Raw genomic sequence first — 288,358 nt, 5'->3', positions numbered from 1 at the left:
TGCAGCAAAAGAAAGAAAAAAAATGAACATCACTTTTAAAGTAGATTATGAAATTAGATCAACAAAAATAGATATTGATTGAATTAAATGAAATGTTTAAAAGAACTAAGAGGAAAACAAACTTGGGAAGGCAGCAGTAACTAAGAAATGTTTTAAGACATGTTTTAAATGAGATGTAGAAAGCTTCAGTTTATCCAGTAGTTTGTTCCACTAGTAAGAAAAGTGGAAGCTTATTCTCTCACCGTGCTTGGTTCTGGATCTGAGAACAGCTAGCCCTGACCATGAGAACCTGAGGAGTCTGGATGCCTCATAAAGGACTAAAAGAGCCAATAGATGTTTTAGGCCAAGTCCATTCAGTGCTTTGTAAACCAGGAGTAGAATTCTAAAATCTATCCTTTCACTCACAGGAAGAGAGCTCTGAGGACTGGTGTAATGTGCCTTACTTTCTCTGTGTTGGTGAAGTATCTGCAATGTTCTGGATGAGCTGCAGCTGTCTGATGGATTTTTGTAGTCAGACCTGTGAAAACACTGTTACAGTAATCTAAACTTGTGTGTCTGACAGGTTGATGTTGTAATAGTGTTTTAGCTGGTTGAAAAGAGATGAAAATAGGTCTTAGATGGACCAACCCAATTTCATCCTCCAATGCAAGGAAGTGCACCTTTTTACACATGGATAAAACGCTGGTAAACTACCTGTAGCCATTGGGGAGAGGATAATATTGTCAGTTTTTCACTATTAAGCAGCTTAGATTATGTGTTCAGGGGATAACTGAGATCAAGCAGGACTAATATTGCACATGAACAAACCAGTAAAGAAGTTGGCCTCCCAGGAAAGCAGTATATATTTCAGAAAAGGACAGATGACCAGCCAAACAAGCAAAGCTAACTTGCACAGCCATTTAAGTGTTTGTGTTTATCTTAAGTAACCCTTTTTTTAATTTTCATGTAATCATCCCTTCTGACAGTTTACTTAAATGTTTATAAATATCTGACACTACTAAAATGATTGAACTGATAAATCATGATATATTCCATATCAAAGTGGTTGATATTGCATTTTATGCTGACTAATATGATTCTTTATAGCTTGCGATCCAATTAGCATCTTGTCTGCTAGAGCACGACCATACAGTCTCTTCGAAATCTGCGGCAAAAGTCTTTTTTTTTTTAAATCTTGCAGCATCTTCTGGGAGAAAATATAATGTAGTGAAGGAGTTCTACAGTCTCGTAAAACATCACAGAGATTCCCATAGGAATGAATGGACTTTCTGTTGACTTAGTAGTAAAACCATACATATGTTTTTACTTACATATCTGGACCCAATGTAAATGGTGTTATGATTCACTTTTTGGTTCCAAACCACCATTTGAGAGCTAAGGCTCTGCAGCCCACTGAATGTAGGCTACTCCTTCAAGATCAACAATGTTAGAGACATTGTTTGAAATACAATCAGTGACTGACTGGGGTAATAAAGACCATTGCATTTGCATTTTTCAAAACGACAATCTAACTGCTCACATAAAAGCTTGAGAAAAGACCTTAAAACCTGAGGAGACAACAGAAAAGTGTAACACAGAGCACAAACAACATGCAGTTTTGTCACTACCCTTGCTGATGCCGACAATCATTTAACACAGTCTGAGAGTTAGAGCACTAGTTGCAAGATGCTAAAAATCACCATCAAAATTTCATGAAAACCCTTCCATAACTCTTTGAGTTATGTTGCTAACAAATTAACACACAGACAAACCCTCCAGATCACATAACATCCTTGGCGGAGGTAACAACAGTTTGTCAGCACATTTGCACTGCTCGCTGAGGTAGCACTGTTGCTAGCTACACTGAAAACCCTAAATTTATTAGATAGATAGATAGATAGATAGATAGATAGATAGATAGTTGTTTATTGTCTTCTTGCCTTCTTGCACAATACCGTCGCTGACTCCTCCCCACTGGCTGTAGGTGTCGTGCTGCTCCACGTCCTCCTCCTGTCAGTCTCTGAGTGCCCCATTCTCTGGATAATCTCTTTCAGGAAAGATGTAAACTCTTTGGGGACACTGTCAGTTCTGGTGTGTGTGTGCAGGGCTTTGTTTTGCTGCTAGTGATGGAGCGCCGGGCCGCTGCGTTTGTACACGCTGCCCCATGCTACCTAAATAGGTAGCATTCAGTAGTCTCTTGTTGATCAGGCAGTGTTCTGTTGCAGTTACTGGCAATTGTTGTTAGCTGTTTCTTTTCACCTTTTTTGGGTTTGTCTTGATGAAAATTTCCCGTTCTTTCTCTCAAAGCTGTCCTCAACCATCCATCTTCTATGTTTTCACAGGTTTCAACGTATGTTGTCAACTTAATTGTGAAAAACACTACAAGTCCAAGATATAACTTAAGAGTGCATCTTTCTTGCTGCCAACTGCTCTGGTTGCCTGGCAACCAAATTTTAGGTATGCTTATAAAGTAAATCCATTAGTTTAAAAGATTTCTCACTTTCAGTAGCTTTCTTTTTATTATCTTAAGTTGTTTATAACACTGATTCATCTTCTTTTGCGCTGCCCTATAACTTTCAAATGTTCGATTTAATTTCTGTCCTGCCTTTTCACCCTTGCTACCTCAAGGTAATCACAAACGAATGCAGATCTGAAATGTACAATAACCTTTTCAAATTAAAACTTTAATGAGAAAATTAATTGCTTTTATTCCAGTGGAATAATGAGCTATTCCAATTGGCCCAAATGGCCTGTAGTTGGGTGGCCTTTCTGGCATTTGCCCTAATTCCAGATGTCCAGTGCTTCTCTGAATACAATAGATAGGCTTGTAGAGAAGCTTGATTCTGTTTCTCCTTTCTTTCTTCTTGGGTGAATTCAGCACCTGTGATTACCCCTAAATATTGATGAGTGCATTATAGCTGTGTAATTACTTTGCTAGACTCATCCATTTCCTTCGCTAGATAAAGGCGCCTTCGAGCTACTGCATCAACACACAGACTCATAGACAAAGCAAAACACACACACACTTCATTAGACCAGATTTCTAGGATCTGGAAGAAAATCAACTCCTGGAATCAACTGCAAATCAGCTAAAAGGGAGTTCTGGCAAGTTAAAACCTTGTGCGTGTTTTAGGCAATTGAATTTAACTATGGCCTACAAGCTACTTTGCAAACGCCTCACACCCAATTCTGTTGTACTCTTTAGTTAATGTCAACATGTAGATTTTTGAAAGAATGATGCCACAAAATGAGATTAGTACACTGTGTATAAACTGACCAGAATATGTTCATACTTTGATCAATAGTCTGCGAATGACAGCATAAAGCCATCAGCTGTGCCATGAGCACAATTCACAAAAGCTGTACCGTGGACAAAGAAAGACATTTTTGTTTTGTTGTGTAGCGGCCTGTGTTTGTAGCTTTCGAGGGCATGTATTTTCTGTTAGTTGTTGTTAATCTTGTCTTCATAAATGTGTTAATGCCCAGTGTTAATCAGGGCTTCTGCTGAATGTCTCTGTGCGAACAACAGGCTGCTAAATGTCAACTGTTACCGGATTATCTGCTGCCTGGAACCCCGTGATAATGATAAGCATGGAGTACGCGTGTTTGTGTGGCGGCTTCTCAAACCGCACATACGTGTTTGCGCGTGTTATTGCAATGTGCAAATGATGATTAAGACAGGCTATTTCTATTTTCCTGGCTCCCTGGAGTGATTTCCTTTTGAGTGTAAACCCTTTTATTCTGCCACTTTTATTAAATCAGAGGGAGACAGTGAGGAATGGCAACAGAGTAAGAGAGCGAGCATGAAAGGAAGAAGCAGTCAGGGAAAAAGAGAGACAGAAAGCCAAGGGAGACAGGGCGACATAGAGACAGAGAGGAACAGTTTTTTTCTTCAGGGTGGCAGAATTTGGACACTTCATAAATTAATTTCTTTGACCCTGCTATCACAACGGACAGTGCAATCTTTGCCACGAGGGCATCTTCACTCATTAGCCTGACAAAGTGTCAGCCAAACCAAGGAAAATTCATGAAAGAAAAGCACAAGTAAAAAAAAAAATAACAAAGACTATATTCTGTGGATTGCCAAAAAATGCTATTTAAGTGGCATGAAAAGGGCTGGGAGAGGAGAAAGTATGCCAAATGCCCACTCACCCATTCATGCTGTCAACACCATCAAAGGTGCATAAGATACCTGAGTGTGAAATAGCAAACTGTCCTTACCGAGGCATTGGCAAGATTTTGCATATTTGATCAGGCCTATCCATCCATCAAAGCTTAGAGCTGAAGTGTTTGTCCCGGGTCTAAGAATGATTGCTTCAATCAGCATCATTTGAAGAGAATGAGGCAGTAGCTACTGGCAGGGTTGGGTTTCATAACAAGCCAGTGAACAATGGTGACTGACAAGATCAGCATGGATGCAGCTAAAAAGGTATTTAATGTGATATGGACAACATTTCTTTAATAAAAGAAGAGCAAAGGACTGAACTGAAAGATGTTATTGGTGGAAAAGATGTTTTAGCTCTTCTTCCAACCTGCTATGACAAGAGTTTAATTCACCAAGTGGCTCCACTGATAGTGAACAACAGGAATGGCTGCATGTCAAGCTTGTATTATGTAATTCTCCAGTGTGTGCAGAGTGTGCATGCCTGCATCATATGTTTTGTTCTTTGACTGGAATGTAATGAATGCGACTGTTTGTCCAGTAGAAAAAGTGGAAACACAAGAGAACTATAAGAAACATTAAACAGCTTGGGTATTTAACTGTGCAAAGCAAACGGATTCGCCCGTTTCCGTGTTTCTCACTGGCAAATCCATCTTGCAAAGCTCCTGTCTGAACTGTTTGGGTACGGTTAGAAAGTGACAGGACCAATCAGCATCGAGGGGCAGTACTTTCAGGTGCAGCAGAGTCGTAACTTAAGCAAACAGCAACAAGAGGACGGGGCAACTTAGCGGAAGACAGCGTGGATGCTGCTAAAGCGCCAGATTTATAAGTACTTAACAACATTTCTTCATTAAAAGCAGAACAAAGAACAGCAGTGAGTTGTTTTCAATAAACTGTTAAATTGCCTATATGTCTTGTTTCTTCAAACTCCAATCATCCAATCCACCAAACATGAGTCAATGGCAGAATCAGCTGTTTGGCATTGGCAGAGAAGATCTTACAAATTTTTCATGGGCGCAACCCACATACTCAGCTCTACTGCTCATCCCACAAATGCATATTCCTTACAAATGTGGCATCATTTAAAAGGGAAATAAACAGACTTTCCAATGATATAAGTTTTATTGCCAAGAAGCATTGTTACAACAAAGAAATAATCTACCAAACACAAATTTCCTTACTCATAAAATTCTCATAGTCATTGCTTTTTAGCTGAAAAGGTGGTCTGAGAGTTTAGTTGCTCTTTAAACACTAAATATGCAGTGAACCATGTCCAGGTATCACATCAAATACTTCCCTGGATACACACCAACCTGCATACTAATAATCAGCCAGTCTCATTAAGTCAGGTTATTAGACCTCAGAGTTAATTGAGTCATTCTGCGAGATAATAAGGTCACCTTAATTTCCTCTTCTTTCTGCCTTCATTTTTAACCTCCTCTTGATCTTTTGTCTCATTTCTCTTCAGCTGACTTTTGTTTTCCGTCCGTATTTACGCCTCCTCTTATGCTGCATCTTCATCCTTCACCTCTGTGCCTCTGTCTGCATTCCCACACCCTCATCATCTTACTCTTTCTCCTTCTTGAGCAAACCCTGTTTGTGTTTTTGCCCTCTTACCTTCCTTTAAATTCCTCACACATTTCACTGCTTTTTCAAAAAACACTTTTTATCCCTTTCTCGTAGTTTTTTTTCAGAGTCACGCTGGAAAGGCAGCACAGACAGAAGACTGACCTTGGTGCAGGTGGATGTGTGCTGGTTCAGGCTTATGTGGAGCCCTTCCTTTAATGCAATTAAGTCATAACAGACTGGCTGCTTCACATAAGGATGCAATGAAAATGACCTGTTTGAAAAGATGCAAGGAAAGTGCTAAAAATATATAGAAATATATAGGTCAGTGTTCATGTCTACATGTGTCAGAACATGATTAAATGGGTGTTAGTGTTATTATTTTCTGGCATTATAGGCAAGCTCAGTGTGTATACATGACCTCTATGGCACTGTTTGTTGTATCCCTGCTCCACTTGATTTACTTCCCAATGTATGACATCTCATATGTCAGCAAACATGGGGAAACACTTCACTAATAACTGAAAAGAAGAATACAATCTTCTTTGAAATTATTATACCTGTCCAAGAATTGTCCCACATATAATCCAGGGTTGAAAGGTGAATAAAGATGAAGAGTGCTTAACAATAAAGTTGATTAAAACAATTATTAACTGAGTCAACTTCAGCCAGCTCTTCTTTTCCCAAGAGTAAAAGGTTTCTCTTACAAGGTTTCATCTCAATGACAAATCTGTCAATTTCAAGGCCCTTGTGCTCCTCTATCCCTACCATAAATATTTAAGCTGCCTTATGGTTTTTCACTTTGACTAAACAGATGTTTTTGAAGCTAATTGCAAAGTGATTGATGCCATTCTTGGAAGGACGTTCAATCCAGAACCTTCACAGCTGAATTTTGGGCTTTTAGTTTTGCTGATTTAAAGACTTTAGACCTTCATAGTGCACATTAAACCTGGTTAAGACAATAAGTTAAAATCTGGAGGTTGTTCTGTTCCTTATCTTACCATATGAAAAGAGGATGGCTGCACACAATTTCCTACCTGTCCTCAATGACTTTTACCGCACCTATAACTCTTACACGTTAGAAGGCTTCCCCACTAAACGCCACGTGTGATCTACTGATAGGATTTGACTTCATACGTGCCACCTCATCTGCTGCCTACAGCCCATGTAAAAGGGTTTCCTCGTCCTTGAAACATGTTACAAACTGGCACAGCAAAATAGAGTGCAGCCACTAGAAAACGGCTTCTAAATATGCAGAGTTACCGTTGAGTAAATGATGAACAGCTGTGCTGGCAGATGGCTTATTGCAAGGACAACAGGGAACCAACAGAGGCACAAACTCACCAGGGGCATAGTATTCAGGTGTGGCTTGACAGGTGATAAGCATACATTTGTTGCAAATGTGATTTAATTGAAAAAACAAAAAACAAAAACAAAAACATTAAAACATTATTAAAGACTAAAGCTATGTCTTTCCATACCATTTGTAGACAACTGTAGTTAACCCCTTTCATCTTTTTCATTATAATTCTAATTCCTTTATGCTTAGAAAGTTTCCATTTTAGGAAAGTATTATAAAAGTGTTAAAATATCAGCCATGCTAACAATCTAAAGTTGACGGCAGAAACAAATCTCAAAAAGTAGAGTTAGGACCATGTTCACCATTGTGTAGCATCCCCCTTCTTCTAACAACAGTCTGTAAACATCTGAGAAGTAAGGAGACCCGCTGCTAGAGTCCTGGGAGAGGAATGTTGTCCCATTTTTGTCTTATGTAGGATTCTATGTTCAACCATCTGAGGTCTTCTTTGTCATATTTTTTGCTTTATGATGTGCCAAATGTTTTCTGTTGGTGAGAACTGGAGGGCAGGCAAGTTCAGCAGACACAGACTCTCTACTGCAAATACATGCTGTTGTAATGGATGTGGCATGTGTTGAAATATGCAAGACCTTCACCGAAAGAGATGTTGTCTGGATGAGAGCATAATGTTGCTCTGAAACCTCTACATACTTGTCAGCATTGATAGTGTCTTTCCAGATGTGTAAGCTACCTACGCGATATGCACCAATGCAACCCCATACCATCAGAGAGGCTTTTAAACTGTGTACTGATAACAGGCCTATTCATTTAATGGTTTCCAAAAAGAATTTCAGACAGTGATTTCTGAATGTTCCTGAGCCCTGGCAGTGATTTCAGCCTTTTCCCTTGCACACTGACATTTCTCCAGATTGTCTGAATCTTTTGGTGATCATATATATACTGCAGATAGTGGGGTATTCAAACTCTTTCTAAAATAGTTACACAATTTTTAGATGCAGTTTTTCCCAGATTGGTGAACATCTGCCCATCTTTACTTCTGAGCGACTAGAATGCTCCTTTTATACCCAGTCATGTTATGAACCTGTCAAAAAAGTGATAGCCATTAGGGCTATCTTCAGGCATATGTCTTATGATATTGGTATGTTTTTAAAAATTAATTACATGAACCATTTGGGGTTATATATGCAGTCTGAAAACCTCTTTTGCATTTGAATTATATCTTGCTGTTCTTTTAGCCCTTGGGTCACATGATTCTTTTAAATGAACCTCACCTGTGTCTGTGTCTTGTACCACCATGTCCTGATGTAGATCCTGTGTAGGTCGAAAAAGGATCAGAGCTTTTCTTTGATTTTCATGGATTTTTATCAGATATGCCCTGAGATAATAAAGGTTTTTTTTTTTACTTAATCCTTGACTCAAGCAAACATGCCTGAGGATAGCCCAGGCAGACAAACTATGTTTATCTCTTTAAGCGCACCTTTGCTTTTACCTGGAGTTACCACACAACAAGAATACATGGTAACATCTCTCCTTTTCCATATCACTTTCCTGTTGCCAATTAACCTCATTATTTGCAAAATGCTCCTCTGGCTGCTTTCTTATTAGTACCACTTACTTTTCCAGCCTTTTTGCCAATCATAAATCGGAAGTGAGAAGCAAATAATACATTTTACTCTTACTTTTGATTTAGTAGTTTTTTTGCAATTCATAATTCTCCTGCTGCTTAGGGCTGCTTTCTACTGAATGTTAGTAACAGATCCAGTAGGTGATGGCATAAAGAAAAGAAGAAAAAGAAGAAAGCATTTGTTTTGGTTGGAAAATCTACCCTGCAATTCATGTTGTGACTCTAACGCTACTACTAGAGACCACCAAAACCTAACAAGACTATCAACCAGAAGATGGAAAAAAAAAAAACACATTAAAAAAAAAAAAAAAAAAAAAAAATCCTACTTAAACTTGAAACATCTGCTGTGATGGGTGACAGATATGGTATTTAGCAGTATTAAACAGCCTGTTTTATTTATTTTTTTCTTTTTCTGGGAACGATTCAGGATGAATCAACACACATTTTAAGCTCATAAAGCAAGCTTTAAACAGTGGGATATCTTTACAACTTGAGATATGAAAATACTGACCCAAGTTCTTTGCAACAGCAAAATTTAATTTGACATGTAACCTCTTGTCACCCCATAACATCCAGGGATCAACAGGCAACAGCATGAATTGACAACACAACAGTTATCATTTAAACAAACGAGATTTATCAATAATGTGCTAATAGACCCAACGAAATCCATTTTATTTTATTTTTTTTAATAGAAATATCCTTAAATTTATTGGATAAAGGGCCACAGTTGGCCCAGGAGCCGCAGTCTGGATAACCCTGATATAAAATAATTATAACCAGTGTAACAGTCAGATACTTCCACCATTTTAAGACTCATCTACCTGTATAATCATATCCTAACTGATGTTTATAATGTAAATGAAGAAATCCTTCTGTTCTCTCAGAGAGTGACAGTAACTTAAACTTAAGAAAGTAACATTAAAGTTAAATGGTTAAAAGTAAACCTGTTACCTAAATTTTCTTTACTCTCTGTCTGCAACAGTGCATGTAGTTTGATGCTGCATTGTTCTACTCCTCTCTCATCTCCCTCCATACATTGCTGTCTGCCTGCCTCATATCAGACCGCTACGTTAATGCAAACACGTGTTGGTTCGTTAAGCAACCAAAGGGAACTACAGTATCTACGGGAGGAATTATTAAGCTAATTGATACTCGAATGTAAAATCATTTAGACTGCGGGACTTGGTAAAATCTTGAGTCCGTTTGCTTCGAGTTTGAAGCCTCTGAGGGGTGAGCAGGTCTTCAAGTTGGGACTTCAGCTGTGTGCCTCGTGCAGACACACCTCTCTCTCTCTGTGACTCTCTGGTATGGTGAGGTACAATAACTCGAAGCAGGGATGCGTTTTCTTGAAGGTTCAACATTATATCGCACTGTACTGCCCTGTGTTGAGCTACGTGATGTTTGCCGGTGTTTTGTGCAGCTGCTTTGACATGCTTTGTATTGTTTAGGAGGGGGCGGGGTGAGTGTTTGTGAAGAGAGGCACAAGTTGTGCAACGCTTCAGTGATCCTCCAGAACATATTCCCCAGATACACATTCCTCTTTCTAAAAAAGCCCCCACAGCATTTCAGTCAAATTCATTCAACTTCCGCATTACATTTATTTATATATTTAACCTTCATTTAATTCTTGAAAATCATCGAGGTTTCCCTCATTTACAATGATGTTGATATACAACACAGACACATTTAGAACAGGCTAAAGAACGAGACAAGTGTGATCAATTAAAACAGTTACACATTGTGGTGAAATTATTTGAGATTATCATCTTAAATTTACCAAAAGAAACTAGTGTATTAATCCTCGGGTTTTGTTGTAAGTTGTTCCACATTATAGGAGCACAGTAGCTGAACACAAATTTACCCAGTTCAGAGTAAACTCTTGGGACCTGCAGCATCTACATAGTAGATTCCGTTTTTATTGGCCAATTCTGCGATTCCATCCGCAATCCCGTTAATGAATAGGGCCCTATGCTTAATAACTCCAGGCCAAAGAAAAGTGGTTATAGAAAGACATGAGATCATTTAAACCCTGAGCATTCAACGAGGTATTAGGAAATGTTAGCTGTTGGTGGAAATAATGACTGTAATTTCTTTAAAGTGGCTTTTCTTCAGGCACAAAGTAGAAGCTGAATATTGCATTGAGTATTCAGGTTCTAAATGTAGATGGGAATAAGCTTTTCCTTTTAACAAAGAACTGGAGTAGTACCTGTGAGTACTATATTAAACCATAGCCTGAAAAACATCTAACCTTTTATTTTGCCACTGTAAGAATTGACTGCTATCTTTTTTAATCAGCGAGGAAGCAATCATATTCTTTCTTTAGCTTTTTTTTTTTTTTTTTTAATCAGGCAGCGACCTCAATATTTCCTAGAAATCAAACAGCATTTTTCCCACCCATTAGCTTCCTTGTGCAATAAAAAACACAACAAGAGGCGCAATACAGGTGACAACATATCTAACAAATCTGCTTTCCTCCTGCATTCAATAAATCAATCACCCGCCGGATGTCGAACTTTAAATGTCATTGCAGGCTGGCTGCTGTGTAACCCACATTGTCCCTGATAAACAGTGATAAGCTCCAAGATTGTTTGTGTCACCAGTAGACGAATTTGTATCAGGGTCTCTTCAGCTGCACCAGTGTCTTCAGTTTGAGAGTGTACTGGATTTCTGAACTATTTTCATGTGCATAAAAATAGGGGAAAACACTTTTTTAAAAAATACAAAGAGTAAAAGGAAACATCTATATGTCATTTAGACACTGTTAAGTCTACTGGATTGTGCTTGATTGTTGTCATTCTTTATTAATGACCAGCTTGGTGAAATTCTCTCTGTTTAATGTCATGGAACTGGACACAATGCATTCAACGTCTCATAACCAATCACTCTTGAGAACAAGGTACAGCTGTCAGACCAGGAATAAAACTAGCTGACGATGATAACCAAAGACTTTGCAGAGTTGTGACTGGAGAAGTGTTGAATATTCTGGTCTGTTAGTGCAGCAGGTGAAGTTTGTATCCTGCTGTTGAACTTAATCACTTTTCTTCAAAGCATACAGGACTTAAGAAAGTTTGTCTTCTGTCATAGATCCACGTGACTTAAATTCTGAGGTGGAGAACTGTAAGATGCTTCTGCCATTCTCCATGTAACACACTGAACTACTTGCCAGTACCCATCTACCTACCCACCTACAGTACTAGTGGAAAGATAAAAGCAAGTCTTGTGAGACTGAAGACGCTGTGACAGAGTATGCAGAACTACCTGTGATAACAAGCAGCAGTTTCTGACACTGAAGTTGGCCCATCAAATGATTTGTATTGCATTGCATTACTGATTTTGAGTTCTACGGAGCGATGCACTTGAATATTAAGGATCAGTTGAGATTAGGTATTTATTCTGATTGGTTCATGTTTACACCACTAGAGAAAAATCCTTTAGTACTTTTTCTGTCAAAAATGCTCAGTTTTCTGATGCAATGTGCAAGAAACATGAAAACTTGCCAGTTCAACTGGCAACTGGAAATCCCATGTTTTACCTTCACAAAGATATGAACCAAATTGACCAGACAGAGATGCAGAAATTAAGTAAAGAATGTTCGAAAGGCTACACCTCTCACAGTAAGTTTGGCTGATTTGAAATTTGTCACACATGTCCAGCTCAATGTCCTTCCACCAATCCATTTTCTTCAGCTTATCTGGGGCAGGGTTGCAGTAGCAGCTGGCTTAGGAAGTAAGTCCAGACATCTGTCTTCCTGGGGGAGACTTGGCCATATGAGATACATATTCTCTCCAAGTGAGTCCTGGGTCTACCTCAGGGACTCCTCCTGGTTGGAAACACCCAATAGACCTCCATGGGAAGGCAACCAGGGGGCATTCCCCAATCTGGAGGTTGCAATCCACCATTTTTCCTGCTGATAACCATGGCCTTGGACTTGGAGGTGCTGACTCGTCAGGAGATCACCAGCAGAAGAAGCCAACAGAACCATATCATCTGCATTACCCGCAATTTCCACATAGGATAGCTGCGCTGCACACCGGAGCACAGCGGCCTCGCCCACTGGAAGCTGGTCTAGAGCAGCCCTGATCAGAGGGCAGGGATCATGGAGGAACTAAGATTTCACGCAGGATTAGTATGTCAACAGCAGACTATTTTACCTTTGGGGCTTAATTTATCATCCTTTCTGGTATAAGTCCATGATATTATTGCTTCCGCCATTGGTTGGGTACACTAGGAAGTTAAAAGGTTAATGTTTGCTTAAAGGATCTGTGGTTTTATGCAAAATTCTTGGGCTAAATATCCCCAAAAGTTAACTTTTCCTCATCAATGGCACCGTTGTAGCTCTGTGACCCACTGACCTCTCAGTGACCCTTTGCTCTCTCTGCAGCATAAGACGTAATGTTGATACAGTAATGATTTACAATTGGGAGTCTTTGCATTGTGTTGTATTTTTAAAGAACTGGATATTCGACGCTTGTGACTTCCTCTTTTGGAGCTTTCTGATCAATGGGGATTGATGTGGTTTGGCAGTGGCCGGTGCTAAAAAAAGATCTGCAGTGTATCTCGAACAGGGGAAGCAAAGTGTCGGTACAGGCATGCGCTGCTGCTGGTCTGGAGCGCTGGCTGTGGAAATGCTCTGATAGACTAGAGAGGGAGCGATTTGCTCTGCCATACGATTTGCTGGCGGATCACGGCACGGTCGCTGTATGTGGAAATTGGAGGTTAAGCAGAGATTAAATTCTGAGGTCACCAAACCAAAAACTTGGTTGCACCTTGAGATCCTGTCCATGAAAATCACAAACTGAATTGGCAATAAGGGGCAGCCCTGATGGAGGCCGACAGGCACCAAGAACGTGTCTGACTTTGTGCCTTGGAAGCAGACACAGCACTCACTTTGGTTCTGCAGGGACCTGATGGCTTGCTGCAGCAGCCCTGGGTCCCCATATTCCCACAGTACCCCCCACAGGCCTTCTTCAAGTCCTCAAAGCACTAGACTGTATGAGCAAATTCCCATGCACCCTCAAGACACCCTGCAAGGATTAAGTACATCCTCTGTACTTAAAGTCAACCATAATGGATTTCCACCATGATGAATGATTTGAAAATCACATTTTTGACATCTCTTCCTCAGCCACAAGTCTGATTTGACCAAATTTGTTGTGGATAATCACTGGTGAAAGCTTGATAATATCTGCAGAGGGTATCTTATTTTATTTTCAAGTTACTGACCAATAACACTGTGTGGAATGGAGCTGACACATAAAATGGAACCAACACTTCAACACATGTTCAAATCATCTTAAACATTGATTTATTTTATTTAGGCACCCTGATGCATGTGCCAAAAAAAACCCCAAAATGTTATGCCTCAGCAGACCTGTTTGACAGTGCACTGGTGTGAAGAGAGAGGAAAGCAGAATCCGGAGCTCTGTAACCCTGATCCAGCAGAGGTCGGCAGGGTTTCAGAGGGCTGTGAGGCCAGCTGTGAGCTAATCAACAAACTCATAATACCTGCAAAGACTCTCAGCATCAGAGCAGACAAACATAGAATAAGACAAAGGAAGAGGAATCAACTCACAGCTTCACCAAAAGAAGCTAAAGTTGTGATTTACTTGAGCTTTTTAGGGTTGTGATTGACTTTATTTACCTGTCTTAGGGTTGTATTGAATTTAAATGCTGCTGACTGAAAGTTTCGACTTAATCATCCTAAAAGCTCTTACTTGGAATGAATTGAAAGTAAAAGTGCACTGGTGAATGGGACAAAATTAGAGCTGACAAGAAGAAAAAGAGTGAGTTGTCCCAAGTGTCAAATAAAGTAAAGCAGTCCTTTTCAAGTTTGGCTGGGTGTTGAACCAAACATTACTTGCTGTCAATACTGGATCGATAGAATTTGACCAAAATGGGTGTTCATGCTCTGAAGTCAAGTAGTAATCATAATCTGAAGAGCGATCTTCAGCAAAAGCTGGCATGGCCTATCACGTTTTATCGTAAGTCCAAACACATTTCATTTAATCCTGATGACACTCACTGGTGAGATCCTAAGCTCTCTTTTAAATAAAAACACCAAATTTTATCCAAATCTGCTGAATAGAAGACAAAAAACACAACTTTGTGTGCGCCATTGCTTAAAATGCTGCAGGCTTTGTGAAAATGAGATGAAGTTTGATTGTTTTCACTCTTTTAATGAAAAATTATATCCACTGAAAGTGATGTTTTTCAGCTTGGGAAACCTGTCTAATACTGTTTGCAACTGAAAGGACCAGAATCCACAAACTGCTGCCTACAGCTATATTCTGCAGTTGTTCTTGATCAATTTAAGTAGCAGGATTATGTAGTAAGTCGTTTCAAGAGGCGGTAATCATACTCTTCATAAAATGCACTTACAATTTTGCATAATATGAAGAGAACACTCCTCTGTTTAAAAAAGAAACCAGAAAATTGCTGGTGGTGTTATCACTTCTTTTTTTCCCCCACAGCATAATATATTAGCTGATTGTAGTTCAAGAGATGTTGAAAAATGTCTGTTTTTATTACCCATAATTGATGTTAGATAGGTTTGATAGATTAGATAAATACTTTATTGATCCCAAAGGAAATTTAAGTTTCAGCTGCTCCATTTCAAACCCAACAAGGATGAAAAACAAGAGAAATATAAGAAACATTAACAGCTTGGGTATTTAACCTTGCAAAGCAGATGGATTCGCCCTTTCCGTGTTTCTCACTGGCAAATCTATCTTGCAAAGTTCCTGTCTAAACCGTTTGCACCCGATTGGAAAGTGACAGGACCAGTCAGCGTCACGGGGCAGTACTTTCGGGCGCAGCGGAAGTGTGACATAAGCAAGCAGCGAGAGGCCAGTGTGAAAGAAGAACAAAGAACAGCACTGAGTTGTTTTCTTTTCAAAAAAGACAAAAGTCGTATACTGACATGTCTACAGTCACCATGGTTGGTGCTATTCAGTTCTGTATGGAGTTTACTCCTTCAGTAGGGGCACAACTTGATAGCAGCTCCGTCACATGTTTTTTGTTCTAACTGGCCCGTAAAGATGTGACAGACAGAATGTTCATCTAATCACCCTCCTAGTTTCTTTTTCAACGGCTCTGCCCTTTCCCAAATGCTGTCTATGAGTGGTTTACCAGATGTGTAAAACACATCCATCTGGTGTGCCAGGTTATTGGGTATTAGGAATGTGCAAAAATTAAAAAGAATGCAATTACAGGTACATCTCAAAAAATTTGAATGTCATGAAAGTTTGATGGACACCACAAACACAAAATCCCCACTGTGAAACAAGACGGTGGCAGCATCATGCTGTGGGGATACTTCTCAGCAGCCAGCCCTCGAAGGCTTTTATAGGTAGAGGGTAACATGAATGTGGCAAAGTATAGGAAAATCCTAGAGGACAACCTTATTTAGTCTGCAACAGAACTACAGCTTGAGAGAAGATTTGTTTTCCAGCAAGACAATGACCCGAAGCATAAATTGACGGCTACACTCTGGAGTGTCCAAGTGAAAGCCCAGAGACCTAAATCCAAAAGAGAATTTGAGGCTGGACATGAGAAGGGCTGTTTAGGCCTGATCCCTGTGCAACCTGACAAAGCTTGAGCAAATGTGCAAAAAAAAAAAAAAAAAAAAAAGGAGTTAAATTGCAGTGTCCAGATGTGAAAGCCTGACTGGCCTATAGACACAGACTCAATGAGCCTGAAAAAAAACCCAGACACTTATAAATAAATATAGAGAGTATCACTGAGGCACAGTAAAATAAATATGTGCAGATGAACACAAAGCTTGTGCATTAATGGAGTTTTGAATAAGGTGTGTATGCTGTTGATTATGACTATTATTAATACCGGATTGCACACTATTACTGTCCATGTATTGTTGGTGCCTCCCACCTGGCCTCTTGCACTCCTCCCCAGTGTGATGTTGTAAAATCTAATGGCTCTCAGGAGGAAGGATCTCCTCAGTCTGTCTGTGGAGCAGCTCAGTGAGAGCAGCCTGCTGCTGAACATGTTTCTTTGGACAGTGATGGCAGTGTGCAGAGGGTGGCTGCTATTGTCCATTATAGCCAGCAGTTTGTCAAGAGTTTGCCTCTCTGCCACTGCCAACCACAGAGCTTGCATGCCTGATCAGCTTGCCCAGCCTCAGATTGTATCTCTTTTGGCGCTGCCTCCCTAGCCCCAGCATGGTTGGGGCTGTGGATGGGGACTCGTCCTCCTGTAGTCAAGTAGGCAGAGTCATCAGAGAACTACATTTGTCACATGTTTAAGTTGTCCCAAAGCTCACCTGTGTACAAGGTGCAAAACAGAGAAGACAGTACGATGTACAGTCCCTCAGTCTGACAAACTGTGGCCTACCAGTGAGGTAGTCTGTGATCCAGGAGACAAGGTAGGGCCCAACTTGCCTCCTGGTTGGTTTCTACTGTAGGCGGGGGTCTAGTTAGTGTCCAAAGAAGTAAAGTACTCACACTCCTTGTTGAGGAAAGAGAGCTCCGTGCAGTAGAAACAGGGATTATAAAAGTTAGAAATCTCAAAGAATCGTCTCAAGGCAACCACTACACTTGTTACCCATGCATAACAATATCCTCATATTCTCTGTGCTGAGTGTGCTCAGTAGGTAGCTCTCTTTCAGCCAGAGATGCACTTAATGGTCTCAGTAATAGCAGCATTATTTAGCCATGTCCCTCTCCTCCCCTCTCTCTTTTTCTGTCCCGAGTATCCTGACGCCCACACACAGATGAGGGGCCTCATACAGAGAACTGGGAGTGTGCTCTCTTCCAAAAACCACACATGCATCTGTCTTTCTCTTTCACACACACTTGGAGCTGTTATTGACAAGAGCTCCCTGGTGAGATTTTCCCCCCAGCTCTGTCTCTGATAAAACACATTGCCCCTGCCCTGCTCTGTTTTGTCCTTTACTGTTTTACTCTGGTCCTGGTAGGTCCTCACTCTGTCCTTTGCATCCTCTGCTTTGTTTTGTTCTACTCCATGTGGTCAAGTGTCATTTTGTTCCTTTGTTTTGGCGTGTGGTTGTTCTAAATCTGTCATGTTTGCTCTTTGCTATGAGCTAATCATATGCTTAGTATAAAGGCATTTAGCGCCAACCAATAAAGGTGCCACGTGTGCATTTAAAACCTTAATTGTTCATTAATAAAGAGCCATTTACAAGAAGGGGTGACTGCAAAGTACATGTACAGTAACAGCATATAAATGACATTTCCAAATCTGGGACACTGTTTTCATTGTGATTGAATTCGCAACCGATTTCAAAGCATAATCTCATTCTGTCACAAGTAAGCAGCACAGAACATGAATGCGATTCAGCAACAGGGCAGCAAAGTTCCATCATGATGAACCTTGCAAAGCAGATGAATTTGTCAGACTCTATCTCTGTCATCAGGCAAATCCATCTTGAGAAGCTCCAATCCACACTGTTTGTGTCCAACAGCATGCTGTTCAGACCAATCAGTGTCGTTTGAGGAGAACAAGGCATTAGCTACAGGCGGGGTTTAGTCATGCTAGCTGATTGCTGTGGCTTTCTGCAGCGCAGTGATTATCTAGCACCAACAACCATGCTGCATTTAAAGTCACTTTCTTCCCCATTCTAATGCTTGGTATGAACTTGTATCAACACATAATGGTGTGATGGATATTTTCTTGGAACACTTTGGTCCCCTTAGCACTAACTGAGCATTATTCAAACGTCACAGCCTAACTGAGTACTGTTGCTGACATGCCCATCCCTTTATGACCACAGTATACCCATCCTCTGATGGCTACTTCCAGCAGGATAAATCAGCATGTCACAAAGCTCAAATCATCTCAAACTGGTTTTCTGAACATGACAATAAGTTCACTGTACTTCAACGTCCTCCACAGTCACCAGATCTTAATCCAACAGAGCACCTTTGGGATGTGGTGGAACGAGAGATTCACACAATGGATGTGCAGCTGACAAATCTGCGGCAACTGTGTGATGCTATTATGTCAATATGGAGCAAAATCTCAGAGGAAAGTTTTCATCACCTATTGCATCTATGCCAGATAGAATTAAGGCATTTCTGATAGCAAAAGATAGTCCAACCTGGTACTAGCAAGGTGTACCTAATAAAGTGACAAGTTAGTGTATACTGGATTACATTTGCATTTAAAAATTATTTTTGAGACTATTTACTTATACTGAAGAGGTATTCATTAAATATATACTAGAACCGCTGTTTTGTCGGCACAGACAATTAAAAAAAGAATTATCATTTCATTTTTTCAATAATTTATTTTGACAAAGCTGTTTGTTTCTTTCAGTGAAAATAAGCATGAGTCACTTAGGCTTAAAGGAAAGTGTCTGTTATGTATGGTAAAATCAAACACTCTGTTTGAAGACTGACTGGCAGTTCTATCAAACCCAAACAGACAATTGTGTTTTCAACAGGTACAGGGAAAGAAGCCCTTCAAACACACTCTTCACTTGTGGGTCTACAATCAAAAGCTTGTTGTAAACACTTCAGAGATAAAAAAAAAAGATGCTGTACTTGTTTCTGTTACAAGGACACCTGTATTAAACCTTGGTACAGTGTTTCTTTAATGGGAACCCGATGACCCTCTTTCACAGAGAAGGTGTTAGAAAAGAACATCCAAACACAATGTTCAAACCACAGCTTTTCTGCCAGGTAGAGTTGACACCAATGTTATTGCATGTCTTGCAAGCTGTTATCCATCCTGCTTGTATAATAGGTGATTTAGCATTCAACAGAACTGCTGTCTTCACCTGTCACCTTAAATTGTGCTCAAGCTTTTCATACCTACATTTAACCCTAGGATACTTCATGTTTCATTCTTTACAAAAAAAATAAATGAATAAAAAATAAATAACACACAAAAGGCAAGTGGTGATAGGGGTTGATGGTGGAAATAATTGGAAAATGAAGGAAACAACATGCAGAAAGTGGCAAAATGGTTTCAAAGTGGCATAAATTGGGGGCAATGAGGGCGAAATGGGATTAAAAGCAGCAAAATGTGTTAAAAGTGGCTATAAAAAGGACAAAAGGTGGTGAAATGGGATTCTGAAAGTGGCAAAAAAATAGTTAAAAGGGGCAATATGTGTATAAATTGGCAAAAATGGGTAAAAAAAAAAGTTAAAAATAGGCTGAAAGTGGCAATGGTTTAAAAGTGGCAAAAAAGAGCAAATTCAGGGGTGATATGGGATTTCAAAAGAAGAAAAAATCTGTTGAAAATGGCAAAAAGAACAGAAAAAAATATTAGACTAGGTTATAATGTGGCAAAAATCGGCGTAAAGTACCAAAGATGGGTGCAAATTGTACAAAAATTAATAAATGGGGAAACTATGATCAAAAATTGGTGGGAAGATGTTTAAAAGTGGCACAAATAAATCATTTAAACATCAGAACCCAATAAAAGTTGGACACACTTTTAAGCTCCAAAATTAAGTAACGCTAGCCAGAATGTGTGCTAGCACCATTGCTATTGTTTCAATGCAGATGCATTAATAACAATCAGTAAATCACAACTAAGAAGGGCCTATTATCCTTTTTTGTCAGGGGCCCAACCACATCTGTTGGCAGACCTGCCTGTCTGTATAATAAGCTTGGCTAGCTTAACAACAGTGGCACGCTTGGGTCTATTGAGCCATACAAATCAGATTTGATTTAACTAATGGTGCATTAGTGATGTTTTTCTATTGGTTTGAACAACAGCAGTCTTAGTAACAACAGTGACTGACAGATACAGAAAAATACATGTTACAAGAATGCTGCACTTTTTAGGTATTTTAAGTGGTCAAAACTGAGACAGGGACTGATCTAGACTGGAACATATTTGTGTTTTAATTATTTTTGTTGGGACCCAGGACATGCAGCTTGAAAACATGACTGCCCAAGTCAAATCAGGACATATGGTCACCCTAGGGTGGGTGGCTCCCAAGTGGCTCTCTGCAGCTGTGCCAAATTTGAAATAAAGGATTTTTTTTTGTTGTTTTACACTAGACGAATATTTGTTGTAATGCTATAAAGAGATAGTTTTGTATATTTTATCAAAAATTTTTTTAGCTCTTTCATTCACCTATGACTTTATTTTTACAAAAAATGCGTCATATTGTGCCTCTATGGCGCTACGCAAACTTGTCTTGTAACAAATGACACCTGAAGCAGGAGTTTTGCTCATCACGCAAGTTAAGTTCAGAATTTCTGAAATTTGGTTTAGCAGCAAGCAGGACGGTCAGTATGTGAAAACGATGATCAACTTTGACAAGTTTCTTACTAAGTTGGCGTGTTCGTCGGACTAAAGTAGTGTCAGCGGAGAATGTGATCATTGATAACATTAATAACAGCGTGAAAAACTAAGACAAGTTCACACTTAGCAGCATCAGTCAGGTAAAGAAAGAGAGAAAGAGGGCCAAGGGATCAATAGTTGGCTGTTTGAGCAAAATAAACAGGTAAGCTCACATTTTATTGTTATTTTTTACTCTGCTGCTATGAATTCGATATTATCATTCAGAAGATTGATACATTTGATGATTATTTCAATATCTTTGCTTTTCAATGAATGCAAGGCTGTGTACCAGTGCGCATTTGTGTTGTGAAAGATTAGATTGTTGATGTTTGTGCTGAAAATGTCATGTGTGTTAATGTGGCGCCGTCCGCGGTGCTGACGTGTCCCACACAGAGAGGTAGCTGTGAAGAGCTGATTCTCTCATGGATACTTGGAGTGATTATTGTGATTGCTTCGGTTTGTCCTCCTGACTGTATGGTTTAATGCAGTCTGTGACCCAGTGATCATGGATGCTGTTGTTTATTGATCACGCCAAAGCGCATCTTTCCTACTGCACACCTGTATGTGACGTAGACAGACAGACAGCATAGAGAGAGGAGATGAAGTGGAGCAGGTTTCATCCATAGGTGAACAGTGGACTACTACATTATCCTGCATTAACTCTGTCTGACAGCAGGTGTAAGGAGTGTATTTTGATGAATAAAGAAGTAATGATAATGATTATTTCAGTATCATTAAGGATAAAAATAAATAATCACTGGCTGATAATAGCACTTATGGATAAAAATAAAAAAATGTGCAGTTGTTTCTATTGTAATTCTAAATCCATAAATCTATTGAAATGATAATTATGATTAAAATGCAAAGTAAGAATAAAATAACTACTACGTGTAGAGTTATCGGTGTTATAAAACATATCAGTGGATGGCCACATACCTTTGCTAAATCAGTTATGTCAATAGACAAAGGCTTAGGCTTACTGACTGTGTCACCTTTATTGGAAGGTTCAAATGTGTTTTGCGGCTCTTCAAAGATTTTATGGAAGGGGGTTCTGGCAAAAATGGCTATTTCAACCTAAAAGGTTCCTGACCCCTGCCCTAGGGTAAGGGTGTCTAACATAAGACAACTGAGTTAGTCTACATCATGAGAAATGAAGGATCCATCAAAGCATTTTTGACTGAAAGTAAGATAAAGCATCTGCTGCTGCTTTAATTACAACCATTCATTCCTCAACCTGCCTCTTGTGAGTCCTCCAACTTTATGGAAGTGTAATTAACTGGCTGAAATACCCATCATCAGGAAATATGTTAAGTTTTGACACATGTATTCTGGTGGTTTAAATGAAACAGCCATTTTCCACAGTTTCTGGATGTTGCTATGACATGTCCACAGAGCATATCTTTGTACTTATTAAAAATCCCTGATTAGCATTTCGGCTTCAGCTGAGGAAATTCTGCTGACTGCAGCGGCCACTCGGGGACAAGGGGCAGCTCTTGGATCCATCAATTATTGGCATGCATTATTTAGAACTTCAAAGCATTTAAAACTTAAATACACCCCATTGGAGCTCTGTAGCCTACTGTGGACTTGGTGTTAGACTGTGCGGCTTCAATAGAAAAGTAGCATTAATGATTATTTTTTATTCAAAAAAATGGTTCCAAAAATGTTGAAATGAAATCACTTATCGTCTCTACCCACTGTCTTCCATCTCACTCCACCTCTTGTCCCCATGTCCATCTCTTTCAATGGTGACATCTTCTCTTCTCCAGTCACTGACACCCTCCTCACTCTACCTTTCCTCTTCCTTTGTGCTAGTCCTCTCCCTGGATGTTTACGTGATTCATGTCAAAAGAATTGAGTGCTTAAAACAAAATCTTAACCAAATTTAAAATGATTTTTTAAACAATCAATGAGTGAGAATAAGAACGTGTTAGAGCACCTGATTTGAGCAAGTGAGCGTTTACCATCTTTGTAATGCACAGCAGCAGTGTGCAATCCTACAGTGAGAATTGGCAGCTTCACTCCAACAAGCACACTGAAAACTTGAGCAGACGCTCTGATCATGAAACTTTGAGAACTTGCTGGAAAACTTTCAGACAGAACTGCACTCAGCACAGACTAATGTGGTTGATGCACTCTGTGTGACAGATGAGCCCACTAGTTTAGCTTCAAGTTGAGTATTTGAGCGCTGGGTCTTTATCACCAAAGGGTGGAGTCTCTGCAAATTTATGAGCAGAATGTCAGCAGTCAACCCGATCATGTTTGAAACTATGGTGTCATTGGCTGAACAGGACAAGGAAATGCCATCACTGTGTGGTATTTTAGAACCAGAAGTGATCAATTTAACTGAATATGAGAGTAGGATTTGGAAATATTTCTATCCTAATGTGGCAAAGCGCTGTTTTGAGGGGATTAAATAAGGAAAAGTATCAACAATGCCACCTGGAGACTTACACCCCAGGAAATAATTAGCTTTAAACCTTGACCAAAACACTAAATTAAAAGCAACACAGGTAAGAACTGAGGAGGCATGAGAAGAGGTTCAACACAAGATTTAATTTTAAGTATTCAAATGAAAAGGCAATTAAAGGAGCTGCAGCTGAAAAGGGAAATGATGGTTAAACAAGCAAAACTCAACTAATGAAGTGAATTTAAATTATTCTTTATTTTAACAATGATTAAAAGAGGCCTAGTATAAATGATTAAAAAGGAATTAAAACTACAACTGCTGTCCTAACTGAAAGTAAGTCAACCAAAAAGGTGGAACTGATGCCACTAGCTGAGAGGCAGACTACAGGAAGGTGTGGGGGTGCTACCTGTTACTCACCCTTGGTTCAGCATGTCAAACACCATAACAAACCTCAGACAAACTAAGGTGTAGCCTACTTGTGACCCAGTGCTCTACACTTGCATGCAGAAGGTGGAGAGCCCTCACCCTGGGTGCCTAGCCTCCCAACTAAGGGACACCAACTCTAGAAAAGAACAAAACAGAATTAATAACCTAAAACAAATGAAACCCAGTTGGTTAAAGCAAAAATAATTCAAATGACGATGGAACAATATTACTCAAATAATGAAATGCAACCAAATTATTATCTAAAGCAAACTCAATGCAAAAGAGAACCAAACAACCCAAAATAACAAAAGGCTAGTGCTAAAGAATCAAAAGAACACCAAAGAAAACTAAAGGACAAAAATAAACACTAAGGGGGGAGCAAGAGGGGCAAAACCATCTACAAAAGGGGCAAAAACAACCACTAAAGGGGCTAAGCAAAAGGGGCAAAAACAGCAGCAGAGGTTCAACCACGCTTTGTTAGAAAGACAACAGCTTCAAATGGGGAACCAAACAGCACTCCAGGATCACCACTGCAGTAGAAGGTATTTTAGTTAAGCAACTGAACACTGCTAAAATTAAATAAAGGGACTCTTTTCTCACCTTTAATTCCAACAACAGCATAACCACAGCACCAAACTCCACCAGCAGCAGGTCAGCAAGGAGCAAGAGGCCTAGCCTCAGCTCCAGGTGCCTTTTATAAGGTGAGCTGATTGAGCACACAAGGGGGAGGGGCAGAGTGAGAGGCTGCACTCAGCAGCAGCCTGTGTCATCAGCGCTGCCTACCACTCTAACTTGGCTCATCAATTAAAACGTATAACTCTGCCCTTAGTTGTACCATTCTTTCCAGGTGAAATCAACAACTACCGGCCCATCTCCAAACTTTCTTGCCTTGCAAAAGTATTAGAATCATTGGTTGATCATCAACTGCGCACCTACTTAGCTTCAAATAGCATTCCTCTCCCCATCAGTCAGGGTTCACATCAGGTCACAGTACAATCATAAGTAAATGACATAATCACTTCAATTAATAATGGGCAAAAATGTATTGCCATGTTTATTGATTCGTCAAAAGCCTTTGACACAGTTGACCAATTAATTCTGTTACCCAAGCTTTATAAAGTCGCTGTTGATGAGACTGCATGTACCTGGTTTCAAAATTAACAAATAGGTCTCAAGCAATTGTTGCAGACAAAGTAAGGTCTACCTTCAAAGTGATCAGCAAAGAAGTCCCCCAGGGATCAATTTTGGGTTTGCTTTGATTTACATTATATATTAATGACATTGCAGAAAAATTAAAGTACTGTAAGGTTCATCTTTATGCAGATGATACAATACTGTATTCCTCAGGTAAGGTTCAATTGGAAGTCTGTCTGTAGCATCTGGAGTTCCCCCCTTCTGGTCATTAGAAGGAAAAGAAAAGATGTAAAAGAAGCGGGAAAGACGGAAAAATTGGCCATGGGCATTTTGCAAACCACTTGTATTGAGTGTAAGATCTGTTTCATATTGCCCTGTATGCTTATTTTCTTTTTAAGTCAGTAAATCAACACTATGCAAGTTTGAAGGAATTACATCTGAGCATTGGCAGTAGCAGCTCTATCCATGAAAAAAACAAGTCAGATTATTCCCATGATGTTAGCATTCTGAATACAAAGAAAGAATAGCATTATTTTTTGAGCAAAGGAGGCTGAATGGTGAATTTACTGAGCTGCATTGGTTTTAGATCAACATGGGGGCTGCCAGAGCAAACAGTGTTGGTGAACAAAGGCCCTTACAATATATATTGTTGTAAGTTTCTGAGGCTGATTTTCCCAAGTAGTGATCAGTGAGTACTTGATTTATAAATTATATTTATCTCAAAACTACTTTTAACTACTATATGCTTTTATCCCTGTCCTTATTTCCTTCCATTAGAATTCCCAGCATGTTTATGTGGCTGACATGAGCGATGTTTATTAAATAACAGTGATAGTGATACACCCCTAATTGTTTTAAATGATCTTTTTTAAGAATAGCAGGTGATGCATTAAAGAAATGTGTTGTCATTTCTCTCCCACAGAAGTTCAATAATTCACAGCAGATGTTTCATTATCATAATTAATAATTCATAAACGTTGTACCTTAGCAATCAAAGCCCTGGTTATTAAACTCCACTGGCTTATTGGCTTATTCATGATTACGATGGTTGGTAAATCATTGATGTCAACTTGGTAAGACTTTTCCTTTACTGCATAACCAATTACTTTGATACATTTAGAGAAGTTTCAAACTTTCTTACATTACTTGATTAAAAACATAGACAGATTGATACAGTCCATAGCATGGCTTTGTGTTTGAATTGCCGGCCACTACTGCAAGTAAATGCATTTATTTTGACAGGAGGATCAAGGATCAGGATTCAATCATTGCATCCACGGCTGTAGCCTGTGTATATGAGCTACCAACTGAGCTAATTTGGTACCCACAAGCATGTCATAAATACTCTCAAATTCATTTGTAAATATCAATATAAAGGTTCTTAATGCTTGCTATTACTTGCACAATATGATCACAAACAAAATTCCACACAAAAGTTGTATAAAGGTGTCCAGTGTACGCATATGTGAAGAATGCATGCCCCTTATACTTGAGTCTTTCTTTCTCTGGTGTGTGCATTTTGTGTTTTTGATGTATTGCAATGCAAGAAAAGTTGTTTCCCAGCTTTGGATTGCACCCCAAATACAGAGGCCTCAACAAATAAAGTGCTATTTTTTATCTACTAGATTGCTATGTCTGCCTGTGGCTCCCTTTTATCTGTTATCGTGCTGCTATTGTTAGCAAGACATCTTTCCAAAGAAACCAAATATCAAAGTCTGAAAGACCATTAGAGAGTCTTTCAGTGTGGATGTTTTCTAGCTGTCTGTCTGTGTAGTTCCTACCATGAGCATCAAGCCCCCCTGTAATCACAGTTTAACCTTTAGGAGTTTACTGCTGGCTTATCTGTATGCTGCCACGGAGAGAGAAAAAAAACACTCTAGAGGATAGGAAGGCATTTCTGTTGAATCAGTGAATAACAATCACCTGTCAAACAACTATGAAGAATATGGAAATTTGCTTATGAAAAGGCAAAACAGTATAAAGATAGTTATAATCAGTCAAGAGCTTGATAACTGAGTGTGTTTGTACATGAGGAAAAATGGTTGAAGGAAAACGTATCTTGTCGGGGGTAATGTACTCCTCTTCTGACTATTGAGTGGTTCTTCTGTAAGTCCAGTAAGAGTTACCCCACATCATTTCTTAAGTCTAACCCAAGAGACCATATTTACTCTACAGGTATACCTTTTTTCTATGTCACATACTGGGTGGGAAGATTAAACGTTGCCACCCATAAACCCCACAGCATCTGTGTGGGCTGCGATCAGTCTACAGTGTTGCTTTTCTTCATCTGACAGCTCACGCTGTGACCCGCTGGATCTGTTTCTGCAGCAGAGCGCATGCAGCCCAGAGCAGCTGGAAACTAGATGTCACAAGATCACAAAGGAATAAAAGGCATACAACAGGGTGTTACTTTGTCTTTCAAAGACTGATTTGTCATTCATTTGGTGCGTGTTTTAATCTAAAGTTGGTATAGTAAAGGATATATTATGTACCATCCACACATTGTATTCTAATTTGAAACTGACTGGATATCCCATGCATTCCCATGCTAAACTTCCTGCCTGTTGAGCTGGTCTACTCAGCTTGATTTCTGCTGGCAGCAGCTCTGTTAAAGACAGACCCAGCAGTACTGTAATGGGTGCCACCTTTTCAATAAGATGGTTTGTGAAATTTCATCCCTGCTGGATATTCCACAATCATCTTTAAGTGACATAACTGTAAAGTGGAAGTGTTAAGGAACAAGAGCAGCTCAGCCAGGAGGTGGAAGACCACGTAAAATCATAGAGTGGGGTCAACGACTGCTAAGATGCTTGGTGCACAAAAGTAACCATGCTCTGCAGATTCCATTGTTGAAGAGTTCTGAACTTCCAGTGGCATTAAAGTAAGCACATAAAATGCATCAGGTGTTTTATGGAATGGGTTTCAATGGCTGAACAGCTGCATGCAAGCTTCACATTATTGAGTCCAATGCCAAGTGTCAGATGGAGTGGTGTAAAGCACATCAAGACTGGACTGTGGAGCAGCAGAAACATGCTCTGTGGAGTGATGAATCATGCTTCTCTGTTTGGCAGTCAGATTAGCGAGTCTGGGTTTAGCAGATGCCAGGAGAATGCTACCTGCCCGACTGCACCGTGCCAACTGTGAAGTTTTGTGAAGGAGGGGTAATGGTATGAGGCTGTTTTTCAGGGTTTGGTCCCTTATCTCCGGTGAGGGGCAATCTTAAAGTTCACATATTTTACCCTTTTAAGACAAGTTTAAATTGGTCTCAGAGGTCCCCAAATCATGCCTGTGAAGGTTGTTGCTGAAAAAAACCCTCCAGTATTGGATTTTTGCATGTCTAAAACCCCCCTGTTTCAGCCCTGCTCAGAACAAGCTATGTCTGTGTCTGTGGCTTTCAATGTTAATGATCTGTCTGACTCCTCCCCTGACCTCACCCTTCTCAGGAAATGGATGTGGCTTAATCAGTGTGGCCGGATCAGGAGAGGAGGGCACAACTTTCTTCCAAGCGGGAAGGACCAACCAAACCCGGGGGGCGGTGCTAACTCCCCACATGACATCATGAGGGGAGAATCTGAGAACGGCTTGTTTTAGCACAATTTTCTGAAAGGTGGGGAAAGAGAGGGGGGAGGGATCTGATTCTTGGGGGTATTGTAGACAGGCCAAGGGTGAATATTTTTGTTAGAAAAGCATGAAAAAATGAATTTTGCATAATATGTGACTTTTAATGCTTCAGCATACCAAGACATTTTGTACAATACTATACCTCCAACTTTGAAGGAACAGTTGGGGAAGGCCCTTTTCTATTCTGACATGTCTGTGCCTCAGTGCGCAAAGCAATGACTTTAAAGACATGGTTTCATAAGTTTGATGTGGAGGAAGTTGACTGTCCCATAAGAAGCCCTGACATAAACTCCATCAAGCACCTTTGGGGTGAACTGGAATGGAGATTGTGAGCCAGGCCTTCAAGTCCAACATCAGTGCCTAACCTCATAAATGCTCTACAGAATGAATGGGCATAAATTCCCAGAGACACTCCAAAATCTCATTCTCATCAGCTGAAAAAAAAAAAAAAGGTGGTGGTGGTGGGGGCACTCAATATTAAAGTACATGTATTTGAACACAATCTCATTACAGTCCATGTTGGTGTAATTTTCAGGCAGCCAAATTTTTCTTATAGTGTATCAAAACAAAGCAAAATTTGCCAACTCTTCCTTACAAGAGTGGTCTGGCAGATTAAGGGGGCATTTCTTGTGCACAGCCCTCTGTAAGTCTGTCCACAGATTTTCAGCTGGACTGGGCTCTGTCTGGGTCATCCAACAATTTTATCCTCTTCTGGTGAAGCCATTCATTTTTAGATTTGGAGAGTATGCTTTTGGTCTTGGTCACACAGAAAGGTGAAATTCCCATAAATCTTCTGCTCTCTTGCAGGAACCTGAATGTTTTGTGCCAGAACTGACTTGAATTTGGAACTGTTCACAATTCCTCTGCACCTTTACCAAAACTCCAGTTCCAGCTGAAGAAAAACAACCTCTAAGAATGATGCCGTCCCAGCCATTGTTCATCATAGGTTTGGTGTTCTTTAGTTGATGTTCAGTGTTGTTTTTGTGTCAAACATACCTTGTTGAATGATGATCAAATAGTTGACATTGGTCCCTTCAGACTATACCATTACTTCATGCTTTTGGGAGACTTGATGCATATTTTATTTTTTGACATATTTAGCCAGGCTTAGATGTTTTCCATCATAAGACAGGCTTCCATCTTGCCAGCCCAACCCACAGCCAGGCATGACAAGAAAATTAGAAAAAAAACACCATACCCACAGTGAAGCATGGTAGGGACAGTGCTTTGGGCTGTTTTTTTCACCTAGAATTGGGGTTTTAGTCAAGGTGAAGGGGATCATGAACATTTTCAAATACCAGTCAGTTCTGCCACAAAACCTGAAGGCATTTGCTAGAAAATCAAAGATGAAGAGGATTTTCACCTTTCAGAGTGATGTATACATCCAAATTAACAAAAGAGTAGCTTCACCAGAAGAAATAAACATTTTTGGATGGCTGAGCCAGAGTCTAGACCTGAATCCTGCTGAAAATCTGTGGGCTGATTTATAGAGGGCTATGCACAGCAAATGACCTTGTAATCTGACAGATTTTTAAGAACTTTGGAAAGGAAGAGATGACAAATTTTCTGAAAGACTATACCCAAAAAGACTAAATTATGAGAAAGGTGCACTAATGAAGTAAATTTATAGTCTGAAATTTTAACAGGGGGCTATGGAGACTTTTAAGAGCCACTGTTGGTATACAGCTAAGCTTAGCTAGGCAAGAGTGAAATTTAATTATTAAGTAAGTTAGTAGAACAGTAGGAGAGGCATCCTGAGCTGACCTGAATAATAACCTCTCTTATCAAAGCAACAAAAATGCATTTATTTATCTATTTACTGATGTTTTACAATATAGCCTTTTTTTCGTAATGTAAACCCATTGTCTTAAAACAGAATGACCTTTTTTGGCAATGTTAATAATGTGGATGGTGCATTGACTAAACCATTTGGAACGTAATGTCAGACTTAATAGGTAAGCCATGATGTGCACTAATTTAAGGATGCTAAGGATAGAGTAGAAAGAACTGAGTTAACTTTAAGGGGGAAATAATGAGTAAAAATGAGTAAATAGCAGCAAGAATGAGTCGTAGGCGACAAAATTGGCAGGGGAAGTGGGAAAAAGGGGGCAGAGAGTGTCAAAAATGGGATAAGAGGGGCAAAATTGGGTTACAAAAAATGCAAACAAGGACAAAAATGTGTGAAAACATGGGAAATATGTTATAAAGCAGAGAAATTGGTTAAAAAAAAAAGAAAAAAAAAGTGGCACTCATGAAAGTGGGAAAAATGGGTTAGAAGTGGCAAAAAAAGTTGCCAAAATGGCTGTTTAATGAAAAGGGGTTACAAGTGGCAAAACATTGTTAGAAATGGAAAAAAGAGAGAAAAATGAGTGCAAACTGTGGCCAAAGGGGGTTCAAATTGATAAGAGTGTCACAGATCACTAATTTTAACTTCAGAATCCCATTATAGCTCTACACACTTTTCAGCTCCAAAATCAGGTAACTGCTAGCCAGAACGCTAGCATGGATGCTAATGATCAACACACATGCTTTTTTATCATTAATAAATCTTAACTGGGAGGAAGGCCCATTTTCTGGGGTTTTATGACCATCTATAATGTTTATTTATTTGATAAATACACATACTTTTTGATTCTCTGAAAAGTAGTGATTTTGGAGACATATTTAGAAATGTGACATATGGCCTGATGCTCTTTTTCTTTTTTTTTTAATTTAATTGTTTTTTACAGATTTGAATTTTCATTTCTTTTAGATGCTCTTAAAATGAGAAATAATGGTTTGAAGTAGTTGCCAGATTCTCCACATATAGGCTAAAATATTTAAACCTGGAACAGCTGTTAACTCTTATAACAGAACCTGAGCTTTCTTGGAGGGACTTCAGATGAAAAGGAGGCTTGTGAAAGTACTATACACTCCATTTTTGGCTTGTCTTGCAAGGCTCCAAAGTTCTGCAGTACTTATATTTATTCTACTTGTGCCAAGTCTATCTCATAATGTAAACTTAAAACAAAAAGTAAGGCAATTTGTGTTTGGTACATTATTTCTTTGTTGTAACAATGCTTCTTGGCAATAAATCTTATACCATTGGAAAGCCTGTTTATTACCCTTTAAAATGATGCCACATTTGTAAGGATCATGCATTTGTGGGATGAGCAGCAGAGCTGAATATGTGGGTTGCGCCCATGAAAAATGTGCCAAATCTTCTCTGCCAATGCCAAACAGCTGATTTTGCTGTTGCTATTGACTCTTGTTTTGAGCTTCTGGTACCCACAGGTGCTGCCAATCAGGTGCCTGATTGGCAGCACCTGTGAGCATGGGCCCTGCTACAGTGGTCAGTAGATATCTGCTTCAAGAATCAGCATGCCACGTTTGACTGATCTGGATAGGGCCTGTTTGTTGGGCAACTTCAAGCTGGTGTTCCGCAAAACCAAGTTGCAGCATTGTGTGGAGTGAGCCCTGGTACCATCTCCAAACTGAAGACCAAGTTCCATATAACGGGGGATGTCAGAGACAGGCCACGAAGTGGCGTCCCAAGAAGACGACACCCCAAGAATATTGTTTTCTCACCCTGAACTCTATCCTCCAAGATGACAGCACTTACAGAGCGGGGTTTATCAGAGACTACCTCCAGAATTTGGGAGTGGAGAGGATGGAATGGCCTGCCAGCAGTTCTGACCTCAGCCCCATTGAACACTTGTGGGATCAGCTTAGGTGTGCTGTTCGTGCCAGAGTGACCAACACAACCACGTTGGCTGACTTGCGACAAATGCTGGTTGAAGAATGGGATGCCATCCCACATCAGTGTGTGACCAGGCTGGTGACCAGCATGAGAAGGAAGTGCCAGGCTGTTGTGGCTGTGTATAGTTCTTCCACACACTACTGAGGCTCCTGTTTGTTAAATGAATAAATTGTTAAATTGTCAATATGTCTTGTTTCTTCGAAATTCAATCATCCAATCCACCAAACACCAAACAAGAGTCAATGGCAGAATCAGTTGTTTGGCATTGGCAGAGAAGATTTGGCACATTTTTCATGGGCACAACCCACACACTCAACTCTGCTGCTCATCCCACAAATACATGATCCTTACAAATATGGCATCATTTAAAAGGGTAATAAACAGGCTTTCCAACGGTATAAGATTTATTGCCAAGAAGCATTGTTACAACAAAGAAATAATGTACCAAACACAAATTGCCTTACTTTTTGTTTTAAGTTTAGATTTCCTGAACACCCTACTCAGAATCCCCAAGCAATGCTCAAAATCAGGCTCTTATAACCCAAATAATGTTTCAGCTGGCAGGCCGTTTATCAGCTCAAAGTGACAAGCCTGATTTAACAGTTATTATTATCTCAATTACAGAGGGGAAAGGAACCACAGGATGACAAATTCCACTCATCTACTGAACATCTATCATCTCTGTATTTTGTGCCGGGTTGGGACTAGATAAGTGCCAAAAATGAGTTATACATGCATTCAGAAGATATCTTCATTTGCTGATTATGTTTGAGATGATAAGGACCCTAAAGTTTATCTCTTGTCTTTGTGTGGGCTTGCTTTTTGTGCTCAACTGCTCAACAGTGTGTGTTTGAGGGAGAAGGTGTGTGTGCATCACTGTGGAGAATACAGACTGGGTAGCTGAAGGTCACTCTGAATGGAGGCTGATAAATGAACTGGAGGCTCCAACAAGCTTATTACTGTTGAGCTCGTGCACATGCAGCGCACAGGCTCACACACATAGATACTCCTGTAAACGCACACACTCGTACACACACAGCTGAGACTTATAACTGCTTCTGTGGTGACATGATTCCCTCCCCCTGCCTCCCTCTCTAAATCTCTCTGTGATAACCTCGCTTGCTCAGACTTACAGTCGCTGATAGAGACAGCCTGGAAACAATACCCAGAACACCTATGCAATAGAGTGCAATTCAGTTCAAAAGGCCAGCAAAAAGCATTATTTCATTGGCCAAACAGCCAATAATTTAACCAAATACTTTGTTCTTCACAATCCAATTCATCAACAAGTCCAAGTTTGCTGCACATGTCAACACAATGCTGATGAAAAATTTATTCTGTGAAATATTTTTGCACCTAAAAATACACTGTATTACACAGTTTTAGCAAAAAGATGGTTCTAAATTTTGCTGCTGCAGAAAGTACATCTATTCCTGACAATAAGACAACTATGCACGTCTCACAACTCATCATTCTACACCATATACATAGATTGAAAAGTGCATTTGATCCAGAGGGTGCACTTTGACAGAGTGCAGTACATCTTTTTTTTTTTTTTTTTTTCATCAAATATAATTCTGACACCACAGGTGGGCCTTTTTATTTAACTGTGTCAGTAACTTCACTCATGGTGCAACAGTGTATAATGCCCAAAGGCATTATGGAAAAACTCTAAGGGGTGGCTGTCAAATAATTTGAGTACAATTACAAAAATACCTAGAAAGATTGAGTGCTGTTTACTTAAAACTTAAAATGTGTTCAACTCAGAAAAATCAAGCTGAAAAAGCCATCTAAGTTGATGAAACCCATTTTTTTTTTTTTACCTAACAACCTTCAGCTGTTTGGCCTTAGAAACAAGCAGTTGAGCTGAGGTTTTAGTCTCCTGACACAACATCTTTTTGCACCTATACTTATCAGTCACATCAGCCATGCCCCTAATAATCCCTTAAGACCCTGTCCTAACAGCATGCGAGCATCAGACCTCACATTGCATTGTGTTGCATCACACCTTCATTGTCCACACTACAGCTGTTAAAAATGCAATCCTCTGCCCTGTGATTTTCAGGCTCCCCTTGTTGATAATATGACACCATGCGCTTCAACTCTTAATGCGGCCAAACAAAATGGTTTCTTTGTTTTGTTGAGCTTTTAACAGCATTGAGTCAAATAGATTTGTCTCAGTGTTGACATAAGTCAGGGCATAATACATTTCAAACGGGAATGTGGATATGTTAATGCAGAACACTCTCAATTTCCTATCCATTGCTGGGAGAGGAAATTTAAATTAAAGTAAGGAAATATCTTCCTCAGACACTCCTGATGCTTTGTCATGTTCTTTCCTTGTTCTTTATTGATCTCTGTATGAGCAACACAGAAGAAAATAGAAATGGGGAGATGGGAATAGTTGTGTGGCAATGCGTCACGCTACATTCCTTGCATTCATGCATTTCTTGACTACTATAATAGTTATCATTGTAGCCAGGGTGACTATTGCAAGGCTCACTCACATCGTGTGTAGTTAGTATACAGTGTAAAGCTCATTTATGCTCCTGTTTAGTAAATTTGATCTGTAAGGCACAACTGCCATTACCATCCATCCATCCATCAATCCATCCATTATCTACACCACTTATTGGTGGTATGGAGCCAGTCCCAGTTATACAGAAACAGGATACACACTGGACCTGTTGTTAGTCAGTCACAGTAAATTTTACATTTTTTAAACTAATAAAATGATTAAAGAGGGCTTGTAAACCCTGTAAATCCTTGGGATTGGAAGTGCTATAATAAAGCCAAAACTTCCCTCGTCTAATTTCACTGGTCCAAAACCTTGCAACTGTCTGAACACAGTTATAGACAAAAGTCTCTGTCCAAATCCATAAGGGATTAAAACAGAGCAGAAATAAGTCCCAATAAGTAAGAAATCTTAGAACTACTGTAATGAAAATGGATAAGCTATTAAAAACCAACTCCAGATTTAACCAATAAAATGTGACCCACAGAGATGAAAATTCATTTTAGAGTGTAAACTTTATTATTTCTGCTGTAAAATTGGCATAATAGCATGAGGGTTAACAGGGATTCACCAAGGAATCCCCATTAAGCTCCATGAATCATGCATCTTAAATATTTCATATTTTTCATTAAGTGGCAGCACCTGTTCTGCCTATGTGAAAGATGCATGAATTTCCTCCCTGAATCACATGTTTTATATAGGTGTATTATGGGTTTTCATCATTCCTCTTCTGATGAATTGATGATACAACTGTGCAAGACCAAATTGCATTAAAGGGGGTACACAGTGCTGTCCTTTTCCTCTGTGTGGATGAGGCTAAGAGTCTAAAGTGCTGCCAGGAGACTGAGGAGTCTGTGAAGCATGAAGTAGTCTGACCCTACTTCATGCTGGCAGAATGTCACTGCAGGCTAAACGACAGGACCTAGGTAGAAACGGCTCTGTTTGATCGTGAGCACTTACAGGAGCACTCACTCTTTGAGCTACACCAAAATCCACACTCTATTGTTGTACAAACTAAAAATGTGACCATGCACATATTAAAGTGAGTAAAAACTCAAAAGTTTCATGGTGAAAATCCTCTTTCAAGATCAGAGTGAATGATTCACCTCAGGCGATAGAAATGGGCCTGTGCATCCTTGTAGATCTTGTCCGTTTGTAGAGCGAATCTGTGTCTGCTGTCAGTTTGACAGTTCTGAGGCAGATGCAAGAAATATGTCTTCAACAGTTTGTGAAACCTGTGAAGGAGAAACACACATGGTGAGTGACAAGATAAAAAGTGGCTGACTGGATTAAGAGTGCACTTTTTCATTGTTCACACTTGTAATTGACAGCCTGTTGGTTGAGCTGAGGTGAATATGTGGCTCGTTCTGTTACCTCTGCCTCCTATATTTTATCCAACCATCCATCCATTATCTATAACGCTTGTCCCACAAGGGGTCACAGGGCAGCTGTCATTGGGTGGGGAATGGAGTACACCCTGGACTGGTCAGCAGGAAATCACAGGGCTGATACAGAAACAAACAATCACAATCCCACCTTTGGACTGTGGGAGGGAGCGGAAGAACCCATATATGTGGGAAGAACAGGTAGCCAAACAGAAGTGACCTGTCTGGCCAAATACCTTCTTGCTATGAGGCAAAAGTGCAAACAGCATTACAGTGCCTGTGAAAAGTATTCACCCCCTTTGATGATTTACCTTTTTATTGATTTTATTTATCAATCATAGTCAATATAATTTAAAATCTTCCATCTGTGCCTGGAAGGTCCAGTCACTGGTTAATCAGTAATATAGTATACCCTAACCCTAACCATGACATCATGTCCAAACAACTCAGAGAAAAGAGTATTGAAAAGTTGGATGCAAAAGAATTCCAAGGCACTGAACATCTGCCAGAGCACAATTGTATCCATCATTAAAAAATTAAGGTAATATGGCACATGTGTTAATATGCCTAGATCAGGTTGTCCTCAAAAACTGTTTGACCATGCAAGAAGGAGACTAGTGAGAGAGGCCACCAAGACACCTGTGACTACTCTGAAGGAGTTACAAGCTTCAGCAGCTGAGATGGGAGAGACTCTGCATACCCCAACTGTTGCCCAGGTTCTTCACCAGCCAAAGATTTATGGTAAAGAGAAAGCCACTGTTGAAGAAAACTCTGATTAAATGTAGAGTATGGTAAAAGGCATGTGGGAGACTCCATAATCAAGTGGAAGAAAATTCTTTGGTCTGATGAGAACAAAATGGGTGCTTTTTGGCCATCAGACAAGACGCAGACACTAAACATTGCATCACCACAAACACACCATCCCTACTACGAAGCACAGTGGTGGCAGCATCATGCTGTGGGAATGCTTCTCTGCAGCCAGCCCTGGGAGGCTTGTAAAGGTAGAGGGTAAAATGAATGTGACAATCTTATTCAGTCTGAAAGAGAACTACGGCTTGGAAGCAAGACAATGACCTGGCGTATGCAATCAAAGCTATACAGAATGGTTTAAAGAAAACAAGATGAATGTTCTGAAGGGGTAGAGTCAAAGCCCAGACCTCAATCCAATAGAAAATTTGTGGCTGGACTTGAAAATAGCTAATTTTTCAAATGGTGATCTACTGTATTCTGAATCTATTCTTACGATTTGGTTAGGTTTTCGTCTGTGACCTTGGATTGTTGCTCACTGGAAGACTGAGGCCTTTTAAAAGTTTCATAGAAAGTGAGAGACTCCGATGGAAGATTTTTGGTAGTCAGAAGTTTTGCTTGATTTTGATTGTAACTTTTTGAGATATTGGGGAAGCTTTGGCTCTGTGGTAGAGCTGGTGGTCTTCCAGTTGGACAGTTGGTGGTTTAATCCCTGCTTCAGCAGTCAGCATGTTGCCACGGATTTTGGGCTGACAAACCATCTTTCGTAGTTTTTCATTATGTTATTCTATTCTGTGTTAAATTGTCCTTTGGCAAAGCACTGAATCCAACAACTGCTCCTTGGTGGTGTTGAACAGGAAGAGTGCAAAAAGTGCCTGAGTGGTCAGAAGACTAAGCCATAGATAAATATAGAAAATTGCAGTCCATTTACCAGAAATATGATGGTCCGAAAATGTAAAAAAAAAAAAAAAAAAAAAAAAAAAAAAAAAAATACTTGGCAGGAAGCAAACCAGTAATGATGCTTTCTTGGTCAGAATTTGATATGGCCCTGGAATGCTGTCTCTTCTTTCTCTGTCAATTATGGCATGTTTATACATGTGGTAAAGAAGCTACAGGTTGGATGTGAACCTGAGCTGCCCATTTAGAAGGGGCTACAGCACTCATTTTAAGGTGTGTGGCCTCACTGCTGGAACATCAGTGCCCCTAAGATGCACTTTAGTTTTTCCATCTAAAAAGTTTGCTGCATCATACAGACCAGTGAGACCAATATACCCATATCAGATGCTGAGACACATGCAGGCATAACTGCAAGAGCAGCTGCCACCACGATTCACTGCACATGACCTGATGCGAATAAGAATTCTCCCATATTCATTGTGCATCGTAAGACACAGCATCACTCAAAACATGCTGGAATTCATAGTGATGCGCAGAGTAAATATTGGTACACAGTTAAGTAAATTAACTTTGAGGAGGACTGCTTTGATTAAAAGACTCCCTAATTAAAGAGCATACTAGTGCTGTGGGCAGAGAGCTTAACTATCATACGAGCAGGAGTGCCAAGTCTACACTGTGAAAAGAGATGTTACTAGAAACTGCACATTGCGAACTTTACTGAACATAGTGGAGATTTTAGTTTAAACCTTTTTATCCCCCTGGGAGATGAAACAGACTGTCTTATGGTGCGACCTGTCTGAAATGAATGGTAAAGTTTTGCATATTTTTGAAAATTATTTCATCATTTGGAATATTCTACTTTGTTTACAATTTTGGCAATTTGCATAATGTAGAGGAAGACCCCTACTTTTCATACAGTATATGCACATATGGCAGAGGAATGTCCATCAGTACTTTTGTGAGCAGAGGATTAGTTTTCTAGAGTGTGTGTAAGTCTGTCTGACAGGAAAGACTGATATTTTGTTTGAGTATAAATTGGGGAGACTCCTTAAGAGGAGTGACGGGGTCACAGATTTAAGCAGCATCCTGTGTTTGATATTCAGTTTTTCCCCTTAAATGAGTGTTTCTCCTCTCTTCTTAGAAGCTCCTCTCTGGAGATTTTTCTACCTGTACAGTCTGTCCCTACTGATAGTGATGATTGTCCATATTGCTGGCATCAGGCTATAACCTTGTATCTCCAATTTTCTTTTCTTTTTTGTGAATCAGTGCTATTGGTCCCCCTTTTCATCAGTCAGAGGTCACAAGAAACACAGTGGGGGTCCCAGGATGCTTTTAAAAAAGAATAGAAGACATTTAAAATGATTTAAAGTGGTATATTTAGATTTATTGTAAAAAATCCTAAAAAACGTTCTATTTAGAATGGAAAACAGTTTTAAGGTGGCACTTGTGCTTATATGTAAGTAATGTGTTCAAAAACTCCTTAAAATGTGCATGTCTTTTTGGGATGATGATTTCTCGCTTTGCTCCTTATGTCACCTGTATTTCTTATCAAGTAAGTCACTGTAGTCTGCGTGTCTACATAATGTTTATGATTCTTCTTTCCCATCTCTTGACACTGGGAAACCAAAACGCTTCCACACATCAGATTTAAAAGTCGCTTGAGCTTCCATTAACCTTTGTCACTCTGCTTCTTGTTTGGTTTAGCATCCGCCATTTTTATGCTGTAAGTTCAAGCCAGCAAGTGGAGTGCAAAGGATGATGGGAATGCAAGGGGCGATGATAACTGTAGATCCCACTTCTTTTCACTCTGCTCCACTAAAAAAACTACACTTTTCTTCTATGAAGACCTATCATCTAAAACTGTCACATGTCACATGACACTTCTGTCATCACCCCCCCCCCCCATTTAATTTTATTCTTTTCTATTCAAATTTCAGTCCGTTGACTGATTAATTTAGTTGCTTTTGATTCAATAATGACACTTATTACTAAGAAAAAATAAATAAAAACATACTTTTCATTGCAGGTTTCTCAAGGGCCCCTCCCTACTGGGGGCCCAGGTAATCAGTACCCATTTTCCCCGCTGTGCTACACCCATAAATACAGGCAATGTGGGCATCTTGGGCCTTCATGAAACACATGAATCATTCTGTCATGTAAAATGTAGCTGTGCTCAGCTAATATGCTAGTGGTTTTGTGTTCTTATTTTAGCCAAAATGATCAAACCATGTACAAATGAAACAACATGGATGTATAATGAATGAGTAAAATAAATTACAGCTAGCAGGTAAGTCAGTTATGTCAACATTTAAAGTCAATTAGTAATTTTCAAAGTATTACATTTGATTTTTACCAGTAAAAGAAAAAAGTAGAATGTTTATGATATTCAGCAGATGAAGATGAGCTAGTAAGAAGCAGTGTGTAGGAAATGAGCTTGTAATGAGCAGTGTATTGAAGAAAACTGTGTGTACCTTGATTTCCCTGTTTTGTGACATTTGTGCAACACCATAACTATTTTTTAATGGGGGAGGTATAAATAAGATTGTAAGATTGCTTATTAAATATTCTCTGTCTTTTATTTCCTCTGGACTCTAGGTGTCATTTAGCATTAAAGATGCCAGTTATATTCAAGTTCATCCAAATTGCTTGGTTGTGTTGGTAAAATTCATTCAAAAAAGATCATCTTCTGCACATTTTTTGTTAAAAATATAAAGAGTTCACCTTGAATCTTGCAATCAGTATCTCTCAGTCTTCTCTGTATTTTCAGAACCAACAGCAGACAGATGTTTCATACAAACATTTAGTCTTTTTTAAACCCCTTTGAAGAACCTCAAACTCTTTTATCTGCCATTTACTTTCCCCCCGCTTGTCACACTAGAAAGGTAATCTTCCTGAATTAAAACTGCATGAGGGAGACATCCAGGGAGTGATTCTACGGCTGAGAAAAAAAAACCAAACCCCACTTTATAATTCTACATCTAGTTCACAAGATCTAAAAAAAGGGTCCTTAGTTATGGGAACATGATGATCTGGATTCTTTTGGCTTGTCGTTCAGCCTCATTGTGTCACATCTTGGCTTTCACACAGCACTTCATGGCTTCGTCCCAGCGACCAGATTATGCAAAAGATTAAACAACATTTCTGACAGACCTAATGAAATCTGATAAGTGGATCTGTTATGCTTTTTTTCTGTTGGGAAAATGGGACCAGAAAAAGAAAAAAAACAAACAGTTAAAAAAAACAACATGTTTGTGATGAAGGTAGAACACGCTCCTGGCAGACAAATAAGAAATTATAAAGCCATTTTACCTTCATTATTATTGGAGATTAGAGTTTTTGTACAGTTATAAGATCTGTTTAAATAGGCAGGCTCGTGGGAGTTGTTAGATTCATGTTGTGCAGTTCCTGATAATTGATGTACTTTATTTTCTCTGTACCTGTGGCTTTAAATATATGTTTATAAAGCAAGTAAATCCAAAGTATCCACATATGCGTCACTCCATCCTGAGAGCCCGGAGGGTCGTTTTTAGAAATAACAGATTGCCGAGTGTAGGAGTGCTCTCTCACTTTTCCCTCTCTCTTCCCCTCTCACATCTCTTTTCCCTCGTACTTTCTCCGACTCTGGTTGTGACCACAGGCCCTCCTCTCACTTCCTCCCACTTGCTTTTAAGAGGGAAAGCATCTTAAGAGAGGCTGCCTTGCTTTTCAGACCCCTAATCCCTCGTCTGTTCACCGTCTTTCCTCCCATCCTCTCTTTCACCAGACACTGAAATGTCAAACACATGATTATCTGCCTTTCCCTCATCCCTCCCAGCTGCTCCTCTCTTCTGTCTTTTACTCTCCAGCATCTCTTGCATGTTGTTGTTAATGTGTCTCTTGTGGTCTGTAGCCAGAACACAAGAAAAGCAATGTTTGCTTTTCAAATGAGTTATTTAATTTTTCTGTTTTAGCTTTAAAGCATTAATTTTCCTTTTTTCAAAAGTGGACAATGACATATAAACACTATTTGATTCCAATACTCCACAATACGATGGCTTGCAAAAGTCTTCATACCGCTTGAAGTTTTCCACATTTCTTCACGTTACAACCACAGATGTAAATATATATTTTATTGGGATTTTATGTGATGGATCAGCATAAAGTGGCGCATGATTGAAGTGAAAAGAAAACTATACATGGCTTTCAAATTTTTTTAATAAAATGAAAACTTAAAAAGAGTGGTGTGCAAAAGTGTTCAGCTCCCTGGAGTCAATACTTTGTAGAGCCACCTTTTGCTGTGATTACAGCTTCAAGTCTTTTGCCGATTCTAACCTGTTTTCCTCCAAGATTGCCCTGTATTTGGCTCCAATCCATCTTGCAGTTAACTCTGACCAGCTTCCCTATGCCGGCTGAAGAAAAACATCCCCACAGCATGATGCTGCCACCCCCATGTTTCACGGTGGGGATGGTGTGTTCAGGGTGATGTGCAGTGTTAGTTTCCCACCACACATTGCACCTTGTGTTTAGGCCAAAAAGTTCAATTTTGGTCTCATCTGACCAAAGCACCTTGTTCCACATATTTGGTGTGTCCCCAACACGGCCCCTGGCGAACTGCAAACAAGACTCTTTCTGGCTTTTTTTTCAACAATGGCTTTCTTGCTACTCTTCCATAAAAGCCAGATTTGTGCAGTGCACGACTAATAGTTGTCTTGTGGACAGATTCTCCCACCTGAGCTGTGGATCTCTGCAGCTCCTCCAGAAATACCATGGGCCTCTTTGTTACTTCTCTGATCAGTCCTCTCCTTGCCCCACCTGTAAGTTTAGATGGATGGCCATTTCTCGTTAGGTTTGTAGTTGTGCCATCCTCTTCCCATTTTTGGATGACGGACTGAACAGTGTTCTATGAGATGTTCAAAGCTTGGGATATTTTTTTACAACCTAACCATGCTTTAAACTTCACCACAACTTTATCCCTGACCTGTCTGGAGTGTTCCTTGGTCTTCATGTTGCTGTTTGTTCACTGATCTTCTCTAACATACGTCTGAGGCCTTCACAGAACAGCTGTATTTAGACTGAGATTAGATTACACACAGGTGGACTCTATTTACTGATTAGCTGCTTTGCTAGCTGAAGGCAATTGATTGCAATGGATTTTATTCAAGGGTATCAGACTCCAGGGTGCAGACATGTTTGACAAAGGGGGAGAGAGGGATTTACAGGAAGAGAAAAGGAGGGAACGCTACTCAAACAATGAGTGCTAGTGCCTGCACCTGACAACTGCAACCTGTAAGATCTATTGACTGTCACTGTACACTGGCCCTCTAGGCCCTGAAACCAGACTGGCTCACTGGGAATCCTCCCGGTTCTCCAGATCAGCCACTCTGAGCCTGGCAGAGCGAAAGAAGACTGATGAATTTAGTGCTGTGAGATGCAACTATGAGACAGAGAAAAGTTGTTGGACTCTTAGAACAACATCCCTGCCTTTATGATGGGTCTTCATTGACCAAGACAGACAGAGAAATATTGTTGAGGAAAGCCAGTGGGTCACTGTTGTTAGCATAGCATCAAGCTGGCATATTAGTCGAAAAACGTAAATGCAGTATGCTTGTTTACAGTCTTCTTTCCACAACTGTATGACTCTGTGATCTGATGTAGTGATCATCATAACAGACCAAAGAAAATTGTGTGGCCTGACTTTGGCTTTAGCCTGCCTTCTGAATAGTTTGGTGACCTAAAAATAGACTTAAGCTATCTTTAGCATCACCCCTGTTGACTTTGTTTGCCTACCTGGACCAATTTCTTTGTTCTCTTGTTGCCTTTGAGTGAAATAGCGGGTATGCGCTGATGTTACTTTCAGCTCACAACATGACTGCTCAGCTGGGCTGAGTTGCAAAAAACTGAAATTCTGCTGTCTGTCCACTGTGAAACACAGGAAAACGGGTAAAAAAGAGTCTAATAGCCACTTAAATGAGGTATTTGGACGCAACCCAGATCCATGCCCATTCCCAAAGACAGAGTGGACCATAGACATTGAATTTTTATCCAAGGTGACTAAATTTCTTTTCCAAAATACATGCCCTTTTCTTAAATAGAATTATCTTTTCTGTTAATGTTTGCATTGTGAATAGGCACATTAGGAAACAAATGTCAGACATTATAGACAAGCCATGGTGTAAACAAATGTCAGGATGCCAGAGAGTTAAGTACAAGGAATTGAAATAACTTGGAAGGAAATATAATTAAATAACCTTGAAAGAAACAAAAACTTCAAAATAAGCAAAAATTAAGCAAAAAATGGCAACATAAAAGGGTAAAAAGTGGAAAAAGGGTTCAAAGAAACAATGGGTTAAGAAAGTGGCAATCATCAGTAGCAATGAAGGGTCAACGATGGGCAGAAAAATGAAAGAAAAGTGAAAAGCAGGTTAAAAAGGGACAAAATGGGTTAAAGGTGTCAAAAATGGGCAAAAAGTGGCAACAATAGGTGAAAAGTGGCAACAATGGGTTACAGAAGCAAAAATTTGGCAGTTAATGTACAGGAAAGGGTTTAAAAGTAGCAACAAGAGGTTAAACAAGGCAAAAACTGGTCAATTATGGAAGAAATGTGGCCTGGATTTATTTATCCATTGAACTGTGACACTTTGATGATTACACATACTGGAATTAATCTATTGTACTTTTCACTGTTAAATACAATAACTTGATTGATAATTTATTTACTTAATAATGTTAGATAATATAGATTGTTTCTTATGCCAAGAGATGCTTAATCAGTAACTCAGCATTTCTGCAGTCAGTGACACCCGTCACCTGCCGTCATCTTTTGTTTCCTAATGGCAGCTAACAAACAGGTCTTTGGTGTTCTACAGCTAAAATATTTGAACTTTTACAGATGAAAGATTAGTTGAATTTTTAGACATCATGTAGTTTTTTTTTTCTCAACTGGAATCTTTTCTTTATCTGTCTTGGTGTTTATCTTGTCTTTATGCATTCACCCACTGTATTGTCATTTCCAACATCCACTTGCACGTTGCATTGATTTTAACCCCAAAACAGTCAAGATGACCAAAAACTCCTTCTTCTCATCATCACAGGCTCTACTCAGGCACCAGGCCTTGCCTACAGTGCTTAACAAATTTATTAGACCACCTGTCATATTTGTCTCAGAGACCATCCAGCATCATGAAGTGCTTTAATGCGGACTCTTTCATTTTCAGTGAGCTCTCCACATTTTACCATTTTGAACAGGAATGAGGAATTTCAGACTGAATTCGCCTTTTTATACCCATATTTGAGCCGGCTCACTGGGCTTCTCTGAGAAGTCAGAAATTAATCAAGCATAACATTCAACCACTAAAACTCATTTTTCTGTCCAGGAATGCAAGTAAATAACTATAATTTGACATATTAATCAAGAAATATTAATTTGCTTTACTATTTGTGGGACCTGTAGGAATGTGGAGCGTGTTGATGGACACTTTTGTGCATTTAAATGAGCTCAAGGAACCCCCCCCTTTAATATATTTTATTTTTATATTAATTTGTAAATTACTTAGTTCAGTTCCAACCTGACATATTCATGCCCAGAACACTAGTAGAGTTTTAGCAGGATTATTTGTGGTAGAAACGAGTAAAGATTACACAGGCACTGTTTGGGGCAGCCGAGTGGTCTTACTGATGCACAGTTGCGCACGCGCTGTTCAGTAGACCGAGATGCCCGCTGGTATGATGCCACGCTAAAGTGATGTGCTTGTGTTCTTGTATTTACAGGTGAGCAAAGTGTTAAACTGTGGTGAAACTATGTATAAACATAACGGAACAGATGTGTAACGAGTGTGTGTGGAAACGGACGTCTGTGAGTGCAAATAAGTAACATTATGTCGAAGTTTGCAACTTATTTGATAGTCTTTGAAGTGCCGCACCTGACGTGTTTTGCCCGCGAAGATGCTAGTAGTTTATCAGACTTCCTGCTTTGAGTTGTACTGTGTGAGTGTGCAGAATATTTTCAGAGTGAGTGTGAATGACAGAAGATATGGACATTTATAAGCAGCGTGTCTGTGAGTGAGTAAGTGTACATGCTGTTCAGTAGACCGAGATGCCCGCTGGTATGATGCCACGCTAAAGTGATGTGCTTGTGTTCTTGTATTTACAGTTTAAAGTTATTAAACGAACCCATGCGCACCTGGAAGTCCCTGTTTTTGTCCAAGTGTGCAACATATTTTTTCATGTTTTTTTTGTAAATCAGTGAATTTGAAAATTCATGGATAACAATAATAATTCTATTTTAGCATTAGAAATATCATTTGGGTTAAAGAGCTTCTACATATTGGTGTATTAACCATTGCAGAAACATAAAAAATGATTTTGGTAATTTTTAATGCTGTTAATTTAGGGCAGCTGTGGCATAAACCTTACTTTGGTTAGGGTTAGGGTGGTCTAATAAATTTGTTAAGCACTGTACATCAAACAGGGCACACACAGAGGTGTTAGGAGGTACTTTGATGGGCCCCCTCCATCTTTGTAAAACGCACTTGAAAGGTAAAGTCAGGACAATGTAAAGACACTGTGTAGTCTGGAAAACAGTCCAGGCTTCAAAGGTCAAAATAGTGATCATATCAATATATAATACCTTTGCTGTAACTCCTTATTGCACAGCTATAAACTCAGGTTTAGATTAAATCTCCTTTAAGACTCTGAAACACATCTGTCAGTCTTCTTACAAAGTGGCCAAACATTGTGTCAGACTGTGGTCCGTTAGAGGAAGCAATTCAGACAGCTCCACAGAGCGGTTTGTCCTTCATGGAAGGCGAGGCAGCAGGCAGCCTTGAAGGAGCAAAGCAGGAATGTCTATGCCTAAAGGAGATGAAAGTATTCTGCAGAGCTGCAGCAGTCCCACAAAGCTTTAGAGGGGGAGATAAAGGCTCTTGGCAACAAACTGAATGAAACTGATATTGGCACAGTAAATCCAACCCAGAACTTTTTCAGCCACCAAGGTGCCTAAAGAGACTGCTGGGAGATACTCCCTCTACGTTTGTAGAGGGAAGACAATGTGACAAGCTCTCATATGACAGCATGATGCAAAGATAAACAGACAAGGAAGGTATAAAGCCATCAAGGCTGTGATATTTAGCTTAAATTACAAACCTCTCTTCCTCCTCCAGAGCTTTGCAAAGCACAAAGGGAATTACAAGGAAGATGAAAACCTTGCAAAACCTTCTCAAACACTGACAATCATCCCAAGCTCTTTTGCTACTGAAAGTGTGAAAACCTGTTCTCTAAATCCGGACTTCCTTCACCTAAATCAACCTCCTGATAAAGACTTCAACAAGGCTTCATCTTTGAAGAAATGATGTGCCATAGGGAAAAAAAGCTGTCCTCAGCAAAAATACAACGATGTATGTCAATTGTGCAGTACCTCATTACAAGCCATGTTTCTGTCTGTATAATTAGGCAGTGACCACTAGCTGCTGTTGTATTTACCCCTGGAGCTAAAGAGGAAGTGAGATGTCTGATAAGAAAGTCTCTTTGTGTCAGAAAAACACAAAACTCACAAAAAGAAAGCTGAAGTTTGAGTCCCATGTGAAAGAGCATATCCTTGTTATTGCTCATGTATGTAATGTTATGGCAATACTCTCATAATTAGGGGGTATTTTACCTCAACTCTAACCCCCTAACCCTAATAATTACTTGAAAACTATTTAGGTAGGACTTAATTTGATTTAGAGGACCAAAATAAAAACCCAAAAATAAAAATTCACTTCTTGAATTAAATCACAGGAAAAGAAATAACCTTTTCATTATATTCTATTTTTTAGCTGCACCTGTGTTTATCAAAATAAATAAATGGATGACTTAATAAATCCATACATAAATAAGGGATTTTTATCCATGCCTCAGTAGAATCATAATTTTGTTTTGTTTTTTTGTTTAATGAGAGCTGGACAGCAGGCCATGGTTGAGATACACCTCAGCACCCTCCACTGTGAGCACTGGCGGTGATGGTGTCTGTGTGTGCATCAGCAGAGCAAGACTGTTAGGGTTGGTGCATGCTTATTTGTTTCCGTGTTTACATGTGTGACTGCCTGTTGATTTATTTGTATTTTAACATAAAAAATGTAATTTTTATGATGATATTGAGTTTGATTTTGCATTCATTTGGCATCAAAATAGGTCAACTCAACCCATGGACATGATGAGTCCACTTTTCTTAACCTGGAAAAATGACTTTATCTAAAGAAAAATTCGACTGAGTCTTTATAAAGTTTGCATCTGATGTTGATGTTTTCTTGTGAATGTCCAAGGACAGTATGAAATGTGGATGCAGTCTCTCTCTGTGACTGTTCTTCATTAAGACGTGAGTTATTAAGATTACATTTTTTGAAGCGGCCTGAAAAAAAAAAACGATTATTTCTGCTGTAAAATGAACATTTTAAAATCTATGGTTGAGAAGTAGAGATGCATTCAACATATGAAACTTTTAACCTAATTTGACATAATTCTTAAAAACTAGGCAGGGAAAAACACCCTGCCACCAAACACTGTTAGCAGAGCCGTGATGTTGTAGTCATGAAATTGAGCAAGCACAGAGTTAGAAGCACAGATGGCCACGAGTCTGAGAAACAAATCAAAGTTGCACTGCTCTCATTCTTAATGAGATGCATTAACCAAATGGGTCACTTGGGCAAGAAAAGGCCATTAACATTGATTAGGGTTCTTTTGGCCACAAATGCGATGTGATATAAAAGATTATGTCACAGATGTGTCCAAGTGTCTAAAGAACATAAGGCAAATGGACACAAATGTAATCAGCATTAAATCAAAGTTTCATTACACTCTGCAAACCTTAAAAAAGTATTTATATTCATGAGAAGACACTGGTGATAATGAACTGTTGTGCTGCCTTAGTGTATGGATGTACCAGCCAGTGAGCAGAAAATGCTGCATCACAGCCAATGACTGGACTCAAAGCACTCATAAGTATCTGTGGGTCTCAGACAAGCCCATTACACTCTCACAGGAACGGACAAAGAGGGAGGTTTAAATTGAATTGTTCTTTTCATGTTCAAACACTTACTGATGAGTAGGAATGGGAATTAATGATTCAACCCTCTCCCAAGGTCATGAGTGCCTGCTATTGCACAACCAATGAGGCCACAGGCTACTCTCCATGCTTTGACAGGCCACCCAGACTCCTAAGAGGCCCCCCTGTTCAGAAGCACACTATATAGCCAAAAGTATTCACTCACCCATCCAAGTAGTTGAAATCAGGTGTTCCAATCACTTCCATGGCCACAGGCGTATAAAATCAAGCACCTAGGCATGCAGACTGTTTCTACAAACATTTGTGAAAGAATGGGTCGCTTTCAGGAGCTCAGTGAATTCCAGTGTGGTACTGTGATAGGATGCCACCTGTGCAACAAGTCCAGTTGTGAAATTTCCTCACTCCTAAGTATTCCACAGTCAACTGTCAGTGGTATTATAACAAAGTGGAAGTGATTGGGAATGACAGCAACTCAGCCACGAAGTGTTAGGCCATGTAAAATGACGGAGCGGGGTCAGCAGATGCTGAGGTGCATAGTGCGCAGAGGTCGGCAACTTTCTGCAGAGTCAATCGCTACAAACCTCCAAACTTCATGTGGCCTTCAGATTAGCTCAAGAACAGTGCGTAGAGAGCTTCATGGAATGGATTTCCATGGCCGAGCAGCTGCATCCAAGCCATACATCACCAAGTGCAATGCAAAGCGTCGGATGCAGTGGTGTAAAGCACGCCGCCACTGGACTCTAGAGCAGTGGAGACACGTTCTCTGGAGTGACGAATTGCGCTTCTCCATCTGGCAATTTGATGGACGAGTCTGGGTTTGGCGGTTGCCAGGAGAACGGTACTTGTCTGACTGCATTGTGCCAAGTGTAAAGTTTGGTGGAGGGGGGATTATGGTGTGGGGTTGTTTTTCAGGAGCTGGGCTTGGCCCCTTAGTTCCAGTGAAAGGAACTCTGAATGCTTCAGCATACCAAGCATTCAGCTTGGTATGCTGAAGCCATCCCCAAACTGTTCATTTGTGGGAACAGTTTGGGGATGGCCCCTTCCTGTTCCAACATGACTGTGCACCAGTGCACAAAGCAAGGTCCATAAAGACATGGATGAGAGAGTTTGGTGTGGATGAACTTGATTGGCCTGCACAGAGTCCTGACCTCAACCCGATAGAACACCTTTGGGATGAATTAGAGTGGAGACTGAGAGCCAGGCTTTCTTGTCCAACATCAGTGTGTGACCTCACAAATGCGCTTTTGGAAGAATGGTCAAAAATTCCCATAAACACACTCCTAAACCTTGTGGAAAGCCTTCCCAGAAAAGTTGAAGCTGTTATAGCTGCAAAAGGTGGACCAACATCATATTAAACCCTTTGGATCAAGAATGGGATGTCACTTAAGTTCATATGCGAGTCAATGCAGGTGAGCGAATACTTTTGGTAATATAGTGTAGATAGGGATACTGCATGACCTAACTCAACATTCTTTGTTAAAAACATACTGACTATGATTGGTTTATAAAACCAATAAAAGGGTGACACATCCAAGAGTGTGAATACTTACTGTATTTCTATATAGCAATGACTGTGATGATGAGCAAGATTATTTTCCTGTATTAACAGCAAAACAGTCTCCTGTTTTACCCCCTACTAAACGGTTCTTAAATTAACTAGTAAAACACATTCAAACTCCTCCCTACCCATGCATCAGAGTAAAATTATATTAAGTAAGATTCAGAATTCCTCCTTCTATTTCTTTCTCATTTAGGTGTGTAAACAGAGGATTGTTATCTTATGCATGATAAGGTAACTTGGCATAATGCCAATGACAGATAAAATGAAAAAGCCATGACATCCTAAACACTTGGTGCAGTACAAACTTGACAACACACTGCCTCTGTGGGATTATACAATGATCATAAATCCCTGAAGACTACAGGTGACATACTGCTTAAAATACAAAGCTACAGGGTGACGTAAGTTGAGCATACTCTACTTGTGTACTTTCCTCCATGTCTCCTGACAGCTTTAGGTCAGAGAAAGCAATCGCTGGAGGCTTTTTTTTCCAGTTTCCATTGGTATGATGTGTACTGGGAAATTAAGTGCTTCTCTTGATAGACACTAATGTGACAAAGCTTGTTAGTACATCCACAGGGTTTTCTGGCACTAACAGAATCAGAGAAATGGATCCATAAAGAGTGGGCTAAGTTACTAGAGATATAGAAACTTTTCAGTTGCAGTGCCAAAGACCGACTGTGAGGTTTTGTAGTGCACTTTTGTAGTGTATTGTATTCCTAAGTTATTGTTATGCCAAACCCACTTTTGTAACTCTCATCTCTGGCAATGACTAATAGAGGGCATTGAAAGCATAATGTTCGAATTGTTCCAGCGTGCTGAAAATAAAGATTGAAGGGAATGATTCATGACACGAACATGAACCCAAGCAATGTGCAAGAACAGTTTCTTAAAATCAAATTAATGATGAAACTCAAGTAAATTCCTATTCTTAAGCCCCCAAATGAACTCAGGATATATTCTGAGTGTTTTTGATAGACCACAGGGACTGATGGAAGGTTCAGATCTTTAGTTAGAGCTGTCAGACAGCTAACTTAAGCCCACTGTCAGCTTTTTGATAAGTAATAGTACTGTGAGTTCTTTTTTAGCCTCATTCTGAATCTCTCCTCCTCTCCCCTTCTCTCTTTCTCTCCTATGCCAGGCACCATTTCCCTCAACAGCTTTGATGTTTCTCTCTTCCTCTCTTCCATGCCCGTCCTTTATTCTAATCCACTTAGTCTCCCTCCCCGTTCTGTGTCCCTCTTTCCTCCGCGGCCCTCCCTGTCTCTCCCCAATCCTTCCCTCTCGGAAAAGAAAAAAAATCAGGTGAAACTTTCAAAAGTTAAGATGCTGCTCTTCTCCAATCCTGTCTCCCTATCTGCCTTTCCTTCCCATGCTCACTGATTAGCAGCTGCTCCTTTTCACCTTTGTCCTTCCCTCTCGCCCCTGCTGCTCACAGAGAAAATGATCCAGAGTGATGACATTTTATATAGAGCTCAAATAATGTAGAAAGAGGAAGTGTGAAGGGGAGGGGAAGAAAGAAGCTGTTATAACTGAGGAGAAGACTTAAATCAAACTGTTCAGAAAGTGACAAGAAAAAAGATGAAGTAGGCAGGGAGTTAAATGTAGATCAGTAATCAGACTGAGCAGAGCAAAGGGGGGAACACCAAGAATGGATTACTGCCACTAATAGCTCTATTGCCCCAGCTATGTGTACTATTCAGCTATAAACACCCCCATAAATAAATCTGTTCCATGTGGTCAGCTCTTATTCTGTGTCTGATTGTAAAGATGAGATGTCAAATCCCATAAAAGTGTAACAGCAATTATACTGACACCAGGTACTCTCAGGAGATGACAACTTGCATGTGGCTATTAGCTTCATTGTTGTAAATCGCACATTTTTTATAGCAAGGCTCCCTTGTTGAGGATGGGACCAAATATGAACACATTATGGCATATTTTCCTTAAATCTGGGAAATCAGCTGCATTAGCGATTAAGTGATAGTGTATTCTTGGGCAGCAGTCCCCAACCACCGGGCCATGGACCAGTTCAGCAGCAGAATTAGAAATTAAGATCACGTGCAAAGAGTTAAGTAAATTGAAATAACTTGCATTTGCATCAAAAACAGCACTTATTCCACTCTTGGCATTTATCACCTGTAGCTTTGGCTCAGTGAAAACTGTCATGCAATGTCTAAACTGGGGTCTAACATCATCCTCCTGTATTGGTCTCCCCAACTTGGAGATGAAAAGTTTGTAGCGGTCGGAAACACTAACACCACAAAACTGTTGATCTCTCTGCATTCTCTCCAATTTCATACAGAACTGACTGAGAAGTGTTGTATGTCAGTGCAGGTGCTGTAGCATGTGTGTGCCTGTGTGTTACATCCCATAAATCTTCAGTCACATGACACAAATAGCAGAGCAGCAGTGCTGTCTCAGCACAAGACAGGTCTGCCCACAGAATTGTGTGAGCCCCTGAAAAACCCAGTGAATGGTCCCCTAGCAGTAGTAATTTATGTAGGATGGTAGAGCATGTGTGTTGGATCAACATCCTGGCTAACAGTTACCTCATTTTGGAGCTGAAACATGTGTCAAGGTATTTCTGGGTCTGAAGTTAAAATCGTTTAATCGTGTCACTTTTAAAGGCTTTTCACCACTAGTTTAATCAGTTTTCACAGCTTAAACCCATTTCTGCAACTTCTATTTTTTTTGCCACTTTTAACCCATTTATGCCACTTATGGCCACTTTTAATTATTTCTTAATTTATTTCCATTCTTGCCACTTTAAAGACACTTTTCACTTTTTACTTCTTTAAGTCCATTTTCCAGGTGCTAGTATCTTGGCTAACAGTTACCTTATTTTGGAGCTGAAAAGTGTATCAAGCTATTATTGGGGCTGCAGTTGAAATTGTTAAGTGTGTGCCACTTTTTACTGCTTTTCACGACTTGTTTCACCCATTTTCACCACTTATTGCAACTTTTAAATCCATTTTCGTCACTTATTGCCACTTCTGACCCATGTACGCAACTTTTTTCCCACTTCAAACCTTTTCACAACTTTCAACCATTTTTTCAACTTTTTCTTGGCCACTTTTAAAACCTTTTTGACACCTATCACCAATTTTGCCTGTTGTTTAAAATTTTGAACTATTTTTGCAACTTAATGCCTCTTTTTTTTTAAGATTTATTTTTGGCCTTTATTTGATAGGACAGTGGATAGAGTCGGAAACAGGGAAGAGAACAGGGAGAGACATGCAGGAAATAGTGCCACGGGCCGGATTTGAACCCCAGACGCCTGTGTATATGGCGTGCACCTTAACCACTCGACTACGGCACGCTAACTTAATGCCTCTTTTAACCCAGTTTAGGAACTTGTTTGGCACTTTTAATAAATAATTGGCAATTTTTGCCACTTTTCACCTATCCACTCTCTGCCACTTTTAGGTCATTTTGCAACGAAAAGCTACTTTTAAATCCATTTTCACCCCTTTTATTTACTTTTTAACCAATTTTAGCCATGCACTCATGGCTAGTTTAAACCCATTTTCCACACTTTTTTTGCACTTTTAATCAATTTTAGCCACTTCCTGACACTTTTAACATATTTTTGCCACTCTCTGCTACTTTTACCCAATTTTTACAATTTCTGTTTTCACTGTTAAACTTCATTGCCATTTCTAACACACCTTCACCGCTTTTTTGCCACTTTTAACCAATTTGTGCCACTTATTGTCACTTTTAACTGATTTTGCCGCTCTTAAAGGCAAAAAGGTCCTTTTTAAAGGGTAATTCTGCTTTACAAAAGGGAGATTACATTTGAATAAAAGGTTTTATGGTACAATGGCATTAATATATCAAACTAATTTTGTGCTGCTCTGATAAAATGATTTTTTTCAAGTTAAAGTATGGTTATAACAACTTAACTTTACAATGGATCATGATTTTACTGACCTCCATGCGCCCCCTATTTGGCAGAGCCCCAGAAAGCTCTTCCCTTTGTCCCCCATATGCCTTGCAGACTGAGTAGAATGACATGAAACACTTGGAAGAGGAGCATTACTGGATGTTTTCTGTATGTCAGTTCTTTTGAAAAGTCCCAATGCCAAATGAGTACTTTCTGACAGGCTATATTGATCCTGCTGTATTGACACGCCCACCAATATTTTTTATCTTTGAGCTACATTAAAACCAGACCAGGACTTCACAAGTTTTACTTACAGGGAAACACCGTTATCTTAAAATACAGGATTATGATCTAAAGAGGAAGAAAAGCATTCAGAGGTGGTGCTCCTAGCCTAGTCTGCTTTGCAATAATTCTACACATTTTGAGCAGTGAAGTGGTTACTTGCAGTACAGGATGAATGGGGGTGAATTTTCAATGGTGTCAGCCAGGTCATGGGCAGGGTGAGATGGTGGTGGCTGCATCTGGAGTGACAAGTCATGTTTCAGCATGTCATACTGGTAGTATGAAATGTTGGTAGCTGATATGATGCATATTTTATGCTGTGAACGCATCTATCATGAATGATGAAATATCTTGCAGAGACATGTGTCTGTATGATCAGAGGACATGCTCCTTAGTTGAACATAGTCAATGTTCAGGCATCTCTGCCAGCATAGCGTGTTGCATAGTCTGGAAGAAGGTGAAACTTAAAGTTCATGATGATGTCACCTACTTACTTTGTATAAGAGACCTCTCCTCTTTAAATTTGAGAGAAGAACAGCAACTTTGCCTATGGTAAAAAGCTGTCTAGTTCTTAATAAATCATCATAAAACTACTACTATTTAGTCTTGTGTTTGCTAACTACAGTATCTATTAGACTCTACACCAGTGAAACTAAGTATCCACCATGGGATATGATAGACAACTCAGCAACTGGGACTCTTTGATCACTGTGACAATTCTAAGAGTAGTTAAATCAGGCTTATAAAACATTATCCTATCAGTAGTATTAGTGTGTTATTTACATTAAAAAAAACTACTGTAGGTGTTGAGAGGGTGTCTTATAAGTTGGATTGTACAGTAAGTACATGCAAACAGCACAGGTGCATGGACAGGTGCAAAAGCATGCAATGATTTTGTAAAATATACCCAAATAGGGTGCAACAGGCAGATGCAGTCAATAATGACCACTTACATTGAAAAAACAATGGCTGAAAGAGAAATGTGAAAGTGACTTGGATACTTGAATGGTGTGCTTAAAATCACTGCAATGGTAAAAAAAAAACATCCAACTGAAGTTCCAAAGACAAAAAAGGACAGAGGTGAAGGTCAGACACAAGTAGCCAGGTAGACAAACAAGCAGCCATATTGTATTATGATTGGCAAATACATGTTGGAGGAGAGAGACAGATACATAGAATGTGGGATCAGTCAGACAGGCAGAAAGCTTTGGCAGACTGGCCTCGGAGGTGTGCAAATATGCAGGCCTCTGGGTGGGCAGACAACCAAACAAACAGAGCGGCGAGCAAACTTTGAAATGAAAAGGCAGATACACAGACAAGTGAGCAAACAGGCACATGAAAGGCACACAGGCCGAGAGGGATGAGGACCAGAGATGGGAGGAATATTCACTCAGCACCTTATGATGGTATTGCTCTACTTTACTTTTCTTTCTGTCATCAAACACGTTCAATCTTTCCCTGACACACTTACACACACAAGCATGCTGACAGACTTAGGCATACAGCCAAGCAATCCAGTGCTTACCCAGGCATACCAAGCCGAGTGCCATCAGGAGCCAGGGAGAAGCAGCGTGCAGCCTCTGAGTGCTTACACACATGCACTAACACAGACAAATACACAGAAAAGAGTGACAGAGAGCACTGACATCTGTGTCTGGCTCCTTGTCATGCAAATCTACTTATAGTCTTCAAGGACAGAGCTCATGTATGTTATTTTGATGAAAGTGTAGATTTGAAATATTCTAACCGCACTGATGCAGATTCTTTAGATATAGAGACCTTGGTGCAAACACTGGTTTAAAGCTTCAGTGAACAGATTTGTTAAACAACTTTGACTTGACTTGGGCGGGCCAGTCTCTTAAACTGCCTTGTGCTGGAACTTATAGCAGCAATTATTATTTTATGTATTACAAATGGATTTAAATACTTTCAGTCATATATTCCTTAAAATAAAAACAGAAAAAAAATAAAATATGAAAGAGAAAATTAAAAACATCAGAGGAAAAGAAATCCAACCATAATAAATTCAAAGGAAGAAAAATGAGTGGAGCTGTGTTGATCGAATCCCCTTCCTCTCTTACATCCCTTCCCATAAGTTGTGCTTTATAGAAGTATAGCTGAAGTTTTGACCTTTTATAAATCCACTCTCTTCTCCATGCACCTTGAAGTTGGTGAACTTTTGCGAGAATTCCCTCCTCCCCAACAAAGACACACCACACAAAGGATATAAATGATAGACTGGTGAACACAGAGGGGCAGTGGGCATCTGAAGATTTTTCACAGCACTTTGTGAAAATGGTGGAAAGTAGGGTCAAGAAGAGAGTAAATACTGCAGGTACATTCTGAAGGCCAAAAACATGACTTTTCTGTAAGAAAGTAATGTTTTATGTTGATGTTGGCACCCCCTGTGGTCAGTGTTACTTTTTTCTCTTTGTCTTTCCTGTATTTACATAAGGACTGTTTTCTGACCAGACTGGACAACGAAACTCAGGCCTAGCAAACAGTGCAGAGGTCTGTTTTTGTGGTTTAAACTTTCAAACAATCAGTCATCTTCCGAGTAAGACTCATCCTCCCAGTAGCCCTTGCGGCAGGATACACTTTTGCTCTGATAGCAGTAGACCTGAGGAGACTCTGCAAGGGGTCCACAGGTAACAAAACCCATTGTGACCGCCCCCTTAGGGACCATTCCACCACTATTCAAGCAGCAGAGCAGCTGAATTCAACTTTTGCTCGGTTTTTCCTGCTTTAGATTGAGTTTTAGCACAGTCAGCAAATGGCTGGTGGAGTACAAAGAGTTTTCTTCCTCCAGGACTTGTAACTTGCTCCCCAAACAGTGGAAGGAACATTAATGGACTGACCTCTGCTTACTTTTGGATCTGTTGGACATCAGACTCTAATCACACACCGTGAACACAAGTAAGAGGCTTTGATCTGGGCAAAAAAAGCAGTAAAAAGTGTGTCTATGTGCATTCATTGAAAGCTGCATTTGTTGCATTTATGTGCTGTTGATTTAACTTGCTGTGTCCATATTGTCTCCTTGGTTCTGGTCAGCCATTTTTAAAATGTCAGCCATCTTTTCTCTCACCCTCTTGTTTCACTTTCTCTCTTTTTCACACACAAACGCGATTACACCTTCATTTCCCACGTTTTGCTTTGTAAATTGTTTGTTTGTTGTAGTCTATTTTTATAATAGTTGTATGTTTGATTAAGTATCAGTGATTCTGGTTTATCAAGCTTTGTTAATAAATTCTATGATAGATATCAAGAGAAGTTTTCTGTGATTGTTGTGCATATGCATTTTTATATTTCACTAGGTTCAGAGGGTCAGTGTGCGATTTCAGCTTCTATTTATCAAAATACCAACATTTATTAAATAATTATAACATCGTTATTTAATTCCTGAAACTGAATTTAGCTCCTTTTTGGTTGTTTTTCCCTGTTTTTGGGTTGGTGCCCCATTAATTATTAATCTTGATCAATTGTGTTATTTATTCATGTTAATTACAGTTACCATTGCCCAGACGCAATCCGATATGGACTGGACCCAGCCCTACAATCATTAGAAAGACAAAGAGAGTAGACGAAAAGACAAGTGAGCTGAGACAAGGAGTCTAGGGCCTTATGGTTTCCATGTTAGCTGAATTGCGGACAGAATCGCGGAAATGGTCAAAAAAAAAACAGAATCTACTATTTAACGTGGACATCATGGAAATTTGAATGAATTTGACTTAAATGCTGGGTTTTTATTTAAGAGGAACGTATATCTGAGGAATATGTTCCCGGGGGGACACTAAAGCGTGGCACAACTTGTGCCTCACGTAACAAACACTCACCCCACCCCCTCCTAAACAATAACAGCATGTTAAAGCAGCTGCACAAAACACCAGCAAACATTAGCTCAACACGGGGCAGCACGGGACGACATAATGTTGAACCTTCAAGAAAACTCATCCGTGCAATGAGTTATTTTACCTCACCACACCAGAGTCATGGAGAGACTCTGTGAAAGGCACAGACACACCTCTCACCTACTCACCCCTTGAGGGCTTCAAACTCGAGTCAGATGGACTCGAAGTTCTGCAGGCTAAATGATGTTCCATCATCAGTATCAATTAGCCTAATAATTCCCCCGTAGATACTCTAATTCCCTTTGGTTGCTTTACGAGCCAATACGTGTCTGCATTAACGCAGTCTAATATGAGGCAGACAGACGGACAGCGAGGATGGAGGGAAATGAGGAGAGAAAAGTTACAGTCAGGAGTAAAACACAATGCAGCATCACACTGTATGCACTGTTACAGACTGTGAGGATAAAGAAAAGTTTAGGTAACAGGTTTACTTTTAACCATTTAACTTTAGTATGACCTTCTTATTAAGTTACTATCACTCTGTTTAAGAGAACAGAAGGATTTCTTCATTTACATTAGGAACATCAGTTAGGATTATGATTATACACGTGGATGTGTCTTATGTTGGAAATATCTAACTGTTACACTGGTTATAATTATTTTATGTCAGGGTTATCAAAACTGTGGCTCATGGGCCAACTGTGGCCCATTTCAATAAATTTAAGGTTGTTTTTAATTAATTGGTGAACATTTTATTCTTTTACATAAACAAGACACTCTTTTTATGGTAAAATTAGTGGAAAGGTTAAAAAAAACGGAATTCCAAAAAATGAAAATGGAATTTGGCAAAAAAAAAAAAAAAAAAAAAAAAAAAAAAACGTATTTCATAGGGCCCTAAAGGAGAGATTCACAGATGGAGAAATGGGTGAGCTGTAAACAAAGAAAATGTTCATATTTTATCAGCACAACAAGTCCCTGGAATTGCACCCAGATCCACATATCACACTAACTCAAGTTAGACATTATGACGTTCCGGACCTTTGGTTTAATACATTTTCTCCGACTGGACCTCTTTGAATTTTAGTTGATTACCCCTGGTTTATGCTGATAGTCGTTTGGATCAGTGTCCATGAAAACACTCGATCTGATTGTCTCTCCCATTTTGGTGAGATTTTTATCTTACTGCACATGTCTGCCCAGGTGACGTGATGTCTTTCGGCTTCATCATTTCCGGAATGGAGAGAAACATGGTAGGAGCAAAACAAAATCAGTTACCAAGACAACTTTTTCCACTCAGAACTTCAAAAGAGCTTGGAATTGTTGATCAGATAATAAAAAGTACAGACACGAGAGAGTAGAAAAATCCAATATTGTTGCACGAAGAGGAGTTGAAATAACAAGTGATCAGATGAATAGTGATGGCAGTTTCTTTGCAACCAAAAGTTTCTTCTTCTACAGCAAAGTTTCAGCAGATTTGACCGGTGGGACAGGACTGTGCAAATCAGAACAGTTTTATTCAGATCAAATGTATGATGCTCAAACATGCACATCTGGATCAGATTGCATCACTTATTTGTTGTAGGGGCTAATATTAACAGTCTGAGCCCAAAGCTTTTTGTTTTCACAATTTTGTATTACTTGTTACTATCTTAAAATGCTTATAAAACATCAACCCTGTAGTGCACAGTTGACTCTAAACATCTTTTTTTTTTTCAGGACAACCTTGGCTTTAAGAATATGAGTGGTGCAGTACCGTAACTTTAATTTTACAAAAGCTGACTATAAAGACAAAAAAATACCCTCTTGCACAAACTTATTCTCCCATCTCTTGGGGACCAAAATGTGAAAAATAATCATTCTGTGACAAAAAGTCCTTAAAATATTTAAATATTTGCAAAAAAAGTTCTTGTGCTTTTTTGTGTTGGCTCTATTTGTGCCATTATTCAAAGCAGTTCCTGTCTGCAGAGACACAGAGGGCCACATCACAGGCTCTCTGTGTCCCTTTCACTCTATTATGGGCTATTCAGGCTGCGTGATGGAAGTGTAAGGATGTGTGCAGATTGATACAACGGCAAAATGGTTGATTGCATTAGCTGCTAGCAGCATAAATGTGTAACAAATGAATAACATTTTAGAAAAAAAGTGTTCAATATCTGAGTTACTGGTGTGCATTTAATCTTTAAAAACCCTAGGAAGTCACCTAAGTTCCAGGCTCACTAGAAAAGCAAGGGCTATGAAGGCATAGACAGTGTCATCAGAATGGCAAGACAGAGAGCTTTCAGAGGAAAAAACAGTAAGTGGCTACAATTTATAGTTCATAAGTTATTTAACTTATTGTAACCTATGTCTCTTCTTGGTGTTTATGACAACATTGATTTTAGAGGACAAAATACGCACTAAAGTTGAATAAGGGGTAAAAAGTGCACACAACTGTCAAACTGTATCTGAAAACTTGTGTGATGATAGGAAATACTTTGCACCAGGCCTCAATATCAACTCCATCATAAGGTAAAGGCAAGCCTATGCACATTTTCCCCCAGCTCTGATCAGTAAATATTTAACGCAAACAGGAGGGCATCAAATTTGCAGTTATATTTTGAATGTGAACAAATGAAGTGGGCATGACAATAAAGGACTGTATAATTCTTTCTCCCTCAATAAACCCAACCATGTCCACAAGGTTTGATTCATGGGCTTGTTTTATACATTGTCTCCTTCAGTTACTATAGTGGGAAGGTTGCAAAGTGGCCCATCACAATCAGATGCTAGTTTTGACTTGACATAAACATTGGTCTGAATTGGGCTTTAGACTATCAGCTATCGGAGACAGTACTGCTTATGCCTTTGTTTATATCCTGTGTTTGAAAAATCATGAGAAAACATCATTCTGCCCATGTTTTTCTATAATGACACCCTTGACCCCACTCTATTCTAGCACCCCCAACCCAGATTTTTATTTGCATGACACCTTGGATCTATAGTGTCATCACCCTAAAATCTGCACCACTTCTGTGGCTGAAGTTAATTTCAACCTTAGTCCCTAAAGTGAAGTTTAGTAATAATGTGCTGATAGTAAAAGCCCATTTTCAGGTGAACTCCATACACATGCATCAGTGTTAATAACACAGTGTTCATCTCATGTTGAAAGAGCCACTTAAAAACAGAAAAAAACATTTAATGCATATATTAAGACTCTTACCATGTCTCCAGACACCACTACACCGCTGAACAAGAGGATATTGCTTACTGATGCTTAGTATCTACTCTGATCTGGAGGATGAGAAAAGCCAAGCAAGAATTCAAGGACAATATTCAGTATGTTAATAAATCTCTCAAAGACGTAGTCTGTCAGCACTTGGGCGCAGTAGGAGGGCACAACCTCATCAGGGACTCATGCATTCTAAAAAAGTTACAAACATGGCATCCCATCTGATACCTTTAATGATCCTTCATATGAATTTTCCAGTTTTGTATCACAGAAAAATGGGAGTGAATACATGATGCAAGGTGCTTTGAAATTATGGACTGTGACAAACTTTAGAATTAAACTTTCTCAGAGTACTGGAGTATTACAAGAAATGGATGGTAGAAGGGTTGTATGGTTGTATTTCCTTTACTTTTTGCTTGAGGGAGGAATTTGTCTTACAGGTTATCTCATTCTGCTTCAACAGGTTTGGAGAATTCACATATGACACCCAGAAAAAAACACACACACCTACACACAGAAAATAAAATAAAAAAAACAACAAAAAACATTGTTGCTTTCTCCAAGGGTCAAAAGAAGGAGGTAGACTGTCAGTTGAAGCCTGTTAAATTGAATGTCTGGTTTTTGTTTTCTTTTTTCACCCTTTAGGCTCAAAGAGGTGAGATCACAAGAATCTGAACAAACACTCCAAACATTCGGGTTGGTGGGCCGGATCATTCAGCAAGCCCCCCTCTCTCTTCAAACTGTTCGTGCATGAGCTTTTTACAATACAACTACCTGCTTTTCAGATGCACCTGAAAGATCCTTTTATTACACAATGCAATAGAGACAACTCAACAGTCAAAAGTTACTCTGATTTCCACTCAACAGTCACAGCTGCAACTTTGTCCTTTTTTTTTTTTTGCACAAATGATCCTTTTTTCTCCTGTCTATTTCAAACATTTCAGTTTATATTTTTATATATATTTATATTTCAATTTCTTGCACTACAACTACTTTATTTACTCCGTATTGGATCATTACTCATTACCCTTTTTATATATACAGTGCTTAACAAATTTATTAGACCACCCTAACCCTAACCAAAGTAAGGTTTATACCGCAGCTGCCCTAAATTAACAGCATGGGTAATTACCAAAATCATTTTTTGGTTTCTGCAATGGTTAATACACCAATATGTAGAAGCTCTTTAACCCAAATGATATTTTGAATGCTAAAATATAATTATTATTGTTATTCATGAATTTTCAAATTTACTGATTTACAAAAAAACTGAAAAAAAAAAGTCAAGCACATTAATATTTCTTGATTAATATGTCAAATTATAGTTATTTACTTGCATTCCTGAACAGAAAAATGAGTTTTAGTGCTTGAATGTTATGCTTGATTAATTTCTGACCTCTCAGAGAAGCCAAGTGAGCCGGCTCAAATTTGGGTGAATTCAGTTTGAAATCCCTCATTCCTGTTCAAAATGGTAAAACGTGGAGAGCTCTCTGAAAATGAAAGAGTCCGCATTAAAGCACTTCATGATGCTGGATGGTCTCTGAGACAAAAATGACAGGTGGTCTAATACCTTTGTTAAGCACTGTATATTTTGCAGCTGAAATCCTTGTCTCATTACACTAAAACCATTCTTGGCTTCAGTCTTCTACTGTAATTGTACAGCTTGGTTCATATATTTGAATGCCATTACTGTCAGTATCTGAGACCTATATTTAAAATCGTTTGTTCATTTGTTTTATAGACATACATTTTTTGTACATATGGTTTAAAACTTCTCTTTTCTTTATATATGGTTAATATTTGCAAATGGGAGTTTTTGACTTCTGCTCCTTGCTTTTTGTAATGTTCCTCTAAGTGCCTTGTCCCCCTGGGGCCAAATAAAGTTTTTTGGATTTAATTTATTTGAAAGTATGTCAGGTTGTCTCTGGAGTGAACATTATCCTATTATCCTTATCATCCCGTTTTCTCTTATGTACCTAAGATTGTTGGGGCGAACAGCAGAGTGTTATAGTTTTAGAGTAAGTGCATGATTGTATTTGTTCTCACACTCAACACTCAGAGTTTGCTTTGACCCACATCAGTGGCCATGAACTGTGATGTAAAATGAGGCTTGGCCAGACGTATGCATGCACACTAAAATCTTAAAGACACATTTATAGAGTGTGCCAGACCAACAAAACCTGGTCTTCAGTGGTACATTGTTGAGATGGGCATGCATGGCAGTGGGAATTTTGGCAGCATTTCTACCCTTTTTAGTTTTAGTCTAGTTTTAGTCAATGAAAACTCTAAAACATTTTAGTCTAGTGTTAGTCCATAAAAAGTCCTCACATTTTAGTCTTTATTTTTAGTCCAAGCATTTACTTTCTTGCCTACATCTGGTACCAAATAATGGTAGTGTGTTCTATGCGCCCTGCCAAACCTGGGGTCCCTGCTTTCTGCAGCCGAGAGGCAGAAGAGTTACTGATGCATGTTTTTTTTTTTTTTAACAGATTTACCCACAGTGGAGAAATATCATGGATTTTAAATATCTGATGAAAACTATATTATGTTTTAGTCTAGTTTTAGTCATCTTGATGAAACCTAAACTTACTTTTTGTCTGTTTTAGTCATGAAAAATCTATTTTTGTTAGTCTTTGTCTAGTTTTTGTCCTGGAAAAAAGGCTTTAGTCAAAGTTTTAGTCGACAAAATTAACACTGATGCATGGACAAGTACACTGCACAGTTTAGTCCGACATTTAACCCACACAGAAATGAAGACCAGCAACCCTTTTTTCAGTTGATTATAAATACATCTATCCTAGTGTCAGGAGCAGCAAACCTTAGCCAAAACTCGCCCAACAGCAATAAAAATCTGGACAGCAGGATTATTTTGAAAGTGACTTTTATTCATTCATATATTCTTGTTAACAACACCGTGAAAATCAGTGGCAGACAAAAATTAAAACCACAGAATAGAGCGCAAGCAGCACTGCAGACATTGTACAGTGCATGGAGTACCAATAGGAAAGACAAGCGCTGTGTGTGTATGTGAAGCGTCCACTGTGCTGTGCTCTCTAGTGCTCCTACAATGCCGAAACACTCTCTGGATTATCAGATGGGGACACTAAATATTACACCATCGTGTAATCAATATAATAATAATTAAAATACTACATGTTAATTACAGGTGTCTTTCACAGCACTGAAGATCATCTTTCAAGTTAAAGTTATAAAAGGACATATGAATATCTATAGGTGTAGGGACAGCTGTTGGGGAAATGAAAACACATTTGAAGGGGCCATGCTTTGTCTTGTGCTTCCATCTTACATTATATTCCTTGCTGTAGCTCCAATTTTATTTGAGGTAAGCCTAACTAGCTTTTTATTCTTGGAACCAGGTAAGATGAATATGTATTTTCCATTTTTGTCGTCAGCTTTCCTCTTTAGACTTTTTCCTTGCAGCTTAAGTGTTTAGTTGCATTCACTCTGCAACAACATAATGGCATAACTGCATATAAACAATACTTAGTAAAGTAATAATACTAGTATGTGAGGAGGGACAGCCACTGATGCAAAGCAATACTTCTGAGTGTAAAAGTTTGTAAAAAATCATTAGAGTAGGGTGCTGGTTGAGCTCAGTAGGCAGAGCAGGCATCCATATACGGATTCTGTAGTCCCCAGTGCACAGGTTGTGGGATCTGCTACCAGTCTCAGCATATATTTGGTGCATGTCTTCCCCCATTGTGTCATCCCATATTTCCCAACTCTCTTAAATTGTCCTATAAGATAAAGGCAAAAGGGCCAAAAATAATCCAGCTCTCTACATACTGGGTGTCCTGGACCTGGTGGGCTGGTCCAAATGCCAAGGTGATAGCGTTCATGGAGTTGGCAGCTGGGAGGATACCTGGAGAGATGGAGCATGGGCCTGTTGCATACCTGGAGGATTGTCATTAGGAGGCCAGAGAAGTATAGGACCAAGGCACACATACCTGACCTGATCTCTTTGCTTGTTTTTTGGTTATTTTTTCTTGAATAAAGGAAAATCATGCACACGGAGTGGTAGAGCACACACCTATATAGAAGCTACAGTCCTTGACACATTGGCCGCAGGTTCAAATCCCAAACCTCTTGCTGTTTGGTGCATTCCTTCCCCCACTCTCTCTCCCTATATTTTCTGTCTTACTTCAGCAATCCTATCAAATAAATTAAAAAAGAAAAAAAAAGAAAATACAGAAAGGAAAGAATAAGAAAGCAGACCATGTACTTAGCAAAGCAAAAGCCAACTTCAACAATAAGCAGTGATGAGTGCTCTGAGATTGAGGTTATGGTGGTCAGCCTTTATTGAAAACAGGCCCTTACCCTGTCCTTTTTCTAGTTCCATTAGACATCATCTGTGCCCCCTCTTTGATGTTCTCATGACCGACTGAGTATGACTGCTTTGTTTGATGCCCATGGATATCTGAGTGACTTCTCTCCCTCATAAAGCTGATTGCAGCTCAATGTTCACTTTGTCAGTAGAGCACAGATGTGCCATGCCTGAGGGTCGGAATTCTACGTCTTGAGTCAGAGCTGGTTGCATCTAATCATTAATGACATGCTCTCTACTGCTATTATAGACAATATAGTCGTGCCTGCGCTGAATAAAACCAGTATGAATAAGGATGATGTCTTCACTATATACAATGCTTAACAAATTTATTAGACTACCTGTCATATTTGTCTCAGAGACCATCCAGCATCATGAAGTGCTTTAATGCAGACTCTTTCATTTTCAGTGAGCTCTCCACATTTTACCATTTTGAACAGGAATGAGGAATTTCAAACTGAATTCCCCCAAATTTGAGCCGGTTCACTGGGATTCTCTGAGAAGTCAGAAATTAATCAAGCATAACATTCAAGCACTAAAACTCATTTGTCTGTTCAGGAATGCAAGTAAATAACTATAATTTGACATATTAATCAAGAAATATTAATGTGCTTGACTTTTTTTTTTTTTTAGTTTTTTGTAAATCAGTAAATTTGAAAATTCATAAATAACAATAATAATTATATTTTAGCATTCAAAATATCATTTGGGTTAAAGAGCTTCTACATATTGGTGTATTAACCATTGCAGAAACATAAAGAATGAATTTGGTAATTACTAATGCTGTTAATTTAGGGCAGCTGTGGCATAAACCTTACTTTGGTTAGGGTTAGGGTAATCTAATAAATTTTTTAAGCACTGTACATTAGGGCACTTTCAATGTTAGGTAGAATCCTTCTTGATTTTGAACTTTGTTTCATTTAAAATGTTTTAACTTTGCCATATAAAACTAACATTGTCAAAGATTATATTTTTATATGAAGCAAGACTCCTCATCAATTTAAAGCCGCCTTGGTTATTTAATAGTGAACCAGTCAATATTAGAGTAAAAGGAACGAACATCACGAGGCATTGCATGTTCTAAATTCAGAAAAAGAAACATGAAAAACATACACTGGATTATGATTTGAAAGTCTTCAAGCTAAGTGGTTTCCTCTTTGGTCTTGCCAAATCAGCCTACTCACTATGAGATACAAATTATTTTAATTTGTGTCTAGCATGTTTAACACATTTTTACCCTAAAGCTAAAGATTCAGTGAAGTCTCTAACAGTTCATCTGAAACAACTTGAAAAACAATTTTAAGGACACCGACACCACCATAAGATTTTAGGAAAACAAACCCAGCTTTGATTGATCAGTTGTAAAGCATCAATTACTGTTTTGCCTTTGGAGTAATCAATTTCTTGTGAAGCTCACATTTACTACCATTTGAATTTATTTTGGGATGATTATTTCAAATAACGATTCTATCATTTCAGACATATACTGGCTTATTGTTTTCTTGGTTGGGACCACACGGCCCCTTGGCTGTTTTCTTAGGCTTGTATCAGTTGAATCCAGTTGGATGAGTAAGTTAACTTACTCATAAGCTGGTGACAGTGTATGAAGTGCTGTGTGGCTAAAAATAAACATGAAAACATGGGCTACTTAAAATAGTAATACACTCTAATTTCTGTCTTATAGATACAAAAAGTTAAAGGTGTAAGTGCTCTGTTTGGTTTCTGATGAAGGAGGATGATGACTATAAAGGTTTCTACAATCCCTCTCTCCTCTCACAACCAGCTCCCAGACCTCTGTGAACAAGCGATCTGATTGGACAGCATCCACAGTTTCATGAAGTCTGCTGCCCCAAATATAACATTCTCTCAAGCAGGTTAGGTGCTCAGCCCGATATAGCCCAATAAAACATGTACTCCCTTTGCAGTACTGAAAACTCAGATATCCTCCTAAGACCCGGCAATTCATTTTTGTCCACTGTAGTGGACATGAGTCTGAGACTTGTAAGTCATGCATAATTTATAGAATCTATCTTAATCCTGCTGTCCCTTTAAGAAGACATTCTGGGCTCTCTTAAAACTAAATTTGTGGGGGTGTGGCCAACACAGCACATGCACTGTCTTTACAAAAAATCGAGGAAATTTCAACTTTCATGTTTTGTAGCAGCAGGTGGGATAAGTCAACAATTTTTTGCAGATATTATGTTACTGTTGCTAAATATGAACTTTTTTCTTTAAGATCACAGTCTTGACTTCATTTTAGTAAGAATTTTAAAAAGCCACAGTAATTCTACCCCTTTCAAAACACAACTTTTATTTGATGTCCACTGTAGTGGACATCGGGACTTACTACCCCCCATTTTTAATACATCAGGGAACAGAGGGCTATAGATTCATTACACACAGACTGATATATTTCAATTGTTTATGTCTTTTAATTTTAATAAGTATGGCTTACAGCTCATGAAAACACAAACTTCAGTATCTCAGAAAATTTGAATATGAATTAAACCAATAAAAAAGGGTTTTTAACACAGAAATGTTGGACTATTGAAAAGTATGAACATGTACTGCACTCAGTATTTGTTCGGGGCTCATTTTGGATGAATTGCTGTAGCACTGCAGCATAGCATGGAGACAATCAGTCTGTGGCACTTCTGAGGTGTTATGAAGCGCAGGTTGCTTTGATAGCGGCCTTCAGCTCGTGTGTGTTGCTGGGTCTGGTGTTCCCATAGATTCTCTATGGGGTTCAGGTCAGGCCAGTTTACAGGGATACCATGGTCCTTAAACCAGCTTTTGGTACCTTTGGCAGTGTGGGCCAGGTAGGTGGCTGCGTTGACTGTGGACTTCAGAAAACACAGTGGACCAACACCAGCAGATGCCATGGCAGCGCAAATGATCACTGACTGTGGAAACTTCACATTGGACTTCAAGCAACTTGGATTCTGGTCCTCTCCACTCTTCCTCCAGACTCTGGCACCCTGATTTCCAAATGACATGCAAAATGTACGTTCATCTGAGAAGAGGACTTAGGACCACTGAGACTACAACAGTGCAGTTCTTTTTCTCCATAGCCCAGATAAGATGTTTCCGAGGTTGTCTCTTGTTCAAGATTGGCTTGATTCAAGGAATGCAACAGTTGTAGTCCAGGTCTTAGATCCATCTGTGCGTAGTGGCTCTTGAAGTCTTTAGCTGCAGTCCACTCCTTGAGAAGATCCCCAAATTCGTTTCACAATCCTCACTATCCTTTTATTTTCCACACTTTTTCCTTCCACTCAACTTTCTCTGAATATGCTTGGATACAGCACTCTGTGAACAACCAGCTTCTTTAGCAATGACCTTTGACCTTACCCTCCTTGTGGAGGGTGTCAGTGACTGTCTTCTGGCCATCTGTCAAGTCTGCAGTCCTCCCCATGATTGTGTAGCCTACTGACCCAGACTGAGAGACCATTTAAAGGCTCAGGAAACCTTTGCAGGTGTTTGGAGTTCATTAGATGACTAAAGTGCGACACCATGACTCTCCAATATTGAACTTTTTCACAATATTCTAATTTTCTGAGATACTGAATTTCGGGTTTTCATTAGCTGTAATCCATAATCATTAATAGTGAAAGAAATAAACACTTGATGAATCTATAGAATATATGAGTTAAACTTTTTGAATTGAATTACTAAAATAAATCAACTTTTTGATGATATTATTTATTGAGATGCACCTGTATGTGTGCAACATAAAGAGTTTTTCTGCCATGAGTTTGAGTATTCTTGGATGGTCTGCTAAGTTTACATTTTTGTTCAAATGTTTATTGTGGAAAGTACCAGTAAGAATATTCCAGTAACTACCTGCCCTTAGCCAAATATGTGTACATTGTAGCCCTGAATGCTAGCTGGCATCTTTTCATCATTTCACACAGAACATCAACAATTGAAATGTGCTGATTTCCTCCCTCATCTAAAAAAAGAGCATTCAGATGTGTTTTCTTCATTTAACTGTCTTATTCTGCTTTCATCTTTGTGAAATAAAAAGAATGTTTGAAAGAAATCCACATGAAAATGAATTCAGTATCAAAACATTACATCACTGTATTCTGTATCAAGCAAGACCCGATGTCCACTACAGTGGACAGTCCATAAAAACATTAAAAAAAAACAATGTTTTTGAAAAATTTTTTTGCTTCTTTCAACCACAATTCTTAAGCTATCATAAAAACATCCACAAAGAAAAACTTTTCTTTCCTCTGGGTCTCGGAAGGATATAACCCTGAGGTTACTAGAAAATTTGGCCTTGTATTGTAAACCCCTGGAGTCTGTTGCTGGTAATAAGTGGCTACACCAAAAGCCCTTGAAAGATGGCCATCGCCTTCAGAGGTGTTCTAGTTATTATATTTTATTGTTTTATATTGTATTATTTTATATCATTAGACAATACCCAATGAAGGTTTGAAGACTGTGGTCCGAGTAAAATCAGTGTAGTCAAGCCAAGATGAAGGGAGATGACCTATGATCAACCCATGGGTTTTTGCATTTGAAGTCACACAGCAGTGGGGTACTCTGCGTTGGCGGCAAGAGGGGATTTCTTTAAAGAGAAAAGCTACCAATAAGGCCATGTTCTGAGCTCTTTCAGACTATGTCAAGCATTCAGTATGAAAATAAAAACACTCTTAATTCTTAAGCTGCTTTTGTGTCCTATAAGTAGTGAAATACTCAAGCAAAAAAATTAAAAACTGATATATTGAGATACAAAAATCTCTTTTACAAGGGAATCCTGGCCAAGACAGCTGCATAAATTTCACACATGACATTAAACAGAACATAAACCAAAGGTTACATCAATCAACAAATCAGCAGCTTTCAGCAGAAAAACAACCTGCACACACCGGCCAAGTGTGTCCTAATTCTAGTTTTAAAATCTCCTAGACTAACACAATGCTTAAGTTTAAGATGACCCTGTAACTCTGACCAAGACAATGGAAAAAAAAAATTAAAACCTCTTTGACCCAAAACAATGTGAGTTCGAGGAATCTCATACATGATAAAATCCATGAGAATGAAGATTACAGCTTACTGACAGCTTTAGAAGTCAGTAAAGAAGAAAGATAAGAAGGTAATTCATGTAAAATAGCTGTATATAGAAAGATATATGTTCCATCCTTCTATTATATAAGGCAACGAACAAAGTTTCTCATATAAAACACAATGATGGTTCCGAAAACCCCGACCAGTGACAAATCGTAAGGAAGCATGGTAGACTGAGTCGAACATTTTTAGAGAAGATGAGGCATGCATGTTAGGAGCATCTCCATGATCAACTACAGACAAAAATGTTTGAATGAGTTCTTTCTTGGCAGCAGACAGAAATATTAAAAATGCCTCTGTCTAAAGCCAGGGTAAGCTGCTTATGTATGGTCCATTCAGTTCAGTACAGTTTTGCCATCCCATCTTTTCATCCATTATCTAAAAACCCTGTTCCATTCGGGGTCACAAGGGGCTGGAGCCAATCCTAGTTGTTATTGGTCAAGAGGCAGTGCACATCCTGGACTGGACACCAGTCATTCACAGGGCTGACACAGAGACAAACAAGCAGTCACACTCACAACTACAGACAGTTAAGAGGCAATGGTGATGGGTCGTTCGGGAATGAGCCGGTTCGAAGAGCCAGCTCTTTCACTCATACACAGCGTTTGAGAAAGGGCAGAGCCTTTGAAAAAAAAACTTGGAGGTTGACTGAATGAACGTTCTGTCTGTCACATCTTCACGGGCCAATAAGAGCAAAAAACACAAGTGACGTAGCCGCCAGCGAGCTGCGTCCCTACTGAGTACTAAACTCCATAGGGAACTGCATAACGCAACTGTGGAGACTGTAGACATGTCACTACACGACTTTTGTCGTTTTTGAAAAGAAAACAACTCAATGCTGTTCTTTGTCCTTCTTTTAACAAGGAAATGTTGTCAACTTCTGATAAAACTGGTGCTTTAGCAGCATCCATGCTAATGTCTTCTGACATAACTGCACTGGTCTCTTGTTGCTGCTCGCTTATGTGACGACTCCGCCGTGCCAGAAAGTACTGCCCCTCGACGCTGACTGGTCCTGTCATTTTCTAACCAGGCCCAAACAGTTCAGACGGGAGCTTTGCGAGATGGATTCACCAGTGAGAAACACACAAACGGGTGGATCCATCTGCTTTACAAGGTTAGGCAGTCAGTGGAACAAGCATGTCTTTGGTCTTTGGGAAGAAGCCAGAGTAGCTGGGTTTGAACCAGGAACCTTCATGATTTTAGGAAACAGCGGTAAGTGCTGAGCCCCTATGCTGTCCTTGTCTAGGAGCCCGCTCATTGATTAATACTGTCAAAAATCACATTTACTTTTAATGCATGGACTAAAGAAACGGCAAATCCCAAAAAGCTGTTGACAAATGCTTTTAGTTCAATTTGAATGGAAATCATTCACTGTTTTTAGATTTTGCTACTGCTGCAGCTTAGATGACTAAAGCCCCATTCAGACTACAGATTCCTGATGCAATGCAGCTGTGTTTGAATGTTGCAGGGGACAGCTGCAGCTCAGTGGATTGACTCAAATCACCTGTAGAATATTGGGCATCTCAGGGTACAACAGCTAATAAATTCCTCAGTATATGTTTAATCAACAGTTATGGCTCACCTGCTGCAAAGAAGTCCAATGTTACCATCAGCCATTCACTAGCTTAAATACAGTCAGTAGTTTTTTTCTGTTATGTCAAAAGCAGAATTTTGACTCACTCATACGAGTTATAGAAGTTATAGAAACTGGAGATCAGAGAGCTATTGCTTTGAAATGATACATCATCTCCCAGTGAAGCCAGCTGCAAGCAGTTGCAAGGTTTTACTTGTTTCGTTGTGAATCTTTGGTCTGAATTTTATGTATGTGACATAATTTGTTCTTCAGTTTGGAGTAATCATCAACTGCTACAATAAATGGTATGCATAGTGTTTTGGGGTTAATTTATCAACTTTTTATAATGATTTTTTTCTCATCAAAGTATTACTAAGTACAGTGGCCGAGAGATCTCACTGAAATGCAAATTCAAAATCCTTTGCAAAAAGAAAAAACACGACGACATTTGAGAAAAACACAAAAACAAAAATTCATAACACAAATACAAAAACTTGCTGCTGCGCATGAATACAAACATTTAGCGGAGCTGTTAGCAGGCTATCAGGTCCATCCCTGATAACGGCCCTACTTCCATTGTGAGTTTTTATTTGCATCTGCTGCACCAAGTTGTTGTATTTTTGTGCTGTTGTGGAATCTGTTTGCCTCCGCGCTGTGCTGAGTTTATGTATCCATGCGCGGCGCTGAGTGTTTGTATTCATGCGATGCAGCAAGTTTTTGTATTTGTGTTGTAAACTTTTGTTTTTGTGTTTTTCTCAAATGTTGTTGTGTTTTTTTCTTTTTACAAAGCATTTTGAATTTGCATTCGTGTGAGACCTCTCGGCCACTGTAACTAAGCCCTAAAACCTTGCATACATGTCATTTTTTGCTGCAAGTGAAAGACAGAAAATTAAGCGATCCATTTATCTGCTGATTTGAGGAATGTTCCACCTTTGGGAATGATTCTGTATTCTTTGTTTCTGGACCATAAGAACCAGTTATTAGAGAGGCATTTTGGCAGTGAAAAATCATGCATTCTTTAACCAAGCTTTATTCTCAGTGGCATAAAATGGACAACTTATTGTCTGTTATTTCATTCATTAAAATAAGTTAAGACATTGCTTCTGCTTGTATTGCAGTCGATCATGCTAAGAAACTGTCATGAGACTGTACACGAATCACCCACACAATATGGCACATATCCCTTCATCGTGTCACCATATTAAACCTACAGTATGGCACGTATCATCCCTACAGTATAGCACATATGATATATGTTTGAGCTTCAAAGACTGTGAAATCCTCTTTCCCTGTGGATGGCAACTGACAATCTGTCACTTTGAAGTCAAAACATTCTTGTTTATGTTTTCTTCAGAAATTGACAGTAGTCCAACCCTGTATGTTCTTACATACAGGATGCTCTGAATACAACAAAGAGCTAAGAGGCAGCAATTCTGGAAATGAAAGGCATTTATTGTCATTATAAGCATCACTCTGAAACTGCAGCTCTTGAATGCATTAAGTACAAAATAAAGCTATTTGGCTTTTTACAACTTTAGCTGGAGTTGAAAAAACCTTTTTTCAATCTATGATGTCATTTTTTTTTTAAACTCTTGTACCATTATGTATCAAACCCACCACAAGCTGTGCATTCATACTAAAAATGCTGTTTTTTTTACATCCCAAATGCTGGGTCAAGGCTGTTGGGTCACAGGTTTGGTGGATTTGACCCAATGTTGGATTAGAAGTAGTGACCCAGCCTAAAGGGTTGCTCAATGGGTAGGGGATTGGGGGAGGGACACTGCCAAATTAAATTTGGGGGATGGAGTTTTCCCATCATGCTTTTGGTGGATTGTTTATATGTGTTCAGATTTTGTGTCTTGTACAACGATTACTGTTGGGAAATTGTTGTTTCTATGTTAAACACTTCTGCACCATGAGTGTAGCCATCTACTAAGTTGGGCACTCCCTGACTGTGGAAGGGGTTGGCCTACTGTAGAGAAGGCAACACAGACTTTAAGCTCAGTATGGTTTGAAAATGCCTCAGGATTCCCTATAAGGAGTTGGGAAGGGTGGCTGGAGAGAAAGATGTCTGGGTTGACTTGCTAATCCTGCTACCACCCATGACCCGACCCCAGATAAGGAGAAGATGGATGTATGGTTTGGTTTGAGGAACAAAAACGTCTGAAATGAAAACCTGAAACCTAGTCTTTGGGAGCTTTTACCTACCAAATCTTACCAAATTTTTGTGTCAAAAACATTACCCGAGTTGTGGGATCAAGGCCATAACCTAACCCCGCTGGGCTGAAATAATTCAGGATTGGGCCTATCCCTTTTGGACCAACTGTTGGGTAACCCAACACTAGGTTACCTCTGGCCTTTGCTGCTGCCAGCATGGACAATACTAAATCTAGACTATTAGTTTCACATGCCTGGGTTGATGTTTTAGGAATTCACATTCCTTCATTTCCTCATAATCCCTATTATCTGTTCATACTTGGCCACTCCTTCCAGTCTTTTCTCCTCCTGATTCCTCTCTCTCTTCCTCTTGTTGTCTCTAGCTCATTCAAATGCCTCACTTTCATTTTGAGATGGATCATTTTCTGTGCCTGAGGGGGTTGGACTAGAAAAAAAAAAAAAAAAAAAAAAAAAGGAGACGTCCATAAAGAAGAAGGCAAGGCGGAACATAGCGGCTGTAAAAGTAGGAGTTCACACCAAAATTACAGTGAAATACAGAGGGGAACAAGAGAGGAAGAGATTTGATGCTGTAAGTGAGCGATATTAGAGAAGAAGGCGTGACTTAAGTAAGAAACTTTCCAGTCGGCCCTTATCTCTTCACAGACAATTTTAAAGCTAAGTAAAGTAGGATAGAAGTTCAGGCACAGTGTGGAAGAGTCCACCACATTACTTAGTGAGTTTGACAGCTTTCTTAAATGTGTATGTGATACATTTTGGAGCATGGAGAGCTGTGATTGCTGCAGATTAACCAGGTGTTATTATTCTATTCAATCCATATGGCTCCATCCCTAAATGTAGCTCTACTTTAAAAATAAAACTTTAATAATCCCTGTGGGAAAATTGGGTCATTGCAGCAGCAATAGCATATGTTAGTGACAACTTTCCATAAGAGTGTTAAAAAACAGGATACCCTCTTCAATGTGCAGGAATACACTGGAATAAAATTCAAGCACTTGGAGAGCAGTCTTTGCCAAAGCACCAGAATGAGAAATTCCCCTTGAATATAGTTAGTATGAATTATCCTGATTGATTGTAAATCGTTTAAAGGAACAGGTAGACATTAGGGTAAACCATCCTTTTTTGGCTGTTTTGAGTGATATCAGACAGAAAATACTTGTCTTTGCATTAAAGTGGTATTTATCCATTATTGGCCAAATGGCAGCAGCATCACAGTCTGTAGCCATAGACCATGTAAACCATGCACCTAGTCTCATTGGCATCACCCAGTGGTTTCTGAGGAGGTGTCAAGTTGTGATGCAAATGCTATCTCCACACAACTTTTTCTCAACGTAGAAACAGGCTTGTAGGTTGAGCTTTAAAGCAGGGCCTTTGAGGGGAAATAATACAAAAAAAATCCACTTTTTAGTAATGTTGCACAAACATTAAGACATTCTGTCTGTTCAGAATCTGCTCTCCTTAACGTTTAACCGACAATTGCTGGTCTTTGGCTGGTTTCAGCAGCGGATGTCCGGCAGATAAAAATATTGCTGGTCAAAATGTCTGGCGGAAAATATGCCAATGACCAGATGAGCAAATACTGAATACTTACATATTATATTTTATGTTACCTAGAAGATAAGTTGCAAGAATAATTGAATATAAACCCAAAGTAATCTTACTACACCTACTCTCCGTGTGGTGCTGGGGTTATTTATCTACACAGGCAGCAAGCACATGGCTAACTAAGGTGTGTATGTATGCAAAATGACGGAGATGATGTCAAACCAATCCTATCTCTGAGGGAGCTCAGTGCTAATGGAAACTATGCAGGGACATCTTTACTATAGCACTCTTGGAAAACAGAATTTTAATCTAAATGAGGTTTTCATGGATAACTAAAGGCTTAATATCACCAGTGGTATAGAAGGATTCTGAGTTAGCCATCACTGGAAGTAATAAAGAGGCTGAAACAAAGGGAACTGTAGACGGCTGAGTGCCTGAAACACAGATGCAGCAGAAGGAAGAGAAAGGTCTACGCTGAGCAGAGTTGTAGTGGACTTCGATGAGTGGGTAAATCTACCTGTGATTAATTTCCTGATAAAGTGGAAGTGTATTCAACACAGAATCACGTTGTGCAAAACAGCATTGACCGCTTGGGGCGAATAGCGAGGGCTCCATCTCTCCTCCCCATAGCTGGTGGTTAATTCTTGGGGTATCCTGGCTAATTAGCAGCAGCAACGTGGGATAAGCCATCCATGAGAAGACTGAACCAAAATATCCTCTGTTGAGCTTTTGTCTAATCGGGACTACTCCCAATAGACCAGCATGGTTGGATTTACTGCTTTAGCAGGAGTCAGTTATATCATTATGAGGACTGATATTGGACAACTGGCAGTCAGACTCATTTTTCATTTGGAATGTGGAGTTTTAATGTGCTGTTTAGTTAATGGAACACTGGTGAGTTATATGTTTGGACGATTCGTTGTTGATAGGAGAGGATAGTATTTGGCTGTTGTAAGGTACTAAGTTATGGTAGCGGCTAATGGACTAACAGGCTAATGGTGCTAATGTGAAGCTAAGTAGTGTTGTTGTTTATGTGTTTAACTTAGGCATATATTGTGAAGCTGACTGCATGTGTGTAAGGAAAAGCTCACAGTTTTCATTTTGTGTGTTTAAACCACTAATATCATTGTGCAGTCATTTCCAAGGTCTGGTCATGTGTATGTGTCTACCAGGCTGTAATAACAGGCTAACAATTACTCTGGTTTACAGTGGCTTGGTTTCTAATGTCTTGGTTTTGGGTCAGGTTTGGAAATGAAATGTGTCCCCAGTCCCGTTTATGCAGACTTGAACCTTTATCACAGTTTCAGATTTATGCGCCGAAGTTCTTGAGGACTGCCGGTCATTTTGACAGGTGAAAAATGTCCAGTGGAAGTTCTGGTACAGAAGCTGCTTTATTGATAGCTGCAATGGCCAACATGTCTTAACATCACAGTCAATACCCAGAAAACCTCAGAGCAAAGTGGCTGGACTTTTTTTTTTTCCCACAGAAACTTCCCATTCAGAGTTAAGAAAACTTGTTTATGTGGGCTATCCTTTTCACCCCCAACTGCTTCATCCTTCATCAACCTCAAGTGTGCCTGGATAGCCTCATGTTGGGAAGAAAGAGAGACAAGGACCCTGTGATGTGGCACTCTGTGTCACTGCAGACAGGAACTGCTTTGAATAATGGCTATAAACAGCCAATATAAAATGTGCAAGGACTTTTTTTGGAAATGTGTGGATATTTTGAAGACTTTTGGTCACGGGATGAAATTTGTTTTCACTTTTTGGTCCCCAAGAGCTAGGAGAACGAGCTTGTGCAAAAAAAAAAAAAAAGAAAAAAAAAAGAAAAAAAAAAGTCTTAGTATTGATTCAGTGCATCAATTCTTTGAGTTTTCATTTCAGTTCATTTTTTTCTTTAGTTGTTGTAGTCCCATAACTTTTTTAAAAATTTAAGCGACATTACAGAGACACACATATTCTCAAAGTGCATGTTATCCTAAAAAAGTATGTTTAAAACTTGGCTGTGCGCCACAGGGTTGATGTTTTATAAGCTTTTAAAGATAAAAAGACTAAATAAGAGACAGAATGGCTAAAAAAAACTTAGGGGTGTGGTCAGGGGCAGAGTCAGACAGCTCATTAACATTTAAAGCCACAGACACAGGAACAGCTCGTTCTGAGAAGGGTTGAAACAGAGGGCTTTTTAGAAATGCAAAAATCCAATACTAGAGTGTTTTTTTCAGCAGCAAACTTCACAGGCATGTTTTGAGGTAGCCTTGCAAAGCAGATGGATATGCTTGTTTCCGTGTTTCCCACTGGCAAATCCATCTTGCAAAGCTGCCATCTGAACCATTTGGGCCTGGTTAGAAAGTGACAGAGACCAATCAGCATCGAGGGGCAGTACTTTCAGGCACGGCGGAGTCGTGACGTAAGCGAGCAGCAACAAGAGGCTGGTGCAGTTATGGTAGAAGACATTAGCATGGACAAAGAACAACAGTGAGTTGTTTTCTTTTCAAAAACAACAAAAGTTGTGTACTGACATGTCTACAGTTGCCACAATTCACGTTATGCAGCTCTAATGCAGTTTACTGCTTTGGTAGGGACGCAGCTCGCTGGCGGCTACGTCACGTGTTTTGTTGCTCTCCCGTAAATATGTGACAGAAAGAACGTTCATCCAATCACCCTCCAAGTTTTTTTTCAAAGGCTCTGCCCTTTCCCAAATGCTGTATATGGGTGGTTTACCAGATGGATGTGTGAAAAACATCCATCTGGCGTGCCAGGTTAGTTTTGGGGACCTCTGAGACCAATTTAAACTTGTCTTAAAAGGGTAAATTATGTCCCTTTAGAGTAGAATTTTTTGGACTTTCACTTGGGTGATCCACCTGCTACCCATAATTTTTTAAATGTACTAAAACAGCGGTTCCCAACCTTTATTACACTGAGCCCCTTCTACTTTTGTCTAGGAAGAGCTGAGGCCTTCCCCAGGACCCGAGCACAGGAACATGATATGTGTCAAAAATACATTCCAAGTTTACCTTTTTAAAATCATTTAAAGCCAAAAAAGGTTGCAGAGAAATGTCACACCTTTCCAAAGTTGAATTATTTCATATTCAAGGTATTCAAATTTTGCTCCAAAGTTGAACTTGTTTGTTTTTGATTATGTGTACTAATTATGCTAATTGCAGTGCTCCCACGCTTCATTAAGTCTTTGTACAAATCATTTAACTGTAAGATACCAAGAAGCCCCTGTTGTTTCAGATACCCCTCAAAGCTATTCAGACCCACACATTCACCTAATTAGCTTAGCACATTTGCAATTTGTTTTTGCTTTTTAAACGAGCTGATTAGCAGCAGAAACAGACAATCTGAGATGCTTCCCCGCAGGCTATGCTCTATACTACATTCTTTGCCTATATGTTGTAATATGCTGTAACATACCACAACACAGGAGTCATTAATAGCTGTCCTGGCTGTATTAATGGGTTAAATTGAGAGACTATAGCTTCTGGCATAAACTGTGGTGCTGATGATAAGATATCTTAAGTTTTTCTCATCAGACTGTGGTATATTGCATGCTGGCACGTCATGGCCGTGAAATGTAAATCTCCCACAGCTGAGGAAGCAATAATTTGCTCTTCCCAGAGAGGATCAGGAGGTGTATGAGCATACATTGTAAGTGTTCTGCATTCAGTTAGAGGGCAGGAGAGTTCAGAAGTAGTGGGACAATAACTGAATGAAATAGCTTTTTATCTTATTTGTTTTTTATCTCTGTGTTTGACAGATATTATCTACTGCTCTGCACGATTTCCTTGACATAGCAGTGTAAGAAATGCTGTTACAGGTGACAGAAAAATATCACCATTTCATTTCAGGCTAACTTGGATATCAGCAGCCAGCATCAGCAACTACAGGTAGCAAATTTAACCTTTTGCCACAAATAGTAACCCTGGGTTTGCTATCTGTATCCTTCAGGGACACATCATAGACAAGAGGACGTGAGGGGACTTTTAAGTTGCGTTGGAGAGGAGTTTATTTGTAGACAGCTGCTTGGAGAGCCTGTTGTCATTCATGGAGCCAAACAGTTGGTAGACAGATTAAGAGATGAAATGTACTTGTTACTGGTGGGGTTTAAATCCACCAGTGGTTTAAGTATGCATACTGTAGTTAAAAACCTGGACGGGCATTTAGTAATGGCCAAAATAGATGTGTCCCTAAAGCAGGCTCAAAGTAAATGCAGACACAAATGTAGCCTAGATAGTCAGGGAGGAAATTAGAAAGTGGTAAATATTTTTATTTTTAAATTAAAATAGTTAAAAGTCATTGAAACAACCTTAGATTTTTTATGGTGCTTTATAGTAACAGTAAAAGTGTTAGAAGCCATTAGTCATCACCAGTAGTGAGTGTAAAGTGGTACAAAGTACCACATTATTGTAACCCCATTACATTTATCTTTAAGGCTATAGTGTAGGCATTACTACTGCTAACTTAGTAATCACATTACTGTTACTGTAAAATAATAATCTCGCTACTGGTGTTATCTTAAATCCATCAACTTACTGAAAAATCGGAGCATGGAGAAAAAAAAAAAAAGCACCCCTTTTAATAAGAGATGTGTCAAAGCGGTTCAACTAAGGGCATGTGGCGATATGAAAGCTACTACAAATTTGTTTCACAAAAGAACAAGAATGTCAGAGTGATGCGTAATTGTTCCCAGGCCAGAAAAATCTCTCTTTTGCAGTGAACTCCGCATCAGGTCTAATCAAACACATGTAACAGCAGCATACTCACACAAAGCTAGAAGCTAAAGACCCCCTGGAGCCTGTGTGAGGCCCAAGGAAACTTCATGGTGCCAACACCTGCCAATCAGCTAAAGCTCAACTGCAACAGGTAACTGCAAATGCTGAGATAAATAGACTTGTGGCAGCATGTATGTGGCAAGGTGGAAATTTAGTTACTTTAAAAACCCGACAACGCCACCTAGGTTAAAAAGGAGCCTAGGACTTCATTAAAATGCAGAGTTACAAAGGCTCAGACTCTTGTAATGTTCACAATAAAAAATTATTTTAATTCTATTTTTTCTTGTCACTGGTCGTCGTCCTCCCCAGTCTCTTAAGGAAGGTGAAACAAGCAGTCAGACACTTTCCACCTCAGAATGGTTCCTCTGACACAAATCAGTCCATCCACCGTCCAGCTAACCATATACAAGTTAGTAGTGAATAATAACACACTTTAAGCACAGCAATTTCACCCAAATCACTACATTTACAAGCTCAATTTGTTAAATTAACAAAACATGCTATAGTTCTGTGTAGGGCCTGGAATTAGTGTCTGATTAATTCTAAAAACACACCAGCATAAAGAGGCAAACCACCATAAAAGACCTTAAAATACCCTTAAACTCAATTAAAAGCCACTGAGATAAAAGAACACAGAGGTACAAAGCTATAAAAAGTCCTTTAAGTCAATTAAAGCAGTGCCTGGATAATGAATGCTAAAAGTCCATGCAAAAAGGTCCTGTGAGGGTACTTAACTGAAAGAGGGGTGCATCGCAACCACACCCCTCTGTCATCCAACATTGCTTCCCCTCATGTCTGCCTACCAGTTCCCCCACACGGCCGCCCTCTTGGCACCACACCGGTTCTCATCTCTTCCCAGGAAACAATGTGGCCCCGCTATCTGCCCAGGCTGGAGTGAACTCGCCAAACGGCCCCGGCTGCTGCACCTCAGGACAGTAGGGTTTTCTCCGCTTCAGGGTGGCTCCTTGTGTTGCTGCTTCGGGCGCTGCACTCTCACGCTCCTGCCGTTCCCTCTGTAGTCTGGCTCTTGTGTCTGCTGTGCTGCTGTCCTTTTCAGGTGTGTGTGCCCTGGCTGTGCACACCGGTCTCCAATCAGCCGATTGGAGGGATACTTCTGGGGCAGTCAGAAATGTCACTACACTAAAAGCACACTTGATAAAAACACAGCATGCATAAAAGCTAAAAAACATTACAGATGCACTTTGGAAAACTTCTTAAGATAACAACTGTGAAGCACATGTATACCTAGTCCTATCTTATACGAGAACTTCTTGTGTGGACATCGCTCACATATCCTTATGCCTTTTACTGCATGAAATAGTGCCATTATATTATATTACACTTATATTGGAATATGTAAGGTCTAGCATTGTGTTGGTGAGAAGAAGTACTTTAAGCCATAAACAACTGAGTAATGTAACTCATTACTTTTCTAGAAGGTAACTGATAATGTGTAATGGATTACTTTGTTTAAAATAACTACCTCAACACTGGTCATCATATGTTCCTTTCATTGAGAGAAAAAGTACCAAAAGAAGTTAAAATTATTAGAAATGTAATGTTCTTCTCCGTCTCTGGCTTCCTCCCATCACCAAATACGTGCTCATTAGGTTAACTGGTGACTCTAAATTAGCTGTAGGTGTGAATGTGAGCGTACCTGGTTGTCTGTGTCTATATGTCAGCCCTGCGATTGACTGGCGACCAGTCCAGGGTGTACCCCACCTCTCGCCCAGTGACAGCTGGGATAGGGTTCAGCCCTGTCTTTTTAAAACAGTGAGCAGCAGCAGTATAACATTAATCGGCACGGCAGCTTTTATAGATTTTAACTTGTTCTTTCATAAGCACATTTGAAGTCCAGCACAGGTATCAACATTTGTATTTCCTGAGGTTAAAATGTATTTAGGAGCCTCACTTTGCTGCTCCAATCTAAGATCGCATAAACAGTGGGTTGAAGTGGTCAGAAAGTCAAAGGTATCAAAGCCTGAAACTGATAGGAGAGACTTGATTGGTTGATTTTACCATCATTCCATTCCATTCTCTCATTGAATGTTGTACCCAGGTCCTTTGGAATTTTAGAGGGAGCACACTAATCACAGAGCTGGAGGTAGAGCAGTATCCTGCCCGGCAACAGGACAGATGGAAAATTCTGATAGGTTAATGTGGTTCTCCTTCATTTAGCTCTTAACACACACTAAAAAGGTCTGTCTAGATGTTTATTGTTAAATGTTGAACCTAGAGAGGCTGACGGTTCCCCATTGTCATATAGTTGTACTAACTAACAAAAACTAGAAATTGACTGACTTTTCCACACATTTTGGCTAGGCTGGTTTTTCTTTTTTGTGAGTTATTCACAGCTTGAGTAAAAGTTTGAGTCCTCACCAATCTACTGCCCCTGTTCATCTTAAGCTTGCATCTGGATTCCAAAGCCATAAGTATATAAACACAATTCAGAAACACTGCCATCTAAGCTGGGCCAAAGCTCTTTTAAAAAGAACTGACGCAAATGGAAAACTGTTCTGTGGTCAGATGACTCAAAATGTGAAGTTCTGTTTGGAAACCAAGGATGCAATGTCCTGCAGACTGAAGAGAGGGACCATCCAGCTTGTTATCAGGGCACATTTCAAAGCCTACATCTCTGATGGTAAATAGAGTTCCATTAGTGCCAGTGCTGTGGGAAGCTTACACATCTGGAGAAGCATTGTCAACGCTGAAAAGTAAAAGGAGGTTTTAGTGCAGATTTGCTCCCAGCTGGACAACAACTTTTTAAGAGAAGGCCTTGCTTATTCAGCAAGACAAAGAAGACCCGGGACTTTTGAGCAGCTAGAATCCTAGATCAGACAAGAATGGGAAAACATTCCTCTCTGAAAAGTCCAGCAACTTGTCTCCTAACCTCCCAGATGTTAACAGACCGTTGCTATAAGAAGAGGGGATGATAGACAGTGATAAATATGGCCCTGTCCCTACTTTTTTGAGATTTGTTGCTGCCATCAAATTCAAAATAAGCTCATATTATTCGTGAAATGGTAAAATGCCCCAGTTTCAACATCTGATATGTTGTATGTGTTCTAATGTGATTAAGATGTATGAGATTTGCAAGTCATTGGATTGTGTTTTTATTTATGTTTACACAGCACCCCAACTTTTTTGGAAATTGGGTTCTTGACTGAGTTAACACAAAGAAAAGAGAAGTCATTTCATGTTTTGGATTCTCTTTTATTGCAAGAGATATCCTTTTTATTTAAGTTAAAGTGAAACAAAAATTATGAACAACAATACAGTCAGGTTTAAAAGATGACAGTGTTGGTCTGAATCATTAAAGAGAGGTTCAAAACATCACTATTTTCCTCACTTCTTCAGAGACTACCATCTCTTCATAAAGTCTGGACCTTAGATACCCCTCTTACAACTCAGACAGAGTGCCTGAGAGGGTTACAAAAATGCCCCACTCCCACAGGGACAACCAACTGAGTAGCATATTTATAAAGTAATTGAATTTTGATATTATCCCATTGAACCAATTTAGCCATTCTCTGGCATGCCCTTCTCAGTAAAGTCATTCTTTTCTTGAATAAACAACAAAGACTGGGTCACATTTGTACTTCTAATATGCCCATGGATAATTGCAATGCTATTGTCGATTGTTCAGTGTGCCCTGTTTATGAGAGCAAACTGCTTCTCCAACAGAGTGAACTCGCCGAATGGCCCCGGCTGCTGCACCCCAGATCAGTAGGTTCTTCTCCACTTCAGGGTGGCTCCTTGTGTTGCTGCTTCGGGCGCTGCACTCTTACGCTCCTGCCGTTCCCTCTGTAGTCTGTCTCTTGTGTCTGCTGCGCTGCTGTCCTTTTCAGGTGTGTGTGCCCTGGCTGTGCACACCGGTCTCCAATCAGCCGATTAGAGGGATACTTCAGGGGCAGTTGGTTCTTTATAATTACAGCCATGAATTTTTTTTTTTGGATTGAGATCTGGGTTTTGACTCGGCCTCTCCTGAACTTTCACCTTGTTGTCTTTTAACCATATCTGTGTGGCTTTCACTGTATGCTTTAGGCTATTGTCTTGCTGGAATATAAATCTTCCCCAATGCCCTAATTCTCTTACAGACTAAATCAGATTGTCCTCAGGGTTTTTCCTGTATTTTGCTGCTTTCTTTCTACCCTCTGTCTTTACAAATCTTCCAGAGCAAGCTGCTGAGAAGCATCCCCACAGCATGATGCTGCCGCTGCTGTGCTTCACAGTGGGGATGGTGTGTTTGTGGTGGTGTGCTGTGTTTGGTGTATGCCAAACATAGCGTCCTATCTGATGGCCAAAAAGCACTATTTTGGTCTCATTACACCAAAGATCTTTCTTCCACTTAACCATGGAGTCTCCCATATACCTCTAGTCGAGATCTAATTAAGTTTTCTTTAATGCGGGTTTCTCTTTGACACTCTCTCATAAAGCTTTGACAGTTGTATGCAGAGTGTCTCAGATGAGCAGTCATAGGTGTCTTGGTGGCTTTTGTCACTGCCTGATCCAGGCAGATTTACACATGTGCCATTATTCTCCCATTTCTTCAGTTCAGTGCCTTAAAATTTTTTTGTATTCATCCCCAAACTTACACTTTTCAATAACCTTTTCTCTGAATTGCTTGGTGTGTTCTTTTGTCTTTATGGTGTAATGGTAGCCAGGAATACTGATTAACCAGTGATGGGACCTTCCAGACAAAGGTGTCTTAATACTACAATCACTTAAGACATGACTGTTGAATAAAATCAATACAAGGGTAAAACACCCAAGGGGATGAATACTTTTTTGTAGGCAGTGTAGTTTGATTAGGTGTAATAAGGCACATTAGGCAAGCACACTGTAGCACATCGCAGCCATTTGCCAGAAGACTCTCTTTAGATAACTACCGTTATTGATCTTAACATGTTAACCTATTCCATGTTGTTTTCATTGTCTGGAATATTGGGGTAGAGGATGATGTAGGGTAGCTATGTTTCCACAACCAGCTATTTGTTCTGCTTGCCTCAGCCTCACCTTGTTGCCTATTTGATCAAAAGTTAAATGATAACAGCATTTACATTATGGCAGCTTTCATTGTTTGGCTTCATATCACAGAAAACAATATGGGACATCTTTGAAACTGCATCCATATTCTATACAGTGTGTAACTTGCTGAGAAAGACTGTATGTTTGTCAATGGTTTATGTCCAGATGTGTTCTGCTGCCTCCTTCACATGACCATTTCCAAATTTCAGTAAATTCATCTAAATTAGTTGCAAAGTACCCCCAAGATCTTTAATGGATGAGAAAATTAGTTATGACTGTCACCAAAGTCTGAAAGATGGCTGAACTTGTATCAGGATGACTGGTTCTGTTGAGAGCTTAGCTCAATCACTGAAGATCGCTTTGACTCATGCAGGCTCTTTAGCTGTGATTGAAAGTGCTTTTATGTTCTGGAGGTGTTTTTATGACCTTTGACTAGTTCTTCACAGTTCTGTCCATCATGAAGAAGACACAGACTAGTCAGGGCCAGAGCCTCTGATTTTTATTGCCTGAATTACTTTTTCTGACTCAGTGTAATTGTACAAATTATTTTTTCACAGAATCTTCAAATGATTGACATGGTTAAAATACAACTTCTGGCAAGATTTGCTTGGAATTTCCAAATAATCTGTGAAAAAAAATATCTCAGAATTCATTTAGATGGATTATCTGACTATAAGATGTGTAATGATCAATAGTCCTGTGGTGCATCTCTGAATCCATCGGCTACCATCGAACAACAAAACTCTCTGGGAGTTAAGGCCACGTTTGTGGGGCTTCCAGTGTAACTCCTAGTGATTCTGAAAGGAAGTCTTCAATATCTCCAGAAATCTTGACACCTACGACGAATCATGGGTTGTTGTTTTAAACACTGTGTTCAACCTGACCTTACTAGACTTGTCAGTTGCAGATGTTTCTGTAGAAGATGTTTTATGCTATACTGCTCTGCCACTCCTACAATTTTTGTATTGCAAACACCTGGTTTCCTCCAAAATTAATCCATCAACGGACTTGGTACAGCCTGGATGGCAGAACTTGCAAGGTGCTAGACCACATCATAATCTCGCGCCATCTGTAATGTCATCTGTAACAAACTGCCAGGTGTACAGAGGGGCTGAGTTCGGCAACATTGACCATCCCCTACTGGTTGCATACCTTAGGCTGAAGTGTCTTGACCATGAGCTAAGGTGTAGACTGGGAGATCTTCAAAAAGAGCATCATCCAGTCTGCCCATGTCAACCTGGGATGCACACAAACCTCCCTGAAGCACTCCTGGATCTTACAACGGACTCTGGACATCACTGAGTGCCGCTGTAAGGGCTGCCTTCAAGGTGCTATGACAGAGTACCGGTGTTTAAATCCTTTGCAGTTATGCTATGAGGCTAATGTTATATAAAGAAGATCATGGTGTACCCAGCAAGAAAACTTGCTCTGTTTTAAAACATCTTTCACATAACTAGAACACCAAAATACATGTAACTGATTAACAACATATGGAAACAACATATATAAGAAATAAATCATATTTAAAGAAATCAACATACATTGACAATGTGTTTTACATGGCCAGAAGAAGGCACAGCTAATCAAAAATATTACATCCTAAGAGCAGGGTTTTGACCCTTCTGTCTTAGGTAAACACAGAATGTGAGTAATCTCAGGATGGCTTCACTGTCACACCTGCTCTTGCAACTCAAGTCCATGGCACTGGATAGAGGTCTGATCATAAAAATCCCCATTTCTTACAGGAGACACTAAAAATTTCAGAACATCTGAGAAAATGATTCTCCTCTCCATCCTTGTCAGGACATTTGGTATTAGAACACACACACACACACACAAACACAGAAAGAAGGCAGCTTTCATGGTTTGAGAGGCATAGATAATTTGAGTTGAAATGAGCTTGTCTTCATTAATGACATTCAGTGCTAAACCGTTTATCTTCATATACCCAGGTTACTGTGCTAAAATGACTCCCTCTGTGCAATTCCTACTAATAGCCCTCTTTTTATTGTCAAAGAGAGCGCAGAGCCCCAGAGGAGAGCGCTTTCTTTTTGTCTGTGATGGTTTTAAAATACACATGAAGCATGCATGTGGAGACACATTGTCAGGAGGTAGCATTAAATCACAGACACTTGTTTCTCTGCAGGTCTGGCTTCTCCCTATAGCTTCATGTAAGGTGATGACAGGTGCGAGTTAATTAATGTAATTGAGTCAACTTGGGCGAGAATCAAAGGAGAAAAGAAACAAGTGTTGAGAACAAAGTGAGCTCAGCGTGGTTAGGCATGGTGGATAATCTTAACCTGCATGCTTTATGATAAGGAGACTTCACACAGACCATGCATCAATAAATACTTAATTGCTTAGGTGTAAAAAAAACCCCTCAAACTTTATAGGATATACTGCTTTCATCTGCCTCATTCTATAACATAATCCATCCAAGAAAAGATACCAAGTGTCCCAGTAATGACCCATATTTCTTTAGAACCTGCATCCTGTATTAGCATACTGTACTAACAACAGCATAGAGAGGCATTAGGACATATTAAATATGAAAGAGATGGGCCTCTTCTTAGTGTGGAGTCCTTTAATCTCACTGGCACATATTAAGGAGAGTGTGGACAACAATAGACGAGCAAAAAAGCCTAATCCTGGGAAAAGTATTACACTTAAAATTGGGGGAAATACTTCTAAGCTATTTTCTGCAACAATGCAGCAAATTCTGGACATTTCAATTGTACAGTGTCCTCAAAAAGCTGCAAAGGATAAAACATTTAAAGAGTAACTAAACACTAGAGTTTGAGCTGAGGTGCATCCATCCTGGAACTTCAGAAAATGTTGTTAGAACGTCATGGACAATTTCATTTATGCTCAGTGCACGGATGAAATTAGATCTGTGGGTTTTAAACTTTACAACCATCATTGCCCCCTTTACTGAGGTGCATCGGTTATGATGGATGATTGGACATTGAAAGAGTAATCCACTAGAAGTTGTCTTTTGTCCCATAGAGTGAGCTAACATCATTGATATGTTTGTATTTTACAATAACTTACTTGTCATTTGTTTAAATTTCTTCGATTAAGTTGATTGAGTTCTTTCAGTTGTTTCTTCTTTATTGTGTTTGCTACTCTGGGTTGAACTGTTGGCCGCATTGCTCAACACCCCCTCACCTGGGGATGGTATTGTGACGTGATCAGTGTCCGTGCGCTTTAAGAGGAAAGAGCAATTCAAACGTGGAGCATGAATGAGCCTTTATTCCTTTATGCTGTCCCTATTTGCCCCGCCATCATGTAGTCTCAGCTGCTTTTGCTGATTTGATTAGTAGCCATAACGTTATAACAATCCAATTAGACTTACCATGAGCTACTTTAGACTCAAGCAATGGTATCTGGTCCTGTGGAACAGTGGTTCTAACTGGATTGGCTTTAAGACCCACCACCACATCCTTAATGACAAATTGGGACATACAGTGCTTAACAAATTTATTAGACCACCCTAACCCTAACCAAAGTAAGGTTTATGCCACAGCTGCCCTAAATTAACAGCATTGATAATTACCAAAATCGTTTTTTATGTTTCTGCAATGGTTAATACACCAATATGTAGAAGCTCTTTAACCAAAATGATATTTTTAATGCTAAAATATAATTATTATTGTTATCCATGAATTTTTAAATTTACTGATTTACAAAAAAACTGAAAAAAATAGTAAAACACATTACTATTTCTTGATTAATATGTCAAATCATAGTTATTTACTCGCATTCCTGAACAGAAAAATGAGTTTTAGTGGTTTAATGTTATGCTTGATTAATTTCTGACTTCTCAGAGAAGCCCAGTGAGCTGGCTCAAATTTGGGTGAATTCAGTTTGAAATTCTTCATTCCAGTTCAAAATGGTAAAACGTGGAGAGCTCAGTGAAAATGAAAGAGTCCGCATTAAAACACTTCATGATGCTGGATGGTCTCTGAGACAAATATGACGGGTGGTCTAATAACTGTAAGTTTCTGAAACTTTTCAATCATAACCAAAGTTTTTTTTTTTTTTTTTTTTTTTTTTAAGGTAATAATATAGGGGAGTAAAGAGGTAAAAATAAGGCGCTAGTGTTGTGTTTCATTACAGGTATATTTATTGCATAATCCTATTTGGAATTGTTAGATATATCTTCCAACACACTCACTGGCTGTAAGCCTACCTCTGCTCTCAGTCTGCACAGGCTGTCTGCCCCCCTTTTTTTGTTCTCTCTGCCTCGTCATTGGTGTTTTATTACTCTCAAAAGTTCCCTTGTTATTCCTCATGAACAAATTCTTGGTACACATGAGGTTTTAAAACAGTGACCACATGAGTAAAGTTTTAATCAGGGAAGTCTGCACATCAGCGGATGAATTCAGCATTTTTGGAAGAAGCACTGCAGCGTGTGGATGAGAGAGCTTTTCTGTGTGAAGAAGGAAGGGAGAGATAGAGCTGTCCTACTGATCACTCCTGGCTGCTGTGTACCCTTTGGATGTATAAATGATAAAACTCAAGAGACCAAGACATTTTTATCTTGTTTTTTTCAGCAATTTTTCAACATTACAATGGATGGTTGTAGACATTGGTGCGATTAAAGTTGCATGAAATTGTTTTTGTTGTGTTACATTTCCAGGATAAATTAATCAAAATGAATGTGTTATTTTGACGGCACTATTAAAAACATTTTAAATGTTTAGATCCCAATTTATCTGGTCACAAGATGGGGTGGTTCTTCTAGTTTGATAGAGAGAGTCAGAACAGACACTCATGCACACCTATAACTTTGTTACCTCCGCCAAGGAGGTTATGTGATCAGGTGGGTTGGTTGTTTGTTAGTTTGTTTGTTAGTTTGTTAGTTTGTTTGTTAGTTTGTTAGCAACATAACTCAAAAAGTTGAGGACGGATTTTGATGAAACTTTCAGGAAATGTCAGAAATGGCATAAGGAAGAACTGATTAGATTTTGGGAATGATCCAGATCACCGTCTGGATCCAGGAATGTTTTAAAGGATTCTGTACTATTGGGAGATAGGGCTAATGGCGGAGCTCTGCGCTGTTACCACTTTACACCAGGAGATGGTGGACATGAGTAACTTTAATCCCAGCAGCTTTTTGGCTGTGCTACCATTCAAAGTTTTGGAGTTTTTAGAGTTTGAAAGATGCACGCTGGTCAAGGAGACGAGTCGAAGCGTAACAGAGAGAAAGACAGCGAATTGTAGTGAGAATACTCACAATATTGGGAGGAATAGAGGAATATTCACCCTCTGCCGTGACTTCCAGTTGTCCAGTGAGACCATGGGTGGGACTGTCAGTGCATCTGTTGGTACCAGCAGGCAATGCTTCCGCCATGACAGTCCACCCATAGCGAAGTCAATGCTTTGTCTCACTGTGTTTCCACCCCACCGGGGAGGGGGTAGTTGGTGAATGCCATGGTAGGGGGCACATGGGGACAGATCCAGGAAATTTTTAAAGGATTCTTCACTATTGGGAGATAGGGCTAATGGCATAGGTCTGTGCTCTCTGAGTGCTTTTCTAGTTTTGTAATGTTACTATGAAAGTCCCTGTTCAGAGCATTCTTTGTTTTGATGTTAAACACACTCCTAATAACTGTTAGACCATATAGTTTTCATATTTCAGGTTTTTAAATCAACCTAAAGACCTTATCTTTCCAGTTTAATGCCAGTCCTTTTCATGGAACGTTTTCACCCAGAAAGGGACAGGGTTCGTTTAGGACAAGTATCCAGATGGGTTGCTAGTAGCAATAGCTGATATTCACAGGTTACAGTGGGCTCCACCTGTCAGAGATGATACTCTGATCCCCAAGATTTGAAATAAGCCAATATTTTTCCTGAAAAACAGAGTTGACGTTATACGAACCTGTGTCTTCTATAGTCTTGGCTCCCAACTGGTTGGTCAGGACCCAAAAAGTGAGTCACAAAGCCATTTTCAGTGAGTCGTGGATTTGTTCCTTGTTAAAAAACATGTGGCAAAACTTCTATGATGTGCTTTATTTCTGAAGGAAATATCCTGATCTCCTCTGTTGTATTTACTTACTTCTGTTACTTTTGTTAATATTAAGGGACCCTGTTTTTTATCTTAGGCCACAGAGCTCTTCTTTTTCACCCTTTTGTTATTTGAGAATGAATAATATAGCACAAATCATGTTTTCATTTTTTTAAGCACCAAATGCAAAGCAATAGCATTTAATTGTGTTGCTACCACTGTTTTCTAATCTACCACCATTCAGTCTCCGCGCCCGTATTCATCCTAACGGCAGTGTGGCCACTCTAATGAATGGGAAGTGGTGGTGGACAGTTGTAGGCTGCTACTATCAAAAGTTGATGGTTGTATAGAAGGTGAGCATTAACTACTCAGCTCTGTGATGGCAAAAGTTGCACTTCATATGTCAACTGTTCAGCCAATAGGAAAATTCCCTCGCAGTAGCTGGGTTTCAACCTGTAGAGGGCAGTCACAATGCATTTTTCTATCACAAACTTACAAATGTTAATATGCAAATGTTGAAATTAAATGTTGAATTTTGAACCCTAACTGATCAACAATCCCACTCAATACCCTTATAGGTAGGTTTCCAACTGAAAAGTACTCTGAGGCTTTAGAGACTCTTTAAGTACTGAGGTAGAACCCAGATGTTTTTGTAAATTAATACACATGTTTCAATGTCAGTGTGTTTTTTGTCCTCTGGAAAAGAAACGAGAATTTGTGCAAGGTTTTAGCCATGGAGGAAAATAATTGAACAATTGTGATATAAAAGCAAGAAAAATGATTGAGTGGAATCACAGCATAACAGACTTAAGTCTGCAATCTATTCCAAATCTATTAAGCCTTAACCCTTCTGACATATTTTTTCATACAGTAAATATCACATTTTATAAGACGTTTAACACTCAGGGTTGTTCTTTTTTTCCTTGTATTGTGTTTCAGAAAGAAAGCTTTTGTCTGACTCCTGTGCTCTGTTATCCATTTAAGACTCGCTGAGATACAGTTAGTAGCAAGGACACTGTGTTTGTTTTGTAGTGCAGCCCCTCTTGGGAAATAGCAATTCTTTATGTTTTCAAGGAGGTAATGTCCTTAAGGCTGATGTGGATGAGTGAGGACACAGAACTACGATGGACATTTTAGAAAAGTCAATAAACTGGTTGCGTGGGAATATGATTCCCTTAAACAACGTAATTTAACCAGTAAATGGGCTATATAAAAGACAGGTCATGTCACCATTACTTTTAGCAGTGGGGAGATGATGCCTAAGGGCCTGTTAGTGGTGAAATGGATATAGCGTGCATAACTGGGTGCCTGCAGAATTGGACATGTTCCTATTTATTCTGTTTTTTCAAATTGGCCCATTCAATAAAGGCTAAACAGTCTGTGTCATAAACAATGACATGTAACTTCTTGGTATTCATTTCTCCTAAAAATGGACCATTAGTATTTTCTTAGCATCACCCAACCTTTGCTGGTTGTCTTTATGGAGTAAGGATCATTATGAAATTAACATTAGCTGTGGAAAAGTTGCAGATTTTACAACCAGTAATGATCCCAGACTAGGCTGAGACAATTGCAAGATTCTGCATTTTAAGTCAACTTCTCCTTCTTGCATTGTTGACGGTCATGCATCACAAAGCTAAGCACTAACATACTAAAAAAAAAAGCTACATAACACATGTTTCCAAGTCAAGTAATCAATTATTATGTTATGATTTTCAATAATCTATCAGCAAAGATGTAATGTAAGAGAGAAAACCCCTGATATTTTCACTGTATAAGTCTGAATCCTGAACTGTGTCAATGCACGTGTAGTTTATGCTGTGCACACATTCTTGCTATTCTGTACTGTAAGCTATACACTTGTTTGTTACTGTTTTCTTAGAGACAGATGTGTCTGATATGCCTCTGCCCAGTTTTCTGTCCCACTTTTGACTCAGGCAGACTACCATTGTTTTCTATTTACTTTCCAATAAAGCAGGCAGCCAGACCACAGGTGACATTTTTGTCCTTGTGTTCCCACTGCATGCAACCAATTCAGCTAATGTCAGTCTGCTCACCTCTGCTGGTCACTTGTATTTAATTTGGGTTTCTTCTCAAATCAGCGTTCAACATGGTTTGTTTTTTTACACTGTGTGTCACTGTTTAGTTTAGACGTTTTTGATGTAATGAGGGGGGCACGCTTTTGGAAACGAGTGCTGCTGGCTCACTTCCCATCACTAACTTATCTTGTCTATTTTCACTAGGCTTGCCCTAGTATTCTTATCCACCCAACCAACAAAGTCCACCATAAGTACAAGCCAATTATGAGCAAAGCAAGGCAGGTAATGACTTTTCCATGCAGCATACTCTACAGCAGTTCTTCTCAAGAGATTTAGCACTTAATTTCCTGCATCTTGGTGAATATTTTTGAAACATTTTGTGGTGGCAATTAAGTTAGTAATCCAAAGTCATTGATTTTATTATAAATATTTATAAAGCTAAAATTCCAGTTAAGCAGATTTGTTTTTTTTCTCATGTTTATTTTAAAATGAGTTATTTCATGTTTACAAAAATCCATTAAAGAAGCCTGTTTACTGCTTTAACACCCAAAAATAAAGACCATCTAAAGAAAACCTTACAGAGAGTCAAACATTAAAATGCAAGAATTTACAGATTTTACCAAAATAAGGGATTATGTTGTTGATGTCACAGAAGTTACATTTTTATTGATATTGGAGATGGGGGCACCAAATTGTAATCTTGCATTGGGTGCCAGGGTGCCAAATTGGCTCGAGCCGGCCCCGTTTGGGGGTGGAAGTCAAAGTCTGTTTAGTTTTCTTGTGGGTACATTTTTCAGGTCTGAAGTTGCAGCTTATCTCAGAAAATATTTTTTTTCTCAAGTTTTTATGCTTTCTTGATGAAATTCCCTTAAACAAAAGCAAATATGACCTATTTTGATGAAAAACAGATGGTACGATTGCTGATGAGGGAGGCTGAATTTGCCTTTAATTGAACTTTTGTAACTTAACAAACACTGAGAGGTACTCTGAAACTGACATTATGATGATTATCTTCCAGCACATGCCAATAGCCATTGGTGGACCCTAGCTCTTCTGATCATCACCATCTTTAATTTTATTTGGGCAAAGGGATAGCAAATGCTAAGACTTTAAAGTTACACCTAAATAAAGTTTATTCATTTCACAAACCAGCTTTTTTTTTCCATCAAAAAATGTACAGTTATCTGTAGCCTCAGCAGGACAAGTCAACTAAAATCCTGACTCCAGTTCAAATAACACAACTATGAAAACTACTTTCAAACAGACAATAAATACAAGGAAGTTTAGTATTCATTTGCTGCATTAACTGGAGCACAGACTTCATTGTCTGCCTGTTTGGATAATCAACTTCATAGCATGTATGAGCATTTATAATTGTTGCATTCATAGTTATCCCAGAGGCCTCAACAATACAAACATGCCAGTATTTAAAATTAAACAAATACATTCAATCATAATGTACTGCTTGTACAGTTTTTATAAGATTTAAAATGCTAAGTCAGGCTTAAAGCTGAGCGTTTCAGTAATGGGTGTTTTGGGATGGAAAAAATGCTTGAACTCAATAACAAACTGTAGCTATTAAGACACTATAAACCTACAGTCATCTTCTAATAACCAGCAGCAATTTTCCAGTTCCCAGAAAACTTGGGTCAAACTCTAGCCCAATACACACCAATGCCCTCTGACACGCACTGAGACAGCCAACCCATAATAATGGCAGCCCTGTTCCGAGACTCGCTTCCGAGCTTGGCACATCCGAGTTATTGAACCATGACTTCTGCTCTTGTCAGGTGATAGCACATCCTCTCTGGAGCTCAGTAAGCTGTCACCATTAAGAAGGGGAGAAACTCATTGTTGAGCTGGAAAAGACCGGGCCTCTGCAACCGACACTATCAGATATTAAAAAAGACATTGCTCAGTGATCCATAGCTGGAGAGGTTCTTCAGGTGAGCAATCAAGTCAAATAACACACAACAGCACTGCTGAATCTGTGGCAGCACATCCCATTTAATTTCTATGATAGATTTATGAAATGCTGGGGACTGCTGATGTGCCATGTTGAGACGAGGCTGCAGTGAAAAGTGATTCACATGAAATGATGCTTCACAGTGGCAGCAATGTTTTGAGCCTGATCATCAAGGACCTTGATACCACTATTGCTCACAGCACTGCAGTAGTTTGATAAGTTTGCCTTGATGTCAAGAATGCCCAATTTCCTGCTGTAACTCATAAAATGTGGACTTCAAAATAGAAAAAAGGGCAACTGAAAGTTTCCATTTATCCATGAATATATATATTTATTCTTTTGATTTCTATTTAATTAACTCATTCAACAACAAATTACTTACATATTTTATACCTCCATATGTCACCTTTTGCATTTTTTGTTCTGATAAACCAAAAAACAGAGTCTCTCAAGGCCTTTAAAAGAAGTTACAAAAATATTTGATTACTGTCGGCCAGACTGACTGAGATTTAGTAATGCTATATCATGTACACAGTATGCAATATCATGTTGAAGTGGACATTCACAAAAGACATAATGGTGCAAGTAATCACTGCTTCAATAGTGACTGGTTAAGTAAAAAATATAAATGCCAGACCTGAATGCAGCAAAAATGTTAAAACACACAAAACTATTATTTATTTATTTACTTACTTACTTATTACCCACACTGATAAAATCGGCAGGGGGTATGTAAAGGGTTCCATATCTTTGTTTGTTCGTTTGTTTGTTTCTTTGTTTGTATGTGTACAAGATAACTTGAGAACGGAAAGTCGGATCTTCACCAAACTTATTGGGATAGTGACAGGGAAGAACCGATTAGATTTTGGTGATGATCCGCGCACCTGTTCGGTTTTTCTCTGACTTAAAAATTTTGAACACCATAGTAATCAATGGGAGCGTAAGTTCCTCTGTGACGCTGCTTAGGTGTGGGTCTACCACCTCAGATGGCCGTTCTAGTTTTTAGTCTAATATGCCATCAGTGGACTTTCTCGCTCTGTCACAGCTTTGCTTCATCCTGATATCCAGCCGGCCAGGTCCAAGCTCTTAAATTCCAAGTTTCTCCTCCAATGTCCTCTCTACAAACCTTATTCTTAAACATTCCACTGAGTTTTCTTTTCGCATTTTGCTGTCTTCCTAGCATCTCTCCATAAGCTAAACAACAAACGCACAATCTCTGGCAGTAAGCCAGAGATTTTCCGGGATGGTGTATGATTTCCTCTGTGTGTCTCAAATAATAGTGTATATTTCTCCGCTGCCACCTGTTGGTGTCTGGCGAGTGTTAAGTGGTAATCCCTTCAGGGGCATTGTCATGTTGCGCCCACAGAGCTCCTATCTCTTGTACCGAAGAGGAGCAAATGCACATGCGCAGCTTATTACTGTGGTCAATGGAAGGCTGTGGGCACAGGAGCCCAGCGCAGAAAGGGAGGAAATGAGTTACAGGAAGTAGAGGAAACACGTAGAGTGTTTGTGATCTACTGATTTATAATCTCTTAATAAATAATATTAATACACTGCATGACAGAGTTTATCTACATTAATATAAATGTATTGATATTTAAAGCTAATGTTTAAAAAAATCTATTGAATGATCTTAAGATCTGTCCTCTCTTTATGGAGAGAGTGATGGGGGCAGCGCCCTAGTGCCCCATATTGACCAGCTGTCACTGGTGTAAACACTGAATTTCTCCATGAGGGGATAAAATAGTATATCTGATTTAAATCCTTCCACTTACTTACAAAGGCACCATCACATTTTAAAGAGCTCATGGTGCCAAATTACCTCCTGGAGCATTAAAGATGTAGGCCTGCTTGTGGTAAGGGATGTCTTTTAAAAGTATGGGAGGCAGATCTTTCAGAAATCAGGGTTTCTCCTGTGGCATACATACCAGTGGGTTTTGGGAGGCAGGCACCCTCCTCTCTTTTAAGACTAGACTTAAATCGTTCATTTCTTTCAAGCTCAGATTTAAGGCTGTCTAGAACATTAGATGCAAGATCTTGCAGTGAAAATTTGTACAAAAGCTGTCAGTGCTAAGTGTAATTTAAGGATGTACCACTTCCTGTTAGACAAGAGGACAAAGGAAAGATGCTGACTCAAGACCATAGTGAAAAAAAAAACAAAAACAACAACAACAAAAAAACGCTCTTCATTGTCATTGTGAGGACTGCATTTGGCTGTAACCTGACATTTTTGATCAACATCCAGTAAGGCCATACAAGAATAAAAAAGTATTGTGATTTTATTCCCAGATTATAATACATTTTATTTATTTATAAAGTGCTTTTCAAAACTCAAAGACACTGTACAAAAGTTAAAAGACATTACATACCAAAGAAATCAAAAGACCCCTTAACAACTAAACAGACAACAAACAAGCAGATAATCAAGCAGCAAAAGACATGACAACAGAATCAAACATTAAAAGCCAGTGTAAAATGATGAGTTTTGAGCAGGGATTTGAATATGGAAGAGTCTGTACAGTCTTGGATATGTTAAGGGAGTGAGTTTCAGAAGGAGGGGACGGCTATGGAGAAGGCGCTGCCCCCCCAGGTTTGGTGCTTGGTTCTTATGGGTAAAGAGAGGAGATTGAGGTTTGAAGAGCGGAGGTTACGGGACGGGGTGTGATGGTGTTGGAGGTCAGTAAGGTAAGGAGGGTTGTGTTGGTTCAGGGCTTTATGGGTGAGGAGGAAGATTTTAAATTGGCTGCTGTAGGGGACAGGGAGCCAGTGGAGCTTTTGAAGGATGGGGGGGATGTGGTCATGGGAGTGGATGTGGGTGAGGAGGCATGCTGCAGAGTTCTGGACATACTGGAATTTATTGAGGACTGTTGAGGATGTGCCATAAAGAATGCTACTGCAATAATACAGTCTGGATCTGATGAAGGCATGGATAAGAGTTACAGTTGCAGGGAAGGACAGCTGGATGTCATCAGTGTAGCAGTGAAAATTAAGTCCATGGTGGGATGATATGACTGAGGGGAAGCAAGTAGATGATAATTGGGGAGGTTCAAGCACTGAACCTTGGGGAACACTGGGGAGTGAAGGAGGAGCAGTTGTTAATGTAAATGAACTATTGTCTGTCCATAAGGTATGATCAGATCCAAGATAGTATGGTACTGGTGATTTGGAGTGAATGTTCCAAGAGAGACAGCAGGATGGAGTGTTTGATGGTGGCAAATGCAGCTGTAAGGTCCAGGAGGATGAGGATGTTGATGTGGCCGGAGTTTGAGGAGAGGAGGAGGTCATTGGTGACTTTGAGGGGAGCTGTTTCGGTGCTGTGTTGGGGTTGGAAGCCGGATTGAAAGGTTCATGAAGGTTGTTACAGGAGAGATGGAATTTCAGTTGAGATGCGAAACTCGTTCCAGAATTTTAGACGGAAAGGGGAGGTTGGAGATGGGCTAGAAGTTGCACAGGTTGTCAGGGTTGACTCCAGGCTTTTTGAGGATGGGGGTAATGGCTGCCAGTTTGAATTTGAATTTAAATTTGAATTTATTAAAGGATAGCCCCTTGAGATGTAGCATCTCATTTTCAAGGGGGTCCCTAAACAAACATGCATAAAACACAAGACAACATTACACTACATTATATAACAGATATACATAACACATAACAAATACAGACATCTTGCTAACCCACTCCCACACTCAACCCCTACCCACATAAGTCTAACATACAAAATAGACAAATTGATTAACAAGGATCAGTGATGAGAACATAAAAACATAAAAGAATAAAGAAAATTAATTAGAAACAGGAGCAATTTGTTTTGAGATGGTAGTGTAGTGACATCCTAAAACAATGAAAGGAGGTACCAGAATGCAAAGAAAGAGGGAGGTTATGCCAATCTGATGGGGCTTTATATTGGAATGATTTTTTGCCAACTTCTTTCGAGATTCTAGGAACAAAGAAAAATGGGTAGTTCATATGTCTGAGTGAGTATGGAGCATTGTATGGAATCATAAGTTCTTGTAAATAAGGGGGACAATGGAAATAAACGCATTTAAAAAGGAACTGAAGCCAATGAGATTGTCATCTTGATTTGGGTTGTAACCAATTTAACGAGTCAAACATAAAACAATGATGAGTTCCAAAAGGACATCTCAAAACAAATCTGCATAAATGATACTAAACAACATCCAGTACAGTTGTTTAATGTTCTCCAAATGTGAGGTTCAAGCAGTCATCTATAATTTAAACAGATATTCTAATTAATTTTAGACACACATATGAAGACATTTCCACCATACAGTTCAAAGGAGAACAGAGGGGAGGACAGGAGAAGTTTCACACTCAACATTCTCTGGTGGAGATTTGTCAGAGTGAAAATTAGAGATGTTCTTGTAATCTGCTGCAGTTTCTTTTTCTAGAACCAGGCAATTAACAGTATTTTAATATTAGCATATACTTAATATCAATTGAAGAAAATGTAAAAATCTAAGAGTCTTGAGGAGAGGAGAGACTGAAGCAAAAGACAAAAGCACTCAGAATATGAAAAAAGCACAGAGGAGAGATGAAGACAAAATGGAGAGAGAGAGAGAAATATAAGGACAAAGACAGAGAGAAAGGAAAGATGAAGACAAACACATTCAGAAACAGGAGAGGAAGATAAAAGCCCAATGAGATAGGAGAAACAAACAGTGAGACTAAAGAGAAAGAGAAGTAGGTGCAAAGAAAAAAGTAAACATATTAACCCTTTAAAGCCTGATACCTCAAATAATAGCCAGAAAATTCTGTTTTTTTTTTTTTTTTGTTTTGTTTTTTTTTTTTGGAAATGGGGGAATGAGATGTTTATTTAACTGAAATCCAAAAAAAGAAAAAAGGCAATACAATTCCATATGTACATTTTTTTGTACCACGTTTGAAACATTAGGAATTGTTTGAAATTTAAAATTGAAAATTTTTTTTTTAATCATTTTTATGATTGTATAAAAAAGTTTTTTTAGGAAATTGTTAATCATTTTGATTAAATATAGGTATCAAAAAAGTGCATATCAAATATGATACAATCGGCTTTAAAGAGTTAAAATGATATGTTAAAAACTTTTGTGTCTCCTTAATTGATCTTATTGTCTCGTGTGGTATCCTGTGGGGGGCAAATGACTGTTTGCCTGGAGCCCCCAGATGGCTAAGTTAGCCACTGTGTTTTGATAAACAACATCAGCATAGTCAACAATAGGTAATATCAGTTGTGAGATTAGCCTTTTTCTGACATGAAATGTGAAGCAATTAATCAAATAGTAAACTGAAGCAAGACAGCCATATGCTTTTTTAACAATGTAATCAATATAAGGAGAGTTCCGGGTCAATCCAAAGTCCGAGATATTTAAATGAGTCAACTTCATCGACAGGAGATCTGTCCGAAAAATAAAAATGAAAATCAACTGGATAAGATCGGAGGTGACGTGTCCTGAAAATCATACTGCAGGACTTGTTTTTGTTCAGTACAAGTTTGTTCTTATAAAACCAGTCTTTAATCATATCAAAATCAAACCGTAAAGAGCTCTTCATTTTAGATATGTCAGAGTTTGAGGTGTATATAACAGTGTCATCAGCATATAAATGGGAATGGCAATTTGAACAAATATTAGGTAGATCATTTATAAAAATAGAAAAAAGAAGCGGACCCAATGTGGAGACTTGCGGCACACCCTTTTCAATAACTAAAAAGTCCGACTGATGACCTTGAAAAACCACACATTGACGACGATTATGGAGGTAAGCGTCAAACCATAGAAGAGCATTTTGATCAAGACCAATAGCAAAAATTTTATCAAGAAGTAAATAGTGGTCACCCAGATCAAAAGCTTTGGACAGATCAATGAAAATTGCACCAGTAAAATGACCCTTGTCAAAGGAAGAGAACACATCATTTGTGAATTTCAACAGAGCAGAGGTAGTGGAAAAATTTGGTCTAAATCTTGACTGAAATGGTGATAAAATATTGGATAAATATAAGTACTGTGACAGTTCATTCAAAATAAGCTTTTCAAAATTTTTTGCAATTGAACAAAAAATAGAAATAGGACGATAGTTATTTACACCAGAGGAATCTCCACCTTTGAAGAGAGGGGTAACCTTAGCACATTTCCATATCTTGGGGATTGAGCAAGTAGACAGAGAAAAACTAAACAAATCAGCAAGGGGATATATCAAAACATGTGCAGCAAGTTTGATAAATTTAACTTCAAGGCCATCTGGACCAGCACTAGTGTTATCTTTTAACTGACGCAAAGCAAGAAAAACTTCATTGGGCAAAATTTTTTTAAAGGAGAATGAATGGTCAGAGACAGTACTATATGAGAGACTGGCAGTCCAATAAGGGTCAAAGTGATAGGAGCTACAGATGGAAGAGAAATGATGATTAAAAGCTTTAGAAATTAGTGATGGTTCAGAAATAGGCTCATTATTAAACTGAATCTGGTTTAAAACATTTTTGTTATTTCTGTTAAGAGTGAGATTCAATCTCTTCCAGAACTGTCTAGAATTGCGAAAATTTGGCATTCCTGGTTTTGATTGTACATTCATTTCTCAATGATCTGTAGGTATCCCAGTCAGTAGGGTCTCTAGGTGAGCGATATCTAGCCCATGCTTTATCTCTCGGTTTGAAAAGACTAATGAGATCTGAACTGATCCAGGGCAAGTGACTTCCTTTGACTCTAACAGTCCTCGTGGAGCATATTTGTCAATAATTTTCTTTACTTCAGAATAAAAGAAGTTCCATGCTTCCTCAACAAATGGAATTAACTGAAATCTATCCCAATTAATGGAAATCAAATCATTAATAAAGTTGTCTTCATTAATATTCTTACATTGTCTGAATGTGATAAATTTAGGAGAAGATCGAGGAACTTCTATTTTTTCCATACAAAATATAATGGAATGATCACTAAAGCAGTCTGACAAAACACCAGATTTGACTATTCTGTCAGGATTTGAGACAAGGATCTAGTCAAGCAGAGATGACAATCTATAATCAACTCTTGTAGGTTCATTAATGAGCTACGTGAGGTTTACACTATCAAATAAGTTTCTGTCCTTTTGAGAAGAACAAACAAGCCAGTTACTGTAGAAGTCACCAAGAATTATTAATTCATTATGCCTCCCAAGAGAATTGATAGTAGATAGAATACACATGGTAGAATCAGCAGGTGCTGAGGGAGGCCTGTAAATGTTGCCAATTGGTAACTGTTTGTTTTCATGAAAAGTTAAATTGACAAAAAGACATTCAAAGTTAACAGGCTCGACAGGAGGAATGATGAGGTCAGAAGCTAAATTTGCTGCAACACAAGTAGCCACACCACCACCTCTAGAGGGCCTATCATCTCTATACAACACAAAATTTTCAATTTCAATTTCATCAACAGTGATGTTCACATGAAGCCATGTCTCAGAGATAGTAATGATATTAGGTTTGTAAAGAGTAACCCAGGCTCTTAATAAAACAATTTTTGAGACAAGACTTTGGATGTTAAGGTGAATAATCTTTAGACCCTTTGCTAAATCAATTGTATCTTATAGAAAATAACAGTTCAAACAAAGAAATTCGAATGGGGAGAGATAAAGTGAAAAGAGTAAGGAGCAAGAAAAAGACAGAAGAGACACACACTCACAGACATAGACACACACAAACACACACACATATAGTGAAGCAACACCTTAGATGGTTCTTATATCAAAGACTCAGATTGCAATATTAATACCAGTAGAAATAGGGGAGGGCACTATTTAATTCCGGAAAACGAAAACAAAAAAGTATAGCCTACATATGACTATCGTGTAAATTAAGATCATACAACCACAGGGTAGAAAATTTTAAGACCATATATGCATCCAAAGGCAAAAGGGGTGTGACGAGACACTTATCTCACGAGACGAGACGAGATAAGATTTAGGCCCACAAGAGACGAGACGAGACGAGACGAGATTTTACACTTTTATTGAATTTGGAAAAAAAAATACATGGGTGGAAAATATGTCCTTTAAACAACTGAAAGTCATTACTGCAACGCATTCAGGTCTATTCAAAAATGTTGGAACTAAGTACTGAGTAGGCTATCAGTGCTTCCAAACAGTATGTCTTGTCTAACTCTGACTCAAACTTTACATTTTCATGCCCTTCAAATCAAACTATAAAATCGTTAATTTACTACACTATGCACTCATCACTACAATTACAATAACTATTTTTAATATAATATTTAATTACATATAATAAAAGCTTTTAGATTATTTTGAAAGTATTTTAAGCACTACTTTCAACAGGCTTAAATCTAAAGAGCTGCATCAGTAAAATCAAACTATTTCTCATCCTCTTTAAGGACATCCATATTTTAAACAATCAAAAGAAATATTTCTGTCAATAACACATTTGCTGTTATTAAGAGAAATAGATTATTTTATAGTTTTGTGGTCTTTTTCTCATGAGCTTTAACAGTGTTGGACACCATGCACTGATGAGAGTGTGTATTAATGTGTGTGCATTGGTGAGTAAGTAAGTATGTGTGTCTCTGCTCTGTCTGCTGTCCAACAGCAAGCATGGCGCATTTGCTAAGTTTACTGCTGCAGTCATGCTATAAGCTTCTGATTGATGATACGCACAGCCAACAGCTGATGGATGTGTGACTGACAGACGGTGAGATGAGAAGGAGACATGAGGAAGCAGAAACTGTTTCAAAGTTACAAAGTCACAAATAGCGGTACTAAAAGTGAGTCTGCATGCATAAACAAGCTAAATAAATGCTGTATTCTCCTCATGGAGACTGCACAGGTTACCAGCAGCAGAATCTCATCAACTCAGACCGTTATGATTATGTGCAGCTCCACATAGCGCACGTGGAGGCAGTGGGGGTTGGAGTGGTGATCTTAATGGGTCACAGATCAGCTCAGTTTCTTCATTAGCTCACTCATGAACAGTTTTAAAGTCTCCATGGCATCTGTGTGATCTTTTATAATTTCCAGTTTGGTATTTTTTTCTGTAAGGATAGCTGCTGCTCCTTCTGCCCGATCTCACGAGATTGATCTTTCCCCAGCGAGAAATCTTGTGGCGTTTTGATATCACGAGATCTTGTCGCACGAGATCTCGTCAAACCCCTAAAAGACAATAATAATGAAAAGAACAGCAATCAGTAGTTGACAGTTTGCCACAAAAGTCGGCTTACAACAGCATCATGACAGTAACAGCTGGAACCCAGTGACAATGACGTCACAGGCGAAGCAGTATATGACAGTGAAATCTCACACACAGCGATGAACAGAAAATCACTTGGCAAAAGTTGATTTGCGGGTAATAAAACATAGAAGTAACAAACTAAAAGGCACCAATGTAGAGTAAAGACTCAACAATGTTTGATCTGTGTGGAGAGACCCAAGAGAAAAGGTATACACGGTCAACATACACGGATATTTGCTGTAAACATCAGCGGAATCTGTTACTCACAGATCTGTCATGGAGACGGACTGAGGGGATCGCTGAAGAAAGTTTCTGCTTCTTCGGCACTTCTGAAGAGCATTGGCTTTCCATCCATAATCACTCTTAGCGTAGGGGGATAGCGAAGAGAATACCTGATGAAACTGCCAGCGCTTATTGATCAGAGCTGCGCTGAAGTCGGGATAAATGTGGATTCGAGCTCCCAATAAGGTGAGCTCTCCTTTCTCCCCTGAAAGATGTAGGATCCTCACTTTATCCTGGAAATGTAAAAACTTCACAAGGATGGGCCGAGGAGAAGGTCGCGAGCTGGAGCTGAAGGTGGGAGAATGGTGCGCCCTTTCAATAATGGGCACAGCAGAGAAGTTCTTGTGTCAAATTTTTGTGTCAAAATGAGTCATCAGATCACCTTTGTTACGTTGAACGACGTCCCAGATTGTTTGCAGAGACACTTCAGTGCCAGCCATTGCAGAGAGTAAAAGTGCTTAAATTCAAAAACTTCTCAGTTCACTGGATTACCGATCCTTTCCAGATCCAACTAGGAGTAAATCAGCCAATTAGACTAGTCAAAGTCAGACCATTTATTGAGGCAATCTGAGACCAGCCACAGATGTTCAGGCTACAGCAGCCATCTTTTCCTCTTGAACCTTGATTAGTTTGAGGGATTGGGGAACAGAACCAGAGCTGAGGGAGGAGTTGATGATGGTGGTAGTGAGAGGAGAGATGGCTGGGAGACAGTTTTTGATCAGGTTGGATGGGATGGGGTCCAGAATACTAGTTGAGTTTTTCATTCCAGCAGTGATGGTGGCCAGGTCTGTTGGGGATATGGGGGAGAACTGGGACAGTGGCTGGGTGATGAAGTGGAGGTTGTGGGAAGGGAGGCAAAGGTGGAAGTTTGTGGTGGAGGAGGGTGGTGAAGCTGCTGTAAATGTTGTCAATTTTAGACTGGAAGTAGGAGAGGAATGAATTGCATCTGTTAGAGGTGAAGGTAGAGGAGGTGTTGTCACAGGGCTTGAGGAGTTTGTTGATGGTGGAAAAAGGGCTTTGGGGTTGGAGGAACCGGAGTGGATTATCTGTGAGTAGTAGGTGGACCGGGCTATGTTTAAGGCATGTTTGTATTGTTGTAGGTAGTCAGTGTAAGCTAAATGATGAACAGTTAAACCATTCTTTTATGGAGTCTTTCAAGTTGGTGTGATTTCATTTCGCTGAGTTCAGGAGTGTACCAGGGGGCAGAGTGTGTGAAGGAGACAATTTTCTTTTTTTTTTTTTTTTTTGAGGAGCCAGCTCATTGAGACAGGAGGTGAATGTGTTGTTGTAGTAAGACGCAAGTTCAGAGGGGTTTTCGAATGGGGGAAGGGGTGGAGGGGCAGTGATGTGGCTAGTGATTGAGGCTGAGAGAGTGGAGGGGGAGACCAATTTGATATTTCTGAAGGATATGATGCACTTTTGTCTTGATTAGGGATGGGAAGCTCACTGTCCATAGTTGTAGCTAGGTGGTCGGAGATGTGGAGGTTGAGACTTGAGAGATGATGAATTGTGAGGCCAGTAGAGCAAACTAAGTCCAGTGTGTGTCTGTGGAGATGTTGTTTGTGTTGGGTGAAGTTGAGGCAGTGTAAAAGGTCCAGAGATTCATTGGCAGATTCAGATGTTGTGTTGTCAGTATGGAAATTAAAATCGCCAAGGAGGAGAACAGAGGATGAGATGGAGCATAATTGGGTTATAAAGTCTGTAAAACCTGTGAAAAAGGTGGGATTTGGTTTAGGGGGGTGATAAATGATGGCAATGATCAGAGGAGTGGGACCAGGGAGTTTAAAAACAAGATGTTCAAATGAATTAAAAAGTGGGGTGGAAATGGCGGTTGTTTTAATGTCCTTCCGGTATACAGCAGCAAGGGTGTGGGTGTGGTGGCAGTGGTGGAGACAGGAGGAGAGGAGACAGTGGTAGCACCAGTTGAGTCTGAGGCACAGTATGCAGGCTCAGGTGGGCGGCTTACCGGATTGAGCAGCGCTGCGAAGTGGTTACTGAGGAGGCTGTTTCTCCCTGCCTTTCCTTCCGCGGACAACCACCTCCATCCAGGACTCCTCAGATTTGGGAGTGGAGCAAGAGTAAGGTCGAGGGCGCACAGGATCCCACAGCAATGTGTCGGAAATTTCTGAGTGGATCGCCAACATCCTCTTAGACTTGGAGGCTGTTATGTCAATATGGCTGGAGAGTAAGGTGTCCTTCTGCTGGAGTTCTTTTGAAAGTCTGTGAATAACCTCTTGAAAGTTGGTAACCTTTCACCAGTGTTTCACCAAAAGTCCCAGGGTTTGTATAGGGTTTGGAGGTGGAAGGCACCTCAAATGCCCTGTTGGTTGCAAACAGTTAATTCCCTGGGAAACAAGGTGCCCGATTGCTCACGCCCAGGCATCGAACTGAAGACATTAAGTAAAAAAAAAAAAATATCCAGAGGGTAGTCCACAGAGATTATCCAGTAATAGGGCAAAATCAATTCATTGAGCGTCACACTGGCAGGCAAATGGCCAATAGGATTCACCGGAAGCGGTACTGAAGTAATACCACAGGTATGTATGTCTGACAGATGGCAGAGCAGCTTTTATTGATTTCAAAGGAAATCATTCTTTCATTCAATGATTGTGATGTCTGACACCTGCTGGCTGTAGCAGAGCCTGGGGGTTAAGATTTGGAACCACCCTGGACAACACATTGGACAGCAAAATCCATCAAATGGTATAAATTATTCACAGTTTCAACTTGATCACAGCGTCCACAGCAACAGAATGCCTTGCAGGAAAAAAAAAAAATCAGTGCCTATTTTCCTCCTGCTGGCTTTGGATCTTGTCACTCACTCACTATGGAAATACAGATGCTTAAGCAGCAAACCTGAAAATAAGCAATTAGCGGCATCAATCACCTCGCTCACCAACAACTTGGATCTCTCCCAGGGATTCTCACTACTGATGCTGAAATTGTCCTTGGTGTTGTTCCCTGTCTGTCATCCTGTGGGATTCTCCATTTCTCTCCCTTGTGTGAGTTGCATTTTCTTCTCTGAATTTCTTCTCCTCCAGACGCTTTCCTCTTCCCCTCTTGTTTCTCACACCTTTTTCTTTCTTGATTTTGTTTTCCTGTCCTGCTCATATTTCTCGGGCTTGCATGTTGCAAGCTGTTCAGTAGTCAGTGCACATACCATCTCTCCATTACCTTGTCAGTACCTGCAGACAAGCACCTGCCTGCAGATGAGGAAGAGAGAGGCAGTGACAGAGGAGAGGAAGGCAGGAGTTCAACAGCTGCGCATAATAGATACGGGTCAGGACGGGGACATTACAAGATACAAGAGGATAAGAAGCAGCATTAGCATATGAGGCACAGTCTGGATGGGACATGTCAACAGGCACATACACATGCATATATTTTCATTTACTGTAGACAACTACATCTTTATACTGAGCTCTGTGCCATTTTTCACTTATGTGAGATGCAAATTTTAGAAAAGAAAACAATCCTGGTGCAGTCTGCAGTCTAAATAGTTTACTATAGAATTTTGTACTGGAGGCCCCTCGCATACCAATAAGCCTATAGGCTCAAAGATGAGTATTGAAGTGCTGTGGCTAAGGTTGTTTAAAATATAGCTCAGGGTTCAAATCTTCATAAATGCATCAATTGAATAAGATAATGCATGCTGGTATTAAATTATTTAAGCAAGAGGGACGGATGGTGACTGAAGAGTTTCCTTACTCTCTTGATGTTTAATTAACAATAAAAATCTGTTTTTTTTTTTGTTTGTTTGTTTGTTTTTCTGGACAGAAGATGGTTAAAATGTTATGTGGTCAGAATACCCTTTTTATTGTATGGCTGGGTTGAATATATAATTCTTGTAACAAGTAATGCACAGACAGTTGTCCTTCACAGATCGACATATAAGACGAACACACCATATCCATGAAAAGCAAATGGTTGCAAGGAATGTAACTCTCGCCACAGACTCTGGAGGACCAATCTTGGAACCAACAGGCAATCATCATGTACCATCTTGTGATAGATCATTTCTTCCTCCAGAAAAGGAGCTGGATTTTTATCTAATTCTGTGGAGCTAGTGGTTGAATGACTTCAAGGCAAGATTTCATTTTCTATGGGATGTTCATGTTAACAGTGCAGAGGCTGTCATTTCTCATTTTCTTGGGCAAATGCTGTTCACCTGATGAGTCTTAGTTTCATAGAACACAGCACGTAAACTTGCACTCACAAGCCTGAATAATAAAGCCATTTTTATGAGATCTTCTCAGATTCATTAAAAGTCAGTTTTTTGCAAGATATCTCTTACTTACACAAAGCTCGAACCTCCGATTCCACAAACTTGGCCTGCACTGCAGTACAGGTCCATTTACATCTCAGGTTTGTTGGAGTGGAGTTCAAGCACTCACAAGACTTGCTCTGCTGATTGGTTAGTTCTTAAAGTTCCTTGAGCTTGCACCGAACTTGGTAAACTGCATTTTCCTTTGATGCGCCAAGCTCATGAAACACCCTCCAACAAACTCTAAAGATGGAAGTCCTTACCTCCTCTGCAGAGTTTAGGGCCTCGGTTTCTAGTCACTTTGTTTCCAATTGTTATTGTTTTGATTGATTTCAAATGTTTTTAACTGATTGTATGTACTGACTGTTGTTTTGTCTTGCTTGTGCTTGTGATCTCGACAACATTGGAAATGAGGGAAATCTCAATGTCCTTTTGAGAATAAATATAGGTTTGAAATGAAATGTTAAAAGAGTGCTTGTGAATACCACTTTGTGCAGTCTGATGTTTAACAATCTGGAGACAGCTGTGTTTTAATTTCAAATTGACCAGGTGCTTTGCATGTTTTTATGGATGTTTGGCTCGATCTGCTCTATGTGGATGGATGCAATTTAGCAGTGGCTGGCACTGAAAATAGACCTGGTGCATACCTCCAGGGGAGCAGAGCAGCACTTCTGGGACCTCCAGAGATGGACTTGAGCATGTGTACTGGAACTGCAAGACTGACTGGAAAGAGAGAGATTTGCTCAACAGTACACTTAAATCAGATTCTATTTTTTTACTTATCTAGCCTTTATTTAACCAGGAAGAAACTTAATTGAGATTAAAAAAAAGCCATTTAAAGAGAGTCCTGGCCAAGACAGCAGCAGCAGAGTCACCAGCAAACATAATACGGGATATGTAGTCTAAATCTATTAAGAGACACGAGATAATAAATAAAAAAAGCAAATATTTAACAAAATAAACCACATTTGTAAATTAAACAAAGCATCTGAAGCCAGATTGGTCTACCTCCAGGTGTTTCAACATCCTCTTAAAAGTGTCCAATGAGATCAGTTTATTGAGTTTCAACTCTCTTTTAAATCATCCCAAGCAAAGGAAGCAGCAAATATAAACACCTTGCAGTACAGGCAGAGTATGTGCAAATTAAAGGTATCATTGCATTGCATAGCATCACACACTTGCTGCCCACGCTGCATCCATTAAAAATCTAATTATCTGACCTATAAATTACAGTTTCTCCTCATCAAAATATCAACACTAGCCCTTTTATTTTGAATGCACATAATTGTACGGGAAGTGTGGCATTTCGTACTGATGAGCATTTAATTGCTGTGAATCAAATCAATTAAAATCAATGGTTGTATGGAGTTTTTTCCTATCTTTTCTGATATGTCCATGAAGTGAGGGAGCCTAACTGCTGACTGGCTTTACACAATATCAAGCCCATTTATGGCCCAAGTTTGAATATTTGATCTGTATCATCTGTATCATTAGAACACTGTTGATGGGGGCTGGCTGGTTACCACATTTAAAATATCTCATGGTTATTGCTGTCAACATGTAATCTATTATCTGATGTCACACAGTTCCATTCAGGAAGGGGGGTGTGTGTTACACACATGGATGTTAGTGCTAAATGAATACTCTTGTTGACAATCTGGCCTTGGTAATCTCTTTGATGTACATTTTACACAACGTCTAGAAATCTTAAAATGTCTGTATAAGATGCCTGTATTTTTTATTAAGTGTAAATAAAAGCATTTTCAATAGTAGGGTCTCAATTTCTTATGTGAAATCAATGGGCTAATACTAATGCTAGCAAACATCAGTACTACAGAAAGAGTACTTGCAATTATCCTTTGTGCGGTCTGACAGCATATTTCAATGCTATTGGTCACCCTTTACATCAGTCAGTGGGTTTTAAAAAAATTAAACTAAAGAATGTATAAAAAATGCTGACTATGACCATTTGGTGTTAAATTATTTGAAAATTTGTTTTTTTCATTCCTTTAAAAGTGGTGATTTTGGAGATAAAAAGTTATGGTTATGTAGATTGAGGTTACTGGAGGACTGATCAATAGAAAAGAGTGCCTTTAATTTTGAAGGTGTCTGTTTACTGTAAAAAAAGGGAAAAAAACCCCAAAGAGAATAGAAATATGTTGAGAAAGGATGAAAGGTAATACACTGTGGTAGGAAAATCCACAAAACTGAAGATGGCACATGAAGTACACAGATAACAACATGTGCCACTGATGGTGTTAAAGATTGCTGATGAAAGGAAGTGTTATCTGACTTTGACGTGATGGGGCAGAAAAAATTCAGTCAGTGCTGCGCTGCTTCATGTGATTCTGTTCACCTGGTCTCATCTTACCTACAGAAACAGTTGCTTTATGTGAGTAAATACAGTTAGGTCAGCAGGTGAAAAATACAACTTGCTTAATTCAGTGAATGGGGGTAGCTCTGCTCATTTCATAAAGACTACTGGGTGACTACACACTATCCCTTATTTAAAGTACGTAATCTTTATTTTACTAAACCCCTTTAGAATATGAAGTACAACAAAGACTACCTAATGTCAGCATAACATATCTTGAATTAAACTCTGTATGATACAGGCCGCCGTACCAAATGTGTTTTTTCAGTTTCAGATGGTATTAACCAACAGCTAATTTTCTGTATGGATTAGGCTTAAGAAGATAGTAAATCAGATGGTTTTCTGATATCCAGTGTTATCTAAATGAGTTCTAATTAATCTCTTAATCCTCTTCATTATTTTCCCTTAATTTCTTTGTTTCTAAATCATTTTCTTCCATTAGTTTTTTTTAGTTTTGTTTTACTCTGAGTTACCTTAATGTCTTTAAATTTATTATTGCACTAGTGAAAGCCCAGGCTTGAGGCATGTTTTTTGGGGGTGTCTGTATGTCTGCCCATCCATTCCTACTGTATGTAGGCTTTATTGTGAACCTCACATCTCATGACTGCTTTGAGGGATTTCCTCAAACTTTCATAGGTCTCCAGTCTGACTCAAGGGTGAAATGATTATATTTTCTGGGGTCGAAGGTCATGGTCATTAGGCCTTATGTTCACCTACTTTCACTCTCTGTCAATTGCATACCTCATAGAGGCATAATATATCCACCAGGTGATAGCTGTAGTTTTACAATAAGCCACAATAACGATGGAGTCAGTGCAGTCTGTTAAAATACTGGGTGACCAGAACAAGTAAAGCCAGCAGTTTGACTCATGCTGAGAATACCTGTTTGAGCTTTGCTGCTGTGCAGCCGACTGAATGTGCTGCTGTTTCCAGCTCAGTGACTGCAGATGACAATCCTCAGACTCACAGCCACAGTCAGCAGAAGGACAGCACATTCATACCAGCACTGTGACTGTGTATGCCCAACAAGTTCCTCTATAACCAGGTCAGCTGGTACTGTAGTAACTAAAGGGGTGTTTAACATACAGCAACACATTTGCTTGGTTATCAACACAAATTTTGAGAGTGCTTCACTGCGTATGCTCAAAACCGTTGTGCACTTCTCATACATTATTCTGTGCCATTTCAATTTGATTTTTGACAGTTTGCGTGTAGATGCATTGCATTCGTGTAACCAGCTGTCATATCTTGGATTTTAGGGCTACTCAAAAACACTTGAATGAACCATAAACTAGCTGTCAACTGCATGCAAGTTTTGTGAACCAAAACGTGCCCCTCAAAGTTTAAAATTCAAAATGAGAAAGTCCCTCCATCATCCATTATATGTTGTCAAGGGTTGCATGGGGATAGAAGCAATTCTAGCTGTTGTTGGGTGAGAAGTGGGCTGGCCTGGTCATGCATCAATCAGAGATCCAACATATGGAAAGACAGTCAATCATACGTAGGCAATTTACAGTCACCAATAAACCTGAGCTCATCAATGCTCTGTGGGACAAAACTGGAGAGAACTATGGCACGAAGATATTATGTTCCACACAGATGAGACCCCTGTGTGGCAGGGCATTCAAATCAGGAAGCTTTCTGGTGTGACACAACATTTCTAATCAAAATATCACAAAGACACACAAGTGCTTGTAGATGTATAACTTACCTCTGATAACTCAGAGGATGGTCTTGGTAAAAAAAGGCACAATATCTAGTAAGTTTGATGCTTTTCTCTGCCAGTTTAATTAAACTTTATAGCCAAGAGCAGGGCGTACACAGAATTGTCTGGGCCCCTGAAAAACCCAGAGAATTGGCCCTTCCACAGTTTTGATTTATTTTATATTGGAGCTAAGAAGTGTGTCAAGCTATTATTGGATTTGATGTTTAAATGACTTTCACCGATTTTTGCCATTTAAACCAACCATTGTTGCCCATTTTTAACCCCCCTTTCACCTTTATTTCAGTACATTTTCCACTTATCACCCATTCTTGCCTCTTCCAATCCATTTTCCAGTTTTTAACCTGTTTTCACCACTTTTTATGTCCATTTTTTGCACTTATTAATCCCTTTCAACCACTAATGCCATCTATATTTGACATTTCAACCCACATTTAACCAAATTTTTGCCTCTTCTCACACATTCTTGCCCGTTAACCCATTTTACCACTTTGTAATCCCTTTTAGCCACTATTTCCATCCATTTTTTTTACCAGTTTCTTACCTCTTTCCACCACTGTCTCCATTCTTGACACTTTTTAACTCCACTACGTCCCCACATTTTTGCTACTTTAAAAAAATGTAAGCAATTTGGCCACTTTTCACACATTCTTGCCTCTTTAACCCATTTTGCCACTTCTACGCAATCTCGCCATTCCTTTCCCCCCAACTTTGTCCTTTTGGTCCATATTGGTAATTTTAAACAATATTTGCCACTTTTCACAATTATTTAATTCTTTTCAGTTAAAGTTGTCTCAGTTCCTTCTTTATTTTCTGGCATCCTGACATTTGTGCATCGTGGCTTTGCTATGGAGCCTGACATTTCCTCCCTAATCCTTTAGTTCAGAGTAACCATCTACATTGTTAACATAACCAAAAAAGTTATTTTTTTAAAGAAGAGGGGTTCAAATTAGAAAAAGGCTGTATGTACTACATCATAAATACATCAATCAATTTTTGTTGCTTTGATGAGAGTGGTTTTTATTCAGGAAAAAAATGGTTATCTCAGCTTAACTTTACACTGGACCATAATTTTGCAGACCTCCGTGGGTCCCTGATTTGGCTGGGTCCCTGAAAGCTCTCCCCTTTATTCCCTCTTACGGGCTTTGACCAAGAGTGTATCAGAGTATCAGTGATCTTTTACATGAAACAAACAAACAAAAAAGGAAACTCTAGAGGTGGACACAAGCTTTTTGACTGGAGGTTGCTGAAATGGGTACTAAGTGATGCAGGGGTGATATGTAGTTTGTTTGAATAGCATTTATTAACTGTTTCTATTGTCAATAATCATACATACTTTGTCTAATTACATCAACACATCTAACAGATGACATATTTCCGTGTATATATCTTTTACTGTACAAGGCAACAAAACAATGTAGAGATATAGCTACATAAAAAAATCTATCTGGCTTTATTCTTTAATGCCTGTAAAGAAAGTATCTAAAGGCAACATTTAGAGTACTGGATGTAGTGAAAGCCCCTATCCCCTCAGTATTCAATCTAGCCTTTTAAAATGCAAATAACCAATGACAGTGGACTTTAGGGTAATAAGAGGCACAGGCCACTTCTGTCTACACCCTGGTTCCACCTTTTAGGAAATCCTTTTGTTTGACTTTTTATTGTGCTTTATTTTACATTGTGCAAAACTTCAGAAAGTGTAGTTTATTTTTTTCTCATTTCTTCTCATCACTTCCCTTCCCTTTACCACATGGCCCTTTTCTCTCCATCCTTCACTTTCATCCCTCTTACTTGCTTCGTACCCTTTACTCTATCGCTCAGTTCTCCCATTAACCCTTCACCGGCTCTCTCTTTTCTCTTATTTTCCCCTCACACTGAGGTTCCTACCTGACTGGTAAACACTTAACCTATGACCTGCTCAATAATTGTCACAATAGCAGCCTGTTTCTACATCAATAACCATTCCTTTTTGAACACTTCGGGGTCAATAGGCCTTTTCAGCTGAAGTGATTGCAACAATTGGACCAAAAAATGGACTATGAAAATAATGACATCGGACAGTGGGGAATTATTGGACTTCAGTGCTAGTCATGAGGGGACCTATACTTCACTGCACTCATCAGGTCCCTGTAGTGACAATGACACATCTGGAATCTATTAAATAATTTAAATTGGTCTAAACACAATTTAAAGGAATGGAAAGTCTAAATTGGGTTGGTAAGAATGAGTTATTAGACTTTTTACAAAAATCATTTCAAATACAGAGTAAAAAGCACTCCACTATTAAAGTACCTCTTCACACAATGGGCAAGGCATAGGGCAGAAACAGCAGCACACTGCAGAGGTGTTTTAGGCTTCAGTATTTTACTGAATAAATGAGAGATTGTGAGTGATTTTTTTGCATATTAACCATGTGTCAGTAGTTATAAAGCAATTTATATATACTGACTATGTGCAGATATATGCACACAATTAATGAGTGGTTTAAATTTAAATGTGCTTTCTGTTCACAGGTGGATGTCATAAATTGATATTGTTTCTGTGTTGATTCTATAGAGTAGTTAAAAGTCACTGCTCTGGAGTCCAAGACAAAGTTATCCAAAAGACAATAAAGTATTGCTATCATATTGCATCATGTAGTATTTTTGAATTCCATACTCTGTATGATTATGCATTACACCTACAGCTTTCCTTCAGTAGACTAATTGTACAAAAATGGCAATCTTTGTATTCAGTATGGGCCCTAGAGGAGATAGAGAATAGACCTTCAATGTAAATAACACAATAATAATTATGCTCTGTTACAAAATAAAACAAAACCCTCTAAACTTGAAATTCTGGACATGCCAACAACATAGCCCACAACATATCAGTGCTGTCTAACGAATGACCAAATGATCACCTCCATTCTTTGAACAAACCCATATCAGCGGCAGCCAGACAAGCATTGATACGCCAAGACACTACACCGCTGCTCTATTCCGAGCATGACCAGCTGCAGCTGACATTGTTTTACTGAGAAAACACCTGTTTGTAGCTCTGAGCTGCCAAGGACCAGAGCTGTTTCAGAGCTAAGAAGAAATTTAGCGCCATCTTTCATTGGAGACGCAGAATAAGTGGGAGGTCTCCACAGTAAAAATATCACTGCTCTTATTGTCTTTTTACTTCCTGCTGAGGTGGGGAGGTGGGCTCTAAGAGGGCTTTTGCTTCTAGTGTCAAGTGCCTGGCCCAGCAGTGGCCTGTGGGGAGTTCACCCTGCACTTGAGGCGTGTCATGGTGCGACACAATGCAGCAGCACTAGTGTGTTTTGGACTTCAAGTGATTTGTATTTAATACAATTTGTAAGTTTGATGTTAACCTCTACTGAGTGATCCAATTCTATCTCTCATCAAAACAATACTTGGTTTTAGTTGAAATTGAGGGGAAGATAAAAGAGGACATTTAAACATAACATCCAGGTGGAACACCAAACAGTTGTGATTTTTTTCTTAAAAATAAGATGCAGTCTGGTTGGCATCCTGTTTTTTTTGCAATTTTTGCAATATCAAAACATTTGCTATCTTCTTATCGATTTTGATTTGTAGTGGTTAAGTGTTTCAATTAAGAGGGGGCGAGAGTGCAAAACGAGTTGGCAGCACCCACTGACCAATATGTAGAGCTGCAGCACCAGCACTTTAAGTCACTAACAAAAGAAATGAGATATTTAGATAAGTTTCAGTCACTCAGGGACTGTCACACAGCACCAGAGACATTATTTGATAAATGGAAAATGGCAGAGGTCTCACCAGATCTTTACTTCAGTGATGCATATGCACCATTATAAAAGCAGTGCCAGAGATTTCTACCCCTTACATAGCCGCAAAGATTGAAGTCTAAAAAGTCCTCACTGGAATGGACTTTGGTGTCATCTTCATGAACCGCTCCTGAGAAAAATCATTGTTTGTTGCTCTCTTCCCCCAGCAGGTAAGTAGAATATCCACCCTTGGATGAACAGAAATATCTTAGATTCATTGTGTGGTCGCCAAACCTCTGAAACAAGTGACACTATGACAAAGAGTGATGTAACGCGGTCATGTAATAACAAGAAGACACAACAAAGAGAGTCACGACATGAAATAAATCAAAGTCCAGCTGAGACACAGGACTTGCTCTGACTTGTATTTTGGTTGACAGCTGCTTGCTGTATTTCTGGCCTAGCAGTGGCTCCATCACATTAGATTTTGTGACAAATTGTCAAAACAATAAATATCTTCATTAACAGTTTTAAAAATAAGTCAAATTTAAATCAGTAGCTGGATTGACAAGTGTAGAATCTGACAGACGGCTGCCCGCAGTGGCCTTTTGTTTTTTCTGTTTAAAGGTGATTGACAGAGGAGTGTGAAAACAGGGATGGATGACAACACTGACATTGGACATGACATTGACATGAAAATAAAGGTGTCAAAGAGAAAAGCCAAAATAGACGCTCAAAGCTGAACTTTAATACTGAGAAAATGAATTTGGAGGGTGGATGTTTTTAATTTGCCGCCTACAATAAGATGATTTTTTCCTATTATTTTCTAACATGGTCATTTGAGAGTAATAAAAGGGAAGTGGGAGGGGGGTAAAATAAGAGAAGGTATAGATTAGCTCATAAACAGAACAGCAGAATGGTCAGGGAATGGGAAATTCTAGAGATTTGTTTGTTGACAAACCTCATTTCAGCCTCTCTCACTCCATTAGTAAAGTTAATGGAGCATGAAATGGTCCACTCAACCAGCCTTATATTTTACTGATCACATTTATTGATTATTTTACATCCTTCCTCCTCAATTTAGCCATTTTGTAAGGCTTTGGCAGAATGGACATTTAGACTGTTGTGTGCCTGCTGTGGCATGGTTGAGTATTTCAAGGGTCAGTGGTTGATGGGAATTAATTTATGCTTTTTGAAGCTTTATTATTTAAGTCTTATATGCAATTATTTAACAAAATAAATATTTTTGTAAAGGTGAAAGTTGAAATCTGAAATCTAATTCAAGCTGCAAATACTTTAAACACCACATCCACAGTGAAGTAAGTACTTAAATGTACATTTCAGTTTAAAGTCTAGAGACGGTTACCCTTAAAAAAAGGGAATTACAGATCAGATACATGCCCTAAGATACATATTTCAGTAAAACCTAAAATTTTCATATCAAACCGGACAACCCCAGTTAGAAAAAGTCATAGAAAAATGAAGTTATAGAAGAGGAAAAAAGCTGAGTTGTCAGAAAATCAACAAATGGTGCTATAACTTCCTCTGACAGTTTCTGTCCTTTAGTTGACCATCACAAAGGTGTTTGTGTCTAAACTACTGCACACTGCTGGGGGTAATGGGGCTTGAAATGTGCTGCAAGTACAACCAATCGCAGTTGCTGATTGAATTAACTTGGGATTTTGCAGCGTGATTAGATTGCACTGACAGATTTACTAACCTGAGGATGATAGAACTGAGGGTTTGAGACAAATGTGAATCAGCAGAGTTCAGCCCATCTCAGCAATGACATGGACTTGAATTGTATAAGAGAGGACTTGCACTATTAAAGGCTGATCATGGAGTAAACACTGGGTTCTTGTGTAGTGGTTACATGGGGGAAACAAGTGGAATACAGATGTCTGCAGATTTCAGTGAGCTTCACAGTAAAAGATAAACTGCAACATGGTGGAAGGTGGTCTGGTAAGGGACTTGTTTACAACAGTGGATCCAGCAAATGCATCCAACCAGATGCCCCTGAGACCTTATTGCAGTGATCACAGATGATATTGAAGTGTTTCCATTGGTCTGGTGCGCTCTCTTATACCCCTTTCCCATTGGCCAAAAAACCTGTTTAAACCCGCTAACAATCGGTTCCTGTCGGCAGGGGGAAAGACTCTAATCGGCATTCAGACCCATGTCGACTGACCCTGCAATGGACACAGGTTTTTATCGGCTCACCTCCGATCGGCTCCAGTGGGAATGTCACACCTGGGTGAATGCGGGATGACTTTGGTGTAACGTGCCTATGTTTATATTAATAGAAGTAATAGGTTTAAATTACTTGCCTGTTGTGATCTCATAGATCCTTTTTGTTGTTTTGTTGCACAGAAACTTTATTCTGTCTGCTGTGCATTTAAGCCTGATGTACAGGAGGAGGCAGGAATTTAGAGGCAGACGTTTCGCAGCACGGCAGCGCAGTTTAACAGCACATATAAACACAAAAATGCCCATGTGATAATGAACACATCCGTTGAGAAAAATAATTTTTAATTATTCTCAGCGGATATCTTTATTATAGAAAGACTGAGCTAGAAAAGCATTTCAGTGTCTATATGCGCCGCGAAATTTCGGTGCTGTGCTGCAGTGGATATATAGTCTATCAAAACGAGATGTATATTTCCCTTTTCACATTTCTCTGCTTGCTGCGTTCTTAAACCCGCTCTCTATGACTTAACAGGCTGAATTGCTGGCAACTATATCAGACGGCTTCATTTGAGCTGCAACACTCAGTTCAGACTGCTGCGACTCATTCTAGAACCTTCTCGTTGCATTGCAAATCTTTGGTCTGAACTGGGCTTTAGCTGTTTCAGTGCGCTGATGATCATGTCTCCAACGTGATGACATCAGGTTGACGCACCAGAGGAAAAAAACAGCCATGCAGCACGTCTGCTGGCGATCAGACCCCGGTCTGCTGGCAATGGGAAAGGAGTCACTTGCCGATTGTTAGCTGGTTTACCCCCGTTTAAAAAACTCGCTTTTACACGCTAATTTTAGTGGGACATCAGTATTACAAGCATATGTGCCAAAATACGAATGAATAACTGTTTGTTTAGCTGCTGCTGACCACTATCAGACTCCTCACCTTATTTTTGTAGATATAGGGTTGGTAAATAAAAAAATTTTGTATTTCAATTTGATTTCAGTACCCAGGGGCAAGCATATACTAGCATAATACATATCAACAACATATTATCATTGGAAAAAAAAAAATCCAAACATGTTGACAATTTCAAGACAGCCTGGCTATAGGTCACCTATCTAAAACCACTGCTGTCAAACACCGCCACTGTCAGGGTTAAATGCAAGGTACACAAATTTTCAAAATAAAATCTGAATTAACTTATGGTTAGGGTCAGGGTGAGGTATGGCTGAGGACACCAAAAGTTAAAAACCTGGCTGGCAAAACCTAATTGCAAGACCAACCAGTCTGCTTAAAGAAAAACAAAAAGATTGTACTGGAGGAAAACACTTAAAGGAGACATATTTTACCCTTAAGACAAGTTTATATTGATCTCAGAATTCCCCAAGACATGCCTGTGAAGTTTATTGCTGAAAAAACACTCCAGTGTTGGATTGTTGCGTCTAAAACCCCCTCTATTTCAGCCCTGCTCAGAATGAGCCATTTCTGTGTCTGTGGCTTTAAATGGTGCTGCATCCATTTCCTGAGTGCACCCCTCTCAGGAAATGGATGCAGCACTTCTGATGTCACAGACACTTTTATCCAAAGTTTAGGACCTGACTGGGATTCGAATCATCAATCTCTCAGACCGTAGTAAGCAGGGTAACCTGTTGAGCCATCCAGCATCTCAGCTGGTAGCTGAGAGGATCAGTAGAGGAGGGCGGAACTTTCCTCCGAGTGGGGGAGGGCCAACCAAACATGGGGGCGGGTGCTTACACCCCTGGTGAGGTCACTAGGTGTAAAATCGGAGAACGGCTTGTTTAAGCACAAATTTTCTGAAAGGTGGAGAAAGAGAGGGTGGAAGGGAGTGGATTTTTCTGGTACTTGAAGGGATTGTGGAGAGGTCAGGGGCACATATTTGTGTTGGAAAAGCCTGTTAGAAAAGTGATTTTTGCATATGTCCCCTTTAACACTACGGTCTACTTTATGGTCTATTAACACTAAATGGTCTGTTTTCTCACGGTGCAGACCAAGCTAGTGGTCACATTTTATTATGCAAAATCATGCTTCTAAGAAAACACTGGGGGGTCTGTGCCATACTTTCCCACAGGACATTTTTAGTGTTGATATCTTTATCTGCCACTCTACGTAATGCCAGTCAAAAACTGGTCAAATACTTGTTAACGAAAAACCTGGCCCCAGCCAATGATGCATGTAATAATTCTTTTCATTCATACAACCAAGGTCAGCTGAAAAGCTGGTGGCTGATGCTACTTGGAACTGGAAAGTAGAAAGTATGCTAATGTTATTTTTTTCTGTAAAAACAGTCTTATAAAGGGCATTATATGTCCAATGCAAGTTCCACATGCATTTTATGAATACACTACTGAGATACTGCACATAGAAGACATCAGCCATGAAAAGGAGCAACTGCATGTACAGCCACCTTCACCAGTACCTCATTAAACCAGAGTCCCAGGAGTTCATCATTCACCAGTGGGGGCAAGGAGGTGTCAATCACTGTCTGGATGGATCGCATTTCTGCTCATAGATAGGACAGCGATGGAATAATTCCCCAGTCTTAGTGAGTACACCTGGAACACCCCACCTTTTTATATGCATATTACTTATGCTAATTTCACTGCAGTCCAAGGATGTAGGAAATACCAAGAGCATGTTTTGTCTTTTCTTGTTTCCTTTGTTGTTCCACTGAAACATTTTTCAATATATTGCTTTTAAGATAACAAGGAATGCGTGCAATGTCCCTAGAGAACAATGGCATGATTTTTAAGGTGAAGAAAACACAGGAAAATGTCATTTTACATGCAGGACCAAAACATGCCTGCAAGGAAATTTGACCTTCATTTTACAGTTACATAATCCATCTGTTGTTGTATTTGTTAATCAAAATCCATTCAGGTCATTGGTGTCTGCCTGGCTTTGTCTTCTTTCATTGCTATAACATTACTCAACACAATAACCCTTACACAGTGTAAACAGCAGTGTACAGATAAAGCAACACAAAACAGTAAAACTGTTAAAAGCATGAAATAGGAGGCTTGGGGCTATATCACTTATCTATGTGGAAGCAATCTAATGCTCCGTGGACCTTGGGGATCAGGGTATTTGTCCCTTGCGAACCATACACGGTCAGTAGAGCAGCTCTCCCTGCTCTCTCTTGCTCCCTTGCTGACTGAATATGAATTGGCTGCAGCAGAGAGCTTGAACTGCAGCGGACTGTAGGTCAGCAAGGGGAAAGTGATTCTGTGCAATCACAACTACCTAACACTTCATGATTGAGAATGTGCAAGCGCATGAATATATCTGACAGAAAGTAGGATTATAAAGAGGGTCAAGACATTTCCTTTTTTTGGATAAACGTAACCAACAATCAACCTCACATTTAAAAGCTTCTCACCGTCAATCAGCAAAAAAAGGATACCTTTGAAAAAGCCAAATCCATCTAGATAGCAACTTAATCCTATGCTGAGCACATGACAGAGGGGCTCTACAATTTAGTAATGACAGGAAAAGCCAGAGGCATTGTGATATAAATACATTTCTGTCCATTGGGAGCATGACTGTACTCCCCTGATTTTGCTCTTTGTAACTAAGATGTCAAGGGATGTGATCAATGTTAAATTGAAAGATTTTCCTGATTGCAGCGCAATGGAAAGGTTATAGGGTTAGAAAGGTCAATAAATGAAGGCAGTGCACAAAAAATAATGGGTGATTTTTCCACAGAGATCTCATACAAAAGTACTATCAGGCTGTAGCAACAACATGCTGAAAAATAAAGGCTTGACTGATTGTAGCTTTTGTCTCCTTTTTGCTTTCTGTTTCATCACTCTTTATCCTGTCTGGTTTTATAAACTGGCTATACTGTGACACAACAATTTTCAGAGAAACTTTGCACTGTTGTTTCTCCAGTGACACAAAGAGCTGGGGCTAAAGCCTTGAATTACCTCACTCCTCTGCCTGTGAACTCCCAAGGCTTTGTACAAGTGATATATGGCCTGACATGAGGTCAAAACAAAAGACACTACTTGTCAATTTCCTGTTGTCTATACACAGTGGACACCTTTCGCCTAGGGCTAAAAGGAGTAAACTGCTTCAGAGGCTCAGTCTTCACCCTGAAAGATTTTTGCTTTCCAGGATTTTGTCTCCATGAACAATAAAGCGACTTGCCATTTTAAAATCCACACTAAAACCAACACAGTGTCCTTGAAATAACTGAAAATGTGAAAATTATCTTCTTTAATTACACTGAAGACTGTGTCAGAAGGATTGCTATTTTTAATTGAGGCTATAATTTGAAGGATTTTTGTATTAGCCTTCCTGACAGGATATGAAATTACCTGGTAACTATTTGTTTCAGAGAAATTACATATGCCTCCTGGTAGACTGCTGTATAATGAAAGTAAAAGAAGCAAAAAATATGGCTTCAAATGGAATAAGTATTATGAATAGGTCTAAAAGTTGGGGATTTTCGGAGTGTATGACTTGATACAACCATACATTAGGATATGATGTTAATACTTGTTCTGAAGGTTGACACACAATGTGTGAAAATGCATCCAACAATGTATTCTTGTTCAAACACATCAACATCAAAATTTGGCATCATGGAAGAATGAGAGGCATTGCAGGTAAACACACTGTGGGATCATTGTGTACACACACAGCAATGCTTTACTGATTAGGTATTCAAAAACGTGCTACTTATGCTCTCACTACCTCACTAACTTTCATTTAATGTCCCACCAACACCATCTGATTGGCCAAGATATTGCAGGAGTTGTAGCCCATCAGCACTGCAGCCTGAGTGGCTCTGATTTGCCGAGAGATAAGGGGCAGGCTGGGGAGTCCCAAAAACACCAGTTTTACAAGCAGTTTCTACAGAGACAAGCCCATCCAATTTCCCAGCTACACCACCAAATGTGGTGTGCAATAAGTAGATTGCTAGAGCAGTTTAAATATGGCAGCATGAGTGATTTTAGCCAATAGTATGCTCAGAGCAAATCAGCTGGCTATCAGCTGATGAGGGCTTGTGAGATCAGCTGATCTAAATTATATGGCTTGTTGACTCCATGACCAGTCTGAACTGACACTATTTCATTCAATTCAGAAGAGGCTGGAATCAACTTAAATTAACTTAAAAGTAGCTCAGAGGTAAGAAGACCACCTGATTTCGGCTCCAGGCCCACTTCCACTGGGATCCCATGGGACTCTAACCTTAATTAGTTATCATCTTGCCATGGTGAGAAGAGTTCATTCTAACATTAAACTATAATTTGAAGAGAATGTGCTCTAAAGTCACAGTTTGTTGTTTTTGGACTCCTTGTTTTCCTTTTTGTGAAATGATGTGTAGATCATTTTGGTCTTTCCACTGTTGTACTGCAAACCAAACTCGGAGTTACAGTCGCTGTGGCTAAACAAACTTACACCCGTCTTAGGTCTCCTTTACTTCAGATCCTTAGTTGATAGTCAAAAATTTCTCAAACATTTTAGTGTAAGAAGTGGGATGCATGAGAGAAAAGTCTTAGACTGAAGTCTGGACTGTTGATGTGGATCATCCCATAATTAACTGGCCTTTACCTCACAAGCTGCAGTTAAATGAGCATTTTTTTCACAATCAGATTGAATTAATTCGGATCAGAGATTAAAATGTCTCTATACACATGGACGCTAGAAGATACAGTCCGATTCAGATACGCATGCTCATGCATCTCAATCTGATCTACATAGAAATTTTCTGACATGTGCCATTTTGTTAACCTCTCAAGCAGATGGATACGCCCGTTTCCTTGTTTTTCATGGGCAAATCCATCTTGCAAAGCTTCTATCTGAATAATTTGGGCCCAGTTAGAACGTGACAGGACCAATCAGCGACAAGGGGCAGTACTTTCAGATGCAGCAGAGTCATGGCGTAAACAAGCAGCAACAAGAGGCCAGTGCAATTATGGAGGAAGAGATTAGTGCGGATGCTGCTAAAGTGCCAGTTTTATCAGAACTTGACAACATTTCTTCTTTGAAAGAAGAACGAAGAACAGCAGTGAGTTGTTTTCTTTTCAAAAACGACAAAAGTTGAGTACTTACATGTCTTTAGTTTCCATGTTTCGCGTTATTCCTCAGTAGCTGTGAACGCGCAGCTCGATAGCTGCTACGTCACCTGTTTTGTTGCTCTGATTGGCCCGTAGAGATGCGACAGACAGAACATTCACCCAATCATACTCTGAGTTATTTTCAAAGCCTCTGCCTTTTCTCAGACGTTTCCTATTGAATTTTCCCCAGATGGATGTATGAAACACATCCATCTGGCATTTCAGGTTACTGTTCCGCCCTGCCAATTTAATCTACCGCCAATTTGCCGTAGAAGAAGAAATTCTTCTACTGCACCTGTAAACAAACCGCCGTGACTTTACACTAGCCATCCCCAAAAGACGGCCTGCGGGCCAGGTCCAGTGCCAGCAGGTGTCATCTGGCCCACAAGACGTTTGGGGAAAAAGATGGATTTTTTTAGATATTATTTTTCAATACTTATGTATTTCAAATACAAAATTTAACTGTTTTATCATGATCTATCTATAATTATAGCAAGGAAAGGTTGTAATATGATGCAATAAATGAGTAAGATATGGTACATTAAACCCTCTTTAGAGTGGGGAGGAACATCGTAAAAAGACGCACAGCAGAGTGCACAGCAGCGCAACTGCAGCATCACCTCAGCTCTGCAAACATGCAGTCCAATAAAAGAGGCTGATACAGACTGCATGATTTTAAAGACTGAAGACGAATTTATTTTGTCTACTTTTTGTTTTTTTAACATGAAGAATTTAAGAACCATTCACAGCTGCACTTTGCTCTGTAGTGAGAATCTATCCAGAACAACTAAAGATGAAACCACAATCTAAGGCTGTTGATATCACACCCTCTAAGGAGGAAAGATAATGATACAAGGGGGGAGAGATCCTTTCTCCTTCCTAAACCTACACCTTCAGATTATCCTTCAGGAATGTCACTGAAAGGGGTGGGGGATTCTCTTTCCCCCATGGCTGACAACTTATCAAGGAACCACGTTCGGAAAACAAGAGTTTCTCAGGCAGTAGGACTCTTAAACTGCAATTTTGATGAAAGACAGCTCCCAACAGAGATAAACACCTTAAAATCTGAATCTTTCGATTGGTCGACCAAATGGTGAACCTCCTCAGACTAAATCCTGTCTTCCTGAAAGCTGTAAGAAACTTTGCACTACGCCTCATAAATCTAAGGACTCTGTCTTCCTACAGAGCCATGGCAGAAAGCAGGCGCATATCGTAAATTCCCGGTGTTATCTCGACCACATGAAGCTGCAAGGATTGGAAGTATCAAAAAACTGTCTTAAATGTTATGTTTCTAACAGGAAATGTTCATATTTGGTTGAGTCTGTTTACAAGGAACAGAATGACTTGCCATACTAATCTCTAGCATTTTCCCTTACTGAATTATGGTTTTATGATATAATTTAGTTGTATTTCTCCAAGTTGACGAACAGAGACTGAAAATCGTCCCTGGATCAACATTGCCACCTTGTGGTCAAGTTCCGTCACACCCAAATGCAGAAACATTTTCTAATGTATAATTGTGCGTATAAACAATTAACCGTGTTTCTAATGTTTGTGTGATAGTTTATTGATAGTGTTCTAGAGTTTTTATAACCATGTTATCTCTACATTATCCGATTAACTTGATGATCTGGTGGAGTGGATTTAATCAAACACTGGGAGGGCTTCAAAACCGAAACCCCTCCCTCGTGTATAAGAGTAACTTCAGAACTCACAAGAGTTCAGAGAGAGTGTGGAGTTCGGCGCAGAGTTGGGTTCAGATCAGAAAGCGGTCAGGTCTGGACAGTCCAAGAAGATGCTCGCTAAGGAGAGCTCTGTTGAGTCTCCTTGGGCCTCCTAGGCCCATTCTTGATCCAAGCGTTGTGCCAAGTCTGATAAACAATCAGACTTAGAATTTTCCTTATCCAGTACAAGATTTTTCCTAACCTTTTTATAGCTTCGTGCTAGATTTTTGTAAGAGTTTTTGCAGAGTTTTTGTTTTTCCTTCTTATCACACAATTGACTTCACTGTGAGCCAGCAGTCACGTGGTGTCGATGCGTTTGAGTTTATCTGATTTTTAATTGGACGATCAAGAGCTGTTTTTGGAACGAGAGACAATCCTTCCCAGAGTCCGTGGACAAGAGTCTGTACAGCTGTCCCTACAGTCTGAGCGACCCATCGGCGCCGCAGCGGCCCAGCTTGAACCCATCTGGGTCGGACCAGAGTTGGCACGCGGTAGCTTCGGGCGTTCAGAACTTGCCAGGCGCCTTCCTCCAGGCCCCTCCAGATGGGTCCTCTCCTCCTTGCCTCCATCGAACGGCTGGTATGATCCAATTCATCTCTCTGGTGCTGATGTCTCCAAAGTTCCAATAAATTAGTTCAGATCTATTATTCTTCCAAATTCACGCTCCAAATTCTTAATGTCGGTTAAAATTTTTCCGTTAGGATTATTAGAATAATCCACTCTCACCAACTAAGTTAGCATCCTTTCTCTTTACCATATTTAGTCATGTTCTGTTTATTCATTTACATTATCTATTCATATAACCTGTGATTTATGTCTGTTATTTTGTGATTTTATAATAAATCTTCAAAAGACAGTCGTAGTTCGGGAATTCATTCCATTAAGCAGAGAAATAGAGTCAATGTTATGAGAATTTACTACTTTAGAAATGAGATTGATTTACAGTTAATGTTCTTGTTAATTAATTAAAGGTTTTGATTAATTAATAATTGCAATATTTTATTGGTTATTAAATAACCAATCCGCGTAAGCGGTGGTGCCCTATTCTTTACGAGGTTTACTTGATAATATTAATTTATTATCAACACATTTTCACTACAGCTCTCTCAGAGTCCAGTCCTGTCTGCATCTCTGACTAGTTTTCTGCATCTCAGGCTTTAACAAATATTAGAGCCAGATTTTTTGACCTTTCAAAACCGAACTTCTATCCCTATTGGGGATTAAAACAGCTGCTGTCACGATAGCAAATACTTTCCCTGCGTAATAGTCCGTCAGCTAGAGATAGGTGATGCCAATGTTTCTTGATTCAATACGATACCAATACTTTTTGATGTAATTTCATCAATACTGATACCGGTACCGATACCAATACTTTTGAAGAAAGAATAAAATATTGGGCTCGCAAATTTTCAAAAGGTACATATTTCAGGCAAATAAAAAGGCATATTCTGGTCATTCAGGAAGAAATTCCAATTAAATTAAAATGTTTTGCAAGTAGGTAAAGAATACAATGAACATGATATAATCAGCACAAACTCTAATATAGAATTAGAATATCTACAGCATAAAAATACCCAATGATTTTCTTAAAAAAAAATAAATAAATAAAATAAACAGAAGGGCTATATAAGCCACCTATACCCACTAATTTGAAGAAAAAAATGTAAGAAATACAAGTCAACAAAGATTTTCATATAAATATGTATCTTGTTGTGTTTCTACAACTTTGTCTTCGTACATTTTATGGTATTGGCATGTGGTCTCAGTATTTTTTTTTTTATGTTTTCTTACACTTTTGAAATTTACTTGGGGACCACATTGGTAGAGGAAAACAAGTTCACATCACAGACTGTAAAATAAATTCATTTGTGAGTGAGTGGACTTGCTGAAAGTTGTTACTCATTTATGATTGGTCCCCAAAGTCACATGGTACGGCAGGATCGACACTGTCCGATTGGAGTCCAAAGTCACGTGACCTGGATGCAGTAAAGCCAAAACAGTCTAGAGGAGAGAGATGCAGGGAGGCACTCAGCTGAGAAGCTGTGGTGAGATGTGTTTTATAGTACTCATTTGGTATCGATACTTTGCTAGAGAGATCGATACCAAAAGAGTACTTTGTAAATATCGATATATCGATACTGTAGTATCGATACTCCCACCACTACCGTCAGCCCCAAATGCAGATATTGTATTCACTTTGGTGAGTCAGCCTGATTTAACCCTAACCTGACACACCAGATGGATTTGTTTGACACATCCTTCTGGAAAACCTTCAATACTAAACGTTTGAGTGAGTGTGATTGGATGAACGCTCTGTCTGTCACATCTTTACGGACCAATCAGAGCAACAAAACAGGTGACGTAGCCGCGGCCGAGGTACATGGGCGTAGCTACCAAGGAATAACATGAACCATGGCGACTATAGACATGTAAGTACTCGACTTCTGTCGTTTTTGAAAAGAAAACGACTCATTGCTGTTCTTTGTTTGTCTTTAAACGAAGAAATGTCGTCAAGTTCTGATAAAACTGCCACTTTAACAGCAACCACGCTATGCTCTTCCACCATAATTGCACCAGCCTCTTGTTGCTGCTTGCTTATGCCACGACTCTGCCGCACCTGACAGTACTGCCCCTCGTCACTGATTGGTCCTGTCACTTTCTAACCGGGCCCAACAGTTCAGATGGGAGCTTTGCAAGATGGATTCACCAATGAGAAACACAGAAACGGGCATATCTATCTTCTTTACAAGGTGAATTTAACCCCTCATTATAAACATATGTAATGCCACACTAATATCAACTAAATTTATTTATATATGGTTCAATTTTATGTATGACAGCTTAAACTTTGCAGACTGATATTCAGTGGGGAGCATTTCCCTTTGTTTATAATCCGAGAACATGTTTGCTGAAGTTGCCAATTGAACTGTAAACCACAGAGTGCATGGAAAAAGAAGTCCAGCAGTGCCGTCTGGCAACAAGGAAAATACTGATAAGTTGGTGTCCATACACAGAGGCATATAGTCAGATGATGATGGTGATTATTGATGGATCCAGAGATGGTAAATCAAACAATTTAAGTGATGAAACAACAGAAAAAGTGAGCAAAGTGAGCCTGACTTAGTGAGTGAGTTCAAGCCATAACATACAAGCAATCTTGACATCAAATGGCATTACACCTCTGGATCACCACCCACGCACACCCCTCTGTAATTCTCTTTTAACTTTCTTTAGGGACTCATAACAATACCAAACAGCAGCAGGCAAAATACAATGCCTTGCAGTGTACTTATGGAAAATGGCACTTAATTTGCATAAAGTGCAGACGCACTTGGGGAGCGCCAAGTTTGGGTCCATTTAGAAATATAATAAAGAGAAGCAGCATTTATTATAATCAACTTGTCAATTCAGTGCAACATTATCTTATAATTAAGTGACATTGAATTCACATTATGAGCTGGACATAATTCTAGTTGCTGGAGCTTTCATGCCAGGGTGTAAAGCTGCTAGTTAAAGCTGCATGGTAGCATTAATCATTAATCTAGATTACAGGTTGGTCTACAGCCTTGGGCCCATTACTCCTTACTTGCGAAATGTGCAGAGCCCCACTGCTGAGCTATTAATGCACCCAGCGGATTCAGCTCCTTTGTGACTGCGTATTCCCATCTAGAGTGAAGCAAGGTGAAGTGTTTTCTGTCTGGAGTAATAAGTCTGCCATGCACAGGCCTGCTCTGGCTCCTTCTCAAAGCAGCCAAGTGGAGAAGGAGGGATGAATCGTAAAACAATCTTACCTTCAGTGGTTTTTCCTCTCCAGGCATAAAGGATGAAATTTGCCATGCAAAACCTCAGTGACCCCACTAGCTTTTTGTTCAACACCACTTTACACGCACTGGTATCAACAACAACGGATTGATTTTGTTTGACATTGACTTTGGGCATCACACGAGTCTCTTTAAAGCAGATCATTCCAGGTAAATCTCCCTACTATCATCCCTCTCATTAAATGTCAGACTGTCCCTCCGTGTCAGTCTCTGTAATGCTTGTCAGATGCCATGTCAATCTCTGTGATGTCACGCAAGCCTCTAGCCTCTTTCGCTTCATATCCCATGTCACTTACGGCAGTTGTCTTTATCTCTGGCTTCTGATAATCAATCAGAAAGATATTCTTCTCCATACTTTTGAAGTTGATCTGAAAATGAAGAGTCTGAAAAATGTGGGATGTTTTTGGTTTCATTATCAAACCCAAAGAATGTTTCCAAACAGTTAATACTGTTATGACAAGGTGGATTTCCACCTCTATTTCCTGTTCCTGACTCACGACATAGCCAGGCTGCCACTGTTTATTTATTATACATATCTGGGTCATCCCATGTAACTTCCTCTTAATACACTAAGCAAGCTGGCATGCAGGAAATGGAACAATAACATGTTCAACATCTTATAACAGAAAAAAAAGATAAAAAACAACAGCAAAATATCTCTTAGAGGGTTTCAAAAGGTCAAATGGGTCTTTTAAAATTTGGAATACTTGGTTAGATATGTTAGTAGAGCAGGACTCCCATTGTCAGAGTCTTAAACTCCTGGATGTGACCAGTTTGTCATCCCCTCTGACGGCGCTTTGTTTCTTTTCAGCTTGCCATCAAATAAAAGCAAAAAAAAAACAAAAAAAAAAACAAAAAACAAAAACATGCTTAACTGGTAGAGAGAAATAACAGGTAGCTGGTTTATCATTTGTTCGGCACCACAGTAACAAATCCACGTTGGTTTATATATTAAAAACATTATTATCTAGAATTCTCCTTCTCTAGAAGAAGCATCAAGAATTATCAGCAGACTTGTGACAACTTTAGGATCACTCGACAGTGAAAGTTTGATGAAGGCAGATTTCCTATGGGAATATTTTGATGAGTGTCACAGTCCGATTCAGAAGCTTGATTTGGGTGGACTTTATGTAAATGTGGCCCTTGGAATCTACACTTTCATAATGTGTAAAAAATTCAAAAATGACCTCGGACGACTTACAGGACTTTTTAACCAGCTTTGGTCAAATTTTATTGCTCACCCAGAAAGCCTCTGAGTTTGGAACTTTTTTTTTTTTTTTTTGCAATGCAAGCTTTGGCTACCAGCCACGTGCTCTACCGCCTCAGTGTATCTGAACAGCTGTTTGGGTCCTCAACAGAGACAACAAAAACAAGCTAAGCTAAAATAAACTAAAATGATAAATTTCGACTTGAGTGATGACAACTTCTACGGATAGAGAATCATTGTGAGACAGAAAGAGTTCAGAGGGAACTAGCTGGGGAGTTACCTGCTGGTGTAGGTATGTGAGCCCATGCCCATACAGAGAGCTGCTATGGTAATGAAAGGAACGTGGCAAAACTTCTTCAGGACATTTCTGATCAGAGGATATTGAATGGAAATTTGACATCCAAGTAAGATTATGGCTGTAGCTTTATGCTGCTAATGGCTGATAACTAGACAAGCTACAGTCAGCTTGATATGTTTCCTTTATCATCCAGGAGGACATCCGAGCTAACCAAGACAGATTTTAAAGACCTTTTTAGCCTTTTAAGCAAGTGTGGTAAGGATGTTTTTATTTCTGGTCCCATCCCCACACTCTCCCTCGGCGCAAGACGTTTTAGCAGAATCCTCAGTCTCCACACATGGCTTCAGTCATGCACAACCCACAGATTTGGTTTTATCCCTAATTTCGATTTGTTCTGGTGTCGCTCGTCTTTTTTCCGAGCTGACGGAGTTCACCTGAACTGGCTAGGCAGCCACATGCTAGCTGCAAACATGCAGCATGCTGTACAAACTTGTCCACTTGCGTGACTGCTTACACCTCGCACCCCCTCACGTCAGCCTTCACCTTCCACCACACCCCCTGAAGACTCACAAACTGCCCTCAATCTCCCTTTGCCCCGCTCACCAACCCCAATTGTCCTTCACCAGCTCCAATGACACACCCCCTGGACATACCTGCTTCCCCATACCAACCGTTATCTCCTCCCACAGACACTCTGCCCGCGCACTGTCCTCCACTTCCTCTGCCAACCATAACAACCTGATCCACATTCCCCTCCAGCCCTCAGTCCCCTCTGCCCCCCGGTGCACTCCAGTCAACTTTGGTCTTTTAAACATCAGATTGCTTAATGACAAATCATTTTTTATGTCATGGTTTTATTTCTTTCAATGATTTGGATTTTTTAGTTTTAACGGAAACATGGCACACTCGGGGAGATTTTAGCACATTCATTGAGGCAACTTCACCGGATTTTAGTCGCCTACATCAACCCAGATTATCAGGCAGGGGAGGTGGGGTTGCCGTATTTATAAGAACGATTTTAAATGCTCACCTATTTCCCATCATCCTTATACATCTTTTGAACACATTGGTTTTATCGTGCAATCCAAAGTCCCAGTTCTGATTGTAATAATTTATAGACCACCTAAGCAAAACCTCAGTTTTATCCAGGAATTCTCTGACTTTTTATCACATTTTATGTCCAAGTATGATAAGGTTTTAATTTTTGATTTTAACATTCATGTCTGCTGTCCTCAGGCTTTAGTTCTGATTTTATTGACACCCTGGAGTCTTTCAAACTCATACAGTCCATTCAAGTCCCTACCCATACAAAAGGTCACACCCTTGATTTGGTTATTCACCACGGTCTCGGGCCTTTTAACTTTGCAACTAAGGATATCTGTGTGTCGGTTCATAAACTGGTTTTATTCGGTGTGGTTTTAGAATTCTTACCTGTTCTTAGCAGCACACCTGTCTCTCGTCATGTTCTTACCCCTACCTCTGCCACTAAGTTTTCTGAGCTTTTTACCGCCGCTTCTTTAACTGCTTTTAACCCAAATTTTAATACAGAGGAGCTGGTCTCCAATTTTAACGAAGTCTATCCTAGATTCTGCTGCGCCATACAAAACATAACATCTCTTAAACCACCACAGCCCTGGCTAAATGAGTCCACCTAGGAGCTAAAGAGGGACTGCAGGCAAAAAGAGAGAAAATGGAAAAAAACTAGATTACACATATTTTATGAGATTTGGAAAGATGCTATGAAAAATTATAAAAAAGCAATTAAAGAAGCAAGAGCATCCTTTTATTCCAACCTGATTTTATCTAACCGCTCCAACCCCAGAGTTTTATTTAAAGTTTTAGATTCCTTCACCAACCCCTCTCCCTGTCATTTTATTGATGCCTCACATGAGACGTGAGTCATTTTTAACATTTTTTACAGATAAAATTGAAAGTATTAGAAAACAGATTTCACCCCCTGACTTTGTTTTACAACCACACCGATCCTTTTATCATTGTTTTAGCTGTTTTAATCCCATCACTATGCCAATTGTTTCAGATATTTTATCTAAGATGACTTCAACTACGTGCAGCCTTGACACAATACCCACTTAATTTCTCAAAGATGTTTTAGACACGGTTGGGCTCAGTATTTCATCTATTATCAATTGCTCACTTTTAACTGGCCATTTTCTTTCTGCTTTTAAACACACTGTGGTCCAACCACTTTGAAAGAAACCAAATCTTAATCCTTCTGATCTTAGTAATTTTAGACCAATTTCTTAACTCCCATTTTTATCCAAAGTTTTAGAGAAAGTAGTTTTATCACAATTTTTGGATTTTATGAATGATAATGACATCTTTGAGAAATTTCAATCAGGTTTAGAGCACAACATAGAACAGAGTGCCCTCCTCAGAGTAACAAATGACCTTCTTTTAGCTGCAGACAGAGGAGAGAGCGCAATTTTAATTCTTTTAGACTTGAGTGCGGCATTTGATACAGTTGATCATGTCATTTTAATTGAACGTCTCCAGACCTGGGTTGGTGTCAAGGATCTGCACTTAGTTGGTTTTATTCCTATCTTTTAAACAGAACCTTTGCGGTCACCATAAGTAACCAAACATCGTCCACCTCTCATATTACCTGAGGATTACCGCAAGGTTCTATTTTAGGCTCACTTTTATTCTCTGTTTATATGCTTCCTTTAGGTTTAATCATAGAACGTCATAACCTGTCTTTCCATTTTTATGCTGATGACACACAGATATACCTCCTGCTGAGACCTGGTGATTTTACTAGCCTGGCTGCTGTTTTTAACTGTCTTAAAGATATCAAATGTTGGATGGCACAAAGTTTTTTACAATTAAATGACTCAAAATCAGAAGTAATTTTATTCAACTACCCAAATTCTCAAATTCCTCAAATCCAAAGTTCCCTCGGTCCACTGTCATCAAATATCACAACCACAGCCAGAAATTTAGGAGTAATCTTTGATGCACATCTCACCTTTGAAAAACACATTAAAACAGTTGTACAGTCCTGCTTCATCCACATCAGAACAATCGCAAAAATCAAACCCATCCTGCCCCCTGCTGATCTGGAAAAAAATCATACATGCTCTCATATTCTCCGGCTTGGACTACTGTAACTCCCTTCTCTCTGGCATCACTAAAAACTCTCTCTCCTGCCTCCATCTGGTCCAGAACACAGCGGCTAGGCTTTTAACTGGTTTTAACAGACGCCATCACATCACACCTATCCTCGCTTCCCTCCACTGGTCTCCTGTCACTTTTAGAATTGATTTTAAGATTTTACTGATCACTTTTAATGCTTTCAGGGGTTTAGCCCCAGGTTATATCACTGAGATGCTGACCCCTTACAACCCCTCACACAGCCTTAGATCCTCGGGCGGGGGGGCTCCTGGTTGTTCCGACATCGAAACTCAAATCTAAAGGAGACAGGGACTTTGCTGTTAGGGCCCCTCAACTTTGGAACAACCTGCCCGAGGAGATAAGGCTAGCAGATTCAGTAACATCTTTTAAATCACTCCTTCAAACCCACTTTTATAGAATTGCTTTTATGTGGCACTTCCTTTAATCTATTTTATTATCACTCTTTTATTCATCTTGTTGCTTTTATTGCTTTTAACCTTGACTTTTCCTTCCATTGCCATCTTAATATCATCTGACGTTTATTCTCATTTCATTTTTTTCCCTTTATTTCATTTTAAGTTTCCTTGCTTTCCCTCTCTTTTCATCTTTCAGTATTTTAACTGCCTTCATCATCATCTATGCCCTTCCTTGTCCTTTAACTATGCAATTAGACATCTGTATCTCAGTTTGTTTTGACTTTCTGTTTGATTATCAAGACTTTCTCTGTCTAGTTTATTGCTAATTTGTTTTTTGTTTTTTGTGAAATCCCTGAGTTCTTGCGCTTTTGCTATTTCTGTTAAAGCACCTTGTAAACATTTGTTTTTAAAGGTGCTACATGAATAAAGGTATTATTATTATTATTATTATTTATGGAAACAGTATGTCAGCTGCTAAAGTGGAAAACAGAGCTGACATAACTAGTTTGAGTTTCTTTTATTGCTGTGTCTCTGATGAAGTCAGCAGACCCAAGTAGCTGTTCAAATCCGCAGGGTTGGAGGAGCACGTAGCCGGTAACTGAAGCTCACATTGCAAAATAGTGCCAAACACAGGCTTGTTGAGTGACAAATTAAACGCTTCAAAAATTTTCGATATAGCCTACAACTGAGCCAACATTGTTTGTTGGCCCAGTTTTACCTTAAACTCACTAAATTACTTACTGCTATGCTGTACAGTATAGCTTCCTCCAGCCTGTCCTGAAGGGGCAACGTTCACTGAAATCATGAGAGGATAATGCAACAAGTATTTCCAAGTATCTCATACAACCCCACCTGAAAAATACCCAAATATCCTTTTAACTATAAGTACAAGGTCATCATATTTTGTTCCTCAGATGTCATTAATTTAACGGCAGCTTTTACCTCATTAGTAAAGCATTCGTAACTATTAGGTAATAGGAAGAAAATAGCAGTTGTACATTAAGAACAAATGACAAAAAATTTATGAGTTACTATTATTGTGGAAAACGACCAAAGTAACAGGATATAATGAGGAGTGTATAAATGAGTGATGAGTTAATGATTAATGAATGGTTAAAGTAGTCATCAGTTCCATCCGTTCCTCATTTGTTCCCTGGAAACTTGACAAAATGATTCATTTTGCAGCCACAGCTTGTGAAGCTGTAGGCTAATTTGTTGCTTTGGTGCTCCCACAAACATTGTCATAACTGCTTCTAATGATTGTCCACAACCTCATTAAAACTCCACATTTAAAGCAAACAATCGATTAGTCATTTTGAAAATTGTATTGTTTATTTCATTGTTGATAACAGGATGTGTTAAATCTCTTTTGTGGAGTTAAAGCCAAACCATTCTCCTTTCATTTTCCTTGTGTTGAATACACAATATTGTTAATTCATTAATGACAAAATGTGTTAAAACAAAGATCCTTCAGTTAGTTTCAGTTTTTTAAAATTAGGTTTAACTCTGAAAAAATCCAACTTGTCACATAGCCTTTTACCTGTCTGACCAATTGTCCTCTTTTTCGCCATCTCTGTTTTCTCTCTGACTCCTCTTCTCTAGTCCCTCTTCTTATCACACATTTACAAGTAGTAGATCTGTCTGGATCAGCATTTTATCTGCTCTTAAAGTTTTCTTTGCTGGAATTTAAATTTTTCAGTTCTTTTCATATGTGGGGAGATCAGCAGGTCTCTGATATTAGGGACCTGCTGGTGGGACATTCCGGTGTCTTAACTTGACCTGTATGTGTGTGGGTGTGTGTGTGTGTGGGGGTGGGTGTGTGTGTGTGTGTGTGTGTAAGTATAAGATATTGCTGTAAGATAGTGTGCTTGAGCAGGAAGGGGGTTTATTGCAGTAGGATTTGGCCGAGGGTCAGGGATGAATTTAAGGTTTCAGAGGGGAAGGGCGAGAGATTCAGCAATGGCAGCAGACCAGTATTGATCAGATGTTGTTTTATGGAGCCTTCCAGATTGTAAACAAACAGTGTGAGGGAAATAAAATGATTATTGGAGCAAACAAATTAAACTGTCGTGGCTGTGTAAAAAGAGGAGAGAAAGCAGAAGGGAAATATCACAAAGGGGATAGAGAAAATAAAAAAGAGCAGATTATAATCTTCCTTGTCCTCTGAGTGCCCCATTGTAACATTTTTGGATGATTGAGAACTCATATTTAACAGGTCGGTTAGAAAAATGAAAGGGATGTGTGTTATTATGGATGAAATCATTCTAGATGTTTTACTGACCTGCAGTGTTTAGGTGGTTTCTTAGTTCTAATAAATGAACTGAAACAGAAAGGGCTGGTTTATTTTATCATACTAATGCACTTAGGCATACGTATGTTAAGCTAATGTGTATATGCTTCTGATGTATGACCTGTGTGCAGGCTTGCTTACATCTTGGGTATGGTGTTCTACATAGAAAGACTGTATATTGCATGTAATTCAGAGTATTTGCAATTCAAATACACCTGTGTTTACATCAATAAAATTATACGAGGCCCCTAGGGGCAAAACTTATCATATTTGTGCATAAATACCCTTCCTCCCTTAATAATGTGGTAATTATAAATAAATCCTTCTGAAGCTTAAAAAAAATGATATGTGTGTGTGTGTATATATATATATATATACATATATATATGTATATATATATATTACACATATAAGTCAAATTTTTAAGTCTGAAACACAAGAATACAACAAAATAAGCATTCCCTGGTAGGATAAATAAAATGACAAGAGCTGTTGCAGTGAAAAGACAAATCTTGTTTTTTTCTCCTTCAGTATGCAAAATACAATGTCCTCAAATTTGGGTATTCAGTGTCAGTGATGCACAAATACAGTATACTAGCTTGATCCCACCAGCAATATCCACATACACCTTATAACAACACAAAGTGATGCACTGTTTCTGTTTTTCTTCTGGTGCACATAGACATGGACAAGGAACAAGGAGAGAGGGAGATACACAAGGCACCAGAAGTGTCTGGCTGGAAGATTTTCTTGATTTTCTCACACAGTCCAGCTTGTTATTAAGTGTTTGGTAGCATCACATACTGAAAACATAATGTATTATGTAACTGCATTTCTTACTGAGAAAAGTAATGTGTTAGAGTCCTTTTGTGTTACCCAAAATTAAAACCCTTTAAAGCAACAATATGTAACCTTTCCACATTGAAATCGTGGTCTCAAAATCTATCACTAGGATTACTTTCAACAGGGTGAATACAGAGCAAAAACTGGAGTGTTGATATATCAGTATTAGACATTTTGATGTTGATTTTAACTCCCAAAGTGTTATTTAAACTCCATTCTGAGTTAAACTGCACTCAGTGTCAGAGTTAGTTGCAGTGTTAATGCATTCAGTGTTATACCAACTCTGTAGAGTCTGTCTAACGATAATGGTTGTCCAGACTTTAACTGTTACATGCAATAAAAGTCGTTGACTATGGTGAGCACTTGGTGTTGAGCTATGTCAGCTTATGTCAACAAAGGTTTGGCTAGCATGACACTATTGATATTGTCCCAGGGCAAGGTTGAGGTGAGGTTGAGGTTCATTATACTCTATTTAGCTGTAAACATTAGTATGGTGGGTTCTATCTTTATTCCAGCATTCCAAAAAGGCAATCAGCTTCAACTTAAGGGAAAAAAAACAAAACAAAACAAAACGAACGATTAAAAAAGATACTGTTTGTTTTTAATTTTAGAATCCAGTCAATATATTCCCCCTGCAGGGAGACTCTTTGCCAAAGATTGCATTTTCACATGTTCAAACCATAATGTGAGGATGTTTTCACAGCAGCACATGTTATATGTATGTGTCTTGTTGTTAGACTGGCACAGGGAAGGCCCAATTATCAGTCTCGGCATGGATCAAGCATTTAGCAGATCATGCCCAGTTTTGCTTTGAACAGGCAACAGCTGAGCAGCAGTTCAAGGTATGTTGCTAGAAAATGTGTGTAATGTACCACAAAACGGAAATGTTTTTTTCAGCATGCACATGGACAGATTTCAACAAAGTATTGTCAATTAAACAAAATTATGTGAGGTTAAATAAGTGACTACATAAAAATATTCACCCCCTTTAAAGTGACTGACCTAATTCAACAGAGGTCCAGACAACTGGTGTTAGTAGTCTCACATTTAGTGAAATGGGGATCACGTGTATGCAGTGACTGTTGCTCAAGTGATGAGACACTTGGAAGGTTCAGTCACAGGTGAATCAGTATTCCTGGCTACCATTACACCGTGAAGACAAAAGAACCCTTCAAACAACTCAGAGAAAATGTTATTTAATTTTAAATCTCAACTAGAGTTCACCAAAAGGCCTGTGGGAGACTCCATGATCAAGAGGAAGAAAGTTCTTTGGTCTGATGAGACCAAAATGGTGCCTTTTGGCCATCAGACAAGACGCTGTTTCCTCACTGTGAAAGACGGTGGTGGCAGTATCATGCTGTGGGGATGCAACTTGGCAGCCAGTGCTGGAAGGCTTCAAAATGAATGTGGCAAAACATAGGAAAATCCTGGAGAACAATCTTATTCAGTCTGCCGGAGAACTACTGCTGGGGAGAAGTTTTGTTTTCTTCCAAGATAAACACCCGAAGCATAGAGGGAAAGCTACACAGAATTGGTTTAGAGGTGAATGATCCTGAGTGGCTGAGTCAAAGCCAAAACCTCAATTCAATGGAGCATTTGTGGCTGGACCTGAAAAGGGCTGTTTATGCCCAATTCCTGTGCAACCTGACAGAGCTTGAATAGTTTTGCAAAGAACGCAGCCTCGGTGCTGTGATTTCAGCCAAGGTGAATCTCCTTAATACTGATTTGAAGGGGGTGAGTATTTATCTAGTCACTTGTTTTTACATTACATATACTTATTAATTTCACATTACTTTGTAGGAATCTATTATCTAATAATATTCAGTGCAGTATGAAGTGAAGGTGACTGGCATTCTCCTAACATAGCTACTTTGTCTTTCTTCAGTTACAGCCCACCTGTACATGAAACACCAACCTTGTTTGCAGCTATTGATTAGAACTGATGGCCACAAAATGTTTATTTTTAGTATAACATTTGCTAACATCCAAACAGGTTCTTACAGCTGTAATCTAAATTATAAGCTTGATATTTTCACAAAGTTTCATGAAAATTGATTTAATACTGATTTTGTAATCCTGCTGTCAAACACAAACAAATTAGCACCCAAGCATAACCTTCCACACAGCTGCCCAACTAAAGCACAGTGTATCTTCCAGGCTTTCACAGACAACCTGACAGGTTTGAGTGTTTTGTCCTAAATTTGAAAGTATGTTCATAAGTACCTTAATGCTTGTAAAGTGTCATGATAACACCTTTGTAAAATGTTACTCTATAGTCTGGATTAATGCTTTATGTAAATATAACATAAGCATTATAGGGAAGATAATCCCCTCAGGCGGACATAGAGCAGAGTCAATATTTACCATGCGCTTTGTGTGTCCATGTGTCTGCATCTGAGTCAACAGCTCTACTGCGGCTTTACATGTAAATATATCTAGACTTCTATCAAAGTACATATTTTCCAAAACCAAAGCAGAATTATCCTTGTCAAGGTCTTGCCCCACTGTTAGTCCCTCTACATAACCTTAACTCCCATCTCGCTTCTTTTCCCATTGTTTCTAATCAGAGCTCAGTAAGGAGGGGTGGATACCTTTGAAAAGTACTCTGCTCTGCATTACAATAATAACCATGCCTGGGCCTGTTTCAGCCTAAAGTCTGGTATGTTTGGCCAGTGTGAGTGCAATCGTTCCGTGCTTCAGCGCGGCACACTTCACGGCCCCGGCATGGATGGACGATGGGCCTAGGCACGGCACGGATGCAAATGAAGGAGCACAAGCGTGGGAATGTGACGTAGTGTGAAGTAACAACAAGAGGACCCGCCTCAGAGAGCCCACCAGGCAGCAGCTGCATGCTAGAGACAGCAGGATCCCAGTCCAGTCCACATTTCTGACCAGTTCCTGGCAAAGTCAAGCTTAAATGACTTTAAGAGGATTTTTGGTTTGTAAAATAAAGCTTCTTCCCTTGATTGAGTCACAAACAGCAGCTCACAGGATAACAAACACCTTTCATCCTCTGTGCGTCGAGGAGAGTGCCAAATACGTGGACAAGTGTGTGCCAGGGTTAATCACATGGCTGATTTAACCTCTCTTATTATAAAATTATAATGCCAAACTATCATCCAATGAAATAACTTACCTCTAATTCCATTTCATGTCACCAAGAAGTGAAATTGGGATCTTGATCGCTGACGTTTGAACGGAGTATTGTTTATTAATCCTGAGGCATTTTCACCTCCAGCTCTCATCACATGGTTAAAATTGCTCTTGTCACGGCACAGTTCGTGGCGCATAAAGGAATGCCAAGGGGATTCAGATAGTATAAGGACACGCAGAGGAATGACTGAAGGGGCTCATACGAGTCAAAAAGTCTGGGTTTCATTCAGCAGGTGTGCTTGGAACTCTGAGTAGGCTCCAGATTATATGCCGTGAGCGATAACTCTCCGCTATGAACTGCTTTTCTCTCTCTCTCCTCACTGGGCTCTGTATAGTTAACATAGCTGATTCCAGGTCAGGGGAAATAATACTGGTGTCAGATCAGATATCGTCTAAATCTGTAACTATTTTACAGCCAAATAAACAACACTAATACATACTGAGTCATCAGCGGGGGATGCTTCGTGTAATGACGTTGGCGCGTGATGTATCCGTGCTCAGGCCTGGATGCGTTGAGCAGTGTGAGTGTGGGCAAAAGATGGGACAGCAGAGGGGGTCAAATGGGCTTCAGCATGGTTAGACTACGGCACGGTACAGATGGCCTAGTGTGAGTACACCCTATGTAAGTGGTTAGTCCGCTTAGGAATAGTGTGTGAAATAATTCAAAGAAATAATATGAATTTTTTTTTTGTGTGCCATTGTGATATAATATGGTGATTCTTGTTCATTTTTCACATTTAACTATAAATTCCTTCTGCTGGCATATCTTTGATTTTCCAAACCAAGTGCTAACAGAACTAAATGTTCTGTCTCTGTCCCTCCGGTTTGGTTATTCAGAGGAGAAAGTAGACCTCTGATTTCTCTCCAACAACAACCATTGATTTAACCAGCTGACATTAATAGCTGTTGCTGGCAGATGTAATTAGCTCTAGATAGCTTTTTCAGTTTGCCAAGGAAATATTTTAGCACAATAACAACATCTTTCTTGTTAAACATTCTACTTAAAGTGTTTTATATAATTTCCTTTGGCAACTTCTATGGCAAAATTTAGCCATCATGGTATCAGAGGTTAGATTCTCTGCCCAAGCCCAAGACTTGGCCAACATTGCCTGCACCCTGGTACCATGTTGAGCTCAAGGAGAGTCAAAAACATCCTGTCACACATAGCAGCATAATGATATTTTACCCTAGATTTTGGAGTCATTGTTTCTCTCTCTTTCAATAACTTCAGAAGAAAGAAGATGAGACATGCAGCTCTGCTGTTCCAGTTAGAAAGTGACAGGACCAATCAGCAAAGAGGGGCTGTACTTTGGAGCGTGGCGGAGTTGTGACATAAGCAAGCAGCAACAAGAGGCCGGTGCAATTGTGGCGGAAGACATTAGTGTGGATGCTGCTAAAGCAGCAGTTTTATCAGAATTTGACAACATTTCTTCGTTAAAGAAAGAACAAAGAGCAGCAGTGAGTTGTTTTCTTTTCAAAAATGACAAAAGTCTTGTACTGACATGTCTATAGTTGCCATGGTTTGCGTAATGCAGTTCTATATGGAGATTATTTCTCAGTATCTGTGCATGCACACCTTGGTAGCGGCAATGGTGTCACGTGTTTTGTTACTCTGGTTGGCCCGTAAAGATGTGACAGAAAGAACATTCATCCAATCACCCTCTGAGTTTTTTTTTTTCAAAGGCTCTGCCCTTTCCCAAACACTGTATATTGAGGGTTTTCCACACATTCATCTGACATGTAGGTTAGATTCCTGGTCCAGTGACCAGGGAAGACAACAAGAACCTTATTTTACTATCAAAATACTCTAGTTACTCAGGGTCTTGAATCAATATGAAGGGGAATGTGTTACCAGGTAGTGTACCTGAAGGTTTTTAATTTTATTGACAAAATCGTATGTCTTTGATGTAGCTGGGGTGGAGTTTTGAGCATGGATTGATAAAATGGTCTATGTTCTGTAATTCTGTAAGATTCTAACCCACAGTTGCTGACAATGGGACAGCCGACTGGAACAATGGGACCCTATACATCTCATGAGACTTGGGAATTTTGGGGAGCAGATAGGGGGCTGGGACCATCGGGACTGTCTATATATTGTTTTTTTTGTTTGTTTGTTTGTTTGTTTGTTTTAGCATTGATGAATTTTGAGTAGAGTGTCACTGTAAGTTGCCTAGTGTGTGTTTCCAGTTAGAATTAATGTGGTAATGGTCTATAATATGTGCTGTTATTAAACTATCTGTGTGATTATAAAATGTAATTGTCCCTATCCTTAATTACTATTCGACACCCTGTCTGCTAGCTTAATAAATGTGTGTTTGATATCACCTCATGTTCTGATAGGGTCCTGATAAGGTTAGGGTAAAGGGCCACCAAATTACCAGAGAACTGCCTAAACATTGCAAGGAATTACATGATAATTAACACATTATTACTAGGTAAATATTTCCTTTATATTACCAAGTTATTACTTGGTAAAACTCAAACCTTTTTACTGCATAATTGCCAACTAAGATTTGAGAATGCAATGGTAATTATTACCTAATATTATCATTTAATTACTAGGTAATTTAGGCCCTCTAACATAAAGTGCTACCAAACTAATAGATAAATAAAACAATTAAATAAAACAAACCCCATCTTTGGGTATTTTATCAGCTGTTCTTCGATAACTGTTTAATGTTTCTGGTATACTCAAGGAATGTCAGTAGGAGAACTCAACCAATGTGAGATTGTGTTTGCTCTGATCAGCCCCCCTACACATACAGCACATTCATCTGTGCATCTAAACAAACTTTGATTGATTTGACATCAACAGCATACATACTGCTCTGTATCTATACAGTTTTCCCCCTTGTGTAGGTCTGCATGCCAACTCTGAGAGTAAATTCACAGCTCATACATTTACATATAAAAACAACCCCTATTGGGAGTTTTCCTAATTTGTGTGTCATATGTTTTCAGTCCTGACATGGCAGCAGGCACTGTATGTAAATTTCACTGTGCAGCGGAGGATAGTGTGTGACTATTACAGGGTGTGGTCCATGCCATTACAACAAAAAAGGTAAATGAGACAGCAGCATAGGCGAGAAAAAGAGGTGTGTGTTAGAGGCAATTGTGGTGTGTAGGGGTGTGCATGCATGTTGCAGTATGTGTCTTCTGTCACGCTTCATCCTCCTTAACTGACTCGCTTCCTGACTGGTAATGCTTGGGGCGCCATGGCAACATGGTGACCATGACATGATGGATGTCACTTTCTCTGTGTGTATCTATTTGTCTCTCTTACAGGAGCGACAGAGAGAAGAAAAGAGAGGGGATGAGGGTATGTCTATGTGAGATTTAGATAAAGAGGAGATACGTTGAGACAGGTGCTGGCCTTCTTTTTCACTTTTACACATGCTGTCACCACATGTTGGCAGGTAACAATGACAACAAAGAATGGAGAAAGTTGAAGCTAAACAACTTAACTACGTGTCATTTTTGAACCAATTGCAGTCTGGCTTCCTCAGAAAACTTTCCACAAAGACAGCTTATCTCACATTCACCAAAAACACGATGGCCTTCAAGGAATTATCAGTTCTGGTGCTCCCTGATCTCTGCATATGACACTGTTGATCACAGGATTCTGATTGGGAGACGTGTTAGAATTTACTCTAACCTGTGGTAAGCCTCAAGGATCTTTCTTTGGCCATATTTCATTTCTATTTATATCCTTTCTTCAGCGCTTAGGAATCTCATGCACTTTTATGATTATAGTCTCCCACAGCTCGTCCAGGACCTCTTGTTCAGGGGTATAAACTGGGAATCTAACAGCATGTAATGACATCAATGCATGCATCTATATTGGGGTTTGGCACTCTGCTCCCTGGCAAGGCAAAACATGCTGATTTGCTAACCTAGTGAACATCCTTTAAGCAGAGCTGTCTTAGCCCAGCAAATCTGCAGATAATCTGTTTTGCAATAAATGTTTAAATCTCTGATGAGAGTGTTCCTGAATATAATACCGATAAGAAAGGTACTGCCTCCAAGAATGCCAAGTGCATTGGATCCCTGTTTTCTGTTAAATCAATTCTAAAAAAAGATTGGCATCATTTTGGCCAGGCCATACTGTTTCATCAATACATTGCATCATTAACCTGTTAGTGTTTCTGCCCCTTAAGAACCATTGCTCAATTAAAATCCTCCAGCTCATAAGCTGAATTAGAGATGCTAATTCGTGCTTTTGTATCTTCCTGTCATGCCTATTTCCTCTTCAACTGCCTCAGTAAGTCCTTTGATTATCTTTAATTGATTCAAAATGCTGCTTCCAGAATTTTAACTAGGTCAAGCAGATCAACTCATACCACACCCATCTTTTTGTCTACACTGGGTTCAATTGCAGTGCCTATAAAAAAGTATTCACCCCCTTGGATGTTTTACCCTTTTATTGATTTTATAAAATGATCATGGTCATTATTAAACAGCTTTCTGACACAAAAATAAAAAAAAATGGAATATGGAACATGTGCAAATCTGTCTAGATCAGGCCATACTCACAAAATGAGTGACCATGCGAGAAGGAGAGTTGTGAGAGAGGCCAACAAGACACCTATGACTACTCTGAGGAAGTTACAAGTTTCAGCAGCTGAGATGGGAGAGACTCTGCATACAACAACTGTTGCTCGGGTTCTTCACTAGTCAAAGCTTTATGGAGAGTAGCAAAGAGAAAGCCACTGTTGAAGAAAACTCATTAAATATCGACTAGAGTTTGCCATGGCCAAGTGGAAGAAAGCTATGTTTGGTGGACACCAAACACTGCACATCACCACAAACACAGAATCCCCAGTGTGAAGCACGGTGGTGGCAGAATGATGCTGTTGGGGTGCTTCTTGTACCTGGAAGGCTTGTAAAGGTAGAGGGTAAAATGAATACGCAAAATAAAGGAAAATATTGAAGGACAATCGTATTCAGTTCACAAGAGAACTATAAAGAAGCTTGCATCAGGAGATGAATTCTTTTTATATACAGTACAAAATATAGGATGCATTAATGAAGCTTTGTTTCAGTAATAGCTGAGCCTGCAGGAATTATGTTTCCAGGTTGTGCATCCTTTCCAGCCATAAATAATGGATTAATAGATTTGCACAAATATTTACTGAAAATCATTAAATTCAGAGGTCATACACTCAAGGTCAAGGTTATTGGCCCTAATGGTGAGCTCTTACCTCACAGGAAACACTACAGCCCTTCCGCTTCATTGGCCACCGCACCTTAAAGGAGACATATTTTACCCTTTTAAGACAAGCTTAAATTGGTCTCAGAGGTCCCCAAAACATGCCTGTGAAGTTTGTTGCTGAAAAAAAACTCCAGTATAGGATTCTTGTATGTCTAAAACCCCCTCTATTTCAGCCCTTCTCAGAACAAGTCATTTCTGTGTCTGTGGCTTTAAATGGTAATTAGCTGTCTGACTCTGCCCCTGACCACACCCCTCTCAGGAAATGGATGCAGTACTCCTGGTACTACCGACACTTTTATCCAAAGTTTACAACATGACTGAGATACAAACCATCAACCTCCCAGACCGTGGTCAGCAGGGTAACCCGTTGAGCTATCCAGCATCTTGGCTGGTGGTTGAGAGGATCAGTAGAGGAGGGCGGAACTTTCCTCCAAGTAGGGGTGGGCCAACCAAACCTGGGGCCAGGTGCTTGCATTCCTGGTGAGGTCACCAGGAGCAAAATCTGAGAACAGCTTGTCTCAGCACACATTTTTTGAAAGGTGGAGAAAGAGAGGGAGAAAGGGAATGGATTTTTCTGGTACTTGAGGGGATTGTGGACAGGCCAGGGGCACATATTTGTGTTAGAAAAGTCTGAAAAAGTGATTTTTGCATAATGTCTCCTTTTACTGTCTGGAAATTAGATACTCCGTGGAAATAAAGAACTGTGAGGCAGTAGGTCTATTTGTTGTTGTTGTTTGATTAAATAAAAAGCTACTTATTGTACAATAGCCAAAAAAACACATCTGTAAACACAAATGTAAAAAAAGCACCAAGATCATATTCATCATCCCTGCAACAAAAGCCCCCTGAGTAGCAACCTACTTGCTTGCCATTTGGCAGTGCTCCTGTTCTTGTAATTGACCCTGGAGTTTTGATCATTCAGGTTAATCAAATGCAACCACGGATGAAACAGTTCTGTGTTTTGAGCAGCAGCCACAGAGTCTCAGTAATTGCAGAAGAATTCTTTGAGTGTTTTTATCAGGGGGAGGTTATCTTTTAAGGTAGAATGACATCTGTGTCTTATTTTTGCTGGTTAGGCTGACAGATGTGTCTCTCTGGGAATTTTTTCTCATTATCAGCAGCCTATATTTGGGCAACAGGAAAGATACTGTCTCATTATGTATAAGAGTGAACAGGCTTACTTTAATGTCCCTCATGAGTGATTTAGGCTGATTGCTGTTAGTTACCCATATTGTGTTCCTTTTAAGGTGAAACTGTGAATGTGGATATATAGCAAAAAGTAAATGTATCCTAGGACTCTTTCCTGATGGTCGGCTTGTTAATGTGTCATTCAGATGCTCAAACATTTTTCATTGTTTTTCTCTTGGAGAGACAGCTGACAGGAGGGAATAGACCTCACTGGGGCTGCCATGGGCTAGCTACCCATGGCGGCAGTCTCCAATACTGCTTCAGTTTTTTGGGGGCACCCGCCAAGTGCTACAGAAAGTCAAGAAAGGAACATACCCCGAGATCCTGCAAAAGTGGGGGCGAGAGATGGATCGACGATTGACAACACGGCTTCAGACCCAGGAACGGACACGATAACGAGAAAGAACACAGCGCATGAGGTAACCACAGCAGCAGCAGGTCACTCACTTCAGGTGTGCACCTGTGGCTGGGCGAAAATGACATCAGCACTGGGGTTGAAGATCCACCAAGGAAAGAAGAAGTGCTTGAGAGAGCAGGGACAAGGGCCTCGCATTGACCAGTACTTCTTATGAAGTAACCAGTCAAATCAGTCAATTGAAGCACAGCGAAGAGGGAAGAGGAGGCTTTGGCCTGGTGGTGAGCAAACCAACTTGGCATAAGGCCTCAGCATTGTCGGTGTGCCGACAAGAGGAAACTGCAAGAAGTGCAAAGGCTATCTCGCTTGCTAAGCAGGGACAGTGGATGTCCAGCATCTCTCAAGCACATCATGGCCAGTTGCAAGACTAGCTTCACACAAGGCTGCTACTCCTGGAGGCACAACCAGGTCCTCAAGAGCCTGGCAGCAGCACTTGAGATCAGGAGGGTTACAGCCAACTCCCTCCCCCTGAGAGCAAACAATGCCATCAAGGCACCAGCATTCGTCAGGGAGGGACAGGAAAAGCCCAAACATCCTGCCACCAAGCCAGAAACTGGACAACTAGCCATGGCCTGTGACTGGAAGATGCTTGTGGACTTTGGCCAACAGTTAGTCTTTCCACCTGTGATTGCATCCACCACCCTTAGACCAGACATGGTTCTCTGGTCCCCTTCACTCAAGTTTTTGTGCATCATAGAACTCACAGTATCATGGGAGGACCTAGTGGAAGGGGCCTATGAGCAAAAAAACTGTGTTACACAGAACTAGCAGCCGATGCAGAACAACGAGGATGGAAGACAAAGTCTATCCAGTCGAAGTGGGATGCAGAGGATTTGTTGCCACTTCCACCATCAGGCTGCTGAAGGACCTGGGAAGCCATGGACAGGCTCTGTGGCAGATCATTAGATCTGTGTCCAAAGCAGCTGAAAGGAGTAGCCAATGGATATGGCTCAAGCAGAAGGACCCACTCACTAACACCACTACCCCCTTCCCCACTTATAAAACCCAGGACAGAACCCCCCCACGAACAACATCTGTGCATCTCGTGATTGGACATGGGACACAAGCTCAGGCTTGATCACCCTGTAGCTGGCTGCCTTTGATGAGGGTGTCTAGTGTTTAAAAGGCCAAAACACCCTATGACTCAAAGGTACACTACTGATGATGTGTCCCAAACTAACATTTGTCCATATCTGAGATGCACCTCCAAGGACGCTCGTAACATCAAGGAACCACCAGGAGGAACCACCAGGAGGACTCCTAATCACTCTTAACATCAAGGAAACCCTCAGGTAAGTGCATACCACCTATTGGCACAACAGACAGCTTAACATCACGTCCTGTGTTTCATGATTCTTTTTTGTAAACCTCTTTCTCTCTTTCTGTTGGTATAGCCACCATTTAGACATGGGCTGGGATATTTTAAGGACTTAGTGATAGGGGTGTAACGATTCATCGATGTATATCGATATATTGATTGGTTGATTGAAGATATCCTCTCCTCTCTCTGCTGTGTGGATATATTTGCTGACTACATCTTTATCTGTATATAACTGCCGTATGAGATCGTTCACGGATAAAAACACTTCACCCGTTATGGCTGAGGAAGCTAGTTCTGTCTGCAGCAGACTGGAGATACACAGAGAAAAAGTCAGCTGCTGCATGTCTCCTTTGATACACTTATTTTACATCGCCGTCTCACGTTAGATTTATAATGAAAATATAAGCTGCACAAACTTAACGTGGTTCAAGCAGGACAGCTGTTCTCTGTATACCCCCACCCACTCACTCTTGTTATAGAGCTGCACATCACAGGAATGTCTTTTATAATAAAACTTTGCTCTAATATTATGTCAAACCTTTCCATTTATTAAAATCAAGGTTGCAAAAAATAAAAAAATGATAAAGAATCATTATATAACATCATATGCCACATATTTTGCCTCATTTAAATCTCATAAGGTGAATACACTACAAAAATGAACTATCTGCCACATTAACAGGCCCCTGTGTAAAGTATGAAGGGCTGATATAGAGCACAAATATCTGTTGAAGTCCACTTGTGTGTAAATCAGTTGAAGTAAAAATCTAAAATGGAAACACAGGCCAAACATTTTGATCAATATTATAAAGGGTTGCAGGAAAAGTCCATAGCTACTGGTGCTTTAGAGTGATCTGGGGATGTGAGGAAATAAAATGTTTGGTACTGAAAATGTTTGCTGTTTTAAATCAATATGTTTTAACACAAATGTGCATAGTTGTGTTGCCTATTTTTAAGGTAATCAGGGGTAATCAGGTCTTTGTTGTTTTAGTTAAAGACATATTTTTATCAAATAGCCTACAGAGACCTGTCAATAATTTAATTGCAGAATTTTTTTTCTTTTTCTGTAACTGTGTGAATTTTTTGCACAAATATGCCTGATATCAATCCTGGGCCCCAAATCGAATCGAATCGAAACCGTATCGTGGCAGATTTTGTGATATCGGAAAATATTGATCGTTGTCCAAAATATCGATATCGTATCATATCTGGATGAAACTGGTGATTTACACCCCTACTTAGTGACCAAATGTCACTGAAGAACATAACTGAAGGAGAACAAACCAAGACAGTCTGGCTGCAGACCTTCATCTCTGATGGCCACATACCGTTCATCTGAGACTCTGTATATCTCAGAAGAGAAATCAATGCTAAAACTTTTGAAATAAAATTGAATTCAACTTCCATTTAGGGTAAGATAAGGGTTAAGTTAAGGTTTAGGGTACTAAAGGTTAAAAACTCACAAACCTGACCTGCAAAACAAAATGTCTAAAAAGTTGAGCAACCTGCTTACAGGAAAGAGGCATGAAAACATTATAATGCAGCAAACATAGTCTATGTAACTCTTTTAGCTGTGTAAGCTATGTTGATAACCGAGCTACATTGCTATGTAGCTAATGTAGCTAAAGCTAAGATTAGAAAGCATCTCTGTGAGTTATATCTCTATGTTATCTCATGTTTCTTAAGCTCATGTTGCTAAAGCTAATTCAGCTATAGATAACAGAGCTCCATTGCTAATGTTGCTACGCAGCTAATGTAACTAAAGCGGAGCTCACAACCTTGTTATGTAAACTACATAGATAAATTATCTAAGCAACTATGTTAGCTTTAGCTACTTTAAAGCTCACATTGCTTAAGCTAACTTAGCTACACTGGCTTTTGAAGTAATGTTAATGACATACGTAGCTAACCTAAAATTGTTAGCTTTAGCTAAAGGTAATAAAGCTAAAGTTAACCCCTGTTCATGTAACTATTTCTAAGATTGGCCTATGCATAATTTAATCCCAGATTAGACCTCTGTTTTTCTTTGTTTCATTTATGTAATGTTTCTTAGCCTGTAATGTTGGCAATGTGGTTATTTCATGATTGTAACTGCCAGACTTTGTGAAGAAAGTGGATCTATAATAGAAAATGGTAACAAGGCTCACATATATACATAACCATAAAGCTTTGTAGGACCTTTGTTATAATCCTATTGTTTTAAATAATTAGGGTGTTAAATCATTATATTGTTTTGGTTTACCATTTATGTTGTAATCTCAGTTAAGTAATTAAAAAAATGTCAATGAATTCTGCTTGTAAAAATCTTTATTTACAGAATTGACTCAAGTCAAGAAGAGCAAGACAGTCAAGTGCTAGCTTTATGTTTTAATGAAAGCCATATTTTATTTATTTATTTATTTATTTTTTTTGTTTAATCGCTGCAGATGTGCAGAGGCGTAATCTGTCCTGTTGCCTGTAGTTTGGACATCCCTGCTTTAAGTGTCTATCACCAAAAACTGTGTCAGCTGTCTTGTGGTCGGGCTAAAATTTGACTCCAAGTTAACAGATCAAAAGAAATAAACTTGAACTAATGAGCTTGTGGTCTTAAGAATTTTGAGGCGTTACAACTGTAGTCTAGATCACATACTACAGAGTGAGACTGCTACTGTTAATCCTTATAACAGGTATTTGTGATGATACTTCATGGTCATAGAGAATGAACTTAACCAAGCAGACTTACACTACAGTTGACTGTTACTTTAGCTAACTTTAAACCTACTGTGTGGAGATTCAGTCTGAAATTGATATCGATGCCTCTTTATGAGCTGAAAAAGCAAACCCAATCATCAGGGAGAAAACTGACAATATCTCTAATGCTTTGATGGTCAGAGATCAGTGGGTTGTACATTTGAAGCAGGATTAGATGAAGACAGCTGTGCACAGAAGTTAGAAAAATCAACAAAAATCCAGATTTTCTCACAGTAGCTATGACTATTTACTGTTTGATATCACATTAGACATAAATGTAAGTATGAAATTCACATTCAAATTCAGACATGGAATTAAAGGCTATTCTAACCCACCAAATGAGCCTAAAATGATTGCTACTTTGCCTTTATTTTAATTAAAACTGTATATGCAAAGCCTGTCTGACTTATCGCATTAAGCTGTTCTAAATGTAAATGTATAAAATGGAGTTTTAATGATATAATGGCATGCCAATTTGTGAAAGAGACTGCGTAATCTCATACTGTTTATGCAAATTAAACTCATTCACACACTGTTACACACATATTCTACCAGAGATCAAAGTCACCATGCAGCTCTTTGAGATTTTTTTTTGAGTGTTGCACTGAATTACTAATGACTGATTGACCAAGCCTGTTGTCATCTCCCCATGTGATGATAGCTACTGTTGTCACTTTTCTAATTCATCACCAGCCAGCTTTCATCTTTTTCAGTCTTGTTTTGTGCCTTCACCAAAGCTAACACCAGTGTAATCACTCTCTTTTTAATCTGTCACTTGAAACGTAACTACATTTTTTTTTTCTTTCTGGTCTTCCTGTGGTATCAAATGTAATATTGGTGCTATTCAAATTAGGAGTAAGCAGGCCTGCCTACAGAAATGGCTGGAGCCCTGAAAAACCCAGAGAATGGGTCCTCCCCAGTTGTGATTTAATGATGATATCAATGCAAGTGTGTTGGATGAGTGGTGCTAGCATCCTGGCTAATAGTAGCCTCACTTTGAGCTGTAGGTGTGTTAAGCAATTATTGGGTTCTGAAAATAAAAAATCTTAATTTTGCCCTTTTTCACCATTGTTTATGCCCATTTTTCCCCACACTTAACCCATTTATGTTACTTTTAACCTCTTTTCACTTTTAAAGTCATCCATTTTTGCATTTTTAACATATTTTTGCCCCCTTTTTCCCATTTTTGACACCTTTAAAGCTGCTTTTCATCACTGTTGCTTTCTATATTTGCCACATTTTACCCATTTTTGTCTCTTTTAACCAATTTTTTGCACTTTTTGCCACCTTTGCAACTTTTTAAACCTTTATGATAGTTTAGCTGCTAATTTTTGGCTTTTTTGCCAATTTTTTCCCCAGTTTTTCCCCATAACCCATAGTTTCCACTTTCAACACATTTGTGCCATGTTTCTCCCATTTAAAACACCTTTACATTTTTGTCTATTTTAACTGCGTTTCACCATTTTCCTGCCCACATTTGACCCTTGTAGCCTTTATTAACACATTTTTGCCATTCTGTAACCATTCTTCATCACTTTTTCTGCAAAATTTTGCCACTTTTTAACACTTTTTTTTTTTTTTTTTTACACTTTTCCCCTTTCCCCCCATCTTGTTCGCAATTATTTACTTCCCTTCCCTCAAAGTTTTTTCATTTCCTTCTACTTTATTCTCCGGCACCTTGTGCTCATTATGGCTTAGCTATGAAGTCTGAAATTTCTTTCCAAATATGGCCAATCCACAAGTAAGAATTACCATAAAAATGTTTCTGTTTCAAGAAAAGGGGCTTAATTTTTGAAAAAGGCAATATTTTACAGTAGTATAAATAAAAAGAATTCAATTTTGTTTCTTTGACTAGAGTGGTTATTATTCATGTTAAATAAAAAACAAGGTTATCACAGCTTAACCCTATGATGGACCATGATTTTGCTGATTTCCATGGGCCCCCAATTTGGCTGGGCCTCAGAAAGCTTTCCCTTTTATGGGCAGCCTTGAGAGTAAGTACTGCATAGCATTTCAATCGTGTGGCAGGGGATTTTACACCATGTCCATACACTGATGGTGTATTATTGAAAACAAAGGCTTTCCTGTATGTTTTGGCCTTTTTGCAAATGATATTAAATTTCATCTATCATTTGAAACATTCTGCAGTTATGATCATTATAGTCAAAGCACAGTTGGTTTAATCCAAAAGTTGTGATCTGAGAAGCATATAATCCAGAAAGTATTCAGACCCCTTTCACTTTTTTCCTTTTCTTTTTGAAAGCTTACTTGGACTTTGCACAACCCTCCAAATTGTTATTTTATTTATTTAATCTTTATTTAACCAGATAAAACCCATTGAGATCGAGATCTCTTTTACAAGAGTGACCTGGGCAAGAGGTCAGCAACGAACGTCATAATAAATAATAAAATGAAAGCCAAAGGAGTCGTCATGTGTTTAACAATGAGGGGAGTCTTTTATCTTGCCACTATGCCATAAGTTCTGACCAGTGGAGGGCTGCAGTGTTGGTTGTCCTTCTGAAACTTTGTCCCATCCTCACACAGGATCTCTTGAGCTCAGAGTGGCCATCAGGTTCTTGGTCACCTCTCTTACTATAATATTTCAACCCCAATTGCTCATTCAGGCCAGACGACCAGCTCTTTGAGGAGGCCTCATGACCTCATGGCTTGGTTTTGTCAGCTGTGAAATCTTCTATAGAGATGTGTATGATTTTCCAAATCAATCATTCAGTCAATTTTATTTACCATAGGTGGACAGCAATCAAGGTGAAGAAACATCTCAGCAAAGATCAAGGGATATTGGAGACACCTGAGCTATATTTCAAGAGTTTTTGCAAAGTGTCTGAATAGCAGAAATTTTCAATTTGTCACAATGGTGCACTGAGTGTAGATCAACAAAGAAGAAAAATACGAAAAACGAAAAAAGTGAAAGGGGTTCTGAATCAATGAATGGACTATTGAGTGCAATGGACAGATAAGTCCTAAACTTAAGGATGAATCAGCTTCTCTCATCCTTTTTTTTTTTTTTTTTTTAAATGTATTCTGACAGTTTGCTAATGGAGTAGGGACTCCAGAAAAGCTCCACCAGTACATTCCCTCTCCTTCTCTGCAGCAAAATGGGAAGTTTACGGCTGAGCATCACCAAAAGTTAGACTGATTTCAGCTGCTACAACCACATTTGTTGTTGCACAAATAAAAGCCATGTAATAATACACTTTCTTTTTATGGCTTTTGTGAATAATTACACTTCCACAACAGGGATAGCTAAGGATTGAGGCTGATGTTTGTCTGTTCATCTGCCTGGGCCATTCTTGTGAATGACGTGTCAAAAACACTTTGAGGGACTTTTCTTAAAACTTGGGACAATCTTAATTCTGATTCAACAGTGAACTGGTTGGATTTTGGGGGTCGTAGGTCAAAGGTCCTTGTGTTCATCCCTTGCTTAAGAGTATTACATATCAATGACACTTTGATTGTGATAGAAATTTCCTTCAAACTTCGCAAAAATGTTTATTCTGACTCAAGGATGGAGGTCAGAAAACAAGGTTAATGGGCCTCATGTTAACTCTAAATGTCCACTTCAACTCAAAAATGATCTGATCAGATTTGAAGGAAGTTGGTCAAAGGTCAAGATCATTGGCTCTGGTTCATCTTCTGCTTGTGACCATGATAACTCTAGAGTGCTTTGAAGGTTTTCTTTCAAACTTTGTACAGATGTCCACTGTGACTCAAAATGAACTGATTAGACTCTAAAGGACAAACCTCAGTGTCACTGGGCTTTATGTCCATAATTGGTTGTTGATGTACCACCTTAAGAATGCTTTGGGGATTTTCTTCAACTTTGCAGGAATGTCCACTCTGAAACAAGGTAGAGCTTGTTAAATTGAATATCAGGGCCATCGGGCCCTGTGGTCATCCTTGTCCCCTCTGACTGATGGATGAACTGATTAGATTTTGGAATGACAAGGTAACAAGCCCCTCTTCTTGACCCACCACTGTGCTTTCATTATCTGGTACTTGTATGGCTTTTTAAGGCACATCACTGCCAGACAGAGTTTTAGCTCTAGTAATCATGGCTAACAACTATATTTATCCAATACAGTTCCCAGAACTCTCTAAACAGTCGTGATCCTGCCCTAACACATCACATTGTTAATTGTAGCCTGTGATGCTCCAGGCGCTACACGCCAGCCGTGATGGAAAGGAGAGGATGACGCACACAGCTGCTGAAGTCCAGCAACCTGCTGCTTCGAGATACAGTACCAGCAGGGAGAGAATGTGTGGGATTTGGTCATCCTGAGGACATGCAGTGATGTAGAAAGGAGAAACAACTTTTAATTGTGCTATTCTTTTCTCTTAAACTATTTTTATGTCTATGTCTGCCACCTGCTTTTCTTTCTCTTATATCCAGAACTAAAGAATGCCAAGTCATGAGGGAATCTCTGCATGATTCTGGTTGCATTTGTTGTAACCATCAATGGATCAAACTTGGCAGAAAAAAATCCCTGATACTGGGGAAGCAAAACAAGGGGGTAATGGACATGGTTTAGTTTAATGTTTCTTAGAGCAATAGAAGAAGTGTATTCATAGTTGTAGAGACAAACATCCACTGATTGTGATGACATAAGGAGCCCCAGACATGATATGGTTAAAAAAAAAAAAAAATTAAATTGTGGCCACAATATAGCTATAACGTGCGCACGAAATACCAATTCATGGCCACAACATACTAACTTGTATCCACAAAATACTAAATTGTGGGCACAAAATACCAGTTTGTGGCCATGAAATAAGTGTTACGTGTGCACAAAATACTAATTTGTGGCCACAAAGTAGGTATAATGTGCACACAAAATACTAATTAATAATATTGATATCATTCCTGGACAGCTAATACTAATTAATAATATTGATATCATTCCTGGACAGCTGGGTAAGCAAATCGAGCACACCTTCCTATCCTGGCGTCCAAGTCGTACCTCCGCCAGCAAAGCAACCTGGCTCTCAATATTCTGTTTTAATGCCTCTCGGTAATAATGGTTCCTTGCAATACCAGGCTTTTCAGAATGTCTCATTCCCAGCCTAAAATAAAATTCAATCATACTATCCCTGTCCATCATGTAGCTTTAGCCCCTCTACTGCCTCTACCTAAGAGACCTTAGAGAAGGTGCACTCGATTTGCTTACCCAGCTGTCCAGGAATGATATTAATATTATTGATCAGTATTTTGTGCGCACATTATACCTACTTCGTGGCCACAGTTTAGTTGTTTTTGGACCATGTCATGTCTGGGGCTCCATAAGGACATATGTAAACAGTAAAAATGGTCACTGTTGGGAATAGGGGATTGTCATCACCTCCCAAATTACAGGCCTGTTTCTCTTCTTCCACCTTTCTCCAAAATACTAGAAAACTCCTCAATCACAGATTAGACAAATTCACAGACAAACACAATTTACTAATCTACAGTCATAGATTTAAAACAAACTGGTCAACATCACTAGCTTTAAGTAAACTCATAAGAACAATGACAAATTCCATTGTTTAAAAGAAATATGAAGTGGGGGTATTTAGTCATTTGAAAAAGCATTTGGCGCCATAAACCCAATATGATGGTTTATAAATTGGAACTTCTGGGGCCTGGGGGAGTAGCTTTGAATTAGCTTAAGAGTTATCTAAAAAAAAAAAAAACAGGCAGCAATTTGTGAAGATAGATGACTATACATCAGATTGTTTGGATATTGTGTGTGGTGAACCCCCAAGGGTCAGTCCTGGGACCTAAACTGTTTATCCTCATATCAATGATGTTTGTAAAGTGGTCACTATACTAAAATATCTTAGTTGTTGATGTCACAAAAAATTTTGGTTCTGGTGAGAGTTTACAAAAATTTTTGGGTCTTACAACTGAATAATTCTGTAAAATAAAACTATTATGATGTTTGATAAATATGATATTTGGAAACTATAACACACAATCAGGTGCTGACAGAAGGTATAAACACTGAAAGAGTTTATAAAAATAATTTCCTGGGAGTGATAATTGATTAGAAAATTAGCTAGAAACCTCACATGAAACATGTGCGATCTAAACTGTTAAGAAGCATTTCCTAGCAAAAGCAAAGCATGTTCTGGATCGAAACAGTATCCGTACAATTCACTAATAATACTTTATTAAAATAATTGTGTCGAGGTACACTTACAAAACAACACTGCAACCATTTCTCAAACTGCCAAACAGAGCAATAAGAGTAGTTCATAATGTCCATGGTGTGGCAGGAAAGCTCAGTGGTTTACATCGCTGACTTTGATACAGGAGATTGGGGGTCAGAGTCCCTGTCAGGGTACAATGAGTACCAAATGTGGGCAAGATCCTTAACGCCAGGAACACCTGTGCCAATTGTATATCACTTTGGACAAATGCTTCTGCTAAATGACACTGCATTCAGGCACACACTAACAATTTCTAAAAATCTAAAACTTTAGTGTTTTTGACTTGGTGGAACTCAAAGCCACTTATGTTTTATACAAAGCAAGGAATAATACGCTGCCAGTAAATATTCAGAAAATGTAAAAGAGAGGGAAGTTGTAACTAAGAGGGAAGTCAAATCTAAAGGTTGTAAGATTTGGTACAACAGTAAAAAGCTTCTGTATCACCATTGGTGGAGTTAAACTGTGGCCCAGACTAAGTGCTGACATGAAACACATTTCAAGCATAATTCTGTTTAAAAACTAGTTTAAATAAATTAATCTTATTAGGTACCATGATCATAAGATGCTTGCTTGTTATTTGGATTAAATTTTGCTGTTTATGGTTATTGTATCCCCAGTACGCATATATGTGTAAATGCAAAGCACTTCTTGTATATTTCCTGTAGGAGTAATATACTATATACAGTGTTTGTAATTACATGACCCCAAATGTCCATTTAGGGTCAGGATGTGGGGGACAGTCATGTGAAATGAATGGGAACAGAGAAAAATTTTAATTATTATTTGATGGTTTATACCACAGTTTAATGGATTTACCTGGCATGGAGGTAATAATAATAAAAATAAGTAGAAAAACACTCAGAGAGCGCAGACCTCCGCCATTAGCCCTATCTCCAAATAGTGCAGAATCATTTAAAAATATTCCTGGATTCAGACGGTGATCTGGATCACTCCCAAAATCTAATTCGCCGATTACACCCTCCCGGGGGAATGGAGAAACGGTGAGGTAAAGCATTGGCTTCGCTATGTGTGGAAGTCATGGCAGAGGGTGAATATTCCTCTATTCCTCCCAGTTTTAAGTGCTTTATCATGCAGAAAAACAAAGCAGCAGAACCCAGCAAAAGATAAAGACAACAAAACAAGAGAACACTCAAGGGGAGAGAACCTTAACAAGATCAAACCCCAGGCTACATGTTCAACCCAAACAACATTATTACCGAGACAGCCTGAGACAATATGAGACCTTATTAGACTAAAAATCCAAAGAAATCATATGAATATTGATAACCCATGACATCACCAGAACTGAGAAATCTAAGACATCATTAGAACAAGACATCCTGAGATATCACAAGAACTAGTAAATCACGAGACATCGCAGGAACCCACTAGTACCCGGCCAACACAGGAACCCAACAATAAGAACCTGAGACCAAGGGGACTGAAGTTTTAAAAGGCAAGTGAAAGAGAAGCAATAAGAACTAAAAACATTAATAGAGGTAAAATCCTAAAGTAAAAACAAATGTAAAAGAATAAGTCTGAGGAAGGAAATGCTAAAATGATACAAGCATCAAGAGGGTGAAAGCCAAAACCAGTAGGAACTGCCTACATTAAAACTCAAGATCATAGATATAAGAAATCAAAACTATAAGAGGAGTAAGAGATATTAAAACATGAATGAGAAGAATAAAAGATTAAAAACAAGCTAAAGAGCAGAAGTGGTAATGAATTAATAACAACAATGATAATAACAGTAAAATAGCAAAAGTAGCAGTAATGGTAAAAAAGTGAAGATAAAAAGGTTGGATGATGAGTAAGGAATAAAAAGGAGTAGGAGATGACATCACATAAAAGCAAGTCCATAAAAATGAGTTTTAAGAAGTGATTTTAAAGCAGTGACTGTTTCTGCACGCCTTAACTCCTCAGGTAGGTCGTTCCAAAGTCAAGGCGCCCTGATGGAAAAGGCCTTGCGATACTATACAGTATATTGCGATCTATGCCATTTTTTCAACTGTCAAGCTGATTTAGCATTGGTCTTGCCTTCATGTTTGTTGTATTTCCACATGTGTCATGTCCATCTCATTCGTGCCCTGCTTGCATTCCTACTGTCCTTCTCCTGGTGCTGCCATGTTTGTTGTACAAACTTTCTCCTGCTCTATGACCGTCATCTCTGCCAACCTCACTGGACAAAACAATTGTCCAAACAATTGATTCTTTTTTCCATTATCATAGACTTCAGTTCATATTAGAAATTAATTAGAAAAAATCGATACTTGGTGGACAAGACAAAACGATATATCACCAGAAAAAATATTGCGATACTATGCTGAATCGATTTTTTTTCTCTCACCCCTTGTAAGCACCTGAGTGATGATGTGCAGTTCATAAACAAGTCTTTGCTACAAAACAGCTGTTTTATGTTAGCCACAGTAGCTAGTGCCCATTTGAGTGTTTCCTTTCCTCCATCCTTTTTTCATTATTTAAAAAGCCCAACTAGCACCAAAAGAAGGGCCGTTTGGGAGCCAAACAACCAGCTCTACTGAGCTGACCCAAAGATCTGGATCTCTAAAAAGAGACAGATTTCCCATCACAACGAGAGAGGCTGGAGGTTGGTGAGACGGGCAAGGTGTGACATTTACCTGATCAAAATGATTAACGATATCAATATCAGTGGATCATGCACTTATATAGCAGTAAATCTTTTATTCATTGCTTTTTTTTCATTATGCATCTCATCTGATTGCACTGCATTTCTGATCTGGTCTAGTGGCAGTAGAGGGATTGAAAAAGCAGTCACTCCTCACAACAAATTGCAGTGTGCTGCTGGATTGCAAGTGACAGATTCTAAAACACCACTCTTCCCACAGTGCACTTCTCCTCAGGATAATATCCCTTCTGCAGAAAACAGGTTCCACCTGGTGTGTCCAGCCTGCACCAAAAACAAGATCATCTAGTCCTATTGTCTCTATCAGACCATCTAGCCTTCAGAAGAGTAATATAGATGTATTAGTATGTTTACTAAGAAGTTGGAATATTATAAACAAATCTACAAATGATATTGATGATGGAAATGCTATGAAGTACTAAAAAATCTAATTAATTGCTGCACTGGCTTGATAAGAAATGCTTTTTCTTCAGACATCTTCTCAAAGCTTAATTTCATCAAGAGAAAAGGGGCAGCAGAAGAGGATTCAAATATTTATTAAAAAGAAAATTCATGCAAGAAGAACTCAAGGTCTGAACATGACATTGTGCAATCTTTCACACATTTATGTGTGAAAGTAAAAAATGTGCATGTGCAAGATTGATTATAGCATCCACGATAAAATAAATTAGCATTTGTTGATCATATACCCACAGGTAAAGTGTTCAACATTGAGCCTGTAATTACTGTATTGATTTTTTTTTTACCCTTACATGCCTGCATTTTTAATTTGGTTCTACACATTTCAGAGATAAAAGAGAGCAAAATTCATGAGTATTCATCAGTATTTTATATACAAGAATAAGAACAGATATGCTGTTGAGAAATATGACATGCCAACAGAAGTGATTAATAAATCATTGACACGGATAATTAACAGAGTTTGAATTTGCATATGCCTCAGTCTTGGACAGAATGAAAGGAAATAAAGAATGTTTACTTTGTGTGCACCAAAATCCGACTGAAACTGAGAGCAAAAGGAAGAGATACGTGTGTGTTTTAGAGATATGTGTTGGTGCTTAAAAGCCAAAGTCTTGCCCAAAGGCAAAATCAGTCTGAAATGTTGAACAATGACAGGACACAAGCAACAACTTTGTGTGAAAAGAGTTGTTTGTGTGAGGAAATCTTCTTACTCATTGTCTATTTATACGTATTTGTGTGCAATTGTATGTGTTTTACTGTGCAGTGATACAGTCTGACAGCAGCTTCAGTTCTGGGGGGTGTTCATGTAGAAAAAAAGCACCTAGCTGAAAAATAAAATCCAAGGGGCTGCGTGTTGGAAGAGTGTTGCTTCAGGTCCCACAGGGATGATGAAATTCAATCCAGAGAGCCTGTTTGTGTAAAAGATCCATGAGTTTGAAGACTGGTGATATGCCAAAACACTGAGCAGTAGCTTTAAAATGAGACAAGACTTCACAAGTCTGGAAAAATAACATTTTATGAGGTTGAAGCAAACTCCGGGCTGTAATGTGCAGTTTCAAAAATGTAATACCACAGCAATAAAAGCTCAGAAGATCATATTGTGCTGTTTTATGACAAATTTTTGGGCAGATTTAACTTTTTTCCCCATCATACTGGTGTTTGCACAAAACAAACTCAAATGCTCAGAAATGAGGCGAATGCAGGTGAGCCAGAAACTGCAGTTCATCGGGTGTCCACTTGAGGCTGGCAACAAAACTATAGAAATAATGTCAAGTAGAAACATTCTTCCTTATTTATGTTGTTATGTATCATATCATATATTTATTGGAAATTAATGTTATTTGTACTAATCATGTATAGCTTGCTAGTTTTTAAATGTTTACCCTGACACTGTTTATAAATCTGTCTATAAAGCATAAGTTAGTAATTGGTTTGAATACTAAGATCCCTTTTTACTGTAATGAGCAATGTAACATTGTTAGTTTACAATTCAAGTAATCTGGGTTTAGTTACTTTTTCATTAACCTAATATAATCACAGAAAACTGCCCTATTTCCTCTTCCATTTTGTCACAAAGGAAAAAAAATCCTTGACACATCTATAGTATTGAGAGAGAACAGCATTGTACTATGGAATTATCTCTTTTGTGTTGAATTTTTGGATGAAAGGGAAAATATCAACGTCAACCTGAAATGTAAGTTCAAAAGCTTGTATTGGTGTAAGGCATACATTATTAAGCCCTGCCTGTGTGTAGTACGGTATAACTCTGCAAATTGGTTGTCAGTTCATGAGCATTTTAATGAGCTGTTTGCTTGAAAGTTATCACATTGGTTATTAACTGCATAGATTATAGGCTGTAAACCAGGGTGTGAAATAGATCATATCTACACATTCAAAGGCAGACACACAGTCAGCTCTGTGCCGCTACAAGTGAAACGGTTGGTTGAAGAGTTTTAGATTTTAGTTACACAAAACTATCATAATGCTTTACTTTTCTCTGTATGTTATGTCATAATGTTAGGAGCTACTCTTCTCAGCATGTACTGGAATATTGTAATAAGTTACTTTTAAAAGAAACACTAACACTATACGGTGGCTCCTACATGTTAGTCAGGATTGTTTGATTTTACTTCTAGAGGGAAGGTAGATATTATGACAGCTAATGAATTAAAAACAGGCACAGACTGGACTACTTAACCTGCCCTAACACCATCTTCTACGACAAATGTTATCAAAGAAACCAACATGTCCGCAACCAAACCAGCAAATTTGAAAGGAACTCTGTATATTAAGACATGTTAAGAACTGAAGAAGACTTTTGGAGGAAAGGTGGATTGTCTCCAAGAAGCTAATCCAGTTGTCTCTTTTTTTTTAGATCGATTTTTGGGCCTTTCCATGCCTTTATTAGATAGAGGAAGGACAGTGGATAGACTCAGAAACAGGGAGGAGAGGAGGGAGACATGCAGTAAAGGGCCACAGACCAGATTCGAACCTGGGCCGTAAATCACTCAACCATCTGTGCGCCTCAACCAGTTGTCTTTTTGACCAAGACTTAGATGTCTGCAACCAAACTACAAAGGAACATTGTATAATAAGACATGTTGTCTGTATTAAATGAACATCAGTGTCTTTTATATGTATTTTGCATAAAGAAACACTCTAGATTTTCTAATTTCTTCCTTCTAGGAGTAAAATAGATTCACATGAGGGCTTCATTGCAGTGCAATTAGGGGTGTGACGAGATCTCGTGCCACAAGATCTTGCGAGATCAAAACGCCACGAGATTTCTCGTCGTGGAAAAATCAATCTTGACACTTGGAGCAGCAGCTCTCCTTACAGAAAACAATACCAAACTGGAAGTTATAGATAAAGAGTTAAAGATCACAAACATGCCCTGGACACTATAAAACTGTTGACCGGTGAGAGAGCAAATGAGAACGGAGCTGATCCGGTATCCATTAAGATGACCGCTCCAACCCCCACCCCACCTTGCGTGCGTTACTTGGGCCGCACATGATCCGCCTATGCATCATCATAACGGTGTGAACTGATGAAATGCTGCTGGTGAAAGCCTATGCAGTCTCCATGAGGAGAATACAGTGTTTATTTGGTTTGTGTATGCGCAGAGACTCACTTGTAGTGCCACTATTTGTGACTTTATAACTTTGAGTCGTGGCTTTGTCATGTCTCCTTCTCGTCTCACCGTCTGTCAGTCACACATTCATCAGCTGTTGGCTGTGCGTATCATCAGTCAGAAGCTTAACATGTGTAGCGCAAAGGGTCTTCATACTGCAGTGGTAAACTTAGGAAAACAAACTCTGTTTGAGCGCCATAGAGTACACTGCTAGCTCCAAAAAGCGAAGATAGAGCTTCAGTTAAACGTGCCGTTTGTTGTATGACAGCAGACAGAGACACACACTGTCACCAATGCACACACATTAACACACACGCTCATCTGTGCATTGTGTTCAACACTGTTAAAGCTCATATGAGAAAAAAAGACCACAAAATGATAAAATAATCTATTTCTTTAAATTACAATGTGTTATTGACTTAAATATTTATTCTGAGTGTTTTAAATATGGATGTCCTTAAAGAGGATGAAAATGGTTTGATTTTACTGATGCAGCTCATTATATTTCAGTCTGTTGTAAAAAGTGCTTAAAGTACTATTGAAACAATCTAAATGCTTTTATTATATATAATTAAGTATAATACTAAAAATAGTTATTGTAATTGCAGCGATGAGCGCATAGTGTAGTAAATTAAAGATTTTGTAGACTGTTAAAATGAAAGGTTTGATTTCAAGAGCATTAAAATGTACAGCATGAGTCAAAGTTAGACAAAACATACTCTTTGGAAGCATTAATAGCATATTCAGTACTTAATTCAAACATTTTTGAATAGACCTGAATGCATTGCAATTATGACTTTCAGCTGTATAAAGGACATGTTATCCACCCATGTATTTTTTTTCCAAAATTAAAAAAAAAAAAGTGTAAAATCTCGTCTCGTCTCATGTCTTGTGGGCCCAAATCTTGTCTCGTCTCGTCTCATGAGATAAGTGTCTCGTCACACCCCTATGTGCAATGCATTCTGGGTGTTATTGTCAAATGTTGTGTAATTCTTCTTCCTATGCAGTCATGTCCTTTTACCTAAACCAGAGTGAGGTTTTAGCAAAGAACTTGGGTAGATTAAAGGCCAGCTCAGTCTACACAAATTCAGCCAGATTTTGGGCAACAACAACGCAACTCATTGTCAGTACTCTTGATTTTAAGCTTCAGGGACGACAAATGATCTTTTAGTATCACATGATGCATCCAAGACACCCCATGACTCCACAACACTAGCATGACAGAAATGTTCTTACATTGTCATCTAGTCTGACACCGTGACTCCAGTGGTGATCCATTACGGTGTATGCAGGGTTCCTTTAAAAGCATCAAAAGGGCTGTTGACAAGCCAGTAATGGCACTATGGATATCTTTATTTTGGTCTGTGGTCTGCACTGACAATTTGTAAAGGTTGTATTTCACTGAGGGTGCCTCACCTCCCACCTTCCACTAACTTCAGTGCGAACATGGCTTTACTTAAGCAAACAGCTGGTGACAGGGGAAATATCCAGTGCAGGTAAAGAAAGACAGAGCAATAAAGGGGGCATTTCATGAGAGAATTTAAAGGAAAGTCAGAATACGTTAAAAAAAAGATGATGGGACACTTAACAGAGTCAGACTCAAATTGAAGAGAATGATATTGAAAGCTGAGAGCCAGCGCAAGGCTTCACAGCACTAAGAACCCTCTAGCTTGTACTTCCTTCTGCTCACATACTCTGCCCAAGGAAACAATTTTAAATCATGACTGAATAGAGTAAAATGCTCTTATTCGCCATATCACTTTTCCTTATATCAGAGGAGAAGTATTGAAGTCAGTGCAAGAGCTAGTTTCAATTATTTTTGTATTGAATGTAATATCTGTCAGTGAAAGGCACAGTTTGAAGAAAAAAAAAATCTTCCCCTGACCACAAAGGAGTTACAGTAAGAAAGAAATTCAAAGATAAAAGCATGGAATGGCAGACACACAGTAGAAAGGGGGGTATTTCCATTTTATGAAAATCATAATGTGTTTTATTACTTTTTGACAGGACTGATAGTATTTCATCATAAAGTGTCCATGGCAGGAAACGTACAGCTTGCATGGATAAGAAATGAGTCCTATTTTGTATGACTTTAGATGGGCTATGGAGGGCCAGAAGTCACATTTTGGCAAACTCTGTAAGCCTTTTTTGTCTGTGGAACAGAGAAAGATGTTTCTGTATCTCTTTTTTTTACCAAAAAGATCTGTTTCATTGTAACCAAGAACATAGGGACAGCGGAATGAAGACATGCTTCATGAGCTTGATTTTGCCCTTCTATTATTTGTGGTTTTCTTCCTTTCTTGCTGTTGCTGTCATTGCTTAAAGGAAAAGACAGACCTATGATCACAAGCAATTGAATAAGCAGGGGAGGTTTGTTCTTTACTAGATGTTATTAAGGTTTCATTGCCGTCTTCTTCCTTCCCTCTGCTGACATGAAACTGCTCTGTTGTCAGTATCTTGGTAATGATTTCCTGTCTGGAATCAGGCACATACCAGCAGACATGCATGAAGCAAAGCATCACAGGAGCACACATGTAGGCTGTTACACAAGTAGGCAAATACACTATGCTGCATAACAGTATTAGCCACAGTAACAGTAAAGCCAGTGATAGAGGTAGTGCCTATAGAAATGTTCCCTTCTTTGGATAACTTACCCTTTTATTGATTTTATAAATCAATCACAGTCAATTTAATTTGTTTTTTTTGATTAAAAAAATCCTCTTAAATGTTAAAGTGAAAACAGTTTTTTTACAAGGTCATGCAAATTAAATGAAAATATGTAATATAAAACAAGTGACTGCATAAATATTCACCCTCTTCAAGTCAGTTTTTAGTAGATGCACCTTTGGCTACAATCACAGCACTGAGCCAGTGCAGGTAGGTCACAATCAGGCTTCCACATCTGGACAATGCAATTTTACTCAATTTTTCTTTGCAAAACTGCTTAAGCTCTTTCAGGTTGAACAGGTATTAGATGTGAACAGTTTTTTTTTTGAAAGGGGACATATTTAACCCCTTTAAGACATGATTATATTGGTCTCAGAGGTCCAAAAACACGCCTGTAACATCTATTGCAGTATTGGATTTTTGCATGTCTAAACCCCTCTGTTTAAGCCCTGTTCAGAATGAGCGGTTTCTGTGTCTGTGGCTTTAAATGTTCCTCAGCCATCTGACTCATTCCTTTACTCCACCCATTTCAGGAGATGGATGCTGCTTAATGGATATGGCTCTCCTGGTCCTTATCTCAGCTGGCAGCTGAGAGGAGGATCAGACTAGAAGAGGTATCTTCCAAGCAGGGAAGGCCAACCAAACCTGGGGGCGGTACTATCTCCCCACATGACATCATGAGGGGAAAATCTGAGAACAGCTTGTTTTAGCACACATTTTCTGGAAGGTGGACAAAGAGAGGGGGTGGGGGAATGGATTTTCTGCTACTTGAGGGGATTGTGGACAGGTCAGGGGCACATATTTTTGTAAAAAAAAAAAAAAAAAAAAAAAAAGATTTTTTTGAATAATATGTCCCCTTTTAGTCCAGCAACACATTTTCTATTGGATTGAGGTCTTGGCTTTGCCTTGGCCACTCCAAGACATTCACCTTGTTGTCTTTAGACTATTTCTGTGGAGCTTTTGCTGTATGCTTTGGATCATTGTCTTGAAAATTAGTAATATAATAACGTGTTCTCTGAGTTGCTTGGGGTGTTCTTTTGTCTTCATGGTAAAATGGTAGCCAGAATTACTGACTAAGCAGTGACTGGACCTTCCAGACGCAGGTGTCTTTTTACTACAGTCACTTTTACTGACACATTCACCACACAGAGGTGATCCCCATTTCATTAAATGTCAGACTACTTGCACCAATTGGCCTGGCCTCTGTTGAATCAGGTCGGTCACTCCAATCAAGGGGTTGGTCATTTAAGCAATCACATATTTGACCTTACATATTTTTGTTTAATTGACATTATTTCGTTGAAATCGGTTTTCACTTTGACATTAAAGATTTTTTTTTAACAAAAAAGCCAAATCATATTGACCAGTACTGATTAAAAAACAAACAAACAAACAAACAAAAAAACAATAAAAGGCTAAAACATCCAAAGGGGTGGAAACTTTTAGGCACTGTTTGTTGTGGAGGATTTATCCATGCTTGGAGCAGTATGCATTCCTTTTGCCAAGTAAAAACAACAATTTCTGCATCCCAAGTAACTCCTGTCTCTCTGCATGAAACATGGCCAAAGATGACTCCTGCCATATACAGTGTGGGCTTCTATGGGAGAAATGTTAATGTATAAGCCAAGTGCCAACAAATGATGCAAATGCAGTGACTTCCTCTCTGCTCCCTGATTGTTTTGACATGGGTAGGGCCTCAATCACTGGGCTCGTTTCCAAAGCTGGCTTGCACCACTGACATCTGTCCAATAATACTCTTGGTAACACTCACTCTTCACTTCTTGGTGACAGGTGCTGTGTCAGCTGCTGTAACAAGGCTATCTCGGGTCTCTGGTTCCCACTGCCTGGCAGGCTTTGAGAAGAACCTGCGAATAAGATGTCAGTTTGACATGATGAATAATCCAGGAGCAGTTGAAGTATGTTTCAATAAAAATGACTTTGGCTCCATGAAAGCATCATTTAGCAAAGCACAACAACAAATATACTTCAGAAAGTCATAAAAGTGGAGACTGCCATTGGATTGGTGTGTGAAACAGCTGATAAATGTTTTAATTTCATAAAAAAAAATTCCAATAAAATATAAAAAATGTTGAATATCTGATTGTCAATAGTTCTTATTTGTCTCCCTTTTAGCCATGCCTTAAATGTGGCTCTAATTTTAGTTGGATATTATACCATTTCATTCCAGAATTAAATAGCTCTTTTATTTTAGCATGCACTAGCATGAAATGAGTTACCATCATTCACAGCCTCCAGAGTAGCCAGTTGACTTTGATGACTCACTGACTTTTCCTCTGGTACCACCAGAAGCTTAAATATTTCATTGGGTCAGTGAAATACAGCTTCTTCTTTATAGCACCAGCCATCCACTAAAATTCATGGTCAGCAGGAGATCAAAACAAATACTTATGTGGTGTATTCCAATGTCATATAGGGCTATAGTCAACCAGAGACAAAAACAGGCTGACAAAATTACAGCAGAAAACAACCAACTGATTGGTCATGAAAAAAAAGCTGCATGTTATCTTTACAGTAAATCAACCTAATCAGTGACACTGTTGTCAGTTCACCCTTGAAAGTAGTCTAAATGAGCTTCGAAATATGTTAAACAAGCTGTTAATAAAGTCATTTTAACCTTATTATGTTGGACTGAAATAACAATCGGCTCAGCATCAGACATGCACAGACGTGCATGCAACTAACATTAAGTTAATGTGCACGTTCGTGAGATACCAACTGCTGAATAAAATAATTAGCAGGTGAAGAAGCTTGACAGAGGGTGGAGCAGAGACAAGCAGCATACAGAAGGAATGCAGCTCACTAATCCTGCTACTGTCTGCACATTTGGGTCAATATATTGTTCATGACTTGAACAGCATAACCACGGTGAAATAGTAAAAAAGTTTAAATCTTATACCTCTGCATCACTGCCTTGTTTGTGACTACTACTCCTCCTTCTGAACCCTCTGATCCGAATCAACAAGTCAGGGCAATTCAAGTTGGCTGGGATTGATTCTTGTTCTGTAGACAAAATCAGTGAATTAGGAACTTTTGATACAGAGGGTCCTATTCCCTGTGAGAAATGTCATCTCATTACAGTTTTTAACATGGTATTTTGCCCTTTAGCTCCTTGCTTCAGTCTGCATTGGTTTGTCGTATCTCTAATGGGAAAGTATGGAGAATGACCATAGGCAACGAGAAACTGATTAAGAATTTGATAATTTTCCTCAAGTTTTCTTAGAGTTTGATCACGGACAGATTTGGATTCCGTAAATACATGTCAATGTTGGTTCATGCCTGCAAGACACTGTCAATTGAAAATTGGCTGCTTGAACACCTATTACAACCTTCTAAGTCACAGTGGAGCCTGGAGGTAGAGCTGGTTGTCATCTTGTCACAGGGTTCGATCGCTTGCTCTCTTCTGTTCACAAGTTGAAGTGTCTTTAATGAGAGCATTGAACTCCAGATTGCCTGTTGAGCCAGCACCTTGCATGAATGCTCACAGCCAATCTTTGTGTTAGAGTGGTTGAACAACAGCCAGATTATGAACAGTTTAGGAGAAATGCTCTATGTTACAGCTGCCCCAACAAAAGGTTACAATATGGCAGGTGTATCTGCCTATTGTTTCTGCCAAAGGGCAAACAACCAATGAATGCAGCTTTAACAATAAAAACTCAAGAATAAGAAGGAGTCACTTTTAATTGGCAAGATATATTTGACAATGAAAGGATACGGAAAAAAGCTGAAGGAATCCTTAAGTTGTTAAAACATGCCAGTCATGTGCATAAATTTAGGCATGTTGGGTGCTAAGGATTTATCACGAGGCTCAATGTGCCATAACTGGGGGGGGGTAGAGTCAAGTTCGACACATGTTGACACGTTTGTTGCTCTGGTAATACTTCTGGACACCGCTGGCGGGCCTTTGGGACATCCATAGCACGACGAGCCCGGACAGTAGGCCGTTCTCACTCGCCACATCCCTAAAGGTATGGACTTTGTTATTTTTTCAACAGATTATTTGTTCATGTCTCTGGTAATGTCATAGGACTTTTAGAGCACCATCACGGTCCTCTTTCCTACCTAATGGTGCACTCAACCAGGATAACACTGCCACCACCGTGCTTCACAGTAGGGATGGTGATTTTGGTGATGTGCAGTGTTTGGTGTCTGCCAAACACAGTGTCTTGTCTGATGGGTAAAAAGCACCATTTTGGTCTCATCAGACCAGAGAACTTTTTTCCACATGACAGTAGAGTCTCCAACATGCCATGATGAACTCTAGTCAAGATTTCATATGAGTTTTCTTCAACAGTGACTTTCTCTTTACAACTATCCCACAAAACTATGACTGGTGAAGAGTCCCTCACATCTCAGCTGCTGAAGCTTCTTACTCCTTCAAAATAGTCATCTGTGTCTTAGTGACCTCTCTCACTCGCTTCCTTCTTGCAAGGCCGCTCACTTTGTGAGGATGGCCTGATTTAGGCAAATTTACATATGTGCAATATTCCTTCACTGCATTCACTGCACTCAGGTGATCTTCATTTCACAAATTCTCAGACCAGAAGCACCAGCTGGTGCTGGATGAGTGAAACTCTGTTAAATTAGATCAGACACTTTCAAGGGAGTGAATATTTATGCAACAACTAATTTGACCTTAGATATTTTTTTTTAATTGATTTTCTTTGAAAAATCAGTTTTATCCTTGACAGTAAAAAAAAAAAAATTTTTTTTTTTTTTTTTTGTTAATGTTGTCAAAATGGCCAACTATATTTACCATGATTTACAAAATCAATAAAAGGGTAAAATATCCTAGGGGGGGATTCTTTTTGTAGACATTGAATAATATGGATCAGGCACCAGCAGAGTTCTGACCTCTTAAAAACCTTTAAAAACCCTTTAAAAGTACACACAATGTCCTTTTTCACTCTGCCCCTCTCTGTAGTTGGATGTGCCTGCTTAAGCAAGGCTGCATGCTTCATTGGTTGTAGGAGTGCAAAAAAATCCAAAAAGTGGGGCTTTCATGATATTTTTCTTGTAGTAGAGTAGAACACAAATCAAAGGGGATACAGTGCAGAATGGAAACACTTTCAAATCTGAGTCTTTTCCCATTTTTGAGGTTTCTATGCTATTTTACAGTGAGGCATGGTAGAGTGAAATAAGGATAGCTAAGTAAGAGAGTGATAAATTGAGCAATTGAATGTACAAGTGAGGAAAGAGAAAGGCTAGCATGAAGGAAGGGATATAGGAGGAGGAAAAAATGAGAGTCATTTTGGACAGAGCCACTGTGCAGGAAGCGCTGGGAAAGTTGTGTTTTTGGTTGTAATCATAGCTATTCAGACAGTTCTGTGCTGAAAGTGAGGTAAGGTTTAGTATTATGTTTGACAACCACAGGTGTGCAGCGAGTTGAAGGAACAGCACCAGCAGGACAGAGCAGTGAAACAGGGAGTTAAGGGACGGCAATCAAGCAGGAGTTGGAGATAAAATGGCTGCAATAGCGAGTCAAAGGGGTGAAGAGAAGTAGTAGAAACACTGAAACAGAGAACCTGCTTCCTCCCTTGATGCTCCACCTATCCCATTTATCTAAACTCTCTCCCTCGGCTGCTCCCATCTTTATCAACTCCCCTCTTTCCAGCATCTCCTAATGTCCCCTTCCTGCATCCAACTCCTCTCCCTTTACTCACTCTCATCTTTGCCTTGTTGGCTTCCTCTGAGTTTGTTCATTTGATAGACGAGGTAATTACCAGGAAGTGTGTAAGGATCCCCACCTGAGAGGCTCAGTGCATGTGTGTGTGTCTGTGTGCATGTGAGTGTGTGAAGCAGTGTAATTATAAGGGATTAAGATGTTTATCACAATGCTGTTGTTAATCTTGTGTGCAAAAGCATGCAGACACACAGTAATACACTCATTCCCACAGAGATACACAGATACTCAAACACTGGGGCATAGTAGCGCTGTCTCTCTGGTGGTTAACACATTTGTGTCTGCAAGGTTGTTTCAAATGAGAGAAGAGAGGTTTTTCTTGTCTTTCATTTTGGTCCTGAATCAACTTTTACCAAGGTGTTTGTACCAGTGCAAAGAGTACAAAGAAAGTAGCTGTGGATATTCCTGATTTTGAATGGATCTTTTCTACTAAGAAGACCTTGAGAAGTTCAAATGGGTTGAAGAGTGACAGTTAAGGCAGTTCACGATGAGCAAGTGTGCAGATTGATAATGTGATACATGGTAGGCAGAGTTTCTGCTGCTAAATACTCTGTTCTAAGCACTTTTTTTGGCCTTTTGCCTTAATCAATAAGATCAATAATGGCGCTTTTACACCAAGCAGTGTGGTTTGGCTCAACACAGTCATGGTTTGGTAAAATAAAACCTTATCTTGCTTGTGTTTCCACAGCCAATTTCCATCAAGCCTCGCTGATAGTGATGGGAATACCAACTCTTTTGAGATTCAGACCATTTGGCTCAGCTCACTAATACAAGTCAGTCATTTGGCTCCCTAATGGCTTTGTTTGCCAACATTTTGACTTTTTTATGCTTATCAAACAACAATATTTGAAAAGAAAAGAAAACTGTCTTTCAAACAGGAGCCAGCTGCTGCGCAAAAGAGCCAGCTCTCACCACCAGCTTGTTCACTGATGACACATCACTACAGCTCACGACATATCTTGATTTGATTTACAGTACCAAGCGAAGTTTACTTGTTAAAAAGGAAATCGTACTTTCTTTTATGACAAAAGGATGGAGAAAAGCTGTTCAGATCAGTACAAAGCATGACAGATTTTTGTGTTTGTCCATTACTACCACTGTCTCACAGGAAGTGTGTGTTCTTTGGACCAATCAAAATAAAAGTGTTCTGTAGAAATAAGGGGAGTTTCACCAAAAAAAATTCTAAACTGGGCTTTTACTTTGAAAAGCACCAACTAGAAGGGCACTCAGACTGTGTTTATCTCTCCTGTGACATATTCTATAGTGTGGAAACAGAAAGCTCTGCTAATAGTAGAAGTTGAGAGAATGTCATAAAACAGGTGAATTCTACCTTCATATTTGCAACAAGAAGAGAAACACGGCAGTTCATTTATCGTTTTCCTGTCTGTTTTGGCCCATAACCACACGTGGGTGCAAGGAAAAAATAAGCAAGACCTCAGTTCTCTAAACTTAGTTCTCACTAAGCCATGCTTATCAGCATCGAGACGCAGTGCACATGCAGGCAGTGTGAAAGCCCTGACTAGTGAACATGCAAAAAAAAAAACATCCTGAAAATTAAGTCATGTCATAACCAAGGAGCACGTCTTACCCATCCAGTCTGAAACAGGCTTTAAGGTTGTAAAGGTATGCTTGGTACACAAACATAAAGTGCCTAAAGAGTAGGCTATTACAGATGAGTTACTTTTTGTACCTTACCCCCCTTTATAGCCCAGTTAGCCCCCATATCTCTTTCTTTCTACATGCATTTAAACCGGCTCCATTGGTCAAAACAGTCACATATGAATTCAATTTCTAAATGCAACCAAAATATTGCTTTTTATTCTTGCCACCACGTGCAGAGCCAAATAATAAGCATGTGTGGACACAGAAATAAATTTGCTTCATTAAACATCCCAGTGGTCATGCTGGGGCTCAACCACAGATAGGCTACACTTATTCTTTGTGTAGCTTAAAAAAAAAAAAAAAAGTGAGTGAGTCAGAGAGAGAGAGAGAGACATGACATTTTCATTGCTGTCCTTATACTGTTTCATGCTGTTGGACCACACAAGCCTGATTTGCCACTGTAATCATTAGCATAGACCTACACCTTAACTCCAATCATAGCCTCTTAAATATCTCTGAGGTCATGGATTATAGTACATGTGCAGTAAGAAGCTTCTAGTTGGTAGAGGCATAAATGGAATTATGTTCCTCCTCCACATACAGAGAGAGGTGAGTGCGTAGTACATCGAGGCACTAAAGGCATTATGTGCCAGACCTCTGAAATGTCATCAAGTGACACCTGTTAGTAATGCTTTCTCGTGCTTGTTATGAGGATCAACAGTGGTTACAAGGTTACCTCAGTATTCTCAATGGGTTGCAGATACACAGATGTGTAGATAAACAAGTGAATTAATGGCATCAACTACCTGGAGCTTCTATCCTTGACTTGTGCAAGATTTAAGCTTTCAGTGCATGGATAAGGCTAAATGTGCCTGTCTGTGGCTGAACCTGGTTGTGTGTCTATGTGTTTCTTACTTTCTCCCTAAAAGTGCTATATTGAAATTTGGAAAGTCTGTAAAAGCATAGACCGCATGATCCTGCTTTGAAAAGTCTTAATCCGTAGGCATCAATAAGCTTAAACTGCTCAGAGGAAAAAATTAAGTCAAACTTGCATTAAATGAAAGTCAAATGAAAATAAAATGAAGAATCAGTCACATGAACATTTCAGTTGAATTTATGCCTGCAATCTCTTGTCATTCATACTTAAAACTCCTTTGGGTAGAAAATGAGCAAAATCTGTGAACAAATTTGTGTGTCATTTTTATGTAGTAGTGCAAAAAAGAGGACAGCTCAGATGCAGACTTGAAAAATGTATTTGCTAAGCTGAATAATTAGGGGCTTACCTTTAAAGAGTCCAGACAAATTAATATCAAAAAGAAAATGACAAGGTCCAAAATAAAGTCCAAACAACAGAGTCAAAAAAAAAAAAAAAAAAAGGATGATACCAAAATTAAAACAACAACAAAAAAAAAAAAAAAACGGGAAATAAACTGGGGCTAGTGTTGGAACTTCAGCATGCCAGAAAGGGGTTGTCAAACATTCAATTTTGAGTGTGATTTCCACCCCACTATAGAGCAGTGGTTGCTGTGTGTCTCCTGTTCTGAGAAGGGTCTGACTGCAGAAACAATGCCTCTGTCAAAACAGAAATACATGCTAAAACTTTCAAAATAATTTGGATTAAACTTTTGTTTAGGTTCAGGGTAAGGGTTAAGGTACCAGTAAGGATACCAGAAGTTAAAAGTTAAAATCCTGACCTGCAAAACCTACAAACAAAATGCTTAATAAACAGTCTGCTTATAGGGAAAAAAGCTTATCCTCTTAATTCACAAAGCAGCTACCTAAGCTACATTTGTTTTAGCTATATTTGCTTTGACTATGTTTGCTTGAGCTATGTTTTGCTTTAGCTAAGTTTACTAAAGCTCACAATGCTAAAGCTAACTTAGCTACATTATCTTATGCAGTAACTTTTTTACGTAGCTAGCGTAGCTACGTTAGCTTTAAATAAATCTAACAAAGTCAAAGCAAGCCACCGTTCATGCAGCTACTTCAAAAACAAGCTTATACTTAATTTACAAACTCAGCACGTTCAATTTGCTATGAATTTGTAAATCGTAGTACTGAAGTTCCGAGTCAGAATTTCAAGTTCAGAGTGTATTTGATGTTTACTCAGAATTTCCAAGTTCCGAGATAAAATGGAACACACCTTTGATCCCAAAATAGACCACTGATCTTTTTCTCTGTTTGATTTATCAAATGTAGCTTAGGTTGGCTACACACTAGAAGATTTTCAATCTTAAATGATTTTAATAATATGAGAGACCAAAGACATAAGGCTGTTTCAAACAATTTTTCATCTCATAATCCTCTGACAAACACATTAGAGAGCTCAGTCTGTAAGAACACTGAGACTTCACACCAGCCTACCTGCCAGGGACCTTGCATGATCATGTGACTTCAAGAATGACAACCTTTTATGTATGATATTGTTGACATGCTGTCCCTCCACCACAGGCTGTCCTGGCATGTGTTACAGGTAAAATTGTAAAAAAAAGAAAAGAATGAGGATGAAATCCTGGCTGGAAGGAAAATCCAGTTGTGTTTATTCTTGTGAAAGTACATTCGATCTGGCGGGTGGTGCTATCTGGTCTGCTCGCTCTCATTGGTTGTTGTGGGTATTACGTTGGAGGCATTTAAACCTAGAATCATAAATATCAAACACACATTGATATTTACGATTTGGGTCTGGGAGGCTACAATGCAATTTGGAGCAGTAAAACAACCATATTGAGGATTATATAAACAAATAATCATTTGCGACAATGCTCTACTTGGGATACACCCTCACGATCATCAGGGGAGGCAAATCTGGCCTAATCCTGTCATGTGCGGCCAACCTTCATTTGTAATGTTTGCAACGGCCCTTCTGTTCTGAAAGAGACGGCGTCTCAGATAAATGGTCTGTGAGAGTGGTCGTTAGAGATGTACGGTCTGCAGCCAGACTGTTTTGTCTGTTCTTGCTTACTCTGTCATGCTATGTTTATACAGTAGCAATGATCATAGTGATTTTATCTCCTGTTGCAGGTAACCTGAGTTTTCTCCTGCGTAATGAGTTTTTTTATTCTACCAGATTCGACTCAGCCAGAGTATTCAGAGTTGTGCATGATATCATACAAAAACAAAGTCCAAAATGACTGGGGCAATGCCAATGCTCAGTTTTGATGCCAAAACAAAAGCCATACTGTGTGAGCAGTGGGATGACTTAAAGTTGCAATATTCAGAGGTTTTTTTTTCCATTTGTCCTTCTATAAAAAGACCACGGCCATGCTATAAAAAAAAGGGTTGAGTGCTTATATTTCATCAAATAATTTTGAACTGTTATTAAAGCCAGAGAAATTCTTAATGTTTACAACTGTGGCACACATTCAACTAAAATTTGTGCAATCCACAGCAGTAGTTATCTACACATTTTCTGTTCCCATTCTTCCCCACACCTTATTTGGCTGAGAAATGCATCCAGGAGCCCTGTTTGTCAAAAGATCTGATGATCCTGACAGTAAATCTGGTCTTTTTTGTATCAAACAGTAAAAAGAAAACTGCTGGGACATACAGTAAATCATCATGATAGACTCGGACTCTCCTCTGCCTCAAAAATGTGTCACTGAACTTCACTGTGTGGTGGTCACAGTGATTTTATATGCTTGACCATTTCAAAAAGAAAAAAATAAAAAACAGCCCGAGCACCAACCTAGGGTCAGCGAGGACCCTATTGAAACTATAGCCATTATTATTCTTTTTCTGACTGGGAACTCGCTGATTTGGGGGCCTTAACATGCTCAAAAACTCCCCAAACTTCATCCAAAATTGTCCCCCGCGAGAAATAAAACCTTTTGGTGGAATTTCGCAAATCCATCAGGCATTCGCCACTGGGCGGGGCCAAAAGTGAGATAGGACCCCAGGTAAAACCTACATGCACCAAAATTGGTACACATATGTATCATGACGAGACAAACAAAAAATTACATTATGACCATCCTCTAAAATTTACAGGAACTGCACTACAAACCATTTTTGTCAAATTTTGGAAAAGCACGCATTTCGCATTTGAACGAACTCCGTCGAGGGATTTCATCTGATGGACTCCAGAATTTTTTTGCATAAACTAGACCACCTGGAGATGAAAAGTTATCAAAGGCACGAGTTTTCCCCATGGCGCGGAGCTGTAATAGGGGCCCGATTTTACACTATTTTTGGTGTGTCTTTTTTACAGTAAAAATTACACAATAAGGCCTTATAACTTTTTAGTGCTTATGTCAATCATCACCAAATTTCACACTGATAATCACACAATGGTCCTGAACACATCCATACATTAATATCAGCACTTTGTCACAGCGCCCCCTTCTGCCAGGTGAACATTTACACCATTAATTTTTCATCTCTGTTTAATGGGTTGCCACAAAAAAAGTTCACCAAAAATACACCATTCATCCTAGGCCTATGATTTTCGCTGTGCATATGGATCATCATCAGAGCTACAAAAAAGCCATTTGGACCCATGCCAAAATCCCAACAGGAAGTCCACCAGCCCTGCCCCAATTTCAAAAGAAGTCAATTTTTTTTTTAAATTATGCACTGAAAACTGATTTTACTTTGGTGGAGACCATTCTATGGTCTTCAGAATGTTATGGCAACACATCAGTATCACACTGAACACACCCACATGAAAACGGCTCATCATGGCGCCCCTGACTGCCAACAGGAAGTGATGCAAATGGGTCATTTCTGCATTTGTCTTAGTGTATTGAACCTATCATGCTCTGATTTTGGCCTGAAGTCCCCAATATCTGTCCCTACATTGACATGTTTCATCACCCCAGTGGCCATGTCGGCCATTTTGATCCTTCGCCATTGGACAGGAAGTGGGTCATTTCCGTGTTACTCTTACTGTGTTCAACCTATAATGCTCTGATTTTCACCTGAATTCCTCAACATCTGTCTCAACATTGTAATATTTCATTAACAGACACCCCAGTGGCCATGTCAGCCATTTTGATCCTTCGCCATTTCACAGGAAGTGGGTGTAACTCTCAAATGAAACACCCAATTGCCTTCAGATTTCACATATATGATCAGGATCTGCCTCCCTACAAATTTCAATGTTCATTTCATGGATTTGTTATAGCGCCCCCTACTGTGAGATGCCATTAGCACCTCCATTAGTTCTCCGAGGGACTTATCTCCTGGACTTCAGACTGGTATTTCCTGAAACTACACAAGATGGAGATCTCAGCTTGTGCTCTGCAGGCAACACCCTAGTGAACATGTCGGCCATTTTGATCCTTCGCCGTTGGACAGAAAGTGGGTGTAACTCTCATATCAAACACTCGATTGCCTTCAAATTTCACATGTATGATCAGGGTCTGCCTCTCTACAAATTCCGATGTTAATTTCATGGTTTAGCTTAAGCGCACCCCCACTGTAAGATGTAATTACACTTAAAAAAATGACAATTCCAATCTTTTTTCAATTTTACATGATAAATAGTCCGTCCTTCATCACTTCTACATATCAACATCAGACATCCAAGCGGCCATGTCGGCCATTTTGATCCTTCACCATCTCACAGGAAGTGGGTGTAACTCTCATATCAAACATCAGATTGCCTTCAAATTTCACATGTATGATCAGGGTCTGCGTCTCTACAAATTTCAGTGTTATTTTCACAGTTTTGCTGTAGCGCCCCTAAAGTAAGATGCCATTAGCACCTCCAAAATTAAAATTCCAATATTTTTGTGATTTTACATGATAAATAGTCCTTCCCTCATCACCTTTACGTATCAACATCCACCTCTGATGAACTGCCACCTACTGTTGAGGGGCAGTACTGCCTCATAAACAAAGTGCACTGTGCTGATTTTTTTTTTTTTAACGTAATGACCCTCAAACGAGGATCACCCTGGTCTCCTTACCGTGCAGCAGCACACTGCAGGGGTTAGCATACACCCCACTGTTGCCACACACTGGCGGTTGCGTCAGGCCCCGACCTGTGCGGGGGTGCGAGGGCCCCTCAGTGCTGCTTGCAGCCCTAGTTTCTATTTGTGTCTGTGCATTCGTAAGATGATAAGATAGCCTGAGGAAAGGTCAAAAGTAGTTTTCTCCCATATAGCCAGAGGACTTAAAAGCAAGAGAAAAAGAAAAGAGCAGTAAAAGTGAGGATAAAGACAGCAGTCTAACATGAAAATGGACACATACAAGCACACAAACATATACCTTTGCTACCCTAATTACTAAATCTGATGTCAATATAAACAGCTTCTCTCTTTCTTTGTCTTCTGATCTCTCAGTTTTAACAAATGGGGATTTATAATGACAGCAACTTTTTACATCAGATAAAACAAATGGACCATTGGTTGAGCAGGACTGACCTGGGCCCACACAGTTGTACAACAGAGCCACCCTAAGTAACTGTTAGAAAATAAAGGCTCATTACTTTTGCAACTGGTACTTTTATTTTTTGGCTTTAATATCAAGTGCAAGTAAGTCTGTTTTCATGTGTCAAAATCACTAAGGTTTGGGTTGCCAGGGATGGGGTTAGGTGACCAAGTTCTTGGTCAACTTGGATTTTCATATTGTCATATTCATTCATATCATGGGTAATGTGAGCCATGGAGGGGAAAGAAAGTCTCACCTCCACATAGCAGCTGAGTGCAGACTTGCATTGCAGGATGTGGTAAGACTGTACTTGGCAACCATTACACCACTTTGACTATCTAATGTTAAAGTGAAAACAGATTTCTACAAAGTGATGACAATTAAATAAAGAGTAATTTAATGTAAAATAAGTGACTGCATAAATGCCTCCCCTTCAGGTCAAAATTTATTAAATGCCCTTTGGATGCATTTACAGCACTGAGTCTGTGTGGATAGGTCTCAATCAGACTTGCACATCTGGACACTGCACTTTTACTCCATTCTTCTTTTCAAAGCTTCCCAAGCTCTGTCAGGTTCCACTACAATCAGGCATGAACAGCCCTTTTCAGGTCCAGCGACAAATGCTCTACTGGATTGAGGTCTGGGCATCGACTCGGCCACTTCAGAGCATTCATCTTGCTGTCTTTAAAACATTTTTGTGGACCTTTCCCTGTATGATTCAGGTCATTGTCTTGCTGGAAAATAAATCATCTCCCAAGGCGTATTTCTCTTTCAGACTAAATAAGATGGTCCTTAAGGATTTTCCTATATTTTGGTGCAATTTTTTTTACGAATTATCTTTAAAAGCCTTCCTGGGTCAGCTGCTGAGAAGCATTCCCACAGCGCAAGATGCTGCCACCACAGTACTTCACAGTGGGGATGGGGTGTTCGTTTTGATGTGCAGTGTTTGGTGTCCACCAAACATAGTGTCTTGTCTGATGGCTAGAATGCACCATTTTGGTCTCATTATGCCAAGCATTTGTCTTTACTTGACCATTGAGTCTTCCACATACCTTTTGGTGAACTCCAGTCAAGAGTTAATATGAGTTTTCTTCAACAGTGCTTTTTTATACTCTCCAAAGAAAGAGTTTCTACCCTCTTAGCTGCTTAAGTTTGAAACGCCTTCAGAGTAGTCATACGTGTCTTGGAGGCCTCTCTCAAGTTGTCTTCTTGCATGGTCTCTCAGTTTGTGAGGACAACCTGATCTAGGAAGATTTGCACATGTACCATATTTCTTCCATTTCTTCATGATGGATTTAACTGAACTCCAGGAGGATGTTCAGTGCCTTGGAAATATTTTTGTATCCACCCCCTGACTCATAAGTTTCAATAACCTTTTCTCTGAGTTTCTTGGGGTGTTCTTTTGTCTTCATGGTGTAATGGTAGCCAAGAACACTGGTTAAGCAGTGACTGGACCTTCCACACACCATAGTCTTTATACTACAGTCACTTGAGACACATACACTGCACTCAGGTGATCCTCATTTCACTTTTTGAATGAGGTTAATCTTAAAAAGAGCCGAGTATTAATGCAACTGCTTATTTTACCTTTAACATTCTTGTTCAGTTGGCATGACTTTGTAGAAATATGTTAATCTTTACATCAAAGAGGCTTTTTTTTGTCAGAAAGCCAAATATTGACTGAGACTGATTTATAAAATCAACTAGAAAAGCACTCAGAGAGCGCAGACCTCCGCCATTAACCCTATCTCCCAATAGTAAAGAATCTTTAAAAACATTCCTGGATCCAGACGGTAATCTGGATCAGTCCCAAAATCTAATTTGCCGATTACTCCCTCTCCGGTGGAGTGGAGACACAGTGAGGCAAAGCACTGGCTTCGCTACGTGTGGACTGTCATGGTGGAAGCACCCATTGTCTCACCAGACGACTGAAAGTCATGGCAGAGGGTGAATATTCCTCTATTCCTCCCAGCATTGTGAGTATTCTTGCTACAGTTTGCTGTCTTTCTTTCTGTAACGCTCCGGCTTGTCTCCCCTACTGGGCGTGTGTCTTTCAAACTCTATAAACTCCAAAACTTTGAACGGAAACACACCCAAACATACTGTTGGGATTGAAGTCACTCATGTCCGCCATCTCCTGGTGTAAAGTGGTAACAGCGCAGACCTCATTAGCCCTATCTCCCAATAGTAAAGAATCCTTTAAAAAATTCCTGGAATCAGACAATGATACGTCCATGACTTTTTGAGTAATGTTGCTAACAAACAAACGAACAAACGAGCAAACCCACCAGATCACGTAACGGCAGAGGTAATAAAAGGGTAAAACATCCATACGGGTGGATACTTGTTATGGGCACTATAGTGTCAAAAATCAGTGTCAAGCTAACAGAGCATCTCTGTTGTATAGAATTAAACTTTTCCCCAGTTAATTTTGAATGCGATAGTGTTTATGTATGTAGGTTGATAAAATCTGACATTATTGTTCGTGGAAATTGCATGAGTCTTCTGTGATGCAACATTCTGTTGATGTCCTGTCACTAATTTTTCACGTTCCTAGGTTATCCCATGATGGATGACCTCCTGTCCTAACTTATAAAAACATGAATGCAGTGCTGTAACCAAATCCATGAAAACAGGTGAAAATCCATACTTCTTTGCTTTGGTCACCAGAACAATCAATGTTCAGCCTACACCTTTGTGCTGAGCCCATACAAACCCAGGTCCAGCTCTGTAGGTAACAGGACAATAGACCTAAGCCAAAAAATACACAACTACATTTGGCTGCCAAGTGGGTTGAAATTGGACAGAAGATGAAATGGGAGAATAACAGGAGAGGACAGAGATAGCAGAGGGAGTAAAGTAGAGAGGCAGTGCTGAGGAGGTGATCATGGTGAGAATAATGACAAGCCATCAATGTGAAATCATAAAAGAGAAAGTCAGAGGGAGCGAGTTTGTAGATGATAGAGGAGAGGACTTAAAAAGACAACAAAGAGAGGTTTTACAGAGTACACATCACACACACAGAGCGAGGGAAAAGATGTCCGAGTTAGTGATAAAAAACACACAGGAGATTTTAGAAAACTATGATGTTGATGTAAAGACAAGGGGCAGGATAGCGTTTCCCTTGTTAGTCTTGTTTTTAAAGAAGGCTAACAAGTAGTATTAGACAACAGCAGAAGCAGTTTGACTTAGACTACAGTGTGTACATGCCTCGGACTGTGGAGGTATAAAACAAGGAACTGAGGCAGAAAACGGGGGGAAAGAATTCTACTGGCTTTTTCAACACATCATGTCACTTTCTGCTTAGTTCTTCATGATCACCAAATGTTTTCAGGCTATTATGGGCATGTTGGATGGATGATATTACACTCTAAATAAACACATGCTGATTCAACAATGAGACATTAAGGAGCGTTTGGATGGGAACAACTTCTCAGTGAGAGTTTTGTCATGACCACAAGCTGTAAGTGAAAAAACACTCAAAGCTGCTTGCACAGAATCCTGAAGTCATGACTGTATATCTCTAACCTGACACACCAGACTGAGTGTTTTCGATATCCATTGCATGGATATATTTCACATTCATTTGGAAAACCTCTCATACAAAGTGTTTAGGAAGGGCAGGACCTTTAAAAAAATCTCAGATGAATGCTCTGTCTGTCACATTCATCATGGGCCAGTCAGAACAAATAACAAAATGAGGTTTTAGACATGCATAGCTCCAGTGCTAACATCAGCTATACAGGCTAACGCAACAACAGTGTCTGAATTGTGAAGGTATTTGTTGGCTAAAATTCATACCAAAGCCTATCAGGAGATGTGCAAGAACATCTTATGTATCTGCTCAGAGAAGCTTTGAGTGTGGCTCTTTGATCTTGTTTCAACAAAGAAATGTGGTAAACGTCTGATTAACCCTTAAGAGTTCCTGATTCATTTGTCTCTAAGGACAAAAAATGTCAAAATATTTGTTCCACTTTAATGTGTCAGTCTCTTAAAACTACTTCAGCCTGAAATACACATATCAAATATTAATTCTGTTTTTGAGATTTTAACCCTTTAAATACACAACTCCACTGTCTTTAATAAAAAAATCATTTTTGTGCCATGCATTGAATGGGAAAAAGTAACATCATCTGGTGGACCAATATACTTTAATGGTTATGCATTTCTGTGGGTGTGCTTTTGTGTGACTACATGTATTTTTTCATTAAAGCATTCATACACCATCAAGCACGGACAAAGACTATGGCTATGCTTCTGTCAAAGACACTTTTCCACTCATTATGCTCATGCTTATGAGTTCCAGCGAAGCCTTTCATATCTCCTAACTACAGCATAAACTGTTATTGTTTTTGCACAGTGATGAGTGGTTTTTCGGGAAGAACCCAACTGGTTGAAGAAATTTGACCAGCGGTAGCTTGCGGTCAATTCACATTAGAAAGTTATGGACCATCTGGATGCCTTCTCCAAATATTTTGATTGTTTGGCAGCAGAAGACAAGATTTTTTTTTTTTTTAAGATTTATTTTTGGGCCTTTTCATGCCTTTATTTGATAGAGGAAGGACAGTGGATAGACTCGGAAACAGGGAAGAGAGTGGGGAGAGACATGCGGCAAAGGGCCACAGGCCGGATTCAAACCTTGGCCGCATGGGTGGCACCTTAAACCACTCAACCATCTGCGCTCCCCAGACAAGTTGTTTTTTAGTGAAAAACTAACCCTCAGCAAAGGACTGAGCAGCACTCACTGCTGGCTCAGTGGGTCCACAGTCCGACTAAATGACCAAAGTTACAGTGGGTGGACATGTTTATATACATTACTGGAAATACAATAAGAAGTAGGTGGTTTGTTGTTTTAGATGTATCTGGTGCCATAATACATTGGTGAACAAAAATAGAGCATCTCTCATAGCTGTGCTCTCCTACTAAACACCACAAAAAAAGGTTTAATGATCTGAAACTTTTGGATTGTTAACCAAGATATTTTTTTCAAAGTGGGCAGGTCTAGACTTTACTCTTTGATATATCATTAACCAGATCCAACATTAACTACCATGAGCTCAGCACTATGCATAGTGCAGAATTTTGAACCAGATGAAAGGTCTTTGGTGACTCACTAGGACAACCGGAAAAAGAGAAATACAATAATCCAACCCATTGGTAATCTTTTTCTGTAGACATGGTATTTCCCACTTGACTTTATTCACTGTATTATCATACTGATGTTTCTTCCGGTCTAACCTGGGAGTATACCTGTGTACGGTATGTGTTTCAGTGTTATGTTTTTTGTTTAACATGGATTTTCTTATTGCCTCCGCACAGGGACCTTGCTGTTCTGTAAATGGAGCCTGGCCCACTGCAGACTCTGGTACGGGCAGCAGATCCACACAGAGAGTATAAAGGGGGAGGGTGGACTGGTGTTGGCCTGTTGGTGCAAGGACAAAAACAAGGAAGAATGTTTCTGGCAAAAAAGAGAGAGATGTGTCCGCAGGGCTTTGATTTGAATCAGGTAGTTTAACATGTGAAGGCCTTGGCATGCTGGCATTCAAAGAAAGACGGAGAACAGATGGAGAAGGAGAGAAAGCAGCAGCAACAGTCTAAGGAAATTAGAAACAGCAAGACTGAAAGGAGATATTGGCACAGAGAGACTGGCATTTATAAGTGTCTGTCAGCTACAGGCAACAGTATGTAAGTCTTTGCCTGCCCGAAAGAAAACAAAAGGCACAACACCTACAGATCAGGGACTGTGAGTAAAAACAGAGGCACAATGATAAGATCAAAAAAGAATGAGGAAACATGTCATAGGAAACATGATTTAGGGTGTTTTCACACCTGAAAGTCCAGACCAAGGTTTGTGTTTTTTGTTACATTGTATATTTTGGGTTTGGAGGGTTTTGGTTTCACACTGTAACTACTGCAAGCGGACATGAGAAACCTACAATATGATATTCTCATCAACTACATGGCTGTGTGTCTCTATAGTTTACATTGATTGGTTAGTTCGCTGGCAGGAGTGTAACCCAGACGAGGTGGGTGTGAAAGCACCTTAAGTGCTTACACTTGATTTAGCTAATTTTAAACATAGCACATTGACTTGATTAGAAAAATTTGAGATTCAGATCTGACTTTATTTTCTCTGAGTCTTCAGTTTTGTTGTTTTATATAGTAATGTGGAAGCGATCTGTTAGCTGATTGTTAGCTTAGCAAAGAATCAGTATTTTTCACCTTGATAGGCCTTTCATTTTCCCCACATTTCTTGGTGCTCTAAAGCAGAATTACTGGAGTTGAAATAAAGCAGTGAAAAACTCTCTTGTGCCAGACACTATAACTGGCACTGAGATCAAATAATAATGAATTCATCATCATTTGAATAATCTCATAATTCAAAGTAGCTGATTGACCTTAGTCTTGAAATAAAAGTGTGTGTTTCTACTCTTCTACATCTCTCAGAAATATGGTCAGATCTCCCTGTTCATCCAGAAACCCCTTCAGGCTGTCCAGGAACAGCATCAAAACCCTGCTCCAGATGTTGCTGTGTTTCAGGCCTTGTTGAAAGAGCCTCTAAACTGAGGTGCTGGTGACTGTTCACTGGCTTGCGTGGGAAGCTTTGTGTAAGGCACCAGCTGACATCTTAGCCATGCCAAGAGCCACAGTTGGCAACATTGTGCTGGGAATGATGATACTCCTCGAAGGAGAGAGGCAGCCTCTTAGGCCAGAGGGGATGGGGGACAAGCTTTGTTGGGCTCACTGGCCTTGGGGCATTTAGGTCTGCAGCTTGGTGCCACATTGGGATTCTTCCTGGGGCTGAGCAACAGAGGAAATGCTACTTGAACCTTCAGTGCTGCTGTGGTGTCTGTAATGAAAGAAGTGTTGTTTAGACTGTTTACATTACCATGCCTGTATCTCTGTAGTTCCCTTTGAAAGAAAAGGGGTTGAATCCACCAGATGGCTTTTCTTTTTTAAGAGCAGGAATAAACCTGTGCCTGTAGCTTCCTTTGAGACCAAGACCCCACTGCCAGCCTGTAGACAGCAAGAACTTCCAACACATGAACTCACCTGTACAGCAGGTAGGCCCTTACTTGGTTGCTTTACAGTCAAAATGCTCTAATCATGATTTTTACTGTGCCATGCACGGGGCAAAATTTAATGCATCTTCAAGACATTTGCAGGCAATAGTCTGTTTAAGGTCTAGTGCCTTTTTGCCTCCACAGTGACAGGAGTGTGCTTAAGCCTCCACATCGGCTGCGTAGCAGAAGGTGATATCTGTGATGAGGGGAGGATAAGGGGGAGGAAGAGGAGGGGGGATCAAGCTTAGATGACAGACTTGACAAAATATAGATGAAAAGGGGAGCTGTCAAGGGAGTAATTCTGCAGCAATATGGCTGCAGCATGCGTGTCCACTCCTGCAGAAGCACTTGCATGTCTGAGTGAGCATGGCTTCGTCTAGGGGGCAAAACTCTCCAGATGCTCATAATGACTCTTCTGTTAGAATCAGATTAACGCTCAGTGCTCACCTCCAGTGCACAAAAGACTATACATTACCATGAGCCTGCTAATAATGTAAACATATCATCAGAAAATCCTTTAACAAAGCACCCTATAGAGCCCCCTGGGGTTTTTGGTTGGCCTTGTAACATACATTAATTTCCTTCCTATACCAAGCGTACATTAGATAACCATGGGGAACCAAGGTAATGAAACTATTAATTACATAATAAGGAGCAGGGCCACACTCAGGATTCAGTTAAACCTCGGTTATTCTCGGATTGCTGTCATACAAGGCCTCTTCTGTGTAGTGGAATAATCAATCTCCACTGAAAAAGAGAAATCCTACACTTCCTTTGAAGACGGAAAGAGGAGGAAATCAACTCTACACTGTTCAGTCCAGAACATCCCATTAAAATTTAACACTGTTTTGCCGCAGTGATTTGAAAAGCCCAGACCAAATAAAGTTGGTGCATTTCAGTCAGTTCATTCAGATATAATGCTGAGTCCTGTCCAAGGCTTGTTTTCCCCTTCCTTTTAGGGTTGACTAAATCTTCTTATAAACAGTGAAATGCAGGTTTAATGCCATTGTATTTATTGTAAACACATGTATGTAACAAAATACATGCTTTTATACCACAGTTCATGTCCAACAAGTCACTAGATTGGGCACCAGGCAATCCATAGATGCTGAAATAGTATACAAAAGCTCTGGGGCTTTAAACAATGGGTACCAATCAGCCTCAGATGTTCTTGATGCTTTTGATTAACACTACAGCAAATGGTCTTTTTGTTATTGATCAAGCAAGTACAGCTGAATCAGAAAGGTCACCAGTCCACAGACCTCATTTAACTGCATTCAGGATAAATGGAAACATAAACAGATACTTAATACATGGCAGCTGAACTTTTCAATACAGGAATGTTTCCTCTTTAGTTTCTGAAGTCAGTGTTTCTTCTTTGATGATGACACTGTCACCCAACGTTGTAACCCCAATAATAATGCCCAGCTTCAGCTCAGGGCTTGAAATGAAACTACCGCTGGCCCCTGCAGAGGAAAGGAGCTGTGATGCGTTTAGGACGCAGGAAATTTCTGTTCAGCGCCACAAAATATAACTACCAAACAAGTAACTGATTCCACACACATTTCAGAATAACTTTTTAATTATGAAAAAAAATATATCATTTTCATTTTTAATAGCAGGGCTAGCCTTGCTGCCCCTTACTGCACATCTCTGCCAAATCAGCCTGATGTCAAAGGGCAACCGCTTTACCAAAGCCAGCAGAGCATTTTTGTTAAGAGTACAAATTGTCACTGACCTTTTGATAAAATTACATCCGAGTTTGTTAAATGAGTGGCAAAGGACTGCATGTTATTAAACAGTGTGGAAGACTTCCCTCCAAAGGACCTCCTCAGGTTGGCATGTGAGGACCATTAAATACCTCACTGTCATGAGGAAAAATTGTGTCACGCATGCATGACCTGCACGAACACAATTCCTGAAAAGTGTAAATGCTGTCACATTAACCAGGGATCACTGGACATCAGTGAATCATGCAAGTGTTTTCAGAGTGACTTCAGCAGTTTTTCTTGCAAATCTCATTAGAGTTATGAAGCTTTTTATGTGTAACAATTATACATCATGTCAGAAATTAAAACCCTGTATTTTGGAGAACAAATGAAGTTTTAGACCTCACTATAGCAATGCAGCACTCATTTAAATGATAAATCAAGAAGAAATCTCAAAGCACTGTGAACCCATTTGTGCCAACATTTTCCCCAATCTTTTACTCACAAAATTATGTTATTTGGGTCCCATATAAACATGTTCTGCAGTTAATTTCTCAATTTTATGCTCTAGTGTCTAGAAAACGTTATTTGAATGATTGGCAACTATTTTTGCTGGTAAGCTCATATCTCAGCTCTACCAATAAAATGGTAAAATGTGAATAATAGAAGAAATAACAGAAGGAAATTGAATATTTATCTTTATCTAGTATTTTTCTATCTGCACATTTACAACAGCCTTTTAAGAATTACTTTCTCAAGTGTTTCTAGGGATAAAATCAGATGCTTTTACATATCAGAGATGAAAAAGCTCCAAGCCAACCCAAATTGCCAATTTGCATCTATGTTGTATGTCTTTCTCTTCATTTGATTGTCACATTCCAAACAGTTGCCTATAATACATATTTTGTAGCTTCTAGGTAATATGATGAAAGCAGATAGCTGTGTTTTGTTCCACAAGCCAGGTGGAATCTACAGTATCCACTAATGAGGTGTCACCACTGTGAAGGAATCGCATATAATGCCATGCGTTATGTATCGTGTGTATCACACGTGTGTGCTTTCATCTGGATTTTCCTCATGTGTCTGTTACAGCAAGCAAAGGCATACATGTCAACAAAATGTTTGGCTGGCCTTCAAAAGCAAGAGGATTTGGCTGAAGAAGAGACGGCTCTATATATCCTGCTGTGCATGCTTGCCTGTCTGTCTGTCTCTTTGTTTGTCTGTCCTTTCCTCTATCACCACACCTCCTCTGTCCCTTCTTTTCCCTGAATAATCTCTCTTACTCAATAACATCTGCCTGGTGGACTACATGATCCTCTACCTACTGTGGTCTATCTTCAATACCTGTGAGGAAACAGAGCCCATAAACATTACCTTCCTTGTGTATTTTCCCTTTAAAGTGAGTACAGCATGTTTTTCCTCATATTTATTTTCACCTCCACGTCATGTTGCACCATGTAGAAGCACACTCCCACTCTCATTAGTAACAGTGAAATGTGAATAGGTATCAGCATGAGAATGTATGCATGTTCCAAAGCACTGAAGTGTGTAATTAGCAGGGCTTCTACATTAAGAGATCATTATACCTCTGCTCACTATCATTTCATTCATAGTATTTCTCATCCTTCTTCTTTCTGTCTAATCAAACATCGACTCACACACTCCCTCCCATGATTGTATATCCAGATCTGGTATTTCACTTTATCTTGTGCTAAGCTCCAAAGGTGGAACCACCAGCCCTCCCTGGTAATCACAGCACAAGTCTGACTTACTGACAAAACATTGAAGATCTCTCAGGTCAGTACAGTCAATAGCCTGACATTGCCTGACATAATGCTATGGTCTGCCAGTCAGCGCGTAGTTTATTTTATAGAGCTGACGGTTCCATTCCGAAGCTGGGATACGCAGATTTAGGAGCAGAAGCTGAACAGCGAGGATGGAAAGTTAGGACTCATCCAGTAGAAGTGGGATGTAGAGGGTTTGTAGCAAGGTCAGCTGTGTCACTACTTAGAGAGCTGGGAGTGCAGGGACAGAATTTGCGAAAGACAGTTGAGGAGATCTCAGATGACGCAGCTCAGGTCAGTCAGTGGATCTGGATGAGGAGGAGTAATGCCAGTTGGGACAAAAATGAAGATTGATGAAACCCCTTAACTTCTCTATCCGTTAGTTTCATTTAACCCACTCTCTTCTCTCTCTTTCCTCATGAAAATGAGGGAGTAGGGGGGATAGAGCACAACGCCACACCAGGCCGGGTTGTGTGTTAGCCCACAACAGGGTACCACACCCTTAGCTCTGCCTCCCCCACCCTATTGCTAAGCTTGCTCTCTTTCTCCCTCTCTCTCTCTAATCTGTCTCATTTTCCCTTTTATTTACTCTTAGTTATGTGTAATGTTTGTACTATAATTGTTGCACCATAATGATGAGAGGTATTAAGGAAGGTAGTGTCGGCATTGTCACTACCTGGAGCTTGCATGTACAGGGCCTGGGTCTGTTGAAGGTGGCATGCTGTTGAGGCTGTGTGGGCCATGTGGTAAGATAGGTAAGATAATGTCTCCATGCTGGTATGGTGGGTGGTAAGAGCTGGCATGGAGAGGGGTGGCTCTGGGATGCTGGAGATCACTGTTCAGCCCTCTGGGGTTGTTGTGGGACTAACTGGACAAAACACTGATGAAGGAGGGTTCCCACTTGACAACCCCTGTGAAGTGTGGGTTTCTTACTACCCATTGGTCTGCACGGTTGACTTGTGGAGGCAAATAGTAATGGATTAGGGATTTCTTCACTGAGCGCTGATCCTCTTTATAGGGCACAAGTGTCTTGTGTTTTATTCAGATTCCAGTTATTAGGAGCAGATGCTCACACTTAAGTTATATTTAATGACTATTTTGTTAGCTTTAATGCTATTCCTGTTAAGAATGCTGCAAGGAGCATATTTACTAACAGAGCTGTCAGTCATTTAGTTACATCCAGTTGTTTTTAAACCACATTAAAAAAAATTACTTAAAAAGATGAACTATTACAATTGATTGATGATTCCTGGAAATTTTAGCTTGTGGCCTTTATCAGGGTCATTAGGAGACAGACTGCAAATATATTCTATTCATATAAACGGACATATTTGCTAAAACAAGGTAAACTTGACTTGATTATTTTCCTGTCTATTTTAACTGAGAATGATGTACAGTGTGCAGAAAAATCGAGTCAAGTCGATGAGCTTTCTATTCTCTAGATCAGTGGTTCCCAACCTTTCTTTTTCCTGAGGGGCCTCCCTTCTCATATCTAAGAGAAACTAAGACTTGTTCTTACCAAAAGATCTTTACATGAACCATCCATTATGTGTCCAATTGTGAGCCTCACACCCCCTGTTGAGATCTTTGCATGCCTCTAGATCAGTGGTACTTGTTTTACCAAAGAGCCACATTGTCTTAAAAATACTTTAGCGAGAGCCCCAATACAAACTGAGGATGTAATGTAGATCATAGATCATTTCATTGTTGAAATGAAGTGAAACAATGAATAATCGGTGGATAATTGTGAGGTTAAATGGATGCAATAGTTCACAAAAATGTCTGTATAGTGCCAGGAGAAACAATTTGTCACTGACAATGAGCATATATTTATTTTATTTATTGCTGACATTGGGCCAAACCTTGTATCTCAATTTTTCATGATTTAATTTTTTTTTACCGGTGCTATCCTTTACATCTGTCAGTGGATTTTAAACAATTTTACAGCTAAAATAAATGTCAAAAGATGTTTTTGTTTTTTTTAATTTCCTGAAAAGTGTTGATTTTGGAGTCTTTGGCCCGACACCAGCGTTACGTGAGTTCCATCTGGCCTAAAGATTTTTAAGATATTAGAATGTGCTGAGTTTGAGGTAAGAGATGCTTTTCAAAGACCTGATGAGTTATGATTGGCTATTTGGGTATTTATATCTCACATTGGGACATTTACTGTAGTTCTGTGGCTTTATTAACATGAAAGAGATGCTTTCTAATTTTTCTCCACTCATTATTAATTCTTTAGGTAAAGGGGGAGGGGCCTCATATTGGTCTTTGCCCTGGGCCTCTAAATGGCTAAAACCAGCCCTGTCTCACACCTGCAGCTCTCCCAGACACATCGTTCAGCCCTGCCTCATTTTGTAGCTTCGTTTTTTATTTCTGCTCTTTTGACAGTATTTATTATCATTAGTATATTAAAGATAAAATAAAAAACCCATGTTTGGACAAGTTTTACTAGATATTACATTATTTTAAATAGATATATGTGTGTTGGCCTTGTTGATGATGACGTGTATCTGCATAATCATCATAAAATATGAATGAGAGGGAGTATCAGCAGAAGGCGACTGGTGAAAACTGTTAAAATGAGGGCATAAGAAGCTTCAATTTGAACTCAACACAGCACAGCTCAGTGAAGAACTTACTGAAGAGACGCAACACCAGCGGACTTCCTCTGCTCTTTCCTCTTACACACTCCCCCGTTGAGCGCACCCAACAGTAATAATGTAGGGATTTGAAAAAAGAAAAGTTTTCATTTAAATTTGGTAGTTAAGGCCTGTCTTCTTTGTGTTGGTGACAGATTTATTGATGTGACAGCCTTAAAAGAGCCGCAATTGGTCACTAAAGAGCCACATCTGGCTCGAGAGCCGAGGGTTGAGTATCACTGCTGTAGATTCTCCACACATCAGACATGCATATGAGGCGTGTGAGATGTGGCGCTCATGCAGACAGTCTAAAAGCCCTGACCTGTTAACATGCAAGTGAAATGAAAATCAAGTCATACCACGGCCAAGACGTACATCGCACACAGTCTGAAATGGGCTCAATGCTAGACCCATTATTCTGTGTGAGCCAGTCCCGTTTCAACAGAGGCAAAGGCACTCGTATCCCACGTCAGTACTGACAGTATTTGGCCCAGTCTCACGGAGAGTAATGCTGCAGTCTGTTATGGGCTAGACTGACTCACTTGATGGCCATCAAAGGACCATCAATGATTCAGAAATTAGAAATGAAAAAATGGAAAATATCAGCACTGGCTGGTTTGGCCTGGAATGGGTTAGCTGTTTCAGAGTCTTCCTGAACCTCCAAAGGGCCTTCTTGCCACTAAGCACTAATAAGACTGCTATGGCTTTACCTTGTTTAATATAACCTCATGAAAGCAGGAAATACTTCCATATATATGGTGAAGTCATATAAACTGTTTTAAAGGCATATGATACGTAAAAAACTTGAGATAGTTAACTCCAACATATCGTTTCAATAGTCACAAATGTTTTAACTACTATTTTGAGGAAATGAAACTATGAAGACTTGAAAAACACAGAAAAAAACTCCATTATATCTGGTTTACACAATGTATTATTCATAATGCATGATTATCTTATCAATAGCTCTTTCTTCTTTTTTATGCTGAACTGTTGCTCTGCCTGCAAGAAACTTATGTATTAACAAGTTCATTGTTAAGTCTTTAATTCATCTGACCTATAGCTGACCCACACAGCTTGAGATTCATCAACGAGTCAGGTTCTCATGCTAGGAATCTTTGTACAAAAACATTTAGATTAAAACTGAATCTTAATCTCTTGATAGAGGAATCGGACTAATTACATTCCCCTTTCCATATCTCTATGTGTTTTTCTATCTCTTCTAGCAGAAGTGAAGAGTCTTCTCATTGAAGCCTCTCTCTCTCCCTCTGACTGTGCTGGCGTGCCATGGACTGTGAGTTCAGACATTAAGCTATCTGATGGTTTCCACTTCTTCCTGTTTCTCTGTCTGTCCTCTCTTCATGTGTCTTTCTTTTCCGTGCTGCTCTTATCGACTTCTCTGTATCTCAGCAGGAGTGCACTATCAGAAGATGTTTTTTTTTTATCCCAACATGATATTTTCAGAGCTCTATGAAGTTGATTTACATGAAAATCATAAAGCCTAATGATGAAACTGTAATGTCACAACATGTACTATTTCAGCATGTGGGACACACTGGCACCTCTTATCTCCTTAAACGTCAGCTTTTCTGTAATCGAGGAGAAGCTTTGAAAATCTGTGAAGGATGTTAGACTGATTCCATGGTTACAGGGCTCATTATACATGGCATGTTCACATTTCTCTGATGTCACTGCCTTTCCATCTTTCAGTTGTGTGATAAGTCTATGAAAAGGGCATTTCCAGTTTGTTTAGGGGGAAGGTTGACTTCAATCACATCAGACATCAATTCAATGCAGGAAGAGTGCTTTGCAAAGTGATTAGAGTGACACTTTTTAAATGGAGCAGGTCAGAAGTCTATTTTTCTCCTTTCAGCTATTTTTTTTTATCCTTGGTTTTTAATTATCTGAGTGATATTCGATGCTGCACCCTGGGTATGTGCTGGAAATACTCATGAAAATCTAGCTCAAACTCAGGATGCAGGACAACGCAGAAAGGTCAAACAACCACACAAAGAGAAATGTGAAAACTGATGATGAAAAGCTGAAAAAATGTCTGTGGTAACAGTGTTGCACCAGACAAAGTTTGAACAAAAGGGCGATAAAGGCAATAGTTGTGAAAAGAAGGGAAATTGAAGCAGCTTCACTGTGTGCACCACAACGGTGCTATTTGCCCACTGGTCACGTGATTCAAACATCATCACCCGAACTCTCTTGCAATGAATCTTCCTGAATATTTCCTGCTACTTTTTTCCACATCAGCTCACAAAGGATTCACAGAGGGAATTTAAAAAGGGGATTGGTAGAAAGAAATTTTCCAGGTAAAATCTGAGTATTATATGGATCTCATTAACTTTAAGAAGATTTTAGGTGTTTTGTGCATGTGTGAAAGCACCATACACTACATATAGTACTACATATGGTATTGGTATTTTATTTATGTTCTTTCTCTGTATCACTAAATGCCAATTTATTGATCCTGGAACAGACCATCTGGCAGCGAATAGCCAATCATGCACTGGTCATGTCAATCAAGTGACATCTGTCAATCAATCAAAGCGGTCTTGCATATATCAGGGATCAAAAGCCAAGCATTCTGCTGAGATAATTTTTGGTTGTGGAAGTTTTTGTTCTGTGTGCACAAATGTGGATTAAAAACACAGATAACTCACAAAAAAGCTTTACAGCTACAAGGAATGGGAAGCAACAAAAATGTTTCTCAAGCCGGTTGCTGACAATTTGATGAAAGCTTTCCACACTTTGTTTGGAGTTATATTGAGGTGAGCATGATCAAACACTGCATAATGCTACAGAGGTGCATAAGACGGCCACATAGCAAAAGAGTACCAACAATATTGATGCATTTTTTGTGACACCAAGAACACCAGAAGATAAAAAAAAAAAATGCAGCAAGAGAGAGGCATCATGTGATTACCATACACACCTGGCTCACAGCAGGCACAGCACAAAGCTGATCATGAGGGAGCTTTATGGTGTGACTCGTCATGTCAGGAATTTTCTGTAGTAAGGACTCAAGACTCCTTGAAGCTATTAAAAGCAACAAGAAATAACTTGGTGAGTCATGACACTTTTTGGAGCCTTTTATCTAACTGTTTATCAGAGTGGAGTCCAGGAGCTGTCAGAGTCCAGGGACCCACAGAGGGTCCCAAGATAAAGAAAAATGTTTATATGGCAGATTTCAACATTTTAAATGTTTTTATTCATTCATTATATTTAAAATCCTTCTCAGACAGAGGTCTGTGTTGTAATTTTTCAGTGTAGACATTATTTTGGGAAACAGAAAGATTCACTTTGTGTCACATAACTGAATGTACCTTATTGGCACTGAAAAAGTTGGCAACCCTACCTCTATCATTGATTTTTATCCACACTCTATTGGCTGAGAAAAAGTCTTTGACATCATGGTATGATCGTTACAGTTATTTCTTTTCTAAAGCTTCCTCCAGAGCCAAAACATGAAAAAAGCTTGAAATAAATGCTTTCAACGCCGAAGGAATAAATGTAATGAGAAAACTTGATGCCATATTCAAAGATGGTAAGATTCCCCTTTAGGACATTGGCTCATGAATTCAAAACTGCTGTTTAATCCAGCCAAGAAAAAAAAGTAAGATTAGTGTTGGAATTGTAGATCTATTTTAAGCTGCATCCTTATCAGCTCTTACTTCAGTTTGGAAAACTAGACTTCTGAACAAATAGGTCTGCTGCAAACACCAGGACTACTATAAAGTAAATATATGGGGTGCTTTGTTCTACTTACTTGGTGTTACCTTTGCTGTCCTGAACCTTCCACAGAGGCATTGTGGCTGTGAACACTCAGCGATTTCAAAAGCCACTATGAACCTGACAAAGAAACTGGTTGGTAGAAAGTAATTACAAGCTTTACAAAGCATCTATCATCATGCAAACAGAGAGCCTTTACTGCTCTAGTCTAATTAACTCCTAGTTAAAACCCATTATTCACAAATAATTTGTCCTGTAAAGAGTTGTTTGTTGTCTTTCCACCTATAAACAACATCCCTGACAGCTCACTTCCATTGTGATATAAACATGTTTTCATATCCAGTTGCACTGTTCTCACGTGTTCAAACTCAAAAATCAACGCTCGGCCTTAACATGTTCAAGGTGAAGAAGTGCCTTCAGGCTCTTTGGTAAACAAATACACAAAAGATCAGTCTACAGTTCTCATGTTTGTGTCTGCAGGTGTGAATCTCTGCTTAACACCTGGAGGCTAAATGAAAAGTGGAGACTCCGGACACCTTGAATGACTTCTTTCTCCTTGTTTGTCTTTTCCTTGTTCAGCTCAGGAACAAAATCTGTGATTTACCCTATGAAAAAAGTCAAATGAATATCACTGTATGTTTGAAGTTGTACAAAGTACTTGATAATAGTATAATACAGCACAAGTGTCAAACTCAGGTGTTACACAGGTCTTATCAGACCCACGAGAGTTTTGCAGAAAAGAAGGACAGTTTTGAAAAATATTAATCTGCAATATAAACTAGTTTAAATTTTTTGGACATGTTTCACCTATCTACTACTAATATACCTATCATAAACTATAGATAACTATAGCAAAGGAAAAGCTTAAAATTATGCAATTAATAATTTAAATGTGGCACATTGAACTTTTTTCAGCATGGAGTAACGTCACGTAAAAGATGCACTGCAGCACTCACACTGCACTTTACGGGATGCAGATGCTTCAACACCCACTGCTCAACAAATACACTACGTAACTTAAGCTCCAATTTAAAGTGTAAACAAGATTGTTTTCCTGTACAATCGGTTGTTTGCAATCATGTGATCTCCAGTGTCAGTGGAGAACAGAAAGTTGGGGGCAGCCATTAGGAATGCACTGAAATGGAGGACAGTTAATACTCCAAAGCTCTAAATGGACCTGGACACCGCAATAACCATCCAAAAATTTCTATGTACATTGAGTATGAACTCTACTGTCTTTAAAAAAAAGAAAGAGAGTTTTACTACATTTGAACAGATTTATCTGGCGTTGAGACAACCAATATTACAATTTAGTCAGTCTTGCAGACCCCCTCGTGTCTAGTGTCATCCAGCCAGATGAAGGAAGAAAAAAGGCTTGAGCGGTCTTGTACTGAGCAAAACGGTAGCTGAGACTAGCCCCTTCAACATTTAAAGATTCCGCATTATATCAGAAAACATGCTTTTTATTTAACAGTGATATACCATCAACTGAATAAACCTTGCGGGGTAAGAGACAGAGTAAAGATGTGCTGTTGACGACCAAATGTGTGCTACTAAACAGTTCTTTAATGTGAACCAGCTGCCGTTTGAGTGCCAGTTTTCTTTCCTCCACTCTCCTTCATTATTAAATCCACGATTATAAAGCCAAACTGTTTCCAAATGAAGAGTGAGTCTTTGCAGCAGATGTTGTAAAACAAAGATACTTTCCTGTTTGCTCTGGAGGTCATTTTGAGGCATCTGTATTGATTTCAGTCTGTTATCTGACCTGCCAGGAGTTTTAAGGCCAGTAGAAATAGCTGATTGTTTTAGTTTTAATCTGCCTGACACAATGATCACCAGGTTATTCGCCATAAATGTGTCGACAATATGTTTAAAAGCAGATATCTTTGGCATTGTGGCATCAAAAGGTCATTTCTTTAAGCATGAGCTGCACTTGTGCAATCTGACTCCCGCTGGTATTTGGTATTGTCATGCTTGTTTGATAACTGACATGTTATTTATATGTTTATGACTCTGTTAACATATGTGCACATGGGTTCATGCATGCAAGTAGGTTATTGTGCAGTCACTAAAGTGCTGTCAGAGTCATGATGGATAGTCAAGCAAGCCCATACTTAATACAAGCCAGAGGCTACATTCACACGTTTTACATAAGGGCAGCTATTACAGACACGCCATGGACTTCCCAAAGGATGGCGTCAAAATGCTGCGAGGCAAACATGAAACCTAGAGTGGGAGGGCATCTTGACTGCTTGAATGACTTTGTCCCATTATTAGCATATCATTGTTTTTGTGCTAAAACCAAGTCAAATGTTGTGATACACCCTCACAGTGGATGTGTCCGAGAGTAATCTAGGTGACAGGGTGCTTCCATGGTTTTTTGATGCCTAAGAAACAGTGTTTGATTTTGATTTTATTGTGTGTGTTGTAATAACCCTCTCAGTTGTTTGATGGGGTACAACATAATGTCACTGACCCTTCACCTTAGCTGGAGGGCGGAAAAAGAATTCCAGCATTTTGGTATCAAAAGTGTTGACACGACATAAAACACTTCAAGAGTGAAACTTCCACACCGTGATCCCCTGGTTTTGGTCAAAATGCTGCTGAGCTGTGAGCTCTGAGCTGTCTTTTATGATTAATTCAGGTACATTTTATTGTGTATTGTGTAAGTATATATGTTGCATATGAGCTGTTTTAATGGTCCACATAATGTAAATGCTCTCCAGTCAACAGTTTTGTCCGAAATGATAACACTACATTAGTTCATACCTCCAGCTCCTTCCCTTCCAAATAGAGACATTGTGGAATAATGTATGCATGCTGTTAAACAAAGCTGAAATTCTTGTCTTGAAACTTGCATAATGATAGCCATGAACCGGATCATCCCAGCCTGTTTTAACCCATGGTCACATGTCTAGTCTTCTGGAGGCTTTTAAAGATTAGAGTTGGATTAAAATTTATAGCCTGGGAAACTGAGAGCTTTTTGCATTGCCCAAATTGCTAAGTAGCCAGATAGTGTGAAGAAGTCCTTGGTTCAGTCATGGGGAAATTCTAAAAATATCTCCAGGCTTTCTAGACCGTATTATGAGACCATATATCAACCATCCCAACACATAGCAATTAAATACAAACCTCCCATGTTTAGGTCGCCACTGTCTTTGCAACTCTGTGTTTTTCCTAGTCAGCAGTAGGACGAGTTTTTTGTCCAGATTAGACAGGGACTCCCCTGACACCCGCCGCTGCTCACGTATAATGCATTATGCAGGATTCAGTGTGTGTGTGCACACTTGCACAAATGCAGCTTGGAGACATGAAGGTCAGAGTTAATGCAGTGGTACTCTGATTGCACATACGCACACACACCCACACACACACACATTTACCAATAGATGAACACATGTATGTAATACAAGCAGTTATCTTCAGACAAACAATAATGATGAAAATAACCATCCTGCTCACTCTAAAGGCAGAAAAATCTTTTTGACTCTTTCTGTAACTAATTGTGCCAGAAGTGATTTTCTAATAGGTCAGAAAGAGGTGAGGATTTTCCTTTTCTTTAATTTTGACTACAGTAAACATTCGGATTCTTCTTTGTAATAACCTTCAGAGAAAAATGATTCAAAGCAAATCATGAGAAACTATACAATGTGTTTCAAATTCTAATGCAAATACAATTCTAATTAAAGATTTCAAACTTAGCTTTTCAATCAAAGGTTTCAACTGTGTTGCTTCTCCTGTCAGTTTACATCCCTGACATCAATCTTAGACAGATTTGGTCATTAGTTCACCAGCTAAGCTAAGCTAAGCTAAGCTAAGCTAAGCTAAGATAAGCTAAGCTAAGATAAGCTAAGATAAGATATTCCTTTATTAGTCCCACAAGGAGAAATTCCAATTTACAGCAGCAAAAAGTGTCTTAGACAAAGCAGGCCATTGGCAACAGAAACGCAATTAAATAGAAGACAAATAAAAGTAGTTTTCAAGAGCATTAATAAAAACAAAAATACAAAATATATAACGTAAAAACGTCATATTACAAAATATAAACAGTATTTACAAGCAGTTATGTACAGGTTGGATATATTACAGATTGGGTGTGGTGGAGATATTTATATGTACACCTATATACACATACATATACACAAATATATATACAAACATGTGTATAGATTATATATATATGAGTTACTGCACAGATTATTTTGAGCAGTTTCTGTTGTGGCGTCTAACAGCTGCAGGAAAGAAGGACCTGCGGTACCTCTCCTTCACACACTTCAGGTGTAGCATCCTGTCACTAGTGGAGCTCCTTACTGCAGTGAGTGTGTGTTGGAGGGGGTGGGAGTCTTCGTCCATCATGGAGAAAAGCTTGGCTGTCATCCTCCTCTCCCCCACCTCCTCCTCAGGTCCCAGAGGGCACCCCAGGACAGAGCTGGCCTTCTTTATAAGTTTGTCCAGCCTCTTCCTGTCAGCTGCTGTGATGCTGCTACCCCAGTAGACCACGCCGTAGAAAATGGCAGAGGCCACACCAGAGTCATAGAAGGTCTCCAGGAGTGCCCCCTGCACCCCAAATGACCTCAGCCTCCTGAGCAGATAGAGTCTGCTCTGTCCTTTTTTTATAAAGTGCAGTGGTGTTAGCAGTCCAGTCCAGTTTATGGTTCACATGAACACCCAGGTACTTATAACATGTCACCATCTCAATGTCCCTTCCTGGATGTTCACTGGTGATGGGGAGTCCACAACCAGGTCCTTGGTTTTTCCAGCATTAATCTGGAGGTGGTTCAGATGGCACCAGTCCATAAAGTCCTGGATGAGTCATCTGTACGACCGGTCATCCCCATCTGTGATGAGGCCGACGATGGCAGAGTTGTCAGAGGACTTCTGCAGTTGGCAGGTGGGTGACAGGTGGGAAAAGTCAGCAGTGTAGAGGGTGAAGAGGAACGGCGCCAGCACCGTTCCCTGGGGGACCCCTACACTGCAGAGGACAGTCTCTGACACACAGTCCCGGGTCCTCACATACTGTGGGCGGTTGGTGAGGTAGTCCACAATCCACCATGTGAGGTGTTGGTCCACTCCAGACAGCTCCATCTTGTCCCTCAGGATGTCCGGCTTGATGGTGTTGAAAGCACTGCTGAGGTCCAGGAAGAAGATCTGAACAGTGCTCCAGGCGACTCCAGGTGAGAAAGAGCTCGATGGAGGAGGAAGATGATGGTGTCGTCCACTCTGATGCCAGGCTGGTATGCAAACTGCTTAAGGTGGTTGTTTCACATTAATAAACAAGTCTCAGGCTTCATGCAGTATGAGGAAAAAGAAAGATCTTTCTGCCAATGAAAAGTGTGAAATGGTGCAGTATGATGCAAAAGGTATGAGAACACTGGATATCAGAAATAATTAAGAGAGATCATCATACTGTTAAAAGATCTGTGTGTGATTCAGCACACAGATGAGTTTGTTCAGATAAAGGCGTATTAAAGAAAGTTTCTGTAAGGCAGTTATCAAGGTGAGGATAATTGCTACTATGGTGGTCTCCTGCCAACCCTGGAGTTTTTTATGTCAAAGACAGAAGCACTGCAAGATGGACTCTCCTGGATGGCCTGCCTAATGCATTAGTACAGGTAGGTCTATTTGCATAATTTTTGTTTTAAAATCCAAAGTTTATTTACTCTTATGGTATTCTTCTTTTGACACTGTCTCAGCAGATATATGCACAATCTCAACTTTACATGTTTTCCTCCATGTGAAATAATCCCATATATTTAGCTAGACAATAAGGACCAAAAATTACATACCATTATGTCTTATCAATATGTCTGTGTGACTGTGATAAACAATTTACATTATATAGTTTTGTCTGTTTTCATATTGCCAGAGATTCAAACTTTCATATGACTCATGGAAGAAATGCAACCATACTAATTCTTGATTAATACCACAGTAACAATAATGGAAATCCCAGGCAGTAAACGTTGTGTTGTTTTTAACTATCAAATACTGTAGAAAACTCCTACAAGTCTCTAAATTGTACAAAATTGGCAAAATGTCTGTATATCAATGTTGTTGAGTACTTTAATTCTTATAAGCCATGTTCCTCATTGTCTAATAATGATGATTGGTATCAAAAAAGTGCAAGAATTAAATAATCTTCAGTCATATTATAAACAGAGAGAGATATTACACACATTTCAAAAATTGTCAAAATTACACAAATACTCTGCCAATAAAAGATATCAACAGAAGACACTGTGCTGGACTTTGCATGCAATTTTCTGACAATTTTAAATAATAAATTGCCTGATATTGGGTCCAAGGACTTCTATTTTTTGTTAGTGTGGCATCAAGCAATATCATTTAGATTAAACATGTAATAAAATTGTTCCTTCAATAAAATTAAATCATGAAATGATGATTCCCAATTAAGACTAAACATTTTATACAGGTTATCTTGTCTACAGTCTTATATTACCCTGTGTGGTTCTTAATGCAAACAACATTTATTGAGCATCTAATTGAAAATCTAATGTTTTAATGTATATTTAAACTAACTGTGTTGTCTTACCCTTTATCAATTGAAAATATTTCCAGTTTATATTAAAAACTTGATGTATTGTATGTCCTCCTTGCTAAGATAAGGCTTTATTTATTAAATAAGGAATATTTAAGGATTAGCATTGTATTATTTATTGGCAATTAAGTTACAGAAGAGCCCAGATGATGATGAGTAATGCAAAAGTAATGTAACTAGTAGTGCAACTAGTTACATTTTTCTATGAGTAACTAAGTAATGTTACTAATTACTGTTTTAGAGAGTAACTAGTAATGTGTCTAACCCCAATACTGGCCATTACTTACAGCTTTCAGTACAACCAAACCTGACTGTCATCTGTAGGGCTGACCTCAGTGGTCAGCCAAAGATTAAAATATCATGTAAATATAACATGTCATTTTTTTTCCTCTGATTTACATGAAAAAGATAAATGTATAAATTATAGATTCATCTCATCCACAGTAAAACATTTCAAGACTTTTTTTGTTTTAATCTCTATAATTGTGGCTTAAGCCTCACAAAAATCTATTATCCACTATCTCAAAAAAATAGAGATAGAGGATTGTCAAGAGGGAGATTAGAGACACCAGACACTACAACATGGAGGAGCTGAAGGCTGCCATCAGAGCAACCTGGGCTCTACCTGTATAACAACCCAGCAGTGCCACGGACTGTTTGCCTCCATGCTAAATTGCATTGATGTAGTAATTTGTGCATGAGGAACTGAAACCAATTTCTGGAAGCATACATGAACATCATTTTCCCAGAAGGTTAACATTTTTGTGTTATATGTCCATTTAAGTACATTTTAGACTGATGTTTTGTGAGACTTTATTATTCTGAGATAGTAGACTTTTCATTTGTGTGAGCTGTAAGCTGTAATCATCTAGATTTAAATAAACAAAATTCTTGAAATATTTCACTTCTTGAATTAAATAAAAGGAAAAAAAGGATATTTTAACTTTATTACATGCACCAGTATCTTTTCACACCACCAACAACTACTGGCCCTTGCATACCGACACTGGATCTGTGTGCAAAGCAGTCATGCTGTCTTCTGACAGCACAACTTGTTTGAAAACCCTAACAAAAACTTTATTCCTTTGATGGTAAACTGTTTTCATGCAAATCTTGCCAAAGTTAATCCATATTTTTTTTGTTGCTTTATGATTTGTCTGTTTACTAAACTGGTCCTGATGGTGATCATGCAGCCAACATTTAAAGTAAGAGGCCCCTGCTGAGTTCAGACACATACAAGCTGTGTTTGTTTGTTTGTGAAACCCCTGTTTAACTTCATCCCTCAGCAGGCATCCTTTGTACAGTGAAACTGCATACAAATAACAGATTTGTGTTGTTTTCTCATCTGAAACAAGGTGTTATTCACTGCTTTCCAGTTATCTTCCTGCTCATAACACGGATGTCCTTAACTTACAAGGGAATTCTTTGTCAACAATTTTATTCCTGCTTACACTTTGGCAACAGTGACTGCAAGTTTATGTTTGTAAGTGCAACCTCAACTAATTTTTAGTCAGGAAACGTCGCTTTAGCAGAACACTCATCTAATTCGTATTTGACAACATAAGAAAAAATATGAGGTTAAAAAGCACTGGGACAGAGAAAAACAGAGATACATGGAGAGTTTTGTGTGAGTGCAGCCTTAGCCAGAGATACTCACCCGAGCTCACCCCGCCTTTCAATCCCCAAAGTGCCATGTCCCATGCACCTCTCCTCCTCCTCTCTCTCCTCTTCTGCATCATTTCTGTCAGTCTGCAACACTTCTTTTTTTGTCTCTCTTTGCCTCACCCCTCTCCCCACAGACCACAGAGGCAGCACTTTCTTTGATCCATTTTTCAGCTTTAAATGTCACCTGCTGCACTTGCCCTCTTGCTGTCTGACTAGCAGACACACAAGCACACACTTCGAATAAGGCTTGAAATACAAATTATCACAGTACGATTGAACTGTTAGTAAAGCTTAACCCAAGCACAGCAGACCTGTGTTTTTCAGGAAAGACTTCATTGCTCTGGTAAAACAACAGTTACAAGATGATAAAACTTGAACTGAAAAAGGACACTGAATATTTTTAGTTTCAACTCTGGGCATCCAGAGAGTGTTTTTGTTAGTGATGGTGAGATGAAGCTTCATGAAGCTTTGAAGCTTTCCAGCAAATCGGTTCAGAAAAGGGTTCATTTCTCGAGGCTTCATGTGCACACGAAACCACCTGCAGGCCAAAGTGTGTAAAACAGGCAGCTGTGATCTTTACCACGTGTTCTGTGATACACTGTATTACGTGTCAGTATCAGCTGTTTGGGAATTACTTTAAATAATGAAACAGATGTATGACTATAACTTGTTTATATCAATAAAGTGTATTTTCTAGTGAGTTTATAATGACTATGCTATATTATATGCATGTATTATCATAATAAACATGGGCGTCATATAATATATATTAAAGGCAGTAGGGGTAATATTTGTGTTCTGTGTCACTTTTGGGAAATGGCATTGGTTTAACTGTCTAACTCACCAAACTATCCAAAATATACAAACTCAGAACTACCCAAAAATCTCCTCTCATAACCACATTTTGGATGGAACCCGCGGGATCTATATTGCTATCAAACCTCAGTGCAAAGATCTGAACCACTTGCCAAACCAGTCATGTCGTACAACCAGGCAGTGAGGCTTCACATGTCACCAATGATGTCACTAATGTGAAACGATAAAGGCCTCGGTATGCGCTTCGCAGAAACACTTCCTTTATTACTCAACACACGCTTCGGCACAGCACATACACACTTCGAAATGGCCCTAAATGGATGTGCTGAGCAATAGAATGTAAATGGCTTGTTCCTTGTGTTCACCTCTCTGTATATATAGTAATCTTAAATCACTTAATTTTGTGTCATTTAAGACAGACAGACAGAAAACTTGGAGGTTATTTACATACAACATGGCTGCCATTTAATTTCTGGGCAATTACTACACTCACTCTCAATTTTTTATGTACTATTTGCAATAATGTTCACTTTGATACTTATGTAGAATTAACTATACAAATAAGGAGTCATTATTGTTACAAAACTCAAGAGCGCAACTTAACATTTTGAAAGCATGACAGATTGATTATTCAAATTATTCAATTATTCAAAAGTATGTAAACTGTTTATTCGTCCAGCATTAATGTTAAGTTGTAAGTTGTTTTAAACACTTCTAAGGTACTATAACAGAATAGAAATTTCAGAATTACATAAAGTAAAACACACAAAGTATGCTTCTATATAAAGTTACAGCTCATAGAAGAACATTGTTTATTGTCTGTATTAAAACATAGCACTTGTAGGTATTCTCATGATTGCCAGTGGGTTGAATTGCTTATGTGATCTCCGAGTCAAACCCAATGAAGACATTTATCAGAACTAACTTTTTGGCTTAGATGAAAAATACTCAGATTAAAAGTGTACTGTGCCTGTAAAACATAGTCACCACTTTGGATGTTTTTTTTTTTTCTTTTATCGATTTTATAACTCAATCATGGCCAACATAAGGAAGCATAATGATGGATGAGACAAAATGCATGCTCTGTTGTCATGCTTCATCAACCTTGTCACAATCAGGTCTCCAAAGGACTTCCACCTGCACAAGTTAAACAGTACATTACAGAGAAATCACACTGTTAAAAACATCAGGTCTAAAATCCTTTTATTATAGGTCCATTAAATGAGATCCAACTCTTTCCTGGTCTCATTGTAGATCATTTTAGTCAGATTCATTCTTTAAAGCACTGTATTTACATAGAAATAGACATCCATTTAATGTTAAATGTCATTAATAATTTTTTATGTTAATAATAGATTATTTAAGTGTGTTAAATTAACACATGGGAAAGATGTCATCAGGCGATTTAACTCTCATTACTGTAATAAATAAAATGATTAAAAACAGAGAAACTTACAGCTTTACTCTCTTCAGCTGAAGTCTTTTTAACTCCTGTAGAAGTTTTCTATTCCTGGCTCCTGTCTGCCTCTGTTTCTTTCTGCCCTGATGATCCATTATTAGGATTTAGGAGATTTTATGATTTTTTGATCAATCATCAACATACAGTAATAATATTTCCTGCGACGTGGCATGTATCAAATGTTTTGATAATGAGCTCATATTGATGTTTTATCATTAAGGTGTATCGCTGTGATAAAATATAGAAGTGAAATGTTAACAAAACAGTAACTTAAGAGCCTGCAGCTCACCAAGCAGAGAGAGTGACAGAGAGAGGGAGAGAGACCAGTTATGCATATAACAGCATTGACCCACATATGGTCACACGCTATGGTCAGAGGAGCTTTAAAGCAGGAGAAAAGTTAGTTCTGTGTTGAATCCTTTTCTCCTCTGAAGAAAGAAGCCTCAGGTCTACATCACCAACATGTTAGCTTGTGTTTTTCTGTCTATGATTGGCATTTGTGTTTGCGTTGTTGTGTCAACGACATGAAGCCGAATGTGTCTGCACAAATTTGCATGGCGGACGCATCGATAAACTTGCCAACAGGACAGTTATTTCGGAAAAAAATCCTCCCTTTATGTGTAAATCAGTCATTTTTTTTCTTCTGCACAGAGAGGTAGAGAACAGTGCGAAATTGTGCAGTAAAGCCCCTTAGAGGTAACAGTGCTCATAAAGCTTTGACTGGTGTTGAACCCGGGCAACAGTTGTTGTATGCAGAGTCTCTCCCATCTCAGCAGCTGAAGCTTGTAACTCCTTCAGAGTAGTCATAGATGTCTTGGTTGTCTCTCTCACTTCTTGCATGGCCGCTCAGTTTGTGAAGATGGACAGATCTAGGCAGATTTACACATGTGCCATATTCATTCCATTTCTTCATGATGGATTTAACTGAACTCTGGATATGTTCAGTGTCTCAACAATGTTTTTTGTCCACCACTTAAACTTTTCAGTAACATTTTCGCTGAGTTGTTTGGAGTGTTTCTTTTTTCTTCATGGTGTAAAGTAGCCAGGATTACTGATTAACCAATGACTGGACCTTCCAGACACAGGTTTCTTTATTCTACATTCACTTGAGACACTTTCACTGCACTCAGGTGATCCCCATTTCACTAATTGTTTATTAGCATCAATTGGCTGGACCACTTTTGAAATATGTCAGTCACTTTAAAGGGGGTACATATTCATGCAGTCACTTATTTTACATTATGTGTTTTTGTTTGACATAACTTTCCAGGAATCTGTTTTCATTTTGGAATTAAACAGTTTTTGTATTTTTTTTTTTTTTTTTGGTCACAAAGGTCAAAGTATATTGACCATGATTGACCTAAAAAAAAAAAATCAGTAAATGTGGTAAAGCATCCAAGGGGTTGTATACTTTTTAACGGCACTGTGAATTGCTCTTGCAGGCACTCTCAGCACAACTCAAAAAGAATGAAATTAAAGTTGCAGTGTATTGTAACACACTGGAGAGACTTGACTCAGACAAGACTGCCTTGCTGGAAGTAGCCCATCAATGGTTGCTATAACAGGATGCTCTTTGATAGGTAGGCAAGCAGACCAGTCAGTGAGCCAATAAACGGTCAATTTGATATTGAGGAGAGCACTAAATGTATCTTTCATGATGCAGCACTGCTGTCCCCACATACCCTGCTTATACTTCGTTACTGAGATCAGTTCTTGTTATTTAATTTTCCTGTAAATAATCAACAGTGAGAGCTGAGCTGATGGTCCCTAAACCAAAAAGTTTAATAGCCAAACATACAAACAGTTCTTTGTTAATTATATCCTCATAATTGGTTTACATGTTAATTAATGTGTGATTAAAATGCAATTACTTTTTTGAACTTTCTCCTCAAGGTGATACACAGCTTAAATAGTTTGGCCACTATCATGAAGTATTTTTTTAAGGGATGCTCTTTTTAGCAAAAAGCACTGCCTTCAAGCTGACATCCCCATCAAAGCAGCATTTCAGACACTTACTCCAAACCGAGCTCAGCATCAGACAGCTCTGTCCTATTAAAGTGAGCCTTCAAATAGACTCCAAAGAGAACTGTATTTTCACAAACCCATACTTTGAGGGGGATTTGCTTTGTTCATACAAGGATTCCCTGCCAGTTGATTTACTGAGGAGTTTTCAAACTTTCCCTGCTTGTCAGAGGAAACGTCGGCTGTGCTTTGTTTGTAGTTTTGCCACTGTTGGCAGGTCTATGATACGAATAAAGTTGCATGCCTTATCCTTGATGCAAATACAGTCATATCCCATATACAACACATCATGCACAAAAAAAAATGCATCCATGAGTGTATATCATATCAAAAGTCTGTCTGAAAAAAATTCTGTCACACACATGGGGAAACATAAAGCTCCTGCTTAAATAACTAGATATTTTTGGCTCCTCAAATAAAAGTTTCGATGAAAGTTGTACAGATGAGTACAGAGTGCAGATGAGGATAAAAGATGGAAAATAGGATAGAAAAGTTTAGTGCAGAGAAGAAGAATCAGGGGAAGGAACAGGGAGATGAACACAGAATCAAATCTGACCTATGGCTCCTTTCCTGCTGGTCGTTCTCTCTACTCTCTCTCCCCCTGGTTTTTAGCTCTAACCACCGTGCTTTGTCTTACAAATAAAAGCAAAAAGGCCCAGCAATACAAAAATTAAGAATGGAGGATAGAACATCAGATTAGCACTGGATTCTTTCCCAATGTATATAAAGGTAATTTTACCATTTTTAGATTAAATAGAAAACAAATGTATCTCCTGAAATAATGGCTGGGGCCTTTCTTTAACTGTCATTCTTGGGAGCAGTGCCTGTTTGCTCATTTCTTCTGTTAAATTGGTGTACTTTATTCATTTACAACAAAAGTAAAAATCAGGAGAAAAGTTTGTTAGTTTGTTTGTTTTTTGTTTTCACTTAAATAAACCTTTAACCCCTTTTGACCTACCATAGAAAAAGTCCACCAGAGCATATCTTTACATTTTTACATTTTGTAGTGCCATTTTTTTTTTTTTTTTTTTTGAGTATTTGAATTGGCTATACATCAATACAACTCTTAGAACCCAAATTTTTAATATGTGATAAGTCTATAGTAACAAATTAAATTTCTCAAAAGTGCAATAAATAAATAAATAAATAAATAAGGCTTTTTTTTTTTTACACATCTTCCTAAATACAGAGATTTCATAGCTGTATCCCTCAAAATTGTGATTGTAAAAAGTTGCACAAGATCATTTTAAACCACACAGAAAAACTTTGAGTATGTTCATGACTTCATTTTTGAAATACACGTCTTTATAAACTGTGGCAAAAATAAAAATTAAATGAAATTGTGCTCAATTTGCAAAAAGACAGCATTTTGAGAAGAAATAAACTATTTACCATAGTGAAATCAAATCTCTAAGTATGTTTGCAGAAAACCATGTTGAAACAATAACAAGTGCAACTTGTAACCTGCAAGAAAACAACACATTTTAAGCCCGGATTATATTTCAATTTATTGTTTTTTTGATTTGTGTGCTTTGTACTACATTTACGCAAAAGAAGGAAGAATATTTCGAGAAGGAAACAGTTCTCCAGAACACAGTGATTGTGTGATATGTTAGTTCTGTTTTATATGCAAAAAGAATTATTGCTCAGTCTCGTTTGGTTACAATTCTATACCCGTGTTTGAAAACAGATATGCAGATGAGAGCGCTGGTGAGCCTGTAGGCTTTGAAGGGTTCATCAGGCTTAGTTTGTTGTGAATGATGGCTGTGGTTACTGTGAATTGGGACACAACATAGACAAGCACTTGTCACAGACCAGACAGTCAGACATTACGTTACCTATAATGTGTATGCTTACCAACAGAGTCACACATTAAGCTGTTGGGTTTAAATATGTAAAACTGTGATATTTTATATGCATAATGTAGTCTCAAATGTTTCTCCAACATAGGCCCATAAGATACCTCAGTTTTTAACAGATAAATATGCTCAGTTAATTGTATTAGCTGTGCATAAGGCTTAGTTAACAGTTCACATTAGGGGATAACAAATAGCACAATACCAATCAATAATCATTAAAAAAAATAAATAAATAAAACAGGAGTAGCAACATAAAACTATGTATCTTAACTTTATAGTTTAACCCATAGAACATCTGTGATCTACCCTATCTGGACAAAAGTATTTAACTGCCTGACCATTACACCAACAGGGGCTGTAATGATTAGCATTTATGAGGTCAGGCACTGATTTCAAATGAGATGGCCTGGCTCGCAACCTCTGATCTAGTTTATTTCAAAGGTGCTCGATAGGGTTAAGGTCAGGGCTCTGTGCGGGACAGTCAAGTTCTTCCACACTGAACTCATCAAACCATGTCTTTATAGTCTTTGCTTTGTACATTGGCACAGGCATGTTGGAATAGAGAACATTTCCCAAACTGTTGCCACAAAGTTGGAAGCATAGCTTTGTCCAAACTGTCTTGGTATTCTGAAGCATTAAGATTGCTCTTCTTTGAGGTGAAGGGGCCCAAACCCTGAAAAAAACAAAAACAAAACAAAACAAACAAAAAAAACCATACCATTATCCCTCCTTAAACAAACTTCACAGATGGCACAATGCAGTCAGGCAGGAAACGTTCTCCTGGCATTTTCCAAACCTCCAAAGTTCGTTTTAGCTGCATTTGCTAAAGCTCCCGCTTCCAAGGTAACTTAGCTACATAGCTATGTAGCTTAGACAGCTAACACAGCTCTCACAGCAAAAGGTAAACTCACAAAGCAGCTATGTCAGCCAAGTAGATGCATTACGTGGCTATGTTAGCTTTTGCTTTGTTTGCTACAGCTCATGTTGCTACAATTTAGCTACATTGGCTTATGTAGTAATGTTAATTTCAAAGCTTGCTTTAGCTAACATAGCTGAAGTGAGCCACTATCCGTGTAACTTCTCTATAACAGGTTTACAATGTAATCCTGGATTAGACCTCTGCTCTTTGTTGTCTGTTTTATTTATGAAATGTTTCTTTATCTATGTTTGTGATGTGGTTATTCCATGAATGTAAATGCCAGACATTGTTGATGAAAAAGTTGAGTTTGAGAAGAAAAATCTAAAACTGGAAATATATCGAACCACTTCCTTTCTGGGATAAACAGTGTCTCAGCTATACGATCTGTGAGAGTAGCAGTCAGAGATGTACAGTCTGCAGTCAGACCCCTATCCCCTCCAGGGTTGTGACTCCTAGCTTATTTTTCATGTTATGAGTTAACACTAAGCATATGAACACCTGTATAATCTTGGTATCCTTGTATTTACTATCCCTATTCCCCTCCTGCTAATCCTATATGATCACTGCTCACAAACAAATCAAGATGTAAAAGTAATTGGTATCAACTGCACATCTGTATTTGTGCTTATTGCCTGAGTGTTACCTAGCAGCAGTGTGTGTAGTTCACTCTAACTGAAAGATCTGTGCTGTATTTGTCCTTTTTCTTTCTGTTTGTTTTATTTTGCTTTATTATGGAGATACACCCTATTCTTGCTTGTGAAGGTCATCTGAAAAATATAGGCATATAACCTGAATATTGCATCAGTCAAAGAAAAAAAAGAGGACAAAGGCTGAAATAATAACTGATCAACTCAAGGCTGTGGAATCATTCTGCAGTGCTTTGTGTTTACTTTGTCTTGAACCTGATGGACCTCATGAGGGAAATCTCAACACAAACATTTGCATACTGTATCTCTTCATAAATATGATTTCATCAGGCGTTTCTGCAAGTAATAAGAACAGTTTTGAGGTAAATATTTGATTGTTTCATGGTCTTTAAAAGTAAGCAGACTGGGATGCACATGGAATAAAGTCCTCATTTTTGCTAACACATTCTTACTGCTTCAAAAAATGTACACTAATTTAGCTTAATCTCAAAACCCTGTATCATACGTTTTTTGTGACACTAAAATGGATTTATGTCATACCACTCTCAAAACTCCTCAGTTTTGTCAGCATTAAACCTTTTTCTGCATGAACAGAGTCTGCTGAAAGTTTGTGTAAAAAATGCCCAGAGCTACTCCTCAGAGCATTCCTCCAGGCTAGAGATATTCATGGCACCTCTTCCATCCCTGGCTGAGAACGTTACCAGTCAATTTATTTTCAAACACTGGTCTACATCTAACCTTAATCTCCATTTAGCCTTGTGGTTCAGATAGACTTACTCTTGCATGTACTGGAGGCTTCCTTAATCAGCTGAAGAAACATTTATTGTGATCGTTGTTTGTGGGTTGTGGAAGGTTTACGTTTGTTGCCAGGCCTTCAGAAACAGAGAGAAACACAAAAAGGTGGCAAAAGCAAGAGATTGTTCTGAATGTACATGCACAAAAACTAACACACCTAAATCCACTTTGATGTGTTTTCTCACTGTGAGAATGTCAGGACAGGTTGAAAGCAAAGAATCATTTCTTGACTATCCTTATATAGCCTTAGCCTTACCAAATGAAAATGCTTTGACTGTTTTTATGGGACTCGGCTTTAGAAGTTCCACTGCCAAAGCTACATGCCAAGGTTAATTTACTCAATTAGGGCTAAAAAGACATTTTAACTAATGTGTATGCATGCTTTTCAAACATTACATATGGATATGTGGATGAAGAAGTGTACTGTGCTGCTCATTTATTACAATATCACTCCTTTACAAGGAGGAGGCCGTGTGTACTAAGTGTGTCCACCTGGCTCCGCTCTGTAATGAAAATGCTGATGACAAGGCGTAAGATGAGCTGTTGTCTACCACAAATCACTTTTATGCTAATTTTATTTAGCCTGCCACTGGAGCTGAAAGGTTGAGCTATTGGTGGCAAAAGTTTTGCCTCATGTTTGCACCACAACACATGTTTAACCCGTTATGACAGTACTGAAAAAGTCTAATTTGTGGCACACTGTTGACAGTGCTTATACCAATTTATCACCCACTATACTCTCTGGCTAGAAAAAATGCAGTGACCACAGAAGGACCTGAGCTATGAAACTCATGTTGTAGGGACTCAGGATTGATGGTTGATGTTTTTGCATGCTGAATGACAGCAAATCCTTCATGATGCTTCAGATTCCAGACTCTGACAGATTTCTTTCTGTGATGTGACTTCTGTGATTTCACGCAGAAGTATTTTTGACCAAAAACAAAGACCAGAGCACGTCATAACCAGGGGGTTTTCAGCATGGACCATCTAGACTGTTAAAACTAACATTTCTATTTGAGTTTTGGACTTGAATAAAGAGAACTCAGCAGGTGATGCTGAGAGAGACAAAGCTGGTAAAGTGGGCAAGTTAACAGGTCTGTGCAGGCTAGATCAATCACAGTCCAAGAGCAAAGGAGTAATATGAACATCACATTATCAAGAGTATTTAAACTCCCAGCTGCTCGAACCAGGACTCAGACCCCTGGGACTACAGAGACATGGTAGGGACAGGAGAGGTGTGAAGCAGGAGATGAGCAAGAGGGAGGTCATTCAGCAGTCAGTGCCTTCCTCTGAAGGGAAACCTGAGTGGGGGTTGTATTTGGGTCAGGGCAGAAAACCACTGAGGTCCCTGAAGTCAGACTGGCCTACTTTGGTCAACGTAATCAACATTTCCCTGTTACATAGAGCTATCTAACAAGAAAAAATACCTGCATAGTGAAAGGAATGGACTGGATAACTGTAGCTTCACCTGGTAGCACCAGTTACTGTATTTGAAGTCTGTAAATAAAGCTGGAAAAATAAAGAATTAAATAAGAAATAAAGAAAAAACAATTCTATCAAAAATATTTCTTTTTCATTATTATTTTAATTAAAAGGATAATGGGCATTTATTGACAAGCTTGTTCCACATGCACAGACCGAATGTCAGCACATCTATTCTATGATTTAATAGCACACTCACTGATCCGTCCAAATAAAGTTTTATTTGGAAAGAAAGCTGAAACAAAAAGCTTTTGTTTGTGCTGGTTTGTTTTCAAGCTCTCCTCTGTGTGCATCCACTCCAGTGTGTGTTTTTGCACACAGAAAAACATGCAGAACTGCACACAGACACTTCTATAATGATTCCAATGAATACCACTGACAGCAAAAACCCACAAAGATATTTAATAAAGTTGTCCAGTGAAAATGCCACACATGTCAGAGACTATACCCAAGGATTTCAGCAGTGAAAAAGACAGAAAAAATTTGTAGCCTGAGGAACATCACCTCAACATAAATCCATATCAAATCATGTCAGTGTGTCTGGAGAGCTGAATTATCAATGAGGTTACATGTTTAACCCCTTAAAGCCAGAATACACAAATTATAGCCAGAAAATTCTAATTTTTGGGAAATGAAATGTTTGTCAAGTTTTGCCTTAATTTGTGCGGTTTCCCCACTTGAAGGGGATGGATAAGTTAAATGCAGATTTTAAACTGGATTCCACTCAAAGACCAAGCAGGTTCTCTTCTCTTTCTATCTTCATTTATTTGCAGTTGCAAGTGACAGACTTGGTTAAGAGGTAGGTCTTGAAATAGGTGAAAACCTTTAAATAACAGATTCACAAAAAAGAAGAAAAGAAAACATTATTTATAATGTGCATGCGCTGTAATTGCAAATTCATATCTTTAGTAGCAGAAACCCAACAAAATAACCATCTAAATAACCCACTGTGCATCCCTCCCCCTAAGGGTGCTAAAATAAGCATTTAAGTGCAAATAAAGTGATCTCTTATGATCCTGCTTCAATTTAGACAATGTAACCAGTAAATATTTACATTAATCATGTTTTTAACTACTGTTTAAACGTACTGTTTACAGTTTAATGTCTGCATCTTAAATTTTTACTCTGATGTTTAACACTTATTTAAACAGACCAATTTAGATACATGAAATCATGAAATGTTTTATCTTACATCTTGAACTCATGTATTTTTAAACTGCAGAATGTTTTTTATGGTTTTTACCTTTTACATTGTTTTAAATAAATTACTAAATGTGTTCAATATGAAATCCTTTCACATCCGCAAATAATGCAATTATGTCTGAGCTTAATGAGACTTAAGGTAAATTGAGGCCCTTTAATTGCACTTAATAGTCACAAGAGCAATGTACTGTCAAATGAAATAAGAAAAACAACACCATAAGTACAGCAACCACACGTTAATCATTTGAGCCACATGTAACTGGGCGACTGACCCGGTGGCTACGTAAGCATTAGCAACATTAGCAACGGCAGCACAACCATTTTAAAGCACAACAAACCCCCCCCTCCCCGACAGTCTCTATCAAGCTTGCCGTCTTACCGGCTGCCTCTCTGCTGTTCATAGACTCTCCACTTCCGCACAGGCTTGCCACGGGCAGGTTAGTTATCTTCTTCAAACTTTGTTTCTCAGTTCCATTCACTCATTCGCTCATTGTTGGCTGCTCAGCTGATGCTGCGGGATGGTGTGCGTCGCTTTTTATGGTCCGTGCTGTACGAACTCACCATATTGGTTCCTTCCGGCTGGGCGGAACTGTGGCTTTGCGTTTTTTTTTCTTTTCCCAGTTTGACTTCACACCTCCCACTCGATCTTCCCGTTGAACGTGGGGAGATCGTCAGCTTTAATGTCAAACTTGTAGAGTTCTCAATCTTGCTCCGGTCTGGCTTGACTCTTTACCTGTTCCTCCACAGGTAATAGGACGACGAGCCGCCTGACGTCTCTGTGAAGGATGGTGGCTTTCAGTTTCTCTTTGCTAGTGGGACGAGCTGACTTTTGCCTCAAAGTTCCTGTCACAGGAGCACAATAGCTGGGGAAGACTTGGACATTAACATCCCTCACAATCCCTTTGCTGTCGGGGCTGGTGCTGACAACTTTACCAAGCCTGAACTGTCCCCTCAGTGCATTTTGGTCACTCAGCCAGACGATATCTCCCACAGCGACGTTTCTGTGTAGAGTGTGCCATTTGCTTCTTACAAATAGATTGGGACCAGCGAGTTGCCTCCAGCTCCTCCAAAACATAGTCACCTCTGCCTGCATTGCTCTGAGTCGTTTGAAAGGATAGCTGAAGAAGTCAAACGTCTTCAGATCCCCACTCTGAGATGCTCGGCCGAGTAGCAGACTATTAGGTGTGATGTACTGGATGCAGTCCTCTCGACTCTGTACCCTGGCGTCTATTGGGCGCTCGTTTGCAAGATTAGCTGCAATGTAGAGGATCGTGTGAAACTCACTGTAACTGAGTGGAGACTCCCAGTTAAGACTCTGGAGTGCTCTCTTCATGACACCAACAGCAGCTTCGGCCCCATTCCTGTGCGGTGAGTCAGCAGGAAGGATTTTCCACACCCATTCTGTCCCATTTTTTGCTGCAGCTCCTTCCAGGTCTGCTTTATTTTGGCTGTCCAGGTATCTGTACAGTTCTTCCAAAACTGGCTTTGCTCCAATAAAATTGGTGCCTGGGTCTGACCAGATCTTCTTTGGATGCCCTCTGATTGCTGTAAACCTCTGGTAAGCCATCAGGAAACTTTCAGATGACAGAGAGCTTGCCAGTTCAGTGTGAATAGCTCTGCTGGCCATGCAGCAAAAGATGACCCCCCAGACCTTCTGTGTTACTCTCTTCTTAATGTCATCTCTCACATGGTAAGGTCCAAAAAGGTCAACTGATGTGAACTCAAAGGGTGCAGCCGGTTCAGTCCTCTCAGGTGGTAAATCTCCCATCACTTGCTGACACTTTTGGGCTCTAACTTTCCTACAGTGCATGCAGTTATCAACGACCTTTGGGCTAATCTTCTGCCCCAAGCCTTCCTCCTCATTCTTAGTAAGGTTCCAGCGACTCCATCATGTGCAGCATTGTGGGCTTCTCGGGCTAACAACATGGATACCCAGGCATCATAAGGTAAGATGGGGACTGCAACTTTATCCTCCCTGAAGATTTGCACTCTGCCTCCACACACCAGTAGTCCAGTCTTTCTGTCCCGGTAGACCACTAGTCTATCTGTGATGGTGCCTGGGAAGGTCACGCCCTCTTGTGCAGCAAGGAAGAGGTCTCTCAGAGCATCCTCCCGTTCTCTCACTGAGATGACTCCTCCTTCTGAAGAACAGACTGCCTCCCACTTTGGTGTTTTTACAGCTTGACTTGGGCTGAGAAACTTCTTGGCTGCTCTCCATATCCAAGCAACCGTTCTGACCAGACGTGCTAGAACACTGAAGCGCCTGACCTCCACAAGGTTATGGATAGCTATGGGTGACCTCTGCAGCTCTGTTGGAACCTGGATTTGACCTTGCGTTAGGTCTTGCTTCACCTCTAGTTCCTTTGCCTTGGCCCTTGTTAACACAGCAACAAACGCTTTCTTTTGCAACTTGCTGATGTTTTCTCTTGCTGTAGCCTGTAGTTCTTTGGCTGATTTGATTGGCCATTCTTCCACTGGCGATCTCAGAAACATCGGACCCTCTTGCCACTCGGAACCATCACCAAGGTCTTGAGGACCAGCTCCTCTGGTGATTATGTCGGCGATGTTTTGGGGCCCAGAAATCCACCACCAGTCCTGGGTCCTTGTGTTGCTTTGAATCTCACCGATTCTATTAGCAAAAAATGTTTGAAAGCCGTAGCTCTCTCGTTGAATTGCTCCAAGGACAGTCTGGCTATCGATGAGGTGGTACCACCTTTCAACTTGGATCTGGCTGTGCTGTTCAAAGTACTTCTTCAGACGAGATGAAACCACTGCTCCACATATCTCAGCTTTGACTGCATCACCTTTTTGATCCAAGGGAGTGAGTCTGGCCTTTGATTCCACCAGCCTGATGATTGGGCCCTGGTCTGACTCCCATCTCAGGTACAGCACTGCTCCATAAGCGTGTTCGCTTCCATCTGAGAATGTGACTGCCAAGGGACCACCACTGCTGTGAAAGGGAGTCAGCGCTCTTGCAAACTTGACCTTGCCGAGCTGAGTGTAATCTTCAAAGAGCTTTATTGCGTCTTCCCTGAGACCGTCGGAGAGTGCTGTGTCCCAGGTGTCTTTCACTTGGCTACTTGTGCTCTTGGCCTCTTGGAACGCCCTCCGCACCAGAATAGCTCCCTTTTGCTTTGCAGGAGTTACCAAGCCAACTGGGTCATACAGTCCTGAAACCTGACTGAGAAGCTCTCGTCGCGTCAAGGGATTTGGTGTCTGGGCTCTGATTTGCTCAAGTGAAATGTCTTGGCCGAGTCGCATTTTCTTCTTCTTCTTTGAAAAGTTAATTGCGACCATGACATGAAGTTTGTCTTCATCAACAATGTAGCCGAGGCCAAGTGCTTTGTTATCCTCCTCACGCATTTGGTTTGGTAGGACGATGGTCCTTATCTTTCCTCTCTCCAGCTCGTTCTTGCACTCTTTCCTCCCACTTTGCCCAGAAAAGACCCAAGGTTTGAGCTTAAATCCTCCAGCTTTCAGGATGCACTCAATGTTTGCTGTGATGGTCTTCAGACGGTCTGGGTCATTGTGGGATGTGAGAATGTCATCCACGTAGCTATCATGTTGGAGAACCTGCCGTTCCTCTTTGAGGTGAGTGAAAGGAGGCAAATTTGCAGTTTCCCGCATTGCTATCTGTGCGATGCATCCTGCGGGCTTGTCTCCAATATTAACTCTTGTGATTGCATAGTCTCTTATCTCCTCATCTTCTGAGTCACGCCACAGAAAGCGATGCAGGTGCATTTCTCTCTCTTCCAGCCAAACTGAATTATACATTTTCCTTATGTCTCCCAGCGCAGCATGAGTCCCTCCCCTGAACCTGAGAAGGACAGCGCGGATCTGGTTGAGTACATCTGGGCCTTTCATTAGCAGATCATTCATGCTTACACCTCTGAATTTTTGGCTGCTGTTCCATACCAGCCTTACTGGTGTCGTCACTGAATGTGGATTGGGGGCGATGAGGTGACTCACGTACCAGACTGGACCATCCCATTTAGCGATTGCCTCTTTGGATAACTCAGTCGCAGCTCCTCGTTCGAGCATGTCATGTACTTGTGTAGTGTAGGCAGCTTTCCACTCAGGTTCTTTAGCTAGTTGCTTTTCAGTTCTGAGGAACGTGGCTTCAACTGCCTTTCTGTTGTTTGGCAGGGAAGCTGGTTCATCCAACCATGGGTACCTGGCGTGCCAGTGTGGTTCCTCCGTGTGGCTGTCCCCCGTGATGTAGGTAAGGCAACCTCTCACTACCTCAACCTCTCGTTCCTCTGCAAGAGTCATCTCCTTGCCGCCTGGCTGGCAGTTCCCACAGCGGCATCCTCCACATTTTGGCTCGCAGGCAGTACCAATGCTGTCCCATTTCCACCACTCCAGGAAGTCTCTGTTTGAGGCTGCAGTACTTGACACCTTTTGCTGGAATGTGACTTGACTGCCTGCAGGTGGCAGCCTTGGGGTCTCGTGGATGAGCTCTTCATACCTGACAGCAGCTGTTCTCATTGACCTTGCAAAGTGTGTCTTGGTCATGTGGGCTGACATGGTAAGTTCCTCAAAGAGCTCTGGATGCGTTCCTCCGACTACTTTTCCTAGAGGCCCATCCCACAGCACAAGGTCTCCCACAGCTCTGATTCTTTGCGGGGTCAGCTGACCTTCCCTGTGACTTATGAGAAGGCTGATGTCTCTGGGTCTCTTGAGCTCTTCCAGGGGTACATCAGGAAAGATTTTCTGGAGCTGCTTTGCCGTGACATGTTTGTGGATATCTGCAATGGTGTCAAGTCCATAACAAACCAGCTGATGGGGCTTAAGGGTGCCTTTGGGCGTTCTCACTCGGATTTTCAGGAGGTAACGTCTTGTTCTCACATGGACTTTCATTCCTCCAACTCCATGAACAATAAGCATGATGTCTTCACTTCTGAGGTTAAGTCTGCTTGCAGCTTTATGGGTGATGTAATTTGTGTCTGAAGCTAAATCAATCAGAGTCCCAACCTTTTGCCCAGCATTAGCTGTAACTTCAAGAAGCATCATCAGCACTGGCAGTTCTTGTAGTCCGCTCTCCGCTAAGAGGCTTGGCTGGTCTTTTACAGTTGTGAAGGCCCTGGATGCAGTATTTGAAAACACGTCCTTGCACTGTTTTGCCATCTCAGGTGGGAGCTTCCTAAGAAATTCCTCCTGGTCCTCCGTGTATTTCCTCCTGCTCTTATCCTCTTCGACCCTGCTCCTCCTCTGAACAGTGTTGCTTTTCTTTGCTTCAGCAATCGGGCACAAATAGTAGTGGTGCTCAGGGCCATTCCCCTCCCTACAGTCTTGATTTCTGCACAGGTAGCCAGGTTTGCAATGTGAGCTGTCGTCATGGACCTCTAGGCATCTTCTACATGCTTCTACCTTTTTCACAGCAGCTTTCCTTTCTGCTAATGTTAGTCCACGGAACTGCCTGCAAAAGTAGAGCTTCTTCCTGTGCTTCCCGTCGCCACAGACGACACAGCCTGCAGGGTCATTACTTGACTTGGCTGACTTGGTTCTGGCGTGCCTTTGTTCCACCCTTGTCTCTCTCCTGCTTGGCTCCTCTTCCCTCAATTGCTCGAGCTGCTCATAAATGTTTTCTTGCTCTCTCAGGAATGCTAAAAGACTATCAAACCGGTTCTCAGGTGCCACACCGTTTCTTCTGTCAGCTGCATAAACAAGCCATTCTTTTTTCAGAGTGTCTGGAAGCTTACTCTCTATTGACTTTGTCATAAGTGGGTTTTTAATGGCACCTGTGTCCCCAAGGTCACTCAGGTCCTGTAGTGCTTTTCCCACCGCTTGAATTAGCTCCACTATTTTTCTTGGCTGATGACTTTTGGCTGGAATTCTCTGCAACTCCTCCACTATTTCAATAGCGATGGCCGTCAGATTCCCGTACCGGTTCTCAAGGACACGGAAGATATCATCGGCAGTGCTGTAGGAGATGAGGCGAAGATCTCTCATGATTTTATCGTCAAGACTGTCCAGGAGTTGAAGCTTTTTTACCTCTCTCGAGCCGGTTGGCTCTCCCTGTTTTTGAAGTGCTTCCCAGTCCCTTCTCCATCTATGGAAATCACGTTTGTTCCCAGTAAACCTTGGGAGTGAAGCTGGCTTTAATTTGATAGATGGTAGAGAATAACTGATTGGCATTCCCATTGGGTCTTGTCTCTCAACATCCTCTTCTTTCTTTGCTTGTATAAACTCAGCTGTTCTTGCAACCAACCTGGGAACACAGAGGTCAAGTTCTCTCAGGCGTTTCCGGACATCCTTCAGAGCGTCTGGAGGGCTCCATCTTTTCCACCGATTGTGAACCTCTTTTGCCGTCTTTACCAGCTCCTTCAGGAGGTCGAGGACGAAGTCATATGCCTCCTTATCCACACCTGGTTGCATGGCATTGACACGTTCACACTGTGTCTCTGCTGCCTGAAGAGCTACAGACATTTCACCATCCCCAAAGGTGCTCCACAGAGTATACTGGATTAAGTCTTTGACCTCCTTCAATCTGTCCTCACACTCACTCACAGTCTTTTCCAGGTCGGCTTGTTGCTGTTCGGTTAACACAGCTTCCTCTCCTGTGTCCAGCTTTGCCTCCAGATCTGCGATGATGCCGGCCTCCATGTCGTCATTTGCTACCATGACTTTCCCAGCTTCCACGGTGAGTTTGTCAAGACTCATCTTTAGTTCCTCTTCATTCATGTCTTTATATGTTCGGGATATACTATTAACCAGACGAGAGAATGCTCTTTTGGCCGTCGTTCTCTCCACCTTCAGTTGCTCAACCGATTTCCCAGCAGCTTGGTCAGCCATCTTTAGACTCAGTCTTTGGGTTGTAACCTGATCCTTTATCTCCTCAGGGAACTCTCCAGTGGCTCCGGTCCGAAGCTCCCAGACTTCCTTCTTCTGGCTCAGCTCTCTGAGCCGGTTTTCACTGTCAAGTTTTGCCTTAATTTGTGCGGTTTCCCCACTTGAAGGGGATGGATAAGTTAAATGCAGATTTTAAACTGGATTCCACTCAAAGACCAAGCAGGTTCTCTTCTCTTTCTATCTTCATTTATTTGCAGTTGCAAGTGACAGACTTGGTTAAGAGGTAGGTCTTGAAATAGGTGAAAACCTTTAAATAACAGATTCACAAAAAAGAAGAAAAGAAAACATTATTTATAATGTGCATGCGCTGTAATTGCAAATTCATATCTTTAGTAGCAGAAACCCAACAAAATAACCATCTAAATAACCCACTGTGCATCCCTCCCCCTAAGGGTGCTAAAATAAGCATTTAAGTGCAAATAAAGTGATCTCTTATGATCCTGCTTCAATTTAGACAATGTAACCAGTAAATATTTACATTAATCATGTTTTTAACTACTGTTTAAACGTACTGTTTACAGTTTAATGTCTGCATCTTAAATTTTTACTCTGATGTTTAACACTTATTTAAACAGACCAATTTAGATACATGAAATCATGAAATGTTTTATCTTACATCTTGAACTCATGTATTTTTAAACTGCAGAATGTTTTTTATGGTTTTTACCTTTTACATTGTTTTAAATAAATTACTAAATGTGTTCAATATGAAATCCTTTCACATCCGCAAATAATGCAATTATGTCTGAGCTTAATGAGACTTAAGGTAAATTGAGGCCCTTTAATTGCACTTAATAGTCACAAGAGCAATGTACTGTCAAATGAAATAAGAAAAACAACACCATAAGTACAGCAACCACACGTTAATCATTTGGGCCACATGTAACTGGGCGACTGACCCGGTGGCTACGTAAGCATTAGCAACATTAGCAACGGCAGCACAACCATTTTAAAGCACAACAAACCCCCCCCTCCCCGACAGTCTCTATCAAGCTTGCCGTCTTACCGGCTGCCTCTCTGCTGTTCATAGACTCTCCACTTCCGCACAGGCTTGCCACGGGCAGGTTAGTTATCTTCTTCAAACTTTGTTTCTCAGTTCCATTCACTCATTCGCTCATTGTTGGCTGCTCAGCTGATGCTGCGGGATGGTGTGCGTCGCTTTTTATGGTCCGTGCTGTACGAACTCACCATATTGGTTCCTTCCGGCTGGGCGGAACTGTGGCTTTGCGTTTTTTTTTCTTTTCCCAGTTTGACTTCACAATGTTTATTTTACTTTCTACTGAAATCCAAAAATCTGAATTCCCATAAAATTTAACATATATATGTTTTGTATCTTATTTGATACATTAGGTGTTTTGGTAACTGATAATCCACTTGAGGGAATTTTTTTTTTTATCATGTATCAGATTGTATTCAGAAGTTTCTTTTGTGATTTATGACCATATTGATTAAAGGTATCATAAAAGCATGTATCAAAAACGATACAGCAGACTTTAAGGGGTTAAACCAAATTAAAATGGTCAATATGTGTTTGCAAATAGGACTTTCCAAAATATTCTAAAATAAGGAGATAGTGGATTTTATACATTTTGTTTTTAGCTGTAAACTATAATCAACACGATTAAAACAAAAAAGTCTCGATATACTTTACTCTGCATGTTATGAATCTTGAATAAAAGGAAATTCAACTTTCTAAAGTAAATAATAGGAAAAAATGAACTTTTACTTAATGTTTACATTTTAGATGCACCTGTATGTTTAATTGAAGGATTTAATGCATCTACTTTTTCTGAGCCTGGCTTGCATCAGGACTGTGGACTGTCAAAATAGCCAAATGCAGACAGATTCACCTCGGATTACTGTTCACCATCACAAAAGAGAAAGAAATAATGAAGATGCAAACAGATTTCTGGTTGGAGAAGGGTGAATAAGCTAAAAGATCATAAAAAAGAACAGTCGAATAGGCAACTAGAAAAGCATTCAGAGAGTGCAGACCTCCGCCATTAGCCCTATCTCCCATTAGTAACAAATCTTGTAAAAAATTCTGGATCCAGACAGTGATCCGGATCACTCCCAAAATGTAATCAGTTCTTCCTTATGCCATTTCTGACATTTCCTGAAAATTTCATCAAAATCCGTCCAGAACTTTTTGAGTTATGTTGCTAACAAACAAACCCTGCCGATCACATAACCTCCTTGGCGGAGGTAACAATGAAGAAGGTATTGTCCTATCTTATTTGAAGGGATCTAATGTTTTCCCCAATGAGGCTGACATCGATCAGACCTTTGGACTATTGATTTAAGGTTTGCTAAGGTTATAATAACCATTTTTCAACCCTCTGGTTTGATTGTGGATGCCGTAAGCAGCTGAAGTATGTGTGAATGTTGGTGTTTAACAACATACGCCAATCATACTTGGCCTGATGCAGGCTATGGCCAATCACCAAGCTGTGAAGTGACCAATCATGCAGTCACACTGGTGTTAAATGTCAATCATCGTCGGTGAATTGACTCAGAGTCAAGAGAAGCCAGCTGGCAAATTAGTCATCTGAATTGCACATCAACGATCATGCATATGTGAAATGCTTACACAAAGGCCAGTAGGCACACACACTTACACACACAGGCACACACACAGAACAAATCTTGATGCATGTGCACGACTGAACACTGCTCTGGGTGTCAGTTGTTCTACAAATTGATGTTATATCTGAGATACAATCATGCTGAACTGATACTATAGTTCAAAATAAAATGTATCATAAAACCATACATGACATCTGAGCTGACTGACGATGGAGGAAGAAGGCTGTTGAATTAGATATCAACATACACATACATGATAAATCCTTCCAATGATACATAAAAATACTCTGAAAAAATAATGCAAGCTTTAATACAGTTTGAAATAGACTGACATTTCCCTTTTAATGTGCTTATTTTTACTTACTGATGAAAAACCTTAAATAAATTCAATTTTTGGGTTTTGTTTGCCTAGATTTTGCTTTATGTTTTTTTAACGGACTATTCTTGAATTGTTAATTTTTACCTCTGCCAAGGAGGTTATGTGATTGGCAGGGTTAGTTAGTTAGTTAGTTTGTTAGTTTGTTTGTTAGCAACATAACTCAAAAAGTTCTGGAGAGATTTTGATGAAATTTTCAGGAAATGTCAGAAATGGCATAAGGAAGAACTGATTACATTTTGGGAGTGATCCGGATCACTGTTTGGATCCAGAAATTTTTTAAAGGATTCATTACTATTGGGAGATAGGGCTAATGGCATAGGTCTGCGCCCTCTGAGTGCTTTTCTAATTATCGGCTTTGATTGACTCCTATTTGCACATACTGCAAATGACAGCCTTACTCTCTACTTAAGGCACCATTTTCTAAATTTATTGCCTCATGTATTTACCCATTTATCATTTCTGTACAAAACAAAGACAGGGAACTTATTCAATCAACATCAATGTGGTTGAAGTTGTGCCTGCCTGGTCTCAGTTTCAATACATGATTGTAGCTCACTGCAGATCCATTGTTTCTAACAGCAATATTGGTCGTCATTAATTCAAGAGGCTTGCAGTAAAGAAATTACTATAAAATATGTGCACGCCTTGGGACAGATTGATATTTGGATAGATCTATTCTTATTTCAGCCATTAATGTGTCTTATTCATTATTGTTGCTCTGTTTGCTCTGGCACTTTCACACACAGCTTTAGCAGATATACAGTTGCAAGAAAAACTATGTGAACCCTTTGGGATTTCTTGGATTTCTGCATAAATTGGTCATAAAGTGTGTTCTGATCTTCATCTAAGTCACAACAATAGACAAACACAGTCTGCTTAAACTAATACCACACACAAAAAATGATATGTTTTCATGTTTTTGTTGAACGAAACATGTAAACATTCACAGTCCAGGGTGGAAAATGTATTTGAACCCCTAGGGTAATAACTGGTTGACCCTCTTCTGGCAGCAATAAACTCAACCAAATGTTTCTGTAGTTGCAGATCAGACCTGCACAATGGTCAGGAGGAGTTTGGACCATTCCTCTTTACAAAACTGTTTCAGTTCAGCAATTTTCTTGGGATTTCTAGAGTGAATCGCTCTCTTGAGGTCATCCCACAGCATCTCAATCGGGTTGAGGTCAGGACTCTGACTGGGCCACTCCAGAAGGCGTATTTTTTCTGTTGAAGCCATTCTGTTGTTGATTTACTTCTATGCTTTGGGTCATTGTCCTGTTGCATCACCCATCCTCTGTTGAGCTTTTTTTTTTTTTCTTTTTTTTTTTTTTTTTTTTTTTTTTTTTGACAGCAGTGGCTTCTTCTGTGGTGTCCTCCCATGAACTCCATTCTTGTTTAATGTTTTACTTGTTGTAGATTTGGCAACACAAATGTTAGCATGTGCCAGAGATTTCTGTAAGTCTTTAGCTGACACTCTAGGATTCTTCTTCACCTCATTGAGCATTCTGCGCTGGGCTTTTGCAGTCATCTTTACAGGACGACCACACCTAGGGAGAGTAGCAACAGTGCTGAACTTTCTCCATTTGTAGTGAGTCTGTCTTACCGTGGACACATGAACATCAAGGCTTTTAGAGATACTTTTGTAACCCTTTCCAGCTTCATGCAAGTCAACAATTCTTTCTAAAAAATAAATATATATACATATACATACATACACACATATAGATCTATACATATCTACATACATATGCACAACCCCACATTGTTCGAGAGGGGGCAGAATAAAGCTCAATGCTTATCTAGTCCTGCCCCTACCTTACATTACCTTTTCAATTAACAAAAAATGTTTGATACCTGAGCAGTAACCTCTGTTCTTAACTGTGACAATGCAACATATTCAATACATACATACACATAGCCTACCTTTACACACGCACGCCACTGTATACATGCATACTGTATATAGATGCACATCTATGCTTATCTATATACATACACATACAAACCTATTCTTGCACAGTGTAAACATCAGTTCATATTACTTCATGATGAGATCTTGGTACTTTGATGAGATCTTGGTACTTGGTTTTTTATAGGGCAGGGCAGCTTTAACCAACACATCCAATCTCATCACATTGATTGGACTCCAGGTTGGCTGACTCCTGGCTCCAATTAGCTCTTGGAGAAGTCATTAGCCTAGGGGTTCACATACTTTTTCCACCAAACACTGTGAATGTTTACATGTTTTGTTCAATAAAAAGATGAAAACATTATTTTTTGTGTGGTATTAGTTTAAGCAGACTGTGTTTGTCTAATGTTGTGACTTAGATGAAGATCAGAACACATTTTATGACCAATTTATGCAGAAATCCAAGAAATCCCAAAGGGTTCACATAGTTTTTCTTGCAACTGTATCTGGTTCTACTCAGAGGTTCTTCCTGTTAAAATAACATTTTTCTTTGTCAGTGTAAGTTTGCTTAATGTCATTAGCAATGAGCTCATGGTAGATTAATGCTGGGTCTTTAATGGCCCTGGTTGCTTTGCTATACTTTCATTTTCTTCTGTTGTGTTTTTTTGGATGCTATGTTTTGGTGTTCAGGTGAGTGCTCTGTCTGTTTTGTTATCTTTGTTCATTCTCCGTTGTTGTATGAGAGTGAGTCCTTTGCATTTGTTTATTTCGTCTTTCTACGAGTGAAAGTTTTGTCTGTCGTCTGTGTGGATCTTTGTTGGTCTATAGGTGTGGAGAGGTGATTGGTCTGTAGAGCTGGTCAGGGAGGAGCGGGCAGCAAGCTTTGTGTTGGCTCACAGGCTGACAAAACACAAATCAATGAACAAATATTACAGCCTGAAATGTAAAGAACAACTTTATTAGACCTGCAAATCTGGGCTGTACCCTTCATCTGTGTCATCAAAAAATGATTTGCAAATATATTCTCGCTCCAGCTCTCCAGCATGTTCTGTCCTGGACATGACCTCCAGCTGGTTCCAGATGAGGCCAGTCCTCTTGGTGTCAGCCTTGACATCACGTCACCAGGTGTTTTTCAGCCTGCCTTGTTTACTCTTCCCTTTTGGATTCCAGGAAAGGGCCTGTCTGGTGGAGCTTGTTGCTGGTTTTCTGAGCTTCCCCATCTTCTCCTCCTGATTTCATTTTCTACTGGTTGCTGATGAGTCTTCTTCCAGAGATTGATTTTCCTACTTCTGACATCAGTGAGCTTTTTTACAGCACATGAAGGGGAGAACTCTTGTACTCGACCGATTGCTGACTACACCAGACTTAAAGGTGAAGCTGGGTGAATAAAGTACACAGAGGAAGGCAACTTATACTCTGTTTTGTAGGTGGTGGAATGGCTGATGGGTGGGGGGTCATAGTGGGTTTTATTCCCTGTGGACCCCCTGCAGAGTCTCCTCAGGTCTCCTATCAGAGCAAGAGTATGTCCTTCTGCAAGGGCTTCCGGGAAGATGAGTCTTACTGGGAAGATGAATTGTTTGAAAGATTAAACCAACAAAATGGGACTCTGTATTGTTTGCTAGTTTGTTTTGTTGTCAACATGGCTGGTTCCCAACACTTAGACGAAGGACTCGACCTCTTCCAGTGGGCTACCCTGCAGTGTGACTGGTCCTGTGCTAGTGCTGTTCACTTTCAGGATCTTTGTCTCTCCCTTGTGGATGTTGAGGCCTACTTGTGAGGAGGTGTCAGCTAGTATTGTTGTTTTATCTAGCATTTTCTCCCAACTGTGGGAGAATAATGCGAGGTAATCCTCAGAGTTTATGTTGTCTAGTTGTATCTAGTTGTTTCTTCAGTGGTAAATGTCTCTCTATTTGTATTTTTCCTGTCTATTTTGGCAAAGAAATGCAAGCAGCTTAGGAGAAAAAGTAGGCGAGCCTCCCATTCTCTAGATTCTTTGTGTGAGACGTACGTATCAGGCCTTGACGCTGCAGAGAGGCCTGTGTCATGAGCCCAGTCTGAAACCAGCTGTTTTTGGTTATCTGGTAACTTTGTGACACAGGAGCTACTCCCATGAAACTGATTAAATCGACCAATTTATTTCAGTGTTTTAGCAGTAAAGTGATGTGTAAGATATAAATAGTGCCATAATATCTTTCATGCTTCAGCCACCATAAAAAAATCATCCGTGTATTTGGACCAATAACATATGGATTGAGGCAACAGGTTACAAGCAAATGTGACAAATTTTTAGTGACAAGTATGACATTTATAATCCACTCCATACTGCTGTAAGGCAGAGCAGGCTACTGCCATGTGTATCTGTGTATGTGGGCTGGAATTTTGCATATCCTGCATTTTTTTTCTGAGCATGGCAACCATGGAGGTATTAAAAGTTTCAATCAATTGGGCACAGTGAGCAACCCCAAAACTTTTTTTTCCCCTTTATTTAGTCAATTTGAATGCAAAAGAGTAGATGGCAGAGGAAGCCCTAAGAGAACGTTTTGGTAGGATTCAATCTTAAGCCAATTAGGACACACAGGCAGCAGACACAACCATTTAAACTGTTAGGTGGCACTTGAAGGCTGAGTCTCTTGTCAGCAAAGTCTTCAAACTTTAACCTAGAAAGTGTTAGTGCCAGGCATCAACTGCTGAGTAGCACTGTGTCATGTCATCTTCTCCTAACCTCCAATCTTTGCTATCAGCTTGTGGTGTCAAAATCATGATGGGAATTCAATTAATTAACTGCACTCAGTGAAACTTTACCCTGAACTCCATCCCAATGTTGATCCATGTGCACCCTGCCTTGTGCTGCTACTGACTTTTTCTACTTACGCAGCATTTCTGTCATAACAGCAGTGTCCTAATTGATAAATCTGTTCGCATCATCTTCAAAGTGACAGAGTTCACGTTTTGGTTTGGGTGTTCTAAGAATAGATGCACCCTGCTTATGATAAATTTGTTAATCTTAGTCCTAATCATGATGAATTTGTAATGCAAGAGCAGATGAAAAAGATGGAATAATGTGCTAAAACTAATGACAGTTGTACTTTGTTTTCATGCTAATGAAGATGGTTGTTAATTGACATGTCTGCAAAGCCACAGAAGTCTCCAAGCACTATCAGCGTGAAGTAACCAGAGTATTTTTAATGTCATTTTTAGTTAAGTTGTCTTCAGGCAGCCAGCCTTGTCTTTGTAAATTAGCTGCTGTCCACAAAGAAATACTTGTCACAAAATGATAAATTGTCATTTTAATCTGATTGTCCCACAGAGAACAATCAGAACATACTGTGGTGATATGTGAATAAAGAGTTGCTGGTGGATGTATTTTATTGTGTAAGGAAACCCTCTCCTAAAATTCAGAAACATTCATACATCCAAACTTTTGGAAGAGATCATCTCTCCCCAAAACTTCTTCCTTGAACTTGTAAGGCTTCTTTGATGTTCCTCTCGCCCCCTCTTACTCTTACATCAGCACATCAGCAGACATGCGTCCTCCACACCCCCACCTCCTGTGAATCTCCTCCAATCACGTGGCACATCTTCCCCAGGAGACAAAGCATTGTGGTGCAGGTAAGGTATGGTTATGAATAATTTATTTCATGGCTAAAAAAGTTGCAACATTTTGTCATCTTTGGACAGAGCTAGGAGGGCTGCTTGATTTTTTAAGCTGACTGTAGCAGTCCTTATGGCATGGTGGAAGGATTCTCAAACTATCAACATGTGTATTGAACAGAAGTTGAACTATAAGCGGAGGGTCTAGAATCTGTTCTTGGTTCATTGTTGAAGAAATAATGATGTTAAGAACAAGACAGGAATTATTCTGTTAAAATTAAACTATAACCATTGACCTGTTCTTCAGTAAATGCTGAGTGAACAAATTAAAAAGTATTGGGTGAACTTTTGATTACTGAACTAGTTGATACAACACATTAAATTGGGTTTCTTAAATTATGTAGGATATATCCATTCATCCATCCATCTTATTCCTCCTATCCAGGGTCAGGTCGTAGTGGCAGCAGGTGAAGTAAGTCAACCCAGACGTCCCTCTCCCCAGCAACGTTTTCCAGTTTCTCCTGAAGGATTCCGAGGCGTTCCCAGGCTGGATGGGATATATAATCCCTCCAGCGAGTTCTGGGTCTGCCCCAGGGTCTCCTCCCAGTTGGATGTGCATGGAAGACCTCCACAGGAAGGCGTCCATCCCAATTCAATACCAGAACCACCTCAGCTGGCTCCTTTTGACCTGAAGGAGCAGCGGCTCTACTTGGTGATCCCTTTGGATGTCTGAGCTCCTCATATGTCTAAGGCTGAGCCCAGACATCCTCCTGAGATGTCTCTTTTGACCACTTTAACCCGCAATCTCATTCTTTTGGTCATTACCCGGGGTTCATGACCATAGTTGAGGGCTGGGACATTTCAGCTCAGCTCCTTCTTCAGCACAACGTTATGGTACGGCGCCTGCAAAACTGCTGATGCTGCACCAATCCGCCTGTCCTCTCCAGGATGTATACCAAGTAAATGCAGAGATTTAATTTGAGCCATAGTTCCACAGGAAAAGAAATTAGCCAACTCAACATTTTTAGCTATGAGCATGTTCTGTCAACTAAATGGTAACATGAAGTATTAAATTGGGCCTTTTAACTCAAAAAAGCTGTGAATCTTGCTACTTAACTATTTTATTTTTGCCCACCATATTAGTTTATACAGTGCAAAGCATTTTGTCCATAATAAAAAAATGAAAAGAAACATACATATTTGAGGACAAAGGACGCCTGGCAAGATGACTCATACATGAAAAAGCAACATGTTTTCATCACTGACAAGGCCAATATTCAAATGCATTCTCTACTTAGCTTAAGCTGCATTTACAACAGCTCAAATTGCTAAAGCTCACTATAGCTAAAGCTAAGAATGCTAAAGCTGTCCGTGTATCTACTTCTAAAATGGATCTATACGTAATTTAATCCTTGATTAGACCTTTGACCTGTTTTCTGTTTTATTTATGATGAGTTGATTAGCCTGTCATGTTTATGAGGTGGTTATTTAATGAATTCAACTGCTAGAATTTGTTTATGGATGAAGTTAAATTAAAAAAGAAGCACAGCTAACACATTGCACCGGCAAATCACAGCACTTGCAGATGAACGGGCTGTGTGGCTGTCTTGGGTCACCTATGGGCTGTCTTCAAAAGCCAGAGCCAAGCTCCTCCATCTTCTATCTCTCAGCCTGCACCAAAGATAAGCAACATAGCTTAAGTCACCAGTTCACTTGTCTTTGATTTGTAATATTACTGTGCAATCAAGATAATTGTTACTGACTGAAAGTTTTGACTTTTTGTGTTGCTTCCCTCGAGCCAGGGTCATATCATTATACCCAAACATCTGATTCATCCTCATTTCAGTTTAAAAATTAATTGAATGTCATCATGATTTCATCAAGTCAGTCAAAGCAAAGACCCTTACTCATCCACATGACAAATTAGTTTCATATATTGATTATGCAGGATATTGCAAAAGGCTTTAGTGTCAGCTTTACAGGCTACTCTCCAAGGTCAGCAGATGTGTCAGATAAAATTCTGCAGGTATTGGGCAAAGGTCTTAAAGCAGCGCAATTTTATAGGATACTTGGGGAATATGGAGTAGATAGAGATGTCATAGCCCTAAAGCTAAGGTCAGACTATCCATTTTCGGCACAATTATAGCCTGTACAGGTGTAGTGTGTCATAGTGGACAACAATCAAGAACACATCTGTGGTGTGCCACAACCTCCTGACACAAAGTCTAGCATGTTTATTTTTCACCCTTCTTTCTACAATTTTTCTGTGACATTGACCAATAAAAGCACAGAATGCAACAAATACAGTATGTTTGTGTACAGTTTTTTTTTTTTTTTTCTGGGTGCAGTCTAGCCCACCTCCTCTTGCTTCCATCATCATCACACAATTACATTGACTGATCGGGAACCATTGTGGAGTCTTTCCGTTAAGTCATGGCATGAATTATGGCTCTGTGGTTGACCATGACTTTAGACTCTCCTGATAAAGAGATTTGGGGGTATCATTATAAAAAAGAATGAGTCAAGATTGTTGTTAATTTCCAAAATTTGAAATTTAAATAAAGGGCCTGGAGGGTGAGATTCAATTAGTTAAAAAACAAAAATCTGTGCCACTTTTTATTGAATCCCGAGTGAGGCTTTCAGACTTGGCTGTAAGAATCTGCTACTTGCTGATGCATGGATGACAGTTTTCAAGTGTGATAGTCAAACCTCATGATGAATCAATATTTGATCCAGGTTTGCCATTGTGATCTGTTTTAAGCTATAAATTGACTATAAAGTGTTACACAATTTACCAAAAACAATGATATAGCAAATCTTACAGCTGATTTGTAGGTGCTGCCATCTTGGGTAGGTGCCATAAATGTGGTTTGAACTGCGGCCTCTACTGCTGTCTGCTGAAAGTGGCAGAGTAAAAAAACTTCAGGCAGTAGCTAATAAAGGTACAATTATCAGCCAATTTTAACTTAGGTTTTTTTTTTTACATATTTTATATTGTGTAATATCTTAGAAATAGAGAAAAAACTTGACTGTCACATATTCATTATGAATTAAAGTTTGATATATAATTACTCTAGTCACTAGTCAGCTTATCAATTTAACAATTAACAATAAGATTTAGTCATCGCAGACTGGGCAAGTACATGTTTTTAAGGAATTCTAAATGCATCTTTATTTACTATTTTTTTGTACCTAATTTATAATGATAACACCATGATAAAATGTCATCAGAAAATCACTAAGAGAGGAAGGAATATCTGTGTGATCAGCTAATCTGTGAGGTGTCTGCTGTCATACAGGATAACTCTTCATGTGTACTCGGCCCTTCTTACAGGGTGCGAATTGTTGAAAAACCAGAGGGGGGACATTTAAAAAATAAAAAATGCATCTTTCAACTAGCATTTAATCTATAGCCAGACATACGCTGTGAGCCTTCAAGCCAATTCTCATCTGGTTTTTGAGTTTACAGTGTGTAGTTTGTGAGGAAAAAACGTCTGAGAATCCATTTTGCTAAACATTGAAATAAATAAGAAAAGATAAAGTTTACGTAGACCTGGATATTCGTCTGATAAATTCCAAAGACTCTAGATTTTTGCATTTTGATGGCACACTGAGTTTATCAGAAATTACGATAACACGCAGTTAAATAGCAGAGGGTTCATGCACTTCAAATGATTGTTTTCTCTCCTATCTGTCCTCCTGTTAACTGTGTAATGCACACATGGGCTCGCTTGCTCACTTTTCCTCTCTTTATCTCTCCCTCTCTCACTCACTCTCTCTCTCTTTTCTCTATCAGGGCTTGTTAAAAGTTATTAAAGTCAAATCAGCTCAATTCTTATTTCCAGGAAAGCTTGGAACAACAATTAACACATTTTCCATTTTTCATGCCAACACTGAGGAGCACCAATATCCGCTAAGCACAAAGCAATAAAGCTGCACAAGAAACAACAGAATGATGACAAAATGTCAAAAGCAAAATGCAAACAAGATTTTACAACACAAAGGTTCTAGAATTGTCAGCAATACATGAGTCAACATGCAGGCCTGTTGCAACTGCATGTACTAAACATAATAATGCTAATAACCTTATTTACATTTAAATAGCAAGTGTGGGACAACACAAAAAGCAGCTCTTTGTCATATGATCACCACTCAACTTCCAAACATGCACGATTGCAGAATATACAGTAATTCTAATTTTATCACAGACTATCACAGGTGAAATAAAGCCTACCTTTAGATGTTTACTCAGCCAGCTCACACACCCTCACGGAGCATCTTTTCAGTTTTCTGAGCCAGTTAGTCCTCTGTACAGTTTGTAGGAAGTCCATCAAGTCTTGTCTAGGGTTGCACCGATTGCAATTTTCTGGCCGAATCACTGATCTTTAAAAAGCCTGACCTGCCAATTCCGATTTTGGCAGATAACGAATTTTTATAACTGACAGCATACGCCTTCAATGTTCCAATCTTGTTTTCTGGAATAACATTGAACAATACCCGTGACTGCACATGAGGTAGTTTTCTCAAATATAAATGAAAAGTTTAAAGCATTGCTGTCCAAACTACTAAATTATATCAGTTCCTTTCATCTTTCATTTTTCATATTCTAGTAGGTAGAGGCATATGAAACCGATCTTATCCCCCGATCTTATTAACAAGGATCGGCCGATCGCCAATCTCCTAAAATTAAGGAAATGCACCGATACCAATTTTGGCAGTGCATCCCTAGTCTTGTCAGTTCCATTAAACAGTTGAGATGATGATTTCTGAATTGGTCTGAAAGATGATTGGTCTGTGCTCTATTGAAACGGGCATGATCTTGCTGCTGCAGCTGCTTTGGGGTCAAAAATTGGGGTTTTCATGCAGTGTTTTACCAGCTCAAGACTTGTTACTGGACTTGATAGTGGTTTTGAAGAGAGGTTAGCTTCTGATCTGGTGATGCTCGCTGATTTTCAGAGGAGATTGATGTTCTATCAGTCTGTGATCATGACATGGGTTTAACAGCAGCACCTGCCCAGTCACTAGTTAGCACCTGCAGCTGCGGGGTTTGAGCCATCAGGATTCCCACAAACATTCACAGTGAAAATAAATCTAAAAACTTCTCTCTTCCCTTCAGAAGTCCTTCCTCCTGTAGTAATGTCCTTTTTGTGCTTGCATGTAGATAATTTTGTCGTTCAGACATGCTGCTGTACCAGCTAAGTTTGTAAACAAACTACTGTAAGTTTGTGTTGACAAACCGGGCTCTGACTGGCTCATGAGAGTTGAGTCGGGAGGCGGGGATTGGATGAGGCTGGAAATGGTAACTGATTGACATGTCTGTCAGCGACTTATTGTGCTTACAAGAGGCAGACTTTACCTCGCAGGGAGAGCTGTAATAAGTTACTATGTATAATTTGACATGCAAAATATGCCCATGCCACTGCGCGTTGCAATGGGCAAATGCGGGTGCGCCAGCGGTACGTATGCGTGCCCATGGCCCAGCATTCAGTCGGAGCAGAGGCAGGAATAAAACATATTGCCCCCGGGGAAGAAAATTTATCATCAGAGGGGGGGTATCAGCACCAGAAGGGGGGAAACACCCCCCCCCCCCGGCAATTCGCACCCTGCCTTCTTGTTTTATTCCAGAGATAAAGTTAGTCACTGCTGGAGCAGCTGAGGACTCCACAGGTTCTTCCCATTGTTCATTGAAAGTAATATTAAAAGAAGAGCAGTCAGTTCTTCAGTAAGCTTTCATTAAACGTTACAAATGTTATGGTGAGAAATGCAATACTGGTGGCTTGAAAACTTCATTTTTTCTCCCTGGTGTTATCTTCTGTATAGTAGACATAACCTGCTGTCATTTCCTTCCTACTTAGGCCATTCTCAGGATTCAAAGACTCCCGGAGAACCTCCTGAATGGCTGAACAGTGCAAAGAAACTGCATACTAAGGACACATCATATACTGTTGGATGCAAGACAGAACAGGGAACAACTCTGAAGTGGGGCATGTATCTTGATACTAAAGGACAGAGTGAAAAACAAGTGTATGCACATAGTCGGTATGGTTAAGATATAAGCAACAGGAGATGGGGGTGGGGTGAGTTTGACATGCCATTTTAAATTTTACATGACAAGATCAAACATTGGAGCAGCACACAAGTACAGGAAAACTTCAAATGAATTAGCTCTATTAAAAAACAGCTTACAGATGGGCTTAACACCTTTGTGGTGTACCTAAAGGAAGTTTTTCTTTACGTACTATATTTTTTGGCCATTCAAAACTGTTATTAATCTTAAAATTGTCAGTGCTTCCTGTGCAATAAAAAAAAAAAAATGTAATGCAGAGCACGCACTGTTTTGTTTTCAGGCACAAAAGTACTCCAAGATATTTAATCATCCTGTCAGACAGCAGGAGCAACATAGGCAGATGTTTCTCTAGTACTTGTATTTTTTTTAATTTTATTTTTTTTATTTATTTATTTATTTATTTATTTATTTTGCTATTTTAAAAGGAAAAGATTGAGTGCATGTGGATGATGGAAGGATATGGTGTAAACATAACCAAGATTGATGCTGATATGATTTGGTTTTGCTGTACATGAGTGTAAAGAACACTGTAGTGAAAAAAAAAGATCATTGCTATCTTGAATTGACATCATGATGTGCATAATGGTCAGTAATGTCCATGCGTCACAGCTCACCCCCCACAAAAATGTATCTCCTTACCGAACTATTCATCACAATTTTACTACACTGCTATATAAACGTATAGTTTGAAGTTTGTTGTTGCAGTGTGAGCCGCTGTTCAGATTTATGGTTAAAGAAATCATCATCATACAGAATGACTTCTCTCAGCTCCAGTTACTGATTCCCAAAAGTTTCATTTTTAAAAATTTTCTGAATTGTATGTAATCATCACAAGTGAAGATGTGTGCTTTTCGCTGTGTTTTTTGCACAAATGAGTTCACACTCTAAAAATTGCATTTCTTTATCAGTCTCACTCATGTCAAAGTGGTGATGGTGCAGTGCAATAGAGGAGCTATAAGCAGGGGCAACTCAACTACAAACCAATGCAAATACTTTAAACAACTAAGAAAATACATTTACTGTTAAAACAACTGTATTAATTCAAGTTTCTCACCAAAATGTCCTTTTCTTGAAGTCGCCAACAGTCATATCACTGACTGGACCTTAAACACATCCAATGTACATTATACCAGATAACATGCTAACAGCAAATGAAGCTCAGCATCAGTTTAAGCAGACTGTTTCATACTTATTCTTCAATTAGGTCGCTTCTTATTCTTTTTTTTCCCTTTCTTTGGTTTCTTTCCTCTTCCTCCTCTGGTGATCTGCTGGTTACAGGTGTCTACTCCCTACAGTAATAAACTAATTATACTCTGACAGAACCTCATTTAACTGCTCATCCTGCAGTCATTTTAAAATCAGTTCTCCTCTCTGTCAGTCTGTCATTTCAAAGTGAATGCTGTGACCTTTCTAAACCCCAGTCACCTCCATTACATTTCATCAGCAGCATGCCCAGCTCCTCACACATCTTCTGCTCATCTCAACCCCCATCACTACCATCACCAGTACCTAGACTCTACAAAGGGGACATCCTAAACTGCTGTCAGCTTCACTAACCCTTTGAGTACATGAAAACTTCACCAGGGAGTCTTATCAAGGAAGACAATCCATATTTATCTTTTTAACATGTAAATAAAAAATAGTTCATTCATATTGACATTCTTCCTGATTGATTATAAATTTATAGCCAGGCTTTAATCTGTAGATAGTCAACATTTTTTTTTCATGAACTCAATCTAACATGTAGACTTTTAAATATCAACTCATAAACTTGCTTAGACTGTTGTCAAAAAAGGAAAACCTCCTGAAGGCTAGGAAAGTATAGGAAGAGGGTCTCCAAAGAAAGCAGTGAAAAAAAAGAGTAAGCCAGATAAAAAGTCCTGGTGAATGCTCTACAACTAATAATACATAGATCAATAAAGCCTTTCAATGTGTGACCCTCAGGGCCCTGTTTCAAGATGTCCCTGGATTCATGTTTTTTTAAATGTAACTCAAAAAATGCTTTTAACACAGCTTCCTGATGTCTCAAAAAACAGCCAGAAAATTCTCATTTTGTGGAACTGAGATGTTTAACATTTTACTGAAAAAAAAACTAACAAAAAAACCCAGAAAATTTCCATAAAATGTGACTTTTTTGTATCACATTGACGCATTAGGCATTTCTGGCGATTGGTAATCCACTGGAGGGCATTTTTGATCATTCATCAGATTATAAACAAAAGGATTTTAGGGAAATTATTGATAGTGTCCATTCGACAGAGGTCTCACAAAATCATGCATCAAATATGATACAATAGGCTTTAAGGGGTTAATAAATTGAAAATTAGTCGTATTTGTTTCATATTTATCAATCAAATAAGAATGAATGCCTTAATTTCAGCTATTGATGCTGATGCAGACATCTGGCCAGTACTGTCCATGTACAATGGCTCTTTGGTTTGTTTATTAGGCTATAAAAATAAGTCACAAAGCAAACTTTAAATAGTCTCTTGACTATTTTGCAGGGTCTTAACCTGCATGTATTGCAGATAAAAGGCAGTAAAATTCCCTCCATCCATCCTCTGATCCATTCCTCCATCTGTAAAGTGTAGGGTAAAGGTAGGTTAAACATCTTTTGTAGAATACTGCACATTTAAGGGATACCCAGTTTTCCTCTTTTAGCCCAACAAGAATCTAAGTCTGGTAATACTCATCCATCTCTTTCATCTTCTTCCTTCACTCAATGTCCCTCTCCCATCTGTGCACGGAGATCTAAATCTGTTTACATCCTCTCAGTCTTTTCATGCCCTCCCTCTCCCTCTGTCTTCATCCATCTTTCTTTCATCCAATCTGTCCAGGGATCTATATTTGTTTACAATCCTCCCTCTGTTCGTCTTTAATCAGACAGAAAGGAATCGAATATCTTTCCTTTTCTTGACGTGTGCCTTTCATGTCTGCACGTAAAACAAAGAGAAAGGCCAAGCTGTGGTCAAACCTTGTTTATGCTTTAGGAACACAGACACTCTCTCTGACCCTTCCATTGTCACTTACGCACACAGATGCAAATGTCCCAACATAGCGTGCAGCACACACACACAGATGCATGCAGACAGAATAACATCAGACTGCTTGTGGACAAGTGGCTGAATCTTCCTGACAGGCCTGTCTCCAAAGAAAATAAAGGAGACGGTGGAGAGTGGCGACGGGAGGGGACAGAACGTGAGAGAGAACGAGCTGGGGAGTAGACATGATAAGAGTGAAAGAGGGTGGAGAGGAGGGAGGCGGTGAGAGTGACAAGGAGAGGCAGAGGGGAAGGGAGGAAGAGTCACAGTGACACATGAGGGAAAGAAAGTTGCAGTTGGCAGACAGCAGCTGGAGGGAATGATCAACTCAGCTGACACATCAGTTTATGTCAGCACAGAGTGGCAGGACATATGAAGGGAGGGTGGGATGGACGATGAAAGAAAAGGACACATGGAGTGAGGTTTAGAGGAGTGGAAGGGGGCATCAAGGTGGAAAGAGAAAAAAGAACGGCTAAAGATGGAGAGAGAACGGTAGCGGAACAGCCAAAGGATGAATGGAGTTTGGTTTGAATAGAGAGAAAAACATCAGAGGAAGAAAGAAAATTTGGAAGAGATAAAAAGATGTAGGAAGATCAATGTTAAAAAGAAACAGAAAGATTTGGTGGCTGTTCATGTATGAGATCACATGTGGCACATGTTGTTAAATCACTTTCAATGAGGTCTGACATTTTAAGCACCATCTCCTCTCATCTCATCTCTTTTGCCATTCCTTCCCGCCTCCTCCTCCATTAAGTCTGTCCATTTTTACATCATGAAAATGGTAAAGCTCAACGAGCACTGTACAGAAAAAAAGCAAACGTGGGCTCTCCTTGCATCTATTTTAAGTTGTACAGATACCCTTACACATAAGGAGCTTTTCTAATGAGATGGAAGATGAAGAAAAAATACATTAAATACTTTCAGTCAAGAACACTCTCATCATACATTTAACCATTTTTTTTGTGAAATGGATATACAGTTTTACTTGGCAAATAAGTCTCTGCTGAAAGATGTTCCCTGTGTTAGTCAAGCAGCATTCTTTGACTTTCCAGGGAGAGCAAAGCTAGAGACCCCCATAAGGATAGATTAAATAAAAAAATGACAATGCGCATTGAAGTCAGTAAGAATAGTTCAAAAGCAATTAATCCATAAAAACATGAATCAGAATATGAAGGTGCAACAAGTTTTATGCTATAAAAGAGGAGGCTGGGGTTGAGGAGGTTCAGCTTTTCTAGCAGCATGGTGCAAGAAGGGATTAGTCAAAAGTGTTTCGTATTTAAATACACCGCTGTGTTAAGAAATATGTGTGATTGGCTGTGGGAGCTGGGAGGTGATAATTTGGATCAGTTGGCTATCAGCTGATCACAGCTGAGTGTATGACCATCATGTCCTGCATGAACTAACACTAGACTTCATTAAAACTGGACAAGAGGAAAAATTATGTTGGCGACTTTAATTTCACCCTTAGAGCTCACACGGCACGGATCCATGCCACAGGCACATCCCTTCATAGATCACTTGGTAACGTGTGAACCGTAGGTTGTAGACACTTAGTTTTGTTTTTCATCTGAAAGCTCTCCGTTGTGCCTTTCTGATTATGTGAATTATGCATTCGTAGCTCTTACAGAACATTTTATAGTGAGCCCTGAACTGGCCTGACTTTCCAGGGTCTCTAAGAACGGTGACAAGTTTATAAAAACCTTAATAACTTTTGAACCATAAGTCATAGACACTCTTTTTTTCCTCTGAAAGCTGACTTTCCTGCCATTTGCTTGCTACCCTCGATGTCTCCGTAGCTCTAAAGGAAGCCATTCTAGTAAGCCCGGAACTTCGGTGACTTTTCAGAGTCTTTACAGATTGAATCCACTTTGTTAGAGCCGATAATAAGCATCGTTTCATACATTTTTGATAAATTTTCAATCACTTACTTTGGCTTTTTGCTCAGGGCATCTCCGTGATGTTTACCGCAATGCTTTGTGGGAGTTGTAGTTGACCCTTTGCATCTTTACTGCTTTGGGAATGGCACAAAGGAATCTTAACTGCAAAAGTGCATGGACTATTCTTTGTGTATATGTACATATTTTGAAAACCGTAAGTCACAAAACGTTTATTTTTCCACTGTTTCGTCCCCAAGAGATGGGAGAACAAGTCTGAGCAAAGAAAAGACTTAGTCACTAATGTTTCTGTGTGTTATAAATAAAAATCGCGAGTTTCAAATATTGATTGTTTTTTTTCTTTTATCTTTACAGTCCTGTAACTTTTTAAAAATTCAAGTGACATTAATGTAGTAGATATATTCTTAAAGCTCAGGTTGTCCTGAAAAATAAAGGATGTATAGAGCTTAACTGTGGACCACTGGGTTGATGACAGGCTTTTAAGACAAGTCCAGACTAGACATGGTGAAAAAAATAGCTGTGAGCTCTAAGCGTTAATAATTAGTAGCTCTAATCTCATTACTTAGCTTTACTGCACAATAGATGTCTGAATGACAGCCAGCAGAAACAGCATGCATCATATAATTCAGACAGCTCTGTTCCTCCTGTGGCTCTTGTTTGAGATGGCAGACTCTTATGTTAATGCCATGAAGCAAAATGGAAAGTTTTTCATTATTAATGTTTAAATTGGCCAATTTTGGACAGAGTTGTGAAAGTGGGAGCAAAAATCATTTCTGAAAGTTTACCCCACTTTTGTCCTATTTTTGCAATAATTCACAGGTTTTTATTATACACAATGATCTTAACAGTATATGTTATGAAATAAAGTCTCTTCAGGCTATGTTTTAAAGGCTAGTGTGCAGCACAGTGTTGTACTGGTTTGACTGCAAATATTTAAATGTGAGCGTCAATGCAAAGGATTCTGGGGGGATAATTTGTCACAGATATTCTGAGGACAGAGTTCAGCATCATGATGGCCTATGGGAAAGAAAGTCATAAGTTTTTTTCACTTTGGCCATTTATATAATTATTTTTAGTGCTGAAAAGAATTTCTCCTCACTAGCGTTTCTTGCCCCCTTTGACTTCTCCATCCTCCAATTTTTTGACTCTTACTCATGGGAGCACAATGTTAGCATAATCAATAGGAAAGAAGATGCAAGTTTTCCTAAACTTCTCTGTTTAGTTGGAACTAACTTTGGTTGAGAAAAAAAATACATCCTGACAGGACTTAATCCATAACATTTGCTGCAAACTCATTGCAAAGCAACAGAAATAAATTTTTAAAGCTGTTAGGCAAAGTGTCAGAACAGCAGGTGGAGGGTTTAAGGTGCATCACAACAGCACATCCTCCAAAGAAAATTACCACACAGGCTATAGAAGTGATTCAAATGGCACACATCAACAGTCAGGGGCAGGGAACTGAAGATTTGTCCTGGGGCTGAACCAGCCCAAACACTTCTCGAGCCCAAGTGCAAACACATCCAACAGAAGCCAATATTTCTTTTTTTTGACAACACACTCTCTTTCCTGCTCCTCCATCTATACATTTACACTTTCACAGTGTGTGGCATTTAGACATCCCTGGAGAGGTGATAACACATTTGGTTAATGTGTTGTTGTGGTGTACATGCTGCTGTGAACCATTGCTCATTCAAAAACACTTGATGATGTTGGTGCAGAGCCAAGATGAGCTATATTTTGGTTGCTTCAATACAGCCACCTGCTCCATTCACAAGCAGTGGCAACAAAAAAGTACCCCAGCAGCTGAGTGAGATGTCACCTATACACGTTTGACTAGACTGGATGTAATATGTATGATTGTTCAATATGCTGAAATATCATTGAGGTTTACCTTTTTCCTGCTCTGGTGTGATGTGACTAATGTGGCATAATTTCCACACGACCAATCAAAAAACAATTAATGTTGATGTTTCACATTGTTGGCTTTGGGTTTCAGTTTGGTCAGCTTAGGAATGTGTGGAGAGTAGTACTGTCTATATGTTAAAATCAAATTACTCCAATCCACAACATTTGTGTCAAAATGAAAACTATTCAGGCTAATCATCATAATTTGAGGAGAATGAGGCAGTAGCTATGGGTGGGGTTTAGTTGTACTCGAAGCCATTTACAATGGCTTCCCCCAGTGCTGTGATTAACTCAGATGTAGCGTTAGCATACTGTCAGTTTTACAACTAGGCCACATCACTTGTATGGAATAAAGAATAAAAACAACATGATGTGAAAGATGTTTTCGCTCTTGCAACCTGCTTTTACATAAGTGAGTGAGAGTTATGGGGGAAAAGGACGAGTTATTGTCTAAATGGGTACATACAATGGCTGCTAGGAGAGTGATTTGCTTGGACTTAGCCACAGCAGCAGTTTTTCCAGAGCTGGACAACATTTCTTTATTAAAACAACAGTAGAGAGAGACACTGAAAGCTTTATATGACTGAAAAGATGTTTTTGCTCTTCTCCCAGTCTGCTTCGGCATGAGTTTGTGACGATACATTTGGGGTTTGCTGGTGTGTTGAATGGATTTTGCTGTGGTTGCTAATAGATCACATTTGGCTTAAGGAAAGCATTAGTTTAATTGGATCTGGATCGCATTTCTTAGAAAAACAAGAGCATCAATTTTATTCATAGAAAAGCTCAGCCATTCACAACTACGGCAGCAGTAGCCTGCTCAAGATTAGCAGATGTGTAGCGCATCATTTTGTCTTGTGGCTCTGATTGGCTCGTCATGAATGTGACAGACCTAACGTTGCTACATTTACCTTCCGAGAATTTTTTGAAAAGTCCTACTCTTCCCAAATGCTACGCTAAGGGAGCTTTCCCAGATTAATATGAAATACATTCATGCAACGGAGATATGAAACAGTCTATCTGATGTGCAGGTTAACAATTTTCCACATTCTACAAATTTTTGCATGGAATTCAAATAATATGCAAGGTTTGAGTGTGTTATGATTTTTTTCTTTTTTGATTACAGATTAAAAAAAACATTTTAAAAAAATGACTCAGTGCACAAAGACCTTTAACCTTTAATTTGTGTGAAAGACACAGGGTATGCGCCTATGTTTAACCAGTATTTACCTGTTTTTGACCAGTGTTACCAAAAATGTGTATTTTATGTGATTTATTGCTGTCAAAAGCAGGTCATTGAACATATATGGTTATCGAAGGCATGTCTAAGCACTGGAGGCCTGCCAGCTGTCATCACAAATGTCTAGCATAAACTCTTGATGGACAACCAGTTTTTTTCCCTCTATTTCTGAAACATTTTAATCCAAACATCTCTGCTGCTGTCTCAAGCAGGAGGCAGTAAAAACAAAAGTTTATCACTGTAGTTACTGTGGCCATCTAAGATGGCAGAGTCCACATATTACATGTATTAGCTGTCTATAGTCTCCATTTGAAACCTTTATTATACTGTGTTCGGTGAACTCAAAATTTACTTTTACCGGACATGCTTTTATCTTCAGCCCCCTCAACACACACTGTGTCATGATCCAGGTTCTGATTTGTTAGGTTATGAGTTTTTCTAGTGTATTTCCTGTGTTTAGTTTTGATCCCTCGTGTTTTCCTTGTTCTGTGATTTCCATGTTTCTAGTTTTACATTGTACTTAGGTTTTCTAGTTTGTATATTTCTGGTGTTTAGTTCTTAAGTGTTTCTTGTGGTCCTTGTGTTTCTGTGTATTTTGTGCCTTATGTTAGATCATGTTTCTAGTATTTAGCTTCCTTGTTTCATGTCTAGTTTTTTCCCGGTTTCTAGTATTTAGTTTGACTCCTTGTGTTTCATGTCTAGTTAATTGTTTCATGTTTAGCTTTACTCCTTGTTTGATTTATTCCCTGTGCTTCTTGTTTAATTATTCCATGTTTAGAATTACTTCCTGTGTTTCATGTTCAGTTTTCCTCCCTGTGTTTTAGTTTCCCTCCTTGTGTTTGGTTCTTTGTATCCTCCTGTGTTTCCTTTCTTCAGCTTCTAGTGTTTAGTTTTGTCATTCAGTCCTCGTGTGCTTCTTGCGTTAGGTTCCATGTTTCCTGTTTTACTTCGTAGTTGCCTTCCCTTGTGTGTGATTCCAGTTTTGCTTCCTGCTTAAGTTTCCCTCCTCGTTGATTACCTTCACAAGTTTCACCTGTGTCTGATTGTCCACACCTGTCCTCCATTGTTAATCACTCCCTGTGTATATAAGCTCTGTGTTTCTCTGTGTCTGTGTCTGTTCATTGTAGATGTCTTTCCTGTGTTACTCCTCGTGCCTCCCATGCCTTTTGCTTTGTTTCATCAACTTTGATTCTAGTTTTTTAGTTTTCAGTGAGTTCCTTTGTTTTATTAAATTATTTTCTAGTTTACCTGCATTTGGGTCCTCCGTTTTGTGTTTTTTCCCTAAACCTGACACACTGTACGCTGACTGTACCTTTGTTCTCTGCACATGGCTGCTCTCCTTGCCCCTCTCTCATTCAGCATGTCCCCTGCTCATCAATGTTTTGTTAGACTAAAACATTGAGTTTTCTTGCCATATAAATCAGTTTTCACAGCACGCAGGCAATGCTTCTGTTTAATTATGTAACAAAATGATTGAAAAGAAAAGTTTCTCTGTACAGCATCAGGGCTTTTAATGTTTCTAAACAGCACTGAGAGTAATTTATATTAAACAGGTAATATGGGAAAAAATAACAGATGTACACAAAACTCAGACATAACTCTGCAGGAGAAGAGATTGAGACAGGCTGTTTTATTAAACAATCCCAGATTGTGTTGATATCTTCATTCAATAACATAATTAAAAAGAATAAAAGGCCATAATACTTTGAGATGTTTTCTACAAGTTTACAAAGCTATGGTGGACAGCTGCATAAACATGTATTTATTATGTTATTTTGCAGCCATAATGGTTTCTTTTGATAAAGAAGGAGGAAGAAGTTTTCTCAGTACCATTTGTCCTATTACAGCCCATCCTCCCTTCTCTAAACTAATTAAGTGCATCCATTTGCTCCCTGGGTTCCTACCTTGCTCATTATGATCCTAATGTGCTGTTTTTCTACCAGCCTCTTAGCCCAGTCTTTCCACCTCCACCTTTGCAAAGATAAAGGCCTCCCCCAAAGGTGCAGCCTCACACTCTGTCTGCAGTGTGTGCAACCAAACCTAATTTCAAATAAAATAATTTTGCATCTCATTAATGTATGAGTAAATCTCTTCCTGTCAGATCCTTCAACTATGACCACAAGTTAAATGCTTTCTGAAGGGCACAACTGCGCACTTAATGGGGCTGAGATGAGTTTAGTTCACTTCCCTGCACAGATTCACCCAGAGAGCTTTCAGATTAGAGAACAATGACCCACCAATAATCAGTCATCTTCTCTCACATATGGACTTATTTTTACATTTACATTTTTTTAATTGGAAAAACTGCTTGGATGAAAAACTGAAGGATATAAAAACAAGGGAATTAAAAATGAAAAGGTCAGAAAATTAGACCATTATGGAACACAGCATGACCTTGTGTTTGTTAGTAGTGAGCTGTTGGTCCACCATGTGAGAATAGCTGTACTACCCCCACACACACACACACACACACCCCAAGCTCAACTGATAGTGGCATTTATCTGGGGAGAGAAAATCAGAATGAGATCCAGGAGCTCTGATTTTCTGATGGGGGTAATTGTGGGGTTGATTTTTGTCCAATTGTCCTGAAGAGGAAAGTGACTTGAAATCAAGAAAAAAATCAAAGCTATAAAACCTATCCTATGATGAAACTGTTTTGTTTCAGAGGGTTGTTTTTCTGAATTTACCATATTCATATGGCAGCTATTATCCTCTGCTGTTACTCCATGTTTTGAAGTCTTATTCATAGCTTGCAGATGATATGACGTACTGCACTGCACACTCAGTATACAAGAAAAGCTTCCTTAGCTGCATGAGAAAGTTGCCAGTTTCAGGTCCCTATAAAAGTATTTACCCCCATAGATGTTTTATCCTTTTACTAATTTTATAAATTAATCATGGTTAATATAATTTGATTTTGTTGAGAAAAACTACTAAAACAATAACAGAGGTCCAGCCAAATAAAATAGTAGTTTCACAATTAGTGAATTTGTCTCAAGTGATTGGAGAATAAAGACACCAGTGTCTGGAAGGTCCAGCCACTGCTTAATCTGTATTCCTCACTACCATAACACCACAAAGAAAACAAAACACTCCAATCAACATAGAGTAAAGGTTATTGAAAAGTAGGCTATATGTCAGGGGAAGGTCACAGAAAGAAGCACTGAACATCCCCCAAAATCAGTGCTGTGAGTTTTTATTCGTCAAATAACAAACAAACAAACAAACAAACAAACAAAAAAAACAAATTTCATTCACCATGAGTGATTTATTAAATCAATAAAAGGGTAAAACATCCACGGGGTAGAGTGCTACTTATGGGTTCTGTAACTCCTGACTTAAAGCTTTTAGCCAGAGAGTGAATTCCTTGGAGTGTCACAACAAGAGAGGCCTAGTTAAGGCTATTATCTGCTTTCAGCCACCTCTTAGCTCACATCATGTTACCCAGTAAGTGGCTATATACTAATTTTAAAATATAGTCCCACCTTTTAAAGCATAAGTTTTAGCAGAACTTAAATTGTTTTCTTTTTTAAAACGACAAAAGTCATGTACTGACATGTCTACAGTCGCCATGGTTTGTGTTATGCAGCTCTCTATGGTGTTTACTTGTCAGTAGCGCTGCACCTCAATTTGGGGCTACAACTTCACGTGTTTTGTTACTCTGATGGGCCGTAATGATGTGACAGACAGAACGTTCATCCAGTCACCCTCTTTTTGCCTTTTGTCAAAGGCTCTGCCCTTTCCCAAACACCGTCTATGGAAGGTTTACCAAATGGATGTGTGAAACAAATCCATCTGGCATGTCAGGTTAACTTTTCCCGTAAAGTTTAGTGAACTTTGATAAACAGGCCCAAGAAGGAAATGATCAGTAACATAGATTTGGGGTCATTTCATGTTGAACAGGTCAAAGCTATGCAATTATTATTATTATTTTTATCATTATTATTATTATTAAAAAAATCCTCCTCAGAAGACAGCATGTGGCCCATTGGCACAGTCCAGATAACCAGGCTACGTTTAAGATCATGGCCCTGTACAAGGATCCTCCCTGTGTGAATGTGTGACTTCTTAGAGATTGCGTGTGTGTTTGTGTCCATCCATTTTTGTCCTGCTTTTTTTACAGCTCAGTTGATACAGAACTTTTCACTGCTACTGCGCTGCAAGCAAAGACACACTCACATCCACACACGCATTGTCTCTCTTTCTCTCTCTTCTCTGACCTCCTTTCTCTCCCCGTGTGTCCTCCCTCTAACACAAACACACAAACCAGACCAAAACACAGATGGTACTCGGCAAGTTGAGGCAGCATCTGTGCTTGTACATGTCTGTGTATTTACCAATGTTTAGTCAACAGAAAAAGTAGTTACCTGGAAATAAGTCAAGTTGTGTGACTTTTTGCCTTGGATAAAGACTTCAGACTATTGTTTAATTTGGTCAATATCACACAGTCTGCCATCTCAACACTTCAGCACTTTCTGGTTTGAGGAAAACAGGACAAACTGTCTATTTGGAGCCAGTAGGGTGAGTTTTGAGAGCTGTGTGGTCAGTTAGGTTGATGAGGCCTAAGTATGCTATGCACAAATAAGAAAAGTCCAGAAAAAGCAGCACAGATACAGAGCTTTTTAAAAGTTATGTTTTTACTTTTACTTGAAAAAATTTTCAGTTTGTCACAAGCCACTGGAGTAGAGACTTCTTGAATTTCCATGCACACACATGGAACAGAAGTGGTGTAATAATTTAATTGAATTGTAATTTGTTAAAAAAAAAAAAAAAGTTATGTATTAACAATTTGACTCAGGGACAGTCCCCAGTAAATGGCAAACTGGGGTGGTGGCTCCTATTAAAAAAAAAAAAAAAAAAAAGGGGGGGGGGGGGCTGGAGGGTGTGCATGAACTATCGAGGTATCACACTACCCAGCCTTCCTAGTAAAGTCTACTTTAGAGTTCTGGAAAGGAGACTCTGGCCGATTGCCAAAACACGGGTACAAGAGGATCTGCGTTTGCCGTGGGACAGTGGACCAGCATGTAACTCTTGCAAGACTTCTTTAGGCAGCTTGGAAATTTACTTATCCAGTGTACATGTGTTTTGTGGACTTGGAGAAGGTCTACAATCATGTCCCACAGACGGTCATGTAGGGGGTAAAGCAGGGGTTATATGGGGGGCCAGTGGGGTGAGTCATCAGGTCCCTGTATAACCACAGTGAGAGTTGTGCCTGCATTCTCAGCATGAAGCGGGGCATGCTCCTGGAGAGTATTGGCCTCTGCCAGGACTGCCCCTTATTTCTGATTCTTTGTGTGATTTTCATGGACAGGATCTCGAGATGCAGCCTGGTGGGGAGGAGGGTTTCCATTTCAAGGACCTTCAAATTCAATTTCTGTTTTTTGCAGAGATGTAGTTCTGTTGGCTTCTTCAGCTGGAGACCACCAGAAGGCACTGACACGGTTTAAAGCTGAAAGCCAAGCGGCTGGGATGAGAGTCAGTATCTCCAAGTCCGAGGCCATGGTTCTCTGTCAGAAAACAGTGGATTGCTTTCTCTAGGTTGGGAGTGAGTCTCTGCCTTGGGTAAAGGAGTTCAAGTATCTCAGGGTCTTGTTCATGAGTGAGGGCAAAAGGTAGTGTGAGACTGGCAGATGGATTGGTGCAGCATCAGCAGTACTGCAGATGTAGTGCCAAACAGTTGTGGTGAAGAAGGAGCTGAGCTGAGAGGCAAAGCTTTTGATTCATCAGTTTATCTACCTTCCAACCCTCACCTATGGTCATGAACTCTGGGTAATGACTGAAAGAATGGGATTGCAGATACAAGCAGCTGAAATGAGTTTTCTCTGGAGAGTGGCAGGGCTCGGCCTTAGAGATAGCATGAGGAGTTCAGACATCCGGAGAGAACTAAGAGTAGAGCCGCTTTTCCTTCACATCGAAATGAGTGAGTTGAGCTGGTTCGGCCGTCTGATGGGGCCTCCTGGCAACTCCCTTTGGAGGTCTTCCAGGCATGTCCATCTGGGTGGAGACCTCAGCGAAGACCCAGGCAGGAGGGATTATATATCCTGTCTGGTCAGGGGACACCTCAGGATCCCCCAAAGGGAGTTGGAGATTGTTGCTGCGGAGAGGGATGTCTGGGTTGACTTGCTCAGCCCGCCACCACCAAGACCTGGTCCTGTATAAGCGAAAGAAGATGAATGGATGGATGGATGGACACATATTAGGTATAGTAAATATTTTACTCCACTGCACATATTGTTAAGGTCAAACAACGGTTTCTATCTACATTAATTGTCAATTAAATTTAACAAGAAATGCATGGCATCCAATTAAGTGGACAGGCAATAAGTCCAAATTTTCTCCAAACCAAATATCAACACTCAGAAATATTAAGAATATTGCTCCTTAAACTGGCCATATACTACATGATTTTAAACCGGACTTCCGACCAGACTTGTCCCTTCTGACAATAGTGTCCTAGGGAACATGTTCATTGGCAAAGTTTGGCACAAGCAACTGCTTATCCAAATGGCTAGCAGATGTGCAGTATCCATAATGCTCATGTGTTCTAGTTCTCCCTACTGCATCCCCAACCTTGATTTGTAAATATCAAACGTATTTGATAATTCACATTTCAGATGGAAGGCCCACAAAAACCAATGACAGTAAGTCTCATGGACAGCTGCCTACTGTAGAGACCAATATGTGTGAAAGGATAAGCAGAAAGTGTAGGGAAATATATCTAAGCATTTTGTAACAGAATGCTCTGAAGCAGTTGTCAGATTTTAGTTCAAACAGTCTTGTACAATGGTGGCCAAGATAATTAAACTTGATACTGTTCCATCTGCAACAATTAAAAATAGAATTGAACCAAACAACAAAATTGTCTTCTTGTAATTGAAAAGGAACTTTAATTTTATAGATAATAAACAAGAAAAACAGGCAGAAACTTGGCACTTTCCAGTCTTGAATTAGAATAATGATAACTGAGTGTGTTTTTGGCACCATTCTTGCTTGTGCTGATACGACTTAGAGGAGAAAATCTAATTATTTACATGCAGTTCAATGCATTCATAAGGAAATTCCCAGATGCATTTCAAAAATCCATCAGAAACTCTCAGTGAATCTAGTTTAATTTAATGTCAGAGCCTGAAGTTAGCCTTTTTGTGCATGCTTAACATAAGGAGGCAAGTTAAAAGGCTGAGGCCTTTAGTTAATGTTATGAAACTATTACATCAGGCAGACTTAGTTTGAGCCATGAGACCAAAAACAAAATCAAATAAAACTGGAGAGAGGGCAGCATCCCCACAACCCAAATGAGGATTCATAAAGCTGCAAGATTGCAATGCACCGTGGACAGTAAACTCAGGAGACACAGACGAGATCAAACAAAGCATACCATGTACGTGCTGTGGCCTTGTGAGCCAGCACGCTTAGCCCAGGTATTAAAAATTAAGGAGATTTTGTTTCATCATAAAACAAGGGAATAATGTGCCTTGTTTCACACCTGGATGGTCTCTATAACTACCAGCCAGCTCGGCCACCCTGAGAATAATAATCCTGCTCTAAACCAACTCCAGCACACTGTGACGACCTGTAACTTTCTATTAAAATCATCATATTTCAAAGGCATATTGAATTAATCTTTTATTAATTCTTGGGAAAATTAAATTACATTACTTTATTGGTCAAGGCTTGGCCTGAGCAGAATAATAAGAGGTGATTAAACATTGATGTTGAGGGGAACGTTCACAGAAAAGAATATTTATGGAGGAATAACAATGTGAGTGGTTTTCAGTGAAATATTACATTCATTTCGCAGACACTCATTAGGAAGAGGAATACAGATACTGCTTGTTTTTTTTATTTTTTTTTGCTTTTAACGAAGGTCATAACCCAACTGGCCATGCATTTAGTGAAAAAACATCAACATTACAGATACTCTCCAAGGCTTTAGAGGAAAGTTCTTGAGGCTAAGCTGGGACATTTAGTTTAAATGCTGGTTCTAGATGCAGTTTTTGTATGCTTAATAAAAAAGATGTGTATGCATTTTTGTGTGCAATTTGTCCTGTAATTGTCCCCTTTGCACCCACAGGAGTGTTTGTCTGAGAAGAAGGAGCGGTCATGCACAAACTGGTGTGTTCCTGTTTTAAGGATGCAGAAACCAGCTTTGCTTTGTACCACCTCAAACCTGGTCTAAGAGAGACATTTTGGGGGAAAAGGGATATTTTAGAAAAACATTAATTTGCAGTATTTACTAATGAAAGTATTTCTGACATAAAATGTAACCAATCTTTTATCAACCATCTATGATTATAGCAAAAAGAGATTTTATTATGATGCATTTTGGTGAAGCATGTTGAACGCTTCAGCAGGGGTGACATCGTAAAAAGATCTGCAGTGTGCACACTAAGTAGTTGTTGCATCACCTCAGCTCAGCAAACACACTGTATAAAAAGAGATAAAGGCCGACACAGCCTGCAACATTTTTCGTGAAAAATTGAAGAAGGATTTTGTCTTTTTTTTTTTTTTTACAAGATTTTATCAGCTTACCACCTGTGCACAGTTGCACTTCGCTCTCTTGTCCTAATGGAGACTAGTCCTGTCCACATCTCTGACCAGTTTCTTCTTTAGGTGGGTCTCAGTGATTTTGAGAGGTTTGTTGAATTGGGAAAAAGAAAAAAAAGCTCCATTACCTGAGTGGGCCAAAAACAGCTGCCCCCTGGAAGACTCTTATTCACAATGCATAAGGAACTGTCAATTAAATATGTAGATATCTGTGACAGGGATAATCTTGACTTATTTAATCCAAATATTACAAATATTATACAATTGCAATGTCAAAGTAATATTCTCTGACTGTAACACATAAGGCCATTTTATGTCAACAAGAAGTGATACTGTGGTCTTGATTGCTTATGTTTGAATGGGGCATTGTTTATAAATCCTGTGGTGCATTTACCTCCAGCTCTCATCAGGTGGTAAAAATTACTCTCCTCATGGTGAAAATGTCTATATAACTGAACATTTAATCCTAAGCCGGTCACAGGCTGTTTTATGACATGTCTGTTTGTTTGGTGGAGGAGCAGTAGTAAAATGCGCAGCAATTACACACAGAGATGGCCCAGTTCATGGCCCATATGGTGATGTCAGGGGGATTCGGATAGAATGGACACACAGAGCAATGACTGCAGGGGCTCATATGTGTTTAAAAGCCCAGTTTCACTCAGCAGGAGAAGGGTTATGGAACTATATGAGCTGATAAGGCTGTACAGCAGGGCACTGTTGACGGATAGACCTCTCCCTCCACTGGACTTTGTACTGTTAATACACTGATCCCAGGTCAAGTGAAATAACCCAGATGATGTGTGAAACGGGTTGCTGTTATGACCTTAAATAGAAACAATGAATAATCAAGACTTATAAATTCATCATCACTGGATGCTAAAATCATTAAGAACTGTAAAAAACATGTTACATGAAACAAGGGCAGCATGATATTAATTAAAATATCATGTAAAATATGATTTCAAATCATCCATCCATATTTCTTGTCCTGTTCTTTGTGATCACAGGCACAACTAGACTGGCCTTCTGAGGCGGCAGACCAACGCCTAAGCAGCGCCACCGAAGAACTGGCGCTCCCATTTATTACTATGGTGTTCAAAATTTCGAAGTCCGAGAAAAACCAAACAGGTGCGCAGATCATCACCAAAATCAAAACGATTTTTCCCTGTCACTATCCCAACATTCCCTGAAAGTTTGGTGAAGATCCGACTTTCCGTTTTTGAGTTATCTTTTACACCAACAAACCATCAAACAAACAAACAAAGATACGGAACCCTTTACATAACCCCCTGCCGATTTCATCGGCGTGGGTAATAAAAGGGGAGAAATTTAAAGAGCTGGCTGGAGTTCAGTCTATTAAAGGATCAAAAACTTAAATTTACTGGGAAAATAACCAACATGCAGGCTCAGCTAATTTCTACATAGTCCATCTGCACAGTGATCTGCATGTAAAGGATTCAAGGATTCAAGAAGCTTTATTGTCATTCTGCAGCATATGACACATGAGGATAATGAAATTGGGAACACAGGTCCTGGTTCAGAAATAGAATAAAAATAGAACAGAAAGAGGATTAAAACAGAATGAAATAACATCCAGTGCAGCTATTTTTTTAAGTAGCCTACAAATACTATACATAGAAAAGATACATAACATATTGGACAGAAAACATATTAAAGAAAAACAATGTCCTGACTATTGCTAAGTAAACCTGGCATGTGTCAGTGGGAAGATAGCACAGTTGTAGTATTGCACTCCGACCTGTGTAATAAGAAATACAACAGTAACAACAGTAAAAAAAAAGCCATAGCAAAGCATATGAAAACGTGTCAACCTTTGGCAGTCATGGATAGATAAGCAGTACCAGGAGCGAGAGAAGCCTCTGCACCACCGCACGCTGCCATCTTGCAAAAACATTACAGCACAAATCTCTCCCTTTCAGGTTAATATTTGCAGTTCTGCTGCATGCCCTCTGGTCCATCTCCAGCACATGCTACAGGCACCACTCTGCTTGAGATATGAGCCAGGTCTATTTCCTAAAACTCCTCCATCCACAAAGAGCAGATTGACCCAAACAGTTGAAAGTACGTGCAAAGAATCCGATCAGCTTCAAAAATACAAGACAAAGCATTGACTCCTGGCTGTAAATATCATCACTAAATCAACATTAAACCCATCAGGCTTCACCACCATGCTGCCCTATTGTATCTCCCCTCTGCTGCGCTCGTTGCGCTTAAGCCACAACCACCTGGATGCTACCCCCGCTTGCCTGGCGATGTTAGTCACGAGCTGTCTTCTGAGGGAACCTCTGCCTGGACAGGGCATGCCACAGTGACAGCCCAGGGAATCCTCGACAGCCTACTTAAGATCCATGCCCACCATCCCACATCAGTGACCTTCTAATACAGTATGAAACATCCAGAGCAGTCAGGTCATCTGGTACAGGTCTGCTCTCACACTGGGATTGAACTCCTTCAAAACAGCAAAATGAAGACTTTTGGAGGCCTTCAAATGCCTCCAAATGCCAATTAAGACTTTCTCATTTGCCTGCTATGTTGTTGAAGTTTGCAAATTTCCAAGCACTAGAAACTTGCTCGAGTTTTGTAAAACATCCTTGACATCACTGAAAGAAAGATGCTGTTTTGTGTTTGTATCCAGCAGGATAAAAAACCTGTTTCTTGTGTTGCTTTGTACACTGAATGCTGAGAAGATTTGCAGTGTTAGAACAACATCCCCCATCTTACACCTTTGCTCCTGAGGGAGGACTGTCATTATTTACACAATTACAAGAGGTCCTTGTCAGGAAACTGCAAACAGAGGCTGTGCAAAAGCATTTGAACAAACAAATCTTCTCCCCAGAGAAGTAGTCTCAGAAAATGATGGGTGTTGGAATCAAGTATAGCTTTTCTCAATCTGGCACCTGGTCTCAATCAAGGATGTCAATCTTTTAAGAAAAAGGAGAGACAGCAAACTGAAGTTTCAGTGATGCACATGCAGATATCTAAACTTTCATGACATTAGAAAGTAAGGGGTTTTCAAGTAGGCTTTTATACACATTATAAAAGCATCAGTACTGGCACATTTAAGCTTAAGTTCAGCTGCAGATTTCTGACATTATGACAATATGAGAGCACAGCTCTGGAGACATTTGAGTTGAAGTCAGCCTTCAACAACCATGGCTGCAAAACTTTGTAGATGAGGAATATTTGCTAGAAATAAATTCCTTTGTTGCATTAATATGCTCCACTAAAAGCAAAGGTTTTCAACACAGTTTTTAGTGGGGATTTTAAAACCACTGTACTTGAATAGGATGGTTGTAGGTTCTAGAAGTAAGCCTTGATCCTTGACCCCTCATATGCTAATATGATAACGGACTGCTAATTCAGAAGATGGGTTAAGTTTCCTCTGCACCTGTTCCACAATTTTCCATCCTGCAGCCATTGATATTAGGTCCTTGTTATGTTGGCCCTTGGGGCCAGGTGAAGGTATTGTAAGCGAACAGCAAAGAATAAAGGGAAAAGTGATTTGTGTTCACACGTTTTGCAGGAGGACCTTCAGCTAAGGACAGGAACAAGCTCTTGGACACAGTCACAAACTCCAGAGCCATTCTGACTACATATCTGTGAGAATATGCGTTGGTCCAATAAATGTAGTACATAAAAAAAAAAAATTTAAAAAATCATGCTGCAGTTTTAATCCACCTTTGCAGGCATCACAGCAAACACTGTGTCGACCCTGACCTTTATGTCTTGGATGCAGAAGTGGTTCTTTCAAATGGAAATGTAGTCATTTTACCCTCTCACAGAGCCTGTTGCTGCCTTTTCGCTAAAGACAGGCTGACCTATCGTACCACTTTAGCCTGAAAGACAACTAAACACCCGGGAGGAAGATTTGCCTTATGAATGCCATTTCTTTCAGTTCCCTTATTAACCCTTTAACCAGTCCTGCCCCCATTTCCCCCCATGGCATGCCGGCTGGGCTATGAGATAGGCTGCTTTCTTCACCTTTGACTATAAAAAGGAGGATATTTTCACTGCTTCTGGATCCCCTTAGCCATGACCCAAACTTGAATAAATAAGGAGTTTTGTAAACCCTGCAACGCAAGTCACACCAGTATCCTGATTTGTGCCCACTAAGTGTGAATTTGTCGGTGAAATACAATGCCTATAAAAAGTATTTACCCCCTTGGATGTTTTACTCTTTTATTGATTTTATAAATCAATGATCAATATGATTGGAAGAAAAATAGCCACATATTCTCTATTAGACTGGTGTCTGGACTTTGATTCGGCCACTCTAACATTTGCCTTGTTGCTTTCAACCATGTCAGAGTAGCTTTTGTTGTATGCTTTGAATCATTGTCTTAATGGAAAATAAATCTTCTCCCAAGCTGTAGTTGTATCCCAGACCAAATAAGTCTGATCTCCAGGATTTTCCTCTATTTTGCCACTTTTATTTTACCCTCTACCTTTAGAAGCCTTTTAGGGCTAGCTGCAGAGAAACATCCCTACAGCATGGTGCTGCCACCACCTTGCTTCACAGTGGGGATGGTGTGTTTGTGTTAATGTGCAATGTTTGGCAAAACAAAGTTTCTTCTCTGATGTCCAAAAAGCACCATTTTGGTCTCATCAGACTTCATCAGAACTTTCTTCCATGTAGGCGACAATAGAGTCGCCTACATGCCTTATGGCAAACTATAGTAGAGATTTGATATGATTTTTCTTCAACAGCATCTTTCTCTTTGCTGCCCCCATAAAGCTTTGACTGGTGAACAGCTGTATGCAGAGTCTCTCCCATCTCAGTAGTCATAGGTGTCTTGGTGGCCTCTCTCACTAGTCTCCATTTTGCACAGTCACTCAGCTTGTGAGGACAGGCTGATCTAGGCAGATTTACACATGTACCATATTCCTTCCATTTCTTGATGTTAGATTTAACTGAACTCTGGGGGAAGTTAAATGCCTTGGAAAATGTCCTGTCCTTCCCCTTACTTATACTTTTCAATAACCTTTTCTCTGAGTTGCTTGAGTTTTATTTTGTCTTCATCGTGTAATGGTATCAAGGAATATTGATTAACCAGTGGCTGGACCTTCCAGACAGGTGTCTTTATACTACAATCTTGTGAGACACATTTCCTGTTCTCAGGTGATCCCCATTTCACTAATTGTGAGACTACTAGCACCAATTGGCTGGACCTCTGTTGAATTAGGCCAGTCATTTTAAAGGGGGTAAGTATTTATTCAGCTTTTTATTTTACATTACATATTTTTTGCTTAATTGACATTACTTTGTAGAAATCTGTCTTCACCTGAACGTCATACCTTAGACTATATACCTCTAAACGTTTGACATGCTGTGAAACAGTGTGTAATGTTTCAACAACCCCGTCTTTTAAAGCTTTCTTTAAAGGTATTAACTTGAATTTGTGAATGACTTAAAAGGGTCTTCACTACTTTGAATAGCACCTATACTTCATAATAATAATCCACCTGCTGTTTGCCTGTAACCAAAGAATGATCGTGTCTCTGGACCTCACATGTGTTCCCCTCAACACAGTGTAGGCACAACATCAGCACACAGGTGGTTAGAATATCATTAAAGTCTTTAGTTTTACTATGAATTTGTCATTTGGCTCATTGATTTGTAGCAGCTATACACAATAAACTGCTTTAGTAAATGAGTGCTGTTGTCTCCTTGTTGTGTAGTCATAAAATTATGTAGAAGTTAGACAGTAAATGGTAAGCAGAAAAGAAAGGCTTTAGCAATAATAATTGAAAGAAGTCCTCTGCACTATAATCTGTCTGTATAGTGTCAAATCAACACGTAGTATTTAAAGTGTTAAGTCTAATTTTCTCCATGGAACAACTTGTAATGTGAGAGAATACTTGTAAAAGTCATCTAAGATCAAGCTCAAGTTTAAGCTGGGTGCACCGCTGCTTGTTTCCCATGGGCTAATGCAGTGACAAAGCAGTCTTCAGTTTAACACACTTTCAGTCAGTATTAAACTGTATCACTCTTTAAATCATTTTATCATTATCATTTCTGATTTTATGGTCATTTTCTTTGTTCCAGGCACCCATGTGTAGAAAAATTTTATCAACAAGTAAAAATGCCCACATATTTCATAGTAGATTAGATAATAATTTAAGAATCAGGCTGGTGAGTGATAGCCATGCATATGCCTACTCTATCAGCCAATATGGTTTAGTGATAATAAAGCACAAACAAATGTTTTTATTGTTTTATGTGAAAATCTGAAAGGGAAACAAAGATATCTGAATATTTGTGATGAATGAGTTCAAGATTAACTACCCTATGGGTGAAATATTTACTTTCTTATATCATGCATTTTTTGAACATGTTGCATTTCATTAACCTTGCAAAGCAGATGGATACGCCTGTTTCCATGTTTCTCACTGGCGAATCCATCTTGTAAAGCTCCCGTCTGAACCGTTTGGGCCTGGTTAGAAAGTGACAGGACCAATCAGCGATGAGGGACAGTACTTTCGAGTGCAGTGGAGCCGTGATGTAAGCAAGCAAGCAGCAACAAGAGGCCAACATTTCTTTGTTACAATAAGAACAACGAACAGCACTGAGTTGTTTTCTTTTCTTCTTTTCTTCTTTTCAAAAACGACACAAGTCGTGAACTGACATGTCTACAGTTGCCATCGTTCATGTTAGGCAGTTCTGTATGGAGTTTACTCCTCGGTAGCGGCTACATCACGTTTTGTTGCTCTGATTGGCCCGTAAAGATGTGACAGACAGAACGTTCGTCCAGTCATCAAAAAAACCCAACTTTTGCATGAGAGGTTGGTGTGTCAGGATCGCATTTCATGATATTGTATTTTATTACATATTGTTTGTCATTTATCTCATGTGTTAAATGTCAAGTTCTCACATTTTATTGTTAATTGTATTATTATGTATCCCATCATTATCTATCATCTCTTCTTGTTTCATATCCCAATGTGTTGTACCCTATCTTCTTGATTGTACTGCATCATTTTGTATTTTATTTTATATCAGCTACTGTATCCAGGGGATTGTATCTCATGTATCATTTTTTTCTAATCATCAGTAACCCATTTGAATGACTTGGACTGATGCCAAAATTTGCATAAAATCAAACCTGTTTCCGAAAAAAATTGACGGACAAAAATGTCGGCATCAGTTTGCTAACAAAATTAGACCAACATGAGCTCGAATGTCTTTTCTAGTGTGAGAAAAATTTGGATGAAAAAAGTGGACTCAGTATGCAAAGCCCTCCAAAGATAGGAAAGGCAGTCTGAAACTTTGCCAAGGGCAGCTTTATAATTGAAGACATACCAGTGTATTGTGTTGTATTTCATGTATTGTTTTCTATTATACTGTATCTCACATTTTGCTGGTGTCAGGCCACAATCTTGTACCTTCAGAATCAACACTTGTAAGGGACTGAAAAAGAATGCTGATTTTTAAATATTGAATGGTCATAGTCAACATCTTTTTAACATTTAATTGCATTTAAATTAATTAGGGTCCTCTGACAGATGTAAAGGTTGACCAATAGCACTGATTTATGAAAAAAAAAAAAAAAAAATCATGAAAAATGGAGGTATTAGGTTTTGGCCCAACACTTAAATTTTTTGTATCTCACATATTGCATGTACATATGGGGGTTGGGTGAAATTTTTTTTTTTTTTTTTTTCACACACTTGTCTTTTAAAGTGCACTGTGTGGTTGCACACAGTGCACTTTAAAAGATGATGTAATATTGTCCACTAGATAAATGTAATTTAAAAAATGATGTCCCTCGGACTAAAAATGTGTTGGATTATTATTTCTACTAGAAAGATTTAGAGTGTTATAAGAGTGTTTGATTTGAGAATATTGATTACGTACAACTGTGTGTAAATTAAATACTTTTTTTTTTTTTTTACAGGGGCTTTAAAAAAAACTGACAGTTTCTTACAGTGGTAACTTTTGGTAGCAGTTCAAGTTAACATCCAGATCTCCATTTTTCAAAATCTTGATCTTCGCAAAGTCCACTGTATCAGTAACTCCCAGCCCTATGTATGTTATTACCTATCACATCTTACTTATCATTTTGTAGTTTTTTTCATTAGTTTTCTATTGTATCTTATTGTTACATATCTATCATCCTTTGGGATTATGTGTAAATGACAGTTTAATATTAAACCTAGCAGTCTGGCTTTGTGCATTGAGTTTGTGTGCTTTTTTGACTAAACCTAGCATTAATAATCTGAGCTGAAGCACCTCTGACAAGTTCTTGTGTAATGAGGCTTTAAATGCTTCCTCCCTCTCAGTATCAATATTTAGCTGTCTATCTCCACTTAATTGCATTATTATTCCTGTCCCATAATGTGTGAGCCAAACAAAGAATTCAAATTTAAATATATTTTCATTGACAATGATGATGTAATTTAATTAGTGCCTGAATGATGTTGTTTGTAATGAAAGTTAGCTTCACATCAGAGTCTTCCTGCCACTCTGATTGGTCTGGTAATTATCTGGTTGGCTAACGGATTAATTAATAGGCTGTAATGACGTTATTAACATTTATGATGTTGAGTCACATATCTCACCTAACCTGTAAGTTGACTCACTGCTACATTAATTGTTTGATTTCTTAACTGAAGTAGAAGATGAATAAACAGACGAAGTAACTGTCTAAATCTGTGATTTTTTTTTTTTTTGCACTAAGAAATGTTTCCCTCTCAGTTTCCTGCTTCTCTCTTACGTCCTTGTGTTACACTGACCCATCCGCGTTTATATTATCTTGCACAATTATCTCTCAGTTGCTAGGAGACATCTAGGGGGCATTTCTGCTGGATTTGCTGAGGTCCTCAAGGTCTCTCGTGGGCAGACAGGTCTGTCCTGCATGTGTTCATGCATGTCTATGTGTTGTTACTGTGCATTGTACAGTGGCAGTCGTGACTGCGTTGTGCCAGACAAAGAAAGAATTCAACTCAAGCTGATCATTACTCCCAGAGGACATCACACCATCCTCCTTTAGTTTTTCACTCTGTTATTCTTTTTCTAAGAGCCTGTGCCTTTCTTCCAACTCCGCTGCAATCTTTGTCAAGAATCTTTCCTTCCCATTAATTTCTTTTTTTCCAAGTTTTGTTGCATAATCAGTCATATGTTTTTATTTCACCCCATAACCACACCCAGCCTGGTGAGCAAACTCCTACCTTTCTTCTTTCATCATACCACACCTTTATTAGATGCATCACCTGGTTTTGAGTCGCATTGCACATTTCCCTTATCAGCCTTAAATGTTGTGATTAAACATAAGCGCACTCCCGTCCACCTCTTACAGTAACTGTTTAACTGCAAGTGATTTTGTACCCGGGGGTATTTAAATATTTAAAGCGCCACAAATTTCATGGCCATTTAAAGAACTGAATATGTGCAAGCACTCAAAGGTAGCTTTAACAGTCTTTATGTTAGAGATGAATGCTTCCTGAAAGCCTGATAGAGAAAAAGGGCTGCATTTTCCTGCAACCCTCCTCCCTTTTTTGATCCCTGCACCTGATTTTCTTCTCTGTCATCTTCCCTCTCATTTATTCACTTTCTTCCGTTTCCACCTCATCTGCTTGGAAACACACGCATAAGTTACATTATTGAAACACCAGGCATCTCTGGAGAAATGCATCATATCATTAAAATCTAATTCCCAAGGTCCTTTGTTTGTGAAGGATGTGACAAAGACAGCATTATAACATCAAAACACAGTCATCAAATACTGAATCATTGGATTTTCCAAACAATGACAGCTAAATAGTCCCCCACTGAGAGAAGGGGCCCCACCTTTTGATTTTTTTTACAACACAGCCCCACATTTATTTCTTCATTAATCTGTCTTTACAACTCCATTCTGTCCTCAGTCCCTTCCATCACTCTCTTTCCCTAGACATCACTTTATCTGTCCATCCTTCTCAATTCCATATTGAACTTTTCAACTCTCTGTTCCCTCTCCCCTCCTCCTCAGATGTACTCTTGTCATTGCATTGAATCATTAATTAAAAGAGTTACAGGCTATCCTGTGTCTAGTGGATAAATGATACACTCATTACTAGAGTTTGTAATAGAACTTGTTTTATATGTGATATCAAGACACTGACGTAATAGAAAGGTTTTAGGGTTTTTTGTTCATAACTGTCATCAAATCACAGTCCAATTTCAAGCATTTTGGTGGAAATTAACTTCAAGTCATACACTTAAAAGTTACATTTACTACTGGGTATCCTGAGTTATTATAAAGGTAGCTCTTACTTACAGTGGATTTAGATGTTACCAAGCCATTAGATTGTCAGTTATCAGTGGTTACCACTCATGATCCCCTTATGTCTGTGTAATTTAAACAACTGTCACACATACTGAAGTCTGTCTGTTACATTGGGGTAGACATTCAAAACTAAATCCCCTAGAGGAAACTGTCTCACAAGAACCTCCTCGACTTCTTCATTCCAGAAAAATTCCAACTTGGTGCACTTTTGAGATCCAAACTATATGCAACATATTATATTGAGTTTCTTAAACTTTGAAAGATACAGTGAATTCACAAAGTATCCAGACCCCCTTTGTTTCAGTACTGTAATGTTGCAGTCTGATGGTGCAATTTCATTTCCACTGAACAGATAGAAGCCTTCAGTCTTCATTACCAACGCGTTAGCGTGTGTGTGTGTGTGTCAGTATATGTGTGAGAGTGTCGTGTTTGTGTGCCATAATACAGCATGAAAGCCCTTGGTGCTGTGCAAAAACACACAAACATTGTTCGAGACAAGCCACTATTCAATTATTTGGGGGGAAATTTTAGCCTTCTTTGTGCCAAACAGCCTCATTGCACCAAGCATCTTGAGCATAAAAACTGGCGCTAACAGATGAGCACATTGGTGAAGTGAAGCATAAGTTGTGACACTGATAAAGTCGACCTGCCACTGTGGCTAGTTAGGGTCACTCTGTTACCTGCCACAGCTCAAATCTACCTGCATGTGGCTAGTCGGCTATCTGTGTGCCCCCTTCATAATCTTTTAAAACCTGTAATTATTAATCCAGCCATGGGGATATGCTGTAGGATTGGGAGGTCATTACTATTCCTATATCTATAAGAAAACAGCATACACTGTGAGAGACAAAGCAACCAAATCATATCTATCTTCTCCCTGGCCAGATTGAAGACATTTAAGTGATGACACACCTTAGAGGAAGTTTGTCCATTGTTTATTCTTTATTAAACACAAAAAAGAAGAAGAAAAAAAAGATTTCAAGGTGGCCTGGCTCTCCTCTTGCCAGTATCTGTTCTAACATTGTACACAATGTACAATTTAACAATGCTTCCCCAATGCTTCCGCAATGGGCTAAATTTCCCATTTAGATCCTTGATCAAAAAAGTTGCAGAAGCCCCTATTCTTTATGTTGTCAGCACCATTGATTAAAACATTTAGCTGCTGAAGTTTCAAAGCAAAGGCCTGGGGTTGTCTGAGCGGTGTTAAGAGAGCCAGAGATCTCAAATCAAGAGAATAAGCCTTGGAGTTGTATGCATTAATCTGCTGCCCGACCCAATGTACTCATAGCTTCATCATTGTTACCATAGCCTGCCAATGCAGCTCAGCTGATCGAGGACAGCGCTGCAAGCTAAATGAAAAACGCATTAAAGTGATTTTCCAATAAAGTGCAATATCAAAGTGTTATAGCAGACACGCCTAAATCAGAAGTAGCTTTCAACCTTAAACATTACCTGCCCTGAGGGGATTTCTCACCATGATTTCAACACTGTTCTTTCACTTTTAATCAATGATGATTACATAAATAGTCACAGCATATCAACACCTTGTGGAGTTGAAACGCATGTCTTTTAAGAATGTTTAGGATGTTTTAAAGATCAAAAATATATTTTAGACTTCATCATGGTGTACACCGGAGGGGCAGCTCTTATCTGAGTGCAGAAACAGAACAAAGAAAAGAGGCAAAACTGTCTTCTGCTAAAATATTCTGCTTTTATTTCCTGGAGCTTGACTTCTTAAAGAAACAGAGAAATGCACTGAATGTAAAAATGTTGCAGAAAGAAATAAGGTTTCATTGAAACCCGGCGAAGATACACAAGCTGTCTGAAAACAGTTCCTAAATGGCCTCATTAAGGTTGATCTATTTTTGCTATTACCAAATGAGTAAAACAAACACTAACATTAAGACATGAGCAAAACAAAAAAGACAAGTGGAGAGTTTGGGCTCTTTTTAGTAAAGGCGACTAAGATCAATAATCTCACAGTTATCGTGGGTATTTCAGGCAGCTTTTCCCTGCCAGATATTTTGGTTCAGTTTCTCTTTCTGTCTCAGTTTTCTTAATCTATACCTCTCCTGCTTTTTCTTTGTCTCTTTCCTCTTCTCTGTCTGTCTCTTTCTGTCTGTCCCCCCCTGTGGAGACGTATCCTCACTGCTTGATTGCTCCCCTCTGATTCTTTCTCCTTGGGTGGTGTTTGTCAGGGATGAGGGGAAAAACATGGGTCTGCATGAGTGGGAGTCAAAACAAGCCACAAGTCTGTCTTTCAATGATTCTGACACATCACAAGTCTGCTGATTGTGTCTGTGCTGGCCCTTGAAGATTTGCCCATGCTGTTTTTTTTTCAGAAGTGTTTGCTGTCTGAAGTTTGCTTCTTGTTGGGGCATTGAATCATCTTGTGCGGTATTCTTGACAATTGCTGTTATACCCCAATAAGCCTTTCCAATGAGCTGTTTGACTTCCTGTCTAAAGTGACAGGAACAGAAATATTTCCATTGCAAAATAATTTTTATTTGCCATTGGTAACTTGATAGGTGAATAAAACGCAGAACAGTCTATATTTGATTCCAGCTGTTTACTCAGTTATTTAGCAATCATGAGATTATTTACGACTAGACACCCTGTCTGAACACTGCCAGCAGTCGGGTCGGCTGAATCTCTGAAAACAGAGTGCCAAACTGATTTTTATGTCTAAATTGAATAAAATGTCATGCTTATTTTGGTCTAAATGGCTTGGATGTTTTATCATTACTATTGTTCTATCAGGGCTCATATACAATATTTAAAAAGTCTCTGAAGGGCCTATAAAGTAAACCACACAGTCAACAAGACTATCTATGTCTGCAGGGCCAGATTAGAGATAACATTTTGCGAAAGTCAAGCAACGCAAAAGATCCACACAGGAGCATTAAAGTCTTTGTAAAGTGATAAAAACAAATAAAATGACAGAGAGCTATGATGTAACCCACCAGGACAAATTGAAGTTATAAAGAAACATCTTGAAATATATGAAATTACGTGTCAAAATCATGAAAAATGGGGCAGTAAGATCTGCTTCAGGGTGCTGTAGACATGTATGTATACTGCAGCAAACTTGTCTATCTTGTTTATCATCAGAAATTTCACTTTAGCAATGGGTGATAGACATAGACTGTAGAAAGAATTGGACAAAGCCTGTGTGACGTCAGCCGTCTGCTTATAATAGGCAGACTCGAACAGCTCCTGAAGACAATCCACGGTGACTTCCATATTGAAATCGTGGTCTTAACCAAACTTTGGATCAACCTAATGGCCTACCCACTAAGCTTGACTTCCTGTCAGCTAGCTAGCTAGCATTCTGGTTGACAGAAACGTAGCCTCTGCCTGTCAAGCTATCTGTCAATCAAATGAGACACACCAGTCTGTCTGCAGTGAGGTTTTTCCTAAATATAAACTAAATGATTGTGGTACATAATAATTCTACCCCCGTACTCTGAGAGCACATGAAGACATCAGTTAATGAGACACGTTTAGTTTTTTGAACCAGGCTGTAAACCAGTTTATTTTCTAGTGTAAAAAACTGCTTTTTAACAGGTGTTTAGATGGGACTTCCTGTGTTCCTGCAGCCAGCCTCAAGTGGACACTCACTGAATTGCAATTTATTGCTCTTCCTCATTGGCTTCATTTTTCAGGACCTGAGGTTGCTGCTTGGTGCTACCAGAGAGCAGGGATTAATGGTGGCTGCTTTAAGAGAGATACAGCCACAACCCATTTCTTTAAACCATCCGAGACTTAAGATAAGTGACATCTCAGTTTAAACACATCTTCATCAGGTAAAGATGCTAGTTCCTGCTGTGCCTGGTTCAAGTGAGGAAAAGACAAGCACCCAAGCAATTAGCCAGCACCCTGACATTACATTGGACTATGGTGAGAGTAGGGATGACCAACTTGTGAAAACAATTTAATTGTGATGTTTTTGTCCCAATATTGCGATTCCGATTTAATATGCAATTACTTTCAGGTTCTTTATCTTATATATTGTTCAACAAACACGAACAATAAATTATTTTATATTATAACCAGAACAATATTAGATTAATTAAACTAGGGATGAACGGTTTTGAAAGAAATATATAATTGCAATTTTGGCTCATACAGCAAATTTGATATTAATTGCCATATCTCATTTTGGTCAAGAAAAGACATAAAAATTAACAAGAAAAGTATGATATTTAGTAAACCATACTAAAAAACACTCTTGCATGTTTGCATAATGTGTAGGGCATAACATTTCTGATGTAAAAAAAAGTATCAAACTGATATTTTGACACATTTCAGGTTCAAGAAATAATGCACTGTCTGCAATTTAAAAGTTGCAGCAGGTCATATTGTGACGTTAATCTGATTTGGTTAATTTTCCAGCCCTAAGTAAGCATGTCAGAGTGGGAGAGGCAGAAGTCTGGGGTTAAATTTATGTTGTTACATTACTTTTAGTAACCCATAGGCCACCGTGCCTGGCAGGTTGGGCAAGTTTGACCCATCAATGAACGAAACATGCTATTTTAACTGGCCTCTATTTACAGTGAATGACCAGACACTGGTAAACCAGACTGGATAAAAATTTGCTCAGAGCTTCTTGTATCATTGAAGAACTAGGGTGGCTGGAAAATTACCTTGGATCCACATTTTGCCCTGAATCTAACCCTAAAAGTTGAGAAAAAATGGTCTCAATCCAAAATTCAGTCACACAAAACTTTGCTTTTTCTAAAGTTAGCAGAGCTTTCATACCAACATAGCTAGTGTGTTTTAAGACTAATTTCTGATTTGTTTCCGTCGAGTCAAAGTCCATGTAGTCATACACATACCTGGCCAGTGAAGCCACTTTTGATTTTGTATATTTCATTTTATTTTGCAGATTTGAATTGACAATGATGTTTTGTCTTTAACAAAGCAGCTTCAGATTGTAAAAATGTTAATTAACATAGCTTTGCAGAACAATTTGATGTGGTCAAAGAGGGACTGTATGATTTTCTATTAAAGAAAATGTAGAACAATTCTACAATTTACTCTAACAGCAATTATAGTTGAACAGCTAAGACTGTATTGTGGAAATATTTTCTTCCAAATTAAAGTTAATTATAATCTCATTAAGTGAAACAGGCCGATTTTCTGCCTGCTGGGCATTGCTGCCTGACACACCTCCAGTGGTGCCTTGTGCAGGTGTAGCACCTATGGGCCAAAGTGGGTCATCAGCTGGGCACCTCTGGTCAATGATGTTTCGCTCCTTTAACCCCAGTACATCTCACAGGGTCGAAGCAATGGCAGGGATCTCTTTCTGCCACCCCCTGCTGATGCCCTAGGTGTTATTTGGCCCCCAACTCCTATGCTTCCTCTTTAACCACAGCCAGAAACTGCCTCTTTCTGCCTCCTCTGCCGGTTCTTTGATGGCTTTGCGAAGCCCCGGTCCTCTGCATCCCAAGTCGCAGAGGAGCTGAGCATTTGAGGAACCAACAAAGCCCCTACACCCCACTTCTACAGGGCATGTGATGGTTCTCCAGCCAGCTTCCCTGCACTCTGCTGCCAGGTCTGCGTACTTGGAGAGCTTTTGCTCACGGGCAGCCCCCAACCCCTCCTCCTATGGGACAGTGAGCTCCCCAAGCAGGACCGCTTTGCAGGCTTCGGACCATATACCAGGTCTGGCTGGAGCGATGTTTCTTCAGTCTCCCTCAGGAACTGGAGTTGTTTCACAAGGGAGATCACAGAAGAGTTGAATAGATCCTATTCGTCACATTGCATGTACCCGAATGCTCACATTTTACATTCAATCATATTGTTGTCTCATCTGCTTTGATAATTTTGTGGTCATCCAATGACAAACCTTTCACATGCCCTGTGTTCTTCTTTAAGCAGAGCTACATGGCAGACTCCAGCTTTGCAATACCTCTCCAGCTTCTTCCAGCAGACAAAGGAGTCAATAGATCCAACCAAATCTTGCATAAGGCAGACAGCAGCTTGTTTAACAACAACCCACTGGTGTATTCCAGTTTAAGTCTTTTTCTTATCTTTAATGTACAAGCCTGAACACAGAAGCCCCCTGTGAGCATGTTGAACGAATGACCAAACAAAGATCCACAATGCTAACACCTGTTTGCAGGCTGTGTAGATAATTAGCTGCTCAGCTGCAGCACATTGAACAGCATGTTCGAATGCCTGCAAATGTCACTTCTGTCTGGTTTGATTCTGGTGTGGTCAATACCACAACAACATGCTGCCTGGCTCAACATGTTGGCTTCAGTGAAAGCTTGTTTACTTCTGGTCCCCTACAGAAGCAACCAGTCTTCCAACCTGCCAGCAGCTTACAATTAAACACAGACACTGACATTCCCATCACACAGAAAGGAGCATTCATGGTAGCCCTAATAACTGACTGTATGCAGCATATGTCAGGCAGTTATTATTGTTTGAGTTTTTCTGTCCAGTTATCCTAACAAACGCAATATTGCCTTATATCATTTCTCCAAAGATCCCACCAAAAATATCATTAGAAAATGTTAGAACATTAAAAGTGTTTAGTTTCCGTACCTCAGTGAAGGATCCATGTTGCCATTGGTGAACATGCCAAGACATTGCCAGGTGTGGCCAGTTAACCTAACTGGCACCTCAGCGACAAAATATCCTGTCAATCAACAATCTAGTCTCCAGAGTAAAAGTTTATCATTTAACATTCATGCAGGACTGGGCACACATCTGTTAATCTGTTTTTCCTATTGTTAAAATGCCATGAGAGTGAGCTGTGTTGATATTAGCGTTGCACAACTAGCATAAATGTTTGGAAGCCTTCTGACAAGCTTTTACCTTGCATGAAAGAACTCTAAGAAATGCATTATGAACCCAAAGAAACAAACATGGACAATCTTTAGCATACAAACATTTAATTCATTGATACATTGATACAATACAATTAATAAAATACAATACAATACATAACTGTCACCTGCTCTTTTGCTTCATTCTTGCAGTTCACATCCACGACCAGGAACTGTCAAACAGAACCAAAGGCTGCTATCGGCCTATAAGAAGTTGTTCTGGGTGGAAGACGCCAAGTATGGTAGAGGTGAAGGGGGGGTTCTGTTGCTCAAAAAAGTAAATTCTCTTATGACAACAATCTAATTATCTGATTTACAGGCAACTTTCATCCTTAGGAGCCTGAAGTGTAGATAACAATAAAGCAGGGGGCTTGGCACCATGGTTCCCATCAGCTGAACTAGCCAATTAAAATTAATAACTTAAGGGGCATTTTGATTTAATTAATAATTATTTTAATTTAATTAATAATAATTGCATAGACATTTAGGTCCATTTTTCCTGTAAGACACCAGGGTCAACCCAACCAAAGCTTCTCTTGTGACACTTTCAATAGTGCCACTTCTTTGCCAACAAAATGGCCAAGCTCTACTATCACTGTTGATTAACAAGACCTCTGTTAATCTGAGTAATTATATTATTGGTAATGGTTGCCATAGTAGCGGATGGAGCAAAATTTATCTTCATCAAACCAATTATTGAGCAGAAAGGTTCAACAACCAGTTTTGTGCAAGCATGCACACTAGACACAAGCGAGTGTGGATATGTTAATTTAATTTGACAGCCGTATCTACGATATGTGCACTTTCACACGCTTCCAAGTAGGTTGTCATGGAGCTGCTAACGTGCCTCACAACTGACATGCATTTCATTATTTTCAGTATTTCACACGTGATGCTGACAGTATATCATCCTCTTTAACCCAGTCTTTGGCCTTCAGCTGAGCCTGCAGGTTGGATGATTTCATTTTTTAAATTAAATTAGAAGTCCTTAAGCATTATATATTCCTCTGGCATCACTTGCAGCCATAAAATCTTGCTTTTCTCTCCTTTCTTGGCGCTATTTTTAAACCACTCCTCCTTCTACAACAGACTTACCAAAGTAATCTAGCAAAAAGTAGAAATGACACATGTACCATCATGAGAGGTGATGGGAAAGGTGGTGGGCAGGCAGGAGAGAGATAGAGGGAGTTGTGGTCTCATTATAAAGTAATCACCCAGAAGAAAGGTCAGGTGGCTGTTTCAACAGCTATAAAATACCGGAGAGGCAGAGAAAGACAGGAAGGGAGAGAAAGAGAGAGACACATCCGTTGTAAAATATCAGAGAGACAGAGAGAGATGGACAGTGAGGCAGACAGAAAGAGGTGTAGGTGAGATCAACTTTATAATAAAGCCATAAAATACTGCCAGAAGGTTGCTGTTAGGAGGGGCTATTCTGACAGAGAGGAAGAGGAGAGGTGGGAATGGAATGGCCTTGATAGTGTGGCACTTTATCATTGTCCTCTGTGGCTTTCAGGTGAAGCACCCATTTGTGGCATTTCATACTAATTAAGTCCTATATCTGATGAGCATATTTAAATTCCAGCATTATCAAGGGAAGATTGATTTTTTCTGCTACCTATCAGCAAATTTCACATTAATGTAAGGTATTTAAAGTTACAAAAACACATTTGGTGGACCCATTTGAACTCAAATGAACTCATTTCAATGCAAGGTAATTGAACTTGTCCATATTGATATTCTGGGGTTACATTTATTCTAAAAAAGCAGTGCACAGGTTTTTAGAGTTCAGTTTTGCTTATTACACTTTTTTGGAATAGTAGTGTACTTTGTCTTGTTTTTTTCAGGGGTAGTTGATGGATTTCTTCCTAATTACAGAGTATAAGCTCTAGTTGCAAAAGGCAGTGTGCTTGCATGGTTTAAGTTGTACATTCAACAAACATTTCTGTTTAAATTCATTTGTCAAGGCTGAACACCTCTGCTCAACAGCAAACTGCCCAGTAGTGCTCCTTTCTACTAGTGTCCTTTTTGCAACACCCTCCTGCATCAGTATATATCAGTGTGCAGCCTTTAATTTGAAGGATGTGCTGTGCATCTCTAAAGCACTATGCAATTATGCACGCTTCAGTGTGGGTGCCTTAATTAAATCTTCCAGCACGGCACAAGGCACCAGCAAAAAAATCAGTATACAACCTTGTGAGCTTATTGCACACCAGACTGGTAAACTATTTCAAACTATTTCCAGTTCAAATGGTTCAGAGAGCAGGAAGTCTTCTTAATGTATTGTGCCTTTAAAAAGTATTCATCCCCTTGGATGATTTACCCTTTGATTGATTTTATAAATCAATCACAGTCAATGCAAGTTGGCTTTTTTGACAAAAAAAAGGTCTTTAATGTCAGAGTGAAACCAGATTTCTACAAAATAATTTTGATTAAACAAAAAAAAAATGTTAATTGACTGGATAATTAGTGAAATGGCGATCACCTGTGTACAATGAATTTGTTTCAAGTGATTATAAAGACACCTGTGTCCAGAAGGTCCATTTACTGGTTAATCAGTATTTCTGACAACCATTACACCATGTAGACTAAAGAACACTCCAAGCAACTCAGAATAAAGTTGATGGAAAATATCAGCTTGGGGATGGATACAAAAACTCTTTAAAGGCACAAAACATCCACTGAAGTTAAATCCATCATCAAGAAATTGATTAATATGGTGCATGTGTGAATCTGCCTAGATAAGGCCGTCCTCACAAACTGAGTGACCGTGCACACCAAGGAGACTAGTGAGAGAGACCACCAAGACACCTTTGACTGAATTAGTCACAAGCTTCAGCAGGCGAGATGGGGAGAGGCTCTAAATACAACAACTGTTCCCAGGTTCTTTGTCTTTCAATGCTTTATGGGAGAGTGGCAAAGAGAAAGACACTGTTGAAGGAAACTCATATAAAATCTCTAGCAGAGGTCGTCAAAAGGCATGTGGGAGCCTCCATGGTCAAGTGGAAGAAAGTTCTTTGGTCTGATGAGAAAATAATTGTGCTTTTTGGCCATTAGACGAGACTTTTTGTTTGGCAAATACCAAACACTGCACATAGAGTATCCACAAACACATCATCCCCACTGTGAAGCACAATGTTGTCAGCATCATGCTGAGGGGATGCTTCTCAGCCAACGGTCATGGAAGGATTGTAAAGGCAGAGGATAAAATGAATGCAGCAAAACATTGAAAAATCCTGGAGGATAATCTTATGCAGTCTGCAAGAGAACTAAGGATTGGGAGAAGACATATTTACGAGTAAGTCAATGACCCAAAGCATACAGGGAAAGCTACACAGAAATGGCAACGAGGTGAATGTTCTGGAGTGACTGAGTCAAAGCTCCAACCTCAGCCCAACAGAGAATTTGCAGTTTGACTTGAAAAGGGCTGTTCAAGCCAGATCCCTGCAACCTGACACAGTTTTGCAAAGAAGAATGGAGTTAAACTACAGTGCCCAGATGTGCAAGCTTGACTGAGACCTATCCACACAGACTCAGTGCTGTGATTACAGGCAAAGGTGCATCTACTAAATACTGACTTGAAGGGGGTAAATATTTATGCTGTCACTTATCATACTTTACATGCATTTTAATTTAATCAACATTAATTTGTAGAAATCTGTTTTTACTTTGACATTAACAAGTGTTTTTTAGTGTCCCCCCCCAAAAGCCAAATTATATTGGCAATGATTGAGTTATAAAATTTAAAAAAGGCTAAAACATCCAAGGGGGTGAATATTTTATAGGCACTCTATGTCCTAGGCCACCTTTCTGCTGCTGTTCTGTTTGATATAATTCATCCAAAATATGGTTTTAATACATTGTATACAATGTTTTTTTAGGTGATCAGCTGCTTTATGAACCTTGTCAGTCTGCATGTTCGACAGCTGTTTCAAATGTTTTTAACACCTAAGTTGAAACATAATTGTGAGAATGAACATATGATTGACCTGTCAAGCTACAAAAATGTAAAATATAGAGCACTTCAAAAAGGCTACATACTTATGCACATTTAGGAACCGAACTAGACTAGTTTTATGATTTGATCTGAAAATGATATAACGTGGATGATAGCCAAGTTTTCTGCTTTGCTGTTGTAGCCAGTGGTTAGTCATTAAAGACTTCCAGCCTGGACTTTCAGCTTGCAACTTCAGAGGCCATTGTATTAACATCAGGAGTGAAGCGAAAGTCAGACCCTCAAACAAAAAAAAAAAAAAAAATGCTCCCGTTTTTTTCATTTCATCCTCACGAGGATTGTCCAGTCATCTGTTTTTAATGAATCCAGTGAAACTGAAAAAGTGACACAGAGGCTTCACTCTGGCTTCATTCATCGCTTTGATCTTAAAAAAAAAAAAACACATTTCTTTTGACTTATATGCATTGAAAGGATTTATGTTTACCCAAATTATCTTATGATGCAGAGTTGTAGTACTGTCCTTAACAGAAGAAGAAAACAACTTTTAAATTGCCTGTTAACAGCTGACTAGCTGACTCAAGGCCTGACTGTACTTTGCTGTTGCATGCCAGGCAGGGTTAGGAAAGGACAATCATAGTGCTGGCTGGTGATGCTGTTGTCATCAGACCGATAGTGTGTTCGAGTATACTTTTGATCTAAAGCAGATTAGTTGCTGAACTTGTGTGCAGGTATCTGTTTATAGATAATTGGATCCCACCTGCTTTTCTCTCCAGCAGACAGCCTAGATGATTGGTAAGTGCTACTTGAATGAAGAACATACCATAAACACAGAACAGTTCCCAAACCAAAATCCATACCTATGAGTACACATTGAATATGTTCACACAGAATTTGAGAATGGAAATAAGTGCAATTTTCTGATAATGTCTGTGTTAATGCATGCTCCTAAACTGTTAACAGTATTGATGTACTGTTGTAAACAGTACGTCATTACTTTGTTGCCTACTCAAGAATTTTATCTGCTTAACAGTATGTCACTGTTCCAAATGAAAAAAAAAAAAAAAAAAAAAAAAAACACTGTTTATGACAATGCTGAAAGCTGTTTAAGATGTGCAGGCTACTCTCTTAGCTCAGTACAAGACTCCCCAAGACTCTTGCCTCTCTTTGTCTGGCTAGCTGTGCAGTAGGTGGCCCACAGGACTATGTCATTTGTGATACTGATCACCTTCACACTAGGCAAACCATTTAACCTGACGGGAAAAAAATGCCCATTTTTTCCAAAGTGTAAGGATCCTACCTAATGTATGAAGAAATCGTACAGCTTTAGGTCCAACTACATCTGGAAAGTAATAATTTTCCTCCATTCCCATAGATCTCTAGCCATTGGTCTTTCTTTCTTGCCTGCCATTTGACTTTCTCACCTCAGTGGAATCACTTGCATAGGTGTCAAAGTATTCATTCATTACTCAGGTAGAAGTATAGATACTAGGGTTTAAAAAGACTTCTGTAGAAGCTGAAGTATCAACTCAAGCTTCTTACTCAAGTAAAAGTGTAAAAGTACTGGTTTCGAAAACTACTTAAAGTATAAAAGTAAAAGTAATGTAAGGGGAAAAAATGCCATTAAGGACAAAAGCTTAGGCCGTGCCACAGGGGCCTATAGAGCACTACCCCACCTCCCCAAAAAAACATTTTTCTAAAGGCCATAATGACTCTAATGTTATATTAAAATTTTAATGTTGAAAAATTTGGGAGGCACCTGTTTCAGCCGCGTTTATGCCCACTGAAAATGACAATGCAAATACATTCAAGAACCATATTTGTGTACTACTGAGCATTAATGTGTTTCGTGGAGCGGAGGATATAATGACTAGTTGCCTATAAGTGTTGGTCTTCCTGGCTACCAACCTCCTCACTGGTGCTTGGTTGGGACATTTTGCTCGAGTTCTCTTGAGTCTCTGCCATGGACATCTTCGTACTAGGCTACATACATCTGCCATTTCCTTGCTGGAGTGTGACGTGATTTGTGTGTGCGCAGGTGCGATGGATCGCGTACAAACCAATAGGGTGTTGGAATGGTTTTATATTTATACTTCTCATCCAACCACAATCAAATTCACTCTATCCAGATGGCGCGATTTATCTGGATAGGTTTTTGGGTTTTTTACTTGTGTTTTTTTGAACGATGACAAGCTGGAATGAAAACAAGCTGAAATGAAATAGGAGTAACGAGGCTATTTTAAAAATGTAAGGAGTAGAAAGTATAGATAATTGCTTGAAAATGTAAGGAGTAGAAATAAAAAGTAGGCTGAAAAATAATTACTCCAGTAAAGTATAGATACCCAAAATTTCTACTTAAGTAAGGTAATGAAGTATTTGTACTTAGTTACTTGACACCTCTGATCACTTGACTGCAGACCTGACCCGAGTCAGGCCACCCTGCAAAAGTAAAAGCTACACTTGTGCCATCTCAGTCAAAACAGGTCTGGATGCCCAACTGAGTGCTGACACAGATGGCATTTTTGCACTAAGGATGCTAAGCTCTGAAAATGCTGGACTACACTAGTTTTGTATGGGAAAGGAGTGCTGCCAGTGTGATAGATGGCAGGTTTAGATGCAGGGCTTTGTGCTGCTTTTCTGGCTGTTTTGTTGTATATTTTCAAAATATTTATTTAATAAGGCAATGTAAAAAAGGAGCCTATCAGTTAGTTTCTGATGGTACAACTCCACTTTCCTGCCTGATTCAGATGTTGTGTACCCAGCCTTTGCAGTGTTATAGTTTCCTTTTTTATTATGTAGAGAATAAGGACTTAATGCTGCATATCCTTACTTATAGAATGGCTCTTACAAAGTTAATTCACTGCTTGTTAATACTTCAGTACAATAAAGTGACAAATGATGGGCTTATTTTTCAGGGACTTTATGTGACTGAGTTAATTACAGCTTCAAACCATTACACCGATTAGTGGGGACATTACCTACAAAATGAGACAGGATATGCTTTTCTATAAAAACATTACGACACCTCATGCTACACTGAATAGACAGATGGAAGCTTGACAAGTTTAGTTTTACATTAGGGCCTAGTTACACATTTCAGGCACAGGGGAGGAACTTAACACAACCTTCATTACCACAAAATGGCTGTATATTCGCAAAAAAACAAAAACTTAACTGCATGTTTAAAGGACGAAATACAATACATACAACATCCCATGTTTATTTTATTTCTGGCTGATTAAACCTACTCCTATGTTGTTAACCATTATACTTCGACATCAAAAAAACTCACTACAGCTCACTAAAGTTCTTTGTAACATGCTCATTCAAGTTGGACCAGAATGTGACATCTGGCAGTCATACTGCTTGTGTCACAACACAATGGTGGTACACACAGTGAAAAAGTGTTGTGTCCTCTCTATGAGCTTTGAAGCACTTCCAGCATCCGCTCTTAGACCATTTCAAACTATACACTTCATTTCTATTGACTTCTAAATTACAATACATTGCAGAATGTTCCTCAGCTTTACAAGAAGGAATTCACAGACTTTTGGGGCTTCAAGCTATTTGCTTTTAGTCCATGACTCAACCTTACTGGCGCTGACCTCATGTAATGCCCAGAGCAAAGGTCGGACAAATGAAAACTGCTGTGGACTTTAGTCCAGTCTCTAATGGAAAAAAAAAGTGCAGGGGAAGTTCAATAGCTTCAAAGTGATTCAGCATCCAGAAAGTACCTCAGAAAACAAACAACACTTGTTAACTTTTTTTCCCTTGTGGGATACACAAACTTTTAATAGTGAGGATTCGTCATTTCACTCACTAATACAGAAAACAGAAATTACAGACAGCTTCTTGTTTGTTAATGATAATTCAAATGGAAATATTTGATCTTAGGTAAGCCCTATATTATTTTCAGGAAAGTCTTATTTGTTTTACCTCTTATTACTATATACCCAGGCTATTCAATTGGAGGCCCTGGTGATGGGCCAGGCCTCCAAGGTCATGTATAGTTGCCCTTTCAGTAAGAGAAGGTAACAGGGGCAGGGAACTGTGAAGTGTCATTAGGTGATGTCCAGATCACTGATCTGACTTTGCTTGTGATGCTGCGATCCTTGTGGAGACTGTAGGTGTCCTTTTGGGAGCTCTTAACATGCTGGGTGAGGAGGCTGAAACATTGGGAATGTACGTCTCCTTGGCCAAGACAAAGATCCAGTCTGTGAATGGTGAGAGTGTGGAAGTTGTAGAGCGGTTTACCGGCCTTGGCAGCATAATCCATGGATCTGCTGACTCCAAGGCTGAGCTCAACTGTGGACTTGGGCTTGCATATAGGATGTTGGGTTTGCTGGACAAGACAAGGATACGCACGGGTGCAGATGAAAGTCTTTTGGTCCTTGGTCTCTTTGGTCTTACTATACGATGGTCAGAGAAGCTGGCTGCACTCATTTGTGATAACAAAAATCCAAAGTAACAACATTTATAATTAATTAATTTTATCTGTGATTTTTTAAAATAAAATGCCAATACAGATAATATGCCAAATGCTTATACTGGCTCCAAAATTGATCCAAGCTGATAATGGCTCAACCCCTAATCTTGACATTTCTATTGATGATATAATCTCTTAAATCATTTACATCGTGTGCATGTCTGTGAAGTGCACAGCCCCCATAAGTGATACACTTGACACTATACCAGCACAAGACAATCAAGGTTTAATGCTATGCCCTTTCAGGCTAACACACACCCCAATGACATAAAATAAAGAGCAACTTGAGATTTAATATCCTTCTCAAGGACACTTCAACATGAAAACTAGAGGAGAAGAGGATCAAACCACCTTTTCTGCAGATTTAAGAACTAGACTACCTGCTTTATTTGATGAGCCAAAATAAGTTGTTCCTCAGTTAGCAGCGACATAGCTGTACTTTCTGAGACACCGGGGATGTGTATTAGATTAAAAGATTTTCAGCGTAGTATTACCTTAGTAAGAGGAAAAATATAGCTTAGACAACAAAGGCAGAAACATCTAAAATTACTCTCCGCAGATTTCACAGGGATGGGAAAGACATAAAAAAAACAATGTACCCAACATGTTTGTGTTTAAATTTGATGGAAATAATACATGAAGCTTTTCAGTTTATTTTCAATTACACATTGTGAACAGAAAATGTACAGTGCACTTCTTCTTTAATGTTTGACATCAAATTTTAATACCACTTTTAACCCTTTGTAGGACACTCTTTAAATTACTTAAAAATTCTAAATGTAAGCCTTAGAATATCATTGGTTGACATCTCTATACTTTCTTTTACTTTTGTTATTTATACATTTGTCATTATTATGGTGAAAATCAAAGCCAACAAAGTGACCATATATGTTTCCTTGCCCATTTATGGTAAAAAGAAGAAAGGTGTGCATATTAAGATGTAAGTAATGGAAAATAAACACACATAGAGTCTAGTGAGAGTATATCTGCACATTAAAAATTATTTAAATACAAAATATTCTTTGACAAGGAATAGTGAGTTTGTCTTTAGATTTTGACCTTTTGACCTTTAGCTTCAGCATACCTTGTAAGTAGTATTGGTATCATCAATTTTGTCTTATAATTCAAACAAGGGACCTATAATAAAAACACATATTGAATATTAGGAACAATGAGGCTCACAATGAAAATAAAAACTGATTCATGCTATTAAAGTATAGAAAATCAATAGCCAACTGTCATTAAACAGACTAAAATCACATACATTTCACTATTTATACCACTCATTTTTTAAAAATTTCATCAGAAAACATATGAAATATTACAAGTATTAAAAACTTGAATTAATTTAAGCTTAAATAAGGCTTCACATAAAACAAAAAACAAAACAAAATAAACAAAAAACAAACAAACAAACAAAAAAAAAAAACACATAAGTATGACAAAGCTGACCAAAACTGACCAAAAATCCCCCATATTTACTACTTATACCTTGAAAATGTCTATAAAGTAGTAAAATTTACCTCTGGATCACTCTTTAATTTTTTACAAACCTGTGGCAAAATCTAAGTATACTATAGAGAACTATTATCCATATATAATGGGGCATTTGTCAAGAGAATATCAGTTGCTAGATGAGTTGGCCTTATGTCTTATTATCTCAATGGGTGTATAGGTCAATTTTTCTCACCAAAATTTAAGTAAATGCTAGAAATCCTACACACACAAAACCTATTGGACATTATCATTACCATTCACCTTTATAATGTGTGAGTTTCATTAGATCATGACGATTAGTTTGTATCTTAGGGTCATTTGTTTGTGACCAAAAGAGACGTAAAACTGCATTTTTCACATTCTGGAGGAAACAGGAGGTTTGAGACTCTTCAATAGTTGTCAGTTTGTAGACTCTAGGCCTGCTCCTTTAGCTCGCTATCATCATTTTAGAACCTGGCCAGTCCACGGTTTACACCACACATGCGACTCGTCTTCGCAGGTTTGGGCACGGTAGAAGGCTCCTGTAGCTTGTCTCTCATGCAGCCTCCCCACTGCTCCTCCTCAGACTGAACTATACCGCCATGATAACAGTACCCGACTGGCCGCACCAACCCACGTGACCACACAACGTCACCAAAAATCTCAACAATGATTGGCTAACCAACTCATGACAGAAACCCAGCGAGATCAGAAATACCGCAAGATTTGGAAACGAGAACAATATGTGAGCAGAAATAGAGGGAAAGCAGGCTGCTCAGGATTTGTCACCTGGGTTACAGTATCACAACGAGACTGGGGGGAGACCACAAGAAGGTTGACCTAAGTGGTTCCTTAAAAGGTTGAGGATGTCATCCTTTTGGAAAATTTTAGATGGAGAGTTCTCATTTATAGTCCATGGAAATGTTATCCCAATCATGTTTTGAAGTACACCTATTTTTATCTTTTTGCCTGTAGCGCCCTGCAGTCTTCACTTGCACACACCTTGCTAAAAAAGACAAAGTCCCAGAGTGGGAGTCTGGCCTGCTGTTCAACCTTAAATTTTCTCTGTGGGTATGTTACGTGTGAGTATCAGTTTGGTTTTGTTTGACGGAAATCACACATAAAATGTGAATGCTTATAAATCTGTAAGAGCTGAAAAACCTATGGTAAAGCACTAGTTGTGGAATCTTTCCTATGGATTTGAATAGCTTGTCTGCTTCTGGTTCCTGTTCCTGAGAGCCTGTAAGTCATTTACCTCTATAACTATAAATAAGCAACTCATATATTCGCTTTATTTATCCAGCAGTAAACAGCTGTGAATTTTTAACATTTGAAGCTAGGCTTAGATAACAATGTTAAATATAATATGCTATATTAATGTTCCATGAGCTGTCTGCAGCATTTGCCTTCTAACAATGGAGCAGTGAAAACTTTAAGCCACCCAGTAAACCCAGTGCTATGATCATGATGATGGCTGGATTCCAATCTGGTGCACTTGAATTCAAGAGAATGATCAGTAATATAACAAATGAACCACAAAATGACTGTTTGATTGGATTAAGGCATACACAACTCACAGTACCTGCCTTCAGTCCCTGCAGGAACGAGCCCAAGATGTCATCAGATGTCTCAAAATTTCTTCATCTTCTCTTGGCAACCCCTTACCCTCTCTGTGTTTTTTCCCTTTGTCTCTCTCCTTTTGATCTGTCCATCTTTTCTCTCTCTCTCTCTTTCTCCAGACGTCTCTCTCTCAGGGTAATGAGATATAAATGTTTCAGGACTGTGAACGCCTGCGGCATCAGACCTGTTTGTCTCTTTCACACAAAAACACACAAGTCCACACACACAATGCAGAGTAACATGGCAAATAGAAAGGCACAGTCTTGATGAACATGCAGTGTTTTTCTGCTCTAGAGTTCCTCCTAAATCTAGTGGAACAAATTAGCAATTAAAGGACAGTAGGCTTTGGGCATAATGACTGAGGAGCTTGTGTTTGTGTGGGCCTTTGTAGAGTTAAAATAGAGTGGAAAACACTATTGGACGTTTGTGTGTGTGTGTAGGTGGTTGCAGGGCGAGTTAGAGGTTACGGAGGGGTTGCTTTACCAAATATAAACTTGGTGTTTCTGAGCTAAGGTCAGCAGTCTCAGCTGGTTGCTACTCCAGTATTCACACACACACTCACGCAAAAAAACAAGTATGAAAAAAACCCTCACAAACAGTGAATGGTCAAAGGTAATGTAAAATGCATTCCACAAGAAAATAGTTATTTCCAGAAAAAAAAAAAAAAAAAATGTTTTCAGTGACACAGCCAAATGATTTTCTATGGAAGGTCACTCTGGAGCCTCAGGGGCCCTGATGGCAATGATGGCACAGACTCAGATTTTAACCTGGGCTCTGGAGCAGATATAAAAAAGACCTCTGCTGGAGGACTTCAAACCATGTGAACAAAATATCATATAGGGCAGAAAGGTCAAATATGCCAAATACCCAGGCTGCAATGGGCCTACAAGGGAATTAAGCCAAGAATAAATAAGTGCTAACACTCTAGAAGCAAAGGTCATGTACCAAAATGTCCACCAGTGTTTGTCTCACTGTCAAGTATTCAGATTATGGAGTTCAATAGTTAAGACATATTTCTTTAATTGAAACAATGGGACATGAAGTTATTATTATTATTGTTTTTTATGATTTGATTCACACATTACTGATGAAAAATCACAAACAAAATGATTTCTGTGTAGGTAAACCAGAAGGTTGACTTTGTCTTAAAGCCTGGTTTGTAAGGTCAGAAAATTAAAGGCCAAACATAGACCTGCCATGTGAAAATTCCTTATTTCAGTTAATTCCTATAGAGCTATAGAGCTGCCCTACCAAATGCTTTGTATGTAAAGTTTCCCAGATGAATGTGAAAAATATCCTATGCAATGGATATATGAAACAATCTCTAGCATGTCAAGTAACATTTTACCATCGTCATGGCTTGATCTCATTTTTGGCTTACATGTTAACAAGTCAAGGCTTTTAGACAGACGGAGTGAACAGCATGTCTGACATGCCTGATATGCACATGTCACACTTATAGAATCTTGGGAATAGAAGGTTTGCCTATTTTTTCATGTGATTAATAAGCATCTAAGCATTATTTTTCTACAGCAGGCATCCAAACTTGAATGTGTATTTATGAACCAATGAATGAAACAAGGTTATATAAGGTACATTGTACTAGTAGGTGTATAAGCCATCTCTCCTGTCAGGTTTCAAAAGAAGTCACTCCACTCTCTCTTTAAGACCCGCTCTCTTTAAAGGGATACTTCAACATTTTGGCAAATTCGCCCATTGCTATAATTCCTGTAGTCTTAGTAATAGGTTTGTTTCCTTTAGTTGTCGGTGCAAGCTGTTTCTAGATCTTGGGGGACTGATATATCAGCTGCACAGCTAACGCTATGGAAGCAGATGGTATTTTTTGCTTTCCCTCATCAAACTCATCAAATACACAATTCAACAACTCCAAAACGCTCTCATGGACAAGTTGTGACCTGCACATTCACCACGCTATGAAATAATAACGTATAATTATGTAACATTACGACGCATGAAGCAAATACTCTGAACTATTTCTTGAGTAAACCACTGGGCGGAGTGACACAGTGCAGCAGCCATGTCTGGAGTGTAGTTCCGGCTTTGCATTTAACATTGAAACATCTCCGTCTGGTAATGTTCGATGATTATTTCATAGCGTGGTGAATGTACAGGTCACAACTTGTCCATGAGAGCGTTTTGGAGTTGTTGAATTGTGTATTTGATGAGTTTAATGAGGGAAAGCAAAAAATACCGTCTGCTTACATAGCGTTAGCTGTGCAGCTGGTATATTGGTCCCCCCAGATCTAAAAACAGCTTGCACCAACAACTAAAGGTAACAAACCTATTACTAAGACTACAGGAATTATGGCAATGGGCGAATTTGCCAAAATGTTGAAGTATCCCTTTAAGACCTGTAGAGGGTGTTCACCTGTGCACCTGTGTACTCTTTATAAAAAGTTCCCGAGTGTTTAAATATTTGTATGTCTCTTTCAAAGACCACAGACAAATCAGTGATGAACTTGCATGTGCATTGCCAGCGCTACAATAGGGTGGCTTGCTGACAGTAAAGTGCTGCAAACATGCCCAATGTCCTTAATCAATATTTAGCCTTGTTTTTTATGTGCTCAGCTATTTACATGGTAGAAATGGTTCCATCTGCAAGAATGCAAAGCTTTGCATCTATGCTAGCTCTCTGACCAGTTCCACAATAATGAGGCCACACTGACCAGCATCTCCTGAGACTAATTCATCTTATACAGCCCTTCTTCAAAAATACCAAACCCCCTTTTAAACTGTGCCTAATCCAGATTATTTAGAAAAGTTTTTAGAGA

This window comes from Cheilinus undulatus, linkage group 2 (genome assembly GCF_018320785.1).
Source record: "Cheilinus undulatus linkage group 2, ASM1832078v1, whole genome shotgun sequence".
In the NCBI taxonomy this organism is placed as follows: Eukaryota; Metazoa; Chordata; class Actinopteri; order Labriformes; family Labridae; genus Cheilinus; species Cheilinus undulatus.
Note: the sequence above shows the minus strand (reverse complement) of the source record.